The following is a 288,358-nucleotide window of genomic DNA, read 5'->3' as shown; positions in this document are numbered from 1 at the left end:
ACCTGCTGCACAAATGTAATGTCAGGTCTGGTAAGTGTAGTTTAGAATGGCCAAGAAAGAGAAAGGTGTGCTGTTTGTATGTGTGCCCCAAAGCAGGGTTGAAAGTTGTGGTGTTAGTAAATAGCCATACTTTGTATTTTAACATGGAGTTAGGTTCAAATTTACATTCTGGTGTATGTGGTATCTCCTAGTGCAAGTAAAGGAATTGTGTTCTTTTTCTCTGTTTAAAATGCAAACTGAAGCATTAGCGTAGGGTTAATGTTTCCATGAGTTCTTATTATCCTGGTGTCACTGCACATGCTGTTTGATAATAAACTAAGCCCCAAGAAGTGCATGTTCAAAGGATAGGGAAGGAAGAGGTGGTTTGAAGTGCTTGCAAGAGCAGTGATGGAGCGTTGTTATTTGTGAAGAACAACTTTGCCTTTTTGCCTACGCTGAACATGTCCTGTGTAGTTTTCAGACACTGGGACACGTTTAGCAGCACCTGTACTATTGTCTGCTTTCATTCTAAGCAGCAACATGCAGGCAGGAAGGGGGCTTTTTTTATTGTACCTTCAGCTGGGCCAAAGTTAAGGGGCTATCAGGCCTCCTTTTGTTCCAGGCTAATCCTGATGTGGCACAGTCTGGAGGCTCACACTTAGATGCAAATGGAAAGGAGGGGAAAGAAAGGCTCACAGCTTGTTATCACTTCACAGGTGCTTAAGAGAGGCAGGCTTTTGACTTTGTTCAGTCCCTGATTATAAGAGAAATGAATACACTGTAAGAATGTCAGATGTAATGGTCTGTCCCAGTATTTGCACAAATAACAATGTAAACCCCACCATTTTATTTCTTTTATAGCTCTACTCATTCCAGTACAGAGTGCCAGAGTGCTTTATATAACATATATATATTATACATTGGCAATAAATCATGTAAGTATGTAAATCAAGGTAGAAGATGTTTGTTGCTTAAAACAGCGGGCTTTGCAAGGGGAAGGAGTCACATGTCCTTTATAGCTCATTGTGCTATATTGGGATTACAATGTATTAACTGCAATTAACAAAAGGACCTCTGTGGTAAAAGCAGTATCCCACTTACCTATCTAGCTAAAATAAAAATCTGTCATCTGCATGTTACATGATGTGCTATTTAATTATTATGTTACAGCCTCCTAAATGGAGCATGCAAGGGGCACAAGCGGGCTCCATGGGGAGAGTAATCTGCATTCCTCATTCCTATACACACTCTCACTTTGAATTCAGCAAAAGCAAACTAAACACCAAGCTTCCTAGGAAGACACAGCTTGACATTTGACCTCTGTTTTCAAATGCACAGGAAATGTGACAAGGTAAGAACAAAATGTAAAGGCCTGTTTACAGAAAGCAAGTTTGTCGGAGAATGTAGTAAACAAGGGTTAGACAACGGGAGGGGCAAACTCAAGCTGGACAGCCTAAAGCAAACAAAGCCAGCAAATAAAATGCCAGAAAGTGTGAGTTACAAACCACAAAGCCCATGGAAAGCGATAGGCGGAATGCTTTCCTAGCTCAACTTTCTGAATGTCCCCAAAATGTCTTTAGCAAACCAGAGTTAGCCTACTGTCTGGTAGGCTGTGACCTAAACAGGTAGCAAGACAATGACACACAGCAGCGAGCAAACTGAAATACGCATCAACACATACTGCACAACAGTGACAGCGTGTGTAGGAGTTTAACATAAGAACAGTGCTGGAAATGGAAAAAAATACTACAGAAACCCATAAATTGGAAGTCAAGGTGTGGCAAAGGGAAATGGCTAGCTTCACGAGGAGTGGAGTGAGACAACTTATACATTCGTTTTTCTTAAAACTCTGCAGCACAGAAACTGCCAACAAGGACAAATGTGATAATAAATCTGTTCTAGTTTACTTAGTTGGTCACAAAGAGGCTGCATTTTAAACAAGCATTTGCACTGCAACTGGTCTTGCATTTGCTTGACCTAGAGCTATTAGCTTTTTAAAGTCCTAACTGGAGTTTTATTGCCACATAAAATGACAAGAAATACAGTTTTACATAAGCGACCCGACGACCACCATGAGTGTGAAGGAGACACACAAAAGGAAATAGAAGTTTGCTTGCAGTCAAACGTATCGGCAAAAGTGCAATTATCCGTGTAACAGGGTCGATGTCACACAAAAAGCTCGACTACTGCCCAGCAGGATCGCCCTGCGTAGCATACAAAAATAAAAAGTAGTCCAGAAACCATGTGGAAAACATGGAGCCTTGTATGATTTCAGTAGTTGGCCGGTGGGCTCAAGGAGGGCTAAACAACGAAAAAGGCATGACATATGCATGCCTTTCACAAATGAAATCAGGTGATTTTTAAAAGGCAAGCCCACAAACCAACGAAACTTATGGGCGCCTGGTGGGCATACTTAAAAGCCCACAGAGAGATTACAGCAGGGTAGAGAGATTGCGCGCTCGACCCTAAAAAACATAATGGGTTATGCCACTTGCTGCCGAGGTCTTTGTGTGCCCAGCAATTTTCAGTGGATAATAATAACAATAATATAACTTTGTGGGTTATTTGCCAAGGTTCAGTTTTAAGTGGCATAGAGGGTTACGGCTGCTGCTGCAAAACACTTAGTGTAACACACAGATTAAAGGTTTGAATTTTATATAGATAGGTACAAGGGTTGCTGCTTTTGACACAGAGATCCTTTTGTTACTTTCAGTTCATAAGCTGCAAACCTTCAAATGTAGCACACTGAGCTATGAACCAAATGCAATTTGCTGCATGCGAACTCCAAGTCATGGGGTTTATAACTTTATTTTTTCTCAATCTGTCATTATTTTAAGATTGCTAAAAGGGGTTCCATTGGGTAGAAATAAAGGTTTATTAGAACAGACAACCCCAACCACTGTACTAAGCTTTAACGACCTGTGAACTCTGAACATATGTATACCAGTATGGATGATATGCAACTCCCACATCTTGTAATCCCAATGTCTTCTGTAACATTTCCTTACACTGATTTACAAACGTGTTTAATTCAATGGCGCTGATACTGTACATCAGCATGAGTAGCTCTCTAAAAGAAATTTAAACATTTTTAAATCATTATTTGTGTAATTACTCATACATACATTCTTATAGTGCATTATATCTCTCATCTACAAGGGCTGAAGGAAGTCAAAAACCTGCATCCAAATCATCATTTCTCTTAAGTATTTCCAAAGTGATAAGCTGTGTGCCTTGTTTTTCTTCCCTGCCACTGCCTAGGTTTTAGGCTCTAGATGTTCCCATCTGAGATTGGGGTCAGCTGTAAGGTCGGACTGGAAATAAATAGGCCTGGGCAGTGTTGAACTTGTAAAGAGATGCTGTGCAAGTGTTTTGCAAGGTATGGATGACTGCCTAGATTTGAGCCTGCTGCAGACAATGTTTGTTTTAATATCAGAGAAATCAACAGTAAAAACCAGTCCCGCAGACCATAAAGTCTGACACTGGTCTACTGATGGACATTTAAGTGAGGTCTTTGTTTTGGGCCCAACTGGAAGTAAAAATAAGAAAGCCTCCTTACAGCATGTAAGTCAGTGTTCCGAATGTCGGTGCTGATGCATCCCCAGCATCTACAAACTACCCCGGGGCAAATTCATTATATTTCTAGGGAGGGGTGATAAATTCTGCTCCACCAGTGGAGTTGGCAGAGTTTTGGCCACTCTGCATTACGCATGTAACGTGGAGTTCCAGCCAAGTTCTGCCAACCACCACAAGACAGAGGGGGTCATTCTGACCCTGGCGGTCAGTGTTAAAGCGGCGGCCAACTCGCCAACAGGCTGGCGGTCCAAAAAATGGAATTCCGACCCTGGCGGGAACAGACAGGTGGCAGACAATGTACCGCCCACCCTATCACGACTCACCAATCCGCCACCTTTTCCGGGGCGGGAGTCCCGCCGATAAAAACACGGCGGAAACAGACATTTCCAATGGAAAACGCTCACCTCGACACACTCCACGCGGAATCGGAACAGCATGGAACCGGAACTCCACATCCTTCCTGCTCATCTTCCAGGATCACGAAGGTCGCCGCAGATGACAACGGTGAGTACTGCACCTACGACACAGGGGAGGGGGGAGGAGGAAAGGTTACGGGCACACACATACGCCACCCACCCCCACCCTCACCCCCACCGAAATACCTACACACCAATGCAGATTAAAAAGTCAGAGTGACACCCCCAAACCCCCAAAACAAAAATGCAAAGACAAAAGGCAATGATTGTAAAAATAGAACTATATTATAGCAATAATGAAGTATAGCGAACTTAGCAATATATACAGAATTATTACACATCTAGAACTACTGTATATATATACAAGTAGCAAAAGTCCGGCACATTTTTGCAAAGTTCAAATCTCCGTGGGCCAATGTGCAGCAACACATGGGCAAAGCCCACACACGAGATCGAGTCCATTGGAGAGAACACTGCTGGGGCATCACAATAATAAAATACTAGCACCTCAGGGGGAAAGGAAGGGGGGCACCTCAGCCACATGAGTCCACGACGCCAGATCCACGAAGGGCCTCCATGCCCAGTGTGCCATCCTGGGGAGTGCAAAGCCACAGTCTCTCAAGTCTCTACAGTGGGTGGATTGCCCACTGTGCCATCCTGGGGAGTGCAAAGCCACAGTCCATCAGGTGGATTACAGAGTCCACTGGTCATGGAGGAGGCATGGTGGGGAGAGTGCCTCGTGAAGCCCTGCCCGACACAGAACCGGGCATGCCAATGGGCCAGCGGTGCTTGACAGGAGGGCCCAGCGGAGCGGTGCTTGACAGGAGGGCCCAGCGGAGCGGTGCTTGACAGGAGGGCCCAGCAGAGCGGTGCTTGACAGGAGGGCCCAGCGGAGCGGTGCTTCTCACGGCGGGCCCTGTTCAGCGGTGCCTGTCTTGGCGGGGCCCTGTTCAGCGGTGCTTCTCACGGCGGGCCCTGTTCAGCGGTGCTTCTCACGGCGGGGCCCTGTTCAGCGGTGCTTCTCACGGCGGGCCCTGTTCAGCGGTGCCTGTCTTGGCGGGGCCCTGTTCAGCGGTGCTTCTCACGGCGGGGCCTGTTCAGCGGTGCCTGTCTTGTGTTTCGAGTGAACCACACCTGGCCAATACTTCCCGCTGTCAGCATCGGACCTTTCCGTTGCGGGGCCCTCCTGTGATGGAGTCCTGGGGCCCTGGGTCTCCTCCGATACCCCCGGAATGGGGCTGGTGGGGCCCTCATGGCCAGGTCGGCTGCTCCCTGCCTTCGGCGCTTTGCTGCCCTTGCCCTCCTTGGCAGACTCTCCGTGATCCTTGGCTTCCTTACCCGGTGTGGCAGGTGACGGTGCAAGGCTACCCTCCTTGGGGGCAGGCGTATCAGGCCTCTCGCGCCTGCCCTTCAGTTTTTTGCTCCTCTTCCCAGGGGGGGGGGCTGGCTGTGCCTTTGCTGCTGGCCGATGTCCCAGCCCAAGGAAAGGGCGGACTCCAAAAACCAGGCACGACGTTCTTGGGAGTTGCTGGACTGGTGGTGGCTGAGGTGTTTTTGGAACTCTTACGAGATGGAGGGGGTGGGTCAGGTGAGGAAAAGATGTTCACTTTAGAGAGGAATAGTTTTTTAGGAGCAATTGGAAGGGTAGCTGGAGTGGATATGGGAGTGGAGGAAGAGGATGTGGTTGTAGGAGAGTCAAGTCTGGTGTCTTTGGGTGCAGGTGCTTGGGCTGGAGGCTGACGTGAGGTGGCTGGCTGTTGGTTGGGTGCCTGCCTGCGTTTGTGTGGGTTGGAAGCGGGGGTGACAGACACACTGGGAGAGGACACAGGGGACGTGTACATGGCAGTGGGGGGGGTGACTGCACGTGTGCGGACTGGGCTGGAGGGTGTGCTGGTGATGGGTGTACTGGCTGATGGTGGTGTGCATGCAGGTGTGAGTGTAGACGTCACAGGGAGGGAGGAGGGAGACGAGGAGGTGGGGGACACAGAGGAGGTAGTGGCTGTTGGCATGTCTGCATCTGTATGTTGCTTGTGTGAATGCTTGTGTGTTCTGTGGTGCTTATGTCTGGATGAGCTTCCCTTGGGTGTTGAGGTGTGTGCAGGCTGGTCTGTAGGTGTGGATGGGATAGGCAGAGGAACAGGGGAGTGGGACTGGGTGGAGGGAGTTAGAAGAGGGAGGCTGGAGACAGGGACAATCGCTGCCGTCAGTGCTGAGGCCAGAGCGTTGAACGATCGCTGCTGGGCAGCCTGACCCGAATGAAGGACCTCCAGGTATGCATTGCTTTGATGCACCTCCCTCTCCACACCCTGGATGGCATTCAAAAGGGTAGACTGCCCAACAATGATGGTCCTCAGGAGATCAATGACCTCCTCACTGAGGGCAGCAGGGGTGACTGGGGCAGGGCCTGAGGTGCCTGGGGCGAAGGAGATGGGCGCCTTCCTGGCCGTGCGGGCACGGGCCGAAGGCCGAGGGGCTGCTGGGAGGGCAGAGCTGGTGCGCTGGGTGGCGGCTGTACCTGTAGTTTCGGTGGGCACGGATGTTGCCGCCACCGCAAGGGAGCTCCCATCCGAGGACGTGTCGGTGTCACTGACGTCTGCACGGATCCCCGTGGTGGAGCCCCCCTCGCCCTCCGTCTCACTGGTCATGTCGGAGTCTGTTGCATGGCCCTCCGGGGCCATGTGAGATGCAGCTCCCTCTTGCGCCGATGCCACTTCTCCTCCGCCTGATGATGCTAATGCACACATTCACAGAAAAACAAAGAAAATTGGGGGGGGGGGTGGAGAAATAAAGACAAGTTGAGTGCATGCATTGGGGACACCGTTGGTGGAGAGGACAGACACAGAAGCCCCCTGCACTACGCTGCGCACTTGGGGTACACTACTCATTCACTGGGACATGCCCTACAAGCCTATGGGCGACAACTGCCCACACAGAATACACAGGTCCATGAATAGCGTTACTAGGCACCCTACAGAGATGGGGGGCGGGGGCACAGGACCATACCTCACGGAGGGGCCTAGCCTACAGAAATCGCCCTGGCCTAGGGATACCCACAGCCCTCCTCCCCCACCCAGGCACCTCCACTGCGCGCAAATATAGCTGAATGTGCTGGTACTCACCCCCTTGTATCTGCTGTGATGTCCTCAAGCGCCCATCTAAATCGGGGTAGGCCACCGCCAGGATCCAGGACATCAGGGGGGTCAAGGTACGACTGGCACCCCTCCTAGGTTGGGAGGCCATCCCCAGCAGAGCCTCGGCGGTCTTCCTGCTCCCGCGGCGGATGTCCTCCCACCTCTTGCGGCAGTGGGTGGCCCGTCTGTTGTGGACCCCCAGGGCCCGGACGTCCTTGGCGATGGCACGCCAAATATCGATCTTCTGATGGGCGCTGACCTATGTGACATGTACAGGGGGGGAAAGAAACATCATCACTTTTCTGCATGCTCGATGTGAGTGTCCCCCCCTCCCCAAACTTGCCATGTGGCACATGCTCTCATCTGTCGTGCCATGCATTCGTAATTCGCTCCCCTCCCCTCCATCGTACATCCACCCCACTCATCACAGGCATTGGCCACTATGCATTGGCCCCTGTGTACTCACCTGTTGGTCTGGAGGACCGTAGAGTAGCGCATACTGGGGGAGGACCCCGTCCACAAGCTTCTCCAACTCTTCGGAACTGAAGGCGGGGGCCCTTTCCCCAGTCGCAGCAGCCATTGTCACTTCCAGACCGAGGTCACAGCAGCACTTGCAGTATAGGTCCTCTCCTGTTGATGCTCAGGTCTCATGTGATTAAGCAGAGAGAAAATGGCGGTCACGCCCGCGGCCGTGCGTACCGCGGCCGTGCGTACCGCGACCGCCGGCGCACATCGTCATTGGCTTCTGAAACCCATAGGGTTCAATGTTAACCAATGCTGCTATGCGCCGCGGTCTCCGACCGCCTACCGCCACGGCGTGCCACGCCAGCGCAATGACCTCACTTCACATTGTCACACTTCACAGGTCAGGCAGCCGCCATTTCAAGGGCCCACATGGCTTAATTCCTACTGCGTCACACATGGCTAGGCCTTACATCGACACTCATACAAGCCATTCAATCCAGAGAGATTAGTGTAGTGTGCAGGCTGTGGGAACTTACCTGTGGGTTGATTGACTCTGTGCTCCATGTTGTCCTTCCTAGGCACCGTCCGCTGGGACTTGCGAGGAGACGGAGGAATGTTCCCGTGTACAGACCACTGGTGGACCTGTCGACAATGGAAGAACGACATGTCATACTCACCTACAGACTCAACACTGCCACTATACAGGAACTGTGTGCCCAGCTGGAGCCAGACCTGATGTCACCCATCCGCCAACCCACCGGGATTCCGCCTCTAGCGCAGGTGCTGTCAGTACTCCATTTTTTGGCTAGTGGATCATTTCAAACTACAGTGGCCATTTCATCTGGGATGTCTCAGCCTATGTTTTCAAAGGTATTGTCCAGAGTGTTGTCTGCCCTGATGAAATACATGCGGAGCTACATCATATTCCCTGAGGTGGGTGACTTGCCTACAGTGAAGGGTGATTTCTATGCCCTTGGACACATTCCCAATATCATTGGTGCCATTGATGGTACCCATGTGGCTTTGGTCCCCCCCAAAGACAATGAGCAGGTGTACAGGAACCGAAAAAGTTATCATTCGATGAATGTCCAGGTGGTCTGTTTGGCTGACCAGTACATCTCCCATTTAAATGCCGAGTTCCCAGGGTCAGTGCATGACGCGTACGTCATGCGAAATAGCAGCATCCCTTATGTGATGGAACAGCTACAGAGACAGCGTGTGTGGCTAATTGGTGACTCTGGTTACCCCAACCTGCCTTGGCTATTGACCCCAGTGAGGAATCCCAGGACAAGGGCAGAGGAACAGTACAATGAGGCCCATGGGCGTACTAGGAGGGTGATCGAGCGGACCTTCGGCCTCCTGAAGGCCAGGTTTAGGTGCCTGCATATGACAGGTGGATCCCTAATGTACTCACCAAAGAAGGTGTGTCATATCATCGTGGCCTGCTGCATGCTTCACAACCTGGCTTTGCGACGCCAGGTGCCTTTCCTGCAGGAGGATGGTCCAGATGGTGGTGTTGTGGCCGCTGTGGAGCCTGCGGAGAGTGAAGAGGAGGAAGACGAAGAGGACGACACAGACAACAGGGACAGAGTGATACTGCAGTATTTCCAGTAACACACGGGTAAGAATCTACTCCTGCATTTTATTATATCTGTAACAGTACTGGCTCTCTACTGTCTGACCTGTCACCCCAATGTATGGTAACTTAGTTGTGAATTTGCCTTCCTATTTCAGTGATCTGGTCCCCACGGAGTGCCCTCTGGTTTATTTCCCCATGGACTACCGCTGTGTGACACTGGTATGTTGTCATCACATTGTAATTGGACATTTTTGGTTGGTTATATCGAATACATTTGGTTACAAAAAATAAATAGCAGACTCCCGATGGTTTTTGTGCAATAATTGTGTTTATTGAAGTGCAAAAATTGGTGTATAGTTCAAAAAGGGTGATGGTGGAGGCATGTCCATGGCAGAGTCCAGAGTCTCGTTCGCACAGGTGCATTGTCCATATGCCTGTGGAAGGTGGAGCAGGGGCAGTTCAAGGTTGGACAGGGTGAACAAGTGGGACAGTGGGATGTCATCCGGGTGGATCCGTGCATGGCGGGGGTCTTGACATCCTACTCTGTCTTCTTCCTAGGTCTCAGGCCTTTCTTGCGGGGTGGTTCATGTTCTGCAGGGGGTGGGGTCCGGGTGGCCCGTTGCTGTTGTGTCGGGGCCTCCTGACCACTAGCGCCGGCGGAGGTGGTGGGCTGTTCTTCCTCCATGCTAGTGGCAGGGGCCCTTTGGGGGGGCCACATGGTCCCGCAATGTGGTGACAATCTGGTTGAGTGCCACCACGATTGTACCCACTGCGGAACTGATGCTGCGCAGTTCTTCCCGGAACCCCATGTACTGGCCCTCCTGCATGGCCTGGATCTCCTGGAACCTGGCCAGGACCGTCGCCATCGTCTCTTGGGAGTGGTGGTACGCTCCCATGATGGTGGTGAGGGCCTCTTGGACAATGGGTTCCCTAGGCCTGTCCTCCCTCTGTCGCACAGCAGCCCTCCCAGTTCCCCTTTGTTCCTGGGCCTCTGTCCCCTGGCCGGTGTGCCCACTACCACTGCCCCCAGGTCCCTGTTGTTGTTGGGGTGGTGGGTTGCCCTGGGTGCCCTGTAGTGGTAGACACACCGCTGCTTGACCTGTCCTGGAGACAGAGGCATGGGCCCGCTGGGTGGGTGCTGTGCTGGAGTTTCCAGAGGGGGGTAGGTCTGCTGTGGCCTGTGGCTGCCTGAGGGGAACCGACTGTCTAGAGGTCCCCGATGGTCCGGGCTGGTCATCAGGTTCTAGGTCGACAGAGCTGCTGTCATCACTGGGGGCCTGTTCTGGAGGTGGGATGGACATTTCTGGACCCTCCGGGCCGGTGTGTTGGCGTTCGGGCCCTGCAGGGGTAAAAGAGTATGGTTATTGCTTCTGTGTGTGCCATGGCGTGCGATTTGTGGGTGCCCTTGTCCCCCAGTGCTGGCATTCCCTTGTGGGAGGAGTTGTGAGGGTGGTTTGGGGGGGGGATGGGTATGTGCAGTGGTAATGCTTAGGTGATGGGTGTCCATGGTTTGTGTTGGCATTCAGGGGTTGGTGTTGGTTTGGGTGGGTTGTGCTGGTGAGACATTAGCAGGGAGGATATGTGCTGGGGGGTTGGGGATAAGGGTGGGGGTGTGGGTTGGCATGCTGGTGGTTGGGGGGGGGGAAGTAGTTGAGATTAGACTTACCAGAGTCCATTCCTCCGCCTACTCCAGCGAGGCCCTCAGGATGCAGGATGTTCAAGACCTCTTGCTCCCATGCTGTGAATTCGGGTGGAGTGGGCGGGGGTCCGTCGCCAGTCTTCTGCACAGCGATGTTGTGTCTTGACACCATCGCCCGCACCTTCACCCGTAGGTCGTTCCAGCGCTTTCGGATGTCTTCCCAATTTCTGGGATGCTGTCCCACAGCGTTGACCCTGTCGACGATCCTTTGCCATAGCTCCGCCTTCCTGACTATTGTGGTGTGCTGCACCTGTGTGCCGAAGAGCTGGGGCTCCACCCTGATTATTTCCTCCACCATGACCGTGAGTTCTTGGTCCGAGAACCTGGGGTGTCTTTGGGGTGCCATGGGGTGGTGTGGATGAGGTGTGGGGTGGTGTTTGTGGTGATGAGTGTAGCGGTGTGTGGTGTTTTGTGCGTAGATGTAGTGTGGGGGATGATGTTGGGTTCCTGTGTGTGTTGTGGTTTGCGTTCCCTGTGCTCTCTCTCTGTGTATTGTATTGTATTGCATTGTAATCGTATTTATATAGCGCTTACTACCCCTGACGAGGCGTCAAAGCGCTTTTCGATGAGTAGCACGCTACTCCGGTATCCAACAAGAATTAGTGATGGATTAGTATAATTTAATAAGGAGTACAGTTTTAGTATTAATCTGAGTTAATTTGAGTTGCGGATATGAGAGTTTGTTAGTTAGATTGATTGGAGTAATGGAGGGGTGGAGGAGGAAAGAAATCCAGAAGTGTTAATTGGGAGTATATCCTTCATTTACTCAATCCAAAGGCTTGGGATGAATAAAAGGGGGACGGAGGGGAAAGAGGATGTGGAAGGGTTAGGGAGAGCATAGTATCAGGGTGAGATGAATGCAGAAGAATTTAGCAGGGTTGTGTGGGAGGTCACAGAGGTAGAGTGAGGTTTGGTGAGTTAGATGTGGAGGTGGAGGGAAGAGCTTAGGCAGAGGTATTTAGGAGATGAAAGTGGTCGAAGGGATTTGGGATGAGTCAGAGTGAGAATGGAGGATAGTTTGATAGAGACATGACATAAGAGTGATGAGTAGATAAGTGTGATAAAATGAGAGCAGAAATTCATAGATATCTAGTATAACAACCCAAAAACCAGGAGCAATGCAATGATCCACAAACATGCCAGGCACAGAAACAACATATACACATACATACACATATATATATATATATTTATACACATACACACATGAATAGACACACATATGCACATACAATACATAATTAGAATCATGGGTAAAAAATACATAGTCAGACAGGTTTAAAAGAGTGTGTGTGTATTTTATTGTTATGACAGTAGCAATACATATTTTCCAAAGAAACTATAAATAAATAGAAATACATATTTTCCAAAGAAACTATAAATAAATAGAAATATACGTATAATCTGAAAAAAATAATTATCCACATAGGCATATGCAGTTCATAGTTGTTTGAAAAAGGGGGTTATGAAGGAAAGAGCCAACTCTTGAGTAGTTTCCTGAAAACAAGAAAGTTATCTGTGGCTCTTATAGTTGGGGGTAATGAATTCCATAGTTTGGCTGCTTGGACGGAGAAGGATGTACCACCTACAGTCTTTTTCTTGTATGGTGGTGTTCTAAGGCGGGGTGCCAGTCTTGAGCGGAGGGTTCTTTGTTGGATGTATTTGGTAATTTTCTTTCTGATAAAAAGCGGTCCTGTTCCATGTATAGCTTTGTGGGTGATACAAAGCAGCTTGAAAGTGCATCTTCGGGCAACGGGTAACCAGTGTAGTGCTCTCAAGGCAGGGGAGATGTGGGCTTGCAGCTTTATATGTAGTAGTAGCCTGGCTGCGGAATTCTGGATACGTTGTAGTTTTTTCATAACAGATAGAGATGATCCATGGTAGAGGCTATTGGTATAATCCAATTTGGATAATACAAGTGAGATAGTAGCTTGCACCTTGTGTGGAAATCCAAGGTGGGGGAAGATGTGTCGTAAAGTCTTTAAGGTGATGAAGCTTGTGCGTGCTAATTTGTCTACTTGGGCATTCATAGTTAGTTTGGAATCCATGGTGATTCCTAGGTTTTTCACTTCCTTGGATAATTGAGGAGGTGGTTCGAGATCGTCAGGCCAGACGCACAGTGGGTCATAATTTTTCCAGTCACCACATATGAGTATTTCAGTTTTGGAGGTATTTAGTTTGAGATGGCTCCAGGTCATCCACTGATCAACGGCTCTGAGGCAACTGAAGATTTGTGAGTTTTCAATGTTTTTGGGGTCTTCTAATTGAAGTAGTATTTGTGTGTCATCTGCATAGTTGTAGCATGTGAGATGGAAATTATTGATCAGTTCTGGTAAAGATATCATGATGTTAAAAAGCAAAGGTGAGATGATTGACCCTTGGGGTACCCCTGTTTTTGTGAGGTAGGGTTCGGACGAGAAGGGGGGTGAGTGGATGATATTCGATCTTTTTTGGAGATAGGAAGTAATCCATTCGAGAGCAATCCCTTGTATGCCGGCTTCGTGGAGTCTTTGAGTTAGGGTGTCATGGTCAACCGTATCAAAGGCAGCTGAGAGGTCCAAGAGAAGTAGTGCAGCAACTCCATTTCGGTCGACTGTGTTTTTAAGATCGTCCCAGATTGCCATGAGTGCCGATTCAGTGCTTCTTCCTGGGCGGAATCCAGTTTGGAAGTCTGAAAGTATAGAATTGTCTTCAATGAATTGTGACATCTGGGTGAATGCTGCTCTTTCTATCAATTTGCCCAGGAAAGGTCCATTTGTGATAGGTCTGTAGTTGTTGGGGTCTTGCGGGTCTAGATTTGTTTTCTTTAATAATGGTCGTATGTATGCCTTTTTCAGGTCTGTAGGAAAAGTTCCTGAAGTTAAAGTTGTTGATGATTCTTCTTACAGGTGTGGCAGCAGAAGTAGATAGCAGGATGTTCTTGAAGATTTGTGGTGGTCAAGGGTCAGAAGGGCAGCCAGAAGGTCTGCTTGCTTTGACCAAATCCATAAATTCATCTTGGGATATTTGTTTGAAGGACTGTAGAGGTTGGGATGGTTTATTCTTAAAGGGTATTTTAGTAAAGGGGTTGGTGCTGATGGTTTTCTTCTGTTTTAAATAGGAGTCCAATGTGTCTGCCTTGGTTGTGTAGTGAGTTGCCAATTTGTTTGTGAAATCTTGAGTGGTGGGATGACTTCCTTCCATGCATGTCGGTTTTCGAAATTCATTGAGAATTTTGTAAAATTCCTTGGATGTAGATTGAGCATTTTGAATTCTGTCTGAGTAGTATCTTTTTTTAGCTTTTTTGATTGATGATTTGTATATCCTGTTAAGTTTGTGTAGCTGCAGTTTGTCTTGACTGTTGTTTGTTTTGAGCCAGGTCCGCTGCAACTTTCTGATTTGTTGCTTTATCTTTTTAAGTTCTGTGTTTCTCCAAGGTGTTGGTTTTCTTTTGTCATGTTTAGTTTTTCTGAGTGGTATTAGGACATCAAAAGCTTCCTGTAGCCACTCATAAAGTTTTGGTACACAATTGATTGTATCTAGATCTGTGTTTGCTGTTAGTTGTGTTTCTAAGTGATCCAAATTGAGTTTGCTCCTTGGTCGATAGGTGTATGTATGTAAGTGGTTGTGGGGTGTGTTGATTTGTGGAGTTGTCTGTCGGAAAGTTATCAGATGGTGGTCTGACCAGGTGGTTGGTGTGATGCTATGAATAGTAACGAGTTCAGGCTTAGCAAAAATGACATCTAGGATGTGACCAGCGATGTGTGTGGGATTGTGTACAATCTGATGTAGGTTCAATGCGAGTAGGCCAGCGGTGATAGCTTTTGGATGGGGCATATTGGGTTTGTCAAACCAAATGTTTAGATCCCCAAGAATGCATAGATTGGAGTATAGTGTAATAAGGTTTGAGACTGTGTCAAGAAAAGCATCTGGGAAAGTGGAGTTGTTAGGTGGAGGTCTATAAAGGAGGAGAAAGTTACAGGTGGAAGTTGGAGTAGGGTGGCATCTGGTAAGGAGGGCTTCACAACCTTGTATGGAGATGTTGTCTGTTTTACTGAGGTTTATTGCCTGTTTGAATATAATAGCTAGTCCACCTCCTCTCTTGCCTATACGGTTTTGTGTGATGGTTTGATAGCCCGGAGGAAGGGCTTTGTGCAACACTGGTGCCATGTCATCTCCCAACCAGGATTCCGTAATGAATAGTAAGTCAGGTTGTGTGTCTGTGAGCAGGTCGTAGATGTGGTGCTTGTTTTTTTTAGAGTGATCGAGCATTTATGAGCTGGCAGTTTAGATAAGGTGTGTTAGTGGTAGTGTTGTTTTGTTTAGTAGAAGGGTAAGTAGTATAATGTGAGCTTGAAGTAGGGGTGTTGCTAGTTGTGTTAACTGTTTGAGGCTCACAATAGTCTTGCTTTTCAACATGGTGTTCCTCTTCCAGCAGGTTAAGGAGGCATTTTGTTGGGTCTGTGTGTGTGGGTGGTGGACTTGGTGGTTGAGAGAGCCATGAGGAGTGTAGTGTTTTTTGTAGGGTAGTTTTATTATGTAACAAACAAGGGGATGCAAGGTTGCTATGAGTGGCATGTATTTTATTTTGTTTGCGTTTATTTAGTGTGGATGGAGTATGGGTTAGGGGTGGTGGGGGAGCATGTGGATCATGATGTAAGGCTCTAAATTGTGCAATGGAGGAGAGGCGAGTGAGTGAAGGTTGCTGGGATGGGGTGCTTGTGGGAGGTGATTGTGAAGAGTGAGGGGGTAGGGGTGGAGATTGGATGGAATTTGTATCCTTTGTGTAGTCCTGGGGGTGGGAGTGGGTATGATGATGAGTGTAATGTAAGTTTGTGTTGATTTGATGTGCTGATGTGTGTGGTCTGTATTGTTTTTGTGGAATAGTGAGAGGGGATATTTGTGTAGTTGTTTTTGGTGAGGGATTTGTATGTGAGTTAGTGCTGTTAAGTGGAATTTGAGTGTTAGATGGGGAGTTGCTGTGTTTTGGAGATGAATGTATGAGGTGTGTAAGAGGTGATGGGTGTGTGTCAGGGAAATAAGTATTAGTTGAGATGACTGGAAGGGGTAATATGTGTGCTGGAGTGAAATGTGGGGATTGTATGGTTGTGTGTAATTGGTGAGGAGAGGGGAAGAGTGTTTGTAGATGATGTGTTTGAAGGCAGGGTTTGGGAACTGTTATGAAGCCAGGCGGTCTGTGTGGAGCGAACAGCGGATAGTGTTTTTGGTTAGTATGAGTAGAGAGTGTGTATCTGGGAGACTGAAACTGAGAGAATTGTATGTTGTAGTTTTGTATTGTGCGGGTGGTGGCAGGTAGTGTTAGTGGGAGGGGACAGAGTAGTGGGTGTTGTGAGAATGAAGGTGTTTGACTGTAGTAGTTATGGGGGGTATCTGTATATGTGTTGTATGTTGGGTATTGTGATGGGTGATGGGACAATGCAATCTGTCTGTGGTCAGTTTGTGATGCATGAGTTGGATATCTTTGCAGATAATGCGTTTGCATGTTGAGGGATGTGTTGGGGTAGAGACCACTCCTGGTGGAATGTGTATTGGGTAGCATTTCTGGCCCTAGTCCCTTGTCCCTACCTGTCCCGAACAGGCCCAAACAGGCAACTGCCCTTGTCCTCTCCGCCCAAACAGGCAACTGCCCTTGTCCTCTCCGCCCAAACAGGCAACTGCCCTTGTCCTCTCCGCCCAAACAGGCAACTGCCCTTGTCCTCTCCGCCCAAGCAGGCAACTGCCCTTGTCCTCTCCGCCCAAACAGGCAACTGCCATTGTCCTCGACGCCCAAACAGGCAACTGCCCTTGTCCTCGACGCCCAAACAGGCAACTGCCCTTGTCCTCGACGCCCGGGCTCAGACGCCCTGAATCCTAGCCTTTTATAGCCCTAACGGCCAATAAGAAGCTGGTCCTAACCCTAGCCAATCCAATTTGAATCCCTGATTTAGCCAACTAATGGGAGACCCAGCCCTAATCACCACTCACAGTCCTAAAAACCACCAGCCAATCAGAATCCTAGCCCTAACCACCAATCACAGCCCTAGAACCAACAGCCAATCAGAATCCCAGCCCTATCCACCAATCACAGCCCTAGAACCAACAGCCAATCAGAATCCTAGCCCTATCCACCAATCATAACTGCATCCTTGGAGCTAGCAACCAATGAAACACCATTTCCCAACAACCAATCACAACAGCATATGCAACAACCATGAGGAACCTATATAAGGAGCAAGTTAACTAAACTCCAGTCCCTGTGGCCTGGGGGAAGGCAGCTACTGCTCTATTCAGTATCTCCTTGGATACAGACAGGCTGAATCCACACTTCCAAGCTTGCAGAGTCTACTTTCCAGGTAAGGGGGAGATAGTTTAAGAGACAGACACTGCAATAGTGTTGGGCGCACACTCTAAAATCGGGCTTTTTTTAAGGCAAAAATACAGGGGGGCAGACAGCTTTTAAGTACAATTTCAATCACACAAACAGATTAAAACATTCCCCTAAAACCACACTCTGAAAGATGTATGTTGCCTTTTTACTAAGAATAGGGGTGAAGAAAAAAAGGGGGGGAGAGGGGGGAAAAGGGGGGGGCACAAACTAGCAAGGGAATTCACAAAGTCACGGCAAAAAACGATTTTTAAACAAACACCACTTTAAAAGAGGCCAGGCTGCCTGAAACACAGAGAGTCCACAGTAAAACAAACACTTTTTCAACAATTACTACTATTTAACCAGCAATATCTTTGGGCTCCTTACCTAGGTCTTTTTGCAATCCTTGAACACTGGGCTGTATCAGGACACAGGGGAGATTCACAGAGGAACACAAAATGGAGGTGCCTGTCTTTGGCCTTCCCTCCACAAACTTAAGGAGCCAGAGCAGGTGGGGGGGGGGCGGGTCTCAGGTGTAGCAGAGACTCAGGGAGCCAATCAGCTAAGTCCAGTCCCTGTGGCCTGGGGGAAGGCAGCTACTGCTCTATTCAGTATCTCCTTGGATACAGACAGGCTGAATCCACACTTCCAAGCTTGCAGAGTCTACTTTCCAGGTAAGGGGGAGATAGTTTAAGAGACAGACACTGCAATAGTGTTGGGCGCACACTCTAAAATCAGGCTTTTTTTAAGTAAAAAATACAGGGGGGCAGACAGCTTTTAAGTACAATTTCAATCACACAAACAGATTAAAACAGTCCCCTAAAACCACACTCTGAAAGATGTATGTTGCCTTTTTACTAAGAATAGGGGTGAAGAAAAAAAGGGGGGGCAGAGGGGGGAAAGGGGGGGGGCACAAACTAGCAAGGGAATTCACAAAGTCACGGCAAAAAACGATTTTTAAACAAACACCACTTTAAAAGAGGCCAGGCTGCCTGAAACACAGGGAGTCCACAGTAAAACAAACACTTTTTCAACAATTAATACTATTTAACCAGCAATATCTTTGGGCTCCTTACCTAGGTCTTTTTGCAATCCTTGAACACTGGGCTGTATCAGGACACAGGGGAGATTCACAGAGGAACACAAAATGGAGGTGCCTGTCTTTGGCCTTCCCTCCTCAAACTTAAGGAGCCAGAGCAGGTGGGGGGGGGGGGCAGGTCTCAGGTGTAGCAGAGACTCAGGGAGCCAATCAGCTAAGTCCAGTCCCTGTGGCCTGGGGGAAGGCAGCTACTGCTCTATTCAAATCAAATCAAATCAAATCAAATCATTAACATTTATAAAGCGCGCTACTCACCCGTGCGGGTCTCAAGGCGCTAGGGGGGAAAGGGGGGGTTATCGCTGCTCGAACAGCCAAGTCTTTAGGAGTCTCCGGAAAGCGGAGTGGTCCTGGGTGGTCCTGAGGCTGGTGGGGAGGGAGTTCCAGGTCTTGGCCGCCAGGAAGGAGAAAGATCTCCCACCCGCCGTGGAGCGGCGGGTGCGAGGGACGGCAGCAAGTGCGAGGCCAGCGGAGCGGAGGGGGCGGGTGGGGACGTAGAAGCTGAGGCGTCTGTTGAGGTATTCCGGTCCCTTGTTGTGGAGGGCTTTGTGTGCGTGGGTGAGAAGACGGAAGGTGATCCTTTTGCTGACTGGGATCCAATGCAGGTGTCTCAGGTGTGCGGAGATGTGGCTGTTGCGGGGTACGTCGAGGATGAGGCGGGCCGAGGCGTTTTGGATGCGTTGCAGGCGGTTCTGGAGTTTGGCTGTGGTCCCGGCGTAGAGGGTGTTGCCGTAGTCCAGGCGGCTCGTGACGAGGGCGTGGGTCACGGTTTTTCTGGTGTCGGCGGGGATCCAGCGGAAGATCTTACGGAGCATGCGGAGAGTGAGGAAGCAGGCGGAGGACACGGCGTTGACTTGCTTGGTCATGGTGAGAAGAGGGTCCAAGATGAAGCCGAGGTTGCGGGCGTGGTCTGCGGGGGTCGGTGCGGTGCCGAGGGCCGTGGGCCACCAGGAGTCGTCCCAGGCGGACGGGGTGTTGCCGAGGATGAGGACTTCCGTTTTTTCAGAGTTCAGCTTTAGGCGGCTGAGCCTCATCCAATCTGCGACGTCCTTCATACCCTCTTGTAGGTTGGTCTTGGCGCTGGCGGGGTCCTTGGTGAGGGAGAGTACAAGTTGGGTGTCGTCGGCGTAGGAGGTGATGATGATGTCGTGCTTGCGTACGATGTCGGCGAGGGGGCTCATGTAGACATTGAAGAGTGTCGGGCTGAGCGATGAGCCTTGAGGTACGCCGCAGATGATCTTGGTGGGTTCTGAGCGAAACGGAGGGAGGTAAACTCTTTGGGAGCGGTTAGCGAGGAAGGAGGTGATCCAGTCCAGGGCCTGGCCTTGGATCCCGGTGGAGCGTAGGCGGGTGATTAGGGTGCGGTGACAGACGGTGTCAAAGGCAGCCGAGAGGTCGAGGAGAATGAGGGCGACTGTTTCACCGTTGTCCATCAGGGTTCTGATGTCGTCTGTGACTGAGATGAGGGCGGTTTCCGTGCTGTGGTTGGTTCGGAATCCGGTTTGTGAAGGGTCGAGCAGGTTGTTGTCTTCCAGGAAGGTGGTCAGCTGTTTGTTGACGGTCTTTTCTATTACCTTGGCTGGGAAAGGTAGAAGAGAGATGGGGCGGAAGTTTTTCAGGTCGCTTGGGTCAGCCGTAGGTTTCTTTAGTAGGGCGTTGACTTCAGCGTGCTTCCAGCATTCGGGGAAGGTAGCAGAAGAAAAAGAAGAGTTGATGACGGTCTGGAGGTGCGGGGCGATGATGTCGTCGGCTTTGTTAAAGATGAAGTGCGGGCAGGGGTCCGAAGGGGCGCCGGAGTGGATAGAGTTCATGATGGATTTGGTTTCTTCCGTGTTGATGTGGGTCCAGTTGTTGAGGGTGATGTCCGGGGAAGCGGGTTCAGTGGTGTATGGTTGGGTCTGGTGTCCGAAGCTGTCGTGGAGGTCGCTGATCTTGCGATGGAAGAAAGTGGCGAGGGATTCGCACAAATCCTGTGAGGGCGTGACGGCGTTGGCGCTGGCGCTGGGGTTGGAGAACTCTTTGACGATGCTGAAGAGTTCTCTGCTGTTGTGGCTGTTTTTGTCTAGTCTGTCGGTGAAAAAGTTCCTTTTGGCAGTGCGGATCAGGTGGTGGTGTTCGCGTGTAGCGTTCTTGAGGGCGGTCATGTTGTCAGCGGTGTGGTCCTTGCGCCAGGCCTTCTCAAGGGCACGACAAGTTTTCTTTGATTCTTTGAGGGTGTCAGAGAACCAGAGAGGTTTTTTGGTGTTGGTCTGTCGATGCGTGCGTTTGAGGGGAGCAAGGTTGTCAGCGCAGTTGGGGATCCAGTTTGTGAGGTTGAGAGCTGCGTCGTTGGGGTCGGTGGTGAGGGTGGGTTGGTTGGCGGCGAGAGCGGAGAAGAGTTGCTCTTCAGGGATCTTGTTCCACTGTCGATGAGGGATGGGTTGAGTGCGGAGGTGGGAGGTCTCGCGTCGGAATGTGAAGTGGACGCAGCTGTGGTCGGTCCAGTGTAGGGCAGAGGTGTGGCTGAAGAAGACGTGTTTGCTGGCGGAGAAGATAGGGTCGAGCGTGTGTCCGGCGATGTGGGTGGCGGTGTTCACCAGTTGTTTGAGGCCGAGGTTGGCGAGGTTGTCGAGCAGGGTGGTGGTGTTGGGGTCGTTGTTTTGTTCCAGATGGAAGTTGAGGTCGCCTAGGAGGATGTAGTCCGGTGAGGCGAGGGCGTGCGGGGAGATGAAGTCGGCGATGGCGTCGCTGAAAGAGGCGCGAGGTCCGGGAGGACGGTAGACGAGGGATCCTCTGAGGGTGGTCCTTGGGTCGGTGCGAATCTGAAAATGCAGGTGTTCAGCGGCGAGGGGGGGGTCTTCGGTGGAGGTGGTGACGCTGATGGAGTCTTTGAAGATGATGGCGACACCTCCTCCTACTTGGTTGGTGCGGTCTTTTCTGGAGATCTTGTAGCCTTCGGGGATGGCGGTAGCGATGTCTGGAGCAGAGGAGGCGTTCATCCATGTCTCCGTGATGAAGGCGACGTCCGGGGCTGTGGAGTCCAGGAGGTCCCAAAGTTCAACGGCGTGCTTGTGGACGGAACGAGCGTTGATCAGGATGCACTTGAGGTGGTTGATGGCGCGTGGGCTTGTGGTCGTGGTAGTTGCGTGGTGGAAGATGCGTTTGCAGGAGTTGCAGGCGAAGGGTCCATGGGTGCGTTTGGGGTGAGCTAGGAAGCAGGTTTTGGAGCGCCCTGGGTTGAGGGCGTGGAGGGTGGTGGGGTCGTAGCGGATCAGCGGGGCTTGGGGGAGCTGGGGACCAGGGGTCGTGGCGCTGGGCGCGGGCCAGGCGCGGACGGGCGCCATAAGAGGTAGGAGGGGGGGGGAGGGGTCAGCTGGGGGCGAATGGGAGCTGGGGGGCGGGGGCGTGCAGGAGGTCGCGGCGGGAAAGCGCGAGGGAGGGGGGGGACAGGTAGAGTGAGAGGAGCTGGGGGAGGGGGTTTAGGGTGGAGGAGGGTGAGTGTTAGGAGGTTTGGAGATTAGGGAGAGAGATAGGAGTAGGGTTGTGAAGATAGGGGAGGGGGGGTTGTAGAGGTGGGTGAGGGAGAGAGGTAGAGTGAGAGGATAGGGAGATAGGTAGTAGAGGGGGTGGCGGGAGGGGGGGAGAGATAGAGAAATAGATAGAGAAAATAGATAGAGAAGTCGATAGATAGGGAAATAGATAGATAGACAGATAGGTAGGTAGGAGGAGGTGGAGAGTGGGGGAGTTAGATAGTGAGATAGGGAGCTAGAGAGATAGGAAGATAGGAGGAGTGAGGGAGGTAGATAGCGAACGGGTTAGCTAGGGGTGAGAGAGGGGGAGGCGAGTGAGGGAGGGGGATGAGGAAGGAGCAGGAGGGCAGGCTCGGGGGAAGAAGACGGAGGAGGTAGAAGAGCCGAAGACAGGAGAACAGAAGACAGAAGAACAGAAGACAGAAGAACAGAAGACCGGAAGAGCAGAAGACAGAAGAACAGAAGAACAGAAGAACAGAAGACAGAAGCACAGAAGATCGGAAGAGCAGAAGAACAGAGAAGAACAGAGAAGAACACAGAAGAACCGAGAAGAAGAACACAGAAGCACCGAGAAGAACAGAGAAGAAGAACACAGAAGACCGGAAGAACACAGAAGAACAGAAGGGAAGAACAGAAGAACAGAAGAGAAGAACAGAAGAACACAGAAGAAGATTGCAGAGGGGGAGCGAGGAGGAAGAGACAGAGAGGAGGAAAAGAAGCAGGAGCAGGAGAGAAGGTGAGTGGCGCGGGGCAGGGCGAGGGGCTGGGAGGAGGGGGGTACTTACAGTTAGGTGGGTCTCAGGAACACAGGAACTCGGGAACTTGGAGGAGCTGCAGCGGCAGGGGGAGCGACCTACCCTTGATCAGATTCAGTATCTCCTTGGATACAGACAGGCTGAATCCACACTTCCAAGCTTGCAGAGTCTACTTTCCAGGTAAGGGGGAGATAGTTTAAGAGACAGACACTGCAATAGTGTTGGGCTCACACTCTAAAATCGGGCTTTTTTTAAGGCAAAAATACAGGGGGGCAGACAGCTTTTAAGTACAATTTCAATCACACAAACAGATTAAAACAGTCCCCTAAAACCACACTCTGAAAGATGTATGTTGCCTTTTTACTAAGAATAGGGGTGAAGAAAAAAAGGGTGGGCAGAGGTGGGAAAGGGGGGGGCACAAACTAGCAAGGGAATTCACAAAGTCACGGCAAAAAACGATTTTTAAACAAACACCACTTTAAAAGAGGCCAGGCTGCCTGAAACACAGAGAGTCCACAGTAAAACAAACACTTTTTCAACAATTAATACTATTTAACCAGCAATATCTTTGGGCTCCTTACCTAGGTCTTTTTGCAATCCTTGAACACTGGGCTGTATCAGGACACAGGGGAGATTCACAGAGGAACACAAAATGGAGGTGCCTGTCTTTGGCCTTGTCTCTGAATTTCGATTTGTGGGGGTTTGTGGGTGATGTGGGTGTGTGTTTTATATCGTATTGATTGTGTGGGAGTGGTGTTTGTATGTGTATCAGGTGTGTGCATTTGTAATTGTCCAATGTGGCAGTGTTTTGTAGATGTGTGTGTATTTTGACCGCGGCGGTGTGTACCGCCAATGGGATACCGCGGTTGAAAGAACGCCGCGTGGATTCGTGGGTCATAATGGCATGGGCGTATTTCTGTTGCCGTGACGGTGGAGGCTTGGTCATCTCCAGTTTATCGCTGACCGCTGATGTGGCAGCCTTCAGTGGAGGTCGGGTTTTTGGCGGTTTGCCAGTTGTGGGTCAGAATGACCCTGGCGGGTTACCGCGGCCGCGACGGTGTTATGGCGGTCTTCTGACCGGCGGTAACTGCCTTTTACCGCCAAGGTCAGATTGACCCCCAGAGTTTTTTCTTGTGTGAGGCTCACCAAGAGTAAGTTAGCGAGCGAGAATTGCCATCTCCTAGCATGATTTTCGGTTGTTAGGAAAGCATTCAGCGAGATTTTCCCAGCACAAGTGATCGTGACCGATCAAGTTGAGAAAGCTGCCACTGGAGTACAAAATATACTTGAGCAGCAGCACCTTCTGTCATGCCACGTTGTGCAGTTCTTGCTGATTTTTGAGCGTGGAACAAGCTCCCGGTGCTAAAATAATTAATGCGGGCAGCAGGGCATGTCGGTTTCTGCCCACGGAACTCCGCATAAACTCACAAACTTTTCATGTAACTCTGCGGAATTCCACAGACTGAAACTCCATGAGTTCCACCCGCCCCTATATATTAGCCTGGGCCAACCCAGATTCCCCTAATTTTGCATTTAGAAAGATCGAGAGAGGGAATACATCCAGCGCCAACCTCACACAGGCATCAAGACTGACAGTGACATACCTTTTATGTGTATGTGTAAGATGCAGTGCTTAATTTTAGCCAGTGGTTGCCGGTAGGGGCCATTGGCACTCATTTTTGGGGACCAACTCTTATTTTTTTTTTCAACGTTTCCCGGAGAACAAGAAAAGGGAAAAACACACAAATGGGAAAAGGAGGAAGACTGAGAAAGATGGAAAAACCATCACAAAGAGAGAAAGCAAGGACTGGCAAGAGTGAGATACAGAGGAAGGGAGCATCTGACAGCGGATTAAAGAGGCCTCAGGTAGATTTCAGAACACACAATCTTGGTATTCAGGGCCCTGACATTTATTAGCATTGTCTTCTCGCTGCTGAGCAGAGCATTGGGCACCTGCACTCATCCTTCAACAAATTGACCACCAGGGCCATTTGAATTAAGCAGCATGGGAAGGCCAAATTATATGGCAGGGTTGACTGAATTATGCTGAAATAATGCAGCATATTTTGTGATAGTATTACTTAATTATTTTGTCATTTTTAGGGTTGAGCACACAAGCGTTCCATCCCTGTTGTAATCTCTCTTTGGGCTTTTAACCACACCCATGTCACCCCTGTCACTTTCATTGGTTCGTGGGCTTGCCTTTTAAAATCTGCTTGATTTCATTAGTGAAAGGCATGCATACGTCATGCCTTTTCCGGTGTATAGCCCACCTCGAGCACACCGGCCAACTACTGAAAACATACGAAACTCCATGTTTTCAACTTGGTTTCTGCACTACTTTATCTTTTTATTTTCCACACAGCGCGACCGTGCTGGGTTTTACACAGCGCGATCTTGCCTGTTTTTTTAGTTTTCAATTTCAGCACGATTGTGCTGGGTTTTACATAGCGCGATCGTGCTTGTTTTTTTCTTTCTATTTATGTGGCAAGAAAAGTGTGGTAAAGAGTTTACAATGATAATAGCTCTAGCTCGAGCAAACGCAAGACCCGTTGCATTACAGATGCTTGTTACACTTGCTAACACTCTCTGGGCATAAATTGCACCTCTTTGGTACCAGCTTAACACCTAAATATAGCAATAAGCAGCTGAAAGGTGACCAGTAAAGCTTTGCAAAGAGACTTCCACTATGTGCCAACATATGTTGTGGCATTTTTTGTAACTTTTGAACCATTTGAGCAAGAAACTTTTTTTCAATGAAACCTGTAGATTATGCAGCAGATGATCGATTATGTGGCAAATGTGGTAAATCCAAATTTATGCGAAAAAAACGCCGCACAAGCACATAATTCTAGTGGGCCTGTTAACCACTGATAAGACGCACATATGCAGGCGGCTAGAAAAAGGACTGACAGAATAAACAATAGACGAGACACGCAGCACAAACAAGAAGGGCCCACAGAAACAGATACCCAACAAACAGAGCCTGTGGGGAGCACGCACACTGCGCGTATCACAGCTAAAGCCGAAGAAACGTTCAGCACTGTGCCCCTCCCAGTGTGTGTATTTTTGGGGGCACAGTGTTTGGTCTGCATTCCCCAGATGACTACGTGTCCGAGGAGGGACGCTGCGGCTCCCGAGCATCCAGGCGTGCGTTTTCAGAGAGTCAGCGAGAGATGGAAATAGAACATTCTTGGGACCTCCCTTCCCGGCCTTCATTTAAGCACCACCCTAGTCTGTACACATCCCAGGGTGCCATAAATATACCAACCTGGACTGTACACATCCCAGGGCGCCACGAATGTACCAACCTGGACTGTACACACCCCAGGGCGCCATGAATGTACCAGCCTGGACTGTACACATCCCAGGGCGCCATGAATGTACCAGCCCGGTCTGTACACACCCCAGGGCGCCATGAATGTACCAGCCTGGACTGTACACACCCCAGGGCGCCATGAATATACCAACCTGGACTGTGCACACCCCAGGGCGCCATGAATATACCACCAACCTGGACTGTACACATCCCAGGGCGCCATGAATGTACCAACCTGGATTGTACACATCCCAGGGCGCCATGAATGTACCAGCCCAGTCTGTAGACACCACAGGTATTCATGAACGTACCAGCCCGAACTCTATGCCCCAGGTATTCATGAACGTACCAGCCCGGACTCTATGCCCCAGGTATTCATGAAAGCACCAGCTGGTCTACACACACACCATGGATTCATAAAAGTACTAGCCCATTCTGTACGCAACCCAGGTATTCCTAAAAGTATCAGTACGGTCTGTAAACTCCTCAGGGCTTCATGAAAGTACCAAGCCAGTCTACGCTGTACACATTCCGGGCCTCAATAAAGGGAAAGGCTAGGCTGTACAATTCAAAGGCCTCCTTTAAAGGTTCAGTCTAACCTGGGCCATTGAAGGTTATACCCACCCAAACCATTTGTGAAAAAACTCAAGCTACGCTTTATAAAAACAGAGCTTCCGTAAATAGCCATTCTAGGCTAGTCACAGCTCAAGCCTTGATTAAAGGGTCAGTCTAGGCGATTCATATTCACTTCACTATTTCTCTTCCCAATACCTTTTATATAATGAGAAGTTCAATGCTAAATTTTAAGAAGGTTCTTTTTTACTTTCTTCAAGCATCAGTCCTTTACCCTGACGTCAGAATGTGACATGGCCCTAAAGGCCTGTGTTCAGACTGTGACATCACTTCAGGAACCGAAATTCAAACAATGGCGTCTTTTTAAACCTGAGGGCAGATTGTGACATCACTCCATAAATCTGACCTCATAAATTAGCTCACTACAGGACCGAGACGTCAGACTGTGAAATAACCGAAGTAACGGAGATTGTGCATCGGAACCAGAACTCCGACAGTGAAAACTCTGCTGGAACCAGACGTCAGACTGAGACACCACTGCAGAAAGAATTCATTTCACAGTAAGATGACGCTTTAGAGATCACTACAGAAACGTCATGTTGGTTTCCCGAGAGACCTTAAAATCGTCAGTGACAGTACTTCCGGAATGTGATGTTAGATTGAAATCACTGCATGCACCGGATGTTCAACCATGTAGCCAGACACTAGTTTCCCTGAGAACTATCAGGGTCATAAAAAAACAGAAATTATAAACAGACACCACTGGAAGGTAACGGGACGTTTGAGAGTAAAAGCGGCGATACAAACAAAATTACACTGGGGCAGCCGTTGCAAAAGAGGCCTCACTCTGTGATGTCCTAATATGACAGCTCAACAGATGTGACTCAGGGGTCAGACATGTCAGGGGTCAGACCGACAAACCGTTAAATCACTCAGTGTTGTAATGTTAAACGTTACCCCCACAGCGGGTGTATCACGGGCGAGCTGTGGCAAGCCACACCTCTGCATTGTCTCCAATGGCAGTTTATCTCCAACTGGCAGCACTCAACAATTAAATTAAAAAAAAAAAGGTTGTAAATTGAGTTACACTTCCTTTTTCATTTCACCCTTAAATACTTCGAAGACCAGCTCTAAATGTTTCATATTACTTTATGGATATTTCACTCTGCCACACTGCTGGCAGGTGCTGACATAGCAGGCATGGTGCAAACAAACTAGATTTCAGAAGATGCTTTGGTAATGTTAATAGAACTAGCTTTTAATCCCATCGCTGCTATGCTGCTATTCCTCTCCCACTCCCACTAAGCCTTTTTTTTGGCTATTTGGGGTAGTTTGTGCTTAGATTTCCTTGACTTTTTGTCCACATAAGCTATCCACGCCAAATCAACCTTTTTTTCAGACATCCTAGGGATTCTAAAGGTACCCAGGCTTTGTGGATTCCCCTGGAAGGTGCAGATAAATTAGTCAGAATATAGCTACATTTTGTGTTTTTAGGGAAATATGTGCTGCAGAAGAAAGCATCTTTTTTCCCCTGCAAATGGCATCAACAAAGGGTTTGCAGTGCTAAAATCACAAAATTCCCAGCATTTAGGAACAGGCAGACCTGAATCGGAAATCCAAATTTTCAACACAGCTTTGGCATTTTACTGGGACATAGCCCATTTTCCCTATTTTTTGTGTGCTTCCAACCACATTCCAGTTAAGTGATAGAAATGAGTGTGAAACCAATGGTGGATCCTGGGAAGCTATACATTTCGGAAAAGTAGCCAAAAATCTGAACTCAGCAAGGGGTTATTAGGTAGATCCTTCAAGGTTTTCTCAGCAAATGTTGAAATAAAAAATATTGAAAATTAGTAGGACAAAACAGCATTTGTGACAACATTTTCATTTGTAACTTCTCATCACGATGGCTGATTCACAAAAGCTATATACCATTACTCCTGCTGGATCCTTCTAGTTGTTGGGATATATAGGGTTTGTGGGAGTAGTATTCGCGGATACCTTTCCTCATCATTCAAAAAGTGACAGTTGTCCTGCCCCCTCGGAAGTGGCGTTACATCCATTACCGGGACTTCAGGTGACCCCTGGGAGCCCGCCCCGGAACTGACCAGGTGTAGGTGAGTCACGTGTGTTGTGACATGGTGTGATGATGTGTTAGTCACATGCCCTGTTACTGTCCCTAGTGTCTAGGTGTATGTGTTGTGCAAAATGGCAGCCGTGCAAGTGTGCGCCGTGTTTCTGCACCTAAGAGGACAAGTCTGGGCATGTTCATGTCGTCAGGTTGGTTGGGCTGCAGTGTGCTTCCTTAGAGGGAGGTGCAGTGGAACAGCAGAGCTCCACACCCACCCTCCCTGAGTGTTGCATAACCTAAAAGGAATGTACAATGGTGACCTTTTAAAAAAAAAAAAATCTTCAAGCCCACAGGCACGGAAAGGGTCAAGTAGGTCGTATATGGACAAAGAGTATGACCTTTAAAAACACAAGTCATAGTTACCTAAGGAGGTTAGCTGTGTGTAGGGGGGAAAATAAGTGAAGCCTAACAGGTCACATGAGGGTCTTCAGGCCGATACGTAGTTTCTAGAGGAGCTGCTGCCCACCGTCCCTAGTACCTCATCTAGCCTGCTTGTTACTGCTCATGTCAAGCAATGGGCTTTCAACCTATGTTTTTGCAAATCATAGTGACCTATACTTGCTTAGCAGATGTCACTGTAGAAAGTGGTAGCCCCCAGGTGACACAATCAATAGTTGAAGCACACAGAGGCTGTCACATGAAACCCTAACACAGGTGCTTGCTCTAAACATCCCAAGACAATGGCTAAACATGATTAGCAGATGTCATAGTATTGTAATACGCCTCAAAAGAAAGAAAGAAAGCCCACTGTGGTCAACACATGGCTTAAGGGGGAAACATGCAGGAGTATATACAGTGAGAGACAAATACAGGCCTAAACCAGGGTGCTATGTTACAATGGAGCAAAGGGGCAGAAAGGAAAACAAAGGACCAGGCCAGGTGCAGGGCAAAGCAGTTGCAGCCAATCCTCACATACCACAGATAATTTAGAAGGCCGCACACACGAGAGCCTGAGCCACTTCCTCACACGAGTGTTAGGCACTTCCTCACACGAGTGTTAGGAGGAGGGGTACATCATAGCAGACCTGAGAGGTGGACACAGGATTCTTGTGAGCATCAAGGTTGGTAGAGGGAGGAGGACAGGCCGTAAAACATCAGAGTATGGGAGCAGTGTAGTGAGGAAACAGATAGAATTCTAAGGGTGAGATCAAAAGACACTGTGCTCGTTATATACGCCACAGCTGCATTTTTGGTGACAACTAGTCAGATGCGTTTTGTGAGAATCATTGCTTGTGCCAAGAATGAAGGTAGATAACATTATATTGAGCTACTGTGTTAATTGGAAAAATGATAAGAAAGCATATACAAATTAATCCTATAAAAGACGCTGTGTGTAAAAGCTGAGTTGAGTGTGGTTTCAGTTACAGAACTGAGCTGTTCTCCTGGCCGCATTATTCCTTGATACTATATTGCTACCAGAGTTGTGTCACTTCTTTATTCCTGAAAACTCAACTACATTTTGGCGAGTGGCTGCCAGGAGCCCCCCGCCTCCTCAACTCCCTGGACTGTGGCTGAAGGAAACACCACCTGCGTCGCTTGAACAGAACATTGCGCGAAAATCAGGTGAGCATACACCTGCCTATTTGAGCGAGTGGTCGGGGTTCCAGGGGTTGCTGTCCTAAAGGGTAAGGAGAGGTTGGGCTTCGAACTCTATTATTTAAAGTGCATAATTCTGTGGCAGTTGTAGTATGGGGGAATAAGTGCATGCAGGATTTGTGTGTTTTTTTTTTAAATACAATGGTGATGCAGAAATGAAATGTGATTTCCCAGTCAGGCTGGGGATTCCCTTTTTTGTGATAGAAAGGAAGTGCAACAAGTAATATTGTATTACCCAGGGGACAGCTCCTGGAAGACATAGATTGTAATAGTATTACCCAGGCGACAGCTCCTGGATGAAATAGATTGTACTTGTGTATTTCCTAGAGGACAGCTCCTGGAAGAAATAGTTAGGTACTAGTGCATTACCCAGGAGGCAGCTCTTGGAAGGGACAGTTCATATCTACATCAGATATCCCGGTTAGACCCAGAGGGTCAGAATAGAGAAAGTGAGGTGAATCGGTTAATGCACACAAAGTCTGACGCTGCAGGAGACAGTTACTTTACTGGCACCGGCAGGCCTTACTCTAAAACGGTCAGATGCCCGGTTCACAAATTCTCAATTTAAGACATCGGGAAGGCCCTTTGGAGGGAGAACAATTGAGGCTGAAGCATCAAGGGGGAGTCTGACGTATAGGTAAAAAGACGACCGATTGGTCGGCCTCAATTGACTTTATCTTGAGCATAGTCAGACTCTTGGTTGCAAACCTGAAAAAAACACAACAGCAATTAATAAAATTAATGAGTAATAGGAAAGATAAAAAGAATACGATAGTCCACAGCTACAGCGGTCAAATTTTAGAAAAAAGGCAATGGTTCTCACCAGTGGTTGTACAATCAGAAATAGGTGAGGAAGAGAGGGTGCGAGATCTCTGCCATATTTTTGATATCCCAATAGAAAAACTTAAAGCGGCAGGAAATTGGGGAAATATTAGTGCAGATAAAACACACGGATTAAAAGTAGAAAACATGAAAACAATTGGAAATAAATAGAAAGACCTTATGAGTGAAGTTAACGATTCCCTGTGGTGGGAAACAGACACCCTCAATCTAGTTTTAGCATTTAAATGGGCTCACGACCAACCCCCATGCCCTTGTAACACCCCTCGGTTTAGCATTACAACGCGAGACCCTCTCATATTAGAAATACTTCTTGATGCGTTTTTCACAGACTTGTATGGTTCTGGAGTTTTAAATGATTGAAGAGACTCCTCATCCTCAGACACCACTACTGATAATTTTCGTTCATGATAACGTTATAATACGTATTGCGTTTGGCAATCCACTTCGCCCCCCCCCCATAAATGCACCCCCACCTGACATTAGTATAGAAGAAGTGCTACACAGATTAGCAATCAGTATCGCTGATGTTCACCAGCACAGCCTTACAACGATGTATGTCAAGTCAGGCAACACTCCATGAAAGCACTTCTCCACTAAGCACACTGCTATAGGTTATCGACATTGATAAGGATATATACATAGCAGTGAGAGAGACAAAGGTCAGAGAAGGGACACAAAGAGTGGATAATAATAAGAGGAAAATACAGGAAACATATGGGGAAAGCCATGGATGCCCCCTGGAACATATGTTAAAACTTTCTCTTCAGACAAAAGGAAAATACAGAAATATTGTAAGCAATGGCATTTAGATACTAAGGACCATGCCCAGCCATGGCCAAGGGAAGGAACATTTGACGAAGACATAGTTGAACACACACTGACTTATATTAGATCTAAGTATCAAAAGAAGAAGAGAAAGAAGAGGGAAGTTATTCTGTCATTATGGTGGGTTTTCTGTGATACGAAGATAAATGTAAAAGTGACAGAGCCTAAAGAGACAGCAACGCAGGAGCAAGAGAAACCCCCAGAACAGGCTCCAGAGGAGCCCCCACCATATGGTATCTATCCTACTCTGCTGGCTGCGGGGTATCAGGATCCAGAACGGGTTGAACCCGAGGAAGATAGGACAAATGTGAAAGGTGCTGGGAGAATGCCCAATCCCACCCCAACAGCTCCTCGGGTGGATCATGAGCAGAAAAGAAGAGACAGGGCAACACTTAAATCATGGCACACTAGAGAACAGGCAGGAAGATCCAGGAGCCTTGACCTTCTTCGAGGGCAATGGAAGACTGGGTAGACCATTCTAAAATTGGGAAACACATCGGCAGAAACACTGAGAGAGGCAGCTGGGGAGTGGATGCAGGAAGAAAGAGCGGACAAAAAGAGATGGATAGATCACGGTATGACGAACGTCGAGATGAGATGGAAGGGGGGACGGGGGCAGAAGCAGAAGATGAGGAATAGGACAAAGGGTTTGAAGTAAAAGAAAGTACCTTCAGAAGAGACAGAGGCCTGTATAATTTCTGGCCGCAGCCCATATGAAGACTACAATTGATAGCAAGGGACCCAGTAGAGACAGAGGGAAGGTGAATTAAAAAAACATCCAGAGGGGGGCTGACACCTACAGAGACCATAGAACAGAAGGAGGGTAGTAATTATTGCCAACCCTTTTCATGCGAACTGGCAACATAGACTGAAAGAAACGGGGGACACTGTGGCCCAGATGGGGGTCTTTCCAACCCTATGACTTAGCCATGGCAGAAGACTGTATAAGGCAGGGATGGGGTGCCCCAGAATGGAACTATCCATACATGCAGGAATGCCTTGCAGTATGGGAGATGTATGCTGAGGGTAAACCGACTGAAGTGACACGTAGTAACAGGCCAGATCTGAGGTTAAGCCGCAGGCTGCCAGGTCTCCCGCCCATCACGCAGATGCCCCTCATTTTTAAGGGAGGGCAAGTACCAACATACGTGCCCTTGGCACAGAAGGATAGAGAGAATATAAAAAGAGCACTGCCTCCACTTTCTGAAGGTGCAGGGAAATGGATACGATGTTTTGAAAAATACACAGCCGGAGTCAACCTTGCCTTGGGTGATGTTAAAAGTTTGCTAAGTTCTCTAGTGGGAGATGAGGTAACCACCATATTTACGAGAGCAGGACTCCCTCAAATTACATTGATAAACACACAGTTTGACGGGTCCTCTTTAAACAATGTCCGCCACCACGTTTGGAATGCGCTTCGACACACATACCCAGACAGACCCGATATTGGAGCACTTATGGCAGAAAGTTCATCATGTGAATAAAGGAACGATGGGTACAGGAGGTCGGGTGTAATTGGGAAAATACGGGAGGAAATGCACTTTTATTTTACATGGTGCTGAAGAAAGGTCTTCCCACTGAAGTACAGTCAAATTTGGATGGGGTAGTGGGAATTGAGGCTAAACCGTGGCCAGAAATACTGGCCCACTTAATACATTACTTTAAACGGAAACAAGAAAAAGATAAAGAAAGAACAGAACAGGCAGAGAGGGCAACCGCTAAGTTGGTGCAACAGAAACTCAAGAAAGCGAGCACGGAAGGGGCACTTGTGACAGCACCACAAGCAACTATCACAATGCCAGTGCAAGGGCTGACACCAGGAGGGCAAATAGCAAGTGATATGGGGAAGAGACAAGGAGTCCCGTCAGGAGAGCCAGGAATAATGCAGGGGAGAAGGCAAGGAGGAAACTGAGTGGGACAGTAGTGTTATTATTGTGGCAAGGTGAGTCATTTTGCAAGAGAATGCCGGGCTAAGAGGTCAGATGAATGCATGCAAGGGTGGCCTACTTCGCAAAGATAAGGACTAGACTGCCACAGATGCAATGGGGACCAGAACAATATGGGAGACAAAAGTACACCCCAGGCCCCTCAAGCTCAGTGGGTGTCACCACAGGGGACACCGTTGCAAAATGGGCCCCAGGGGGCAGCAACATTATGGGAGGGCAAGCACAGGTTCAGGTGGGGGAGTGATGGTGCAAGGAGGTAACCCCTTTCACGCATCACCCCAAGCGTTCAGTGGGACACTGACACCTAACTATGTCCAGTGTCAAAGCTCACAGGTAACAACTATGTGTCCAATACTATTGGTAACCCACAGGTCAGAAGAGGAACCCACTGTGATTGTAGCCATAGAAGGGCGCCTGTTGGAAATGGCAATTTTTGCAGGGTTATCCCCAAACTTTTTGCCTTCTTCCTCCTATTTTTTTAGGTCTGTTTTTGCTGGTTTATTGTCTCTGGGCACTTTACCACTGCTAATCAGTGCTAAAGTGCAAGTGCTCCCTATAGAAATTGTACTGTTGATGGATTTATCCCTGATTGGCATATTTGATTTACTAGTAAAGTGCACTAGAGGTGCCCAGGGCCTGTAAATCAAATGCTACTAGTGGCCCTGCAGCACTGGTTGTGCCTCCCACATTAGTAGCCCTGTAAACATGACTCAGACCTGCCATTGCAGTGTCTGTGTGTGCAGTTTTAAACTGGCAATTCGACTTGGCAAGTGCACCCACATGCCAGGGCTCAACCTTCCCTTTTACTACATGTAAGGCACCCCTAAGTTAGGTCCTAGGTAGCCCTATGGGCAGGGTGCAGTGTATGTTTAAGGTTGTACATATACCAGTGTGTTTTATATGTCCTAACAGTGAAATACTGCCAAATTCGGTTTTCACTGTGCAAGGCCTATCTCTCTCATAGGTTACCATGGGGGCTGCCTTTATATATCCTTAAAGCGCAAATTCCCTTTGAGAGTAGATAAAAATGTGGAGTTTAGGGTCTCTGAACTCAGAATTTAAAAATACATCTTTTAGTGAAGTTGTTTTTTAAATTGTCTGTTTGAAAATACCACTTTTAGAAAGTAGGCATGTTCTTGCTTATACCATTCTGTGACTCTGCCTGTTTGTGGATTGTCTGTCTGGGTCAGTTTGACAGTTGGGCTGTTCACACCTCTCCTCTAGACAGTAACACGAAAGGGGGCGGGCTGTAGCCTGCATATCCTGATGAGCCATCTGAGCTAGAGAGGTCGTTCACACCTGAAAGGACTGTGCCTGCCCTCACACAATGCAGTTTCCGACCCCCTAATGTGCGTCTGGGGCCTGGCCTGAACAAGGAAGGATCTTGCAAACACTTGAGACTTTGCTTTGAAGTTTGTCAACTTCAAAGGCAGAACCAGGTATAAGAAGAAGACCCAAAACCCCAGACTTTTAGAATCTTTCTGGAATCAAGAGGAACCTCTGCCCAGGAGAAGAGCTAAAGGAGGAGTACTGTCCCTTTGCTGTGTTGCTTTGCTGGACTGGCCTGCAGTTGTTGCTTCTGCCTGAAAAGAGTGCAAAGGGTGAACTTTGCTGTGTGTCCTGCTTGAGAAAATTCTCCAAGGGCTTGGAGTAGAGCTTGCCTCCTGTTGGAAGTCTCAGGGACACCAAAGACTTCAGTTTCCTCGACCTGCAGCACTGGGAACTGTGTGTTTTGTGCTGTTCAAGAGGAGAGCCCACCGCGACGCCACCAACAACGCCGCTGGCCTGCACCGTGACCTGCCGACGCCACGGAGTCACATTGCCCCGCTTCGCACCACGACCCTGGTCTCACCGACGCGGTCATCTGATGACTACACTGAGCTGCTGCTCGCACCACGACCTGTGGGCCCCGCACTCCGGCATCACCTGCTCACACAGCAGCCTGGGCATCCCCGCCGCTGCCGTCCCTGCTGACACTGGTGCCGCTGCCTGCACCGTGGCCTGTGGACACCGCTCGTGAGGCACACAAAGCACCGTCTCGTCCCAGGCCGCAGCCCTGGTCCACCGACACCAGAACCATCGAATCTTGTGTCGTCACCAGGCATCCTGCCTGCACCGTGGCCTGTGGACACCGCTCGTGAGGGTCACGAAGCACCGTCCCGTCCTGCACCGCTGGCTTGGGCCTACCAACGACAGCGCTTCAGCAACAACGACACCGCTGACTGCAACGTGACCTGTGGACACCGCATGTCGCACCGCCCCTCTTCGCACCGCAGCCCCGACGCCATCCACGCCGGCGCACCTGACTTCATCAGCCTGGAGTTCGATCTGCAATGTGTGTGACCTCAAGGGCCCGACGACTCCTGCACCGACTCCGGACCCGACACCGTGACATCAGTGACGTCGCCTCCGGAGGTCACCGCGAGGATCACCGCGAGGATCACGACGCCCTGCAAATCCAAGGTACTATTTGCGGGTCTTCCCGCCACCGTGGCTGGCCCGCAACGCCTCGGCCGGCCTGAACTGTTGGTTTTGTTGGTCACGACGCCGTGATAGCCCCAGGTGGAGCTATCAACTTCAAGGAACTGTAGTTTTGAGTAAATCTTGCAAAATGCATATTTTTCTTACTGTATCTTGGATTCTTATCGTATTTGGTCTTGTTTTATATAGATAAATATTGGCTATTTTTCTAAAACTGGTGTGGTGTCCTTTTGTAGTGTTTTCACTTATTACTGTGTGTTATATGCAAATGCTTTACACATTGCTTCTGAGATAAGCCTGACTGCTTGTGCCAAGCTACCAAGGGGGTGAGCAGGGGTTATCTGAGCGGGTATCTCCCTTATCCTGACTAGAGTGAGGGTCCCTACTTGGACGGGGTGCAAACCAACTGCCAACCAGAGACCCCATTTCTACCAGCACCCCTATCAGTTTTTAATTGGCATTGGGGCCACCATGTCTTGCATAAATGAAGTTTCGTGCAACTCAATGGACACACAAGGGTTTTCTGGGGCTGTGAGACGGGTTCCTTTTACGAGATCAGTAAACATGACTGTGGGTCATGCACAAATTGACGGACCATTGTTGCATTCCCCAGAGTGACCCGTCAACCTTCTTGGAAGGGATCTAATGAGCAAGTTGAATATGACCATTTCGTTTCTGGAAGATGGATCGATGGGGGGTTCTACACCCAGAGTCACGCCAGGCAGAATACTGTCCCTCATAGCTCATGAGGAATCAGGACAGCAGGTTAGAGCAGTACCAGTTGATACAGAGGCTTTCTTGCGTGGCATATATGCTCTGAGAGCGCACACACCAGCAATGCAAGGGAAAACAGTGCAGCTACCAAAAGAACTGGTGTTCAGACCTTGCTAACCCATAGACCCCATAACAGAATGAGAAATGTTACTGGACATATCAGGTCTCGAAATAAGACCAACGTATGCGGTGCTCATCGCATTCAACCGGAGGCAGGAAATGTGGGCATCAATAGTGTTTACAGATCCCGGAGTAAAATTAAGGGATGTCTCAGACGAGGAACTGTTCAGTGAACACCCCCTGATTAGGACAGTTGTGTTAGAAATGGATATATTCATTAAAATGCAGTTGCAGTATAGGACAGTGTCAAAACACGCACATGATTCTACAATGAGAGAAAGAGATTTGGCAAAAGTACCGGAAGTGTTATGGACAAAGGGGCCACATGACGTGGGACTGATTAAAGGAGCTGAGCCTGTGAAGATTACATTGAAACCTGGAGCCGTATTGCCCAGGATATGTTAGTACCCCCTGCCCAAAGAAGCGGAGGAAGGTATCTTACCTACAAATCAGGCATTACTTGAGCAGGGAGTAATATATGAAAGACCGACACCATGTAATACGCATATTTTGTTGATAAAAAAGGCCAAGGGATGAACTTGGAGAATAATTCAAGATTTGTGCTCTCTGAAAGACAAAGTCATTCCAGAATTCCTGGTGGTACCTGATCCATCTGTTATACTAACAAATATCCCTGAAGATGGCACTTTCTTCTCTGTAATCGATTTGAAAAATTAGTTTTTTAGCATTCCATTACATCCAAACAGCCAATATTTGACTGGGTTCACATTTAAAAATACGCAATTCTCCCACAGATGGCTCCCTCAAGGTTTTTGCGAGTCCCCAAGCATTTTTAATAGGACCGTGAAAAAAGACTTAGCGAACATACATTGCTAGAGTATGCTTTTACAATATATGGATGACATCCTGGTTTGTAGCGCCACTGAAGACATATGTAGAGACAATACCATTGGCCTCCTCTGTATACTTGCAGACAAAGGGTACAAAGGCGACAAAAATAAGTTACAATATGTGCAGGCAGAGGTCCACTATTTGGGAAAACTAATATCTAAAGACGGCAGAAAAGTGACACCTGACAGAGTAGAGAGCATTAGAAACATGCCCAAGCCCAACACTACCAAACAAATGCAGCAATTTTTAGGACTCTGTAATTAAGTGAGGCAGTGGGTGTTTGATTATGCCACGTTGACAGCACCACTCCTCACCGAATTAAAAGAGTCCCACTCAACGGTAAATAAAATAAGTTGGCCAGATGAGGGAGAGATGGTAGAGCATGCAGTATTCGCTATCTTGCAAAGAAGCAATAGCACACTCACAACTCAGAGAGTATCTGGGTACGAAGTAATGCTTTCATTACCATCCTTGCAAGTGATCAGATGTCACACAATTAATCCAGCGACATTCTTCACACTGCCAGTTACTGATGACGATCAAGTACATGGCTGTGCCAATTATTTGCCAGAAGAAGAGAGCAATGTGGGAGAGGACCCCATCCCTGGGAGGATGCTGCTCTTTGGGGATGGATCCTCCATCATAGATCAAGAAACAGGGATTAGACATTCAGGAGCAGCAGTTGTATAAACAGCAGGGGTCATCTGATTCTTTACAGATAATGAGTCACATACCACTACCCTCTCATTTTTCAGCACAAGCTGCAGAACTAGTGGACATCATCGAAGCACTGCAGCATGCTGAGGGGTTAGAAGTCACCATCTATTCAGATTCAGTATATGTTACCACCACTAATCATTCTAGCATTCACATGTGGGAGAGGAGGGGTTTTCTTAAATCTGATGGGTCCCCCGTAATGCACAAAGATTTACTGGCAAAATTGATACAGGCTTTAGTTCTACCATACAAGGTAGCCGTGATAGAATGTGCAGAACACACCAACATGCAAGATCTTGTCTTTAGGGCTAATACTTTGGCAGTCTGGGCAGCCAAAGAGGCAGTCAAAACATCTCCCAATTATACGGAATCAGAAGAGCACACATTAGAAATGATGAGTAGGCAACAGAATGATGCTGAATTACCACCCCCATACACAGAAACAGCACCATTACATCTATGTGAGTTGCAAGAGCAGGCACAACCACATGAAAGGGAATTATGGGAATGGAGAGGGTGCACACAATCACCAACAGATTTCATTTATAGGAAGGAAAATACTGGGAAACCTGTAATGCCACAAGCCCTTTTGTATACCGCACTAGAGCAACTACATCTCCCCGCACACATGGCCAAAGAATATCTTCTTGCTACATTACAGGCAGATTGGTTTATCCTACAACTATCTGAAATGATTACTATGTATATTTCTGAATGTGCAGTATGCCACCAATACAGCCCAAGACCCACACTAAAAGTTATTACATCAAGAATTCCCCGCCCAACAGGTCCATTTAAAAATCTACATTTAGATTTTGTTGACATGATTGATAGATGTAATAACTACAGGTAACTAAGTGTAGTCGTCTGTCCTTTCTGAAGGTGGATTGAGGCAGGACCCTGTTGCCATAATGATGCCAAAGCAGCAGCTAACTTTTTGATACGAGAAGTAATACCTAGGAGGGGAATAGCAGAAGCGATCCGTTCAGACAACGGAACCCACTTAGTCAACATCATTTTTCAACACAAATGCATCTCCCTGGGGATAAAACATAAATAGTCATCTGTCTATCACTCCCAAAGTAATGGTATAGTGGAGCACTTTGATGGCCTGTTGAAAAACAAAATAAGCAAACTGTGCACTACATTACATAAGAACTGGCTCCACTGCCTCCCATTAGCCTTGTATGCCCTCAGAAATCAACCAGGAAGTGATCATCACCTGACCCCCACCAGATAATTACAGGGTGCCCTATGCTGACACCCTTAACAATAGCAAGACAAAAGACAGATGCTCATAAAACTGCTGAGGTTTTGGGGAATAAAATGAGCTATTATTTGTCTCAGTTGCTGAAGTCTCCTAAGTTCTTTTCTAAACAGGTGGCACAACAGCAGAAGTGCACCAACGCAGCCCAGCAGACCAGTCCAATTCCTGTGGGTCAACAAGTGTACATTCGCAATTTTGTAAGGTGATGGAAAGACAGCAAGTTCAAGGGGCCTTATCCAGTCACCCAGAGTACCCCCACCGCAGTGAAAGTGGAGGGCAGGAAACCATGGATACACCTATCAGACATTCGACTGGCCCCTGCCCTGTGTCAAACATCGCCATCATTACAGGAATATTTAGAGGAGAGCAAAGATAAAGAGGAGTGGCACTGTTCACTGTTTTCTTTTAAAGAGTGAGCGGAGTACCTTATTGGCTCTGCCAACAGATATTTATGGATTACTGATCTGTTTTCTTGCTTATGTTTTATCATATTTACAGCTGTATTACAATGGTATCTTAATTCATGTACAGTATCATGTCCAAATATTGTGTGCTTGCAAAGAGAAGCATATGAGTATAAGAATGTATCCCACAATATTCCTGGTAGCTTATGAGACAATGGCCCTCATTCTGACCTTGGCGGGCGGCGGAGGCCGCCCGCCAAAGTCCCGCCGTCAGGTTACCGTTCCGCGGTCGAAAGACCGCGGCGGTAATTCTGACTTTCCCGCTGGGCTGGCGGGCGGTCGCCTTCAGACCGCCAGCCAGCCCAGCGGGAAAGAGGCTTCCACGATGAAGCCGGCTCGGAATCGAGCCGGCGGAGTGGAAGCTGTGCGACGGGTGCAGTTGCACCCGTCGCGTATTTCACTGTCTGCGCAGCAGACAGTGAAATACATGTAGGGGCCCTCTTACGGGGGCCCCTGCAATGCCCATGCCAGTGGCATGGGCACTGCAGGGGCCCCCAGGGGCCCCGCGACCCCCCCCTACCGCCATCCGGATCTCGGCGGTCCGACCGCCGGGATCTGGATGGCGGTAGGGGGGGGTCGGAATCCCCGCGGCGGTGCAGCAAGCTGCGCCGCCGCGGAGGATTCAATGGGGCCGCGGTACACTGGCGGGACCCCGCCAGTGGTGCCGGTCCGACCGCGGCTTTACCGCCGCGGTCGGAATCCCCATTGGAGCACCGCCGGCCTGTCGGCGGTGCTCCCGCGGTCCTCCGCCCTGGCGGTCAAAGACCGCCAGGGTCAGAATGACCACCAATATGTGGTATCAGTATATGACAGAAATAGGCATGCAAAGTACTAACAAGTCTTGCCTGGTATGTTCCTTAATTCCCCATGTCAGTGATTCGGATAGATTACATTCATATAAAGAAGTACCTCCTAATGTCATACAGTGTCTTTTGCATCTTTTCCTGTGTAGATTGCGAGCACGGGTGCAACCCTCACAGTAAACACCACACAGTATGTAGAGGAGTTAGCTGACATAACGGATATCTTGACCGATAGCAAAGAAATAGAAGTGAAGTTAGAGACAATGGCTGAGACAGGGGTTCTAATGTACAATGGGGATAGGTGGAAGGCTGAATATGAGAGAAGGGATGCTAGTGTATCATGACTTACTCTTTTGTGTATGGATTATTCTGCCACACCTAGGCCCTATGGTTGTCAGGAAAGGCCATATCTAAAGGTAAATGGTTCAGTATACATCCATGGTCAATGGCACCATGGCGCAACATTTGCGTGCAGTGCTTTCTCCTTATGGAGAGGGAGTAAAAACAACACTGACCCATAACAGAACTGTCAGGCTATATGGGATGAGAATACACAGAATTTAACCTGGGTAGAAGCACCTACAACTTTTCGAGTAGGCTGAACACCCATTGTCTTTTTCTTATGTTTCGGGGGAAACGGAATGGTTTCGGTAGGGAAGAATATCAATTACATCACCACAAGGTACAACGCTGACATGCAATGGGGCATTTCCAGTCTGATGGACTTTTATTGGCAGTGTGGAGAATGGCTATATACCCAACGTTCTGCAGGATGGAGAGGTCTCTATTCTTTAGTCACTGTGCACACCCTCCCCTTGGTGATTCCTGGAGTGGATATTTCGAAGCTACATGACCACCCCATGAGCCATCCAACGACCTTGTTACATCAACATCGGAGGAGAAGATCTGCCAAGTATTTCAGCACTGCAACTTGGGCAGAAGTTCCGCAGGAGTACCGATTGTTCAGCAATGCCCAGTTGTTTTTGGGAGCATCATCCCATTCATCCAACCAAAAGCCAGAGCTCGATGGATGCAAATAACTTGACGGGAACTGAAGAAAACCATCAATGTTACGGAAGATGGTTTCAATGCAATCAAAGAAGAGTTGCGGGCAGTTCGAGTAATGCTTATGCAACATAGGAATGTGTTAGACTTGATGATGGCTATGGAAGGAGGTGTTTGTGCCAAGATAGGTACATCTTGTTGTATATACGTGCCAGCTAAATGATGCAGACAGTGGAACAATAACAGAGGTTATACAGACTTTGTATAATCTGCAGAAGAGAATGGCAGAAGAAGGGGGTGCACCCGACGAGTGGTTTCCAGGGTTGTTCTCATGGATGCAGTCCTGGTTACCAGAATTGCTTAAAGGACTTCTTCCAATCCTGGTGGTGATCCTCTTGATATATTGTCTGGTCCACATTATTGTAGGGTGTTGTAAGTCCAACGGTCAGAAGTTAGAGGGATGTTTATTAGTAGGGTAGTTAGTAAATTGTGGAAGGAAAAGCAGAATTCATACACTCAGAAAGGTACACTGGTCAGGAAAAGTGAGTTAGTAGTTGAAAATTCAACTGGAGGGGGGAATGTAATAGGCCTCAAAAGAAAGAAGGCTAACGCTGGTCAACACATGGCTTAACGGGGAAACGTGCAGGAGTATACACAGTGAGAGACAAATACAGGCCTAAACCAGGGTGCCATGTTACAATGGAGTACAGGGGCAGAAAGGAAATTGAAGGAACAGGCCAGTTGCAGGGCAAAGCAGTTGCAGCAGGTCCTTGCATACCACAGATAATTTAGAAGGCCACACACACAAGAGCCTAAGCCACTTCCTACTACGAGTGTTAGGAGGAGGGGTACATCATAGCAGACCTGAGAGGAGGGCGCAGGATTTTTGTGAGCTCCAAGGTTGGTAGAGGGAAGAGGACAGGCCGTAAAGGAAACACAGATAGAATTCCAAGGGTGAGATCAAAAGACACTGTGCTCGTTAGAGGATGCATATGTGTATTATGTACGCTACAGCTGCATTTTTAGCGACAAGTAGTCAGATGCGTTTTGTGAGAATTATTGCTTGTGCCAAGAATGAAGGTAGATGACATTATATTGAGCCACTGTGTTAATTGGAAAAATGATAAGAAAGCATATACGAACTAAGCCTATAAAAGACGCTGTGTGTAAAAGTTGAGTTGAGTGTAGTTTCAGTTACAGAAATGAGCTGTGCTCCCGGCTGTATTATTCTTTGATAAATACTATATTGCTACCAGAGTTGTGTCACTTCTTTATTCCTGAAAACTCAACTGCAGGATAAAGGGTCCCAGTCTCTGGGGGCTGCAGCAGTCAAGGAGTATGTTGCTTTTTGTAAGATGCCACAATAGCATGGTTTAAAATGGTAAAAGGGATGTGTGGGTAGGCGTTGGGGGTAAGAAAGATAAAGAAAAAGAGTGGCAAGCGGATGGTAGAGCAAGAAATGAAGAAGGAGACCTTTTATTTTATTTGATATTACTTAGGGTTTTCTATTGCACAGGCGTAATCTAAGAGAATGTTAGATTGTGTTACAGACAAAACATGAAGAGCTTTTGTTTACAGGGGTTTACAGGGGTCATAATAAAGCACAAGTATGTAGTAGTTTCGGCCAGGTGGCTACAGCATAGGAGTTGAAGTCAAACATGTTACATTTAGAGATCATTGTATGATGATACTTTATGCAGTCTGCTAGCTCTGTTTCTTTTAACATTATGGATGTTCTTTGAGAAATATCATCATTAGAATGAAAAACAAATCTCGCTTAGCGCAACTTATAACAAGACCCATGCTCCTATTTGTTGTGCAAAATGTTCAACAGTGCTTGTAAATGTCAGCCACAATTTAGACATTGTCAAAGCCAGACCTATAGGCTTTGCCAGTGTTTGTTCAGTACAAGTTCAAAACAGCTCTCTGCTATCTCCCAGACTGCGTCCTGTGAAGAACTAGGGAATTCCTTTTGTACTGTTTAATATTTTTGTTTGATGTACAGTTTTATTGAAATTGTGGCATCTCTTCTGGATGTGTACCACTTCTATGTTGCGCTTGGAGTAGCTTTTACAATTGTCGGGTAAATTGAAATACTGACTTGTGCACTTACAGAAGTTCATACACCCCTATGAGTCCTTTATTGCACAGCTTATTAATATTTGTATAGCATAGCACAGTGAAGCGTGCTCATCCATTTTGTTTTTGACCCATAGTGCTCTGTTTAAAAGATACAATCTAAGAAGTGGTTTTAAAACCTGTAGCATTCCATTCCATGCTTTTTTGTTGTGAAACACTTGAGAAAACCTTCCCTGTGCCTTCTCTCTGCCATCACTCCCTTGTCCTCCCTAAAAGTGAAGAGCCCTGCTTGCTAGTACTTGCAGAACATACTGGCCGTTTCCACAAATACTTGCATGCCCAAAATAACTTTCTTGATTAGCTCCAAAGCTGTGCGTGAAAGAAGTGTTAAGAAGCTAAACTGCGTACATACTACTTGTACTGTTGGGTTCCAGCAGTGTTTTCTATATTATTTTTCACTAATTTCACTTCTTTGAGTAGGTCTGAGGTTTTACTAAAGAGCGGAGTCCTTTCTAAAGAGGCAGAATATATAGTCCGTGTCCCATCTATGTAGACAATGCATAGGCTTTTGCGTAGGCCACCATATAATGAATTAAAATGCTCTGCTTTCAATGTATGTGCTGGCGATGGACAGTATAATTGAGACTTACCTACAAAACATCCCATTTCCCAAATTATAGTTGGTCACATGTACAGACTAGAAACCTTAGCCCTACTAAAGTTCTTGGGTACTGGGGTCACGGTGAGTCCCATTCTTCACGTCTGGTTTCTGCTTCGTTGACCGTAAATAGACACCTTCAGAGGTGAGTGAGTGGACAAAAGTTTATGAGAAAAGGATTGGTGTGGCCTGGGAGCACACCAAATAATGGCTGAATATCAAAATGGTAGAAAGCTTTGATTGGAATTCCTAGAATAATCATTCATTTTCTGCACCAACATATTAACATTAATGTGTCTCTTCCTGTAGCTTAAATAGTGTTAGTGGGGTGCTGGGAAAAACACTGTAAGTGTTACATTGTTCTCCATTCTTAGTCTGCTTCTTGGGATAAGCCTGTATATTCTCTTACAGGAACACGTTAATATACTGTTTCCTCAGGGGCAAGCCTTCTGTTTCTGTTAGGATAACCATGCTTGATTTGTTCCTGTTGGATAAGCATTATTGAGCCCAGTTCCATAAGGTATTTTTGAAATGCTATTTTTGGCTAGCACTTGTAGTGTACTTCCTCAGTAAACATTTTTGGTGAGGTGCTGTAGAGCAAGCATTTTCGGGTTGCTCATGTTGGGTGGGTTTTCTTGGCCTGCTGCTGTTAGGCAAGCATTGTTGGACTGCTCCTGTTGGGCAACCCCGCCTACACTTATGCTGCTCTTATTCATGTTCTGCTTCTAATACATAAACATTGTTGGGCTGCTTCGATAGACTAAGCAGTCTTGGTCTGCCTCTGTATGGAATTTGTTTTTAAATTGTTCTAATTTGGTAAGCATACTTGGTCCTCTTGTGTTAAGCGAACATTATTGGTCTGTTCCAGTTGGGTAAATAGAATGGGCCTGCTTCTGTGGGGGGGTAGGCATTGTTGATCTGCTCCTAATGAATAAGTATTCTTAATAAGCGTTGTAAACAAACCATAATAATCATTCATCACTCAGATATTTCTAAGGGCTGTAAATATCAGTTGTTACTTTCCAGTTTCATGATACTCTTATTATTGACTCTGGAAAGATGGAAGACTGGGCAAGCCTTGCCAGGATTCTAGCTCAGGGTCTGCAAATTACAGCAGTTGTGAGCTGCAAGTCTTTCGCTTGTTGAGACATCTTGCCTTAGCCTGGCTGTGCAAGGTCAAGTGTTGTCTCCCACTGTGGAAAAAAAAGAAAACAAATCCTGTTCTGTTATTGGGTAGACTGTTTCAGACTTCAGTTGCGGAGGCATTATTGGGCTGATTCTGTAAAGTCTGTTTCCCTGGTTGTGTTATTGGTCTGTTTCTGTTAAGTGACATATTTCTTCAGGTCTATTAAACCATTATGATTTGCTTCAGTGGGATAATCGATTGAGGACTTTACCTCCAAATCCCTGTATGTGAATAGTACTTGGATAATAAAATATTATATATTTATACAGTGTTGCTCAGAAAAACACAAAGTTTGCATGATTACAGTTGTCTGCTTGTCATATTCTTGGAAATTTTGTTTCTAGATAAAAAATATGGAGGCTCGTGTGAAATGTCTGCCATTTTTAACAAGGAAAAAACATTTCATAATTCCTGACCCCAATAATGCTTGATCAGAACACTAGCTCAGCCTCTTACAGATATTTGCAAGCTAGAAAGTAGAGTGAAAAAAGAATACCCAGATGGGAATGTGAGAACTTTTCCAAGCTGGCTTTAACATTAACACGGACAATGGTATCCGGAGGGATACTAGTCTAAATGTAGAGTCAAAGAAGACAAATGAACAGATATACCAAACAGAGTACAAAAGTTCTCACAAATTCCACACTGACTTTTTGCTACCTGCTTCTGATTTTGTGATGTGACCCTTGAACTAGTAAGTCCCACCGCAAAATCTATGAGATGATAGATGAACTGATGAATATTATTTACACTAGTCCCGGTTTGCCACCTCTGCCCCCCCCACACCAATCTTGGCATAAAGCGGAGAGTTGGTTGCTTACAATTAATAGCATTTCACCTTCCTAATGTCTGCCTTACCAAATGTGACAATTGTATTTTTTTGAAGCAGCCCATGTCTCTTAAAAGAGCCGGTACTGCATTAAAAAGTTATCCCTTTTGGTGTGTATTTATGTACTGCAATACCAGATGCTAAACCTTCCCTTTTGCTATTTACTTTTCACATCTCACAGTATAAAACTAACAGCTTGGCTAATGTGGTCTTAGTGCTATTTATTTTCAGTACCTGCTCCTGGTTTTGTAATTCTATTACCAGTTATGTACGAAGAAACTGACTGGGAAACATCTTCAAGCATGTACAATTCTCTGAGTGCGTAAATACTTGAAGTAACTCATGAGTGTGCATGCCCACTTCCACCCTTCCTGTCCATCTTTTCTAGTTCACTTCATAACCTGTACTTAGGCTGTTTTCACTGAATACGCCAATCACACAGAATCCCTTTCTCAGAGTGTTGAAGGGGCCATGATGCGTTTACGGCTAATCAAAATTCACCAGCTTTTGTCCCAGAAGTGGACAGTGCCTAGAGGCATACGTCAAAGCCATCATGTATGGTATAAGTGCTCAACAGTAAGGGCACATGGTGTCCCGGGCCTTACCTCCAGGTGTGATGTACACGCGCTTGAGCTCCGATTCATACACCAGCTTGCCCTTATACTTCAGGTTGGGGTCAGGATTGTGTCTTTTGGTAGGGGCTGATGCATTGCCAGCACCTGCTGGACAAAAGCACGTAATGTTTTGGTTTTGGATCTTCCAAAAGCCTTAATGCACGATTTTGTTTTTCTACGGTGGTCCAAGATTCATAGCATGGCAGTCTCCTCAGTGGCTGTTGCAACAAGTCAGCCTTCTCTGCTGCAAAGTGTTGCACAGTAGATTTGAACGCAGGCCTCTGGGTCAGGTAGCCTGTGTTTGAAGATTAGTAGTGGTGACCTACTGCTGTCCCTCCTTCCCAAGCGCTGTATGCTCTGTGGCTTCTTGGTGTCTCCTGCCTCACTGGAGACGTAATCTGCCAGGGCTGCCCCAGCACCACCACTTCTTCTTTGTAGTTTTATATTGAAAACTTCTACTTTGATGTAAAGGGAGACGCCCACTACCTGCCTGTTATCTGGCCCATCAGCAAGTCATGATGAGCTTGCTTTTCTTACACACTACTGGCAGCCCTGATACAGCCTGTGTTGTCGAAAAAGTGAGCACTTGGCCGCCTCACCGAGGCATGACATGCACCGAGCAGCCCTGTCAGAACCGTTCACCAGCTAGGGCCTGGCTGCCAAACAGTTGAGGAGGGGCACTATTACTGAGGTATGAGGGCTCATTTCACCTTAATTAAGGATGTCACTTACAATCAGCGGACAAAATGAATAAACAAAAGTATGGGAACTGGGATCCTGAGTACAACATTTTCTCCAACTGTTTTGCTGTCTTGCATCTACAAGTAACAGCATATTAAATGTGATACCCGCACTTTAAATGAAAAATAAAGGCAGCTTGAATTTACCTCAGAAAATGTATTTTTCAGGTAGGAAAACTGGATTGTAAATGCGACCACTTCAGATGTCTGTGGGTATTACAGGACGTCACTGAGTTGAATGCTGGTTGTTGCACTGGGGAAAAAGTGATGTGACTGTATAGTGCTGAGGTCCAAGTCTGTGGCAGAAAGCGATGAGAATGGCATTCGTTTAAAAAATCTATTAAACGCATTAAAGAAAGGTTTCAGTCACTATAAGATACTTGTGCTTTATTATGACTCCTGTAAACAGAAGGCGAGCTCTTCATGTTTTGTCTGTAACACAATCTAACATTCTCTTAGATTACACCTGTGCTATAGAAAACCCTAAGTAATATCAAATAAAATAAAAGGTCTCCTTTTTCATTTCTTGCACTACCATCTGCTTGTCACTCCTTTTTTTTATTCTTTCTTACCCCCAACGCCTACCCTCACATCCCTTTTACCGTTTTAGGCCATGCTATTGTGGCATCTTACGAAAAGCAACATATCTCCTTGACTGCTGCAGCCCCCAGAGACTGGGACCCTTTATACTGTAGCTGAGTTTTCAGGTATAAAGTGACACAACTCTTGTAGCAATATAGTATTTATCAAAGAATAATACATCCGGAGCACTGCTCAGCTCTTTAACTGAAACTACACTCAACTCAGCTTTTACACACAGTGGGGGTTATTCCAACTTTGGAGGAAGTGGTAATCCGTCCCAAAAGTGACGGTAAAGTGACGGATATACCACCAGCCGTATTACGAGTCCATTATATCCTATGGAACTCGTAATACGGCTGGTGGTAAATCCGTCACATTTGGGACGGATTACCACCTCCTCCAAAGTTGGAATAACCCCCAGTGTCTTTTATAGGCTAAATTTGTATCTGCTTTCTTATCATTTTTCCAATTAACAGAGTAGCTCAATATAATGTTATCTACGTTCATTCTTGGCACAAGCAATAATTCTCACAAAACGCATCTGACTACTTGTTGCTAAAAATGCAGCTGTAGCAAATATAATATACAAATGCATCCTCTAACGAGCACAGTGTGTTTTGATCTCGCCCTTGGAATTCTATCTGTGATTCCTTCCTACACAGTTCCCATACTCTGAAGTTGTACAGCCTGTCTTCCTCCCTCTACCAACCTCGGCCCTCACAAGAATCCTGTGTCCTCCTCTCAAGTCTGCTATGATGTACCCCTCTTCCTAACACTTGTATCAGGAAGTGGCTCAGGCTCTTGTGTGTGTGGCCTTCTAAATTATCTGTGGTATGCGAGGACCTGCTGCAACTGCTTTGCCCTGAATCTGGCCTGTTCCTTAGTTTTCCTTTTTGCCCCTGTACTCCATTGTAACATGGCACCCTGGTTTAGGCCTGTATTTGTCTCTCACTGTGTATACTCCTGCACTTTTCCCACTTAAGCCATGTGTTGACCAGAGTGGGCCTTCTTTCTTTCTTTTGAGGCCTATTACATTCCCCCCCTCTAGTTGAATTTTCAACTACTAACTTACTTTTCCTGTTCAGTGTACCTATCTCAGTGTATGCATTCTGCTATTCCTTCCACACTTTACTAACTACCCTACTAATAAACATCACTCCTAATTTCTGACCACTGGATTTACAACACCCTACAGTAATCTAGACCAGACAATACATCAATAGGATCACCACAAGGATTGGGAGAAGTCCTTTAAGCAATTCTGGTAACCAGGACGGCATCATCAGGGGCACCCCTTCTACCACCATTTTATTCTGCAGATTCTGCAAAGTCTGTATAGCCTCTGTTATTGTTCCATTTTCTGCATCATTAGCTGGCACTTATATACAACAAGCCGTACCGATCTTGGCACAAATCCCTCCTTCCATAGCCATCATCAAGTCTGACACATACCAATGTTGCATAAGCATTACTCGCATTGCCCGCAACTCTTCTTTGATTGCATTGAAATCGTCTTCCGTAGCCTTCATGGCTTTCAGCAGTTCCCATCAAGTTATTTGCAACCATTGAGGTGTGACTTTCGCTTGGATGAATGGGAGGACGCTCCTAAAAAAACAACTGGGCATCGCTGAACAATCAATACTCCACCAGAACTTCTGACCAAGTTGTAGTGCCAAAATACTCTGCAGCTCTTCTCCTCTGATGATGATGTTACAAGGTTGTTGGACGGCTGATGGGGTGGTCATGCACCTTTGAAATGTCCTCTCCTGGAATCACCAAGGAGAGGGTGTGCACAGAGACTAAAGAACAGAGACCTCTCCATCCTACAGGAAGTTGCGTATATAGCCATTCTCCACACAGCCAATAATAGTCCATCAGACTGGAGGTGCTGCATTGCATGTCAGCGTTGTACCTTGAGATGATGCAATTGACGTTCTTCCCTACCAAGACCATTCTTAATTTATAACTTTATTTCGGCTAAAAGCCATAAAAGTAAACAATACAAAACATAACATGATTGTACAGCATGACGGTTAATGACACAGTTTGCTTTGGGGACCCTGAAAGATACAAGAGTATAAACTATTGTTAAAATTTTAACTTCCCAAAGGGTATAAAATATTAGGTCGTTGTAATTTAGCTCTCCTCAATTAAAACTTGTCACAATAAATATGATCTAAAAACCAAATTGTTAAAAACACATGATTATAACAATTCTCTTGTTCATATCTCCCTATGTTCTACAAATACCTCACTCCTGAGGAACCAATTTTGTCATGTATCTCGGTTGTTTGGTATAAAGGGAGAAAATTCCATAGTTTACTTTAAGAGCCCTAGAAGAATAATGGGATCACAAAGTTGTAAAAAAAAGGAAGAAAAAACAGTGCAAATCTTCATTGTTCTTAAAATCTGAAAGTCCCAACCATTATGTCTTTAGCTTCGGCCAGTTAAGATCTGTTATATAAAATAAATGTGATCTAAAACCAATATGTTAAAAAATACATGTTTATAACAATTCTCTTGTTCTTATGGCCCATGCACTTCGCAAATATCTTGCAACAGAAAAGACTATTTTATCATTTGTGTCAGTTGTTAAAATTCGTAATGCTGTATTCCATTCCCTTATCCCAACTGCCCTACATATCGGAGCGATCCACTTTTTCCTAGGTACCAGATATCTAGGGCAGAAAAACATAAAGTGCGCGAGTGACTCTTTTGTCTTTTGACAATGATGGCAATATATTAAATTGCAGTCCTCCGATCTCCATTGCGCTGTGGATGTCTTAAGTGGGAGGGTCCCTAATCTGAACTTGATGAATAGTGTTTTGTTGTAGGGAGGATTTACGTTATCCATATAGGCCTCAAATTTGGGGCTGCATTTATGGTCTAAAAACTGTAGAGTCAGACTGCCATGATTTTTTAACCAAATTTGGGCCAGAATGTTCTCCCAATAGCACCTTTTTACACACTCCTTTGTTTCCTTGGTCAGTTTATGGGGAGCACTCCACACCTCCTCCATCTTAAGGAATTTACACATGTCTCTAATGTGTCTGAACCAAGGGATCTTTAGTACACTGTCACTTGCGAGAAATTCATCTAATGCTATATGGAGAGTGGACCGATACTCTGAGGTCCAAAGACGAATCCAATACATTAGTGGTCTTAGTGCAATTTCATTGTGTATTTCATTTATGGCTAAGTCAAATCTGAGCGGGATGAGAGGGGTGCTCATCGGCAACTTCAGGAAGTTTCGTAAAAAGCGGTTTTCAACCGGGGTCAGACACCTAGAGTTAGTATGTCCCCAAAGCTCAGCACCATAAATTGAGGCTGCTACTGCCACTGCTTTATAAACGGTGATGGCAGGTGTTATCTCCCCTTCCGAAGTATTGGCTATTTTCCTCGCTATCACTGTTGACCTTTGCCTAAGTACTGTCAGACTCTTCCTGATCTGTGCCGACCAACGTTGGTCATCACTTAGCCTAATCCCCAAATAATCAAATTGGCTAACTCTCTCCACTGGTTGGCCTGCTATCATCATTTTTCCCCTAAATAGTTTATGTGGGTTGAAAACCATGAACTTTGATTTTGTTGGGTTAATTTCAAGGCCTCTGCTAGAGCAAAAATTAAAAAAGGTGTCCAATTCATTTTGTAAGCCCATAGGTGTTCTTGAAATTAATAAAGTGTCGTCGGTGAACATTAAAATGGGAACAGGGGCTCCAGCTAACCTTGGGGCATCATGATTACAATGTAGCAATTGGTCCGCAGCACCGTTGATGTAAAGGTTAAACAGTGTAGGTGCCAAAATGCCCCCTTGCCTAACCCCTCTATCGACAGGTATGGCTTCCGTTAGATCGCCACTTTCTGACCAGCGCACGTGGGCATAAGTTCCTTCATGTAGGTATCTAATCAGTCTTAGTAGTTCCTTATTTGTTTGATAACTCTCCATGACTTTCCATAATGTGCCCCGGGGTACCATGTCAAAGGCAGCTTTTAAATCGATAAAAGCTACGTACAAATGACTCTTGTTAAGTGACAGGTATTTCCAGCAAAGAAGGTTGAACCTAAATGCCTGGTCTATTGTACTCAACCCTCTTCTGAAGCCTGCCTGAGAATCGGAGAGAATTTGAGAATCCTCTATCCATGTCTGTAATCTATTCAGTAGCTGCTTAGTAAATATCTTTTGGCTGACATCAATAAGACTGATAGGCCTATAGTTGATAGGTTGTTCCCTTGGTCCTTTCTTGTAAATAGGGACTATAATTGCTCCTTGCCACGTAGTAGGAAGTCCTCCCCCCCTCAGTATCTCATTACTAAGCGCATTTAGATACAATGACCATGTTATCGGTCGGGAGAGATATAAATCCCCTGGAATACCATCAAGACCAGGGGCCTTCCCTTTACGCATTGATTGGAGAGCCTCTGTTGTTTCTTTTAAGGAAAAAAGTTCCAGATCAAATTTGGGTGGTGTTGCACTCCCCCACATTGAGGTATTGACAGAAAGGTCATTAGGTTTTAGGTGAGATGTAATAGTACTACTAATATGTGGTTTTCTGTATACATTTGAAAAATGCGTCACCCAGGTTTCTGGCTGGATTACAGGGTAGTTTTCCATTCCTTGGGAGCTGTTTTTGTCTGCCACTAGTTTCCAGAATAAATTAAAATCCTTCTCCTGGAGCGCCTCCACCATCCTATTCCAAAGCCTAGTCGCCCACTCTTTTTTTGCGTTCTTAAGTACATCTTTATATACAATCCTGTTTTTCCTTATCTCTCGACAGTTCCCTTCCTTAAGTGCTCCCAGTAGCTGTATTTTAGCCTGGCGGCAGGGGTTGGAAAACCACCTTGATTTTCTAGTCCCAGTCTCTGTCCGCCTCCTTAGCGTCTGGAAATGTGGTTTTAATCGGGTAATCAGGATACTATGGAGATGGACCAAATCTACCAATATGGTATTTATATGTTTCAATGGGGAAAGTGTTGTTGCAACTATTCTATAAATTAATAGCTGGAAATTTACATCACCTTCAACCCGTTCCCATTTTACATTTTTACAATCATTGGTCCTAGTGAGGGCACTATTTAGAGTCCATGTTGTCAATGTCTTAGAGCTGAATAAGATAGTAGAGAAGGAGGCACTCAAGCAAGGTGGTCACGGTCAACACGAGGGAGAATTATCATATCAATTAGGGTTTTCCAGAGGGTGTCATCTACTAGAACGTAATCCAGGTGGCTAGAGTATGAGCCTCTCCTGTATGTAGGCGACGCCGGGTTATCTGATCTGGTATTCCCATTTACTATTCTTAGTCCCTTTATTTTTATTAAATCTTCGAGTAGTTCTAAAGCTCCTCCTTCTTCCTTGGATGTAGCTTGCACCGCCCCAGATCTATCCCATGGGTCTGCGGGCTGAGATCCTTCTTGTTGACTGTCATCTCTGCAGTTCAATTGCATATTGAAATCGCCCGCAACAATTAGGCCCCGCCCGTCAGGGAGGTAGTTAAAAAAATCTGCTAATATACTCATCTGAGCAATCTGGGTCCTTTGGGTGCCAGGTCTAATGTATATATTTACAATTATTATGTTAACAGGACCTCTAGCAGTACTAATTTCGACCGCAACAGCTAATGAATCCCTCATAGGGGTTGCTATCTCCTTTACCTTTGGGAATAGGTCGTGTTTTAGCCAAATTATCAGACCGCCTGAGGCCCTGCCCGATGATGATGGAAGTGAAGTCTTCTGGAAGGTCCAAAAACCCTCTCTATTTACTACAGATGGAGCCCATGTCTCCTGTAATAAAATAATATGGTGTTGATCTATAAATCTGCACCAATCAGGGTTAGCTGTCTTCTGGGTCAGCCCTGCTACATTCCAAGATAAGATCTTAATCGGTGGGTCATAATCATCCCCGTTTTCTGGCAGTTTCTCCCTTGTCTCATTTAAGCAAGCTGTTGCTCGCTGGTCCTTCTCCTTTAGCGGGCCACTGGAATGTACTTTTGGCTCCACCCCCAGGGTGTCAGATAAGTAGTTTTTTGGCATATAGGAATCGAGACTGAGTATGCCATCAGTCCCAACATCGGTCACGGGGGCTTCGCGTCAGTCTATGGCTGAAGTTGGGCTGTGCTGTTGATCCCTTCTCTGGGCACAAGGATGCTGGGCTATTGTGATATTATTTCTCTCTTGTGGAAACAGATTTATCAATTATTGGGGAAATTTATGGACAAGTGTCACTTGGGATGATGCACCAGGTCTATCTCTTCCATCGAGTGCCAAAAGGCCCTTGGCTAGATTCTGACTGGTCAATTTTATCCCTATAAGGTCTGACGTTGAACCTATTCTTGTGAGTCTCTGTACGAAAACTATGTCCTCCCTTATAATGAACCTACACTTCTTTGTCCCTCTTATCCAGTGGATGACTTTATTTTTGAGGGATTCCCCTTGCTCAAATTGGCCATTGCTCAACTTAGGAACATTTGTCATGTAAATATCGTAGCCGCCGTGACTGATTGGGCTATGGGGGGTATTTCCCGAGAGGCGTTTGGGGCTTTTATCTAAGTAACCTTCTCTGTGCATCTTCCAGTTAGCCCCTATGTCCAAGAATGTATCACATTTATTATGGGCGCATGCTACAGGGAGTACACTATTGCCCCCATGAGTGGTCTGGGTTACCATTTCAACCCTTTGGCCCCTACGCCTCTGTGACATGAGTGTCTCAGGTGTTAAAACTGGCTTTACCAGGGGGTTAGGGTCAGATTTTTGCGATGACTTCCTTATGTCCCCAATTACCACAGATATACCGTCCAGCTTTTCATATATCATGTGGGTGAAAGTTGTAAGATGCTCTCTAAGACTTAAAATTTCAGCTCTTATCTGCGCTAACTGTGAGTCAGCCGGATGTTCCTTCTGAGTAAATAGAACTGGTGCTGGCTCCTCAGTTCCCCTTGGTATATTTCTCTCTAATTCAGGTGGCGGTGATAGGGCAAGGGGTAGGAAGCGATTATTACAGTTTGGCAGGGGGGGATACACCATCTTTCTGGCTAGAGAGGTTTGATTTAGGGCTCTCTATTGGATTAATGAAAGGCCCTGACTTATTAAATTCTGCACTAATGCCCTGAGATATAGATATCTGCGAGTCTCTATTAACAGGAGCGAAGAAAGATTTTATATCGTTGGAGGCGGCAATGGCATCTTTCCTACGGGATTTTGAGGTCTTAGTGGCTAGCAGGCTCTCCACTTCCTCGATAAGATCATCAATTTGAGTAAGCGTGCAGTTTTCAGCCGCATGTCGAGGTGCTCTTTTTGCCCTTCCTTGCTCAGTAGGATTGCTAGTAGCTTTCCTTTTACCCATCTTGGTAGGATATTATCCTCGGTTACGTTATAACAGAAAAAGGAGGGACTAATATGTTAGTAGTTAGAAAGTGCCAAAACTAATATGTTCCAGAAGCCGGCAAGCCCAGATTAAAAAATAGTACAATAAGGGTAAAGTTAATTTACTTTGTTAAACCCCAACACAGTACCTTCAGGCAGCCTTACGCTTGTAAGCTGCCTAGTTCAAGATGCAGCGGGAGCGCGAAGGTAATTTAAAGGGCTCCTGCCCTTCAATGTAGGTCCTGGCAAGGTCCCAGCAGTAGCGCGCTTCCCGCGACGGCGGGAGCGCGAAGGTAATTTAAAGGGCTCCTGCCCTTCAATGTAAGTCCCGGCGAGGTCCCAGCAGTAGCGCGCTTCCCGCAACGGCGGGAGCGCGAAGGTAATTTAAAGGGCTCCTGCCCTTCAATGTAAGTCCTGGCGAGGTCCCAGCAGTAGCGCGATTCACTCTCTGGCCCCTTGCAGGTGAAAAAGAGGGGGCCCAGCCTCCTCCGGTCTCTGACGGGCTAAGGACGGGCCCGCCCTTGGCCCGGGCTTTGCCCGGGCGCGTCCCGCGATGCGGGCGCGCTCAAGTTCGATTTAAAGGGCTCACAGCCCCGCCCCCAGGCTTCAGGGACCAGGAGCAGCAGTAGACCTCCTCGGCAAAATTCAACGCGCGTCCCGCCATTCAGTTTCCCCTGAAACATAAGGAAAAGACAATGACTGTTCAGCCCACTCGAAGAGTTGCAGGTGCTTCTACCCAGGTTAAGCTCTGTATATTCTCATCCCATATAGCCTGACAGTTCTGTTGTGAAACAATGTAGTTTTTACTCCCTCTCCATAAGGAGAGAGCTCTGCACGCAAATGTTGCGCCATGGTGCCATTGACCATGGACATTTACTGAACTATTTACCTTTAGATATGGCCTTTCCTAATAATCATAGGGCCTAGGTGTGCCAGAATAATCCTTACATAAAAGAGTAGGTTGTGATACCCCTAGAAATTCCTGCTCTATTATTCTAGCCTTCCACCTATCCCCCTTGTACCTTCGAACCCCTGTCTCAGCCATTCTCTCTAGCTTCACTTCTATTTCTTTGCGATCGGTCAAGATATCAGTTATGTCAACTAACTCCTCTTCATACTGTGTGGTGTTTATTAAAAATGTTCCCTTTTGGACCTGTGAGGGTTGCATCCATGCTCACATTCTACACAGGAAAAGATGCAAAAGACACTGTGTGACGTTAGGAGGTACTTCTTTAGATGAATGCAATCTATCTGAATCACTGGCATGCGGAATTAAGGAACATACCAGGCCAGACTCGTTAATACTTTGCATGCCTACTTCTGTCATATGCTGATACCACATATTATCTAATAAGCTAGCTTTGAATATTGTGGGATACATTCTTATACTCATATGCTTCTCTTTGCAAGCGCACAATATTTGGACATAATACTGTACATGAATTAAGATACCATTGTAATACAGCTGTAAATAAGGTAAAACAAATACAAGAAAACAAGACAGTGATCCATAAATATCTGTTGGCGGAGGTACTTCGCTCGCTCTTTAAAAGAAAACAGTGTCACTCCTCTTTCTCTTTGCTCTCCTCTAAATATTCCTGTAACGATGGCGATGTTTGACACAGGGCAGGGGCCAGTCGAATGTCCGATAGGTGTATCCATGGTTTCCTGCCCTCCACTTTCACTGCGGTGCGGGTGCTCTGGGTGACTGGATAAGGTTCCTCGAACTTGCTGTCTTTCCATCACTTTACAAAATTGTGAATGTACACTTGTTGACCCACAGGAATTGGACTGGTCTGCTGGGCTGCGTTGGTGCACTTCTGCTGTTGGGCCACCTGTTTAGAAAAGAACTTAGGAGACTTCAGCAACTGAAACAAATAGCTAATTTCATTCCCCAGAACCTCAGCTGTTTTATGAGCATCTGTCTTTTGTCTTGCTATTGTTAAAGGGGTCAGCATAGGGCTCCCTGTACCTATCTGGTGCTTGGTCAGATGATGATCACTTCCTGGTTGATTTCTGAGGGCATACAAGGCTAACGGGAGGCAGTGGAGCTTGTTCATATGCAATGTATCGCAGTGTTTGCTTATTTTGTATTTCAACAGGCCATTAAGGCGCTCCACTATACCATTACTTTGGGGGTGATTGATGACAATTTATGTTTTATCCCCAGGGAGATGCAGATGTGTTGAAAAATGGCGTTGACAAAGTGGGTTCTGGTGTCTGAACGGATCACTTCTGCGATTCCCTACCTAGGTATTACTTCTCGTATCAAAAAGTTAGCTGCTGCTTTGGCATCATTATGTACACAGGGTCCTGCCTCAATTCTCCTTGAGAAAGGACAGATGACTATAATTAGATGCCTGTAGTTATTACATCTATCAATCATGTTAACAAAATCTAAACGTAGATTTTTAAATGGACCTGTTGGGCGAGGAACTTGTTGATGTAATAACTTTTAGTGTGGGTCTTGGGCTGTATTGTTGGTATACTGCACATTCAGCAATATACATAGAAAACATTTCAGATAGTTGTGGGATAAACCAATCTGCCTGTAATGTAGCAAGAAGATACTTTTTGGCCGTGTGTACAAGTAGATGTAGTTGCTCTAGTGCGGTATACAACTGGGCTTGTGGTATTACAGGTTTCCCAGTACTTTCCTTCCTATAAATGAAGTCTGTTGGTGATTGTATGCGCCCTCTCTGTTCCCATATATGTGGCTGTGCCTGCTCTTGCAACTCACGTAGATGTAATTGTGCTGTTTCTGTTTATGAGGGTGGTTATTCAGAATCATTCTGTTGCCTACTCATCATCATTTCTAATGTGTGCTCTTCTGATTCCGTATAATTGGGAGATGTTTTGGCTGCCTCTTTGGCTGCCCAGTCTGCCAAAGCATTACTCCTGGAGACAAGATCTTGCTTGTTGGTGTGCATAGCAAATTTTATCACTGCTACCTTGGATGGTAGAGCTAAAGCCTGTATCAATTTGGCCAGTAAATCTTTGTGCATCACGGGGGACCCATCAGATTTAAGAATCCCCCCTCCCACATGTGAATGCTAGAATGTATAGTGGTGGTAACATATGCTGAATCTGAATAGATGGCGACTTCTAACCCCTCAGCATGCTGCAGTGCTTTGATGAACGCCACTTCATTCTAATGATGATAGTTCTCAAAGAATATTCATAATGTTCAAAGAAACAGAGCTAGCAGACTGCATAAAGTCTCATCATACAATAATCTCTAAATGCAATTTTTTTTACTTCAACTCATTTGCTGCAGCCCCTGCCCGAAACTACTAGGTACTTGTGCATTATTATGACCCCTGCGAACGGAAGGTGACCTCTTCATATTTTGTCTGTAACGCAATCTAACATTCTCTTAGATTACGCCTGTGCTATAGAAAACACTATGGGGGTTATTACAACTTTGGAGGAGGTGTTAATCCGTCCCAAAAGTGACGGTAAAGTGACGGATATACCATCAGCCGTATTACTATTTCCATAGGATATAATGGACTCGTAATACGGCTGGTGGTAGATCCGTCACTTTAAAGTCACTTTTGGGCCGGATTAACACCTCCTCCAAAGTTGTAATAACCCCCTAAGTAATATCAAATAAAATAAAAGGTCTCCCTCTTCATTTCTTGCTTTACCATTCACTTACCACTCCTTTTCTTTATCTTTCGTACCCCCGACACCTACCCTAACATCCCTTTTACCGTTTTATGCCATGCTGTTGTGGCATCTTAGAAAAAGCAACATATCTCCTTGACTGCTGCAGCCAACTTGAGACTGGGACCGTTTATACTATGACATCTGCTAATCATATTTGGCCATTGTCCTGGGATGTTTGGAGCTAGCACCTGTGTTAGGGTTTCATTTGACATCCTCTGTCTACTTCAACCATTGATTTTGTCACCTGGGGGCTACCACTTTCTACGTTGACATCTGCTAAGCAAGTATGGGTCACTCTGACTTGCAAAAACACAGGTTGAAAGTTCATTGCTTGACATAAGCAGTAACAAGCAGGTCAGATAAGATACTAGGGGCGGTGGGCAGCAGCTCCTCTAGAATCTATGTATCGGCCTGAAGACCCTCATGTGGCCTGTTAGGCCTCACTTACCTTCCCCTTACACACAGCTAACCGCCTTAGGTAACTATGACTTGTGTTTTTAAAGGTCATGCTTTTTGTCCATATGCGACCTACTCAACCCTTTCTGTGCCTGTGGGCTCAAAGATTACCTTTTTTTTGTAAAACAAATAAAAAAAGGTCACTATCGTACATTCTCTCTAGGTTATGTAACGCTTGGGGAGGGTGGGTGTGGGGCTCTGTAGTTCCACTGCACCTCCCTCTGAGGAGCCACACTGCAGCCCAACCATCCTGACGGCATGAACATGCCCAGACTTGTCATCTTAGGTGCAGAAACAGCGCACACCTGCACGGCTGCCATTTTGCACAACACATACACCTAGACACTAGGGACAGTAACAGGAGATGAGACTAACACATCATCACACCATGTCACAACACACATGACTCACCTACATCTACGTCAGTTCGGGGGTAGGCTCCCAGGGGTCACCGGAAGTCCCGGTAACGGATGTGACATCGGTTCCGAGGGGGCGGGACAGCTGTGACTTTTTGAATGATGAGGAACGGTATCCCCAAAATAAAGACTAAAAAATAAGATATCTCAGGGAGTGTCGTGGTTAAACGGAGATTACCCTTTTCTCACAGATATATTATGTCTCATACAAACACAGGCAATGACACAGATGCAGTAAAGTTATATTAGTTTTTATTTAACATAACTGCAATTTGCGATAAGTTGCATGGACTGCAATGATTAGGATAATGAATAAAGTAAGTAACAGTATTGTGAAGACGAGAGTCATTGTTACGAAGACCCCCACCATTTTGCAATACATGAAAAAGATATATGAGATGGAATATGCCCTAATACCCCAATGTGAATAGGCCTAACCTCCTACCTAAAGGAGAGCTGGGTTTGATAAACCTAATCTGCCAATGTCATGTCCATGAGAGGAGCCCCCAACTCTCCTTACCTTGGAATGAGGTCTCTATCTCAGACTCCGCAGGGACACGAAGACTGGGTCAGCGTCAAGACGACTGCAGCATCGGTATCAGCGATGGTGGCGATGCCCTCTGGTCAGAATCCTCTGATTATCTGTCTAAAGTGTGATGTATTTATACAGATCTACAAGGTCCCCTGACATAGGTGTATTCCTAAACAATAGATAACAGACATGCTTGGGACGGCAATTAATATCAACAATCCCTCAAAAGTATAGAGAGGGAAAATCCCTAAGTGTGAACACCTACTGTTTGATTGTCTTTGGTGCTTGATCTTGACGCCTTGGCGCGGTGACACTGATAATGTAACTCATAACAAGTGGCCTAACTATAAACAAGGCAGCCATCTTAGAAGAAATAAATAATTAAATGGGCTAAGACAGAGCAAGCTAAGTAGGTTTATAGTCACTACGTGACGGGGGCACGAGTCTACAAGCCAGAGGCTAAGCTAACTCCTGTTATCCCATTAAAACGAACTAGGATTCACTTCAGTACCAGGTATAGAGTAATTCATATGGGAAAATATAAATAGTCAAACATAGGTATCAAGGAGTCCTATCTATTTCTGATATGGGCCCAAGATATGGAGTTTAGAAGTAGGGGGTTATTTGCACATCTTTAATTTTGTGGGTACCCATACTAGCATGTGAATTAGATTGTATTTCTCATAAATTACTTCTTTCTTACACATTGTCTTATAATTGGAAGGTGCACATGCAGAGTAATACAATTGGTGATAATACTTATTTTACTATTACGTATTCCCCTAAGTCTCCCAATAAAAACAGTACCTCACTGGTGTGGGTAGGCCTACTACCCGCAACAGGAAATGGCCCAAACGCAACATGGCTACATTAACTTTTTCTACGCAAAACTGACCTGTTTTTTGCTAAGTTAATAACTGTGGTTTTTGGGCCATAGCCCAGCTGGCATCTAGGAAAACTTTGCAAACCTGTACATTTTTGAAAACTAGACACCTAGAGAAACCCAGGATGTGGTGATTTGCGTGGCACTTTCCAGGTTGTTCTACCCAGAATCTCTTGCAAACCTCAAATGTTTACTAAAAAAACACATTTTCCTCAGATTTCTGTGATGGAAAGTTCTGTAATCTATCTGCACAGAGCCATAGACTTCCTTCCACCCAGCATTCTCCTAAATCTCCTGATTAAAATGGTATCTCAAATGTGGGTAAGCCTAGTGCCTGCAACATCAAACAGCCCAAAACGTAACATGAATTAATCACATTTGTCCATACAAAACTGGCCTGTTTTTTTTTGCAAAGTTGGTAGCTGTGTTTTTTTCTCCCTCCTAGTTCATCTTGCACCTAGGGACACCTAGCAAACCTTACATTTTTTTTAACTAGACACTTAGGGGAGTCCAACATGGGTTGACTTGGCTCTTACCTGGTAGTGTTACCCAGAATTCCTTGCAAACCTCAAACATTCACTAAAAACACATTTTCCTCACATTTCTGTGATGGAAAGTTTTGCAATCTGCACAGAGCCACAAACTTCCTTCCACCCAGCATTTTCCTAAGTCTTCCAATTAAATTGGTACCTCACTTGTGTGGCTGGGCCTAGTGCCAGTGACAGGAGCTTATCAAACCAAGGGCAAAGGGAGCCCTTGCTTGGGGACTCTTAATGACATTGGATGGATACGTTCCTGTCACTGGCACTAGGTCCAACCACACAAGTGGCACAGCTTTATTATCAACAGAAGAGGGGCAATGCTGAGTGGTTGGAATTTTGTTTATTCCTGCAGATTCCGGAAGTTGCCATCCCAGAAATGTGAGGAAATATGTGTGTTTTTAGTCAACATTTGAGGTTTGCAGATCATTGTGGATGAGACAATTTTATGGGATGGATGCAAAGCACACAACCCTGGACTACCCCAAGTGTCTAGTTTCAGAACTGTCTGGGTCTGGTAGGTTTTTCCAGGTGGCAGCCTACCCAAGCCCAAAAAGTCCAGCTGTTCACCATTGCAAGTGGGATGATACTGGGAGTTAGTCAACCTATCCTTGTCCATTTGTAAAACCAACAACCTAAAGAATCGAATACTCTCTTGCTTGCTGCCACAAGGATGAGATGCTTTAGTCCACAGGGGAACAGAAAGACTGTCTTCCCATTTTTGAAGGGGTGGGGGCATGCCCATGCTATGCAGCCGCCACTGATACAGAAGCAACATAAAAAATCCTTGGTGTCTATTGGGCTTTTTGGCCCCCGGGGCAGATGGGGATACTTGTCCCCTTATGCCCCCCGGGGCGGGGGAAGAAAGAGTATTTCCCTCTTTTTTTCGTGGGGGCAGGCCCATGCTGGGTAGCCACCACGGATACAAATAAAAAAACGAATCCCAGGTGTCTAGTAGGCTTTCTGCCCCCCAACCCCAAGAGGGCTGATGGGAGTAATTGGCTCCATCTGCACCCCCAAGGGGCAGGAAGACGGTTTCCCTATTTGGGGGTGATGGGGCATGCCCATTCTGGGCAGCCACCAGTAATACACATTTTTAAAAATTTAATCCCTGGTGTCTAGTAGGCTTTCTGCTCCCCAACCCCAAGAGGGCTAATGGGAGTAATTGGCTCCACCTGCCCCCCCAGGGGACAGAAAGACTGTTTCCCTATTTGGGGGTGGTGGGCCATGCCCATGCTGGGCAGCTCCCACCAATGCAAATAATAATCATTTAAAAACAAATCCTGGTGTCCAGTGGGATTTTTGGCCCCAATGGGGCAGATGGGGATAACTGCCCCCATCTTCCCTCCCGAGGGCAGAAAGACTGTTTATATATTTTTGGGGGGAGGGGAGGGGTGGGGCATGGCCATGCCCATGGTGGGAAGCTCCCACCCCTACAAAAAAAGTAATCCTGGTGCCTAGTGGTTTTCTGCCCTCCTCCGGGGACAGATTGGCCTAACAATAAGGCCAATCTGCCCCCAAGGGGGGGTGCAGAAAACAGCCACAATAATCACCCCAAAATGGGGCGCGGCCCTTGCCCAAGGGGCCACTCCCAAACTTATAATTTTTTAAAACCTCTGGTGTCTAATGGTATATTGCCTCCCTTGGGGCATATTGGTCTAAAAATAAGGCCAATCTGTTCCCGGGGGTCAGAAAATAGCTACAGTTCATTGCCAAATACTGGGACCTGCCTTTGCCTTAAGGGCCGCTCCCAAAAATAAATCCCTGGTGTCTAGTGGGATGAATCCCTGCTTAGATGATCCACAAGCAGGGATCCACTTGGGAAAGGTACTATTGGAAAGGGGAGATTCTCCCCTTCCCAACAATACCTTTTCTGTAGGCTTTGGTGCTCGGGCTGAGATAGCCCAGCGAGCACCAAAGAATTGAAAGTGAAACGAGCCAATCGGCTCATTTCACGTTCACTTTCTATGTAACGATGTCAGCGCACTGTGCACGCGATCGCCATTACATTGAAATTAAAAAAATGCCTAGGGTGGCTGGGGAAGTTCTTCCCCAGCTCCAGAGGTGAAAAAAAACATGAGACCCCTCCGCTGTTAGCACCATAGGGATTTGATGGACATGTGATGAGGGCGGAACAATCCTGTCCTCAGCACCTAAGCGGTTAAATGAAATTGCCTCATCAATCAATGATGGGTTTAGGAATTTAATAAGGCATCATACATGCACTTTGTCACTCATCTTAACAATTATGCATCCATTCATCCATCCATGCATCCACAGGTCATTCTTTCATTTTACATAATTACCATAAACTCACACAGAAAACATGGTATGCAAGATAAATTAAAAGAATAAATAGAAAAATAACCAACATTCTGCCACCTAAACATGACATGAATTTGCTTGCAATAAGAAATAAAATTTAACATAGTAGTAGGTGGCCACCTTTCAATGGTATTGCACATGGTGCTTCTCTATTTTGAAGTTCCAGCCCGGCCGCCACGTTTAGAACAAATGTGGTGGCCATCTGGAGATGGTAAAACAATGAGACAATGGCCAATGCCATTCTGTGATAGAGGCCTGGTCTGGAAGCTGTGGCCTTGCAGGACGCTGCACACTGAAGATGAAATGAATGGTAAGAAGAAATCTGTTAGCATGGCTTGGGAACAGCAACATGTTCTAAAAATAATGAAAAGAAAAAGGTGAAAAGAAAAGAAATTAGAGGTAACACGGAAAACTGAATAATCGGCACACCACCCATGGCACTGAAGGGCTCTTGTTTTCAGGTGTATTTCCACATGATCAGAAAAATAGTGTCAATCATAGGGCAACAGAGCCAATGTCGGACGTGGCTCACCCATTACCACATACTGAATGCTATCATGGATAGAAACAGACTGCTTCAGTCATTGACTTTATTGCACTGTGAGTTACAGTATTTTTCTGAAGTTTGGTTAAAAAGCTGCTGTAGATCCTAATGGTGGTGATGCCGCTGCAAGGGGCGAGAGGAGCCCAATATTTAAATTTATCCACATTTTGACAAGAGAGACAAAAAGCAGTGTGCTTGTGGAATTAATAGCGAAGTTGATTTACTGGGGTGGCTTGAACACACAGCGTTTCAGGTTATGCCTTTGTCACCACACATATGTATGTATGTATATATATATATATATATATATATATATATATATATATACATACATGTGTTCACTGAAAAAACAGACTACAGGGATGTTATAGTTAGGAAATATATATATTTTTTTTTAAACGTAGAAATTCACTAAAACACCAAAGGTTACAAAGACGTTATGGTTAGGTTCAGATTTTACATGCACAAAATTATAGAAATTCAGCTGTTGGAGTTATTTCAAGCAATTATAACACATGCCCTAAGGTATCTATAACTCACGCAGCCGCCATGCACTGCTAATTACCCAAGATATTACATCACTTATGACGGCTTCTTTGAAATCATTAGTAATATCACTGTAACATTTGCAGTAAAGTTATTGATGAGAAATCTGTCCATGGCGAGGGTGCGATTTACAGTTACCTTAGAGCATGTGTTATAGTTACTTGAAATAACTAACAACTGAATTTCTATAAGTTTTGTGCATGTAAAATCTGAACCCAACTATAATGTCACTGTAACCTTTGTTTTTATAGTGAAAATATACCTATAAAAAAACAGAGGTTACAGGGGCATCATGGTTAGGTTCTGAATTTATTCCCACAAAACCATAGAAATTTATCAGTTACAGTTAGAGTTATTTCAAGTAACAATAACTTGCGGCCTAAGTAATGACAACTCGCACCCCTGCCATGCACGTTTTTTTCTTCAATAATTTAACTTCTAATGCTTCATTGATTTTTACTCATGTTATACAAGTTGTCATGAGTGCTGTATTATCTAGGGTAATTAGCAGTGCATGACGAGGGTGTGAGCTATAGTTACCTTAGGCTGCGAGTTATAATTACTTGAAATACCTACCTAACTGCTGGATTTCTATGATTTTGTGTAAGTTCAGAATCTAACTAAAACTTTCCTATAACCTCTGTTTTTTTAAGTGAAGTTTAAAAAAATTATATTTCCGAACCATAACGTCCGTTTAACTTTTGTGTCTTTTTAGTGAATTTCTATATTTTTTTAACGTAAAGTAATTTTTATTACTATACGTTAATCCAACCACTGCCTCGCATGGCCTTTGGCCATGCGCAGTGGTGCTGGCTGCAGGGCCTGGCCTGGCCTGGCCTGTAGCCAGTCCCTGCGGTCAACCACTATAACCACCCAAGCCCACGCTGCGCTCGACCTTTGGCGATGCGCAGATTAAAGGTGGGCGCAAAGCCTGTCTCTCTGGGTGTGAGAATAGGTGTGAGAGAGTGTCTCTGGGTGTGCAAGTGGGTATGCGAGTGTCTGGGTGTGAGAGTGGGTGTGAGAGTGTCTCATTGCGCTTCAAAAGATGCATTCATCTCCACAAAGGATTTCAGATTGTTTTTCAATATGGAATTGCAAAGTAAACACACTTGCTTTAGGTTCACCAAGCCTAGGAGTTAGGATCATTTGTCCTTTCCAGAACTAGAGCTTCAACTGGGGCACCTGCTTTGTTTAAATTTGTAAGTGATTTTTGTTGAGGTTTAATTTCTGTGACATGAGCAGCATGGCCAGAATGGAAGCTCACCTGCTTCTTTATGCAACAAGAGTCCACAGTTTGCACAAAATGTCTACCCAACTGGAGCACTTTCTACTAGTTAGTTAGTAAGTTCTACCTCGTTTGGTAAATGTGCAGTGTGGGAGGGGGACAGTGCGGCACCCCCTCCCTGGGCTGATCTCTTCCCCAGGGACCCCATCCCTTAGGCCCCCTACCATCTGTCCTGGGTGCCCATATCGGGCACACAGTGTGCAGTGGGATTTCAGGGGGAGCCTCAAGGTACCGACAGTCCTAGCCGGCTCCCTGCCTCCTGGGGAATCCAGCATTGCTGTCAGCGACAGGGAGCTGCTAAACATGCTTGTTTCCTCTCTGCAGGCAGGGAAAAAGAAGAAACCTTCACTTCTAGCAAGCAAGTGTTGTTTGACAGCTCTCACTTGCTGGAACCGGAGTGTTTGCTCTGACTTGGCAGGAGCTGTCAAAGCTCCCGCCAAATCAGAGCAAACCATTTTGTCCTGGGGTTGGGCACAGGACAGGTGCTGTGCCTGGGGGGGGGGGGGGGGGGGGGGCAGTCCAGAGGCCATTATTGACACAACAAGGGGGGGCCTCAAATCTTAAACAGCCCCAGGGAGGTGGTAGTCCCTGAGGGTTCGCAACGGACCCCCTTCATTATATTTTTTCAGCCCCGGGGAGGTGGTGATCCCAGGGGCTGCTGGGGGGGGGGGGGGGCACGACCTCCCTTAATTTACATAGCACTGGGAGGTGGCAGCCCCCAGGGCCGCGGGGGGCCACACACCCCACTGCACTTATTAATTCTTTAGTCCCGGGGAGGTAGCAGTCCTGGAGTCTGAGGGTGGCCCAGCAGCTCCACCACACACATTCCTTCTTTAGCCCCAGGAACGTAGTAGTCCCCAGGGCTGCGGGGGGAGGGACACGTGGCCCCCGCATGTAAATGAAAGGTAGCCCCGGGAGGTGGCAGTCTGAATCAGGCCCACTCAGAAACACACACCCACTAACCGACCCACTCAGACCCTCAGGAACACAGAGACCCATTCAGACCTTTATGCACCCACTCACAGACCCACTGAGACATTGACACACACCCACTCACAGAACCACACAGACCCTGGTGCACCCACTCACAGACCTACTCTAACCCTCATGCACACACAGATCTCCTCAGACACTCATGCACCCGCTCAAAGACCCACTCAGACATTCACACACCTGATCACAGACCCGTAAACATACTGACGCACCCACTAAAACACTGATGTACGCACTCTCGCACCCAGACAGACATTCTCACAGCCACTCTCACACCCAGACCCAGATACACCCTCTCACACCCAAAGAAGCTGCGGCCAACTCCTGACACGCACAGCCAAAGGGCCGTGCGCAGCGTGGGGTTGGATGGTTAAGGGGGTTTGCCACAGGGTCTACTGGCAGACCAGGTCTTGCAGCAACCTCCGCTGCACGCGGGCGAAGGCCGTGCACAGTGCAAAGTTGGGTGCTAATAGGGCGGTTGGCATCAGGGCCTGGCCAACAGCCATGCGCCGCGGTGGTTGGATTAATGTATAGTAATGAAAATTACTATCTGCTAAAAAACCATAGAAATTGATTACAGGGACGTTTTAGTTAGGAAATAGGATTTTTTTAAAGCCCATAGAAATTCACTAAAAAAAACAAAGGTTACAGGGACATTACAGTTAGGCTCACATTTTAAACATACAAAATCATACAAATTCAACAGTTAGAGTTAGAGTTGTCTCAAGTAAGTATAATTCATGACCTAAGGTAACTATAACTTCTGACTTTGCCAGGCACTGCTAATTACCCCACAAATCACTGCACTCATGAGATCTTAGATAACATCATTGGTAATATCTCTGTAATATTTGCAGTAACATTTTTGATGAAAAAACTGTGCATGGCGGGGGTGCGAGTTATAGTTACTGTAGTGCACGAGTACTCACTTGAGACAACTTTAACTAGAACTGTTTAATGTCTATGGTTTTGTACATTTACAATCTGAGCCTAACTATAAGGTCCCCGTAACCTTTGGTTTTTTTTCAATGAATATATATATATATATATATATATATATATACACACAAAAATCAGAATTGGGTAATGGGAATGTCGCCTGCCACTTCAATCTGAGTACACTGGTCCCCACCAGTGTGGTAATTTATAGCATAACATTTGCAATACTGAGACATTCATAAATTCACTAGAGTACAGGTTAATTTAGGATTCTTCTTTATTCTTTCTTTTATAATTGTCAGTTATTGAATTTCTTTATACAGCACATACTGCCAATACATTCTTCACGCACATTGCGCTTCTTCAGGGATGTGTTTAAAATACCAAATTAAGCATCAGTAGATATCAAAACATAGATTAAACAAACCTCATATAATGAAAGGTCATTCAGAATTTTATAGAATTAATTTAGAATTCTTCAATATTTTTTAAATGTTCTCAAAGTTTTTCAAGATGCCACCCCACATCCCAGGGGACAGAGATAACCATATCTGTACAATCACAATAAACATGGATATAGCAGGGACTCTTGGCTGTACATAGCAAATTAAATTAGTCTACTTCCTCTTATTCCAATGTTGTTCTCCTATAACCCATATTACCTTAGAATACCTTTCCTTTGAAACTGAGTTATCCCTGTAATACAACAGAGTGTCTTCATGAATCGAATTATAATGATCCGCTACATACAATAATATCTGTAAGTAGTAACTTATAACATGTTACGCTTCTCTATAGAAATCTTCTTAGTAAATTTACATACTGTTTTGTCATTGAGCACTTATTTCAAATATAGAAAAGTGATCTATAACTCCATCATAGAGAGTCTATCTGAATGAATGTTCATAATCTTTGCAATCTTGTTCACCTCTAAAAATATATAAAATAGCTGAATTACTCTTAAAACTCCAATAGTCACTTGAATCACCTTCCCAAATATGTACATAACCATCTCACCTTATCAAAACATGTTAATATATGTCTGAGCTACGTAGTCTAAGTTCTTAATCATAGCTGTCCTTTGTTCATAAGTTCCCCATGTTATGGGATCCTACAAAACGTAAATGAATATTGGTTTATATCTCAGAACCAAAAAGGAATGAAATATGGCACAAAATTAGCATATTCAGTTTCAAATCCAGTTAAGGGCACTGCGTCATACTAAGGCTAGGACACATAGTCCTACAATCTCTAACTATCATAATTAATATAAAGAATGACCAAAGCTCCCCATTATTTCATGTCACATGTACATTTCTCCCTCTGTGTCTGCTTGCATAGACATCCCGCCAGTGTTGCAATAATACATTAGATGCTCCCGTACTTAACCAAACCACATCAGTCTCACCTCTCCTATGTCCATAATTACAACTCCACATGTGAATAAAATCCAGTCCTTCTTCCCTTCGTTACTCTCACATAAACACTCAAAGTTGCTCTATTTAACTGAGTAAACCTCCCCATAATTCGTATCTGTCATACTTTCCTTCATCTCCCTCTTAGTAAAATGTGTTTCTTCAGTTTGTTAAAAAAGAAATCGTCCCTTAGCCGGGTTACTGCCTACATTGCTGCATAATGTTAAGAGCTCCCATCTTTCGTCAATTGGTTTGTGTTCCTCCAATATATCAACTACCCCGGTCACAACAGTACCATACATAATTCACAGGGCACCCACAGCATAACGCAACAACCCATCCCTTACTGTCCCAAAGCACTAAGCGATACATGTGCCAAAATGTGAAAAATCCCCACTATACTTTCAACAATACAGCAGTCACTACCCCATTCACACACCGTAGGGATCGCTCTTAGCGCGTATCCTCCTTCATGGTATTAGTGCATGGAATATGCAGCACTTCAGCTCTAATTTATATCCTGATAATTATCAAAATTCTATTCACCTGCATCAAGTCTCCATGCGCCTTCTACTTGTTATCCAAAGAACTTTAGAACTATTAAACTAAACCATGAAACTAAATGGACCCGTTTACCTCTTCTATCAATTGCCTTTAATAACAAAATGATTAAAATATGTCACATAACTGGGACAGTTCATCCCTGAAAGGAACAAAATTAATAAGTGAAAAATAAAATTTACATTTCTGTTAAATTACTATTATCTCCACGCTCAAACTTGAGTCAACTCGTGCTATACATGATATGCCTCCCCCTGGTGCTGTCTTCTTTCACCCAACTTGATGTCTCATACATGTTCATTAATATCTTAAAAAATAGAAAGATTTTAAATTATTATCTCCACACTTGAACCCAGGAACCAACTTGTACTATACATGGTGTGCCTTTTCCCTTGTGCTATCGTTCTTTACCCAACTTGCTTGCTCGTCCACATTCAAATGCTTATACTCCTAAGAATTCTTTTACTACCACTTTTGTCACTCATCCACATCATTATTTATATCTATCTATCTATCTATCTATCTATATAGACACACACACACACACACTTATTTATTTATTTAATGCAAGAGCCTGGAAGGCAAGTAAGCCTATCAGACATTCTGAAGATATTCTAGCTAGAATTACTACAGTGCAAATGTTCTATCCCCCAGGGTTTGTCAGAGGGGGTCATTAACACAAGATTCCTTACCTACAAGAGAAATCTAAAATTCTATGTAACAAAATAGATGCCTTCAAGCTTAACACAGTACAAGAACAATCCATCCTTAAAGAAGTATTGGCTTTAACAGATGTGTTTCATAATAAGTAAATGAATCATATTGCCCTTGCTGTAATGTTAATTGAATAAACAGAAAAAAACAGATCAGAACTATGGCATCTGTCACAAAGTTTCCCAATAAATCAATTTTGTCATTGACTTGTCAATATAACCAGCTCTGATAAACTCTACTGAATTTAATTTTTTTCACAAGGCAATCATTTGATACACAGTGATAAACGTGCAAATATGTACAAAACTACATTTGTCAAAAACGTGTAAAATCGCCCCAGAGAGGGCCTATTAAAGATGAGCACATTACAGATCTTCTGTCCTTGCAGTTTATTAACATAGATCACCAACACAAAAACTAAAACTATGGTTATCTATGAGATTCCACTTAACAAAATATATGCCTGTAGGTTTTGACCACAGTGTAGTAGCAATCCACTGTTAAAAGCTTTAAAGCCTATTGCCTTCAACACGTTTGTATCAGTAAGCAAGACAGTCTAACTGGCTGTCCCATAACTTTTCTTATTCAACAGAAGAAACCTCTGAAATCTGACATTTTTAAAAATGAAACAATACTTTACCATTGGCTTGAAAAAATAACAAACACAGGCCTACCGAAGTGCGCATATGTTAGCAACCATCATGTTTACAGTTCTAAAATTACAAATATGTCCAAAATTACACCTAACAAGAAATATCACAATGAAAGTGTCCCACCCCTGGAGTTTGTCTTAGGGGACGAAGAATGCCAAAACCTGTGGCTACTACGGTAGACTGTAAGATTTCATGTGAAAAAATACCTGTCTCTATCCTGTAACACAGCGTGATAAACTATCCACTGTTGATGGCCCATTGGCTTTAACATTTTTCACAATATATACGCCAAGTCTGCTGCCTTTGTCATATAACATTTGATAATAAATAGATCAGATCTGTGGCTTTTGACATAACTTATCACTGAACCAACCAGGCCTGAGACCTTTAGCATTGTCTTGTCACCATAACCAACTCACGGCAGCTTTATTGACAATAAGCTTTCCAGCAAGTCAACCATTAGTCATACAGCCACAAAATTAGAATGCTAACCAACATGACAGTTGGTGGCAAAACACAATACCAGGTCTCCTAAGACTGGCCTAGTGGGCAAACAGGCAATGCCCCAGGTGCTAGACTGATAAGTCAGCTTGTGTTGACCGGCTTCTTGTAGGTTTGTGGGCTTGTTTTATGTTAAGCTTGGATGCTTTTTTCTATTGGTTTACCTGATATTACCACAACCATTGCCTGTAGCAAGCACAAATGTATGCATTCTCCTATACCTTACAAAACACCTGTACAATGCGTCATTACAAATCCAAAACTGCACTATTTGCAAACGTGGGCTACTTATTTAGCTATCTGATTCCCTAGCGGCAGACAATTATTTTGATGCCCAGGCCTATTTTCTATGCCCGTCCCGCCCTGCATAAGGTCAGGAGACAACTGCACCATCATGGCAGACTTATAAGAGTGGAGCTTTCTGTAGAGGGTGGTGTCTGTGAAATGTCAGCAGGTTGAGACAGTGCCGTTCACTTGTTAGGAGCACATCATGTTGCTGACTCTGCCCCAGACTCTGAAAGAAAGCGTGTGGGCTTATTTCCTGTTTTTAAATATACTTGATAAAAGTTTCAATTTTAGCTCTATAGTCACATTATTTGTTATTGTCACCACAAGAGCCAATTCACCAAAATGTCAGGTGTAGCAGAAGTGTGATCATTTGTCCTTTTACCGCAATGACATCACAGGAAATTACACCATATGAAGTTTGACCCTGAAATGAGTAACTCTTTAATAAGCACACAATCAATACAACACAGTGGTTACTAACATAAATGCTATTTTACATACCACATTCTATGCCAACGAAGCATTACGCATTTCTCTTTTAATTGTACGAAAGCTTTTGTATTCATTTTAAGTGGAGGATATACTGCTGTATGACACAAAACACCGGAAACTGAAATTATTATGCTGCAAACGTTTTTGACTTAACGATTCCCCTAGGATAAACCAAAACGGAAAATGTATTAACAAACAGTATTGTGGCACACAAAAAAAGCAAAATACAATGTTGGTTATGTCCACCTGTAGGAATACACAGGGCCCATATATTGAAGAGAAACATATAGATTTAAATTATTCCGTATCATTTTTAAGACATTTTGCTTTATGGTCACTTGTGAAGAACTACCTCTTATGCAAAGCACAGAGTTAAAGGTGTTGCTCAAACTGATAATTTTGTATTCATTCACAACAATGAACCAAGAAAATAATTTGTTTCACAATCATAATTCTTTGTTAAACTTTGTATTTATTCAGAAGAGCATATATTGCACGGCTGAATTTACTTATGACTAATGAGAGCCATGATTATAAAGGGATTCAGAGTACCTGGGGTAGTACCTGGGGCACAAACACTGAGCTGAACAAGTGAATACCAGTCTCCGCAGTTCTGAAAGGCAAGTTATTAAAAGACAAAATATGCGTAGATGAGCCATGGATTTCTAAGGTTTCAGGCTAGGCAAATCTATCCTTTTATCAAAGCATGAATCGATCACTGGCACTCTGCCTTGTCTCTGAAGTGAATAAAGCATGTATGCAGTCTTGTTCGGGATATTTACTTAAGCTACGGCTCATTCCTGGGGGAACTATTCAAAACAGCAATTTTTACTCAATTATCCAATCTTACTGAGGAACATACCTTGATATCAGACGAACAACCAGGATGTAGACCAGGTAGTGGCGCAGAATTAGCCCCAATATCCTTAGGGGATGTCCTAAAACTCAAAGTGGACAAGAACAGAATGGACTCCCTTCCAGACCTGAGCGAGTATTCAACCTTACATGTAACCACAATGCAGATGATACACAGATGGTTCTAAAAGTGGATGGCCCAGAAAACCTCTGCAAGTCATGACTTGGCAGTTGCCTTTGTGTTTTGGATGGCCCAAGTAACTTGATGCTCTACCAGCGTAGTCAAGAAAAATGACAATCCTTCTAATCATGGTCTCTGATATGTCGCTAATACCACATGTTCATGAGGTCACAAGGAGCAAGTTTTCCAAATGCATGTATGTAACAAATCTTCCTTACCTTGGACACAAACAAAAACTACTAGCTATCATCAGTCTTATGATCTCCAAGCTCAGCTATGCCAATAGCTTACACATAGGCAACCCTGATTCATTAAATACAAAGTCAAAATGATGCAGAAAAACTCACCCTCTATCTTCACCTCGGAGAACACATGATGCCAACCCTTCAAATACTTCACTGGCTACCTGCAGCTAGATGTTCAATATTCAAAAGCACTTTGCATCATCCACACAGCCGCCCAATAAAAAGTAGCACTATTCTTACAAATTATATTTGAACAATACAAAAGAAATCTTCAAGGTACGTAGATGTGGAGTTAAGAATAGTAAATCTATACTTACCTATGTGCACTTTCTCAATATTGTGTCCCTTTATGTTTTTGACAATGTATTGTTTCCACACAATATTTTTCCTTTCGATATTTTGCCAGTGAGTCACAGAGAGTTAGCCCTTAAATCAATATAAGCACAGTCGAGATCTATTGAACAATATGGACCAGTGCACCATACCAAAAAGACAGACACAGGCTTTCAACCCAAATTGGAGAGCTCCAAACGTAACCACACAATAAAATGAAAAAATCATGGAATGTCACTACTATGCTTTTTCAATCAATACAGGAAGTACATGTAGCCACTTTGCACCTGCAAACTCCAACCTACCTAATAAAAAATTGACCTCCAACAATAACATGTCACTGACATAGTAAATTATGTCTATACTAACTTTTATCTCTAACTACAAGATGGATGACAGTTTCTCCAGCCTTTGTGATGGCCCTCCTAGTATCAATTGGGTATTCTCCATGCCACCATATATCATATCATGTACCATTTCATTAACTGATCCCTCACCGTTAGCGTGAAAGACATATAATGCATGAATGGACCTTCGGCACAGATAAAGGATATACTTGATACTAGCCAGTTAGGCATGCTGGCACCCAAGCCATCTGCCACCAATCGCACATCACAAGAAGACTCTTACATAGCCCACCAGGCAGGTTCCAAATAATCAGTCTGAGCATTGTCATCCTAGACTGACAAAAATTATTACACTAATACAATCCATAGTGTCAAATTTCTACAACTAACATCTCACAATAGCAATCACAGAAACATGACTATAATGCAGCATATCTCAGCAGATGTTTGATTCACCCTCACTCTTTCTTAACACCTGTCACCACTCGCAGATCCATGAGATCACACAGCAAATTACTTCATTCTACACCCAACATGTGAAATCTGATCAAGAACATAGAAGATAAATTACCAACACAAAATAAAGGGATCTGCACAGCTAATCAGAGCTGCCAACATAACACATTTTAAAATTATGCATCTTTCTCTCACACCTCCTCATTCAGCACACCAAATAAGCACTGCATCTCATAACACAAGAACTGCATCTTGTTGGTCACCACACGACAGGAAAACCCCTCCTAAAAGGATTCAAAGCAAAGACAACACTCTGCCAACCATACACCACATGGCGCAGCATGCTACGTGGGTGGACAATTGATTCAGCACCCAGCAGATGGGTAATAAGCGCTATACATATACTATATATAATACAAGTAATACAGACAAGCTCCACAACAACGAAAAGAACTATGCCACCTAAGCACTATCAGCGCATAATCGGTGATAGATGCTTCCTGTGTTCTAAAGCTGGGGTCAAATTATTGAAGCTGTATGTCAGAGCATTTTTTGTAACCTACTCACATCTGTACATGTACCTTTTGGTTTTGTATTTATGTCACTGAATCTTTGTGGTTCACACCAATGTTTTTGGTAATTTATCGTTCTTAACTCCTGTTTAATTTTTAAACCGAATTTTGTAACAAATACTTTCAATGTGCTTTCACACTGCGTGCCTGCTATCGAGTCTACAGAAACCATTAACATGTAGTAAAGCATCTACAAAGAGAGTTGGGGGACGTGGCTTGAACAAACTAACTTAATTTACTTTGTCCTCTTATTGCCAATTATCCACGTAGTGCTTAATTGCTGTATTTAGACGTTTTCTGGGAGCTCACAGAGGAGGCAAAAGAAGATAAAGTAATCTGCCCAAAATCAATCCATGTGATATTAACGCGAGGAAGCCGGAATTAGAACCCAGTCTTTCTGACTCAAACTTCTACAACGGATCCCCCAGTCTGCGCAAATCTGTATCCAAATTAGATGTGGTGTGACCCTGCTGTCTGTGATTTAGCACCCTGCAGACTTGGTAGGCTTGGGGGTTTGTGGTGTTTATTAGATTCGTAAAAATAACGTAGAAATCCCCTCTGCCCCACAGACGCAAAGAAGAGCTTACATAAAGAGGCCCTGACATTAACAGGTAGACACAAAAACTTTGAAGTGAGATTAACAGTGAAATTCACTAGACAAGATTACGCCTTTTGCGGCCACAGTAACTCCAAAAGTGAACTTGGTCCACCCTAAAATGAACTTGTTCCACCCTAAAATTTAGAGCCTTCGACATGCAGCCAAGAATTCTTTCTGAATTAAACAGATGGAAAAAAACTCAAAAGCGCCCTGGCGCGGGTCCAGGCCCGCCAACAAGAACCTAAGCCTTGATAGTGTCCATTGTGTTAACTTCTGAGGTCAGAGGTCAACCTCCCGTTGCTTCTGATGGAAGGGGCGTCTCTAGTAGCCGTGGGACTTTGTAGCAGCCCACACAGCCAGCCTGTGCAGCTTCAGTGTAAAATTACCTCTTTTGCGCCAGACAATAAAGTAATTATCCCTTTCTGGGAGCTACCAAGTCTTCACAAAGTGTGAGGGGTGCACAGTTTCCCCAAATCTGTATTCCCCACCGAAAACGACGCAAAAAGAATTTTCGGGTATCCGTGTGACATCCTAGTACAGCCTCTAGTTGGCACGAAACGTTGGGGTACCAGACGATCCTGAAGCCTTCGTGATCCCCCACACCCACTACGCCACCCCCCTCCTTGGGCAATGGTATGGTCCGAGGGTGGCAGGGCTGGTGATGTCATTCTTCAGCTGTTGAAAGAAGAGGAGATCTCCCTGGGACAGTTTGAATTCAGAAGAAAGGGGTACTCAGTGCCGGGGGGTTTCCTGGGACTCCTCGCTATAGGGTGCAGACTTCGGGCGGTCAAGAGGCGGCAGCACGCTCTGAAAGCGCCTACATGAGGACTGGATTCAATATAGCGCTGTATGTGCAAAGGGGCACCCAGCCATGCAGAGGAGCCGCTCTGTCTCTTAGTATCTGTCGATATTTTACAGGGTATGACCCGTAGCCTCAACTCCATCCTCGCTGCTCATCCTATTTTCTCTATATTGGTTTGTTATGACGTTTAAAGGTATAACTCGGAAAAAATAAACGAAATAAATAAGGCTGAATAGGCTAGCCCGGCAGAGCACGCTCAGAGTCTGGTTATAAAGCCCGTCCCCGGGGACTCCCTCCCCCTCTGCAGACGTGTTGGGGGCGACGCTGGCCCCGAGAGAGGATAGAGGGAGCTCGTGCTGTGGTGGGAGCCGCCGATGACCCCGCTGGTCGGCGGGGGGTGAAGCAGCCTGCGGTAAGTACTTTAAACTTTGTCCAGCGTCTGGACTCAAGCCTCCTGTCAGGGGCTCCCGGCGTGAGCGGTGATGGGCGCTATGGCTTGCTCTGTGTTCTCTGGGAGGGGGCACGGACTGAAAGGGAGTCTGAGAAAGAGCTCTCAAAATCTACCCTAAGTGTGCGCTGCCATAATGCATTAAGTAAAATGACTCCTCTGAGCTAGCGCACCATCACCCGGCGGGGCGTCTATGCGCTTTGTGCACTCTGTTTCAACGCTGTTATTGTCCAGCAGACTCGTCGCTGCTGCTATAAAGAAAGCTGCTGCTGCTGAGAAAGTTAAGTCCGTCCTACTGAGGTGATCTGTGCGCCGTGAGATCTTAAGCCACTAAGCCGTGTTAGCTCGCTGCAATGTTTCGTGTAACTTTTCTGCGTTCTCAGACAGTTTTCACTGCTGTGGCATATGCTCTGCTAGTTCGGTGGGACAGAGGTGTTTGCATGGCTGCTGCCTACGCTGTGCCGCTTTGAGTGATGCTGTTAATCATGCTGTATAGGCGCCTCGTGAGGCTCAAAGAGTGCTATTGAAAAGCAATGGGGGAAACATACTTGCATTGCAGCTGCCCGTGGTGTACCCTTATGTATGAGAAGGACCGTCATTGCTGCCGGCCTTGCTGTATATCTAGTGTGCTATGAAAGCGTGAACTGCTGCTGCCTGCTGTTTCTGCGTGAGGACGTCAAACACTGCTGGTGGCTGTGCTGAATGCTTATGCTACATCTGGTCTGTGTGTGATGGAAACTTGCACAGCTACTGGCTGTGCTGCTGCAGTTCTGCATCTGATTGTAGCTTGTGCTGCTAGTGCCTGTGCTTTAGCTGTTCTGTGTGTGATGGAAGCTTGCACTGCTGCTGGCTGCAATTCTGTAGGTGAGGGAAGGTTGACTGCTACTGGTTATGCTACATCGGTTCTGTGTATGATTGGAGCTTGCACTGCTGCTGGCTGTGCTTTAGCTGTTCTGTGTGTGATAGAAGCTTGCACTGCTGCTGGCTATGATTCTGTAGTTCTGTATGTGGTGGAAGATTCACTGCTGCTGCTTATGCTACATCGGTTCTCTGTGTGATTGAAGCGTGCACTGCTGCTGGCTGTGTTTTAGCTGTTCTGTGGCTAAGGGAAACTCATGCTGCTAGTGGCTGTGCTTTAGCTGTTCTGCGTGGTGGAAGCTTGCACTGCTACTGGCTGTGATTCTGCAGTTCTGTATGTGATGGAAGGTTGTACTGCTGCTGGTTATGCTACAGCTATTCTATATGTGATTTAAGCTTGCACTGCTAGTGGCTGCTATAGCTGTTCTGTGTGTGATGGAAGCTTGCACTGCTGCTGGCTGTGATTCTGTGGTTCTGCATGTGATGGAAACACACTGTTGCTGGATGTGATTCTGCAGTTCTATTTGTGATGGAAGTTTTTACTGCTGCTGGTTATACTACCTCTGTTCTCTATGATTTAAGCTTGCACTGCTAGTGGCTGTGCTTTAGCTGTTCTGTGTGTGATGGACGCTTGCACTGCTGCTGGCTGTACTTTACCTGTTCTTTGTTTAAGGGAAGCTTGCACTTCTGCTGGCTGTAGTTCTGTATGTGATGGAAGGTTGTACTGCTGCTGATTATGCTACAGCTGTTCTCTATAAGACTGAAGCTTGCACTGCTGCTGGCTGTGCTTTTGCTGTTCTGCATGTGATGTAAGGTTGTACTACTGCTGGCTATGCTACAGATGTTCTTTATATGATTGAAGCTTGCACTGCTGCTCGCTGTGCTTTAGCTGTTCTGTATGTGATGGAAGGTTGTACCACTGCTGGCTATGCTACTCTTTATATTAAGCTTGCACTGCTGCTGGCGGTGCTTCTGCAATTCTCTGTGATTGAAGCTTGTACTGCTGGTTATGTTACATTGGTTCTCGATGATTTAAGCTTGTGCTGCTGGCTGTGCTTTAGCTGTTCTATATGTGATGGAAGGTTGCGCTGCTGCTGGCTGTGATTCTGCAGTTCTGTATGTGATGAAGGTTGTACTGCTAGTGGTTATGCTTCAGCTGATCTGTGTGATTGAAGTTTGCACTACTACTGCCATTGGTTGTGCTTTTGCTGTTCTGTGTGTAAAGGAAGCTTGCACTGCTATTGGCTGTGCTTCTGCAGTTCTGTGTGCGATTGAAGCTTGCACTGCTGCTTGCCGTGCTTCCTCAGTTCTGTATGTGATGGGATGTTGTACTACTACTGGTTATGCTGCAGCTGATCACTGCGAATAAAGCTTGCACGTCTGCTGCCTGTGCCATACCTGGACTAGAAGCAGGCAAGACTGATGCACCAGCTTGTTGAAAACAAATTTTAAAGCTAAATTAGAAGTTTGAAGATGGGCATCCCAACACACCCTACAGAAGGGCCCTATATAAATTTATTACAGTAGGTACCGACATGGGAACTCATTTTATCAGACTCATCACCCAGTTATTACAGGATATTATTTAACCTCCTTTGTGCGGTGGTGACCAATGTAGCTTCTGGATGGCCTAATACAGGTCACATTGCAAGATATCTACGTGGGATACTTTTACTGGCAGAGGACTGAAATGGAAATCATCTATTGATAGGTCGTACTAACCCTGAAAATTGAGCATGAAACTGGACACATGTTGGACACCTCTTCATTATGAATGAAAGGAGGATTGCAAAGGCTAATTTAATGTAGGCGTACAAAATAAAACATAGAAAAATGCTCTTGGCAATAGGCATGGCCTCAAGAAGCGCAGTGCCAGGCAAAGCTCTAACGATAAAGTCAATATCTGCATTAAAGCCACTGGAAAATACATAACCCTGAAGGGAGATCAGTTATTTATAACATAAATCACAGCCACTTGCTTTTCAAAACAAGTTGTTTTCCAATAGTTTTTTAAAATGTGTTCCCTTTCATTTTATTGTTTAAAAAATACATAGACACAAACTATGTAAATGTGTACACAACATGTTTAGTACCTGAGTGTTCATTCTGAAGGCTCATATGATTTGCAGTCCTCATAATGTGAGTAGTAAGCTACATTTTGATTCCCGAAAGTTGCTTAACAGGGTGGTCCTAATTCAATACTCGGCCTGTTCTAGGATAAGAGTGAGAGCAGTGTAAGGAATGTTCACTTTTTATCACCTTCCTTCATTTACTGTAGAGTAGAGGTGTCTGAGTTAGTCTAGGGCGGCCACATCTATGACTGTCAGTGGTTTCCGTTTAATATATTTACATTTATCCTGTGTGACCTTCCTGAAAATGTTCTGTAAATCTTGCCCTCCTGGCATATGCTGGACACCACTGCTGCAGCTGGTCCACTGTCCGTGACTGCATTATGTTACTGGTGCACTTAGTGTCTTTACATAAATATACTTTGCCTGTCAGACAGTGCTTATTTCCATACAAGGCGTGCCTTCATAAACAAATCACCCATAAAAAATAAACACTGGCAAATCCAGGTTATTATCAAGAAAAGTGTTCCTAATGCAATCAATTATGGGCAAATAGCAACTGTGCAGAAAGAAGAATTTCTACTCCCAAAGAATGTGAGAGTAGAAGAAAAGCAATAATAATTCAAATTGAAAAGGCTGGATTAATCATATTCAAAATTTCTCATATGACAATCTCAGTAAATTGCGTAGGTGCTACATGTGAAGGCACAGTGCAAACGTGACCAAGTGGTGCACAACACTCGAAGAAATATATAGAAGATCCAAAATTAATCAACCAGCAGGATCGGTCAGTCTAGAAATCATGATGAATCTGTTTGTTGGTAGACACAGAAAACAATGCAGCTATTCTAAATAGTACCAAATATCGGATCGGTCGATGCAGCAAACGGAACGAATCTGATTGCCAGTAGATGCAGAAAACAATGCCGCTTATCTCTGTGTGCCCGCGACCTACCTTGAGTGCGAGGAAAGGTCAGCAACCAATGCTAGACCTATTGTCTTTGCCAGTCAATGGTATTCAGACTGATGAGGATGTTTCTACCATCATGTTCTTGTGTTAGGTTTATAAACCTTTCCGTGTTTTGTTTGGCAATAGCGCGCTAGTAGTGTTTAGCAAGATTTGTGATGAGCCACGTGTCAGGTTTTTGCTATACAATGAATGTGAGTCTATAGTGCTACTATCTCCTGCCTAAGAAATGCTTCTTGTGCTGTGACCTGTGCGATGACTCTGCAAATGATGCTTGCACTCCTGATGCCTCTCCTCTGTCCGAGGAACCTCACCGAGCTGCTGATTGGGCTCTCCCTCCGCCAGTCAGGGGTACTTGTAATCCTAGTGCCTGTGCTGTGCCTCTTGTGTGCATGAGAAGAGTAGACCGCTACTACCTGTGTACCTATTCCATGTGTGAGGGGAAGCTTGCATTGTGGCTGCCTGCTCCATACCCCTCTGTGTGGGAGTAAAATATGCGCTGAGACCGCCAGTGATTCACTTCTGTGTGAGAAGTGTGTGCACTATTACTTCCTATGTTGTGCCTCAAGTGCTTAATGTGTAGAAGAGTGTCCGTGCCCCAAATGATGCCCGGGGGCCGCGGCTGCCGCTTGAGAGATTTGGGGGCGCTGAATACCAAGGCTGCATCATCTGACTCCACGTCATGCCTGGTTATCCGCCACCAGACACTCCTTGCCGCTTTCTCACTCTTGCATTATCTTTTTTTAAATTCCTTGCTTTCTTTGTCAGTTTTCACATCTTGCTCTTGTATTTCTTCCCCCCGTTGTGTTTTTCTCGGTCTTGCGCTGGATCACAGTCTGATGAGGAAAAATAAATACCGGTCCCAAAAAACGAGTGTTGCGGGGCCCACCTGCAACCACTGACTTAAATTACGCGGGGCTTACACTCTAGTTGCCTGTGATGTACCTCCACATTGTCCTTGCTGCTTCCTGTGCTCGGCCCCGTCTGCGTGTGAAAGAGCTCTTTAAGAGAGTTTTGCTCGCACGTGTTGCTTTCGCTTCACCTGTGAGTGAGCTCTGCTCACATCTGCTGTCTCTGGTGCCCCTTCCTGTGCATGAAGGCGTCAGAACGGCTGCTGCGCCTGACGTGTGTTCGTCTATGTGGGAAGTAAGATGGCGCTCCACCGGCTGCCAGCACCTGCCATAGTGGCAGCGAGGCTCAGGTATTCTTGTGTGTGACAAGTAACCTCTGACTAACCTCAGGGGTACAAACTGCCGAGGCCTGGCTGCCACAGTGCCAGTCACAAGAAGCCCAGGCCGCCGCGGCCTTCCATAAGCTGCCACGCGCTCGCCATTCCTGGAGTGCAATGTCCTCCCTCCTCGCAACATTTTAAGCTGACACGGATATCTTGCTACCGCCCCTAGAAGGATCCAAATCCTCATGTTGGATTTGGCAGTTTTGATCGAGACCTAAAAAAACGGAACATTCAAGCGTCTTGGGGAAGTGGAGCAGAAAAAATTAGAATGCATAATTCAAAACAGGGCTTTGGCTCTCATGGGCTGTGATTTGAATAGGCCAATCGGAGACCAGATGGCCTTCGCCGATGGTTTTATTTTGAACAATGCATTCTACTGGTTACCAAGGACGCCTACTGCAGCAGACGAAGTGCAATTCTTGATTAGGAAGCCAATTATAATTTATTTATAGAGTGCTTCAAAACACTTATGCTGCAAATAAATTGCTATCATGAGACAATCTAGTAGTTTCAAATTTACTGACCTCTGAAGGGTGGAACACTGACTTGCCTTAATTTGAATTTATCTTCAGATCACAATAAATGCCACCTTCAGGCTTTAAACTCACTGAGCCACCGAGCCGGATTTTAAACTGCTTTGTAACCCTAGGATTGGCTTCATGAGTTATTGTTTAAAATGCAGTATTAATACCAACTCTTGACTAGGGTAGAAAAAGGAATTTAAAAACAGCAGATGATGGACAAAGCAGAGCAAATCAAACATTCACCCCCAGTCACAGATCTCGGTTTAATCCATCAGTTTTTTTTGCTTGCCATGCCATTCCAGTTTGGACCCAGCCATATGCAAATCAGTCTTGACCCTGTTCCCCAAGAAACAGTCCAGCCCGAACTGCCAGGCCAAGACCTCCCTGGACCAGAAACAAGCATACTGGGACCGGTTTGAGGGTATCACCCTTCATCAGCCAGGCTAGCTTGAATCTGGTGGCATAGCAAGAACGGACCCACGTCTGGGCATACCCATCCCACTTGGGGCTACAAATGCAAAAACTGCCTGGCTTGGCAGTTTGGGCTGGACTGTTCCCATGAGGAACAGGGTCAAGACTGATTTGCATTTGCATTTGGCTGGGTCCAAACTGGGGTGGCGTGGTGAGCCAAAAAACAATGGATTAAACTCAGATCTTTGGGACTGGGGGTGAATGTTTGATTTGCTCTGCATTCTGTCCATCATCTGTTTTTTTTAGAAAAAGGATTTTGCCTGCCAGCCCTTGTGCCTTAGACTCCAGAAAACTTTCTATGCTGTGGAGGAAACCGAATACTAATGCCAGCCTTAAAAACTCCCATTTGGGGACATGCTCTCTCCTGCCAGGAGCTCTACTGAAAAGACAAATCTTTGCAACATGCCCATGGGACTGACCCATGCATATGAAGGACCACCTAGCACATTGGCCAAGACGTTCTGCCACCTCTCATGAACTTACGCAGCCAGAACTGGCAAGGGCACCTGCAGTTGGCTGCAAGAAGGGCTTGGTTCAGTGTCATGGAGACTGCTTGGGGATTCCTCCAAGAACCTAACCACTGTACTGCACCAAAGCAGGAGGTCACATTGTGGCAGACTGATTTTACGACACTGTGTTCTAAGAGAATTTTGTAGAAGACGCCTCATCGACAGGGGGGGGTCTCACATTAAGCCTACCTTGTGGCTGGACTTCAGCACGCACAGCACTGGCATGCTGAATGCCATGGTAGTGTTTCCTCCCTGCACCATGCCCCTGGGGAGGCTGTCCTCTACAGGAGAGTGCGTTCCTGTCTGACAGCAAGCACCCACCATCAAGGTCAGCTGCACTGTGTATTTTGTTCATGATAGCTATGGTTGAAATTTCTGCAGGACCTAGACTTTGACCAAACAATGTTGGTTCTCAAAGTTTTACTATATAGAGAATCGTGATTTTATTAAAGACAAGGAGGCTAGTATTATGCATAACCTTTTATTTACCACTTCTGTGCAGCACCTTTTAAAGCCACATTAGAACCAAGCATGAAGTCACAATACAAACTAGAATGTTAACAGTACACGTAAGCTCCATGTCCAATGTTCTCTTTCTCTTTTGTTCTGCTGTCATCTTTCTTTTTCTTCTTTGCTTTTCCCCCTTGAATCTCAACTTGCAACAAACCAGTCCATCTCATTAAAGATCTAAAATAAATAATTTTCAAAAATAAAATTATATCCCTACTTATTGTTTTATCGCATTTGTATGTTTTACATTGCCTTGTTCACCCCAGTGTTTAAACAGTATGATCATGAGAAATAATTAATCTGAAATTCTTCAAAAACTCTATCCAACTCCAAAGTGTGGGAGAGGGGAGTTAATGCTAGCCTCCTTGTCTTTAATAAAATCACGATTCTTCTTATAGTAAACCTTTGAGAATCGACATTTTATGTCAATGCAGGAGGCTAGCATTATGCATGTTTGAAGCTTAGACTGCTAAGACAGCCACATGCTCTATTAGTTTAAAATAGAATTTTCAAAACACCTCACCACTTCACCAATCAGCTGCTTTCATGATATCCTCCAATCTTCCACTTTAAGGTAAAATTTGGATGCCATTGCTCCCCTTATTGAATGAGCTTTGAACAAATCCATATTCAATCCAGCTTCATTCATTACATTTTTTTTAACCCGTCTCTCAATTGTAGCTGAGGACACAGCTGCATATCGGTTCACATACAAAATCAATAATTGATCAGTATCAGCACCTCTGAACTTGTATATTTTCCCCTAATATACATCTCATCCACACAACTTTGGATGGTCATCAAATTTAGGATAAAATATTGAATTTGTCATTGTCTTTGTTCTTTTCCTTATTTCAAACAAAACCCCCTGTGGTTGAAAAAAATCAATTTGACACTTCCAACGCCTTCACATCTGAAACAATTTTAAATGAAGTCATGCACAATAAAGTTGCTAATTACCACATCAGTTGTTTATTTGTTAAATAACTATTAGATGGTCATCTTTCAAAGCAAAAATTAACCTAACATCCCAAAGGGTTTTATTCTTTGCAGCAGGGGGCCTCTTTATTCTCATTCCTTTCATTACTCTACATATTAATGTATTTTACCGATTTGATAATCCATCTACTAAACAATGACCAGCAGCAATCGCTGATCAGTAACAATTAACTGTTCTGTAACTGAAACCTTTTTTATATAATTCTGCTAAAACATTGCAATCATAATTTCATCTGCCTCCCAGGGATCCAAATCCCTTTCCATGCACCAACATACCCATACATTCCATGTAGTCTTGTACGTCTTCCTCGTTTCAGGTGCTTAAGATTCATATAGTAATTCCAGAGCTTCTCCAGATTACTGTGAAATTCTGAGATTGCCTGAAATCTTCCAAACTAGAAGATTGAGCTCTACTGAAGGATGTTCACCCTTCGTTCACCTCTTTTAAGTGACCCTTGCAGGCCTGAATCATAAAAGATTCCTCTATTACTAATGCCGACTCTGAGGGGTACCATGCCTGAGTATCCCAGAAAGTTGTCACTAACACTAATTGGTACTATTGTCTCCTCACCTACATTAAAACTCTCTGTATTATTGAGAACAGAGAAAAAGCATAACCCTAAAAAATCCTCCAATCCTAACTGAATGCATCCACTGCTATTGCCCCTGGATCCGGAGGCCAACACACATTTTTCTCTAACTGACTTGTCAACAGAGGAACCAATAGATCCACCTTTAGTGGACCTAATTTGCTGTTGATCTCCTGAAATCTACGAGGCATTATAGTTTCCAATTGCTGTAATCCCACACATAGCAGGAATTCAAATCCGCTCTGGTATTCACTTTACCTGTTAAATATTGCGCTGGTACCTGCTCCATGCAAAACTCCCAAAATTCTTTTGCCAGTTCTGAAAACCTCTTTGACCTGCTGCCTCCTAACTTGTTTACGTAAGTGATAGCCAAAATGTCAATTTTCAATAGCACTGAACATCCTTTTAATTGTTTCCTGAAATTGCGTATTGCTAATTCCCCCACTTTCAATTCTAAACACTTTATATGATCCTGCCTCTCTTCCATATTCCATTTCCCTCCTTTCAATTGATTCTCCAAGAATGCTTCCCATCTTAAATTGCTCGCATCGTATTCCAAAACATAATCTGGGGTAGAACCAAAAATCGCTGTGCCATTCCATGCCTGAAGATTTTCTAACCACCATATTAATTCCTTCACTGCGTCCTCTGGGACCTTTATCATGTCTCAGTACCATAAACCTTTTGCCAAAGCTAATTTTTTGAGACGTTGCAATGTTCTGTAATTTAATGGTCCAGACAAAATTGCCTGAATCGAGTAAATAAGCAAACCAATTATTTTTGCCAACTCTCTCAACTCTTTCTCTTTGTTTATTTTACCTTTTGATCTCTCTCTCTCTCTCTCTCCCTCTCTCTATTAAATAAATCTTTCTGTCTGGTAACTATAATTGTGCGTCCACCACAAATCCTAAAAACTTCGTCTTCTGAGAAGGCTGATAAATAGACTTCTCCTGATTGATCACAAAACCTAGATTCTGTAAAATCTCTCTTGTTATGTGTACATGCTTCATCAAACCTGCTTTCTCCTGATTCATTAGCAAAATATTGTCTAAATAAACAATCTCACTCCTCTTTCCCATAGAAAACCCACTACTGGTCTCATTACCTTTTGTAAAACACCAAGGAGCTGAAGATAGACCAAATGGTAGACACACAAATTGGAATAATTGCCCTTTTCACCCGAATTGTAAAAACTGTTGATTTACCTCTGCTATTGGAATCGTAAATTATGCATCTTTCAGATAAAATTTTGCTAGCCTTGTTCCTGCAAAATCTCTCTAAAGATGTATTCCCTCCATTTTAAAATGCCTGTAGACTACGAAAGCATTTACATTTCTTAAATTGATCACAGATCTCTAACCTTTGTCTTTTTTTTTAAACCACAAATAATGTACTCACAAACACCTTTTCTCATACTCCTACCTTCACTATAGCTCTTTTCTCTATGATTCCTTATATTTCCTTGCTCACAATCTTTTAGTTTTTGTTAAAAACAAATTCTTCTTGGCTCTGTCATTTGATGTGGAAAGCTCTCAAATTTTGTTTTATTCCCTTTCACTGTCTCCATAATCCAACTGTCTTTTGTAAAAAAAAAAAAAAAAAAAGAAAATTCATTCATTTACAGAATTCTTTAATCGCCCTGCCATTTTTCCCTGGGTAAAAAAATAATTCCAATCTTCATACTCGCCTTGTCCTGATTGCGATTCTGAATTAGGACCATGCAATCTTCCACGTGCTGAACGGCCTCTACCACCTCTTACTTTTTGTGGGTAAAGGTATTTGAGGTATAACCTTCTCTGAAAATACCTCGTCCTTGACCATACAGGCTTCTATAATATGTTCAGTCGAAAGATTGACCCCTTCTTCCAGCCTGGCCATATACATTTCTATCTCCAAACACTTTACACATTGAAGAATGTGTTTTATCTAAAGCAGTGAAAGTATGGACGTACTTGCCTAAAGCTTTAATCATACCTTCTCCAAAGAGAAGTCTTTCGACACCTCTGAAGCCTCTTTCTTTGTCAATTCTCCTAGTTTAGGGCTTATCCTTAAAATAACTGCCCTCCGCCTTTCCACTACGAGCCCTGCGTTTGCATTCACTAGAAAACAGATTGCTCGTTAGCTCCAACCCCTTATCAGGTTAATGTCTAAATCAGACCCTTTAAGATAAGACTCTACGACCATATAAATATTTCTCACCAAACGTCCAAGGACATTCACAAGCTTATCTTTGCACTGTTTTAAAGATCTTTCTAGGCCTTTTCTTGAATCAGGGCCTAATTTAAATAAATAAGTGATAAGATCTGGGTCCAGATTGAGTGTCACAGAATCTTTGTCTCCAACTACAGGGTGTGAGCACACAGCCCTCATTAAATTTCTTTCTCCCCTCTCTAAGGATTTCTTTATCTTATGTTTAATGTATTCTGCCATGTGACTCATTGGCCACCATTCAGAACTATGTGGATGTTTTACATTAAACGGCTCAAACAAAACCTGACCTAATGGGTCCTTCATTTCCTTTTTCAGTTTTTAGCTGTGTTCTCTGGACTTTCGAAATTAAGTCCCTCATCATATCCTAAATATCAGATATATTCATTTATGTCTTCATTCAAATCCTGATCTTTCCAGTCAGGCTTATAGCCGATGTCTTTTGCAGGGTTGTCCTGCCTTTCCATTGAGCTGCTTTAGGCAAACGATTGAACCTGTTTTTTTATAACCACTGGACGTTCTTTCATTAAGTTATCATCATTGTATGTTTTCTCTTTCTAAAACATTTTTCTCCTGGTCGTCTATTTTCTACCTCTTCGTCTTTTGAGAGTGTCCAATACTTTTCTTCTTCTATTATCATACCTTTTCTTTTATTCTCTTTCAAAAGGTTTAACAGTTTGCTGATCTGTTTCACCAATTTCTTGAGAGAATAATTTCCTTATTACTTCTTCCTGTACATCTTTAGCAAAAATATTACTCTCTTCGGCCACGTATTAAAAAAAAAATGTAATTATTTTATCAATGTAAAAATAATAAGTGTTATGATAAATAGAACTTTCTAAAATATTAAACTTTACTATAAATACATAATAACTATATTCAAATAAGTATTTTTCTTAAAATCCCACTATATTACATTATTAAAAAAAATAAAAAAAAATTCCCTCACAATTAAAGAAAATCTCTGCGTCACTCTAGCGGTGACGCGTCAGCTAATCGCTCTGTGGGATCCGCGATCGAAACTGGCACTTTCCTGTTGCATACCGTTGCCTAGTAACTATGACATGCTGTAGAATTCTCTCTACTCGCATAACCAGAGTAAGCGCAATTTCTTAACAAAAAACAGTGTAATGCTTTGTGCATAACAAGCATGTGCCAAATCTTTGTTTAAAACAGATCTGCTTGCTGTTAACATGAATGCTCGAATACACAAGCATAAACTGCGTGCGCATAAGGCCTGCATCTGATTAAACACGTCGGACTGCGAGCAATGCGCTCAAGATTGAAAATAACCATTACTGAATAACGGTAACTAATCCTTTATCTAATTTTTCTACATAACTATCCAAATTAAAAATAGCGTTCAGAAAAAAGTATTTAAAAAAAAAAAAATTAACTACATTTTGTTTCAAACACCCAATCTATGCATACAAACGACAAAAATAGAATTCATAAAAATGAATAGATCTCTATCTATATATATATATATATATATATATATTCATATAACCTGAAAACTGGGTTAATTACTAGATATATATCACAGATGATGTACTCAAACTCTTAATAATACAAACTATTTAACAGACATTATCATAAATTATTAATTAAAAAAAAGTATACTTATCTGCACAGAAGCAACAAACAAAACAGGAAGAGAACATTGGACATGGCGCCTATATGTACAGTTAACATTCTACTTTATATTGTGTATTTATTCATGCAGAGTTGTAGTGAACCTTTTAGGATGCTGCACAGAAGTGGTGAATAAAAGGTTATCAAAAACAACAAGTGATGGACGGAATGCTGAACATTGTCAAACACTCACCCCCAGTCATAGATCTGGGTTTAATCCATCGTTCTTTTGCTCACCATGCCACCCCAGTTTGAACCCAGCCATATGCAAATCAGTCTTGACCCTGTTCCTCATGGGAACAGTCCAGACCGAACTGCCAAGCCAAGTCCTCACTGGACCGGAAACAAGCATCCTGGGACCGGTTTCGGGGTTTCACCCTTCATCAGCCAGGCTAGCTTGAATCCAGTGGCATGGGAAGCACGGGACCCACGTCTGGGCATACCCTTCCCACTTAGGGCGACAAAGCAAAAACAACAAGTGATGGACGGAATGCTGAACATTGTCAAACACTCACCCTCAGTCATAGATCTGGGTTTAATCCATTGTTCTTTTGCTCACCATGCCACCCCAGTTTGAACCCAGCCATATGCAAATCAGTCTTGACCCTGTTCCTCATAGGAACAGTCCAGCCCGAACTGCCAGGCCAGGTCTTCCCTGGACTGGAAACAAGCATCCTGGGACCGGTTTCGTGGTTTCACCCCTCATCAGCCAGGCAAGCTTGAATCCAGTGGCATGGGAAGCACGGGACCCACGTGTGGGCATACCCTTCCCACTTAGGGCGACATTAGCAAAACAAAATGATGATGGACGGAGTGCTGACAATGCAAACACTCCCCCAGTCACAGATCTGGGTTTAATCCATCGTTTTTTTGCTGCCCATGCCATTCCAGTTTGGACCCAGCCATATGCAAATCAATCTTGACCCTGTTCCCTATGGGAACAGTCCAGCCCGAACTGCCAGGCCAGGTCTTCCCTGGACTGGAAACAAGCATCCTGGGACCGGTTTCGGGGTTTCACCCCTCATCAGCCAGGCTAGCTTGAATCCAGTGGCATGGGAAGCATGGGACCCACGTCTGGGCATACCCTTCCCACTTAGGGCGACATTAGCAAAACAAAATGATGATGGACGGAGTGCTGACAATGCAAACACTCACCCCCAGTCACAGATCTGGGTTTAATCCATCGTTTTTTTGCTGCCCATGCCATTCCAGTTTGGACCCAGCCATATGCAAATCAGTCTTGACCCTGTTCCCTATGGGAACAGTCCAGCCCGAACTGCCAGGCTGTATTTTTTTTTTTTTTTTGCGAATAAAAGGTTATGCCTAATGCTAGCCTCCTGTCTGGACATGAAATCCTCCTTCGGGCGGATTAACATGTGTTTGATCATTAGGGGTGCCTCGTGGGTGCTCTGTCCTGTCTGTGCCGACCTGGCAAACCGGGGCTTTAGACAACAGGGGGTTTATATAAGGCCACCGGGAGGGCCTGGCAAGCTCCTTTCTGTGCCGTAGTAGCAAGTGCTAGTAGACAGCCCCCCCTAGTAACCAGATTCACCTGGCTTAGGACAGTCTGAAACATCCACTTTCTTGATAGCCAGAAACGATCTGAGGCCATGCCTGTACCATTTTCTGTACTCAGGAGGAATCTGATGGAAGAAGTGCAGCGTTATCACAGTGTACTATGTGGTATGCATCAGCCTCACCAGCACCAAGCTGATGAGAGCCAAGAAAAAGACTGCCTTGATGCTAAAGGGCCAGTAGATGAACTTGTTGAAGCGAAGCGTACATTGACTGTCAAGTCTTCTCTGGCCTGTGAGGTGGTTTGTGGGGGGCCGGCTGGCTCTGACCAACACTTACTGGTTTGGTAAGCTTCAGGGCTCCAGGCAGAATGTGATGGTTCTAAAAAGGGGTGGCATGTCACCCTCCACAATCTGCACAGGTGGAGAGCTGAGGTAACACAGAAGGCAAGGAGGCTAAGGGTAAATCAGAGGGCTTGCGTGTTTCATTGGTGTAGAGTGCCATTGGTTGGTGTAGAGTGCCACCCGGCCTTTACTTTACAAAGTATCAACTTCCATGCTGAATGCCGGGCTCCGTCCAAGGAGTTAAACAGGCCGATGGTCGCTCGGGCCTTGGCTGATACTGCAAGCATGGTTTGGTGTCTTCGTACTATGGCGGTCCTGGGTGGCGAGGCCTAGCTCCACGCTTGAGGCTTAACCAGTTTGTTACATTGACGATGAGGCTGGTGCGATTCTGTGTGCAATGCTGGCCTCCTTTTGCTTGTACACATTCTCAGCTGCTACCTACCCAGCCGTTCTTTTCTCTGCACCCCTTGATGGCCCCAGTGTGCCCAGGGTCATACTGGCAGTTGAGCGCTTGACTTACCTGAGCCGATTGGCGTGGTGTGCCTGCTCACACCACCGCACTCCTGCAGCTGCTGACACCACATCGGTCCCGTTGGCTGGCAGATGTGGGGGCAACCTACCTGGCTTCCACCTGCATTCAGCCTGCGGTTTCTCTGGCTCCTGCTGCGTGGTTGCACATGTCTGGCGGCCCGCCTGATGACTTCCCCCCTGGTCAGCCTGGTTTGCTGGTGCCGGCTCGGCAGGGCCTGTGCTCCTGGAGGCGAAGCTTAACTGCTTAACTATGGCTACTTCCTTGCTATCCTGTGGCCTCTCTGCATGGCCCCACATGTGCCCTGGGGGTACAACACGCCTGTGGCCTAGTGAGCCTCCGCTGTTGGTTCCTGGCATGGTCACTACATATTCCTGGGAAGTGAGCCGGCCTGCATGCCTGTGCTGTTCAACCCTGCTGTTGGTGGAGGAAGGAGTGCCTCGTTTTCTGCTGATGAGGCTGTGTCCCATCTGGTGTGATCTATTGTTATCCCTCTAGCCATTTATGAACAGGCAACCTCTGTCAAGGGTGAAATGTGCCACCAAAGGAAAAGCAAAGTGACAGTGGTATCTCAAAAGGCAAGAAGAAGAGCGATAGACTACTTTGTGTAGCTGTTGATACTTCCAAGACTGAGTCACTGGGCCCCATGAACCACCTTGCATCCCTTTGTTTGCTGCTGCTTTGTCCTCCAAGGCCACTTCATACCCTCACTGCTGGTCCTACTGCCAACTTAGTTTCGGTGCTACCTACCTAGGTCTTCAACAGCATGAGTGAGCAACAGCAGAACCACAACTCTCTGAACCAAGCAGGCATGGACCCAGCCCCATATGCACATGCTTCTGTGACACCATTGCCGCCCTTTAGTGAACTGTCGGATCCCGCCACAGTGGTGCCAATGTTAGACCCGCTCAGGACCTTTACTCGCATCACTGTTTCATGGGACTGGAGCCACGCGGCCAACAAAGCGTTACGAGCCATCAAAGAGGCCATCCATGACAAGGTCACCAGGGCCTACTTTCACCCTCTGAAGAAGACCAAGCTGATACGGATGCCAGCCTGGTGGGCTTGGGTGGTGTCCTGGTGCAAGAAGGAGCAGGCTGTGAGTGGGTTGTGGTGGCGTATGCCATTCGGGTGTTGTTCCCAGTAGTAGAAGTGGTGCTGTACACTGTATATTCTCACATCAAGCCAGTCCTGGAGAAAACACTTCCAATGATGGGTCTCCCTGACGATAAGTCAGGTAACGGACTACCTTTCCACGGACACTCTTCCAAGCATTCTTATCCTCTCTGGCCATTTGGCACCAGAAGATCACCCCGCAGTGGCCCCAGGCTAATGAATAGGTGGAGAGGTTCATACAAACACTCAACAGGGCTGAGGATCAGGGTGGACCTCTGCGAGGATGCCAAATGCTACCTGCACAAGTTCCTACAGGCATACTGACAAACCCTACAGACATACCACAGCATGACCAACTGTGCTGCTGCAGATCTGCTGTTCAGGAAACCGACAATGGATGCAATCCCTGCATACACGAAGTGGCACTGGGATTACAGATGTTGAAGCAACACAGTAACACAGTCACCAATGGAAAGTCTAGTCAGTGTCGCCACATGCAGGGACCCTACCATACGAATCATAACCTTGGTTATCATGAATGACCGACGTCCCAAGTGGAGGTTTCGGACACTGTATGAGCCTGAAGTATGGAGGGTAGTTCAGATAGAGGGAACCATGGTCACTGTGCAGAGTGGTGATTGCTGGGTCACCCAAAATGTCTCATGGTTCAAAGAGGTGGCGGCTGACAGACCACCAGAGAAGTGCTGCTGAAGAGAGTGCAGAAGCTGAGGAAGAGTACCAACTGGCCCCCACCTTCCTGCAGAGGTGTGAAACCCCAGGAGCAGTGTTAAAATGATGTACAGGCAATGCCTCCACCTGAACATGTACAACTAGAAAATTCCCTGGCTGGGGAGGCAAGTGGCAGAGGGATTGCTGGACATGGGACCAATAACATCTCCCAGAACCACAAGTATGGTCTTCGGCCAAACCCGGCCGTCAGTCAGAGACTGAGACCCTTATTACGAGTCTGGCAGTCCAGTGACCACCAGACTCGCGGTGGCGGTCGGACCGCCGCCAAAGCAACGGTCCGGCCTCCTTATTATGATTGTGGCAGAGCCACGGTCCAATCACCGGCACTGCGAGGTTGCAGCTGGTTGACAGCCTGACAGCAGTCTTAATCCACCAGGGATTATGAGTTCCATCTCTACTGGCTTTTGCCTGGCAGTTCCACCTCCATGCAAAGGCTGGTGGAAACTGGGTGCTGGGGGCCCCCCTGGACAGTCTCATTGTGCTTTTCACTGCCTGAATTACAACAATGAAAAGTGCGACGGGAGCTGACGCACCACAACATTGCCTCCGGCTTGATTACAAGCTGGCGTCAATGTTGTAGCCTGTTTCCTGCTGGGCCGGGGGCGGAAACGCAGCCCGCCAAACTCATAATTGAGGGCCTGAGAGACTTTGTGTTTGGCCCATGTAGTCTGATCTTCCATGCTAGAATGTTTTAAAATATGGGAAGAGGTGTAGAATGCCACCCAGCCTCTACTCTACAAAGTATCCAGACCTCACGCTGAGGACTGGGCCTGACCTGAGGTGTTAAATAAATGGGCGGATGGTTGCTCTGGGCCTTGGCTGATACTGCAAGCACGGTGCGCATGTGGTCTTACTTTGGGGGTCCAGGGTGGCGAGGCCTAGCTCCACCCTTGCGGCCTAACCGGCTAGTTGCTGGTGGCAGGATATTGAAGATAAAAAGCTCAGTCTGGTGGATTTGTCAGAAGGTAGTCGCCCATGGCCAGGCTATTGGAATTATGCATTATGGTTGGACCAATTTATGCAGCAGTGTTTTCAAAATTATGCATAAAAAAGGCCAATTATGCAGCACATTTTGTAATAGTATTACTTTGCTATTTTGTCACTTATTTACACTGTCTGATGAAAGGTTTCACCTCATTTGTACTACTTCAGCACCCAACTACAGCATTAAACAACTGAGATGCGCCTCCTAGGCAACCTTTGCTAAGGGCCTTCCAGTTTCGCATCAACATATGTTGCTGCGCTTTTAGTAACGTTTGCTGCGTTTGAGCTAGAAACAACATTTTCTGTGGCAAATTCAGTAAAGAGAGAAAAATAAAGTATATGCAAGCACTACATTAGACAACTCAATAATGGATATGGTAGTGGAAGGATGTGAAGAGAGATTTCTGAGATGTTACTAGCACGCCATGACCCCTCACAGATGGTGTTCAGTATTGTCTTCACACTTCTCAAACGAAGATGGGGTGGTTCATCAAAATAACTGCTTTATTTGCCTCAGAAAGCAAAAGAGACTTCCACCCTTCCACAAATGGAAGCTTCGGCTTTGAGTGACAGAGTAGGCGTTGGCAAAACGGGTGAGGAGCATGAAGACTTCAGAGGGCTTTAAATACTGCAAGAGGGCACTTGTGCAGCATAGGTAGGTGTTTGCAAGAGTTATTGTTTCTTAAGTTGATTGGGCTTGTACCATAGTTTCTGTGGAGGTTTTAACTGGCCTGTTGCATTCTTCAAGTTTGTATCTTGCTATTTGAGCCTAATATGAACAGCAGCACCTCCTGACGCAGGTCTCAGGTGAAGACCCTGGTGTTCCAGCCATATGAGTGCACTGTCACATCTGTTCTCACAGAAACCAGCCATGGGCAGACATGTGCACATGTCCAACCTCTACCCAGAGCTCAAGATATTGGGACCAAAAGGGCAAGTTTAATTGTGTTCAAATCTGTCTCTAGGTGTGTGTCCTACTAGAAGACTTATAGGTGGAAGGATACCTCTCCCACTGTTATGAGGATTTGTAGAGCGGGCTTATCAGTCAAGGGGTATCCAGGCGTTGGCCCATATTTCTTTAAATTAGAGTTCAATCCCTGTATGGGGCCATTCAGCTACAGTAGGAGTCTGAGTAGACTGATCAGCCCATGGTCCAAGAATTGACTGAGCATCAGGTGTCTCAAATTGAGAGCCTCTGTCTGAGGCCACCTCTGTGTGAAACCGCACCCTCCTTCGCAGCACCAACATAGCTAAGGCCAACCTGCAGCCCATAATTAAGTACAGCGAGAAGCCTCTAGGCACTTTGTGGGATAATACAAAGGACTGCCTTATCTGAGCACCAAGATGTATGTGGGCACTCACCAGATCCAGCCCAACTTTGTGAAAGGAAGTACTCGCCGCAAATGCAGAAACCATGGTCTGTGCTTGCCTCAAAGGTGGCATGTCCCACAGCACACCGTCTGATCTGCTCTAAATACTGGGCCATTAAGGCAGCTGCAGGAGCCTGTAGTTGGCTGTCCTTGTGATTCTCAGAGGGTTACTATTGGGGTTACTTGGTGGTCTGCTGAACTCAGCCCTACCCCCCCAACCCCCACCCCAACAGACCTTGGCTTCATCCTGGATAGCAAGCTATCTGTGCAGAAACGGGTAAATGTAGTCCCATCTACCTACTTCCACACCCTACACATGCTCCATAAGATCTTTAGGTGGCTCCCAATTGACACCAGAAGGACCGTCGTGCAAACCCTTGTCACCAGCATGCTGGACTTTGGTAACACTCTACATAGGAATCACTGCACGCCCCCTGAAGAGACTACAGAAAATTAAAAACTCAGTGGCAAGACTCATCTTTGACCTCCCCAGACAGACTTATCATGCCACACTCAAGACGTTATACTGCCTCCCGATCCAGAAGAAATGCCAGGTCAAGATGCTGACCCACTCATACAAAGCCCTGCACAATGAAGGACCAGAATACACCAACAAACAAATGACCTCCCACCAACCGAACAGACACCTGTGATCCGGCTCCCTTTTCCTCTTAGATACCCCCTGGATCCACTGATCCAACAGCGGAGGACATTCCTCTCGTCTGGCAGCGAAAGCCTGGAATAACCTTTCCCTGCACATCAGGAATGCTACATCGCTCTGGGAATTCAGAAAAGGATGCAAGACATGGATGTTTGAATGAACAGTGTCATGAAGCAGCTATTAACTTCAGTGCCTTGAAACCCTCACAGGCGATTTGCCCCACTTTATAAATCCTGATTGATTGATTGACTGTGCACTTTGCCCTAGGTCTCTTGAACTGAAGATTGAGGCTCAACCAGTACACATCACAACCGTTCTCTGAAAGCCGGTGGTCTGCAGTATCGCCTCACTCCTAAGGCGGGAGAGGGAGCTTCAGCCACTGGGACTTCAGTGACCTAATCTTTGTGCATTGAGTGGGACTCAACAGCAGCCGCCTCATGTAGCTTCTCCTGGGAGGCCTTCTTCACCCTTTCCTTTTGTGTAACCAGGTATGTTCCAAAACAACAATAAGCTGCGCACCTTGCACCACATGTCACATAAAGGCTAAACTCCCTTTCAGCCATGTACTAAGAAGGACGTCTAGGAACCAGTGCGCCTGCAGCAATATACAAATAATGCAACCCAGAACTCCCTTCAAGCCTTGCAAGTGGCACTTAAAGGGCTACATCAATACTGATCCAATACAACTATTGTTGCCCCTGCACCAGGGTGGCCAATGATATCTCCGGTAACACAATCCTCCCACCCCCCAGTTTATGATCTGGTGAGTGCAACTGCCACCATCCTGCCCCTTACCCATCTGCTCAGGGTAGCTTCTGCAGTCATGTACCAACAGCATAATGTTCCTCTGCTCATGACATCTGTGCGGGCTGCAGGCTGAGACACCAAGGTCATGTGCCCGAGAGACCATAGTGTCTGAGAAGGGGCCTGTGCCGGCGAGTTCCCTGATCCCTAAGGAGGTGTGCCACCTGGCCACATGTTTCATCTCGGGCCTTCTTTGTGGCCCTTGGTAGCACCGAAACATTCTCGAGTTTGACATCCTTCATTCAGAGATCCACTTCCGATACCCCTTCTTTGTGAGCTCGAGCTTTCGTAGACTCCTCTGGGTCAAAAACTGGTGGCTAAGAGGAAAGAAAACAGAGAAGAAATCAGGGTTCACAAATTGTAAAATATAAACCACGGTATCCTTCGATTATGAAACAAGTGGATATTCACACCACAGGCCTTACTTTGTGAAAATGGCTCTGCTGGCATAAGAGGGTTCTGGTTAGCCTTGTTGATTTGAGAGGAGAGACCAAGATTGCTAGTGCTGGGCAGGGAAACCACACTTGGGAGTGCTGGGGTGGTATATAAAGGTCTGGATTTAGACTTTGGCCTGCTAAATTAGGCGGAATCCCTTAACTACATATCATAAGTTACCTATAGTTACCTTTGCCTCATTACTTGGAAAGCTTGAGAACGTCCATTGTACGTTTTCATTATGTTAAAGGCATCTGCAGATCTCAGTAGCGCCGGGAAAATACCAGTGCCACACGGGTACCCAAGGTCTCGTGCCAGACCTTCCCAGAAGTCCCCGAGGAGCGGTCCGCGGGCCACAGGCAATCGAAATATCCGGCTCTAGTGCCCGTTGCTGCACTAGGTACTGTGAGTGTTTGCTTTTCCGCATTCCAGGGCTGTGTGAGGGCCGCCGTTCAGAGCGCTTGAGAAAACAACAAGCATATTGTAATTGACGAATGTGATGCTGGTTTGTAGATTTCTGTAAATTGTGTAGTTTGGAAATAAGCCAGTTTTGTGGATTTGAGAAATGTGGACTAGTACTGTGGGACTGCGATGTTCTCCAGCACCCTCCCCCCACCCCAATCGTCTAGTACCGACACCCACACACTGCTCTGCCAAAGCACCCCATCCCTGATCTGCAGCGCTATCTGCTGCCCCAGCAGTGGATCTTGCATGCAGCTCACCTTCTACCTAGGACACTGGGTGCTGTCCCAGTACTGGTACTCGCACAACTCTTAGGTGCACCTACCATGCTGACCAGCACCACCACTCACCATCCCTTTACTGTGCGAGCCTACACCTCTGACGGCGCACGTGGATCCTGGCCCACTGTGCTCCCTGTTGCTCCAGTGCTAGGGTTCACGCAGTGCACCTCAATCCTGATATATGGCACCCTGTATTTGTCGAAGTGGTAGGACCCACACACTACTGTTTGTGCCTCTATCTTGCCTGCACCACCTTTTACTATCAAAGAACTATAACAAAAAACACAGCTCTGTGCATCTCAGTCCAGCCAGAGCGGCGCTGCTGTCCCAGTACTGGGCTCTGCTAAAGCACCTCAACCCTGACCCGCAATGCCCCTGCTATTCCAGTACTGGCATCCACTCATTGCTTTGTCCCTTCATCCTGACATGTAACAGTCCATTCTTTAAGTAACGGGACCCGCACACAGCTCTGTGAATGCACCCCAATCTTGTCTGCACCGCCTCACATTATTGAGGTAGTAGGACCCCCCTCCCCCAACACTGCTCTGTCGAACCAAATCAGCCATGCCAGTAAAACTTCATTTTAATCGAAATGACAGGATCCAAGCTCAGCTCTGTCAAAGCACGTCAGTTGCACGCCACCCTGTGCAGATGGTATTATTTGTGCAGAGGCCCAGCCGTGCCCACGAGCAGACGGTGGGGAGGGGCTCAGCTCTTCAGCACCCTGTATAAGGTTACTTTCTACTCCGCTTTGAAGATTTAGCTGCTTGCCACTTGCTCGTAAAAATTAGATTATTGGGCTACCTGGCTCAACAAATCCCGTTTTTCCACTTTAAACCCTGGTTGTTGCTAAATGCAACTACGCATTCTTGCGTTTCCAAGTGATTTAAATAAAAAAATATTAACCACTTGAAAAAAAAAAAACATCGAGCCTTGTTTTATGTTTTTTTTTTTAAAGATGTTTGAGGCTTCTTTGAGAAAGCGGGATTAGCTGGAGCGGCAACATCTATAAATCATAAGGGTTATTAACGGTTCTTTCCTGACATATGACCGACTCGGTCTCATCCATTTCGGCCATTCAGATAGGAGTAAGCCTCAAGGCATCTCTGCCCCATTACTATCCGTGTTTCAAATGCACCAGTGAAACCTCAGATTGCTAGGCCCAGTTGGGAAGCAACGGCCTGGCGTGTAGTTTGCCAAATCCAATCCAAGCCTTTCAGTTTTTGCCCTGGCATGTCACTAGCTCTCATGGCCTTTAAGAAGTCCATGCCTGACTTGTGACCGCTGCCTATTTCAGAAGTATATCCATGACACGTGCATATACTTCTTTGTCAAAATGGCATTTCAGGAGCACATGCCGGGCCTGCGGCTGGTTCCGTCCAAGCTCTTCTGGCCTTCCAGACACACGTCTGACTGACTCGCTTTAAGCCATCTTAATGACTGGCTTTGTCTAAGGCCCGCCTGACACAAGTGCCTGTCCAGTTCCTACTCTTCGATCAGAAGCGGAAGCCTGGTATGGGACTGGCCCTGTCCAGGCCTCAAGCCCGGCCTACTACTGACTGCAGACTGTAGAGGTACCAGCCTGGTGTTTAGCCGACCACCCACAGCCGCTCTGGCCTAGCAGAGGACTGCCTAATGTGCCTAACTGTCCCCCATAGTTACTGGGCCTGCAGAGGGAGTGCGGAAACGTGACCGGCTCTGTGGAACCAGCTCGACGTGTGACCAACTGCCCCGGCCCTACCGTTCTTGAGGAGAGAAGCCTGACACTGTCTGAAGCATCCCTAGTAGTACCCACGTCCCTAAAGAGACACCCGACTGAGTCCCCTGCCACCCTGGTAGAGAGCAGGACTTGTGACAGCGCTGGGGCCTTGGCAGGTCGCCCGCTTGTTGAGCATTCTCCTCGTGCCCCTCCTGCGGGTCCGCCTACGTGCCACGACGCCGGGTGTGTGGTGGTCATTGTCTGCGGGGGTGACGGCACGCAGAGGGGTCGCCACCGCACAAGAGTGGCATTCACCACGAGGGTCAGGAGGTTACCCATCCTCCCGGGGCCTGCCTGCCAGCGCTGGGGGCAAAGCGAGGCCCTCATCCACTCCGCAAACAAGGGCCGCTTTCTTCTCATCCTTCAGAGGCTGGCGAGGGGACAGGGACAGCCGGAGACATGACTGGGTGTGTCCAAGCGCTGGCATGTTTCAGATCTGACCTTAAAACGGGGCCAGATTGATGTTCTGACATTAGAAGATATATTATTTTTATATACTGTCGCAAGTCCCCATGAACATATTAGAAGCACGAACGATCGGAAAGAAAGCAACAAATATTGTGATGTGACTGACTGGCACCACCAACATCCAGCAAGTAAAAACGGCAGACTACGAGATGATACATCGCCAATGTCAGGCATAATAGATTCCGTTTACTACGGCAATCGTGGCAGGACATAACCGAGAAGCGCCCTACCCACAACCGCTGCTTTTGGGTGCGGCCATTAGTCGGGAAGTGTTGAGTTTCACAAAGAAGGATCGCAGGTCTTCACCGGGGTTTGTGTAACTTCTTTATTAAGTTACAAGTTACAGAGACCCCAGCCACTGCAACAGCCAACTCCTTCACAATACCATTACTTCCCAGTAATGCCATTCACCCAACAACCATCTAACCTTCTGTAACATGACATCATCATACAAGAAGAGAACACCACAGGGAGCTCTGGGTTATTCCAGGAGATTGAGGCCAATCCACAAACGTATAGGCTTTACGAACAAGGCTTGAGGCCTTCTCTTGATGATTCTTTGCTGATGTGCTGAGGAGGTTGGGTGACCATGAGCTGAAGTTTCGGTGGGACTTCAGCCATGTTGTTTTAAACAAGGATCGCTTTGTGTCTTCTTCAGGTAGCAGTAATGTGCTTTCGTCTTCTGTGATCTGCTTGATTATAGAATGTCAAGTTTTTATGCCACACAGCTTTGAAATACACCTGAAATGTAATTTCCAAAGAAAAATTGTGCCAATGGTGAGCGCAAGTGAAAATTATAACTTCTTTACAACATAGACGGTGATGTGTGACCACCATACCTCAGATGGAGCGTTCTTATTATATGTGGATTTCTGTGTCATTTAGTAAATGGCCCCAAGCTTGGCATTACAATGTCTTAAGACTACACTGGTGAATGTACCAATGTTTCCTTTGATCACACTCTAACGGTGTGACCAAAGGCTCTATCTAGCAGATTTTAGAAACAAAGCTCTCTGCCTACCCACCCACAAGACTGCCCATTTGTATGTAATGTACACACAACTGCTCCCATTTTAAGATAGTGCTTTAAGGTGCTGGGTACCAAGGGCTTTTCCATGTGGCAAACCACTTTGCAAAGACAGTAGATTAAACCATCCCGGGGAGAAGCCAAGAGTTTAGTTACTGAGCACACACTTTCCAGATAAAAGAATCAATCAAGTACTGTGACCGTTTGATAATGATGGAGGACTTCATGAAATGTTGAAAACCAAATTCGAAATGCATTCATATCAAATGGTTTAGAAATCAATGTTAAGTACGAGGCAAGTGTGCCCAAATCATACATTTTGATTCTGCATGAAGCACTTTGGACTTTTTGGACATTTATTTCCAGAGTAGCACCAGTAGGGTAACTTTCTGTCTGGATCCACAGTCTAAAAGGAGAATTCCTTGAATGTGGATCAAAGGTAATGGCTACAATGTGCATCTCTGACGCAACTAATCAAAGAATTTGAAGAAAAAACCCAAGGTGTACTCTTCGAAGCACCTGATTGAAGATACTGAAACATGGTGCACCTCCAGAGCTTCTGATAAAAAGCTATAACCTTATTGCATACCTCGAAAACATCTGGCCGAAGATAATGACGTGTTGAGACTCTTGAAGACATCTGATGGAAAGTCATGGCATAATGTGCAACTTGACAGCATTTGATCAACGATACTGGGCATGATATCAAAGCTCAGGAAGATGTGCACCTGGAGTGTATCTGAGTGAAGATAATGCCCACTTAAAGCTTCCCTAGATGATGATGACCCACTGGAGCCCAAACACTGCTTCAGCTCTTGTTTGTGGTTCAGTGCCCAGACTGTACTCCTTGATTAACACTGCAGGCGACTGGTCTATTCACTCCAATCAATGAAAGGGGGTGTGGGGAGGTCCAACTGGGCTGGTTAAATTGACTTTATCTCTGAAAAACTGCAGAAGGTAGGTGTGATCAGCATAAACGTATAAGCCATAGCTTGATGGCGACTGAAGGCACCTACTCACACATAATATACATGCACCATCATGATGGTGTGCCATAAGGATATAGCTCACTAAACGCAGCACTATGGAGATGAAGGGTGCAAGTAAGAGCCTTGGAGCCTGTACTTTCCATGCGGATTCTGGCTGAAGATGGAAAAAGTACTTGTAAGGTTTTCCATTCACTCATCTCCCCCCTCTAAACTACCTTTCTGGCTCATGTGCTGATATTTTTGCACACTCAGCAGACAGCATTGATCCGAGACACACCAAGAAGATATGGAGAGAGATCACCAGAGCCACTCCCTACATTAAGCGAGCGGGGAGGGGAAACCAGCGAAGTGCTGGCCGCTCCCCTCCCAGATGTCTGGAGAAGCAATATTCAGGGAGACCCCGGTACACAAGAGTGCTGACCACCGTCATAGGATGGACTCTGTCCAGAAAGCATTACTCAGACCCAACTTTTTCCTCTGTTTCAGCACATTTTGATGCACAAGAACTTCCAGTGTTCCAGTGTATAAAACCATGTGGAAATATTCACGGTGCATTTCAGATAAAGACTGGGCTCCAAAACAGCCCCATTATTGAGGGATTGCAGCCCAGAATCAAAGCAACATGCATATCGTTTTGCAGCTTTTTCGTGTTACTTGTATTTCTTCATTTTTTTTTTTCTTTTTTTTTTTTTTTACCTAAATTACTGTTCTGTCAATACCACACTTTTTTTTTTTTTTTTTTTTTTTTTTTTTTGGTGTAAAACCAGCAGCAAGAACAGTGTGTACAAATAAGTCAGTAAAGACGTATGCACAAGTGCATCTGAGGACCGGAACCAATGTTCGAAAAAGATCCCCAAGCGCCAACATGGAGGGTGGAAGGATTTGGCAAGCGAACTCCCAGGGTGCAAAACAAGAATCAACAGTGGATGCAAAACAAAAAGATGTGGTAAGAGAAAACCACCTTTGGCAGTATTTAATACACATAGTTAATATTCACAGTAAAATATTTAGAATTTATACTAAATATTATACACCTGCAAAAATCTGCCCAGATAAATATTTACATATAAATACCACTTAACATTTGATAGTAGGCTCGTGAGCTCCACCATCCAGGGTGTCATGGTGTAATCAGACCTCTGAACTAGTGCCTACGGTAAAATATCGCCCCCAAACTGAGGAGCAGGGCTGACTCATTAACGGACCACTACATCATGCCAGACATGGCCCAAGCCGCAAGGATCCCGGACACCTTTCAAGAGATTATCCTGGACAACTAGACCGCATCTTTGTCCCTTGGCACCGGCATATCTTCCTACACCCTCTGGGCCCCCAGTGGAGTACAGCAGAAGTACTCTTAGTCCCCTGGTACCAAGAGCCCCCTGTGGCCCACACCTAGAATACAAAACTAACCATGCAGTATGTAATTTGTTTGAGGTATTGGGGTTCTGTCCACTTGCCTGTGTAAAGGTCATCAATCCAGATAGCCACAGGCCGATTATCTCCTACCGCCTTTCGACCTCCCTCCAAAAAAGACAGTAATGCAACGCAAACAATAACAAGGTGCTGACGAAAACTTTGTTGCTTAAAGGAAACAAATGTGCCCCCCAACCTAATGGAAGAAACCCCCTCCCTTAAAAACATCCACATGGAATGCACATAAAACTCTGTGTTGAGGAACTTAGACAATAACCTATTTAGATGCTTTACTGTAATATTCAGTCCTTTCAGGTATCTCCCATACCTCCAAATAGTCCTGGGAACGATTCGGGATGAGGCTACCTTAGTGCCAGCCAGGAAATGCCTGTAGCACTGACAAAGAACCAACTTAGGCAGTGTAAGCTACCTGTTCAGTGCCTTCTCCATGATGCGCCTTGGCTGCCCCACTAATAACTTCCAACACCAAATAATTTTATACTAAAGCCACCACTTAGTGCTTTGTGTTAGAGATCACCCCGCACAAAAAATTCACTAGCCCATTGCAAAAATGTTTGTCCAAAGACCTAGACACATACTGGTACCAGCACACACAAATAGGGAAGGAAAGAAGACCACATGAGGTAAAATAGCAGAATACAGCCTGGGCAAGGGTTTCCTTTGTTTCGGATCCAGGTGCCAATCACACCCTTGTCAGTATGATCTCCAGCTACCAATAACCATGACCTGGCAAACACTAAACCTCGAGCTTGTGGCCCATGTGGATGCTGCCACCCGGAATTAATGCAAACTAAAATGCGTGGCATCAATACCTGTCAAAGATGGGGCTCTGGACAATACCCTAACAAATTGGAACTGCAAAAGTGGCACCCCCATCCTGGTGCACAAGCAAAGTAAGAACCTTACAGTCTGGGCGAGCCCAAATTAAGCCTTTCACAAAGCAGGCTTGGCAGCGCCCGTGATCCTGCTTGATTTCCAGCATTATGCGATGTCATCTCACCATCTGATCGTCTTAGAGAAAGGAAGAGTAACAATAGCAGACATCACAGACATGCAAACGTTATTAGCTTATTAGGTGGATACCACCGCTAAAGTTGGTCTTTAACTTTGTGACTGATTCCCCTTGTTAAGCAGTTCTTGAACATTTGACTTCTATGGGCCCCCCACTGAATCGTTCCTGGAATCCGGGTCCCTCACTAAGTCCTTATTGGAAGCTGGGAACCCTTGGCATAAGCAATTGGTATGATTTGAACTTCAAAACACTATACAAAAATACAAAATAATTATACAACAAACTAATTCTCACATATTGAAATATTGTGTTTAATTCATAAACATAGAAACAACTTTCACATTGTCAATATTGCATTTTTATTTGTATATGCTTAATTTTAATAATATTTAATTTGGTAAGACAATTGCAGAGCCCCTGAGTAGGCCTCGTGGACCCCCTGGGGTTCTTAGACCACAGATTAAGAACCACTTCCCTAGTCTAAAGGCCTCATTAAAGCCAAACAGAATTTTGCCTTGGGAAAAAAAACAGCCTCATAATGAGATGAGCATGCAGAAGGAAGGCAAGCAATGCCTGTTAAGCTTGTCCAAGTAAATTGGAGTACGGTTGTCTGGGTTTGTATCCTCTAACCTTTAACACGTTCCAGATGTGAAAATTGCCTTAAAAATCACAGGCTCCTGAGACCTTAGCAAAGACAAACATTGCTGCAATATGCTTGAAGGCATAAGCAGTGAACCTTTATTCACCCAGTAACCGCTCAAAAAAAAAAAAAAAATAGCACCATAAAGGTGAACATCCCACTCCTCTTCCTCCGTGAAAGATGAGTAATGCCCAAAGCCCACATATGCTGTCCTGGTCCTAAGGACTAAGCCATCAGAGGGTTGGTCTGGTAAGACTGACCACCAAGCTTCCAGAAATAGTGTAGCTTCTGCTATTGCTTCTGGCTGGAAACCTCTGAAATCCTTTATCTTAGAACTTGACAAAGCATCCACAACATTGTTGAGTGCACCTGGCACAGGGGTGGCTCTCAACATTATGGTGTTTTTGAAGCAGATGAGGACCAATTGCTTCAGTGGCCTAATTAGCATCTCACACCAGGCTCTCCATTTGTTGGTATGTTAACGGATTCCACCACTGACCTACAATAAGAACAATATGCCATTGACCAGTCACAAATATGATTGGTCCTGATCTTCAAAGTCACTAGCATTGGGAAACCGATACATTTGTAATCAAATCTGACTCAAAACACTTGTCCAGGCAATTTTGACATCACTTCTGAGTTCCTAAAAGGGGTCTGAATCTAGCACTCCCCACTGCATCAGAACAGAGGCCTATTTCTTTGCTCATTGCCCTAATAACAGTCCATAGATATAACTATTGAATGTATTTAGATAATCAGACCACAGGGCCAAACACTGCTTCTCCTCCATGGGAGTCTTGTCCTACAAGGGACCATCTTTTGAATTTGAGATTTCCTGGGAGAAACACCTACAAGAAAGGGCGGCCATAGGAATGATACAGACAGCAAAATTGAGCTGACCAATCAGAACCTCGCATGTTTTCTGTACTTGGTCGCTGCGCTGGAGGAGGGCTAGCCACCGGAAAAGGCATGACCTATGCGTGCCTCTGACTAATGAAAGCAAGCAGATTTTATTAGGCAAGCCCACGAACCAATAAAAAACACTGACGTCATGTTGACAGGGCTCTGAGCCCTTTTCTGAACACTAAAGAGTCTCCCTGCTTTACGCATGCGCGAGTGCATGCAATGCAGGCTCGACCCTAAAAATAGTCTTTCACATGCTCAGGGTCAGGATACCTGCCCAGGTGATAGTGTGCTCTACAAATACCCTTCTTTTTCATTTGTCCCATAAGGAGCATGGAAGCACTGGCTCCCCCGACATTCTCCTCCTAAGCATCCTATACTGCCATCACAAATACACACCTGTCTGATTCTAGTTTAAACTGTGATTCTTGTTTTTCTTCTAATGAAAAGCCCTATCATACTCCTTGAAGCAGCTGCGCCCAAACTCCTGTTGCGCCCGGACAGTATTATTTAGATACTAAGCCATCATAGCTGAGATGAGGAGACCGGCAAACAGTAAAGCCTTTTACCCAGTTCTTTAGTGTTTCTTTTACTATAGGTTTACTCTGCTTATGGGAACATTCTTTGGGCTTTTTACTCTCTTCCTCAGTTGGTTTCTCAGTGATTAGATGAAATATCTCCACAATAGCACCAACTCCTAGGTTGGTGGTGCCTCAGGTGAAAGGGACTGATACTGGAATTGCTTCAGCCTAGAGCTTATGATCACCTTTCGTTTTGCTTCCTGACTGCCCCACCTTTTCCTGCACCAAGGGGATGCTGGTGTGAGCTGTGCGGGCGTAGGGTAGGCCACGGCTGCACAAGGACTCTTTCCCAGAAGCATCTGGTACCACTAAAGCCTCACTTCCTACCGGGCTATGGGAAGGATGCGTCGGGGCTGGAGCTGAGGTGGTATCCGGTGCGGATGTTGCAGTCTGAGTGTCCATGCCCCCGAGGGTGCTTAATTGTGACAACCAAAGGAGAGATTGCACCACATTACCCAATACATTGCGTTATTGACGAGGATCATAAGCAGAATGATAGACTAAATCTGGAGATGGCACCACATCAGAGCGAGGTGCCCTCTGAAGGGTTGGTCAAAATAGCATAGAGCCCTGGAGGATCCCTGGGTGAGCAGGTAGAAATAGCGGCTTCCAGGACAACCCTCTACGAATGAACCCAAATAGCAGAAGGGCGCTCATGTGCATGCTATATTCCCTCCTGCATTTTTCTTTACCTGCTTCTGTACCAGCAAAATGACAGCCTTAGCAGCCGCTCCAGCCTGCATAGGATGTTTGCCTTCAGTCCTGCATCAGAGTGGCTCCGGGTAGCTAGCAGCAGAGGTGCTAGGTTTGGGGTACCTTGTAGCAGACTCAGGAATGCTAAGGACTCCTCAGTGATACCTATCTCCCCATTTACTGAGCAATACTAAAGTCTCCTTGCCTTGCCTGTCGTATGATTTGTGTTGGACCTATCAAAAACTTTGGCAACAACAGTTCGGTACAACGCAGAACCACAAAGCTGCTTGGTGAATTAATGAGTAGCAGTCAGACCTACATCAGATAAGGAAACACAAAATGACATATAAATGCTGCTCGAACGACTGAGTTACTTTAAAATTCACGCTGGGCAGTCGGACTTTCTCCCACATAAGGCAAAACATACAACAAGGCTGCTTGCTAAACAGTCAGCAAAATATAGCGCCAAACAGGCACAAAAAAAAGAAACACCCAAAGAAAGCCTGCTTCCTCTCCCACTCGAAGCCACCGCCACGCTACAGAGCTCCCTACGCATTTCTATATTAAAATGTTGCCAGCAAAACAAATCCACAAAAACACTGTCCCAAGATGCAAAAACGCTCTCAGAAAGCTTGCCCTTTATTTCTGCTCATTCCTCCTACCTCGCTTCGGTGAGATCTGCTTTGCCGCAGAGCACTGGCACAAACTCTTTCCCCATCTCAACCTCCCCTGGGTGATCCTGGCATCCCTCACGCCTAATGAAACTCGGAAGCCAAGGCAAAAGAACCCAAGCAGCTGCAGGGTACACCTCACCGCACCACAACACAGAAGCATCCGCGGCGCCGACGAAGAACCAAAGGCAAGAAGGCCCAAGTGCTCGGTAGGGAGAGAATCCACAGGACGTCTATGTAGGAATAATCGGTTTATTGTTGAAGAATAACCAGGGCGTAGGCAAGCCAGGAACCAGTTGCCTGGACCAAGAATGTTACTACACAATGGACAACCTTAAGCATCATTTTTAAATCATTAAAGGCCAAACAAATCCCCTGCCCTACTATACCCTCAACCCAGCAAAGAACTTACCAAAACAAACCACAAGCAATAAAACAGGCAAGGAAAAACTTACCAAAAAATAACAATAAACAGGTTAAAAATACATAAAACTAAAAGAAGATCAAAAATTCGCAATGTCCTCTGAATACCTAGCAGGTAGTGATACAGAGCAGTTCACGTGACCTTGAAAATGAAGATCCGTGCAGGAGCACAAGAAGGTCAGTGCCTCACATAGTCTTGTAAGTGCCCTGGCGGTTTTTGCGTCCTACCCTGAGTGGGGAAATCCAAGATCTCATCTCGCTGCCTCTGTGAAGCATACACCACACTGGAAGAAGAGTCATTAGGCCCGGCCTCAGGACTCAATCCAAACCTATTTAAAAGCACACAACTTCCAGCTGCCTATCAACATGAAACCATTGCAGTGCTCCTCCCCACCTCTCCTACAATCACTGCCCTTCTGGTAAAGCGCCACACTCCTGGAGTCCATTTGCAACCCATTCTTCAAGCTCACAAATGGATCATGAACATCTTTGAGCTTGTAGGGCCACGAGAAATGGACAAACTGCCTCTATATAGCCTTAATTAACCTTCACCCAAGCACCAGGACTTAGATTGCCAACATTACCAACTTTCTCATTCTCTTTCAACTTGCAATGACCAAATTGGTATCAAGTTTCCTTCCCTTCATCATAAACTGAGATAACTTGGTAACACACATCAGTGGTACGATAAGCCCGTTCCATCTCTGTGACAATCCTTTTCACTTGTAGAGCTCTTACCATTGCAATTTAAATGGCCTCCCTTTAACAATTTTATTGGCTCTTTATTGTACCATTGTCTTAAAAGTTATATGCCATTGTGCAATGATGTTTGATCCCACAAGACAACAAGAACCACTTTTCTGGTCAGTTGTGTACCAGTATCAGTAATGATTGTGGTAGGAAACACTCCTACCTAAAAACCTGCCCCAGCACATCAAAATCGTTCTTGTGGAAATCTTCTTCATAAAACTCCACAAGCCACTTGGAGTGAATGTCACCCATGACTTGGGCAAATCTTAACTCACTCTTGATCCCAGCCGACACTCAAACAAAACCCCCCCCACACACACACACCCTGCACCAAAGGTTGCCTGGATCATTTATGTGCCCACCATTCCCTGTATATCCAAATGCAAACTTTTCTCCCCATCCCTAAACTCATGCATACTCAGCCCAAAAAGTCACTTGGTCATTCACCCATGGCCACCAAAAATCCAGGTTCACTCTCCTCTTGTTTAGGGTCTGACCCAACTGACCTTCATACACCACTTGGTCCTTGGGGGAACTGTCACACTTCCTGCTTTGCCTACAGATTTCTCTACAAACTTGGAATAATCTTTAATAAGCCCCTTAAATGTTGGCATTTGTCGTGTGGTAGAGGGGAAACCGTTATGGCTCTGGGTATACCCCTCCACCCACCCCAAAGATACCCTCAACACACTCCCATCCTCCACTACTGTTATGGGGTGGGGTTTATTAGAATATGTAAGTAATACTGATGTATTCAACCCAGTTTGGGGGGTGCAATCCTCCACCACATAAACCTTTCTTTCAGTCTCTCTTTCTTTAAATAATATCTTAGCGTGCATGTACTCCAAGATAGCCATTTCTTCTGTGATGTATCCTCCTTGGCAAATATCTTGGGTAACAATTCTCCACCTGGCCATTCTAAGAGGAACATACTTTTGGGCAGAATAGTGTACGTGGAAACAGAGTCCACCATAAATTGTAACTGTAGTATCTCAAGGATTTTGGGAGGCATGGGCAAGAAATATTTTGGAGGCCCTCGTTTGGAACAACTTTTTATTCCGTTAAAAATGTTTTACTAATTGAAGTCCTGTGTTGTCCATTAATATTAAATTATGTGTTATAGAAATGTGCAGAAGTGAGCTAGAGAGAACACTCACTTTCCCAGGGGGCCTCTTGGAAGGTGGGGGTCCTGCGTAGTTGCTCACTTTCTTCATGCCTTAAAACGTCTCAGATTGCACACTCCTACTACCTGCATTAATTCAGCCTTTGGACTGCATCCTCCAGCTCTGTAACCTCCTGGCCATTACTCACACTCAGCACTCTGTCATTCGTCCCTTCAGTAGGTCAGTCTTCTCCCGCAATAGCTACCCTACTCCTGCCACTATCTCTGTACATAAGTGTTCTTTGTGTCCCTCTTTCCTACATTCCGTATTATTGGCCACACATGACCTAGAATCCGCACCATGGTATGTACTACCGCACCTGTGGCAGCACTTACTTCTCTGCTTAGGCAAGTCACCACTCTTCGCAGGTTTGACCCCAGATTTGGGCACCAACCACACTTCTCCATCACCCTTTTCAATTACTGAAACATCAGTTCCAGCTGTTTCTCTCCTCTCTGTTTTCATGCAGTACTCGAATTCCTCCATTTATTTGGTGATGTTGATAACCTCCTTGAGAGGTGGGATTCATTATAGCTCAATGTCGCTCCCACATTGTATTATAAGTTTGCTTTAAATAAGGTTATTGGACATTGCACTTGAACGGACCTTTGACCGAGGGTTCACATAATCTAGCCACAAATGTGTGTACTGGTTCATCCACCCTCTGTGGCTGTGTATAGTAATATAGAGCCGTTTAAAATAAAAAGAAAAAAAATTTAGTTGGGTTTGCCTCACTTTTTTGACATAGACACAAAGCAAAATCCTTTGTATTCCTTTGTAAATACCACAAACGGTTAATTGCAATGCTTTGTAATAACAAAAATAATGCAGCGCCTTTCTCTGCCTTATGTTGCTTTTTCATCAAGTAGGTTTTTCATAGGTGGTGCATGGGCATCCACCTATGGATTTAATCCAAACCGATATTTACAAAGACTTGTAGACATGGGATTTTGTAGAAAATTGTTGACAGTGGTACTCCTTCATGCATAAGACCTATTCCTGACATTGTTGTCCACCCGTTTCAAGCGTCATTTTAGCTTCCCTATATAAATCAGTCACAGGTAGACATGTACATCCCCCCTCACCCCCGCCCCCCAAAATACACACACACACATTTTTTTTTCTCTCTCTCTCTCTCTCGATCTCTCTCTCTCGATCTCTCTCTCGATCTCTCTCGATCTATATATATCAGACTGGTCAGACTCCTCACATCAGTGGCGTAGCGTGGGGGATGCAGGGGGGGCCGGGCGCAACATCTTGGAAGAGACTCGAGTGCTAAAATCCACTGGTTAGGGGGTGCAAATTACTTGCCTTGCCCCGGGTTAGGGGGCGCAAATTACTTGCCTTGCCCCGGGTGCTGGCAACCCACGCTACGCCACTGCCTCACATATTCCCTTTCTGTCGTCATTCTGAAAACAAGGATCTTACATTTCACAATGTGATGTCACATGAGTGTGTCCAGCATTTTGCCTTACAGTGAGGGACTTATCTTGTGTCTATGAGCAAGTATAGCCACTTCCTTCACACAAAAGGAGGTGTAAAACAGAAATATTCCCAGACTAATTACCAGTGGTTCATGTTAATTCAAGCAGTCATCGGTTACTTGTTTGCTGTTCATGTGAGTCTCCCTTCATAGCAGGGGCATGCATAGAAGTGTAACCAAGCTTGATGTTCCATAGGACCAAAGCACACCTCCCTGATAAAGCAGAACAAGCCCAAGACATGTCTGGGCTGCTTACTTTTCTGTTCAGAGGTGAAATGGCTCAGGAGTTTGGATCGGGCAATGCCTTTTAATGGCAGGACCAAGACTATTTGCTAGCGGTTGTTCCTTCAATATAATAAGGGCCACTGGAATTATACAGGCACAGCGTTTTCTGCATGATTATGCCTTTGTAGCACTTGCCACGTAATCTACCATCTGCTGCATAATTTGCAGATTTTAAGAAAAATAAAGTTAAAATGGATCAAAAGTTACAAAAGAAAAAAAGCTGCCCGCATGTTGCCATTCAATGGAAGACCCTTTAACAATGGGTAACTGGTCACCCTTCAGTTGCTCATTACTCTGTTTAGGTGTTACTGAGATGTAACTTTTGTCTAGATGGTGTTAAAATGCGTAAAAAGCACAGCATAATCAAGTAATATTACCACAAATTGTGCCACTTTAGGACAGATAACTTGCCTTTTCTTGCTGCATAATTTAGTCAACTGTGCCACGTAGTTTTCGAGTGGCATGCCTATAACACAAGCAAACTAAAATCCAAAAGGAATTAATGCGCCCATAGTAATTACCTGTGGTTCTTAATAATTCAAAAATTACCATCAATCGTTTTTTGTCTTTTAATTAGCCGCCATCTTTTAAAATGTTGCCTAGACAGCACATGCTTAGACTGTCAGACATGTTGTTTACATACAGTGGGTTTACAGCCCGCCCACAATTTACCGCTTACATCCCGCCCATAGTTTACCATATCTTAGCATCAGTGTCTGTGTCATTTCCTTTAACCCCATTCATCATGGCATGCAGGCATCATGTCCTCTTCTTGTGTTTGACCCTTCCCTGGAGCATGGTCCAAGTACTTGTGTCCATTCACTGCTCCCCTTTTTGGAACTACTTTTTCCTTTGCGTTCAACCACACCATATGACTGCCAGTGTTTTCAGTCAGTCTCCCATACATGTAGCTTCCATTCCTTCCCAGCTGCCCCCTTCCCTGTTGCTTTTCCCTCCATCCCCCTACCCTACACTCTATGCCACTGTACCTTTCGACACACTGCATCACTCCATGTTATGCCACTGCACTGTACAACACTCTACTCTGCACCATTACAATTTACGTCACTGCACCTTATGACACAGCACTCTACTCCAGGCCACTGCACTAACTCTACACCACTGTACTCACCTCTGCTACACCCTACACCACTGCATTCTGCTTTGCACCACTCTACCCCACTGCACTTTAGGCCACTGCACTCTACACCATTCTACGTCAGTCCACCATATGCCACTCCCCTATGTCCCTCCACACCACACAGTGCCACTCTACCCCACTCCTAGCTGCTTTACTCCACGGTCCGCCATGTCATTCCAAGCCACTCTAATATGCCACATTATGTGCCAATCCGCTCTATGCCCCTGCACTCTACACCACTGTATGCCAGTCCACTCCACACCATCCTTGTCTACGCCACCCCACCCTACGCCACTTCACCCTACGTCACTCCAAGCCACTTTACACATGGCTAAAAGACTTTGGCAAAGCCAATAGCTCTTGCTTAGGCAAACTATTGGCTTTGCCAATGCTTGTTAATGTATAGCTGTAAGAAGTACAGCACAGTTAATAACTGATATACTGAAATATCTAACAAAGTACAGGAAAGATGGTTAGCTCACTGGGTTAATGCGTCCACTCAATGCTGTGTCTAACATGTTGATCGAAATTTAGAATCCCGAATCGGGCCTTCATACATTAGAGTATATTATATTTACCTGTAGTTTGAGGAACAAACGCAAAGCATTAAGGTGCCCTAAAGACCCCTCCCCGTCCCCAAATAACCGCTCCCTCCTCTTTTTCAAGAGGCCACGTCATCCCGTTTGGGATTGAGTTACACATGAAAGTTTGGCTCTCAGCTTTCAGGGCAGCAGGCTTGTGATGGGAACTGGGAGTGAGTGGGTGGTGAAGAAACAGATGAGGCCAGACAGCCACCGTCTCCATATGGGGCCCAGATGTTGCCACCGTGCCCGGGAGCGGCATTTCCCCGAGGTTGTTGCATTTCCGGTGGTGGGGAGGGGACACAGGAAGGGATGGAAACCCCTACAGCTGTCACCGTTATGTTACACCGGGGTGGAGGTCGGAGGGCACACATGGAGATACTTTTACGGTCTCCTGCTCTCATGATGGCGGCGCCCCCTGGGGTGGTACACACCTGTGCAGTGTACGTTTTCTGCAACATCGGTCTGGCAAAGTAGCCCTTCCGTTACAATTCCTGCAGCACCCCGGCCTTTAACTGCCAGCGGTGGGGAGGATGAGTCCGTTCTCCAAGTATGAAGGAAAAAAAAGTGGTGGAGGTCTCTAAAAGGGTCGTGACCCAAGAAGTGTAACTAGGAATCCTTTCCCAGATTCAAGGCCTTTGTAATTGCTGTAATTAACATCGAAAAACCTTTCAATTTTGAGAATATCAGAGGATTAAACATTTTAAAGATCCATGGAAGAGGTGGTAGTCTTTGAAGAGTCTCAAACACCCCCTTTCTTACAGTCGCACTATTTTCCTCTAGTCTGTCTGTTACACACCTACACCCCTTTTTCTCCCTACATCTAGGAGAAACTCTCCATTTCCATATCTCACAACTCATCTCGTTCCTCTTCAGAGCCCTCCTTTCGCCCTTTCCTGCACGTGCTTCCTTGTATCGCCCTCACTTCACTGCCCCCCCCCCCACCCAAATACACTCCCTCGCCTGTAAGCACTTCATGTTCTTTTACGTCCGCGCTGTCAGTATTTCAACAGCTGTGCACCTCCTTGTCACGCTTTCCCATAGAATCACAATTTGCGCACATGACCATTCCTCTGTGAGATCTGCAGAGGCCAGGGATTGGATGAGCGTGTTCTGACCCCTCTACAGCCCACTGGAAGGAGCTGTGAGAAACTCGCAAGGCTTTCAGCCTCAATTGCAGAGCTCACGATTGCGGCCTGCTATAAATATCTACCCACAGCCTGCACGCACAGAGACAGCTAGAGTAGGTTCATGTACAAAAACACAACTCCGTTGAAACAACAAACATTCCTAGGACACGCAGGATTGAGTAAAACCAGGTCACATGTAAGCAGGAACTACACCGCCGACGTGGACTGTTTTTTTCAGTCGGTGACACCCGATCAGTGCAATTAAGGGCACAATTGTAGGGACCCGTCTCAATGTATGTTTTTAATTACTGTCGGGTCTGGGACCCGGGACACTTAAAGGCTTGCCTCTGAGTATCTCACACATCATCTTCCTCACTGTCTCGCATGAGACAGTCATTATCCATTCTCTGCCACTGTCAATATTTAAACATCTGTATATACCGCCTTCGGAAACTTTCACATAAAATGGTAGATACAGTTAGTACGTGTGACCATCGCTCTGTGCGTCCTGCAGAAAGGGTCCAGGGGCTGGATGACCTTGTAGTTTGGCGCTCCATCAGGCACTATGAGAACCGCTCACTGCCTTCAGCCTCACCCCCAGAACTCCCAGTCATGAACCCCCATTCACTCCCGGAAAATCATCAAGACACCTGGAGGTCTGTTCAACTCATTGCATAAAAACAACTACAAAAACACAACACATGGAAAAGGCAAAAGTAAGATGAAGTAAATATGTCAAATGTAAACGGGGATGTCACCGATGACGTCGACGATTATCGTGACGTTAATAAGAAACGAAAGTTAAAAAGAATGATGAACGGAATGCTGAACATTGTCAAACATTCACCCCCAGTAGAGAGATCTGGGCCTAAATCCATCGTTTTTTTGCTGCCCATGCCATTCCAGTTTGGACCCAGCCATATGCAAATCAGTCTTGACCCTGTTCCCCATGGGAACAGTCCAGCCCGAACTGTCGGGCCAGGTCTTCCCTGGACTGGAATCAAGCATCCTGGGACCGGTTTCGGGGGATCACCCCTCCTCAGCCAGGCTTGCTTGAATCCAGTGGCATGAAATTTGCATTTACATATCCTTGTTTTCAGTTGTGTTGGGCCAGTTGGCTGAATTAAAATGAAGTAACACTACAGCTCCCAGAATGCTACTGATATGTAAAAGCAAAGTACAGGAATTGAGACATCCGGTCACCCTTGGCATGGAAGATTAGATCTCTGTCGAAGGTGAGGTACTCACTCCTGACTCCTGGAGATCATTTTATTGGGTGAGTTACTGACGGCATAATCAGAATAACATAAGATCTTTGTATCAGGTAAGCTACTCTAGCACTGCCCAGTTCAGAGGTCCCAAACTGATGTGCTGTTCCAGCACTGTTCTTTTCTTTGAATTCTGTGACTTTTAGTCTGGTTTATTCCATTATAAAACAGGACTACAAGTCCCATATTTCAAATAAAAAACCTGGATTGGAGCACCATATAATACGTGGACCTGGGAACCATGGCAGCTGTGCTACTCACACCTGAGAGGGGACGCCTGGAGGTCTTTGGGCTGAGCAAGCTGCCCCCTCCTGACAGGAAACAGCTCACTGTTTCTGGTCTAATTGATGTATTCAGTCCTGATGTACTACAATTTGGGGTCTGTCGACTGTTGGAGCTACTCATCCCTGATAAAGGTGAGCTACTCACACTTACATGAGAGTGTAAAGTTACAGAACTGGGTGAGCTACTGACGCCCGCACGGAACAGCTGGACATCTCTAGTCTGGGTGCCCAGCTCACATGATGTTGGGCATTTTGTGCTGTTTGGGATGAGTCCACACCTGGCATGTGCCAGCTGGAGAGAGAAATTGGCGAAGCTGTTGACACCAGATGTGTCAAAAAAAAATTCTAGCTTACGCGCCAAGAATTTTCAATTCTGTTAAGGACACGGAGGCAAGGATTATGCTATCTCTTTCTTTACTGACCCATCCAATCAAATAACAGTAAACAAAAAAACTTCACGTCCCATGATGCTCTTAACCCCATATCACATGCTCCAATCACCGAGCGTGACCTTAGTCTATAGTATACATGACCCTCAACGTCATATCCTCTTTCTGTGTCCAAACAGATAATCATTCAACTTTTTCACAAACTTCCTATGTAGATGCTGGTTCATAACTCTACTCATCCAAACCAGTCGTCTGTAGATAACTCAACAGGAGCAGAAGTCGAATCAAACATCCTACGAACTGAGGTAATAGACTGTCTTCCACCAATGCCAACGTGATAACAAATCAGGAATTCTTCTGATCGGATCCTAGGATAAACAACAATAAATAATAATACCTCATAATGTCAGGTTATCCAGCAAAATGTTCTTTAAATACTTCTCTAAGGATAACCAAGGGAGGGCATAAATGTATCCCATTTGAAAAGGTGAACACATCGGAGTATAACATTGATAAATAGTAAATGGGAGGGATACTCCTCGCCTCAGTGTCCTTAATAGAATTGAAAATTCTTGACGTGTCAGCTACAATTTTTTTTTTTTTTTATTCTGTCAGGACCGGAGGCTCAGATTATGTTAGTTCAAAGCTGATCCATAACAACAGGGGCAACATCTACAACAGGTTTAAAATAAAACTTACGAAAAGTACATTCAGGAGACCAGTCTGCTGTCTTCATAATATCCTCCAAACTTGAGCCTGGAGTATAAGATTTAGAAGCCATAGTCCCCGTAACAGAATGGGCTCCAAATCGACTGGTATTAATACCCGCCTCACTCATTAACCATTTAATCCATCTCGAGAGTGTGGCTGAGGAAACTGGTTTAAATGGTTTCTGCAAAGAAATTAATAATTGACCATCCATGGTCTGTCTAAACTCCTAAGTAACCAGTTCATAATCTTTCAAGCATTGTACCCCACATAATTTTGAGTTATCCGGATACCAAGGGTAGGTTACTGACCTGCAATTAGTTTTAGTTCTTCTGGAAATATTAAAAGTAACACCATTAGGCGAGTAAACTCTACCAGATAAATCAGAAGCCTTGACATCTGAAACCCGCTTACAGGAAATTAGGCATAACAACATAGCCAATTTCGCTGAAAGCTGTTTATGGGATAAATACCTGTTACTAGGCCAAGAATCTATAAATTTTAACACAATGTTCACGTTCCATAATGCTGAATATTGGGCCTGAGGAGGATTAGAAAAATTTAATACCTCTCAATAACTTACAAACAAGTGGATGTTCACCCACTGGTTTCCCACCAATAGGTATATGTCCAGCAGAAATAGCTGATCTAAAATTATTAATAGTCCTATAGGCCAGACCTGATGAAGCTAGCTTGGCCAGAAAATTAAGAATCAATTCAATATTTGACTCCAAGGGATTGATACTCCTTCCATTACACCAACTATCCCATCTACGCCATGCAGATGCGTATCTCTTGTGAGTGCTAGAGGCCCAGGCTTGCTTGATAAAGTTCTCAGCTTGCTGCAAAAGGCCTGGGGTTTTCCATTTTGCCCTGAAATCATCCATGCCGTCAACGTAAGAGTCCCTGATAAAATCAGTGAATGTTGAAGGCCCTCCGGACTCAATAATAGATTCTGACGCGGAGGAATGAGCAATGGGAGAGCACAAGCTAACTGAAGTGCAATAGGGAACCAGGGTTGAGACCTCCAAAATTGAGTCACCAAGACTAGGTCTGACTTCTGTCTCCGAACCTGAGACTGGACCCTGGGAATCAATAGAAATGGAGGGAGCGCATAACCCAGAAAAGGGGACCAATTCTGTAGAAAGGCATCTGTCGCTAAGGCCAGAGGGTCCGGTCTCCAGCTGAAGAATTTCAGAATCTGAGTATTGAGGCGAGACGCAAAAAGATCTATCTCGCAAGGACCCCATTCGTGGACTATCTGCAGGAAGATAATTGGATACAGCCTCCAATCGCTGGTGTCCGTCAGATATCTGGAGTTCCAGTCTGCAATAGAGTTCTGAGCTCCTGGTAGGTATTCCGCTAGAATTACCAACCTGTGACTCAAGCAATAATGCCAAAACTCCTTGGCTATCTCCGCTAGAACCCTGGACTTCGTTCCCCCAAGCTTGTTGAGATATCGCACTGCAGAGATGTTGTCCATTCTCAGAAGGATGCAGCAGTCTGTCTTGAGAGGAGACAAGCTCTTTAACGCAAATGACCCCGCTAGGAGTTCTAAGCAATTGATGTGGAGATTTTTCTCCGTCATTGACCAGCGACCCCCGGTCACTACAGACCCGCAGCGGGCTCCCCATCCCCATTGACTGGCATCTGATTCTATCACAACCTCTGGATGGGACCCGAAAATGGCTCTGCCGCTCCAAGCCTCCGTGTGGTGAAGCCACCACTGAATCTCTTCCTTGACCTCTGTGGATAACGGAATCAAAGCCGAGTAACTCAGACCCTGCCTTAAGTATTTGATCTTCAATCTCTGTAGAGCTCGATAGTGCCGGGGGGCAGGGAAGATTGCCTGAATGGAAGATGCCAAAAGACCCAGCAATCGGGCAATGTTCCTTAGAGAAATAGTCGGACTGGCTAAAGCTGATCTTAATTCCCTCTTGAAATTGCGAATCTTTAACGAGGGAAGAATCAACTGTGCCTTAAGAGAGTCGATCTTGAAACCCAAAAACTCTATCACTTGGGTTGAATTCAACAATGACTTCTGCGCATTGATAAGGAAACCCAAATCCTGTAATAGACTGATTGTCCAGTTCAAGTGCATCTGCAAAGTCTGTGGATCCTGTGCCATCACTAAGATGTCATCCAAATAAATGATTAGACGTACCCCCTTGGTTCTTAACCTTTCCACCACTGGTCTCAACAATTTTGTGAAGCACCAAGGTGCTGAGGACAGGCCGAATGGGAGAGTTGTGAATTCCAAACAATGACCCTTCCACTGGAATTGGAGAAATCTCCGGTGAGGGGGAAAGATCGGAATTGAAAGGTACACATCCTTTTAGATCTAATCTTACCATCCAATCTCCTTTTATGAGGATATCTCTTAACATGTGAATCCCCTCCATCTTGAAGTGTCTGTACACAATCCAAGAATTGAAGTATTTTAGATTTAGAACTAGCCGATGGCCTCCTCCTTTCTTGTCTACCACAAAAATGGGATTGCAAAACCCAAAGGGGTGAGGGGTTGAGAAAACTACTGCTCCTTTGTCTAATAACACTTGCACTTCTACATCTCTAAACCTCTGACTTTCGTGGGAAAAAATCATTTGTGTAGGAGGGGGCAGTTGAAACGGAGTGCTGATAAACTCCAGATGAAAACCTGACACCGTCTGAAGGATCCAAGGATCTCCAGAAATCTTTCTCCAGTTTTCCACACACAATCCCACTCTTCCCCCAAGAATAACTTGAAAAGGTTGAATGAGGCTTACCAGAGTAGGAGGAGTCCTGAATTGCTCCTTGTTGACCTCTGCGATGTCCCCTACGGAATCTAGGTCTACCACCTCTGGAACGAGTGGGGTAGAAAGTGGCATCTGATTGATCTCTGGACCAGTTACCTCGTCCTCTAGGGTAATAGTTTTGGGGACTTCCAAAAGAGCCCTGGCTGGGCATTCGTCCACCATAACGCCCGACCCTGACAAAAAGGCCTCGCTTAAAAAAAAAATTTAAGGGACATTAGCGCTTTGTCAAGGGTGGAAAAGGTGGAGCAAAATTTTGCCAACTCGTTAATAAAGGATGATCCAAACAGAAGACCTTTGGCGGCTGGTCCTGCTTCTGAAGAGGCTAAATCAACTAGTTTAGGATCCATAGGCAGAAGTATGGACTTCCTGTGCTCAGCAGAAATAGCACAATTGGTGTTACCTAACTGGCACTGCGCCCATCCCAATAAGACATCTGAGTTGGGCATCCCTGTTGATACAGAGACGACAGCCAAGTCTAGAATTTTAGTCAGGGGGCCTGACATGTCGAGCAGCTTGTCCTGACACAAACGCCATGACCTATCCAAACCTTTTTTAGGGTCCTTTGAAAATTTCTTCAGGAAGGTAACCATTGTAGGGTTAATCTCAGGCGTGTCAGCCACTTAATTATCTAAATCTGGTCTAGGGCATTCTGCCCTGAGGCGTGAACGGACCTCTTTATCAAAGCTTCTTCTTAAATTAGCATGGACATACTGCGCAACTTCTGAAGATGGGAGCCAATTGGAAGACCTAGGATGCACAATCTCTGAAGGATCGAAATCTAACAAGTGGGAAGTGGAATGCTTGTTCACTTTCTTACTAGGAGCTGGGGTACTTAGATCGTCTGAATCCCGACCAGAAGAGTCTCCTGAAGAGGAGGAATCATCTAAGGTGCTATAATTATGCTCCAAATTTCATTTCTTGTGCAGTCTCTCAAACACATCCGCACGTAAGTCCTCGGAGGGGTCATCACTTGCAAGATTCTTTGTTTTCGCCTTAGATTTTGAGGCTACTTTAGGATTACTCCCCTCAGGGATAGGAGGAGATTTATCAGGCATCCAGCATTGAGAGTGAGCGTATTCTAACAATTGTCCAGAAAAAGGACCTAGCGCTCTCACCAAGGCATCATTTACTGACTGCTGCACTCTAGAGTCGAGTGCTTCCACTAAATTATCTTCAAGTTGGTTGTCATTATCCTCAGGGTAATAACCTGTGTCTTGGTCACTCCATTGAGCCATATCACTAAACAGTGTATGTAGTAATGCGAATAAAAATAAATGGGGAGTCATAAAACCCCTTACAGGCACCAAAATGAGACAAGAAAGCCCTTAATAATTAGTGGAGGGAGCTGCCTGTTAGTCACTCTAGGCAGTGCCTTAATGAAATTTTACAACCCAGAAATCTAATATCTGGGCGTCAGGGAGACACTTTGTGAGTCTGTGCACACAGATCAAACCTAAATGCCAAGACACGTTTGGAATTACGAGCCGATCTCCAGAAAGAACTCAGGGAAAGAGATCGGCTCGTAAAAACATGTGCGCTCGGCAGAGTGTGTTGAAACTGAAAACAGACTACCCGTGTGTAGAGCTCTCGCTCCTGCTCCACAAGTCAAAGTTTTAACGGGCACAGAAATCGTCAGACTGACAATAATGAATCGGACTAGGAGATAAAGCGAGCGAAAGCGCTTCGCTGTAATCTTACAACAATATAAGTTCTTAAACACACCATGAACAAGAAAACATGAAGAGTAAAAGTAAATGACACTTATCTGTTGTGAAGCAGCAAAGAAAGAGGATATGACGTTGAGGGTCATGTATATTATAGACTAAGGTCACGCTCGGTGATTGGAGCATGTGATATGGGGTTAAGAGCATCATGGGATGTGAAGTTTTTTGTTTACTGTTATTTGGCTGCTGTGTTTGGGTCAGTAAAGAAAGAGATAGCATAATCTGAGCCTCCGGTCCTGACATAGAATTACTTTAGATCACTGCCTGGAATGAGCTGTGTGCACCGCGTGAGATCCCTGGAGCACAGGCACTACTCAGACCTCACTTGGGATTTCTGAGACTATCGAACAGGGAGCACTCACTCATGACACAGTACAGCTTGAGATCTCTGGACGAGGTGCGTAAACTTTCTAACGAACCTGTTAATCCAGCTCTGCCAAGTTGCCCAGGTCCAAGAGTGACGTGCTGCTCCAGTCCTGTTTTGTTTCGTTGAATTCTGGGACTGTTAGTCTTATTTTTTCAAATATAAATCCAGACAAGCCCTAGAATTAAAATACAAAACTTGGACGGGAGCAGCACATCACACATGGACCTGGGAAACCCTGCTGCTGTGCTAATCAAGAGGTATGGTGTCATGACCGAAGGAGCAGATGTGATCTGCATGGACTGCACGTGCCTGTTTACTTTATTGTAAACATGGCATTTCTCTGTCTACGAGCACCAGATGCGTGTTGTGTGTGGTTGGTGTCATGTCTGTGCTATGTTTCACATCAAGTGGATTTGTGTGAGGTATGAGTTATGCAAGAGACGTTTTGGCGGATTCCAATTGGCTGGCGTGTCGTGCCCACGAGCTGTGTGCATGATCGGGGGCGTGCAGCCATTTGGTCGTATACTCAAAATGTTGACATGTGGAGCTGTCTGTAAGCAGACAGCAGCAGTGAGAGGAGATGGCCGGAGACATAATCTGAGACTGCTCTGTTAAATGCTCGGAGTCCAGACTAAGCATTTAGCAGAGATCCCAAGTGTTCAATTCCAATCCAAGTTTATTTCCTTGTATTTCTGGTACCTGCGGTCTTTAATTTATAGTACGATGAACAGTACGAGAACGGAAATGAAAATGAGCATTGGCAAGCCTATGGATTATTATTATTTTTTTGTGAGTATATGCGATAAACTTTTAAAGTACAAAAGTGTAAAAAGTAAAAATGCTGTCGTCAAAAGGTGGTGTAAATATCTTTGCAAAATATAAATACATTAAAGGCCCGATTGCAAAGATAAATCCATATAAATATGCAGTGAAATGATAGATTGGCTTTCCAGCCCTTGCTCTGATGCGAGCTACTTTTTAAGTGTACAGGGAGTGCAGAATTATTAGGCAAGTTGTATTTTTGAGGATTAATTTTATTATTGAACAACCATGTTCTCAATGAACCCAAAAAACTCATTAATATCAAAACTGAATATTTTTGGAAGTAGTTTTTAGTTTGTTTTTAGTTTTAGCTATGTTAGGGGGATATCTGTGTGTGCAGGTGACTATCACTGTGCATAATTATTAGGCAACTTAACAAAAAAAATGTTATACCCATTTCAATTATTTTTCATTACCAGTGAAACCAATATAACATCTCAACATTCACAAATATACATTTCTGACATTCAAAAACAAAACAAAAACAAATCAGTGACCAATATAGCCACCTTTCTTTGCAAGGACACTCAAAAGCCTGCCATCCATGGATTCTGTCAGTGTTTTGATCTGTTCACCATCAACATTGCGTGCAGCAGCAACCACAGCCTCCCAGACACTGTTCAGAGAGGTGTACTGTTTTCCCTCCTTGTAAATCTCACATTTGATGATGGACCACAGGTTCTCAATGGGGTTCAGATCAGGTGAACAAGGAGGCCATGTCATTAGATTTCCTTCTTTTATACCCTTTCTTGCCAGCCACGCTGTGGAGTACTTGGACGCGTGTGATGGAGCATTGTCCTGCATGAAAATCATGTTTTTCTTGAAGGATGCAGACTTCTTCCTGTACCACTGCTTGAATAAGGTGTCTTCCAGGATCTGGCAGTAGGACTGGGAGTTGAGATGGACTCCATCCTCAACCCGAAAAGGCCCCACAAGCTCATCTTTGATGATACCAGCCCAAACCAGTACTCCACCTCCACCTTGCTGGCGTCTGAGTCGGACTGGAGCTCTCTGCCCTTTACCAATCCAGCCACGGGCCCATCCATCTGGTCCATCAAGACTCACTCTCATTTCATCAGTCAATAAAACCTTAGAAAAATCAGTCTTGAGATATTTCTTGGCCCAGTCTTGACGTTTCAGCTTGTGTGTCTTGTTCAGTGGTGGTCGTCTTTCAGCCTTTCTTACCTTGGCCATGTCTCTGAGTATTGCACACCTTGTGCTTTTGGGCACTCCAGTGATGTTGCAGCTCTGAAATATGGCCAAACTGGTGGCAAGTGGCATCGTGGCAGCTGCACGCTTGACTTTTCTCAGTTCATGGGCAGTTATTTTGCGCCTTGGTTTTTCCACACGCTTCTTGCGACCCTGTTGACTATTTTGAATGAAACGCTTGATTGTTCGATGATCACGCTTCAGAAGCTTTGCAATTTTAAGAGTGCTGCATCCCTCTGCAAGATATCTCACTATTTTTGACTTTTCTGAGCCTGTCAAGTCCTTCTTTTGACCCATTTTGCCAAAGGAAAGGAAGTTGCCTAATAATTATGCACACCTGATATAGGGTGTTGATGTCATTAGACCACACCCCTTCTCATTACAGAGATGCACATCACCTAATATGCTTAATTGGTAGTAGGCTTTCGAGCCTATACAGCTTGGAGTAAGACAACATGCATAAAGAGGATGATGTGGTCAAAATACTCATTTGCCTAATAATTCTGCACTCCCTGTATATGATCATGTGTAATAACAAAATGCCATCACTCCCAATGAAGAGCCACTGATTGAAGTTCGCTCATCCATTCCCATATGCTGTAGACAGTAGCGGGAAGAAGCAAATTATGAATGCCACATGAAGACTAGTGGACAAAGAGGGCTGACCAAGAAGCCTCCATATGTACATGTATGCATTTTTATTGTGATTTGTTTTTTAAACTGAGGCTGACGAGACAGTTAAATCTGTCTCTAGACCAGACCTAAAAATCGTGGATGGGACAAGCTACACACCCATGGGGTTGCAAAACTTGAGAGGCCCTTTTTTTCATGGGGATGCTAGTATGATTAAGGTTTCCTAAGCAACATGTCTTACGTCAAGACGGCTGCTAGTTGATTAAAAAAAAAAAAAAAAATCCCAGGTTTTACATACAGTGAAAAGCTATAGTTCCATAAATTCTGTTGACTTTAACATACGATTTAACAGTAGGTTTAGATAGTTCTAGGGTTTATCTTTTCTGTCTCCTGAGCTGACACAATGTAGTCTTGGCCCAAATTTTCTCCTTTTTTGTTGAAATCTCAGGATGTTGAAAAAGATCTGACCTGCCTACTTACAAACAAACATTTTATATAACCGAACCATCTGTAATTAAAACAATGATCCAATGTTGTGATACCTAAATAGGAAGGGGCTGCCTACTCCCCTCTTATGCCAACAGATCAAATCATATCACAGCATGATTTCACACCCTGGTGAGTGGCGGGATTCACTGAAGTAGGTAGCTTTTTCCCAGAGGGCTCTTTATTATCTTTTGAGACCATTAGGACTGAACACAATATTAGACCAGGATTGTTCCTCTCCTACTATTCCATTAAATGCCACCTAAAAGCCACACGAGGGCAGGGGAAGAGGAACCTGCATTAACACCTGCTTTACACATATTCCTTGCCTGTGGGGACCACACACCGGGCAGTATCCATGTTATACTCCTCTCTACTAACTGCACCATCAACTACCGTAGCCTGGGCAAAGGCCAGGTGGGACAATGAATTGGATTCTCCTTTGATGACTGGAGCTTCGATGCTTGCGCTGCATCAGGCTAAGGGGGTATCTCATAACCCCCACTTCAGATACACACAATTTAATTTAATCCACCAGACATACCTGTCCACGCACCGAATTGGCCGCATGTTTCTGGACGCCCACACTGAATGCCTGAGATGCAGGCTACCTGATGCCGAGTTCTACCATATGGTGTGGGAGTGCCCCCCCATTATGAAGGGTCTGGGGTGAGGTCACAGCACTTACATCTGAACTGGTTGATCTCACCTTATTTCCCACTACTGAATCCTACCTGTTGGGAATCAGACCCTACGCCAAAGGCTCCAAACACACAGATTTTTAGATCTTGCATTTGTTCTTTTCAAGCGCCAGATTGTCATAACATGGAAAGCCCCAGAGGAGCCCGATACGGGACAATGGTTGTGGACCCTGTTACTGTGGGCCAGAGCCAAAGCCATTACCCTTCACACACTGCAAAACAAAAGCTTGCTTAGAACTTGGATGGGACACTGGGACACATACATTCTTAATGTGGAGGCCAAAAATGATAATTACCCACCCTGACTAATGAGAATCACCCCCAGATGGCTCAGGTAATGATTTGATAATTTGTTTGCTAGCTCGCGACATATCCTACCTGGCGCCAAGACATGTTGCCACACCCCATGTCGTGGTGTGTGCGGACCGACCTTTGCAGCCACTGCGGTTAGTGCTTCCCACAGCCTGGCCTCTACTCGGCTCAGTTGATACTTGCCCCTTTAGGAGTCCCTATCATTGTCACATTTTTTTACCCGAACATCCCACTCTAAAACTACTGCTCAGGTCTTAAATGTTGGTATGATTTGATATATCCCAAGAGCTCAACAATGGCCGATATTATGTATACCCATAATGTGGTTGGTTAGCACCCTTATAGAAATAATGTGTTCTAAACCATCTAAGTGCAGCTTGATTGATTTGATGGTTTTTTGCATGACTATGTTGATGTCTGATGTGTTAATTTCAATAAAAAGATACGAAAAACAATGATCTAATGTTAAACAATCTTTAATAATCTGTCCATTTAATCTAATCGCAATGCTATTTTAAACAGACATCTTCAGCATTGAAAGCCATATTCTTCCTTCTAAATATGAGAGCCCAAGCTCTTCATGATTTGAAAAATGTGGACAATTTGGGGGTAGAGCCAGTAAGTGCTGATGGAATTTAGTTTCCTTCAACTGTAGTGGATGAGGATTGGCATATTCCACACCCTGCCGCCATAGCATTCAAAGGGATCACATTTGCTGTTACCAAGTAAGCATACCAGTTAGTAACTTCCTACCCAATTTGGCAGCAAAGCTGTACACACATGCCAATTGTTGGAAATGGCCCTTTTGCAGGGTTATCCCCACACTTTTTGCCTTCTTCCTCCTATTTGTTCTGATCTGTTTTTGCTGGTTTATTGTTTATGTGCACTTTACCACTGCTGATCAGTGCTAAAGTGCAAGTGCTCCCTATGTAAATTGTATTGTTTTTGTTTTATCCATGATTGACCCATTTGACTTACTGGTAAGTCCTTAGTAAAGTGCACTAGATGTGCCCAAGGCCTGTAAATCAAATGCTACTAGTGGGCCTGCAGCACTTATTGTGCCACCCACATAAGTATCCCTGTGAACATGTCTCAGACCTGCCACTGCAGTGTCTGTGTGTGCAGTTTTAAACTGCTAATTCGACTTGGCAAGTGTACCCACTTGCCAGCCCCAAACCTTCCCTTTTACTACATGTAAGGCACCTCTAAGGTAGGCCCTAGATAGCCCCACGGACAGGGTGCAGTGTATGTTAAAGGAGGGACATGTACTGATGTGTGTTACATGTCCTAACAGTGAAATACTACAAAATGCGGTTCTCACCGTAGCAAGGCCCATCTCTCTCATAAGTTAACATAGGGGCTGCCTTTAAATAACTTTAAAGTGCAGATTTTCTTTGAGAGCAGATAGAAATCTGGAGTTTGGGGTCTCTGAACTCACTATTTAAAAATACATCTTTTAGCAAAGTTGGTTTTTAGATTGTTAGTTTGAAAATGCCACTTCTAGAAAGTAGACATTTTCTTGCTTAAACCATCCTGTGACTGCCTGTTTGTGGATTCCCTGCCTGGTCAGTTTGACAGTTGGGCTGTTTACACCTCTCCTCTAGACAGCAACACTAAGGGAGCTGTGGTGTAGCCTGCATCTCCTGATGAGCCATTTGAGCTAAAGTGGAGGGAAGAGTGGTCACGTACATCTGAAAGGACTGTGCCTTCTCTCACACAATGCAGTCTCTATCCCCCTGGTGTGTGTCTGGGACCTGGCCTGGGCAAGGCAGGATCTTGTCAACAACTGAGACTTTCCCTTGAGGTTGGGCAACTTCAAAGGCAGAAAGGGGTATAAGTAGTGGACCCAAAACCCCAGACTTTTAGAATCTTTCTGGACTCAAGAGGAACCTCTGCCAAGGAGAAGAGCTGGAGGAGGAGGAATGTCCCTTTGCTGTGTTGCTTTGCTGGATTGGCCTGCAGTTGCTGCTTCTGCCTTAAAAGAGAGTAAAGGGTGAACGTTGCTGTGTATCATGCTTGAGAAAGTTCTTCAAGGGCTTGGAGTAGAGCTTGCCTCCTGTTGGAAGTCTCAAGGACACCAAAGACTTCAGTTTCCTTGACCTGCAGCACAGGGAACTGTGTGTTCTGTGCTGTGAAAGAAGAAAAAACACTGCAATGCTGCCCACAACACCGCTGGCCTGCACAGTGACCTGCTGACGCCGCATGAGTCACACTGCCCTGCTCCACACCACAACCCTGGTCTCCCAGACACTGTCATCTGAAGCCGCCTCCAAACCGCTGCTTGCACCATGACCTGTGGGCCACGCACTCCGACATCGCCATGCTCGCACCTCAGCCTGGGCATCCCCGATGCCACCGCTCCTGCTGACAGTGGCGCCGCTGCCTGCACCATGGCCTGTGGACACAGCTTGTGAGGAAGACGTAGCATCGTCCCGCACAGCAGCCGCGGTCCACCGACGCCAGCACCATCGACTCCAGTGTCCTCAACAGACATCCCTGTGCACCATGACCCGTGGACATCGCACGGAGCCTGTCACGTGCTGCATCTTCAACTTAGGCCTACTGATGACTGCAACGATGGCGCCGCTGACTGCACCGTGACCTGGTGACACTGCATGTCGCACCGCCGTGCTTCACACTGCAGCCCTGGTCTCACCAACGCTGCTGGACGCCGTCACCGAGCTGCTGCCTGCGCCATGACCTGTGGGCACCCCATGTCGCATCGTCCCACTTCGCACCGCAGCCCCGACACCATCCATGCCAGGACTCCTGACTTCATAAGTATATGGACTTTGATCTGCATTACGTGTGACTTTAAGGGTCTGTCTACCCCCACACCGACTCCGGAACCAACACCGCAAAGCCAGTGGTGGTGCTCTCCAGAGCTCACCGCGAGGATCACGAGCCATGCAAATCCAAAGGTACTGTTTGCGGGTCTTCACAACACCGTAGCTGGCCTGCAACACTGTGGCTGGCCTGAACTGTTGGTTTTGTTGATCACGATACCGTGATAGCCCCAGGTGGAGCTATCGACTTCAAGGAACTGTATTTTTCAGTTAAATCTTACAAAATTCATATCTCTAACACTGTATGTTGGCTTTTCCCGTTTTGGTCTTGTTTTACACAGATAAATATTGGGTATTTTTCTAAAACTGGTGTGGTGTCCTTTTGTAGTGTTTTTACTGTGTTACTGTGTGTTATCTGCAAATCCTTTACACATTGCTTCCGAGCTAAGCCTGACTTCTTGTGCCAAGCTACCAAGGGGGTAAGCAGGGGTTATCTGAATGGGTATCTCCCTTATCCTACTTGGACAGGGTGCAAACCAACTGCCAACTAGAGAACCCATTTCTAACACCAATGACTGAACAAAATAATCTCTCCTTGAAGAAAATGATGTTGCCAGTGGACAATATTATCAAATGTAACTCCCAAGTATGAAAAAGTCTATACCTTATTAAAAACAAGGTTTTTTAATTAAGAAATTCCTAGATTTAGTATGTCTGAGTCATCATGATAGACTTTGTATAATAGTACTTAAATTATGGCCATCCATAAAGGATACAAATCCATCAATGAGTGTCTTCAGACCATTAGCCGTACGAGTTATTAGTAAGGTGACGGTGTGGTAATGTGTTGAGTTCCCAAGCAGGGCACGTCATGACCTTTATATCTAAAAAAAGATTCTAAATCATTAATGTATAACGTGGATAAAACTCGGGCCAGCACACACCCCTGCTGGACATCCCTTGGTAATTCAACCAATTCCATACATTCGTATTAGCCCCAAAGACCACCGTGGCAGATATATTACAATGGCAATGCTGTACAAAAGATATGATGCTTTATATTTACACCCATATCAGCAAGTGAGGATTGGCGTTTTGGCTTACAACTTCGGCCACAGGCCGAACCCAGGTCCATAAATGCTACATATAAAGAGCTCGTTTTTCAGTTTGTGTTTCCCAATTAAATTAAGATTTAAGCACTGGTCTATGGTTCTCAAGTCCTGTCCTAAACTATATTGGAGGTCTGATAAAATATTTGTCCACAGCCCAGGTCAATATTCTTTCCATTACTACATGGCCTGCTACTTTACCACAGAATAAATTAATGAAATAGGATGTAAGCAATGACAATCAACTGTTTTACCCTTACAAAAAACTGCTATAATAATAGATTGTGACCATGATGCAGGAATAATGGAATTGCTAGTTGTGTTGAGAACTCTTGAGACCATAGCTGCCCACTGATCTACATTGTTTTTAAAAAGATCCACTGGGACTCCATCCGGTCCAAAAGCTTTTGCTGTAAGTCGATTGACAATTGCCATCCCTACCTCATAATACAAAAATACCTTTATTGACCTTGTATGAGCGACCAGCTTTATGCTGATCAGAATGTAATATGCCGACTTCACTATAAATACTATAAAATGACCAGCCCATTTATTAGGTAAATTGATCAAGTCTACTTAGGGTGTTAAAAAACGGAGTTGCAATTTTGTATTCCAAAAATGACCATTATGCTTGTTTAACTTGGCTGCATGTAAGCCACCCCAATTCATTTTGTCTCTTGTTAATTACTTCCCTGTAATGTGACCTACAGCAGGCTATTTCGTCCCTGTCTCTGAGAGATTTATTCAGGGCCCATCTGTAAGTTTTTGATTATCTTGAGAGCAATAAGCAGCAAATTATCAAATCATTTGTGAGGCCTCGTGGTAGCAGGGCTTGAGTTGGGTTTCAATTTAAATGTTATCAGACTTGCAAATGCTGTTTCAAGAACAAGACTATCCACAGTGCAAGACCTATTCAAACAACTAAAAAAAAAAACATTGGTAGAGTTAAAATACATAAGCTGTTTTAAAAGAAAAGGGGGATTAGCACATTCCTATTTCAGATTTAGCCCTCCCTCTGTTATCGCCAAATGATGCTTTACAATATGAAAATACTTATTTTGAAAGCAGGGGTAAAAAAAGAAAGCTATAAGATATTGTGATCACTATATCCCATGGATCTCACAAAATCTGATCAAATATTATTAGCAGAATCCCTGGAGATAAAAAAATAAAAGCATTGGTAATTGTACAGCCCATTCCTACAAAGTAGGATTACAGCTTTCAGGCTGTCCCAGAGCATCATGAGTTTTAATCAAGTTCCTTTCTAGTAATACATTTGAGAGGAGGCAACCTTGTCTGTCCTGTCAAAATAAAGTACACATATCTTTTTGTTCACAAGGAATCTAAAATCGTCATCCATTTGTGTCAACTCAAACATGTCATTGAAATCCCCAGCAGTAACGATTGGACATGCTTGCTTGAAGGAATTGGTAGTAGAGTTGCAAAATTGATCGACATAAATAAAGAAATTAATAAGACTGCAACTGTTACTTTGGATGAAATTGTCACTATACACATTTATCACTAGGATTCTATACCTTTTTCCCACATAACGAGCAAATCCTGGAAGTCTTAAAAATCAGAGGGAGGCAAACTGACCTCACAATTCAGAGAGTTAGCCACCCAAATGAAAAGACCCCCTCTAGCTCTTTGAGAGAGGGATGGAGTAGCTGGCAAGGCAAAACTGCCATATTCATCTCCTCTTCCAAATAATACCAAGAATCATTTGATAACTCTGAAGCTATTCCTACAATATCCCAAGAGAGGATGTTGCAATTCCCTTTAATAAAAGGAGTTAAGTCAACAAAAGACTATCCCAGTGTACAGGTGGGCAAAATAGGCACAGAGGAAGTTAGTCAATGGCTGCACAAAATCCCAAGTCTGTAGAATATTAAATACATTAATGAGACACTCATTGTCGACATCAACCAATAGAGAGTCAGTCGTTGTCAAAGCTTCCAAAGAGGTGTAATGATTTTGAGAAGGTATTAGAAAATTATAAGCGTGATTAGAGATGGCTGTATGAGCCGTGTAATGATCAATGGAACAACGAAGAGAGCTTTTAAAAATAACTCAAAGGGACTGTCGTGGTCTTGCTGCCCAAACACCAATGACTTAAATAAAGAAAATACAAAAGATGTGTGAAATTAATAATGATAGTCATCTAATCGGTCTTCAGTTGATGGCCCCAATCAAAACACTCACTTGGCAAAAACGAATTCATCAAATAGTGAAGAATATCCCCTCACCTGTTTGTGGAGACCTTGCACGTTGTTTTGTATTACAAGGGGAGTGGCTGTGGAAGGCAGATTCCAAGTAACAAAATCCGAATTAATGTTCCTATCTACGTGAGGGTGGGTGACAGCAGAACCAACACGTGTTAAGCTGGTAGGTACAGGGACAGAAACTGAATGGGTAGCCTGAACATGTAAAACATAATTTTCCAAAGTATGCTGACTAACACGTGGTTAGACTTATTGAGGTGGACAGGCCAACGAGAACTGGCATAGAACAACCTCGGTGACCGCACAGATTTGGACATATCCTCTACTCCTGCTTCAGCAATTAAAAGCCTAGTACGAATTCTTTTGAAAAGCAGCCACACTGCCAGGCAGATCTTTCTCTTTCAAAAAAGAGAAGGTAAAACGCCACCAATTACAGAATTTGGGTGGGAAGAGTAAGAACTAAGCACTTTCACCACAGAATTTCAGTTAAACTAAATTCTGTCGTGGCCTGGGTGGGCTGGAGTCTTATCTGCATTGTGAACCTTTACCCGCACAGAGAAAAGAAGAAATAACAATACAAGCATTGGTCCCAAAAATACTTTTCTGAACAATCCTAGCGTCTGAGGATCTTTCAGCAGAGTACTTCTGTGGTAATTTGGCCATGTGACCAATGAGAACTGCATTTTTAAGTTTAAGCAATGTTGTCGTTGATAGCACCAACAGCACGAGTGAAAACCCAACCTATGGAGGAGGAGGCAGAACGTTTGTTTCTTTTTACAGAAGCTCTACCATGGGGACAAAAGACGCATTTATTTTACTCATAATGAAACTGCCTCTTCTGACATGCAAGAACAAAGTCTCAAGAGGGGTGACCCAGCTCAGTCTCCTCCAGACTCTGACGGGCCTGATTTTCACCCAGGCACAAGCACAGCTCAATCCCCAAAATACTGAAACAGACTGATAGTGGAGAGGCCTCCTACCACTGAATTCCAGGAGCCTTGTTATACTTTATGCGCCCAGCGCACAATGGTATTACAGAAGGGGTTCCAGACACTTGTGCGGCTCTCCCTATAATACTGATAGCACTGGTATTACCCTGGAGTGTGGCTCCATGCAACTGAGGGACTCTTAGTCTCTGTGCCCGCACTGTGTTATAGATGCGGGTTCAAACGCAAACGGGCCATTAGGAGGCGCACTCACAGTGCGCCCCCAAAAGGTGATGTACTGTCAGTACACTTCCTTAAGGCAGCCCTCTGGAGAGAGGACACAAGATTCTCAGCGAGGCTGGTTACTAGTCTACATCAGTATGAATGAATGCGTGGTAAGTCTGTTTGTTGTGCAATACCATCCCCAGCAGATAAGCGCTGTGATGTCCATTGGTTACTGATCTACACTGCTCTGCAGTCCCAGCTTTGTAGTAGTCTGTTAAGTAATTACAGTGGTTTACCTATCTCTGATATTAATGTTGCATTGGTAACTGCATTGTGATAATGCAGTAAAGCCACAACCTCTAGGATCTCGCCAGTTAACAACAGCACACATTAAGACAGAACTCTGAGCATACACCCAACACACCCCAAATATGCAATTAACTGGCTATTAAGGCATTCATCAGCACTTGATACCATCAGTTACTTGCCACACATAAACCAATGCAGGGCAATGAGCATGGGTAGCAGCCAAGAGGAAATAGGTACGCAGGTTCATCACTCTGGTTACACCCACAAAAATGTCACAGCAATTAAATCTAACATACTCTATCTCCAAAAACATTAAACACACACTGGTCCTTGATGGAAACATTTGAAAAATATCACCCGGGACAAATGGAAGGCAAGGCAATACCAGACTTAATAGCAGGTTGTGCAGTATAAAGGTGTAACTTAACAATAGCAATAATAACAGAAAAAAAAACCACAGACAACAGTTCACACTGTAATGAGAGATAAATAATCGGATGGCAAGCTTAAATTCTTTACTCTCCAATGCAGCATTTGTAGTTTTTTTTTTTTTAGGTTTTGCTTAAAACAGTGCATGCACTGTTGGTGAAATTGTTTGTTAACCAAAAAAAAGATTAAAAAGGCATAGAGCCGCCATTTACTTAATACTACTTACCATTGGTGGGTGAAATCTATTGTTAACAAAAAAAAAATACTTAGGCTTAGAGCCTGCCAGTTACTTACCATTAATTAGCTTCCATGTCACCCTTGTGTCCTTGCTTCTCATTGGTTAGCGCCTCCTGGTTGACTCCTGCTTTCTCTTGGGACTTCAGTGTTTGTCCCTGCTGTGTAACATTCACTGAGTACAGCTTCCTGTCTGCGGACAGTGTCCTTGCACTGGCTGCACACTCTTACAAGTACTTTTTTTAAACTTTTTGCCGTGCAGTCTATAAGAGTGCATGTGTCTGGAGTCTGTCTCTCTCCTCTGCCCCTCCTTCATGCTTCTTGTTCCCCCGCGCTGTCTGATGTTGCTGCTCCCACCCACCTCCCCCCAGCACCTGCCTTATGTTGCTTCCCCTCCCTTCCTCTGGCTGTCCATTCCTCCAGCAGTCCATTTTGCTCTCCCCCGCCCTTCTTTAGGTATATTGCACAGCATTGAGGGTTGCTTTGCAACATGGCTTAAAGTTAAGAAAACAAATCACTATGACGTGATCAACGCAGGCTGTGCTATAGTGCTTTTTTCCCTTCACTTTAAGCCAAGTTGCACAGCAGCCCACACTGCTGTGCAATATGCCTAAAAACATTTAGAAAGACAATATACTTCGCAACGACCTGTTGGTTTTTGCCAGTGCTTGTTTTTTATTGTTTTGCCCTCCTTCTAGAACTAAGAATGAAATTGAAAGGTCAAAATGTGTCTTATGTATCGCAGATTAAGTAGTATGCACACCTCATCTGAATCCGTGTAATCAAAGGACATGACGTAATTTAAATAACATATTTTAGGATCAATAACATGTATGTTCATAAGAGAATCCTCTAGGGATTGGGTGGATGCTGATTCTCTACTTGGATATTCTGACATTTGTTGGTTGGCTTCAGTGCCTAAATTCAGTTTTTTGCACATCTCCCTGCATGAGCCCTTGAAGGGACGTAGTCCGTCTTGGGTTCAGTGCCCCTTTGTGCAGTGTAGTGAGATTAGCGATATCCTCATGACTGAATATAGACTGAAAAGAGCACAGAATCAGTGTTTCTCGTAACTGGTGAGACTTTGTGTTTTGTGCATATCTCGAATATAGATCAAAACACGTACTCGCCCCATGCTAGTTGCCTGGTTGACCTTTTGCTACCAGTTCTTTAAAATATTCATAGAGTGGGCTTTGGTTCTGCCTTTCGGAGTATTTCCTTCTCACCTCTTGTTATTTGGCTGTTTTATGTATCATGCCTCCCCCTACGGAGTACTTGCATTGAAATGCACAAAAGACTATTTTAGATCTATTTTACATATTGCACATTAATGTATTTGTCTCACACATGCATTGTATACAGAAAGCGGTCTTTTTTTAACCATAACTAGCTTTATTAAGTGTTTTATTTATGACCTGTCTGCATGTGTTTGTATGTCTGCCTGTCCTATTGTTCTCCCCCCCAAAAAAATTTCCTGTTGACTTTTCATTTATGTTTATTTTCCCAGTTGTTTCTGCCTGTATGAATTTTCTCATTATTTTCTCCTCCTGCCTGCTATATTTGTTCTTCCTTCATTATTTTCATACAGAAGTCAGCTGTGCCAAAGCTAGTCACTCTGGTTTTAATTTAATGGGATAACTAATGCAACACATGCAAATACAGACATACTCACAAATGCTATTTCTATGTGTTAATACATTAAAGCCAAACCTATTGTCTATGCCAATTTTTAGGGTCAAGCCTGCGTTGCATGCGCTCGTGCATGCGTATCGCAGCGAGACGCTTTAGTTGTTAGAAAAGGGCTCGGAGCCCTGTCGACGTCACGTCAGTGTGTTTCATTGGTTCGTGGGCCTGCCTAGTGAAATCTGCTTGCTTTCATTAGTGGAAGGCATGCACACGTCATGCCTTTTCCGGTATTTAGCTCCCCTCGAGCGCAGCGACCAAGTACAGAAAACATGCGAGGCTCGCTGTTTTCTGTCTGATCGTGGACTACTTTTTCTCTATTTTATTAGCGCGATTTCGCTTGGCAGAAGTCGAGCGCTTTACACAGTTAATTTCACTTTTTCGGTTTAGGTACATAAAAGCACTTTTGCCGATAGATGAAAAGTCGGGTTAGGAGTTTACAACGCGATCAGCTCTAACATGAGCAAACGCGAGACCCGTTGCATTGCAAATGCTTGTTGTTTATGGTGGAGTACTTCATCTCTCGCTTATCTTGGCTTGGTCTCTGCAAGTATTAGCCACCACCTGCGATGGGGCAGAGTACATCTTAAAAGTCGCGTTTGGCTTCCTATAGAAAATTCTGAGTAGCTACATACTGGGCTCGTTTTTCAGTCCAGTCCATGCCTTGTAGCATTCACTCAATTCATTTTAAATGCATTTTGATGAAGACAAGAGAGGATATTCGCCCCAGCATCAAATTACTTATTTTGTAAGAATAGCACTTTCTCCTAAAAATTGATCTCTGAATGAGTTCTTCTCTATTCCTTTAGTTGTCTAGTGAGTTAATGAATGCATTCACATCTAGTTCAGTTCTTGACACGTTGAACAAATAAATAAAGTGAAACCATTTAGGGATAGCAACCGATCTAAGAATCCTTTTATATTTCTTGCCAACCCGTCTGTCTTTTAGCCTCATGATGTTGGTTTTGTCATATAATCTTCAGTATACGAGAATGGTTATTTGCCCCTCAGCAATGCTCTCATTCTTTTAACTGGGCTGTTAAATATTGTAACCTTAGGTCTGACATATATTTGCCTTTCTTGTAGCTCAGGAAGTTTGTGCTAAGTAATCCTTGGGTATTATTAAGCCCAAAAGGAATGTGCTAAATTCAGCTGGGATAAAAGAAACATTTATTTTCCTGATTAATTAAAATCCGCAAAAACTATACAATAAAAAAAATCACTATTATAGAAATTCAAAATACAAAATTCACAAAACCAACAGAACCTTTTTAATAAGAAGCTTTACGACATACAACAGGATAGGATCTGAATTTTTTTTGCATTTAGCCAAATTTACATCTTTATTTGATTAACCCTACTGATGGCAGCGTGGGGCTGACACTTTAATTTCTTCAACAGATTCCTCCTCTCAGTCAGGTCATGCTTCCCATGTATTACTGCAAAGTGGTGTAAGCTCTTCCTTATAATGACCTCTAGAGCCCCAACATTTCGCTTGTTCAAAGAGACACTTCATGAGAGAGATTTTGCTTAATCTCTGATGTATACTGTTATGTTGCTGTTTTTACATAGCATACTTTCATTAGTTATTTAAGCCCTTAGTGCTTTTCCTTGCAGACACAAGTGCCTGCACTTCTTGACTTTCACTGAAGTGGGCAGCTTGACAGATGACCCTCTGTGGAGAGTGGCGTTGGTCCTGCACGCCCTTTTCGAGGTATTGGTGGTGGGCTGTTGGGAGTGGCTGGAGGGCGGTTCCACTGTGACCTGCCAGCTCACCAGTGTGAGGGTTCTTTAGGGTTGTCTCTGTGGGTTCAGGCTGCGTGATAGTGTGTGGGAGGGTCATTTGACTATCGGTCTGCTGGTTAACTTTGTACGCAGAGAGAGCCTAACAAACCTCCAAACCTTAGGTACTGCATCAAAAGGAGATCCAATGTACATTCTGCAGATCATCCGCATAACGTTCGTTCTCCAGATTAATTGGCTGATGAGTAACCGAAGGGACCCTCGCATCCTGTCTAAGACTCTGCGCCTCAGAGACAATAATCAGTGCTTATAAGGATGTTGAGCGGGGCAGTCTTTTCTCGCGCCCCTTGGTGTCTGTAATGTCTGAGAAACTGAACCCTCGACAGGAAGTTCCAGCGCATTTAATTAACACGTGTCCTGCCTCTACCATGCAAACCCCAAAGGGGGCAATAGTGTGACCGATGGGGGATGAACCCGCTGGCTAGTCACCCGCTGATCGGAGATTAGGAGCAAACCTCCTATCATAAATATAATGTGCACAACATAGTAGGGATGTAGATGCATTATTTAAAATGCCTTTGCACAATATGATGACAATTTATGGAGTACAGGCCCAGATTGACAAAACTTTCACACAACGCAGTGCGGCACCCAAAGCTGCTGTGCTACCTTAAGTGAGGGGGAGCGAGCAGGAAAGTGCCATATCTACAGAGATGTGGCGCTATCCTACTGTCTCCCTAACGCTGGCACTCAGACTACTGAGCGCTACCTCTTCCCCCCCCCCAACCAAGATGTCTGCATTGGTAATTGAAAGGGTTCCCTTCCAGTACAAAATACTATTGCTAGATTAACTTTAAACCATATCCCACTGTGGATGTTTGTTGTACAGTGCAGCGCACAATGTAAGTTAGAAGACATAAAAGCATTTCTCCATTTTAGCACCTGCTTTCAAGTTGCGTTATTTTTTGGTGCAAAGCCTTGTCTACTATTGTTAGTTGATAGTGTTTTGTGTCAAAAGGCATGGGTGGTTGCATGGGAATGTCCCCTTGACGCAGAGTAATGCAAAGCAGTGCTTTGCGCTGCTTTGTTTTACTCTCGGGCAACTTTCCAGCACAAAATTAGTTTTGCGCGGGAAAGTAAATTGAAAAAAAAGAATTGTGCAGGTTTGTATCACTTTTGCGGCACAAACCCATGTCAAAAATGTTTGTTAATCTGGGCCTCTGTCCTAAAGTGTAAACCATGTTGACGGTAAAGTGGTGTGATGTTGAGTAGGTCTGTGCTTAATTTTGATTACGCAGGTATAAACTCTTGTATATTCTAATTATTTAGCTACCTGTAGCTTGTGTAATTTCCCATATTCCTGTTGCCTAGCCCTCCTAGCTTTAATTTATGAGAGCTGGTATGTGCAGAAACGTCGGATGAGAACTGTGAAACCAGATGTATACTGCGTGTGCTTGTAACTATAGCGCCGCAGCTTACAGAAACTAGTTGCGATGTGGAAGGTATGTAAGATCATCTACACACACGAACTGATGGTGAAATGGGAGAACTCGTGATGCAAAGCATTGCAAAAAGTGCCAAATTTCACATGGATGGCAACCTTCCCACAGCACGCATAACTCCTTTCATTCTCATAATTATGTGGGCTACGCAATAAAACTATGCAATTTCACTCATACCTAATGCTGATTTACTTCCCAAAAAAAGAAATGATTACATTTATGAGTTTTATTACCTTCTCCTCTAAAGTCCTGGCATTGGAAATGTATTTAAAATATAATGTTATATGTTGGGTCTTAGCTGATCAGATATTTTCGTTACAGGTGATTGAGTAAGATGATGTGGTCAGGCATTTAAACCTTCATCGTAAGGAAGGAACATGCCTCATCCCATTTAATGGGGTCACACTTACCTGATGAGACCCTCATTTCAAGGCACCAGGCCTAAAAAGAGGCCTAACGGTGTTCAAATGCCTTCTTTGTGTAGAACCAGCAAGAGACCTGAACCTCACATCCAAGCTCTCTCAAGAGACTGAGGCGCTGCAGGCCTTGCTTCTCAAGTTCACGCATACAGGAGGTACCAACCTCTACAGGGAAGCTGCTGACAAAATGGCTCCCTTAAAAAGGGTGGGGGTTAAAAATGTGGGCAGAAGGGCGCCAGTCTGCAAGATAACCAAGGGGACATGTACTCAAGCTCTCACCTGTTTTTGTTTTTGTTTTTACTAAGTACCACCATGCTCAATGGAGACATCTTTGACCACTTTCTCTTAGTCCCCTCTCTGCGGCCAACCCACCTTATTCAGCATTGTTACCACTCTCCTGTATTTTATCATTGTCAATAATTATTGTGATTCCGCTTGCTCAGATTTACAGTAATGATTATTGAAACTGAAATGTTGAGCCTACTCACCTGTAGGTGAACGATCACTCGTGGCTCCTCCACTTAGTTGAGTGAGAGTGAGCACTCAAGCGCTTAATGTCACCCTCACTTCAATGTGAACAAGACCTCAGGGCTCCTCCACCATCCATTCCAAGCCCTCCACTTTGCTGTCCTGAATGTTTGTGAGCCCTTAGGCGTTTTGATAGTTGCCTTCTGTGCCCGTGCATGTTCTCTGACTCTGTCACTTTTCTTGCAGCTTTCCCTCCAGCTCCCTCTGATGGATGACGCTTCCTGAACATTCTGCTCCTGTCTCCCCATCACTATGGATCCTGGACTCCTGCCTCTGGTACTGACCATGGACCCCCGACATTTTAACCACCAATCTGTGGACACTGGACAGGATGAGGTCCTGAACCCGTGCAGCCTGGAGATTGTGCGCAGCTATGAGGTGGTTCCCTCTGTGGTGTGTGCTCTCTGCTGCTTCTTTGGCATCATTTACAGCTTCTTTGGTGAGTGTTGAGCAGACAGGGCTGGGCCTCAGGTTTTCCCAAAGAGATTGTGGATGTGTCTCTTTCAATTCCTGGTTCACCTCATGCATTTCAGTGGGATGGCACACATTGATGTGGGTGTCTTCATGCATTTAAAGGTGGTCTTACGTGTCTGTTACAAGTCTGTCACACATAGCTAGGCTAACACTTGTTCCCATGGCTGGTCTTGTGCACCTCCAAGGGGGTTGGTACATTTGTATGACTGGTCCAGTTCCTTTCACCATGTGATCCCTTCAGGTGGTCCCAGCAGGTGGTTGTCTTCTCAACTGGTGGTCATCCTAGCCAGTGCCCCCCCATACGTTTGTCAACTTATGCAGTTGGACACTCAGATGGTCGACCCTCATGTAGTGCTCCCTTTAGACCATGCTCGTCTCAGGTGGTTGTCTCTTCTTTCAAGTTACACTAAGATGATGGTCTCATCATGGCATGGTCCTCTTAGGTATTTGTCCCATTAGGAGGTAGTTGTCTCGTAGATTTGTGCTCCCAGGTGGTGATCCCATCAGACAGTGCCTTCCTCTGACAGTAGCACTCTCAGGTGGTGGCTCCCTCAGGCAGTAGCGCTCTCAGGTGGTGGCTCCCTCAGGCAGTAGCGCTCTCAGGTGGTGGTACCCTCGGGCAGTAGCGCTCTCAGGTGGTGGTACCCTCGGGCAGTAGCGCTCTCAGGTGGTGGTACCCTCGGGCAGTAGCGCTCTCAGGTGGTGGTACCCTCAGGCAGTAGCACACTCAGGTGGTAGTACCCTCAGGCAGTAGCGCTCTCAGGTGGTGGTACCCTCAGGCAGTAGCACTCTCAGGTGGTGGTACCCTCAGGCAGTAGCACTCTCAGGTGGTGGTACCCTCAGGCAGTAGCGCACTCAGGTGGTGGACCCCTCAGGCAGTAGGGCTCCTGGGTGGTGGTTGCCGTTGGCTGTAATACCTTCCAGTGTTGTATCTGTCAGATAGTTATTTACTCTGATGGTAGAACCTTCAGATGTTGATCATTTCTTTAGGTAGTCCCCGGGGGCAGTTGTATCCTTAGTCGCTGCTGTCTTGAAAGTGGTGGTCTCCTTGATGTGTGGTTCTGTTGTGTGACGGTCACCTTAGTTGTCACTGCTTGGTGATTGTGCATAATATCCCTGGGGCAGTGGTGCTAGCACGCAGAGAAGGTCTCTTAAGAGACTGCTCCCTAGGCATTGTCCTACCTGTGGAGGTATTGCAACATATCTCTAAGTCGGGGATCTGTTGCAATGCGCTTCATGCAATGGTCTCCACAGAGGTAGGCCACTATCATAGGGTGGTAGTTATGCATGATACATGGAAATTGTGGTCCTTGCACTGCCCTCTAACACTCCTCTCTTACCTTTCTGCATAGGATATCGCTGCTTCAAAGCCATCATGTTCCTGTCAGGCCTTCTCTTCGGATCTACAGTCATTTTCCTCCTATGCTACAAGGAGCGTATCCTGGACACTCAGCTCAGCATGGAGGTCAGCGCAGGCATTGCGTTGGGCATTGGTCTTCTTTGTGGCTTGGTTACCATGCTAGTGCACAGTGTGGGTCTCTTTATGAGCGGCCTTCTGTTAGGACTACTGCTGGCTACTGCTACTCTGGTCGTACTTGAACCTTTCTACCACCCTCACACTGTCTGGATACCTGTTGGCCTTCTCATGGGCCTGGCAGTGCTTTTTGCTGTACTCACATTACAGTGGCAGAAGCTCCTCACCATTGTGTCCACGGCCACATTTGGGGCAGCAGTCATAGTGGTGTGCGTGGACTACTTTATTGAGATGCTGTTACTTGTGTACTATGTATATGACCGGGTTCGTGTTGCGCACTCCTCACCACTTTGCTGGTACACATGTGTGATCCTGGGAGTCTGGCCGGCCCTGAGCATCCTGGGAATCGTGGTCCAGTGGAAACTGACTGCAGAAGGCTTCTCACACACGGATGGTAAGGTGTCTCTTACTGTTTTATTTCCTGATCTAGCCATGCTACTTTGTACACATGCATAGAACTGAAGGCTGATTTGTACTCCAAGCTTACACCTCCCGCTAGCCCACCCATGCAGCCAAACACTTCCCCCGCAAACCGACTTAAATCACTTCTCTTCTTCACCCTTCACACATCAACCCTTACCTTTCCTGTCAAACCCACCCTCCTCCAAACGATCAGTCTCACACTACCCTGTGACTTTCTCAGGATTGATTGGTTCAGAATGGTGACTTCTTATTTTTAATTATGACGAGATGCCCCAGACACTTATGACACACAAAATGCACGTGGACAATATAAAATATAGTTTCATTGGACATATTCACACCATTATCACACCTAGTTGTAAAATACTCTTCGAATTACAGTTAAAGAAGAAAAACATGAAAGGAGAAACATTTACACATAATATCCCAAGATAGACTTATATATCTGTTCAGCCATATAAACTTGCAATTATTTAACACAATCATCTGTATTTTGCTCTACTCCCCCTTGAATTGTGGCATTTTGAAAATGAAAATTTTGTGGTATGTTAATTTCTGTTTAGGCCTATATCTGCGGCTCAAATTAACTCATAATAATACTAAAACTGTACTCGTATTTCCCTATTCTAATTCTTATTGGGTTCCAGAGTAGCGTGCTACTCGCCGAACGCCTCGTCATGGGTAGGAAGTGCTATATAAATACTATTACAATACAATATGTGTGTTCCGCTAGACCTTTTCATCCATTGGTCTGTTGTATCATTCACATTATCATTCCACCTACTGCAGTGTAGAGCATGCAGCAGTGGATTAGCCCACTTCAGCAATTGGCTACTTGCATTGTGAGTGACAGCATTATGTTGTTTCATAAGGAGCACATCCACACAAAGTAGTTCCCTTCTGAGGCAGGACTACTACGGCAATGTATTATTATTATTATTATTTTTTTTCTAGACTGAGACTTTTTGCTGTAATCAGTGTTTTTGTGATTGACGAGCCGCCAGAGAGCTTTCACAGCAATAACATTTTACAAAAGCTGTGACAAAATTTTGCCAGTGGTTCTTTCATACCTTGTATCACAAGGTTTTATTGATATAGATACATATATTGAGAGAGATGATGCAATTTTTTAAAATCCTTCCCAGTTTGCTTATCTACAAGAATGAGCATGTATTCCACAGATCTCTGTTATGTTAACAAAGACTTATGTAGCAATGTATTGCCTTTATTATAGATTCTCATCTGTCAGGTTGAGTGGGGTGCCTTCTTGTCCTGGTTTCCAAAATGTCATCACAGACTGTAGTTGTTTGTGTGTTTGAGTAGGATCATCAATAGTTTGTTTTTGGTTAATATGTTTTGGTATGTGTTTGGTTGTAAGTGTGTTGTACTGGTTAGTATTGTTTGGTGTGCATTGACTGAGATCATTACCAACTCAAGCATCTAATGTGCAAGCTTTAGTAAGCCTCCACATTGCCAGAGAGTGTGTTTAGTGCAAACTGAATTGTATGGGAGAGGTGAGTTGTCTTTTTTGCTGAAATGCACCTAATTGCACACTGTTTTACATACCCTTGAGTGTAAGTTCATATTTGTACATTACAATCCTATTCATAGTTGACTTCCCATCCCCCTACTTGTGTCGATAGTTGTAAATTGTGAACTTAGCCATGGAGAACAGGCATAATAGTAACTTTTAGGTAATTTAGTTAAAGGATGTGTACTTATGTAGGAGGGGTAAATAGCTTCTTTATGGTTAGGCCCGTGGGAACAGAGAAGCTGAGAAGATGTTCTTTATTGTCTGCTGGTAAGATGTTCCTTAACAATATGTGTTTTCAGCTCCTTTCTGGGGGTGTAAGAGACACGGAGTGAGCCTGATATGTTGAGAGATGTGGTTCCAGATCCTGGGGTGTTGAATTAGAAGGCTTGTCTTCTGGTCTCTTCCTTTTTGCACATTTTGATGTAAGTCTGGCAGTGACATGGCTGCTCATGTAGCACGGACCTCTAGAGATGGTTACATTATCAGCCAGGTAAGGTGGTGTGCTATTTATTATTGCCTTGCAGGTGAGACTGCTCTTGAGTGATTATCTGTGGAGACCCAGGAAGTTGGGGGTAAAGTTGAGTGTACTCATTATCACTTTGAGTCAAGTAGCAGGTAGTAAGGAACTTGAAAGAGACCAAAGTTGAGCCAGGGAGTCGGCTAGGTTAGGAGTTGCAGACATCCAGGTCTGAAAAGACTAAGATTAGAACATGAATCTGAAGTTGGAGTCAGGCAGGTAAGGCTCAATTCAGAGTAAAAGGAGTACTGGTTCCAGGTTGCATAACTTCTCCTTGCAAGGTAATTTTGAAGAGAAGATTCCTGTGGTTGATGAATCAGAGGGACCGTGCATTTGTTAAGAGATGGGGGTAATTCCATTCATCTTCATGTCAGACGCTTGTCTTTTGGCTTGTCTGGTACCGCTGATGGCCATATTCGGTCTTCATGACGTTCAGCATGAGGTATGCATTTGACATCCAAGCATAGATGAGGGTGGCTTTAAAGCAGGCAGTCAGTCTTTAAGTTGAGGAATGCACGCCTTCTCAAGCTTTCCAATCAGTTAAAGTGGGTGAAAAACCAGTGGTATACAGTGTTATTCACTTTCATATAGATAGAGTGAGTACTGATCCGTTCTTGATGGGTGATGCAGTCAAAGGATACCCAGTTATTAAGAAAGAACAGGAGGCAGAGGTCAACAGCATCTGTGATGCATTGTGCTGTCCCTGCTAGCTCCATGTTGCATGGTGGTGAGAAACCGGATTGGTAATCGTGTAGGGGGTGGTGGTTGTTAATTTAGTCTTTCATTTGTCTTCCATAGGAAAGGTTGATGTGACGGGTTGTAGCTGGTGAGGCCGTTGAGAACCTGTAGTGCAAGGGTCTATCCTGTGATGAATGCCTAATGTAAGATGACTTGAGCGAGGGATCACTGACCATCCAAAGGAGGATGTTTATCTGAAGATGAATTGTATGATAGTGAATGAGAGTATATTTTTATATGTCGTGGCTTTTTGATTAGCAAGGATATAAGCAACAATCTTGAAAGTTGTCCACCAGGCATGTTTGGGGGGGGGGGAGGGAGAGAGAGAGAGGGAGACGGAGAGAGAGAGACGGAGAGAGAGACACGGAGACGGAGAGAGAGACACGGAGACGGAGAGAGAGAGACGGAGACGGAGAGAATGGGAGTGAGACGAGGGAAAAGAACCGTACTAAACACTATCCATTCCTACAACCTTAACAACAATAGTCTGGAACCTGACTGACCCCACACAGGTTGTCACGGCTATCGGCGTGTTGCCTGATGTCTGTTTTTAAAGTGAAGAATTGGCAATTGAGCGATGTATCAAAGGGTGTGGGAGATGTAGTGCTTGATGGATTTGACAGGATCTCTGCTCTGGTTGGAGGCTTCCATAAGAGTCGGCTTATTATAGGAAGGTTTGGCTGAAGCAGTAGGCAGCAGAAAGGAGGGCTTTATATTAATGGATTGCAGCTTCAGTAGTGCATTAATGTGGAAGATGACTTTAAGTGTTGATGCTTGGTGTTAATATTTTGGATCTGAAACAAAACTAGAGACTAGAGCCTGATTGGGGGTTGGGTATCAGAAAACCCTCGGAAGTGTGGAGGGAATGCTAAATCCTCCTCTGGAAGAATCACCTCTGCTGGAAAGAATGCCACTCCTTGCCTTCCTCTCTGATCGAATCTTAACTCTGGTCCTTCTGTCCACCCTGCTCTGTCCTCTCCCTCTGTTTGTTCCACTGCCTCTCACAATGTTGTCCTTCTTCATTATTTACCCCAACATGATTCTCTCAAATTCTCACATTGTCCCACACACTCACACTTGTCCTCTTCCCCCACCGTCCTTTCGTCTTACATGTCTGTCGCACTTGCTTTCCGGCTGTCTGCCCCCTCTTCTCTTTATGACTAGGCCTGAGTGAAATTTTAATTGCACAAGTGAAATGTCAAATTACACTATTGCCTTACCTTTTTTAAGCGAGTGTGCACCTCACATAAATTCTTGCGAGATACCAATGAGAGACTGATATCTTGCAGAGACATTTTCTGCTTTACCTAGTCTCCTGTCGATATCTTGAAGGCCTTTTTATGTGAATTGCACACTTAAATTCGCACGAGATAGCGGCAAACCACATTTTGCTATGAAATCGTAATTTTGTGATATGTTTGTGGAATTTCTCAAAATTTTGTAAAAATAAAATATATATATATATACGATTTCACACACCTCTTTTAATGTCCTTTTGTTGTGATTTTCCTATGCCTCTCTCGCCGCCCGTTTTTTCCTCTCGGCCTTTGTTTTTGTTCCCTTTGCTTTCTCAGAGTTCCTTTGCTTTCTTCTGTTTGCCCGATGACCCTCCCCAGGCTCTGTTCCACCCCCCCCCCCCCCCCCGCCCCCTCCTTGTTCCTTTCCCTCGCTCTGTTGTCCTACTTCACCCTCTGTCCACTTTACTTGCTGTCTATTTCTATTTACTTGATGTGTATTTCTCTTTATTTGCTGTGTATTTCTGATTCCCTTCCTTGGCTCTGTTGCCCTACCACCGCCTCCCTTTCCCTTTCCCTCTGTGTTCCGTGCCCCCTCTTGTTCCATCTCTCAGCCCGGTCTATAAAGAACTCATTATGAACCGGCAGGCAAGCTGCAGGGTGGGGTTTGGGGGTACCAAGTATAAGGAACATCTGATAAAACATTGGCAGACCTCACCCCTGAAAGGATGGACGAGGCAGGGCTCTTTTCAGGCTGCGACGACTCTGGAATAGTTATGAGTTGGGGACTGAAAAGGCAGTGTTGGGAAGGGCCCGGTCCGAGTGTTCCCCACCGCGGGGACTTTTTAGGGGTCAGCTCCTCCGTTGTCCCCTTCATCACCCCGCACCTCTGGGTACCTCCAAACACATCGCTGCACTCAGGAAACCCCTCACGGTCTCCTATAGCACCCCGGGACAGAGGATGGCTGCAAGAACTGCCCCCATTTTATGTATGGCGCACGCAGTCCATAGCGTGTGACCTCACGCAAGGGCAGAGGTCAGAGTAGTCTCAAAATATAAGTCACGAGGCTTAGTTGGCGCCTTACCCATTGTTACTAATTCTATAAAATATACATCGGGTGGGGTTTTCCTTCACCCAGAGGATTATATCTCTCCGAGCTTTTGTCCATTAGGTGTAGAATTCCAACTCCCATTGAATGCTTATATGACAGTGTATGAGGAACTATTTTACATTTCAAAAGTGTACTGAATCATTACACAGTTAATTATGTCACGAATATATTATGTATAAAAAAAAATACTTTTTTTTTGCTTTGCATTTTCAGAGCAACAGGCTTCTTTTTAAATATTTTATCATCCAAATGTAAGCCTGACCTATTGCCTTTGCCAATGCTTATTTGTTTGTAGTGTTTTTTCCCCCGCATTGCTCACATGCCACTCAGCAGCCATTTCAAAGCTCTAGGTTACAGGCAGACTTTTTTTTAAGACAGTTTAGTTCTTATACACATAACTAAAGGTTAAATGTGTTATTGAGGTATAGCCTTGTTTTATTTTGTTAAAATACTACAAAATAAAGTTTAATAATGTAAACATAACATGCTAAGTGCGTTTGAAAATAAAAACTCTTACAGAAAGAGTCAACATGATAATGCGCCATATACCTTATTACAGTTCTGCCAAAGCTTAGCACAAGATGATCAGGCACCATTCAGGGGTTGTAGGCTTTTCCGGGCCCTACATTTTAGAGGGAGAATCCATAAGTTGTAGACTAATTTTAGATCACGTTCAATGATGCAATAAAAAAAAAAACATTTACATCTTTCACACTAAAGTGAGGCCCTACCGGTCACCATTCACCGCCACTTCTCTCAAAGTGCAAAATAACTGAACAAACATCACTATGCTTTTGGGACTATAACAGGACGAATGGGTAACTAGCCTGAGATCACTTGTCTGTCTACCAGTGAAAGAAAAATCAGAATTTGCGAAAAACTATTATATTATCAAATTCTTATGTTCTGTGTAAAAGTGTTGAAGAATAAACAAAATAATGGTAGGTGAAACGCTTGGATTAATCTCAGCCACTGGTAAATAATCAGGCCACATCCCAGGCCATTGTTTTTTTTGCCCACAGTGCCACTTCAGACAGGACCTAGCCATATGCAAATTAGCCCCGGTCCTGCCCCAATTGGAAAAGTCCAGCTCAAAGTGTCAGGCTCTGTACACTTTGACCTGGAACACAAGCAACCCTGGATTGGTTTCAGCCTATTTGTGCTACTTTAGCAGAATGCTGCTTTGTTCCAGTAGCACAGTGAGCATGGGACTCATGTTTTGGTATACCCATTATACTTGCAGCATTGCACTGAGGAATAGAAGAAGGCGATGCGTAGAATGCTGGAATTAATCTCATCCTCTGGTAATTATTCAGGTTGCCTCCCAGTCAATCGTTTTTTGGCCAGCATAGTATAAGCCAGTGATACTCAAGGTACGGCCTTAGGGCTGCAAGCGGCCCTTCTGACTTTTACATGCGGCCCCCTGCTCAACAGCGGTTTACTCGACTCAGATCTAATATTTAAAATATATTAAATAAACTGGCAAACATGTAGTTAAAGGTTAATTGATGATAAACGAATGCAGTAACTAGGATGTTCTGCATCACTTAACTTTGAACTCCATAATTTTTTTAAGACACCTTGCTGCAAACATGTACAAATGATAGTCTCTTCAAAAATCAAAAATTAAACACCACAGAACCGTTTCACCATAATACATCAGATTATATCAATGGATTCCATTGAGAAGTATTTTTTTTTTTTTAAGTGATAGTTTTCAAACATGAATATGGAAACATTCATGCCTCTCTCCTTCACCTTGGCAATAAAGCAAACCATTAGTGAACTTGGAGGCAAGTCAGTTGTTATATGCTCCCTTTGGGTGGCCCAGGTTACTATTGTACATGAACAACATTAATGCTTATCAAATCAAACACAGGAGAGGGTTTTATACAGTGCACTTCCTTAAGTCACGTATTTCAAGGTCCACTTTTATTTGATAATCAAGAAAAGGTGGGGTTACGGAGAAATAAAACAATTGCCTAAAATTACACAATTTGGTCAAGTGGTTAAACCAGGATTGAGCCCAGGTTTTCTGGTTTCATATTGTGCAATCCAGCCGTTAGATAAACATGATACACTTTCCCTACAATCACCTCCCTGCCGCCCACCAAACGCCACTCTGCTGCCATCAATGCCGCCTTCGGGCACACCACAGACCAACGTTTGTGGCCCCTTGGAAATTATTTGTAAGTACCCAGGGTATAAGCAGAGTACACTGACAGCTCATTTAACAAAAAAAAAAAATCTGTTTGACTGCTGAGGTGCCCAGTAGTATGTTTGCTAGCAATATGCTTAGAGTGGGCTTTGGAACCACCCTCCTCAACCTTTGGCTTAAACCAACGTCTTTTAACCCCGGCTTGAATATTTGGTCATCCATATCTTGGCTCAGCCCAGTGGAGGATTCATCTCTCACCTAATGGTACTGGCGGTTTGGGTGTACCCTACTTTCTTCTCAGTGTTTGCACTGAACTGCAGATTAGCTCCTTTACATCAGTACCTTTTCTGTCCACTCCCGGTGGCACTCTTCCATGCGCCTGTCACTAATGTGGTAATGCCTGGTTTGTTAGCACATTAAACCAAGACCTATTGACTATGCCGATGCTTGCATGCCTATGAAGCCTGATACTCCATTATATATTTGTACTGCATTCAGTGATTCCAGTCAAAGATGCTTTAGGGCCACACAAAAAAAGGACAGATCCCAAAACCATTACAAACGGGGAAACAACACATAAAACCTCCCAAAAGACACACTAAAAATATAACTTTCCCGTTTACAAAATGACATTACATAGAGACCGAATGTACCACACGGCGGAAGCATTCAGAATGAGAAAAAAAAAAAAGTCTGCAGGTGATTTTGCACCCTGACATGAGTGTGAGGTCTTGTAAAACTTTAGCATGATTTGCCATAGTTTTGCATTAGTTGTTTGAAGTGTCTTCATTGATGTAACCTTGGAATGTCTTGCTGCATCATAGCTAGGGCTGATGTTAAACTGAAGCCGTCTAGGGGAGGTGCCGGAGGAAATCTTTTCTGAAAAGTAACCGGTTAATAGTGTTTTTAGCAATTTTAATATCTGCAGGAGAGTTCTAATTTCAACTGGTTGGTCCACTTACAGCAAATTGAGAACTGCATTTACCAAATATCTTGCAGCGCAGGGTAAAAAGCTACAGCAGTAGGTAACACAAAGAAAACAAGCATTTGCAATGCACCAGGGTCTCGCATTTGTCCGAGTTACTGCTATTACCAGTTGTAAACTCCCAACCGTATTTTTCTTGCCAAGTTAAAAGAAAGTCAACGCAATCGCGCTGCTACAGTTAGCGCGTAATGAAACCTGTTGGGAAAAGTGCAATTATGTACATAACCGGCAAAAGTGCAATTAACTGTGTAACAGGGTTCGATATCATGCAAAGCACTTGACTTTTACCAAGCGAGATTGTGCTGCGAAAATAGAGAAAAAGTAGTCCACAAACCGACTGGAAACAGCAAGCATCGCATGTTTTCTGTACTTGGTTGGCTGCGCTCAAGAGGGCTAACCACGGGAAAAGGCATGATGTATGCGTGCCTTCCACTAATGAAAGCAAGCAGATTCTAACAGTCAAGCCCACGAACCAATGAAAGACACTGACGTGGACGGGGCTCCGAGCCCTTTTCTAATTCCTAAAGCGTCTCGCTAGTGATACGCATGCCAAGCACATGCGACATAGGCTCGACCCTAAAAACACTGCTGCGCCATGTTTACCAAAAGTTGCGGGCTGATAATTCCAGTGCCTGTTACATTTCACCTGTATTGCTTAATGCTGCATGGTATATGCCTCCCTGTTTCCTTTGAACCTTTTCATTTTTTCAGATATGTGTCTGACATGTATAGTGCAATAGTAGTATCGGTGAGTTTGGAATACGTCCGGGTTTTCATGGGGAGGTACAATTGAGTGCTCTGGAGAGGAGGCTGAAGGCCGGGCGAGGATTTAGCAGTGGCTCTCCCTGTGTTGTAAAGGAGTTCGGACTACATTGTCATTCCGTTCTTGGCCTCTCTGCAGAGCATACATAGTGATTGTCGCATATCCGGAGGGCGTTCACAGCGATGGGAAAATGGCCAGTGCCAAAGGAAAAGAAAATGCGGCGTGTGTGACTGGAGGAGATGAAAGTAACTACAGACAAAAGAAGAGAGTGAAAAGGAGAGGTACTTAGTGAAGTTTGAGATATGCAGCTGCTTCCACTTCAGTTAGATGTACAGAGAAGAAGGTAGTAAGTGACCAACCCACACAGAGATTTAGCTGAGGAAAGTGACGTGGAGGGAAGAATGGGAGTTGTTACCTAGATAGCTGAATTACCAAAACCAATAAGTCTGGCTTGTTTTCGATGCATGTGCTCATTGTGTGATGTATGTGCATTCACTGACAGAAAACAAATAGGGCTCCGCCCACAATCGCATGTCACGCCCCTTGTTATGCTTCTTTTGCCACGCCCTTTCAGTTAAACCCCCTTTTCCCTCCCACTTAAAGCTCTGCGCTCTCTGTTGCTGCCATACACAAAGCCCTCATTTTTCGACTGAAGATAAAAGTTAAGTCTCTGGGGGTAAGAACTCCTGAGAACTGCTTAACATTTTATTATTTGGATTTCCCTCCTGCTGTCCCTGCCCTGACACAAAACATTGAAAAGTTCAAAAAGTGGCCATCTGTGGCCAGAGGCTACAATTCCTCTTTTAAAATGCGTCGCACAGGCTGGAAGTTCAGAGATGCAAAACAAGAAAGTATATGCACGTTAGCAAGGCCTGGCTGTCAAGGGAGAGGGACTTCCTCTTCCACCCAAAGCAAGAAACATCAAATTAATTTAGCAATATGATTACCTTAGAAAAGAAGGCCGCCTTAAATGTTGGTTGGCACAAGCTCTTGGGTAATCAGAATAGTGGAAATTTACTGAAGGGTTCTCCTTTGAAAGCAGGCAGCATTTTAAAGAAAATGTAAATTTAAATACCTACTCCCACTTAGCAGTAAAGGTATAAACACAACCTTGCCTTGCAAACATTTAAACTACCCCAAAAAAGTGATGAATGGAATGCTTGAGTTATTCTCAGTGACAGTGTGCACAGAACCTAGGTCTGGGCATATCCGTGTCACTTACGGTGGTGACACATTAAAGTATACCTGAACTTAAACACAAGCAACCCAGGACCTGTTTCGCTCTTTTTAGGGCTCATTAGTCACTTGAAGCAAGCTATACCCAGCTGATGAGCCCATAACAAGGAGGAAACGGCCCGGATTGCTTGGGTTTCAGTTCAGAGAGGAGGACCTTGCCAGACAGTTCTGGCTGGACTGTTCCCATTGGAGCAGGGTCAGGACTGATTTGCATAAGACTGGGTCGCACCAGAGGTGGCATGGTGCTCAAAATAACAATGGACTGGGATGCAGCCCTGATTAATTACCAGTGGTAGGATTAATTAATCATTCCATCCATTACTTTTGGTATACTTTTATGTGTTCCAAACATTTAAAGCAGCACCTGTCCTCTAAGCGGCCGTAGTTTATTTGATTTCTACCACTCCTTTCGATCTTAGCTTGAACCCACAGCTGACATTTAATTCTCTGGCTTTACTGTGCATAATCTGGTGAATAAAAGGTGTGTACCCATGAATGTTTACGCAGCCAGCCTGTTTAAACCACGCCTCGGTTACTTTTTGAGACACTCCGCACATACTGAGAAGAAAGATGTAACATTCAAAGTGAAGGAAAACTCAAAGCAAATCACGGAGGCAGGAAGTGTAAACGTTAATTAGAATTAGAGGGACGTCACTCTGTGAGGGTTGTACCATCACCTGTTAATTGTGCCAGCTGGACCCGTGGTTTGTGCCCGTTCATGTCTGTCTGTTGTCACAGCTATTGTCAGTGCCCGCGCAAGCCAATTCTGTTATCTACTCCTTTTGTTCTGTGCTAGTTCACACTTTTAATACTTACATACTTACATTTATTGTGCCATATATATATATATATACAAAACACATTCCCAAGAGGAAAACAGCTCGGAGCACTCACGGGTTTTGCAGTCCATTTATTTTCAACAGCAGACGCGTTTCAGCAGGTTTGCCTTTGTCAATGCTAATCCAGCAAGTAACATAACATGATATGCATTTAAATCTGGCCTGCCTTTCTCCTATTGGAGATATGTTGGTGTCGACGTATTTAGCTTTTCAGTGTCGTCATTTTAAAGGCATACCATTCATAAAAATGTGAGATTTTCTCTGATGTTTAAACTTGCGGTTATAAAATAAAAGATCTGTTACCCTCGTAACCGCACTTGCCTTTTAATCCATGCACACCAGACAGCATTAGTCTCGTGACCTTTGCTGTTACATTTAGTAATGTCCCAAAACACTTTGGCAGGTACCATGTGCATTTCCTTGGCTGCGGTGGTTCTGCCAGTTTATCAATATAAGAAAACAAATGCCACTTGCTTTGCCGAACAACTTTAGCACGGGTGCCTCCTTCATGATTGTGGACAGCATTAGTCTCCAATAGGAGAAAGGCAGGCCAGATTTAAATGCATATCATGTTATGTTACTTGCTGGATTAGCATTGACAAAGGCAAACCTGCTGAAACGCGTCTGCTGTTGAAAATAAATGGACTGCAAAACCTGTGAGTGCTCCGAGCTGTTTTCCTCTTGGGAATGTGTTTTGTGTATTTTACATGATGGCCACAATCATGAAGGAGGCACCCGTGCTAAAGTTGTTCGGCAAAGCAAGTGGCATTTGTTTTCTTATATTGATAAACTGCCAGAACCACCGCAGCCAAGGATATGCACATGGTACCTGCCAAAGTGTTTTGGGACATTACTAAATGTAACAGCAAAGGTCACGAGACTAATGCTGTCTGGTGTGCATGGATTAAAAGGCAAGTGCGGTTACGAGGGTAACAGATCTTTTATTTTATAACCGCAAGTTTAAACATCAGAGAAAATCTCACATTTTTATGAATGGTATGCCTTTAAAATGACGACACTGAAAAGCTAAATACGTCGACACCAACATATCTCCAATAGGAGAAAGGCAGGCCAGATTTAAATGCATATCATGTTATGTTACTTGCTGGATTAGCATTGACAAAGGCAAACCTGCTGAAACGCGTCTGCTGTTGAAAATAAATGGACTGCAAAACCCGTGAGTGCTCCGAGCTGTTTTCCTCTTGGGAATGTGTTTTGTGTATTTTACATGATGGCCACAATCGTGAAGGAGGCACCCGTGCTAAAGTTGTTCGGCAAAGCAAGTGGCATTTGTTTTTATATATATATATATATATATATATATATATATATATATATATATATATATATATACACACACACGTTTGCAAGGAATGTTCACATTTTCTGTCTACACTAGCACGTTTATAGGTTGAGCGCGAAGCGCTCTGATGGGTTGTAATCTATCTGGGCTTTTAACAACGCCCACCTTGCGCCTATCACTCGTTCACGGGCTTGCCTTTCAAAAATACTTTATCATTGGCAAATGCTTTGTCCCTCCTTGGGGCAGTTTTGTTACCGCCTTGGCCATCGACTTCCTTGCACTTTTGCTGATACGTTTAACAGTGAGCGAACTTCTTTTTTCTTTTGTGTCTTTCCTTTGCATTCATGGCAGCCGTGGTGTTTTGAATCGACCCGCTTATGTCAACTGTTTTACTTTCCATTTTCAACTTATGTGGCAAGAAAAGTCCATTTAGGAATTTATAAAATAGCTCTAACTCGAGCAAACGAGAGACCCATTGCGTTGCACATGCTTGTTAACTCTGTCACTGGTTTTCTTTTCTTGCTTGCTTCTGTCCTTAGCTGGCACTTAAACCTGTGTGCTTGGGCAGACACACGCTCTCTGCCCGCTCCCATCTGTGCCCACTCCCAGCTATTCTGTGTCCTTTCATACCAGTTCTGAGAGACTGTCACACCACCTCTCTGTGCCTCAGGGTGGTCACCGTGCTCCATGTGCTCGCCCACCCCTCACTGCGGCCGGTGCTGCATGCGCGCTCGCGCCGGTTCATCGTGGCGGGTCAGGCCAGACCTCGGCGCCCGCCCATTCCTGCCCTGTGCCCACTCACGCCTCACCGTGTGCCTGTTCATGCCTGTTGTGGTGTCACTCGTACCTAGTCTGGGCCCCTTCGTATCTGTTCTCAGTGGCCGCACACACGCAGCTGTTTACTGCACCCTATCGTCCCGTTTTTTATTCTGTTATTTCACCCGTATTTACTGTCCTCGTCACAGTGTTAACAGTTGTCCCCTCTTCTAGTTATCATCAGCCGACGGCAGCAGCGGCTGCAGCTGCTGCGCATCCGGCAGAAGGAGGCCAAGAAGCGGCAGAGCATCGCCTCCCAGGACGGGACCTACCGGCGGAAGGGGAACCCGATGAAGAGATACACCGGGGACATACTGGCGCCAGTGAGTGGGGGGGAGCCCGAGAGAGGCCAAGGGGGGAACACGGGAGGGAGGGAGAGAGAGCCAGGGATGGAGGAAATGAGAGACCTAGGGAGGCGGAAGGACCCTAGGGAAGGGTGAGGGTGAGAGTGATAAGGGGAGGCAGGCTCAAACATGGAGGGAGGCAGAGGCAGGAGGTGCAGTTGAAACTAGAAAGGGTGGGGACCAGACCTATGTAAGGACTCAGGACCTGTTGTTGCCATTAACAAGCCAGACCAAGGCCCATGACGCCGGTCTTCAGAGGGGCACAGAGTTTTAGTGGGAGCATGCAAACAGCAGTGTTGCTCCCAGTGCCTAATTTGTGCTTGTTTCCGGTCGGGGCTTATTCTTCTGCCTCAAGCATTTGCTGCGAGCAAAAGACACATATGTGAAAGACGGAAGAAGGAAAAACTAAAAAGCGTCATAAAGGGAGAAGGTAGAAAGTTGCCGGATGAGCTGAAGGGGCGGGAGTGGCCTTAAATGGATTGAAGAGGCCCGAGATGCCTTCAGGATTACGCTGCCTCAGTATTCAGTGCTGGCAGATTTAATTACAGCAGCCTCGTGGTTAAGAGAAGGGCTTTGAATACCGGCACTTCTTAATTTACAAATTAAGCACTGGTTGCTCCAGTGATCAGTTTAAAGTGTTTTAACTGTTTTTTTTAACGTGCAGCATGTGCGTTTCCATTCCTCTTGCTGTCATGTGGAAAGAGAAGCATAGGCGCTAGGAAAGGAGTGATAGAAAGAGAAAGGGAAAGATATATGAGCAGTTAGAGGGCTAGTGAAGGGAATACAAGAAATTGGAGTGCGTGGAAAGTTCACCATAATTCGATCAGATGAGCAGGAACCCGCCAGGAAAACTCCATGCCATCAGATGTTGCAGGCCCGGCCTGCTAAGCTCAATACTTAGACGGTGGTTCCCTTGCACTTGCGTCAGGCAGTAAAACAGGCAGAAACACTGCCACGGGGCAGTGATTGTAGGCAGCGGCCTCACAGCAACACCACAAGAGAGCACCAGATTGCTACACATAACCTCATAAATGTCCCTTTTGTAATAGGGGGCGGAGGCACACACACACACACACACACACACACACACACAGACTTACACACACACACTTACACCCACACACTTACACCCACACACTTACACCCACACACTTACACCCACACACTTACACCCACACACTTACACCCACACACTTACACCCACACACTTACACCCACACACACACTTACACACACACACTTACACACACACACTTACACACACACACTTACACACACACACACACACACTTACACACACACACACACACACACACACACACACACACACACACACACACACACACACACTTACACACACACCATCCGACTCACCTTCCCTGTATGGAGGATAACAATAAATGGATTATTTTGAACAGCGACAAACTGTACTATTAAAGAAAGGAAGGATATATAGAGAGGTTACAAGAGGGCTACAGTTAACTTTTAGAAGGAGGAGGGGGGGGGGGAACTAGTCTTCAGGCACTATTTTGAACCTGGTGCTGGCACCAGCCACCTGTATATGCCTTCTACTATCTCTAATTCCTGGACTTCACAAATTGTCAAAAGCGTTATAGTTTGCAGCCGATGGCTACACCGGTCGATAATTGTAGATCTCCCAGGTTAAAGGTCCAAGCTGCAGGCAAGGGCCTCTAACGAGGAAGAGGGCCTTTATCGACGGGTTTAGACTGAGGCAGAAGAACTGTAGTACTGTTAGAACATTCCACTCACTGAGATTAGACTGTTCTAAATCAAACAGGTTAAACAAAGACAAAAATTGCAATATTGAAGCAGAAGGTCTGTGCCAGCCATTTGTCCCTCAGACACCCCACTCCTCTCAGTGGAGCTCCCAACATTCCAGTATTCCAATTAGGACTGGTGGCGCCCTGTGCAACAGTTTATTGTGGCGCCCCCATGACCTCCTTCTCGGTTTCACTCACTACCACCTGGCAAATATACCCCTCATATCACCATCACTCCCCTTTCACATACATTCATGTGTTTTAAAGCACCTGTAAAGGCTGGCTTTACGAATCTACTCAGCTAGCCACTTAAAATATAGGGGCATATTTAAAAGTCCCTAGCGCCATTCTAACGCCACATTAGCGTAATTTTTTAATGCTAATGTGGCGTTAGAAGGCCAAAAACGCTATGTCATATTTACAAAGTGGCGCAATGCATGCATTGTGACCCTTTCGCTACATTATGCCTGCGCCAGGCATAATATATGCAAAGGGGCACCCCCCTGGTAGGGGGGCCAAAAAAATGGAGCAAAGAAATCTATCAGATTTCTTTGCGTAATTTTTTTTCCGGCCCTTTTTACGCCTGCTCAGAGCAGCCATTAAAAGGAGGCTTCCATTGGTTACAATGGGCCTCTGGGTACTTTGCAGGATTAACTTCAACATTTTTTATGCTGATCCTGCAAAGCGCCCGACTAGCATAAAAAAATTAAAATTCTAGTCCCCTAACTACCGCCCCGGTGCGCCGTATTTTAAATAAGACGCACACATGGTGGCATTAGGGGGGGTGCTAAGGGGCTCAAGAAAACTGACACAGCCCGGTGTGCAGCACCACTTTTTTTAAATATGCCCCATAGGGCAGTGCTTAATTTGTAAATAAAAAGGTGCCGATGCCCAAAGCCTTTCTCTTAAACATGTGGCTGCTGCAAATAAATGTGTGAACACGGAATACAGAGGCAGCGTAATCCTGAAGCCATCTGGGGCCTCTTCAATCCATTTACAGGTGCTCTCTGCCCTTTCAGCTCACTCTTTCAGATTTCTGCATTTTCGTTATTTTTTTTCTTCCTCTGTCTTTCCCATATGTGTCTTTTTCTCTCAGTAAATGCTTGAGGCAGAAAAATAAGTGCAGGCCCTCAAAAATAAGTGCCAGTGCTCCGCAACGGAAACAAGAAGCACAAATTAAGCACTGCCATAGGGGCATATTTAAAAGCCTCTAGGGCCATTCTAACGCCACATTAGTGTCATTTTTTTTTTACACTAATGTGGCGTTAGAAGGCCAAAAAAGCTGCGCCATATTTACAAAGAGGTGCAATGCATGCATTGCGCCACTTGGTAACCCTTTGCACTACATTCTGCCTGCGCCAGGCATAATGTATGCAAAGGGGGCATCCCCTCCATTTGGGGGACCAAAACAAATGTCGCAAAGAAATCTGACAGATTTCTTTGCGTCATTTTTTTTCTGGTACTTTTATTGCCTGCTCAGAGCAGACATTAAAAGGAGGCTTCCATTGGTTACAATGGGCCTCTGGGTGCTTTGCTGGATTAGCGTTAACATTTTTTATGGTAATCCTGCAAAGAGCTGGACTAGCATAAAAAATTCTGACGCTAGTCCTCTAACTATCGCAATGGTGCGCCGTATTTTAAATATGACACACACATGGTGGCGTTACGGGGTGGGTGCTAAGTGGCGCAAGAAAAATAGTGCAGCGCCACTTTTTTCAAATATGCCCCATAGGGCAGTGCTTAATTTGTAAATTAAAAGGTGCCGGTGCCCACTGCCCTCCTATTAAACATGCGGCTGCTGCAATTAAATGTGTGAACATGGAATACAGAGGTAGCGTAATCCTGAAGCCATCTTGGGCCTCTGCAATCCTTTTACAGCTACTTCCTGCCCCTCCAGCTCACTCTTGCGGATTTCTGCTTTTTCCTATTATGATGCTTTTTCGTTTTTCTCTTCCTCCGTCTTTTCCATACGTGTCTTTTTCTCGCAGTAAATGCTTGAGGCAGAAAAATAAGCGCTGGCCCTCAAAAATAGGCTACAATAGGCTTCTGGGTGCTTTGCAAGATTAGCATCAACATTTTTTACGCTAATCCTGCAAAGCGTCGGACTACCATAAACAATTCTGATGCTAGTCCCCTAACTACCGCCATGGTGCACCGTATTTTAAATATGACGCACACATAGTGGCGTTAGGGGGGAGCTAAGTGGTGCAAGAACTTTTTCTTAAATACGCCCCATAGTTCTGTTTTTTGCAGCAGGCATATTAACCCTCTATTCTACTTTATGTTGAGTCAAAGCTGCCACTAGGCAAAACTCTCATCTCTTTCTCGCTCTCCCTAGCAGGAACATTAATCACAAGAGGTATCTTAACATTTTAATTTTTTCTTGAAGGCTAAATGCAGAAGGAACTTTTCAGCTGATGCTAAACACAGCTCCCCCCGGAGGTCAGCGCCCAGTGCAGTCGCACCGCCCAAAAGCCGGCCCTGTTCCAATCAACAGAATAGATCTGTTGGAAATATGTAGCACCTTTTGTTTCCAGAACTAGAGTTTGGCTTTGCTGCACTCTGAATGGCTGGTGTTTGTAGGAACCAATTGGGTCCCAAGCAATATAGTGGGGAAATCAAGCTCCGGAGTGTATATCTCCATGTTGCTTAGGGGGCTTGATGCAGCAAGAAGAAATCAAGCATTATGTTTGAGGTTTGTCAGCACAGCTTTCAAAAGACCAAGTGCTAACAATGTACATAGCCTGGGCTTTGGGTCTGCCCCTTTCAGTCTTTGGCTTTCTTCAACCAGCGTCTTTCATCCATTGAAACTTTGTCAATCACATCTTTGCTCAGCCCAAAGGAGTATTCACATCTTACCTAAAGCTGTTGGGTGTTTCAGTGTATCTTTCCTTTTCGACTTGGACGCTTGCCTTGAAGTGCATGATGGACTATTTTACAACTATCACTCTCTTTATCTGTTCCTACAGACTGCCTACCATGTGTCTTGCTCCAGTGTGCTAATGCTGCATACTTTAGCACAATAAACCTAGACCTGTTGGCTTTTCCAGTCCTTGCGTTGAAGGAACTTTGGAGTGTTGTAAATTTTCTTGTGGTGATGGTATTCTAACACTTGTACGTTCCTTACACAGCACACATTTACACCATTGCCAATGACTCCAAGCAGTCGCATGCATCCCCCACTAAGCCCTTTTCAGTTAGGATCACATGCAAGGATTTAGAAAGTTTCAGGCAAATTGCCCCCTATACACAGAAAAACTACCCATGTCTGAGCCTTTTGAAGAGCTACCACTACCACTAGGTGTTGCATTAAAGGTGCTTTACCTCGCATTATGGAAACGTTGACTCTGCAGGCACACATTTAGGGAGAAACAAACAATAAGTGCAATGAAGAAGGACACCCACACAGAGGGAATAAACAAGCCTTGGCAAAGCCAGTAGATTTTACCTTTTTGACCTATTGGGTTTGTCGATGCTTTTTGACGATGTTGTGCAGCACTGGCAAAAAGAAATACAATTCTTCTTCAGTGTGCAAAGAAACATGTCACCACTTAAAACCACAGGGTTTATGCCTTGTAGGGACTGTCACAAGCAAATGTCCGGGATCCACCTGTGGTGGATCCCCATGAGGTCTTTATCTGGCATCTAAGTTCACTACAAGACTCCAAGGTATGCAAGGACTGCAATGGGATGAACTCCAAAGCGATCCCGGAGCTTGAGGATAAGCTACTTTGCTTAACACTGACCAAAGGCACGCAAGTCTGGCTCCCAGTCAAAGTTGAGGGCGTGGACCCGCTCCATCTCTTGATGCTGTTTTCACAACAGATCCTCTTACCATTCAAAGTCTTCAGGTAAGTCCAAGAAAAGGAAAAGTGATTCATTCCTGCAATTTCTACGCCATCCTCGACGTTGGAGAAAGACCGAATGACCTTGTCTTAACCTTGACCAAAGTCACTTCATCTGCCACTTCAGGTCACATCCCTTTTTGTCTCGGACCAAATGCTTTCTACTAGAAAATCACCCATAAGTCCTCTACAATGTGTTTGGCTCAGACTCTGACCAAAATCAACATAAATTTGGAGATGATGGGTAGGATGCTCGTTACTATGATGATGTGAGTTTGAACCTAGATTTGTAGGAGGCAGTGATCTGGACACCTTCCTTGACACTGAGCGGAGTTCCCCATTTGGTACGTCAATGGAGTTGTCAGCTTCTTTTGCTGCAGTAATGCAGTGTGTGGCTGAAGTTTTGGACCTTCATCTGTTATCCATTGAGGTCAAGACCCATGGACATTCTGTAGCCTAGACTGGCATCTACAAAGCTGCTTCTCCCTTTTAATTAAGCGTCCATTGCCACGATGATGGGCACCTCAGCAAAACTGGTAAATAGGCAAGTGGTCAGACACACAGTCTGACCCCCAGAAGACCCTGCCTTCCTGACCCAGTGTCTGCACCTAAAACCCTGGTTGTCCAAACCACCAGAAGGAACTCAATCCAAACTCATTTCCTACAATACCTTCTGATGAAGAATCTCAATTTATGGAAGCATTCGGAAAAGTAGTGTTTTGTTATGCCAGAATAGCCCCTTGCTTTGTCAGTGCTACCTGCCTCCTAGAAATATATTCACATGCATTGAGGGGTATGGTCAGCCAGATTGCTGACTGCACCTGAAGAGTTTTGCACAAATTTAAAGCAGATTATCTTGGATGGCCAGGAATGCGCAAAGTATGTGATTCGTCATGACCTGGACAAAACTGAGGCTAGGCATTTGGTTTTGGTTTGGTGGTTTGGCGCCATGCATGGATAAGATACATGGGCTTCTGTGCTGATGTCCTGGTGTGAATGATGGCTATGCTCTTTGATGGCACCTATCACTTTGGAGTTAAGGCAGACTTTGCACTAGAGCACTTCAAAGAAAGGAGGGTCAAAGCATACACCCTAGGCCTTTCTGCACCCGTGTGTCAGTTTAGCCAGCAGTTCTGCCCCCTTTGAGGCTTCAAGGCAATGGCCACACCAAGGCCCTCTGCCCCAGCAACTGCCCCACCATCCAGTTCTTTTGAGGCCATGGTTAGGGATATAGCTGACAACGTTCAAGCCAGCAGGGGCAGCATTCTTGCCTCAGCTTCTAAGCCACTTTTGTTTCCCCTTGGAGGAACATGACCACCCTATAGGGGCAGGAACAGTTATTACCTCCAAGAGTGGCAGAGCATCAAATCTGACAAACGGGTGATCCAAATCATTTAATAAGGATAGATGCCCTACCATTCCTGACATACTCTCTATGTATACTATCCACAGAAGACTAGTTTTCAAGGGACCATTTGTCTATTCTGTGAAAGAAAGTCTAGGCTGTTTTGAACAAAAGACCCATAGTAAGGGTTCCTGCATCATAAATAGAGACTCTCTGCTAATCTTGTTATTCCTTGATGCCAAAGAATGACAGAGAGCTTCATCCTCTTTTAGATATTCACCTTCTCAATTTCTTCCTAAAAAATGACAAATTCAACTTGCTCATGTTGACCCAGGTTCTTTCTGCCCTGGTCCCATGAGACCATTATGGTAGTACTGGATCTTCAGGATGCCTATTTTCACATCCTCATCCCGCAGCCCCACAGGTGTTACCAGCAGGTGGGTCAATAGCATTTTCATTGTTTTCTTCTACCCTTCGGCCTCACCAGTGCCCTTCGGGTGCTCATGAATGTGATGTGGTTGTCACAGCACAACGTCCGCACTCAGGTATACCAGTCTTCCCCTATATTAATAATTGACTGCTGAACGCAGGCTTGCCACTGTCAGTCGTGACCACCTCCACATGGAGACAGAAGTCTTCATATTTTTGGGGTTCTCAACCAGCATGCTGTAGTCACAACTCACTCCTTCGAAGCATCTGCCATTTATTGGAGCCATTTCTGGATACAGTGAGGTTTCTAGCCTTCTCTCCGTTCTCCCGAGTCAAGGACATTCGTGCGGTGGTCTCGATGTTTCAACCTCAGTCCTGGGTCTCAGTGAGAGTTTCTATGAGACTTCTTGGCCTCTTGTATCCTGCTTGTGGACTGTGCCAGATGGCACATGAGGGCTCTGCAGTTGGAGTTGAAGTCTCTGTGGGCTCAGGACCAAGGGAAGCTGTCAGATTCCATTCAGAGGAAACTGCATAAGAACTTAAATGGTAGTGGCTCAACAGCAATTTATTGGCGGGGTCACCTGGGACAGGTGGAGATCAGAGGAGTCTGGTCTTCAGTAGAGACCCACCTTCACATCAGTCTGTTGCAGTTGCAGGCCATTCACTTGGCGGTGAAAGCCTTCCTACCATTGATCAAAAGGAGTCTGGTTAAGGTCCTCACGGTCAACACCACTGCCATGTGGTACTGCAACAAGAAGCATGCACGGGGGCTCTAGGGCAGGTGCAACGAGGCCCTGCAACTCTGAAACGGACTAAGTCATCACGGCATCTACTTGATCGTGAACCACCTGACTGGATCTTTGAACTCCAGGGTGGACAAACTCAAACCGCTACACAAAGTGGATCATGAATGGCCGCTTCACCTGGAGGTGGCATACAGAGTCTTTCATCAGTGGTGAGAGCCCTGGCTCCATCTCTTTTCACAGGCAAATAACATGCTGGAGTGGCCAAGAAGGCTGTCTCATGCAGATTCATTCTGTCTTGAGTGGAGCACGAGATTCCTGTACGTTTTCCTGCCCCGAGCTCTGAAGAAGAGCAAGAATGACTGGGCCAAAGTCATTTTAGTGGCAAGGAGTGTGTGGTATTTGGCACTTCTGAACTTTAGCATCTTTCCTCCACTGCTGCTGTGGGAAGATCCTCTGCCACAATAACATGACAGGGTCCTGCACCATCTACACCTCCATGTGTGGAGATTAAGCGGCAACAGTTGACTGCTTTTGGCTTCCATCCAAAGTTGTCAATGTCATTCTAGAAGCCAGCCATCCATCCAAAAAATCTGTTTATGCCAGACACTGGGATAAGTTTGTAGCCAATTATAGTTTCCTCCATACAGAAACACTACAAGCAAAGTTGTCAGATGTTACAATGTTTTGTGCTTTCTTTAGCTTAGCAAGGACTTGCTACGGGCACTGTTAGAGGTTATTTGTTAGCCCAGTCAGGTTTTTATGTTTATCAGATCAACTTTCATTATTTAAATCATTAACTGAAATACATTTTCGCAAAGGTTTAGTTCATATGTTCCCACCAAAAACGTTTATGATGCCATAGTGGGACCTTAATTTGGTACTCACATTCCTTATGTGTACCCGTATGAACCAAAGCACAGCTGTCCTTTGCTTCTCCTTACTCTTAAAACAGTCTTTCTCATTGTGTTAATTCAGCTTGTTGTATGAGGGAGCTGCAGTCTCTGCCTGTTCAGCCTCTATAACCACCTTTTCCACCAGATAAGCTGGTGTTGCGCACCAGAGCAGCATTTCAACCAAAGGTTGTGACTCCTTTTCATACCAGCCAATCCATCAATCTTCCAGCATTTTTTTCTCTTTTTCTCCCCTCAGAACAGGAAGGGAGATTCCGTAATGCTGGCCCCAAAAGAGCCTTGAGCTTTTACATTGATCATACAAAGGGCCATCAGCTCTTTGTGAGGCTTGGCTTTCTGGAACAAAAAAAGGTAAGGCAAGTCAATATCTCAGTGGATGATCCCTGTTTTAAAATCTGCTCTGCACTGCCCAAAAAGCACCGTCTGGAAGGTTGGAGGGATCATTTAACCAGAGACAAAGTTGCTACCATTGGGGTGGCATGCTGAATGCTTGTCTGTTGATCAGACAGGCTGCAACATGGGTGCCAGTTCACGCGTTCACACAGCACTACTCACTTGATAACCATGTCTAGCAGGAGAGGCTCCAACCCCATTTGATCTATCTTGCAGGACTTTTTAGTTTGAACCAATCCACAAACTGAAGACTTGTTAGTTTGAACCATTACACAGACCAACCACCATGGGAAGTATTGCTTTGGTATCTACTCACGTGGTGAGGAATCTGTGGTTAGAAGTATATCGCTCAGAAAACAAGGTACTTGCCTTCATTAACACTTTCTGGTGGATACTGTATGTAATTGCAGATTCCTCACCTACTTGCATCTCTGTGTCCTGTCAAATGCTCTCCTTTCTATCTAAAAATGTCCCAATCCATGAATCTGCACAGTTACAACTGGTCATTTGTTAAGCGCAGCACTTGAATCAGCGCTCGGGGGTGCTCATACGTGGCTCTGATGTCATTCCCAGGGCAGGATAAAACCAACAACACAACAGTGCCACCTGTTGGTGTACAGAAGCAATGCTGAGAAAAATCTGCTCATCCAGTCTGGTCCCTGGGGATATTCAAAGGTGAGGAATCTGTGGTTAGGAAGAATATCCACCAGAAGAGTAAGTAATTCTTTCTCTCTTTTGCTTTTTAGAAACCTGAGTGGCTCAGCAGGAAAGGGGAACTGCTGAGCCAAAAAAAAACTTAACACAAAAAAGTTGAAGAAATGTTACATCTGAAGGAGTAGGAACAAACAGAGGAACTGCTGGGTGGAGAGGGCAGAGGAAAAAAACCAACACAGGGGGTTTGAAACCAGAGGAAACTGGGTTGGAGAGCAATGAAGGAGCCTGAAATAGGGGGGGGGGGGGGAGTAGGGGGAATTGACACAAGAGCTAGGGTTGTGGGGAGGCGGAGGAAGCAACATGGAGTGTGTGAGGGAGGATTATTTGAGGTGCGGAGCAGCACACGATGGAGAGAGCAAGAACAACATGCACTCTCATTGAGTGGTTAAAGAAAAACAAAAAAGTAGCTGCCTGAATGTGAGCATTGAAAGGGTACAGAGTCATTTTGTCAAAAGCAGGGTAAAAAGGCTATTCTCCCAGGGATAGACGAGCAGATGAAGAGGAAGGAAAGCCTTCAAATAAGAAGCAAGCAAATGAAAGTGACAAGAAAGCCAAAGAATGGTAAGCAGTGAGCTGACAGTATGTCAACTGTAAATTTTTGATATTGTCTACAAGAGGTATTTTGCAGACAGATTGGTAGAAGCTGCATGTATGCGAGACCTAAAAATTGTAGGGTGCTGAGAGGTTATCTTCAGAAAATACAGAAGGAAGGAGACCCAGGATAGTGATGAACAGGGAGATAGCCAAGGGAAACATGAAAAGCTGGAGTTAAAGGACTGCTTTGTAGGGGCTACCTTGTTTTAAGTCACAGTATTTTGAATTTCCCCTCTTTTTAAAGTGCCTATTTTTCTTTGCTTCTTTTTCTAGAGCTACCTCCAGAGTCTGCGAGATCGACAGACGGGGACTGGTACTTCCTTGAGCAGCCTTAGCACGCACATGCAAACTCTGGTGGACATGGACTACGAGTGTGGATCCACTGTGCCCCTGACTGCCACCACACCTGTGGTGCAAGTGTGAGGAAGCAGGAGATTTGAGGACCCAGGTTGCTGTCACATCCTTGTCGCTGGTCTAGTAGAGCGGAACAGGACCTTGCCCTAACCTCAGCCTCACTTGTGGCGAGGGAGAAGAACGCATGTATCCCTTGCTGCTGGTGCACTGCCCTCTTGGTGCTGGGGTGTGTTGAATGGAAATGGTGCCTGACCCCCGCCTGCCACCACGTGTGTAGCGTGAGGAACCCGCACCCGCCCTACGTTGAACAGACCCAACCACAGGGCTCACAGAAGGCGTTGTCAATGGCTGTCGCACCAGCTGCTCCAGGCTGCTGTAATATTTTGGGAGTCCATGACAGCCTTTACCAGTAAAGAGGAGGAGGAGGAGGAATCACCTGACCACTACCACTTCACCTGTGCCTTAATTATGCATTGTAGACTCATGGATTTTGTTCAGGGTATGGATGGATGGGTGAAGTATTGATGAACTTTGGTCGATTTAAAGGGAGCATGGCAAAGTAGCCCAAGTGTACAAGGTCATAATCTGCAGTGTGAGTATGAGCTATTTTGTGGCGTGAACCAAGTCTAGATTTACACACTGTGGCTGGGCTCAGAAAAGCATCTTCTGTTTTTAAATACAAGTTTTTGGAAGGCTATTTTCTCACTGTCGTCAGAGTGAATACAGCTCCTGACGCTGACCTGAAGCACACAGTGCCTGGTAACACAGCACCATCTTCAGATTGCATCTTTTGCCATTAAGTTCAGAAGCACGTAGACTACTGGGGTTGCAACACAGAAAACTCTCCAGTGAATTGGGATTAGCTAAAGAAAAGGGGAAGAAAAACCACTGTCATTAGTCTGTGCACCTTTTCTGAACCTAAATATCGGTTATGGGTGTACACAAGTTGTAGGCAATATTTTGTTTGTGTTTCTCTAAGGATCTTCTAGGCTGGTTATGGTAATCCTGCAGTGTCATAGTAAATGTCTGTGGGACTAGACACACTCTGTGTAATTTGTGAACTGCTTCAAAACCTCGAGCTTTGAAAACCCGAAGAGAAAATCAAGGTTTCATGTGGCAACATTAGGTGCATTAATTACATTTAAGTTAATTTCGGTTTACTCATCTTGATGAGATTGCCGTTACTGTCCTGTATTCTTGATTCATGCTTCATCTATGTTAGGGCATTATTTTCTCGGATTTTCCTCTTTTTTTTGTTGAAGGGAGATGACAGTTTTGCTGCGTCTACACGCGCTTTCCTAAGTACGTTTTTAAATAATATGTTAAATCTTAACTACTATATTTACGTATTTTATGGGGGTTCCACCCACATACGACGTGCATAATTTATCCTTTTACGATTTAGTACTTTTACCCTTCTCCATTTTGTCATTATTTTTTTATATATATATATATATATATATATATATATATATATATATATATATATATATATATATATATATATATATATATATATATCAAACCAAGGCCCTTTCAGGGTTAGATTGATGCATAAATTATGCAAAAAACAAAGGAGAACTCTGGGAAGTTCCCAATTTTAGGTGGAGAGCTGCTCTAGTAAGGAGCACCCTGCAACACCAGCGACACTCTAAATTTGCTCACCTCAAATGTCTGCTTATCTAGCAAAGTTTTTAAGCATAGGATTAGCACAGTGCTATCCTCGCCGAGCTAGATAGTGACAAAGTCTTTTGCCATTTGTACAGCAAAATCTTTAAGCATAGGATTGACATAGTGTCATCCTCGTCGAGCTGTAAAATGACAAAAGCCATTTACCACTCCAGGCACAGTATTACAGCTTTGGACTGGTCAAATACCATCCAAGCCAACCTGGAATGAGTAAAGCAACCCCTGACACGTGTTTCGCTCTCATTTGAGCTCTTCAGAGGGGTATAGCTTTGTCCAGACACAAGGGAGCACCCAGTATAAGTCGAACCAAGGCCCTTTCAGGGTTAGAGTCTAGCTCGGTGAGGCTAGCACTGTGCTAATCCTATGCTTAAAAACTTTGCTAGATAAGCAGACATTTGAGGTGAGCAAATTTAGAGTGTCGCTGGTGTTGCAGGGTGCTCCTTACTAGAGCAGCTCTCCACCTAAAATTGGGAACTTCCCAGAGTTCTCCTTTGTTTTTTGCATATATATATATATATATATATATATAAAACATAATTTAATTTATGAATGAGACCTCCACACTTTTGTAAAACTATTGCCTAGCTTTAACTTTTTTGCTTAAGTTTGCTAATCCTATCCCTTTAAAACTTACCCGTCACCTTCCAGAATCTTTTGTTCCCAAAGAAATGCCCAGGCACAAGACTGAACGGAGAGTGTACTGCATCACACCAAAAAATATAGGCCTTTGAAGTTAATTCTGTACCTCAGCCCACACTATATTGGTTTACAAGGAGTAGAAGTACAAAATATATAGCCTCAAAGCCACATTTTAATAACCAGGTAACAATGAAGTCAGTAACCCAGTCCTGGCAAAGAGAACATTTGACACTTGCCTGTGAAGAGCGAACACTTGGTAGCCCGGTATGTGACAGGGAAACACAATCTCATTGCAAGGTGCCGGGAACACTCGTCACTAGAAACTAGGGGCCACATGTACAAAAGTTTTTTTTCGGTTGCAAATGGCGAATTGGGCCGTTTACAACAGGTAAATAGCCTTTTGCCATGTAACAACCCTATTTTGCGATTCAGTAACCAGTTACCAAATCACAAAATAGGGTTTGCGAGTTGTTATTGGGACAGGGCATGTTAAGAGGGTCCCTTCCTAATAGCGAGTCTCTGGCATGTATGAATGTTTTGAAACTGGAATGTAGTCGCAAAACATTAATCTTTTAATGACTCCGTGAAGAAGGTGGTAAACCATTCGCAAACGGGAAGGTGTCGCAAAGGGACCCTTTCCCCTGGGACCCCTTCCCCTTTGTGAATGTGGGCTCCAACATTCAAATTCTTTAAGGAAAACGAGCTGCATTTAAAAAAAATTCCTTTAGAGAAAAAGCAATCAGACCTGGTGGTCTGCAGGTCCCCATCTTTCTGAGTGCAGGGCATTTGTAATGGGTCGCAAAGTATGACCTGCCTCCTGACTATTGATGAGACAGGTCCTGTGAGACCCATTTGGGAATTGCAAACAGTGTCTGATACACTGTTGTGCATCGCATTTTGCAACTTCCTAATTGTGAGGTGCAAAAGGTCACAATTAGGAAGTCGCAAAATGCAGCAATAGTACATGTGGCCCCTTATCTCAATGACTGTGATATGGTTGGGGGAGTAGTTGCCTTGGAGTTTGGAATGTATTGAGTGTGATAAATAGCAACTATTCAGAGTTTCTGGAGAGCAACGTGCAGATTTTTCTTAGCAACCTACCAAAATCAGCTTGTTACAGTACATACTGTGCTGTTTTTCCTTATTAAATTTCAGAAGTTTGGACCTGAAGCAATTTAACGAAGGGGGATGTATTTAAAGCTCCAGTTAATTACTGTTTGTGGTATATACCTCCCAACTTGGAAACCAGACCCCTGTATACAAAGGGTTTGGGCAGCGGTTGTAAAACACGGACCAGCCTAATCAGGGTCTTTGTGTTGCAACACTATTTCACACAATTGGTCAGCCTCACATAAAAGCACAAAGAATCCAGGCTATGTTTCTAGGTGGCCACAGAATGGATCATGTGGCAATGTAATGTGGAACAGATGATTTAAGGCCTTTGCTTATATACCCTACCCAATATGTTCACCAATCAAACAGGTAGGCAAGAAATCCTGACCGGTTAATACCATTCTAATACTCTGAACACCTATTAAGTGGAAGACAGCTGTGGTATTAACACCTGATTAACATGCCTGCAGTTCTGCCCAGTAAGCTGCGATCTCTGCCCAGTCTTCTCACCACACACCACGGCAGTTAGACATCTAGATCTTAGGGTCAATGAATTTGATAGATTGATGCCTGAAGCTTTAAAAGTGGACATTATTTTCCATGTGCAGTCAAGGGAAACATTTGGAAACCTTTCCTCCTTTATTGTCATATAAACTTCAGTATTTACCTCACTTAGTAGAATGTCAACTCTATCACCCTATCCTAAAACAAACAGCTCTCGGCTGTTGGGGTGTCAATCATGAAACTAATGTGGAAGGATTCAAAAGTGTGAACATATACCAACAACGTTAGATTTAAAAACAGTGTTGACCCTCCTAGTGAAACCTGTCTTTAAGCTAATGCCTACATATTTGCTCGAACATCTTAAAGTAAAGGTTCCTTTTTTATGTCTGGTCTAAAGACCGCTTTAGCTGTCTTGCCAGCCTCCTGTTTTTCCCAAAAGTATTTTTTAGTTGCCAGTACACTACGTAGCGTTAGCTAGAGTCAGACACTCGCAATATGGCATCCGTATCTGCAGTTACACAGAGATCGAACAGTGTTGCATCTTCACCCAGAGTTCATGCTAAGGTTGTATCTTTTTTTTTCCACATTAATCAGACCATTGAGTTACTATCTTTTGATTATGGATTCAGAACCAGCGATAGAAAGAGCCTTATGTATTTGGATGTCATACATGCTGTTATCTATAACAAGACAAAACTCATAAGGAGGCTTGACCAAGTACTTTTGTCACATGCTCCACAAGCTTCAATGAAATCTGTCGTAAGAAATACAGCGTAAGTTGGTTCGTGCAGTGTCTTTACTTATGTTACTCATCTGCGTACAGCACTTTGTAAATTAAGCTGAGGGCACATTCCAAAAGGAACTAAGCAGCCTCCTTGGAATTCCTTCATAATTTTTATTCACAGACATCTATCCGGTGCCAACATAGAAGCCAGCCAACACATTAGTATGAACTACTGTGTAATTACTCAGGCATCCCAAAAGGCTAGGATCTTAAATAATTTGTTTGCTTTCAGTAGCTCTTCTCATCCACTGGGAAAAGGTATGAGCACTGATTTGTAATACATACATTGTATGCAAATCTATATAGGTTCATATTGCAAAAGGGAAAAGTTACTTACTAACAATAATTTTGCCCCACTTTATCTGTGCACCCCTCCCCCATCCCCTTTTCCGGCACCTAACGACACCATGGTTGTGGCATATTTATGGTACAGCGCACCATGTCGGTCGTTAGCACAATAGTGTCAACATTTTTTACACAATTGTGGCGCTTTGCTACACTAGCATCAAAAATGTTGATGCTAGTGTAGCAAAGTGCAAGGAGGTCCATCGGTTTCTATGTGAGTGTCATTTAAACGCCTGCTCTGAACAGGCATTAAAAATTATGCAAAAAATGGTGCAGTGTAATCTGTTAAATTTCACTGCACCATTTTTGCTGGCCTCCTAGCACCGAAAGCGTCCCCTTGCAGACATTATGCCTGGCTCAGGCATAATGTGGCGCAGGGGTTTACAACGTGGCACAATGCATGCATTGTGACACTTCGTAAATATGGCGTGCGGAAAAATCCACTTTAGTGCCACCATAGCGTCAAAAAAATTACGCTATGGTGGGGCTAAGGTGGAGCTAGGGGCTCTTAAATATGCCCCTTAATGTCTGTGTTCCTGTCTCCACAGTAAATTATCATGTTTTCTTGAACCGTACAACTCACAAACTGTGAGTGAAGATACAACAGGTAGAAAGTGGATACATTGTGGGCCACTATGGGCATCCAGTGCCATCAAGAGTGATACTGCCAGGTCTAAAACGTTGATTAAGAAAAACAAGATGCTTTTCCAAGCCCAAACACTAGGCAGAAAGGTGTGAATCAACAAAACTAAAATTTCCTTACTGCTGGCTGTGAATTGAATTATGGTAGCCCGTAGGTAAGAGGGGTGAGGCAAGACATATATCCAGGGATCCTTAAATGTTTCAATATCGGTATTAAGGTAGAATGAGAATGGTGTAGGTGGGAATAGATTCGGTGATGGCAGCCTTCAGAGAACACTTTAACACCCCAAAGTTGGGCAGAGAAGACTAAAGGCCTATGACCCCCTCCACCCTTTCTGCGGCTGTGGGTATATCCTTAGCACACATTGGGAGGACGTTGGACCTTAAATAAGCTTTTGTCAAGGCAGAAAATCTGAAGTGGATGTTATCTCATGGACAACCAAGTAGGTTCAGCTACTTCCTATATTCCATTTAGAAAGACGCTATGGGGGTAAGGGTGCCAGGCATTTGGAGGGGGTGCCTTGGCATGCTGGCGATGGAGGAGTCAGCTGCGTTTGTGACCTCAGAAAAGTGCCCCATAGAGAACGGGGTGAGAATCCCCTGAATTGCTTGAGGCTGGTAACCTGGGAATGAGACTCCATTAATGTGTCTGAGTCTAGCCATGGGGCATGAGTAACTTGTGCATGTGAGGCCAGTGACAGTGAGTGAAACTCCATTTAAGTGCAAGTGGGTGTGATTGGGAATGCATGAGAGTATAATGAGGTATGTGAGTCCAGTAACCTGGGAATAAGTGAGACTCCAGTGGGACCTACGACGCCAGTGATGCCGTCCACACCTAATTTGTCTAAGTCTGGAAGTTTTCTCTGAGGTGTTGATGGCTTTCCGGAATGGCCCTCGCCGCCCCATTCCCCTAGGTGCTATAGCTGAGCAACGACCAGTGTGTATTCCTGACACCCTAACCTACCTCTCTTCCCTCGCATGGAGTGGAGGAGGTCTGGCAGCTGGTACTAAGCAGTGTTACATGTTATTATTCCTATCGGAGCAATGGAAGTTGCCTCCGCCCAGTTGTACTGGGAAACTGAGCTATCCTTCACGTGTTTTGTTTGTTAACAAAATAAAATATTTTATCAGATTAAGTTCATTCAGTGTGCATGTCTGCTAGAGTTCAGTTATAAAAATTTATTGTTATCTTAAAAAGGTTACTCTTAGTACCAGCACGCGCCCAGCACGGAACTTCAGTGTGCAGCCGTTTTACAGTCTGAGAGACTGCAGCGCAGTTAACCTAGCACATCCCATAAACTAGGAAGCGCTTCCGGAACCAGCTCCAACGCCAACAAATAACAACGCTGGGCCTTTAGAAAGTGAAATGATCATCACACACTTAAACATTACGTGGGAACACTTCAAGATTTAAAAAATTGGAAATTCCAGGTTCAAAGAACCTTGAGATATGTTGGGGTTTATGCATCCAGGCTCAACTTTCATATTGTGAATAAGGCACTACCCACACTGCACAGACCCAAAATCTAGGTTATCTGCATTTGTGTAGTGCTTTACTACTAATGATGTGATCCCAGATCAGTCAGATTCTGGGCATTGCATGGTTCTCGTTTACCGTCTTCAAAATAATCTGTTAACATTGGATTTTGTTGTGGTCCATATTGTTTAGAGGTGAGTCCTACTGAATCTTGTCCTGTTTCTTTTGTATTCTTCTATTTTATTGTTTACACAAATCACACTCACTCATAAGAAATTTGGCCCTAGCCCTCCTTGTCGGTACAGTGTCCATTTGAAATGGCACATATTTTTAACGTTAATTTTTAGCCATGTGAAAGGAAAGATTCCATGATTATAGGCTGCGCAGGAGAAAATGCTACATTATTATTTCCAAGCTGTTCTCCAGGAAAAAAAAAACGTATTGAGTGCCAAGAAGCCCTAGAGTGTGCTTTGCACTTAGGGAACAAATACAAAGCTACCATGATGTGCCTGTTTCCACACCACTTAATATCCTTACAAATACACATTACACCTGCACATCTAACATCAACCACGTACAGATGACACTTCTAGCCTCTCACTAAAAATACACTACACCACTTGCTCATCTGTGCGCACACGTGTGCACTTCTACTGACCGCAACACACCTGGGCCCATATTTATACTTTTTGACGCACAACTGCGCCAACGCAGTTGTGCGTCAAAATTTTTACCGCTGGCTAACGCCATTCCAACGCGCCGTGCAGGCGCCTTATTAATGGAATGACGTTAGCCGGCGCTGCGGACTGGTGTGCCTCACACCAGGCAGCGCCGGCGTATGGGAAAATGGGGGTTGTGCATCAAAAAACGGTGCAAGTCAGGTCTGAGGCAAAATTCAGGCCTCAAACCGGTTTTGCGCCATTTTTTTTTACGCCCAACCTCCATTGACATGACTCCTGTCTTAGGAAAGACAGGAGTCATGCCCCCTTGCCCAATGGCCATGCCCAGGGGACTTATGTCCCCTGGGCATGGTCATTGGGCATAGTGGCATGTAGGGGGGCCCAAATCAGGCCCCCCTATGCCACAAAAAAAATCGGAAAAAAATACTTACCCAAACTTAACTTACCTTTCCTTCCCTGGGATGGGTCCCTCCATCCTTGGGTGTCCTCCTGGGGTGGGCAAGGGTGGCAGGGGGTGTCCCTGGGGGCAGGGGAGGGCACCTCTGGGCTCCTTCCGAGCCCACAGGTCCCTAAACGCCTGGCCTGACCCAGGCATTAAAAAACGGCGCCCATCAGGCTGTGCGCCGTTTTTTAAGGCCTGCCCCCACCTGTGCGTCAAAATGATGTCAGAGTATAAATAAGGGGCACAGGCCTTAAAGTCATTTTTTGGAAGGGAACGCCTACCTTGCATATAATTAACGCAAGGCTGGTTCCCCCTTCCAAAAAATGACGCACATGGTGGAATTTTGACGCCCGCGGGGTCGGACGTCAAAGTATAAATATGGGGCAGGGTTTGCGCCGATTGTGCGTCAAAAATGTTGACGCACATTCGGCGCAAACAGAGTATAAATATGCCCCCAAGTATACACCTAGGCCCATATTTATACTTTTTTGCGCCGCTTTGTGATGCAAAATCTGCGCAGACTTACAAAATACAATTGTATTTTGTAAGTTTGCGCAGATTTTGCATCACAATGCGGCGCAAAAAAAGTATAAATATGGGCCCTAGTGTTCATCACTGGAACATGGTTCATGCACGCACACCCCTAATGTCCTGGTTTACACAGGCTTTGAGGTAAGAGAGAAGGCTGGAGGAGGCCTCACTATTATGTACCAACTCTCCTGTCCTTTGACCCCCCCAGGAAACCTTCCACCTGAAGTTCCTTACTTGTCATTTACCCTCTCCTTACCCTCTCGACCTCCTACAAACCTACCTTCATTTGATATGAAACCTCAAGTTACTACTGTCTCATATGCATCTAGCTGAACATAGGTTGATTCTACTGAAACAAGGCCCTTACTCAAGTGTGGTCTAGAGGATGCAGATGAGAAATCCAAATGCAAGGTTAACATTTAGGAGATTGTTAGTGTGCATAATAACAAGCCCCACACCAGTGAACAGTGTCATATTGTGTTTATTGTAACTTTCGAAATTCTCTCTTGGAAGAGGACATAAATAACTTGCAATTTCCGAGCTTGACACTCAGCAACAGGAGTATGCACAGCATGTGAATCTACAACAGAAACAAACTGCAAACCAAGAGTTGCAAAATAATGTTTCACGTTGGATGGTCCCGCATGAGCTGTGCTCTCATAACCTCGAAAGCAATTCCATTGATGTATGTAATTTTACCATCTGCCTGCAGGTGGCACTGTTTCCTCAGAAAACTTATCTTACACCTGAGCGTGTGACAACTTTGTGGGTTTAAACTGGTCCCCAGCACCATAGAAATCATAGTATTAACTGTGAAACAAATACAATTATATTGTTATTGAATGTTACCCTCCCTTAAATAGATACCGCTTACGCTACTGGTCATCTTGCCTGGTGACCACCTGAAGGACATACCCATGTTCCTCAAACGCCATGAAAACATGTGAATGCAGCATTAGAGGGGTAGTTTGTTTGCCAGTATGCCCCGCCCACCATTGTAGTCATTTTTCTGCAACCTCAGCAGGGTACAACACTGTATAATGGACGGTGGGATTTGTAGGGGTGAAATATTAATTGAAGACCGGGAAAGAAGAGTAGTTGGAGCCAAACACGGACATTTTTGACTGCACATATTGATAGCAGCGGTGGGATATGAGTTCCTTTAGCACTAGCAGCGGCGGAGTGCAAGTACCTTCAATGGTGACAGAAGTGGGATTGATGTCCCAGTCTTCTGTCGATTCTCTTGAAAGCAAATACCAGAACACTAGCACTGCATCCAGCGCTCGGCCTTGCTGAGCGGGTATCCCCTGTCTGTCCGCAGCTGCCGGTTCACCCGCCAGTACTTGTCACCCTTGAAGAAATACACCTTGTTGTTCTTCCAGGTCAGGGCAGCATCCAGATTTGGAGGAATCCCGGTGAAGAGGCTGGAGATTTTCTTGGGGTACGACGTGAAGTCTGTCCATGCCAGCTCGTCCCACTGCCAGTAACCGTCACCCTGAAAGATGGAGTCATCTCAGTGAAGCTACCAGAAAAACGTGACATTTCATCTCAAACATCCTCCTCCACCCACACTCTATGGACTCTGTCAGTCTGTCCTCCAGAAATATTCTCGGAGGTAATTTTTACTGTCTTCCTCTAACTCTCTGGGAATTTTTCCATCTAGTGCAACACTGCATCCCACTGTATGACCCTCTCCTCTGTTCCTCACTTCTGCTGACTCTTGTTTCTTCTTTTCTAAAATACACTTTTTTCTCTTCAAAAACACACTGTTCCTGGCAGTGCTACTCTGTTTTATTCTCTTTGTTAGTTCCCCATCCTTCCATGAAACAACCTTGCCACCCTCCAAGACATCTTGATGCGTTCATAAGCTGCGTCCTAAGATACCTCGCCACATAGTATAGCAGACTGGCCGTCACCTTGGAAGCTTCTATCTCGTGGAATGACGCACTAGCCCTGAAATCTGTCTACTCTATCCAAGCACATTCATTCTCACACCCCTTGGGAGACTGTGGCACCATGTCCTCAGTATTCCCAGCTGTCCCATTTCCACAGTTAACTCCCATCCTGGGCCCTGTCTGATTATTCCTGCCTTCGGTCTAACCTACTGCCCTATTGCTTGCTCCAATGAGCTTCTATTTCTTGGGCCTTCTGCATCTCGATCTCCTCTCCCGAAAGTATCATCCCATTCCGCAACCCCTTTCTGCACAGACTTCCCGAGGCTTGCTCCTGTTGTGCTTGAGGAGTCCCTCGCAGTGTTTTCCACCCGCCTGCTCTCCCAGTCGTGCTGCCAGAGCCTCGCCGACGCCTGCCTGTGCTCCCTGTGATCTCTGCTCTAGCCAGGCCATGTGACATTGAAGTTTCGTGAATATGTTCCGACCAGCTGGTTTTCTGGTACAAACTATATGAACATAACAAAAACATAATTTACACAGAAGAAAGAAGCAGCGTTTACACTTTGTTTCTGAAACAGAGATGCTGAGCCTCGGGAACTTGGGTTGCCCGGTACTCTCACACCGTGCATGACCCAAGGGCAGGGGGAGCAGGCGGCATCAAGGGCTCTTCCCGCCTGCGGTTGGCATTGCTTGCCTCTGTGTAATGCATCGGCTGGAAGTCCTCACCTGGACCTCTGAGTTCTCACTGTCTCCCACTGTGACACTGCTGGACCTGGGAACACGAACCACAAGAGCATCCAGGTAATCGCCCCCGGAGACCTTGTCCAAGAGCCAGTGTATAGCTGCCCTGGGACCCTAGAGGTTTATGTGTACTGTGTTGGAGCACTTGTACGGGCAATGCTTTGACTGATCGACTTCTAGGACACTTCAGGCATGAGCAAATCTGCCCATGTGGACTGATCTGAGGAGGACTGACCATTCGACCTATGTGTGTCCCTGAAAATAATGCAGACTTTCATATAAGGCGCCTGCCCCACATGCTGGCAGTTTTTTGGCCTGTAAATAACAGCCATCCTCCAAGTCCAGTGATACTCGCTGATCGACCTTTGAGAGGTGGAAGGCTGGGTTTGGATGCAGTGACCTACAGGCTAAACTTCCCAAGGCACCCTAGGTATTCAGGGGTATATTTAAGAGACCCTAGCGTCATTCTAATGCCACATTACCATAATTGTTTATGCTAATGTGGCGTTAGAAGGCCAAAAACACTGTGCCTAATTTACAAAGTGGCGCAATGCATGCATTATATACGCCTCTTTGTGACCCTTTGCGCTACATTATGCCTGCATCAGGCATTATGTATGCAAAGGGGGCTTTCCCCCGTTCGTGGGGGGTTGAAAAAATGTCTCAAGGAAATCTAACAGTTTTCCTTGCATCATTATTTTCGGCACTTGTAACGCCTGCTCAGAGCAGGCATTAAAAGGGCACATGCCATTGAATACAATGGGCCCCTATGTACTCTGCAGGAGTAGCGCCAATATTTTGGCACTACTCCTGCAGAGTACATCAATAGCGTCAATAAAAATGCCGCTATTGGCCCCTACCCTGCGCCATGGTGCGACATATTTTAAATATGGCGCACACATAGTGATGTTAGGGAGGTGCTAAAGGGTGCAAGACAAGTGGCACTGCACTGTGTGCGTCCCCACTTTTCTTAAATTTGCCCCTCAGAGCACAACCTACTGCAAATTTGTGCTCACGTATCATTTTTTGATTCTCTCCATAGACAATCCTGTGCTTATTCATATGTGCACAAGATCAAAACAGGAAAACACCAAGCGCAAAAGGACTGCCCTATCTAACTCTGAATGCCCCAGGCCACTTGCCTTTGTGGCCCGAAATAATATTTTTTTTATAGGGCATCTACTGCCACAGACATGCTGTTTTGTTGTTTTTGGAAACATATGTTACTCTGTCGGAATCCAATTGTCCTCAACCTGAACACACGGGCCCAAATGTACTATCTGTTTGCGCCATTACTTGTAGGCACGAGTGTGGCATGTCAAGCTTCGCGTCTGTCATCTGCAGTTTTGTACAGACGTCTCCACCAGAACACTCTGGATGATATTATCAGATCTCCATTGCTAATATCTGCACACAAGCTGCTTTCCTTTAACCTCTCCTAAGACTTTCCTGGGCTTGTTCAATCCCACACCGTAGTAAATGAACAAGTTACTTACCTTCGATAATATTTTCTGGTGGATACTATATCTAACCACAGATTTCTCACCTTTTGAATTCACCTTTTCTGCAATAGCTCCTGAATGCTGGCAAGAGGTGCCTTCGGATTCCATAGTGGACTTGTCCTACTTCTGGGAGTCATGACGCTGAGCCACCACTGTTTATTGATGTCAGTTTAAAAAAGGCAACTTCTGCACCCTCAGATGCAGAGCAACTGTCAAAATGGTAGTTGTACACTGTGCTGGTATCGGAAGTTGGACTTTATGACCTAAGTCCGCCTCACAAAAAGGGGAGGAGGGAGGACAATTGTGAATCTGTGGTTAAATGGGGCATCCACCAGAATGAGTGTTACAGGAGGTAAACAACTTTTTCTTCTGCTGGATACTTCTGACCACAGATTCGTCACCTCTTGAATTGATATCTAAGCAGAATTAACCCACACTCCACAAATATGGTAGGTCCAAGGAGCGGACTTTATAGCAAGAAGACCTGCAGAACTAAGAGTGCAAAATTACCTTTTCCCCATAATGGATCTGAGAGTACTGCCTGGTGAAGGTGTGGATGGATGCTGAGGTAGCATCCTGGCTGATGTCCAGCACCAGAATATCCCTAGCTAAAGCTGTACTGGCGGCTTTGTCTTTGGTGGCATGAGACCGAATAACCTTAGAAGGCTCTCACTTGGCCTAGGCATAACACATCTTAATACAGACGATTATCAATCTTGAAAGAGTCCGTTTCTGAACTGCCCTTACTGTTTTTGCACCGGAGAATCCAACAAAGAATAGGTAGTCCACCTGGTGTTCCTTAGTCCAATTGATATAGATGTCCAGGACTCTCTTGGTATCCAACCCGTGGAGAGAAGAAAGCAGGGAGTGTGAAAGACTGAACTGCATGGTAGGGTACCATCACTTTTGGAAGAAAGGATGCTAAAGTCTCAAGTGGTTGGGAAAGGAAGTAGAATAAGGAGGCTGCACTCAATGCCTACAGTTCACTGACGTGATGCACAGAAGTGACTGCAATGGGGAAATGGCCTTAAGGTTTTTAGCAACCTTAAAGTAAAACTGTGCATGGTTTCTAAAGGCGTGTACATTAAGAAAGTAAGAAACAAGTTAAGGTACAATTGCTGTATAAGAAAAAGTACAGCATGAAACCTTTCAGAAATGCATCACAGATGGGGAAAGGAATGTTAACGAACCTTTAATGGTGCCTACAGCAAATCTTTGCCAAGCCAAAAACAAAAATCAAATCAACTAGACAGTCCTCAGATTAGGCCACAAACTTTGCCCAGTGACAAAATTAGACTGAGTTTGTGGATGAGCCACAAAAGGTTAAAATGACATCATCAATCTCCGCAGGCAGGTCAAAGCCCAATCTGCTCAATCTAGGTTGTGGATGCAAATGGAGTGACACTAGGGCCACTGATTTATAAAATAGACACAACCCTCTATGTGCAGGCATCACTTGTGTTCAGGTGCTGACATCTACTGACCTTGTTTGCCCTGGCATTCAGGGAACCTGCCAGGTGGTTGACAGTCCAGGAAACCTCTGAAGGTTTATCCAGCGCCACAGACTTGGTGTCTCTTGGCACAGCACATGTGACCCCACGTTTATTGTCTGTCAGCAACTGAACAATGTCATCTTGGTGGAAGGCATGAAGCCTTGTGGTCCAGACCAATGGCATGCCATCACGGACCAGAGGCCTGTTATCTCCACCTTATCCAAGTGGGCTCCCCAGATCAGAGATGATGCAGCCATAACCACCACGAGCCAAGGGGCAGAGAGAACAGTATGTCACAAGTCAGGTTGGCATCCTCCATCTACCACTGAAGGTCCTGGATCACCTTTTCAAAATCAGACCATCCCAGTGCTGAGCCCTTTAAAGATGAAAATTCCATTACAGAGCCCACATTTACCAATGGGGATGGGGCACTGGCAGGATGCCTGACGCCAGCAGATCAAAAATCCTTAGAACTGTCCGGCTGTGAACCATGAATGAGGCTAAAATATCTGGATGATAGCCTGAAGGGACAGAAAGGCTTTGAAAGCCACCATATCTAGAAAAGCCCCTCTAAAGGGAATCCTCTGTGGTGGCTGAATGTGAAATTTCAGCATGTTGGCGGAGAATCCAAAGGAAAATAGTGTTGAGATTGTAGACTGTGGGTGGTCTATGACTGAGTGTGACAAGCTCACCTTGAAATGCCAGCTGTGGAGGGACAAGAATATGTGAACTCTGCGAATATGAGTCATGACCACCGCCATCAAACTCATGAACTCCAGAAAGGAGAACAAAGGGAAAAACAGTGAATTGGAAGTATTTGGAGGAAATGCATGTAGAACAGCAGGACAGGAACATTAAAGAACGCATATTGCAAATCCAAGGACACCATCCAACCCCCCCCTGCTCCCTTGTTCTGTAGAAGATAAGACCTAGGCCTGAGCCTGCATTTGGAATGTTTCTTTCAAAAGGAAGGTATTATGAAACCAAAGGTCTATCATATGTCTCAGGACAGGATCCTTCAGGGGCACCATGAAATACCTGGAATAGCATAATGTGTGTCTCCACCTCAGAGACTCTCTCTGTTGCCCTCTTGGCAAGCAGTGCCTGTACTTCTTGTGAGAGAAGGGTGGCATGATCCACCGGAGTCTGAGCCAAAACAGGAGGAACAGGAGGGGGAGTAAACTGAAAAAGGAGTGTGTAGCCATTTTGAACAACCTTCAAGAATCACCAGTCTGAGGTAATTGTCTACTAGCCAGACAGACAAAAAATCCTGCCTCCTTTTGGCCAGTAGTGACCAAAAGAGGTAGAATCAGAGTGATGTGGTGGTGGTCACAGTGGGCAACAAGGAAGAGTACTTCCCCTCAAGCTTATGGCCACAGCCTCTACCAAAAATCAGTTCCTTGGATCCAAGAAAAAAGGTTCAGCACCTTGTTGAATAGGTTGCAAGGGCTGCCTCTAGTAAATGGCAATGTCCCTTACTTAGCCCTGGAATTTCTGCGACTGCTGGTGAAATTGGTGGACTGGAGGCACCAGACCGAAGGAGCAAGTTGTAGATTGGATATATTTGAATTCTTCCAAGGCAGAGTCCACCTTCTCTCTGAATAGCCTGGAGCCATCAAAAGGGATATCTATCAGGGGCACCTGCATTTCACCGGAAAGCACCCAAAGTGTCCATCCAGGCATGGTGCTGGACCACCACATTGGTGCCAAAAGCACAGCCAATGGTTGGTGGTGTCCAGACTAGCACTTAAAATGTACTTGGTTGATCCAGTCCCTCACAGACTGCCTGAGCGAACAAGACTCTTAACTCCTCTGCTAAAATAGGCAAGATCTTGCTTGGTACATATCCAATGAGTGTACCGCCCCAGAAGCCAAAAACATTAAGGTGCCGCAGAGGCAGATTGGCAGAGAAGCCCCTTCTTGGTCCATTAATGCATTTGCTTCTCTGTCAGGTAGAGCAGTGGGAAAGGAATTAGGGTTTACCTTACTGTCAAACATCTGTACAACTAGGCTTTCAGGTGCTTCATGTTTTGTCAGGAAGGCCAGGTCCCCTGTGGCAGGCCCATGGTGTCTAGCAATAAGTCGACTCACTATTAGCACTGAGCAAAGCTGGAACAAGGCTCATCAGGTCTTTGGTGTAGGGCAGCAATGGTTTGAAAGTTGAAGGTCCAGGCTGCAACATGTCTGTGTTGTTTCCACAGTAGGCAACTGCAACTCTAAAACCTCCATAATTCTGAACTACCACCATGAAAGAGGCACTCCCATCAACAGGGGGGCCAAATGGCAAGTTCATAGCGGTCTCAGGAGAGATTTTTTAAATCTCAGCGTAGGCCGCTATCGGTGTAGTAAGGGGCGAGCACACCATCTGCCTCCTTACCGTATTCAGAATGTGGAGCAGGTAGCCAAACTCGCCTCTGGAATCCAATTTTGGGGTCAGATCATGGACCGGTGCCTGAAGGCCAATGGGTGATCTGCCTGAAACCTATGTGGCTTCAACAAAGGTTTGTCGATGCCTGACTTGCCAACAGCAAGAGGACGGGCATGACCATATTGGTGTCAGCTGGTTCTGGGTTGACCCTTGGCTGTGGAAGTTCAACTAAGGGCCTGCGGGCCCATGGGGCCTATAGGTGCTCCAGGGGACCTGGAATTGCCTGAAAAAGCTGCAGTGTCATCTCCTTGAAGGCTTCTACCTGCTGTGGAATCAAAAATGGCTGAAAAATTCAGGGAGCATTGGCTTCTGATGTGGAATGGGTGCTCCCTGGAGCAAAAGCAGTAGAGAGTGGTGAATTTTGGGTTAATTTTTTGTATTTGCATTGAGGTCTATCATTCAGCTTCATCTCGGACTTACCTGAGGGTAGCTACTGTCTGTCCTTCAGGTTTATCTTGGACTTACCTGAGGGTAGCGACTGTCTGTCCTTCAGGTTTATCTCGGACTTACCTGAGGATGGCGACTTGAACCAGGACCTAGTCTTGAGCTACAGACCTGGATCAGGAACTGGCCACTGGCTTCAAGCATGACGGTCCTTGCTTTCTGTGCTCAGTGACAACGTTTTGTTTCCCACTCCCTCATTGCCTGAGGGTGCATCAAGGAGCACTGACGGCAACCTTCAAGTCATGCTTGAAACCTAAACAGCAAAGGCAGTGAAAATGTGGATTCATAACTGACATCTGTTTTCAGCAGGTGTGGCATGGTTTAAAGCCTGAAGATTTTGAGGGGGGCATTTCAGAAATGCACACTACCACAGTATCTATTTTTTGGAGCCACTGAAGTGATGAAAAGTTTGGGGGCAAAGCTGCAAATCCACGTCAACAGGCACAGAAAATAGAACTGACATCAGTGCCTATATATTGCTATGTGCCATCGCTTTCCAAGGCGGTGTCCGATGGAGCATCTGGATTGGAATCTGCATTTTGCAAACATACTTCTTCAGCACATGCACTAACCCCCTGAGCTATCTCGCCAGCTACATGTTTTAGCAAGGAATAATGCCACAATCACAGCTCACCTTGAAGAGGAAGATCTTCTGGTTGCCCTCCCAGTAGAGCGCTGCATCGATGCTGGGGGGCACTCGTGCCAACAGTTTTGGGTATCCGTAGTTCAGTTTGAAATCCGTGTATCTCCAGACTTTGTCACCTACAGATAAAATACAGGCAGATGGTAAGGGGCCAAGACTTGGTGTGGCAAGTGTAGCGTGGTGTTGCACGCCACAGTGTTTTGTAAATAGGTTATGACACGTACTATAGAGCGGTGTAAAGTGTGTTTCAAACATGTTTGTAATTGACATGTGTTCTTGTGCCCGGCAAGCGGTAAGCATGGACTCCTGCAGCAGTTAGATTCATTCGCTGCTGGGATCTCAGCTGGCCGGTTGCAGAGTGTCATGGGCGATCTACCTCAGAAATTAAACACCTTCTTCAACATATCTGGTTTGTCAGCATGTCACTACACTGGACAGAATAAGGTTGGGCTGTGTGGGGAGAAAAGAAAGGTTTGAGTAAGAAGCCTCACAGTATGAGGGTCAGGAGAAGAGAGCCCCCTCACTGGGATACAAGATATCTGCATGTTAAGGATAAAGGCTGCATGGAAAGGGCCTTTTGAAGAACGGGGACTCTCTGTGAAAGAGGCATCATAGGGCAAGAGGCCTTTCAGACAAAGGGGACTTTGGGAAAGAGGTCCTTTATGGAAGGGGCTTCTCAGGGACGGCTGTTTTTGATGGACCGCGCCTCTTCGGGTATGAGAGGGAAAGGAGCACAGATTCTTGTCCTTTCTTTACAGCTAGTGGGGCACTGCCTGACATTATACCTTCTGTTTGGTATCACAAGTTGTGGTGTGGCACAATATTTATTTATACATCAGAGATTGTAATACTATGGTGGAGTATGGCACGCAAAAGGACCAAGGCCCATATTTATAGTTTTTGATACAAAACTGCACTAACGCAGTTTTGCCTCAAAAACGTTACCACCAGCTTGCGTCATTCTCAGATGCATGCTGAGGGTCATATCAATAGAATGGTGCAAGCCGGCAGTAAGGCCCGGCTATCGTCCTGAAAAACAACGCTGGGTTGGGGTGGCGGTAGGGAAGAAGGAGGTTGTGCCTCAAAAAGTGACGCTAGCCTGGTTAGAGGCAAAAAAATGCCTCTAATCAGACTAGCGCCATTTCCTGGTGCACAACCACCAAGAACATGACTACTGTCTTAGGAAAGACAGGAGTCATGCCCACCACCCCAATGGCCAGCACAGGGGACAAGTGTTCACCGGGCATGGCCACTGCACCCTGTGCCATGCAGGGGGCCCCAAGTTAGGGCCCTCGAGGGCAAAAAATTTTTTTATTAAAAATTATTACCAGGACTTACCTGGGATGGGGTCCCCCATCCTCCGGTGTCCCTCTGGTGGGAGTGGGGGTGTTCCTTGGGCTTGGGGAGGGCACCTGTGGACCCATTCCATGGTGTCTGACCAAGAAAATGGCTCCACAGGTCCCCTAACGCCTGGTCTGACCCAGGTGTTAAATAATGGTGCTAAGCATGATTGGCACCATTATGTAGCCCCGCCTCCCACCCGTGCGTCATTTTAACATGGGGGATAAGTATGGAGCTATGGGGATAGCATCATTTTTTGGATGGGAACGCCGACCTTGCATCTCATTGATGCAAGGTAGGTTCACTCATCCAAAAACTGGTGCAAACTCCTAAGGTCAAAATATAAATATGGAGTTGAGTTTGCACCGAATTTGCGCCAGAAAAATGACTCAAGTTCGGCACAAAAAGAGTATAAATATGCCTCCAAGTTTCACAGCACTGCACGACATGATGAAATGTAGTACAGTACAAAATAGTTATGGCAGCACACTCCCTTTGCATTCCAGCACTTGTCCCTTACTTAGGGCACCTGTCAGATGCCCTAGGCTTTCTGGTCTCTATAGTGTTCTTATCATTTTTCCACAGTGCAATACTCTTCAAGCAAGAAAGGGAGCTGTATACCACACAGTCATTGTGCAAACCTTAATTTTTACAGTCTAAATGCTGCACAGAAATTTCTGGACAACTTCTGTATGTACATTTCATTTTCATTGGTAACCTTCAGCAAAGGTGAAGTGCATTACTTTTTAGGTTTGTGGTGCTTGCTACGCTACTCCTATAATCGATTCTGTGCAAATACAAGCTGAATGTTGGTGCTGACCATGAGTTCAAAAACTTATTATTTAAAGAGCAACATTTTATGGCAGCATACTCTGTCATCACTCAGGTACTTGTTCTTTACTAGACAGACCTATGTGCCTCCTCTTGGCATGCTGGTCTCTGTAGTCTTCTAGTGTAGTACAGTAGGTGCACCAATGAGCAGTATGTCACTATAAAAATCCATATAGTGTTGTATATCCCTTTGTGGCACACTGTGGTGCAGTATATCACAGTAGGTATTCCACTTCTGTAGGCTAAACTTACGTACAATGCAATGAATATCTGTACAAGTGGAGGGGAGTTCAATGGAGAACTGAGGGTCAACAAATGGGTACCGTAAAGGAGAAGGACTAGGGGACACGTCAGTGGTGGTACATAATGCCACAGCATAATAATGTATTGCTCATTTGGGAACAAAATGCTACATTGTGGGACTTTGTGGTGCTGTATGCCACTGCACAGTAAAAAATATTGAAGTTTGGTAAAGAAGGAGAAAGTCACCCCCACCCCTGACTCTCCTACTCTTGTTCTAAGGTGCCATCCCCATTCCAAGTCACGGAAAACCTTCCTTCCAGTGGCTGCATTACTTTTAAAAAAAATATATTTACACTACAAATGCACAGCCCTTCAGCCCTTCAGGTCACAGTTGTAAGGCAAGGTGACCCACCAACTAAAACAGAATGCTTGGCTGCACATCCTAGGCAGAGGCTTTAAATTGTGGTCACTCAGGCCCTGATTCACAAAGATAAATTTACACTTTTGTGTATGCGTACTCTTTTTTTGGTATTCACAAACTATGAGTTTAAGTTTACTAACAGTAATTTTATGACTGCAGAGACTCCGCACATAAAAATTGACTCACATGAATCCCTTTCTACTCATTTCATATGTTGCTATCCCACATGACCAGTCCATGGATATTGCAGCAGCCCCATCACTCCCCGTCCCATCGATATCTCATAAGCCTTCCCACTGCATATTATCTCAGTCCTCGACTCTTACCTTTGAAGAAGTAGGTTTTCTTGGTGCGCGGAGAGTGCACAGCAGCATCCAGGTTTCCAGGGAGTCCTTTCCACAAGCTTTGGATTCTCATGAGTGGGTTCACTCCGTAGTCAGTGACAGTCCAGACATAGTCACCCTTAAAAGCATATGTCTTATCGTAAGGCCCTGTGAGGAGAATTTAACATGCCGGATTGAAAGAGAAATGAAGGCAGAACGACAGTAACAGTCACATGACTTCCATTCTTGGGGAGCAATTACGTGCAGAGTCAAGGTTACAGCAGTGACATAACAACGGCCCATGCAGCCCCTGTGGAGCCGGCGGGCCTCCAAGCTCCAGGGGTCCCCCCTCAGAACAGTATCCTGAGTGAGTCCGGGGAGGGGGCCCTCTGAAATTTTGTTACACCACTGGGCCAAAGGAAAACCCCACAACCCATATTCACACACAACAAAACACACAATCATGTCTGCAAGCATATTACAAACTACTAGCAAGGCTTTAGCCAAAATAATGCTCCCATTGGCCTCTGGAAGGCACTGTTGCACTCGTGTCTGCTTGCTCCTGTTTAGACTTCAGCCAATGCTACACTCTAGTGGTTCTTAACCTGTGGCCAAGGACCTCTAGAGGTCCGCAACACCTACTCAGGGGGTCTGGGACTGTTTAGAAAGTTAAATTATATTAACAGATGAATAAAGTGTACCTAAATAAAGAAGCAAAATGTAAAATTGGGGGTTCTCAGAAGTCCAAAGGTTAAGAACCACTGCTATCATATAGACTCACTCGTTACACTTCAGCACTAGCGTCATTTTGTTCCCATTGTGACCTCAATCAATAACGTACTCTAGGTGTCCACTAGATGTCACGGTTGCACCAGAGTTAGTCTGCTTCCTCCACGACCTCAGCCGGAGCCATACTCCGCATTGTCATTGCTTCATCAATGGAAGCAGGGAGCAATGGAAAATGGTGCAAGCCTAACCTATACCCAGGGCACAAGTCGAGGGTAAACCCGGGTAGATGTCGTCTACCCACTATTTTCACAGGGTGGACGCCGTGTACCCTGCCAAGACTATTGGCCCCACAGAAATATGCTAAGCTTGTTCCTCTGTAATTTTCGAACACCCGGGACACATACAACAGCGTCTACAGGTTGTCCGCTTTCATTCAAGGTAACAATGTGCAGGCTGCAGATGGCAGGGGGTTTATAAGATTGCAGTTGGGTCCATAACAAAGGCCAAAATTAAGGGGCCATCAGGCCTCCTTTTGTTGGTTTGGAGCTATCAGAAGCCTCACATCTAAATGCATTGGAGGGGAAACATAGGCACACACCTTATGACTTCACATGTACCCAAGAGAGGCATGCCTTTGCCTTTGTTCAGTCCCTGTTTATGAGAGCTATGCATACACTGTAATAATGTCAGGTGTATTGGTCTGTTCTAGTATTTACACAAATAATTTAAATATCACTATTTTGTTTATTTCCTTTATAGCATTACTCATCCCAGTGCAGAGTGTCAGAGAGCTTTATATCACACGTACACATTATACATTGACAGTAAATTATCTATGTGTAAATCAATGTTACAGGTGTGTTACATAAGACAGTGAGGGTTACAAGCTGTAGGAACCACATGTCATTCATAGCTCACTGTGGTTTATTAGGGTTACAATTTATGAACTGCAAGTAACAAAAGAATATGTGTGTTAAAAGCTGCAACCCACTTAACCATTCACATATAATAAAAATCTGTTATCTGTGTGTTACATGATGTGCTTTGCAGGAGACAAATTAGCCCTATATGCTGCATTGACTCAAAACTGGGACTAGAAAAAACACAAATCTCTCCAGCAAATATATTAACCTCCAGAGTTTTCTTACTATTATTAATATTCCCTAAGATTTAGTTGGCACACAGAGATCTATGCAGCAGCTACATTAACCCCATAAGATATTTTAAAATGCAGACTTTGCAATCAATTAAACAGAATAGATTTACTGCCATGTTTCCCCTTGTTGCCAGTTTCTTTGTGGCAGAGTTTTACGCTGATACCCAGATTGTGCATTGGGGTTGTGTCACTTTTTTGGCACAACCCTGATGCAAAATCTCATTTGTTAAATATTGTAATGCGCTCAAATGTACTCATGATAGACTTGCTAAACATATGTGTGAGGTATTAAGATCTGATGTCACTTATTGAGATGTCAGTTCCTATGAGGTCATGGGTTGTGGTGCCACTTCCTGTGATGCCACATGGGATTGCCACACACTGTGATGTCATGTGTCATGATGTCACTTGCACACCGCCTAACTTTGGTATTCCCTCCACTATTTTTTTTTTTTTTTTTAGGACTTTTTGTCCTGCCCGCACTCTACCAGCTGCAGAAAACAATAGTGGATTGTGGTGCATGGCAGCTTTCCACATAGATCTACATTCATAACCGAGGTTCAGTGCTACCATGGAAGGTGTTAAAAAAACAGAAGCCCATTCTTTGGCACATAAATCTAAACAGTCACCCAGAATGCCAACCAATCTGAGTGGCAAGTTTCTCCTGAGCAGCAGGGCCTCTTACCCAATATGATTGCATCCAGGTCATCCTTGCAGGGGTCTGGCCTTGCACTGGTTGGCAGGGGCTTCGGCGGCGTGGTTTGTGGAGTTGGAATGGCTTCCTCTTCTTCTCGGGGGGTTGTCTTTTTGCCTGTACATGCAGAGAAAAAATCAACATAATTAAAAGAACTCGGAGATAGCCTACCAGGAGAAAACACACATATAACCACCCTACCCCTATGCTTAAAAGCAACTGATCTGAGGCTTTTGGGACATTTTGTGAACAGCCGAGAAAATGGGAGCTCTTTACAAAACACTGGGGGACATATTTATACTCTGTTTGCACCGAATTAGCATCATTTTTCTTTACTCTAATTCGGTGCAAAACGAACTCAATATTTATACTTTGGTGCTAGACCCGTCTAGCACCAAATTTATGGAGTTAAAGTAATTTTTTGGAAGTGGAAACCTATCTTGCCTTAATGAGATGCACGGTAGGTGTTCCCGTGCAAAAAATGACTATGGCCTTAACGCCATATTTATACTCCCATGCAAAGATGGTGCACGGGAGGGAGGAGGGGTAAAAAAATGGTCCAAAGCTTGCTTTGCCCCATTTTTTAACGCCTGGATCACGGCAGGCGTTAGAGGACCTCTGTCTCTATTTCCATGGTAGAACACCATGCAATAAACCCAAAGATACCCTCCCCAGGCCCCAGGGACACCCCCACCCACACCAGAGGGACAGCGGAGGATGGGGGACCCCGTCCCAGGTAAGTATTTTATTTTAATTTTTAAAGTGCCATTGGGGGCCCTGAAATGGGCCCCCTACATGGCACTAGGTACATTGGTCATGCCCAGGGAATCCTGGTCCCTTGTGGTGGCCATTGGGGTGGTGGGCATGACTCCTGTCTTTTGAAAGACAGGAGTCAATTGGTATGGATGGTTTTGCATCAGAAAATGACTCTAGGCAGGTTAGTCATTTTTTTTTTTTACTATAACCTGCCTAACGTCATTTTTTGGTGCAAAAACCCCTTCTTCCATACTGCCAGCCCAACGTGACTAAAATCATTTTTTTTGCCACTGGCCTACCCTTTGCACCGGCTTGCACCTTTCCATAAATATGGTGCTCGGCTGGTGCACAGAAATGGTGCAGGCCGGTGCTAAACTTTTTAGTGCTAAATTGTGCAAAACATACAGATAACAAACCAGCCTTTGAAATATTTAAACAAGACTGCTATTTATTTCTAAGTGAGCACAAGTTCCACTCCACAGGTAGGTACATTTGAATTAAAATAGAATCATGAAAAAGAGTGGATCCCAATATTTCACTCTGACATGTTCAAAACAGATTGAACTGTGCAGTTCTGCAGAGGTGGAATTTCCCACATAATTATGCATTTACCATACTTGTCACATAATCAACATCTGCTGCATATTTTGCAGATTTCAACAAAAAAAATTGCTTCAAGCTCACATATCAAATGTTACCACAAAAGCACGACATGCAGGGTCATGCAATGGTAAACTCTTTGTAAATGTTAACTGACTACCTTTTGCATACTGAGTGGGTGTTAAACTGGTACTAAGTGGGTGAAACATTTGACCATCAGACAATAGTAATGCATGTAAAATGACAAACAATTTAAATACCACTGCCACCAAATTTGCTGAATGATGCAACTTAGGCCCAGATGCATTCTTTTTCATGCAAAACTGTGCTAACGCATAGGGGGAACAGGAGGTTGTGCGTCAAAGGATGACTCTAGTATGGTCAGAGGCATAAAAATGCCTCTAACCAGACTAGCGTAATTTCTTTATGTAAAACCCCCATGGACATGACTCCTGTCTTAGTAAAGACAGGAGTCATTCCCACCATCCCAATGGCCATGCCCAGTGGACATAGGTCCCCTGGACATGGCCACTGGGCCCAGTGCCATGTAGGGGGGCCCAACTTAGGCCCTCCAATGGCATTTAAAAAACAAAATACTTACCTTACGTACCTGGGATATGGTCCCCACCATCCTGTGGTGTCCCTTTGATGTGGGTGGGGGTGTCCCTGTCACTAGGGAAGGGCACCTGTGGGCCCATTCCATGGTCTCTGACCATGGAAAATGGCCCACAGGTCCCCTAACGCCTGCCCTGACCCAGGTGTTAAATAGTGGCACTAAGCAAGCTTAGCACCATTATTTAAGCCCCTGTGCGTGATTTTAGCATGCGGGGATAAATATGGCTCTAAGGCCATATCATCATTTGTTGCACGGGAACGCCTACCTTGCATCTCATTGACACCTGCAAGCAAAAAATGGCTTTAACTCCAAAACGTTGGCACTAGACAGGTCTAGCGCCAAAGTATAAATTTGGAGTTAGGTTTGCGCCGAATTTGCATTAAAAAAATGACACAAATTCGGCACAAATGTGGTATAAATATGCCCCTATATTTTGCAGGTTTGCGCCGCTTTTGCATAAAAAAATGACGCTGATGCTGCGCAAAAGAAGTATAAATATGGGCCCTAGTTTCCAAACTCTTTTAGTGCGCTTTGACTGCTGTCATAAAGAGGGCACTGAGTGAAAGCTCTCTTTATTCCATACCTTTGTTTGGGAGCCCTAACTTTTCTGACAATACAGTGGTTGGGTTTATTTTAATCAATAGATGTGTAATATAGTGGACGGAGGGTCACTGCATTCGATGCCACACTCACCGTAGAGGGCTTGAATACCACTGATGTCATCGAAATGGAGCCGGAAGTTAGGTTTGTAGCCGCTGTAGACCGGTGCCATCAGGGCGGTGGAGTACCGTGAGTGGCCAAGCCCCAGTGCATGACCTAGCTCATGGGCCGCAATGATGCGGAGGTTCACCCCGTTGTAGGTCCCTTCAGTCCAGTACTCGTCTTCATCAAAGTGCACCGTCCCTTCCTCTGGGATATCCGCGTGGGCCAGCACCTTACCTGCAGCCAGGGAAGAAACAGAGGTCACAAGGGCGGTGGCCAATGAGGAATTCATGGGTGACACGAACTCTCGAAGGAGGCTATGGTAGTTCTGTAGTGCAGCAATCGTGTAGTAATTCAGAGTTTAGTGCACTATATTGCGGTATTCAGGGCGGTGGTGCCGTTTTCACAGTATACCTATGGATATGCTCCAAGCCTGGCACAATGTAATGCAGTATAGCTATAGTAATGCTGTGGGTTTTACACACCATGCAGTACACGTATATTAATGCCGAGAGTTTGGCACAGTATACTGAGAGCACTGCTGTGGGTTTGGCACATAAGTACGAAGTATGCCTATGGTAACAGTGTAGCACAATATTGCTAAGATAATGTTACAGGGTTTGAGGCTCTACCGTGCTGTGCAGTGTCCATATGTAATGCAGAGTGTGACACAGTCTAGTACAGTATTCATATGATATAGAAGAGGATGTGGTACTTCAAGGTACAGTATTCACTGGTAATGCTGTGGGTTTAGCACATTATAGCGCTATCTGCCATGGAGCGCACAGTGGTTTGTATGGTATAATGCACAATTGATGGACTAATATTGTTCTGTATTTTGGCACAGTATTGTGTAGCATCCCTATGGTGGTGCAGTTTGGCACAGTATAATGCTCAGGATGTGTCCCTTGCTGGTGGACGCCATGATTTTTACACCACTGATATTGCAACGCTGTGAATATGACACACACTACTGCTGGAACTCTAAGTTAATGCACCAAGGCAGGCAGGCTGTAGAGCAACACTCTTTTGGTAATGAGCCTTCCACATAAACGTGTAGTATGTCTATAATAGTGCAGTGGGTTTAGCACAGTATTGTGAATGTTTCGTACTGGCTTGACTCGCTACAGTGCACAATTCCAATGACAACGCTGCACTTTTTGCCCCAGTATTCCTCTTTTCAGGTTGTGGATGATGCACTGTACGGTGACTTACCAGGTCCATCGAAGGGACGTGAACAGCCTGCCCCCCGTCGGTGGAAGGAGATGCGTATGTCGGCGCGCCCACGTTTGACTTCCCGGAACGTCAGAGGTGTGACATCACTCCAGTACTTGAAGGCTGATTGGATAGCTGTGCGGGCCCCGCTGGTCGTCATGTCAGGGGTGTAATTATAAATCCGATAGGTTAAATTTTTCTTTCGCCAGCGTCCTGAGAACAAAACCAGGTACATTTCTATATAATAATTTGTCTAACCACTTGTAAACAATCACATTTTATTTTATTACTGAAAGAACCTACTAGTCCCCAGACACGCTGGTTCTAAAGTTGCCTCATCTTTCAGTAACTTAGGCCCATATTTATACTTTTTTTGCGTCGCATGTGCGTCGTTTTTTTACGCAAAAGCGGCGCAAACTTACAAAGTACAATTATTTTTTGTAAGTTTGCCCCGCTTTCGCGCAAAAAAAATAACGCAAATGCGGCGCAAAAAAAGTATAAATCTGGGTCTAAGACTCTGCAGCGCCCTTTATGGCCAAGAGGCAGATTGTGGGTTTTAGTGGTTTTCAGCTAATGCAGAGATGTGACAGGACGATAGATGTCAGTGCTGCACTAGCAGCGGCTCCTCCGCTAAGGTTGAGGAGCATCACCCCACTCCTTAAAGGAAAAAGGAAAAATAAAATTATAATAACGTAATGTTATTATCATTTTATTTTTCATCTGGAGCCAGGTTAGGGCGGGGTGGGGCTGGGCTGGAGGAGAAGTGGTATGTGCAACATAAGTGCGCATGTGCGTTTAGCGGACCGTGTTGGGCTGGCCAAACAAACATGCGCACCTAACATTTCCTCACCTGGCTGAATTGCACAGCTGGGAGGAGAAAGTGCACAGGGTCCTACTCCCTGTGTGAGCGCTGAACCAGGCTGCTCACACCAATCGTGACGCTGCTGTCATGCTGTTAACAGCAGCATCCTGATTGGCTGAGGGGAGTGTGGGAGCCTGTGTGCTGCCCGGAAGAGGACGAGGCTGCTCAGGACGAGGTCAGAGGAGAGACAAACCCATTTCCAGACAGAGCAGGTAACTGTTTTAAAAAAAAAAAAATATATATATCCCACCTTGCCACCGCTGTTCAGTAACAGTCACCACTGTGCTGCACCAGAGACTGTCAACTCCATGCAGTACCTTAGCAACTGCCACACTTATATATATATTCTAACTGTCCAACAGATGTCACGGTTGCTTTGGTGCCAGTCTACACCTCTCTGGAACTCAACCAACATCTATCGTTAGGGTGCCCAACTTATATTACTGCTACAATATTGAGTCCATGTTTCAACCAAGGATCTCCATCACTGTCATAATTTCATTGGCCACCATGTGTTTCTGCTCTACTAAAATGCCAGTTTGCCCTGAAACTAGAGGTAGTGACATAATGCAACTGAGCAGTGAGTGCCACTGCTACAAAAACGAATGCCTGTCGCCAGTATAAAACAGTTACTGACCACAAGGTGTCACTCCAGTATTTGTCTATTTTCCTCAGGACAATGGCTAATGCCAAACCTTGACTGGACACTGGGGCTGCACATATCTCCTGTTAAATACATAGAGGCTGTTACAACCTACTGCATGCAGTATCCTCTGCTGCAGTTTCCTGACACAGCTATCTAGTTGAAGACAGTCGTGGCTCACTGCGCGATGAAGAGGAATATGAAGAGAAATAAACACTTAATTTAAAAAAAAATACCTGCCTCGCTGCCATCCTGCTCTTTTTTCCTAGTCACTGGAGGCACAGGCTCCCAGCCTGCTCTGCGGCCAATCCTAACGCTGCATGAAAGCAGCATTAGGATTGGCTAGAGCGCCCTGGCTGGGAGCTCCCAGGCAAACTGGGAGCCTTTGCCTACTCTCTCCAGCCTGGCAACACAGTGCCAGGTTGGAGAGAGCACAGTGTGCATGTTTGTTTGGCCGGCCCAAAACGACAGGACAAACATACATGCACACTGAGGGGGAGTGCTGGGCACTCCCCCTTTGTCCCTGTCACCCCGTGGCCCCGCCCCTTTAACAATAAAATAATAATAAACGCAGTTTATTATCGTTTTATTGTTAAAGGTTTGCAGCAGCTGCTGCTCCCAGGGGGGTCGACGCTCCTCCACCACAGGAGAGGAGCATCGATGGTTCCAATGCATCTCTTATCAATGGTACTTAACACAGAAAAACAAAAACCAAAGCATCAGTGGAAGAAGGAGACAATGGTCAGCTCCACCGTCATCTGCTGTTCACTCACCGAGGTGCAAGTATTTAAAGGTCTTCTGGTTGAAGGGGTCCTCGAGGCCACAGCGTGGCTGCCTCATCTGCTCCAGAGTTTCTTCATCCACGAGTCCAGTGACGGGCAGCCCGGAGGCCGCCTGGAAAGATCTAGAAGGAGGAAGCGGAATGGCGGTTACTATTCAATTGCCAGGCGAAGTTCTTCCATTAAGACTTCAGTCCGAAATCCTTCAAAATTGTTCTACAGTCTTGCGTTTTATATTTTTTTAAACTACTACCTGAGACTGCACACACTCAGAAAGCCAGGCAAGCTGTAACATTACTGGGCCCCTGACATCTCATCAGTATTGCTGTTTAATATTGGATCTGGAGGTCTCATTTGATTAGCATCAGCTGTCCCGGTGCTTATTATTGGCCACACTGATAACCGCCAGAAAGGACAACTGGCTGAGCTGAGAGCACAACCTCTCCTCTGTAGCCTCCAATATTTGAAAGGTCCTACTTTATGTAGTTCCCAAATTGCAGGCTGAGAGTACCTCCATCCACATACATGAAACACAGTCGTTCATGAACATCTGCAAACAACACCTCAAAAGTCTGCACACAGGCAACAAAGGTGTGAGCACCAGAAAGTCACAGAAGGACCAAAAGCGCTTGGGAGTGAAAATGCACACAGGATAGTCCGAAAGGATACATGAACCATGGCCACCCTTCTACCGTGCACCGCCACCACATCAACTACACTTACTTGGGATAGAAAAATGTGTGGATGTGGACGTCGCACTGGCTCCGTACACCCAACACAAACACACCTGTTGAGTAAATGCACAAACACAAATAATAGTCTCCTTTAGAGAACTAAGCATCAAGAGACCAAGTAATCTGCGAAAGTTGTGCTATACTAAAACTGCTTAACATAATAGAGAAATGGCAGCCATTTTGAAACCGGTATGTTGACATCAATTGAAAAGAACTTCCTGTCATTTGTTGCCTGAGCCTGCTTTGAAAAGACACATTTGCAGAACTGATGGATCTCTGTGTTTCCCCTCACTCCAAAACCTCTGAATAATGATATATTTGGAACAAATTTGTCAAGTGGTAGGAGTATTTATTTTTAGCACTGATTATGCCTGACAAGGCATGGCAGTGCTTAGTGGACGAATAGCACTCCACTCTGTGGGAGCCGGAGTCAGTAATTTAGAAAAGTTTAAGGGTTAGAGTTCGTCACACTGTTTCCGTGCACTGTCATGTATTTTCCACATTTTTCTTGTGCAAAGTTACTGGAAAATTCCACATATGGATGTTAAATTATTATGTCCTCAGATTATATGGGAGGCTTTACACCAGTGGTTCTTAACCTTCTGACTTCTGTGGACCCCCAGTTTATCATAGTGGAACCCAAGGACCCTCACTGAATCATTATTAAAATTGGGGGGCCCCCTCCCACTGAGTCATTACTGGAAGCCAGTGACGCAGATCTAAACATTGTTGATGATTTGAACCAAAAAACAATACACAAAAAATACAGAAACAAGTGTTCATCAAACACATACACAAATGATAACACATTTTATTTAATTTGCAAACAAATATAAATAAATAAAATAATAATAGGAAGGTTGGAGCTTTTCTAAATTCATTTGAAGCAACACATCGTCCATACTATATTTTGTTAAAGCATCTGCACTGCTCCTTCGAATAAATATGAGGAAACTAATGTTTAGCCTCCAATTTCAAATGTGTTGACATTTACAGTACATTTTAAAAATGTTCAATTGTGCAGTTAGCCTATAGTTGTGAGCAGATTATATTCTAGTTGTCATGCAATTTGAACAGAGATCTAAATGCTTTTATTTATGGAATAGCTCTGTTAAATAGGAACAAAATCTCAATGCTATTGAGTAAGAGGAGCATGTCGTTTCAGGGCATAGTATGGGGGGGGCTACTTACCCATGCAGGTAATATGAAGCTCTTCTGCGTTTAACAGTTTCTCATTTCACTTTGTACCTTCTGGTCAACGCCTGGCCGATGTATCACCTTCAACATTGGTAAAGTCTATTGCAGAGCAGGGCAGTCATCGCCAGTTACACTACCATAAGCAGAATGATCAGCGACAGCATGAAAAGCAATATTTACTGTCGCGTGTCTACAATATCGACAGATCAAGGGCAGTACAAGCCAAGTTCTGCAGGTGCATGAACGACAGAGCCACAGTATGCCTCAAAGACCTGACTGTCCCTGGACTACCTCAACCAACACCTGAGCCTCTCTAATCTCATTAGGGCTTCCAGGGTCAGTGAAGACTGCAAGCTGATTCCTTCCACTTTCGCAGGGAAGCTGGTTGTTCTCTGTGTAGGCCTTGGACTACAGAAATTCTTGGCACACCGCGTCACCAGGCACATTGCCTAAAACAGCACATCCCTGCTCAGCAGATTGGACCACAAAAGATCTCTTCATGTAAAGTAAAACACAAGCAGGCTTTCCTCTTCAATGAAACGTCTAATTTATAGGGGTTCATACAGGAATGCATGAGTGAATGAATGAGAGAGCATCTCTGGGGACTGAACTGATTCATGGCAATATTCTTGGACCAGGGTATTCAGGGTTTTTTTTCGGAAAAGATTAGCTTTTTTTAGTATTTCAGTTGTGAGAAATGTGAGTTTCTCCAGGGAAGGGCAAATTTAGGGGGTCAGCTCCCAAATTAGACAGAAGTAAGCATCGATTTCCCCTGCACTGCTTGTTGTCAGTTATTTTTGATGGGTTTGGGTTTTTAAGTCATTTAGTAGATCAGTGACACATGCTTGCCAATTAAATTATGACAGTGATGGAGATCCTTGGGTGAACCAGGAACTTAACACGTTTGTCTTTTTTGCTACATTTTGGTTTAATAGAGAAACCATTGTCGTAAACTTGTTTTAGAAACTGATTGGTCACCACAAGGTAGCTAAATGCATTACATATTGGGTCACCAAAAGTGAGAGAATCGGTTTGCTATTTGGCCGAAGAAGCTTGGGAACCATGTTGGAGAAGGGGTTGACCTATAACATTTTAGTGTTGATGGCGCTACCGCGGACTAGATGGTGAACCCTAGAAGATATAGTTCATATATGCCAATAGAACCAATTCAGGCGGGGGACTCCCGATTTTTTAAACAAAAAAAATCTTTTATTTTAGCTGTCTATCCCCAAAATTACCTCTGCTTTATTATACGTCAATGGGGAAAATACATTCCCCCAATTTCTTTAAAAATATCCTACTTTCCTATTCTAAAATGTTGGCACGTATTATAGTTTCCAACATAAGGGTGACAGGCCATAGGTTTTGAGGCCCATTCCTGCCTACAGATTTGACAGTATCATCCTACTCTTTGTTTCTAAGCGGTCCCGCAGCACTTCCTGTCATGTGTGGCCTTGAAAAAATATGAACAAACCATTCAGCGTGGCCCGCCCTCAGGCTGATAGACCAGAGTTTGTGGCTAATCACAGCCATGTGCTAAGAACTCATCCAATGAGGATCTGCAGGGGCGGTGCCGAGTACCAGTCACTTAAATGCCTCAGCCAGAGCTGTGATCCTTTCATGCATGGACTGAACATAGTGCCCTGAACACTGGAATGTGCAGGCTGAAGTATGAAAGCGTGATGCGGGGACTTCACTAGTGGGTGAAAGCCGTTCAGACTCTACATGAAAGCTTCTTCCCCTGCCTCCTCCAAAAAGTCAAAGATGGCGTCGCAGTTCTTTTGCCCGGCATAGGAACATACAAGAGGCCCCTCTTCATGGAGGTGTAGTTGCATGCACTGCCACGGGAGCAGGAGCTGGAATCACTTTTCTGCTCAGACCTGCCCCGGCCCTGATAGTAGGTGAATGCTCGACACCTTCAGATTCGGGGTGGAATATCATTGACTCCTCTGCACTCAGTGAAGCTCTCTATGGAATCTAAATGTGGCCATGTGACACAAGGCCACCAGTTACTGCTTCTATGTGAGAGAAGCTTGCACAGCTGCTGTACATATTCTATGTGTGAGGAAGCACGCACAGCTGCTACCTGTGTTTGAGTGAACCTCGGGCTGCTGTCACCTGCTCTGTGTCCTGCTCGTGACGGGAAGGTCTGCACTGCGCGTGCTGTTCTGTTATTATCATTAGTCGACACCCAACTGTTGCCAGAAAGAAAGGCAAAAATAGCAAGGATTTTTTTTATTTATTTCAATATCTGTTTTCTTCTTTTTATTTGTTCAGGAATGTAACTCCACCAGCTTTACCCCTATATGTTCTAATCATCTTCCTATTACAGTGATGAACCTAGCCTGAATTTGAATTAAGAAATTGCTGTCATCGACCGAAGTGTCGTACTCGGAATGTAGGGGGTAATTTTCCTTCTACTGTATGTAGATGAACTGCCCCCCATACACTTGAACAATAATCAGAGACACTTGCAATGAACCCGCTCAATCACAAGCGGTCAATGAATGGTCGTTTTGGCCTCAGCAATCTGCTCTGTTTTCCTAAGGCCAGAGCCAACGTGTACTCCTATTTTGTGGTCATTGAAGGTGGGTTCGGTTTTGTTATCCTTGGCCGTATATTTTTAAAAGACAGATTGGTACATTTTTTTTTACATATTGTAGCAGCAAGGTCAATTCTATGTATATGGATGCCTGATCCCTACCAACAGTAGTTGTTTTGCTCCCACTCAGTGGTAGGTAGCTGTTCTTCATCCAAATCTATTTTTTTCTAGATATAAGGTCAATGTAGCGCTGTTGGAGTTTGCCTTGTTTGCTCAAAATGAGGGTGTCCTCAGCATAAAACTGGCGTCTAACACTATGCTTTTTAAGGACATCCAACAACTGCCTTCCATAAAAATTCTATATGCAGTGCAATGGGTGGATGCTGTGTCTTAGCGAAGAATGATAACAATCAAATTATTAAGGTGTGAAAAGGCAATGTACTGAGACAATGCGTAACTTGCACCACTACCTATTTCAAAATTGTTTTTTCAAACGATGTAAAATAGAACTCTGTGCCTTTGAATATTGAGGACAAAGGCTGAGCGGGCTCTGGAATTTATTTTACCCAAGCTTTTACCTCCCCTAAGACACACCCCCGCCCACCTTACAGCTTCCACCTCAACACCTATTCCACTTTCACCTATCGCATGGTTTCTTTTAAGAACCCCTCAATACCTTCAACCATCAACATAGGAAGTGACTTCACTTGATATCCTATCATTCACTGACACAGAAAGTGACGTCACTGAATTTCCCATCTTCCATCTGGACAGTAAGTGACATTACTGGTATCCCTGCCAAACCGTCTTTAAAAGAAAAAGCCAAGAAAGGGGACTTAATTTCCCAGCACCCATCAGCATAGGAGGTGACATCACTGGATCTCCCATCATCCACTTGCACAGGAAGTTACATCACCGAATGCCTAAACCCTCACCCTACACTGTACGCCACATGCAAATCAAGACCCTCTCTCATGCATGCTTCTCAACACGCAAACACTACCGAAATATGGCACCTGCTGAGCAGCGACGCATCCTACATCTTCTTCATAATAGAGACCTGGCTCAAACCCTTATGTGCTCCGACATCACCACAGCAATCCCAGCAGGCTACAAGATTGAAAGGACCTTATTCACAAGCCAGTAGGAGGACTCCCTATTATCAACACGGAATCCATCAAATACACCTCATCCACAGAGAACAGCACCCCAATCATGGAACACCTTCACTTCAAGCTTCTTCAAGCTGCAAATCTCTGAAAGCTTCACCTTGAATGGCACCCTCGCCTACTGATCTTCCGGACCATGAGCCACCTTTACCAACCTCATCATGAACTTCGTCTCTCTGCTCATCATCGAATCCAGAGCCTGCATTCTTCTTGGGGACCTCAACTTTCATCTGGAAGACCAAACGGCCCCTGCCCACAGCACGCCTCAAAAGCTTGTGTAATATCAGACTCACCCAGCTCATCTCAGAAGAAACCAACACCGAGAGGACACACATTGGACCCCATCTTCACCACAAGCAACAGCATTGAATACAACTCCACCACACCAATCACATGGACAGAACACTCCATCATCCACTTCCAAATCATCACACATCAAGTCAACACCCCTACCAGGTTCAGCATACCAAGCCATAGCTGGGGGGGGGAAATCATAGAGGCAGACTGGCTCAGCGCCCTCAGCATGGATCAACCTAGCTCCACTGACAACCTCAACAAGGACATCAACAACTAGATCAAGAACTGTGTGGACTCCCTGGCACCCATCAAATCCAACAGTCAGTGTAAATCAAACAAATAGGCCAGCTGGTACACAGTAAACCTCTGAGATACCAAACAACACTGTAAACAGCTAGAAAGGATATTGAGAGCCAGCTACAACACCACCAACGGAACTACCTATAAAGCTGCACTTCGGCGCTATGACCAGCAAATAAGAGACACAAAGAAAAAAACACTAGTGGACCACATCTAAGGAAGCTCCAACAGCTGCAATGAGATCTTCTTGATCTTCAAAGATTTCACTGCACCCTCAGCCACTGTCAACATCGCTGCCTCCCAACAACTCTGTGACAACCTATCCAACTTCTATCACAGCAAAATCTCAAACATGTAGAGCAAAATCGCACACAAATCCCAACCAAGATAGCGACATGACCGAATGAACAACACTTACCAGAAAGGACACAGTGGCAATCATGCCAATCAGGGGCCCTGGACCCATGCCCCCACCACATCTACAGCCACGGAACATGACTAATCAGCACCACCCTGACCCACATCATAAGCACTTCCATCATGTCCACCACTTTCCCAGATGAATGGAAACTTGCAGAAATCAATGCCCTCCTCTGGAAGCCCCCAGCAGACCCAACTGAACTGGGCAACTTACTACCCATCTCCCTCTTTCCCTATCCAGCCAAAGTGATTGAGAAGTCCATCAACAAGCAACTCATAATCCACCTCAAAACGTCACCATCTTCTAGACAAAAATCAAAATTCAGAAAGTACCACAGCACTGAAACAGCACTCATCGCGGCCACCAATTACATTCAAATCATCATGACTGAGGAGAAACAGCAGCCCTCATCCTGCGCGAGCTCTTCATGACCTTCAACACTGTCGCCTACAAAACCCCCAACAGAAGACCCTACAAGATTGGTATACAAGTATCTGCTCTCAAATGGATATGTTCCTTTCTCACCAGAAGGACCCAAAAGGTCAGGCTGCCACTTTTCATATTTGAGACCAAAAAACTGAAATGCAGAGTCCCAAAGGGATTGTTCCTCAGCACCACCCTTCTCAACATATACATGACACTGCTCGCCAACATCATCCAATCACAAGACATCACCATCATCTCCTATGCCGATGACACCCAACTTATCCTTTCCCTGACGGATAGACGACTACCACCAGAACCACCTTCACCACCTGCATGATGATGGTAGCAGACTAGCTACGAACCAACTGACTGAAGCTCTCCGACAAAACAGAAGTACTGGCCTTCTGCAATAAAACCTCCCCATGGGACTGCACCTGGTGGCTGTCAGAGGTATGACAACACACACAGACCATGCAAGAAATCTATGGATCATCCTAGACGAGAAGCTCAACACAGTGGTTTAAGTCAGCATAGTGTGCACCTCCTGTTTTCACATCCTACACATGCTATAAAAGATCTTCAGACGGCTGCCTCAGAACACCAGATGGTCTGTCACACAAGCATTTATAATCAGCAGGCTAGACTACGGCAACACTCTCTATGCTTGAAACTCCAAACAACTCCTAAACAGAATCCAGGCCATCCAGAACACCTGTGCAAGACACACTCCATCTCCCATGCCACACTCACACCATACCTCAGGAAGCCTCACTGGTCCCCATTCACAAGAGCAGTCAATCCAAACTTTTCATGCACTCATACAAAGCCTAACACAATAAAGGACCAGAATACTTGAACAGCCACATACATTTTCATCAGACACCTACAGTCTGCCTCAATCTCACCCAGGGGTGGTTCAGTCATAGGGGCGTTGACCCCCTGACTGCGAGCCATTACTTACATTCATATATACATATGTATGCCACCAAGAGCTGCCTCTCCTGGCAGACAGTAGGCGTAATGTTTTTACTAGAAGATGTTGTCTATTGGTGACAGGCAGCTAGGGTTGGTTAACTGAACTATGCATGTCAGGTTGACTAGTACTTTGCTTATGGCTAGCTTGAAATGGCAGTCATTACTGTCAGAGAGCTGGGGAAGACAAGATACATCCTCATTGGTCTCGGATGGACCATTGTGGTCACCTGTCCCAGCCAATCCTTGCACTGCTCTTAAGCTGTTTCCTATTAGAAACAGCATGAGAACAGTGCTTTAATTGGCTGAGATGCATAGTACTTAGTTTCACTTTGCCCGTCTGGCAGGCATTGCTCAGCTCTTCAATTCAATGTGCAGTGCAGATGGATTTCAAAGAGTCAGCCCGTGGATGAACAAAGAATATGGACTGCTGAGGTATGTTTATTATTATTTATTGTGTTTATTTATTATACTATGTCTTGTGTCTTATGTAATGTGATGGTACTTATGCAAAGCGCTCCAAAACTGTTGGTCAAATATACGCTGTGTAAAAACTTCAAAAATAAATAAATAAACAATGTTAAGGTAGAAGCAGCAGAAAGTACCCTATAAAGGTCCCACCATTTTTTAAAGTCCCCATCCACCGCGGCTCTCATTCGCACACACTCCCCGCATTCGCAAAAGCAAAATTGGAGGTTGCTCATTCTTCTACATTGCACCTAAGAGATGTCATGAACTCCTTCAACACAGCACAGCTTCATCCCCACTTCCTGAGTTCTGCAAGAAGCTGAAGTCCTGGTCCTTCGTATAAGCGCCTTGGAGACCACATACCTGCCCATGTGCCTAGATACCCTCTTGTGTGACTAGTGAGCTATAGAAATCAACATAACATAACATAGAAATTAACATAACATAACATACCTCTAGAGGCCACATTCACCTACCTCAGTGCTTCCTCAATGTCCGTGATCTGAAACTCATAGGATGGCTTCTCCAGCGGTTTGTGTAGGTACCCAAACTGTAATAGGTAAAGCTGGGGAGGAATTAAAATCCAGCATTATTCATAGGTAAACTGAGCAGATACAAGGGTGTTTAGACATAATAGCCAACCTGTCTAACCGTGTTTCATCTTCACAATAAGACTGACAAATGAGGAAGAGACCAGGCTTCTGGATGAGCAGTATGTTCTAAAATCAGGACAATACTCTCAACAAAAAAACCAAGCATTGTAAAACCCAGTAGGTCTTGTCTTTTGGCTGCTAATGCTGACCTATTGGCTTTTCTAGTACTCTTTGCAGATGGTATTCAGCATTAGCAACAAAAAAAATGTTTTTTGCGGATAAAAGTGCGATATGTAAGCACACCTATGTCATCATACATGCATCTATCTATATGCATCATGACATGACAGTGGGCCCAGTCTGATGACGCATGCGTGCATATTGCATGACTTGGCCACATTTTATTTTTTATTTACCATTCCAAGATGGTGGATGCCAACCTTAGAGCTGTAATTAAAAAATTAATAAATTAAACAGCTCTGAAAATGCATTTTGTAGAAGGAGCAGCCTGAGTACAAACTGCAACTGCCGGGCCTTCCAATAGTCAATTCAAAGGACTGCGAGGGGTGGGGGAGAAGTCAGCATAGGGGCAGGGGAGCAAAAGGGGAGCTTGAGGCAGGTGGGGTACATTTAAAAAAGTCACAGAGGGGTGGTTGAGGCAAAAGATGAGCAGGAGGTGTGGGGAGACAAGGGTGCAACTCCCATCGAGTGTTGAAAGAAGACGGAAACGTTATTCCCTGAATGTGAGCAGTACAAGAGTACACGTCATCCAATCAAAAGGGTGAGAAAGAAGCTATGAAGGAAGAGGGGAAAACAGAAAAAGAGGAAGATAAGATATTGAATGAGAAGCAAGCAAATAGGATTGACAAGAAAGCCAACAAAAGGTAAGCAAAGGGCTGGCCCTAAACCCACTGTAAGTACCAGTACTGTCCACAATAGGCCTTCGATAACAGACAACTCAAGATGACTGCAGGCAAGACTCAAACAAAGGAAACACCAGATATGGAGAAGTCTGTTATCTGTTTAGAATAAAGTCTCAAGCAACGCCATGCCACAAGGTGGCTCTGCTCTTTTTGGTGTCTGATCCTGATTGAGAGGGTGTTGTTTGCAGCACCAATGTCTATCTTTGACTTTCTACATCATGGTTCGAAGACATCTGTATGAAAGCAGGTGCATGTAACTGTGGTCAGAAAAAGAACAGTTGCTTTAAACTCACCTACAGAGCACTATAACATTCACATTTGAAAGTCCACCTAACAATAATTCATTCAAGTGGAGAAGGGGGTTTGAAGAGACCTGCCAGGCTAAGGATCCACAGCGTTATATGGCACAGCTGGGACTGAACGCCACCTCCAGCTCATAAGAATTGAAATTGCAAGAAGATGCCAACAGTGGAAAGAGTGTCTCTCCTAAGCATATCTGGGCATCTACATTGCCTCAAATCCATGGAATGTATCCAACAGATCGGGGCTCACAGAAAACCTGCCCCTCTCCAGCTCCAGCAGCCCGGCTGAGAACCCCAAAGCAGCCAACGCCGCTGGAGGCAGCAGGGCTGTCCCTGTTGATAAACATGTGTAGCCTCCAAGCTTGAACTCATGGGAACGGAAATGTATTCCTGCACTGCGGGGAAGGAGCCAAGATACAGCAGAAAGAAATCAGCTTTGAAACACAAGCCAGGGTCCATCTTAGACTAAACAGATACAGCAGAGTCAACAACAGTGCCGGGTCCCCTTGCCAACACAGAACAGCGACTGCAGAGAAGTGCTCACTCCCCTGGCACGTAAAAGCAGAACAGAACAGGCAGCTGGTGGCAGTACACTGTACGCTTTCCTTGAGGACGGTAGAGGTACAACACAGCCCAAGTGCAAGCTTCCGTCACACATTACACACATATCGAACAGGCAGCCACAGCGGTGTAGGAATCCCTCGTGCAGAGAACTAATGCACACAGCAGCAGTGCAACATTCTGCCACACACAAGCATGTCCTGCAGCAGCAGGAAAACACATGCCCGGCATAAGGAGCAATACAAGCATCCCCGTAGCTGCCAAGCTGGCCGGCTATGAATGATATCTGAGCGAGTCCTAGTCTTTTACAAACAGCTTGACTTTTGGGGAATTGTCTATTTTTTCACCATGAAATCTTATGCATAGAAATCAAATACTGCTACATTTCTGCTGGGTTAAAAGCCATGTCACAGACCACATCGGGCCAATTGCTGGACAGATTCAGTACAGGCAACAAAGCAAGCTTCACCCACACAAAAGGGACAGCCAGTACCAGGATGAACTTCACTCGCATGTAAAATAATTACAGCACAAGCAGCAGAAGTGCAAGTTTTACTAAAACAGGCAGGACTGGCACAGTGCAGACAGCAAGAGAGGGAGCAGCGCCGACCCATAGAAGGGACAACTGAAGGATCTCAATTGCAAGCTTCTTCTACACAATGAGCAAAGTTCACAAACACCACTGAGCGTGCAAGGTGCAGTCAGAAATCTCGTCTTCCTCATATGAAATACATGCAAAGCAAACGTACATCACACAGACACAGTGCGGGAAGCAGAGCAAATTACACACACACAAAGCAGCAATGTAAGCTTTACTTACACGCGGACAGCGTTACTTAAACAGCAGCACGACACACACGTTGAACATATTCTGCATAAGCAGCAGTGCAGGCTACACCCAGACACACACCACAGGCAGCAGCAGTGCAGGCTACACCCAGACACACACCACAAGCAGCAGCAGTGCAGGCTACACTTACCCCCAGAATATGTGCAGCAATCCAACACGCAAACACACCGAACAGACGCTGCACAGGCGCCAGCTTTGCAAGCGTCATCGCACGCAGAAAGTGTATGTAAGTGGCATTCACATAGGGCAGACAGCTGCAGAAGAGCGTGGTAGGCGTTAAAAGCAAAGGTATGTTCAAGGAGTGATTGCAGGTATAAGATGCTTTCCGACAGCGACGCAGGACTGGTACAACTCTTTCAAGAAGTTTCTTCCTCCCTTTGCTACATAGGAGCATGCTGGGGGGTGGGGGGGCATACAAAAGAGTAAAATTATTCAAGGCCCTGGTTGTAGCTCAGAAAGCTACTTTGTTAGGAAGTACAGGCATGAAATATATATATATATATATATATATATATATCTCCCAGGGTGCATATGTTGAAGAGACACTTTAATAGAGAAGAGCATGTCATATCTGTTTTCATATAGTATTACTCTGGAATGTATACAAAGTCTTTAACAGAACTCATTATTAAAATGAACTCAGAGTAATATCTGCGAGGATCCACCCGACCATATGTCCACACAGATGCTTGCAGGCGGCGTATTACACCAGAGAGATATTTCACTGACGCGACAGAAGACTTACTGTGGCTTCATCCTCCGGCACAAGGTCGCCAGGAATGTATGCTGCGTAACCACCAGCCAGGATGACCGAAAGAAGGAGGAGACGGCTCATTGTCACCAGCCAGGAGGTACCAATACCGAGGAGGAGCTGGTGCAGGGATTGCAACAGTGTACCGAACACACCAGGGCGGGTTGAGTCTTCCCAATACTACGAATGTGCAAGTCCTTGAAAAATCATATTTTTTATAGACAGAAAATACAATTTCTGCAAGGTAGGTCCAGTACTAAAAAGTGGAAGAGCTTACAGCAAGATACCACCAGGACTCATAATGTCATAGAATTTCCAGTGAGCTATCATCAATATAAGAAAAGTCAAAGACTTTCTAAAGAGATATTATCATAAATATAAGGAATGTCAAAAAGTTTCCAATGCGACACTAAGACCGTCTCAGAGTGTCCAACGAGGTATCTTCGATATTATGACAGACAAAATGTGTCCTAAGAGCTATATTCAATACTCAAAACGTATCTTCAATTCCCAGAATGTCATAGTTTGCTATAAGGTATTTTAATACGCAAAATGTAATCCAATTAGATATTTCGTTGTTAAAGGATTTCTACCAGCTTTCAAGAACTTCTGCCTCGGACGCCAACTGGTTCCCACGAAGATAAGCCGACGCGTACGAGTTTCCGATACTGTGCGGACCTCGGTGCAGCCGTTTCCGTGTGGATCCCTCCGATCCTGCGAGCGCGCACGGGATCCAGCGCGGTGTGCAGGGAGCTCTCGCAGGCGGCCTTCCTCCGCAGAGATCCCGGGGTGGTGCCGCGGCCTCGAGAGGCTGCCTCTGATCGCCTCTGCCCTCCCCCAGGATCCCCGCGCTTATAGGGAGCCCGCGCCAGGCGTGACTCACCGCGCGCAGACACCCACGCGACCCGTCCCGGCCCCTGAGGAATGGGATCGGAATGCGCCCTTAACCCCTCGATGACGCAGACTTTCACCACCCCACCAACTTGCACTATCGAAAACTAAGGGATGTATGGTGGGCACGGAGGTCTACTTGAACAAAAACATGCTTAAACGAAAGTTTTTCACTTTGCTCTCTGCCACATCTCAGATTACTCAAACTTGCTAGGGTATCTCAGTGGGATAATGCGCCAGTTACACACTGGTGTGCGTTTGATCTGCAGGTCACCGGTTCAAGTTCGGCGTGACGGCTAGGTAAGGAACAACAGCATGTTCAAGGTCATGATCCAAGCAAGGTAGGTCAGTGAGCTAATGGTATATGCATAGGTCGACAGACAACGTGCAGCTATAAGATTCTCTTTTTAGTCAGATAGCTCTCTGTTGCCGTGATCTGCATTTACCTTGCACGTTCGTGTTCCAATACCTGAGATATCTCAGCAGATTAATGTGGGTGCTGCAGACATCTTTTTACAAACTGTCAGTGATAGGTTTTCATTCCAATAACATAGCTCATCCGTGATGTAGCTCAGTGGGTTTATGGGCTTGCTGCAGAGATCGGAACAAAAACTGGGGCTCAAAGGTTAAAATCCAAGTAAAACAGCACAATAAGGAAATGAGTTCGGTGCAGAGACATTTGTATTATGCAGGATGTTTCAGTCTCAGTGAGACTGCTCAGCAGGTCACTGCACCAAATGCAGTGGTCTGTAGTTATCCTGGAGCTCCAATTCCTCAATCGAATTAGAATGCTCAGTTGGTAAATATACTTGCAGTGGAGATCAGTCAGCATGAATGATGCCACCTTGAAGTAATTGAGGGTCTTGCATATCTCACTGACCTGGACAGCTATGTTGGCTGGAATTTAGTCACCTGGTAGGGTTCCCCAAGCTGCACAGGTCAAATGATAAAGACCTAACACAGAGCAATCCACTGGTCCTCCAGGCTGTGGGTTGGGCAAAAGGATAACAACCCTATCCCACAAAAAATATTTGTTACAGAAACATCAACAAGAACCACTAAACCTTCTGGGCAGGAGGGACGTCCAGAGTCTCTGTGTGAGACATGCATGACTGATTGTGGTCAAAGCTGCAAGATAACTACTGCCAAGATGACTGGCGTTCTGCATTTCAAGTGCAAGAATTATATTCTGGAACGTACAGACTACATGTTACACAGGAAAACTGACTCAAGTATCATCAGAGATGAGGCGCTACAACCAAAGTAGGTGGGCAGAATCTGTCAGAATGAAAACCACCACATGAGACATGGTACTCTACTCAGGAAGGGATGATGAAAAACATCACAAAGGAGTGGCATCATTCAGAGCAAGGGGACAAAATAGTGTCTAATAGAATTGAAGCCAGTCATCAGCAGACTCATGACAGCCAGGTTAAAAGGCAGAGACAAACACCACCATTATCCAGTGCAATCATTCAACAAATGACAGAGAGGAAACAATCAAGCATATTTTCTAACAACAGTTGCAAGCTGAGCTTGAAGCTGTCAAGAACCACCATCTGAAGACTGTGATGGGAGACGTGAATGTCTGAAGTGGGAAATGTCAACAGGAACCATGACAGAGCAATGGGAAACGAAGGTTGTTGAACAACGAATAACAATGAGAAAGACTGTTGGAATTTTGTGCCACAAATGATCTGGCCATAAGGGAGACCATCCTCCCCCACCGTGATATTCACAAAGTAACTTGGTGCTCACCCAGTGGTAGAGACAGAAATCAGACTGACAACCTGATGACAAGCGGCACCTGGAAACGCTCACTGCAAGATGTCAGAGTGAGGAGGGAACCAGACCTCAGCAGTGATCCTCAGCTAGTGACCACTTTTGTGAAACTATAGCACAAAAACAAAACATAAAATATCAGAAGGACACCACTTCGATGTGACAAAATTACAGGACTCCAAGACTGAGGAGGCATTCGTCTTATAAATCAAAAACAGGTTCCAACTCCTGGCAGACATGAAAGATCAGTAAGAGCCAGGCGCAGATGCTGTTAACAAGAAATGGAAACAGGCCTCTTCAATTTTGTGAAGAGCAGTGAAACATGCCTGGGGACCAGACAAGGAAGAGAAAAGAATGCATAAGACAAGACACATGGCAAGCTATTGAAGACAGCAGGGCAACAAAGAAGAAACTCACGGAGGCCCAATCTGGGAAGCTGCAGGAGAAGTACAAGCAGTATTACATAGAAGCACACAGAGTATTCAAACGAATGACAAGAGCAGACAATCGGGCGTGCATGGATAATCTTGCCGGCCAAGGAGAGGAGATAGCCAGTAGAGAAGAATGGGGGAAGGTCTTCAGGATCACAGAGATAGTCAGTGGTAAATCTTTTGCAACATACAACATCCCTATCATGGACAAGCAAGGCAGACTACTCACAACAGAGAAAGCACAGGAAAAACCTGGGGCGAGCACTTCAAAGATGTCAAACATACCAGTATCAACAAGCAAAGTAGACAGCCAAGAAGCATGATGTCTCTTGATGTCTCAAGAGAGGGAACGCTCCTGGCCAAGACAACTGGAATGCAGAAATGTTCAAGGCAGACACTGAAATATCAGCCAAGATCCTCCAACCACTGTTTAGATGACTTTGGGAGGGAAAGAAAGTACCAGATGAGCGGAACAAAGGCATCATCGTCATGATTCCAAAGAAGCGTGCATTAACGAACTGTAAGTACTGGCATGCAATTTATTTATTTTGATTCCGAGTAAAATCCTGGCAACAATTATTATACAGCACATTTCTGATGGTGTGGACAAGCAGTTAAGAAAATAATAGGCTGGCTTCCTCAAGGGCAAGGGTGTGCTGATAAGATCCCTACTCTACACAACAGCATAGAACAGTACACAGAGTGCCAGAGACAACTATACATCAACTTAATTGATTTTGAGAAAGCCTTTGACGGTATCCACCATGCCAGCCTCTGGCATATACTGAGAATCTATGGTATACAGCAGCAGGTAGTTCTCCTCACCAAGAGCTTCGATGCCAATTTTATGTGTAAGGTGGGAGATACTGAGTATAGCTTCAAAGTTAAGTTTGGTGTGAGACAGGGACACTTGATGTCAGCGTTACTCTTCAACCTAGCCACTGACTGGTGCTGCAAAGCACAACAGAAGACCAAGCCAGAGGCATGAGATGGGCCATATTCCTGACACTGGAACACCTTTACTATGCAGATGACCTAGCCTTGCTCTCTCACACACACCAGCATATGTAGGAACATACTTCTCACTTCAACATATATGCACAGCAAGTGAGCCTGAAAATCAACATGAAGAAGTCAGTAGTCATGCAAACCCTTCCTCAATCAAGGTGGATGGAAAGGACCTAGCCATAACTGAATATTTCATCTACCTAGGTAGTACCATCAAACATGATAGAAGGGAAGGCAGTGACATCAAGAGCAGACTGAACAAGGCCAGGAATGCCTTCAGGCTGTTGAGCAGTGTGTGGAGGTCAGTGTACAATCTACAAGTTATAGTTATCCCAGTAATTAATGTGTCAGTTTCAAAGATTTACATATAAAGCGTTGATAAAGGGCTTGCACCCCAATAACATAGGTCAGTGGGTTGAGGCACTTGCTGCAGATCTCTGCACATAACCTGTACTCTTAAGGTTAAAATCCAAGTAAAATAACACAATGAGGAATTACGCTGGTTGTAGAGAACTGTTTAACACACAGGTCTAATATTTCAATCTCAGTGGAATTGCTCAGTAAGTCCATGTGTATCCTGCCGGGATGTGTGTGTATATTGTAGGTCACATGTTCCAGTCTACAAGGAACAGCTAAATTAATGCACCTGCTGCTGAGAGTACACTTCATCTCTTCAATGAAGTGCGTGGCTAGGGAAGTGCTTCTCTTTGCATTGTGGTGCTTGTTAACCAGTACCAGAATACAAAGGAAAATCATGACTAGTTGTGCTACTCAAGACTTGGTTTCAGTACCAGTAAGATAGCACAGATTTTGCTGAGTCTTGTACAAAGACAAGTATGTAACATTCAAGGCACCAGTAAATCCTTTGTAAGACTGGCGAAACTGGTCACAATTCAGAGGTTGTTCAAATGAGTAGCCGGTCTCTTGGCTACAACGAGTTCTGTTACAAGCTGTAAGTGCCTAGATGTGCCGAAGTAGAAATTACTGATAATAGACATTTTACAGGATCGGGATGGTTCAACGTTTGCAATATTTTACCACTTGGTATAATTAAGCAGAAAAAGAAAAGCTAGTTGTCATACCTAAAAAGGACTAGCACATATACCTCTCAAGAACCAAGGGTAATTCAGAACAAAAATATCACAATGCTACACTTTGGTATTACATATATGATATTAAGTTAATGAAATTATAATTAGTCCATAAAACATTTAATGATATATATATATATATATATATATATATATATATATATATATATATATATATATATATATATATATATATGTAACCTACTGTGGGTCATCAGTAGGTAGTTTATAGTTAGGACCAAGCTTCCATTGAAAAAGTGTTTTTTGACTAGGCTATATCTTTGGCGCCGTTTGATGAATCTTTATAACATTTTCCAAAAAAGAGTGTCCAAGGATTTTGTTGTGCATGGAAAGTTTTGAGGTGATCCATCAAGCGTGGGCAGAGGAAAGGGGTGGGTAACAAAAAGTGCATTTACCATAAGGATTTTGAACATCACTACATCCTGAACCGCTGGACAGAATTACACCAAATTGTGCAGAAAGGTAGCTTTTGGTCCGGAAAGTACGTTTTTTGTTATTTGGTCTAAATCTGGTCAGTAGTTTTGGAATTATTAAAGGGAACATTAATTTGTACATCTGGAAGCATGGATCCTCCTCAGATCCTCCTCAAATATGGAGGAAAAGCAAGGCCCTGATTGGCTGACTGCAACATGAGAAAAAAATGTGGCCACCATTTCTTTTCTTGCATTAGCTGGAGGGTGGCAAAACAGTGTAAAAACATATAAGGGGTCTGGATACAGGTATCCTGACCCCGTAGCACACATGGAGGGATCATTTAGGGACCTCTAATTAGCAAACAATGGCCCTTTTTGTTTTGGCCGATCAGCAGATCCTAGACTTCTCCTCTGATCCTCATTGAATCCAGGGGAAAAACAAGGCCTTGATTGGCTGGCTGCAACCTGACAGAAATATTAACTTGTACGTTAAAAAACCCCATAGAAATTAACTGAAAAAAAACAAAAGTTACAGGGTCATTATAGTTGGGTTGATGTTTTATCCATACAACACCACAGAAATTCAGCAGTTATAGTTATCTATAGAAACTATAACTTGTGCCGGAAAGTAACTTTGTTCTCTGAGTTATAGTTTCTTTTGATAAGTATAACTATAAATATAACTGATGAATTTCTATGGTTTTGTATGGGTAAAACATCAACCTAACTATAAAGTCCCTGTAACCTTTGTAAACAAAAATATAAAAATTGATAATCACAAGCCGTACAGTCCTCCATGGAAACATAATTTAAATTCTATTTCCATATAGACCAAAGAGCAGAAATTAGTTGCTAGGAGATTGCAGTGATCACACAGTACAAAATAAGAAGTACCAAGTAATGTGTATACACAAATTAAGGGACATGAAAGAGGGACATCATATTTGATTGGTAAACATTCAATGTAACTAATTCCAACCGGCAAACAATCATAATCCAAAAACACTAATTACTGACAATATTTCAGCCTGCTCACGGTGAACCAGTGAAAAAGAAACGGTGGCATACTACTGCAGAAATCTGTGTATACACAGTGATTGACACCATTACATTCAGAAGGGGGCAACTAAGCCTTTAATCATTCCATGGATTTTATTTTTAAATCCATTGAACAAATAAATAAGTAAATATTCTCCTCTCAATGTCGATAAAATGAGTGCCACTAATTTAGTTAATAGTAACAAATCTTACTTTACTTCCCAGCAGTAAAATGAGGCAACAAGCTTCAGAGTAATAAACATATTATTATTTTACATGGGCAGACTCGCCCTCAATTGTTACCTGATTTGGGGTAACAATTCAATTGAGTAGGGCGGGAGTTTGCATCCCAAAAATAATGGTCATAAAATGTTTAACTGCATTTAAATAAGGATAATTGTTGGATTTGGCCATCTCTGCAGGGTCACCCCCAAATTTCTTTCTTCACCCTTCCTAGTTTTTGCTGAATTTACTTTTATTGGTCTAGGACTCTGTGCACCTTACAACTGCTAACCAGTGCTCTCTCGTTTAAACATGGTAAAACTATATTACACCTGTTTGGCACATTTAATTTACTTATAAGCCCTCTGTTGAGTGGTATACCATAGTAAGGGCCTGTAAATTAAATGCTACTAGTAGGCCTGCAGCACTTATTGTGCCATCCACTTAAGTAGCCCCTCAAAGCATGTCCCAGGCCTGCCATTGCAGCCTGAATCCAGTTTTAAACTGCCAATTTGCCTTGGCACTATAACCATTTGCCAATTCTTAAATACCCCTTTTATTGCATATAAGTTACTCTTACCATAGGCCCTAAGTAGCCCAAAAGGCAGTGTGCACTGCAATGAAAAGGTTGGACATGTGTTTTTAGGTTTTACATGTCCTGGTAGTGAAAAACTCCTCAATTCGTTTTTCCCTATAACATTTTCACTACTGTGAAGCCTACCTCTCCCATAGGATAACTTTGAGTTTAATTATTACATTTGATAAGTGCTAACTTTTGATTGCGAACAAGTAAGTATTTCATGTTTGGTGTCTGAGAAATAGTCATTTAAAAATTGTTAATGGTAAAGTCAGATTTTAAGTTACAATTTTGAAAATGTCACTTTTAGAAAGTTGGCATTTTCCTGCCCTAAACTATTTGGTGCATGTAGCCAGTCCAGGTCACGACTGGGTATAGTTAGCAGTTGGACTTTGTTTATTCCCCCTAGACAACCGTACAATAGAGGGATTAGATGTGCCTGGATGGGACATTAACTCGCAGGGTGTGGGGGCAGAGGTGGGCGTGGGGGCAGGGATGGGCACAGCCCCACTTGCAACTCAATAGGCTGTGTTCTGCCTTGCCACCCCTGAATTGTTAATGCAGCTAGCTTGGAGCCAGGGAAGGGAAGTCAGGAAACTTCGAGCACTTCCTGGGAGGACTGCTTTGTTGTCTGGAGCCTGCCATCTTCCCTCAGAGGGCAACCCTGCTGTTTGAACCCTGTTCACCACTTGAAACCAGGACTAGCAGAGTGACTCCAAGGTCTAGTTTGCTGGCCTCCTGATCAGAGATTCAAGGACATGAAAGGCTCCAACCATCTTGAACTCGGACCTCATTCTGCCCTGAGGGAGTTCTAACTCCCCTAAGCGGTGTTCCTCCTGTCCTGGACTTTTGGTGGTAGTGGTAAAGGTACCCTGACAGCGAAACTAAAAAACCTGGGACTTAGAAACTTTTTGGGTTAAAACTGCTCTGAGAAACGCGGAAAGACCCGGCCCAACTTGCTTGTCTATCTGGTCAAGGTGCATCATCAGTTGGCCTGACGTTGCGGTACCTACCGCTACGTTCTTCTCCACAGCAGCAAATCCTCTTAAGCGGTCCCCCAGCAAAGGGTTATCTGGCCTCTGGGAACTCTTGTAGCTAAAATCTCCAGCTTCATCCAGCTGAAGATTTTAGACTACCAAAAATGAGACTATGTCCGAACTGAAGAAATCTTCACTTCGTCCAGCAGCTCCCCGACGACAACACCTCCTCCTCAGACATTGCCTGCAGACTTGCCTGCTTAACTTTACTTTGTCAGATCTTTTTCTTCAAAATTTCTTCTAAGTCTGAGTGTAAGCTCTGACCGGGCTCTTTCTACTTCTTTTATCCAAACCATATATTTCAACTTTGACCTAGTCTCATTCGACTAGATGTCTGTGCTTGTCGCTTTGCTCTTTTAGGCACTAGTTTTACCTTAAACTTTAAACATTCATAACTCTGATTCCACTGACTGGATTTTTGTCATTTTGGTGTCAAATAATGTATTACAATGTACTCTATTTTTCTAAATTGGTGTAGGAGTTTTCTTGTGTTGTTTTTCACTTTATTACTGTTTGTGTTCTGCAAAAATACTTTACACATTGCCTCCAAGTTAAGCCTGACTGGTTTTGTACCAAGCTACCAGAGGCTTAAGCACAGGTTAATTTAGTGACTTATTGTGGTTTACCCTGATAGGAATTGTGGCTGTTGTTTGATCTGAGCTAATAGCCCAGTAAACAAACAACCCAATTTCCAACAGAAGATAATCAAATTATTGAGATAAGTTACGAGATGCATTCCCATATGACTTGTGTAAAAAATGTCCTCAACAAAGATAATAAGACCTTAGCAACACAGGCATCGCCCAGGTCTTATTATCATGCCCATTGCTGCAATGAAGGGGAAGCTAGCCAGATCCCAGACCCAGCAGCTATTATTGAGCAGGATAGAGGATATTCTGACCCAAGTGAAATATGCTTAATTTGCCCTTGTGTAATTTGACAACACTAGGACACAATTCAGCAGTGCCCACAGGTTGTCTTCTCTCTATTCGTACAAGCATCCTGCAGGTGTTCATGGTGGCATTCATATTTTAGATTCCAGCTGGGCCCAAAACAAAGGTCCAATTTAAAGGGCCATCAGCCCTTCTTTTGTTCCAGTCTAATCTTTACTTGGAGCTATCTGGAGACCAATATCTAGGTGCCAATGCAATAGAGGGAAACAAAGGCACACGGTTGGTTATCGCTTCACAAGTATTTAGGAGAGAATACAATTTGGAGGTACATTTTTCACTTTGTTTAACTCTGTATGTAAGAAATGTGTATGCAGTGTAATAATGCCAGACGTATCTGTCTGTACGAGTATTTACAGGCATAACAATCTAAATAGCACTTACTATTCTTTAATTTAATTATTTTATGTGCTACTTATCCCAATGGAAGGTGTCAGGGTGCTTTACATCACACACGCATACATTTTAAATTGACAATAAATCATAAAAGTGTGTGTATCAATGTACAGGATGTTCCATAAGACAATGGAGGTTTCCAGTTGTAGGAGTTACACATGTGTCTTTACTGGTAGAGATTATGGTGGTCATTATGACCCTGGTAGTATTCTGACTGCCAGGGTTAACGTGGCAGTATCACCGCCAACAGGCTGGCGGTAATGACCTCCAAATAATGACCATGGCGGTGATCCCTCCCATAGACAGCCAATGTATCACCCCAACCGCCAGCGCAGTGGAACACTGAACATGGCAGAAGCCACCTACAGGCAGGCCGAAGACAAGGATCCGCCCACCATATTATGACATAGCACACCGCCACGATTTCCAGAGTGGTAGCAACAACACTAAAACCCTGGTGGAAACACATCATATAAAAGGAGACACTCACTTCCAGGGACAGAGGAGTCCGCGGCCATCATGGAACCTGAACTGAAAGCCTTCCCGATGCTGTACCATGCCATGGCTATCCTGGAGCGCCAACGCCGATGAAGACGACGACAGTGAGTACAGCCGCCGAGCACACAAGGGAGGGAGAGAGGGGAGGAGAGTGACACACACGCACAACACAGTCCATACACACACCACACACCCAGAACCAGTTGTACAGGAAAATAACAGTAACAGAACCCCAGAGTAAATAAACCCAGGACAGATACACAATACACAGTTCCAACCACTGTATTCCTGTTGTATGAATATGCAAAATGCAAAAACATGCACAACTGCAGAAATAAATACATGCAGGCCCAAAGGCCAGTCCAAAGTCACATGTGCCCACAGGGCAAAGTCCAAGCCCCAACCTGACTCCTGACAACAACGGGACTCCACTGTTCTTGGGCATCATGTTGGAAATGGGCAGGTATCTCAGGGGACGGGGTTGGATGGATGCACCCATTGGGAGGGGGTTTCCTGCCCTCTCGTTCTGAACTGAAGGGGGCTTCCTGCCCACTGGTTCTGGAGGGGACTTCCTGCCCACTGGTTCTGAGGGGGCTTCCTGCCCACTGGTACTGGAGGGGGCTGCCTGCGCACTGGTTATTGATGGTGCTCCTTGGCCTCTGTTCTGGATGCTGCTCCTTGGCCTCTAATTCGGGATGCTGCTCCATGGCCTCTGGTACCGGATGCTGCTCCATGGCCTCTGGTACCGGATGCTGCTCCATGGCCTCTGGTACCAGATGCTGCTCCTTGCTCTCTGTTTCGGGATGCTGCTCTATGGCCTCTTTCTCCAGATGGGGCTCCTTGGGCACAGTTTTGAGTGGAGCCTCCTTGGCCATGGTTTCGAGTGGGGCCTCCTTGGGCATGGATTTTTGTGGGGCCTCCTAAGCCAGGGATTTGGGTGTGGCCTCCTTGGCCTTGGATTGTGTTGGGGCATCCTTGGCCTCAGATGTTTGTGGGGCCTCCTTGGGCATGGATTTTGTTGGGGCCTTCCTGGCCAGGGATTGTTGTGGGGTCTCCTTGGCCATGGATTTTTGTTGGACCTCCTTGGCCAGGGATTTTTGTGGGGCCTCCTTGGCCAGGGATTTGGGTGTGGCCTCCTTGGCTCTAGGTTTTTGAGTTGGCCCCATGATCTTGCCTGTCTGTTTGGGAGGGGGCGGCACTTTAGCCATCCATTTTGGGGGGGGAATGTCCTTGGTGTGGGGGGCTGGCGTCGCACTCATGTGCCCCTTAGTGCCTTAGTGGCAGCTGGAGACTTTGGGGTGAAGCTGTGTCAGACTGGGTGCTTGTGGTACTGGGCTGGGGTGGTGAGACCTTCCTCTTACGGGCAGGACGGGGGGAAGGAAGGGGAGGGAAGAGTTCAAGGCGGGCAAGGAAAAGCTTCTTAGGGACAATGGGACGGGATATGGGAGGAGGGTTGGGAGTGGCGGTAGAGGGAGTGGTTGTAGGAGGAGGAGGTGTGCTGGACTTGGGTGCAGGTGCATGGACAGTGTGCGTGTGTGAGGTGGATTGTTGTTAGGGCTCTGAGTGCGAGCGTGTGTGTCTCTGGAGGGGGGCAGACAGGGTGGGGGAGGACAAACAGGACATGTGGATGTATGTTGTGGTGGTGTCTGCAAGTGAGGTGGGTGTGCTGCAGGAGGTGGTGGTGGTGACTGTGCATGTGGTGTGTGGGGTGCATGTCTGTGGGTCTGCTGTTGTGGTGACTGTGGGCAAGGCTGTGCAGGTGGCAGGTTCTGGGACTGCTGATGCAGCGCATGCAGGTGTGAGTGAGGATGTGACTGCGAGGGAGGAGGGGGACACAGTGGAGGCGGTGGATGATGTGTGTGCATCTGTGTGTTGGCTGTGTGAGGGCTTGTGGACTGAAGTGTGCTGCCTGTGTTTGTCTGTGAGAGTATTGTGTGTTGTTTTGGGTGCATGCTTGTCAGAATGTGTGCGTGGGATGGGTTGGGGGTGAGAAGACTTGGGCTGGCTAGTGGTACTTGGAGGGGGGACAAATGAAACAAGGACACAGGCTGCCGTCAGTGAAGAGGCCAGAGCCTGAAACGATCTCTGTAGGGCCACCAACCCACCATGGATGCCCTCCAGGAAGGCATTGCATTGCTGCATCTGGGATGCCAGTCCCTGGATGGCATTCACTATGGTCGACTGCCCTACAGAGATGGATCTCAGGAGGTCGATAGCCTCCTCACTGAGGGCAGCAGGGCTGTCTGGGGCAGGGACTGAGGTGCCTGGGGCGAAGGAGATGCCCACCCTTCTGGGTGAGCATGAAGGGGCAACTCGGTGGGGGGCTACTAGGAGGGAGGTGCTGGTACAGGGGTGGCGGTAGAACCTGTAGCTGTGGTGGTCCCAGAGGGGTCCACCACCACCAGGGAGCTCCCATCGGAGGACGAATCAGAGTCAGTGGTATCACCTCCTTTCCCTGCCGTGGTGCTCTCCTCTCCCTCCATCCCACTGGTCCCCTTGGCATCGGAGGACTCTGCCTCCTGGGTCCCATGGGCTGCAGCTCCCTTACTCGTCAGTGCACCGCTCCTTCTCCAAGATGATGCTAATGCACACATGGACAGGATGACAAAAGGAAAGGGGGGGGAGAGAGAAAGGGAGCACAGGGTAAATCTCAGCACCAACAGCACATATGGCAGACACATCCCTGTCACACACTGAGACTGAGAATGGGCAGTATGGACCACACTGGCATACCATTGGCTAAGTACCACAGCAAGTAGGAGCCAAAGACTGACAGCTACACACCAAGTGGGACCAGCTAAGTAAGCCCTGTCTGGGATGGAAAGCCACCTACGTAACTATCTAATACATGCTTTCCACCCAATTAACCTGAGCTGGACCACGCAGCAATATCTGAACTGGCATATTGGGGCATCCACTGACTAGTACCCTGCACCCAAATCTCATGCCAGGCAACAGAGGTGGTTGACAAACACACTGTACTCACCCCCTTGTGGCTGCTGTGATGCCCTCAAGCGCCCATCCAGCTCTGGGTAGGCCACCATCAGTATTTGGGCCATCAGGAGGGTCAGGTTCTGACGGGCACCCCTCCCTTGTTGGGAGACCATCCCCAGCTAGGCCTCCGCAGTCTTCTGGGCCCAGCATCTCAGGTCCTTCCACCGCTTCCTGCATTGGGTGCTCCACCTGCTATAGACCCCCAGGGTCCGCACATCGTTGGCGATGGTATGCCACGATCCCTTCTTCTGATGGTCGCTGACCTGTAGAGGAAACACAGAAGGTGGGACACCATGAACCTGACAATCCAGCCTGTCACTCATATGGCCCACAAAAAGCATTATCCCCTCATCAGGTACACACATGACCCATACCCCTGCATTAGTGCTGCCACCAGCCATACCCCCATGTGACACACTGCCAGCACACACACACATCGACATGCAGCCATGTCGCATGCAACATACCCATGGTGTACTCACCTGTTGGTCTGGAGGCTGGTACACATGTATAGATTGATAAGTGCATCATTGTAGTCGAATGTACTCACCTACACAATCCCAGTGTCTAACATTCAAGCATGCTCTGTGTACATTGCTGTACTGTGTTTATGGTTCCTGTTGTCACTCCCTTCTTACATTTGGTTCCCTTAGATATCAACCACTGTGGAGGAATAGGAGGAGGCACACACCCATGTACAGAACCATTTGGACTTGGCTACACTGGAGGACCGGCACAACATATCGTCTGGAAAGGGCCACAATCACAGAGCTGTATGAAAAATTGGAGCCTGATCTGGTACCTGCTATCCATAGCACCACAGCAATCCCCCCTCTAGTGCAGGTACTCTCAGTGCTCCATTTCCTGGCAACTGGCTCTTTCCAGGTGACAGTGGGCTTGGCTGCAGGGATGTCACAGACAATGATCTCTATTGTGCTTGCAAGTGTTTTGGCAGCCTAGCTCAAACACATGTGCAGCTACATTGCATTTCTCCAGGTAGATGATTTACACACTGTGAAGGCTGGATTGTATGCAATGGGACAGATACCACATGTTATTGGAGCCATCAACGGGACCCATATTGCCTTCGTCACCCCCCCCCCCGGGCCAATGAACAAGTGTACAGGAATCGGAAGAGTTTCCACTCACTCAATGTCCAGATGGTGTGCCTTGCTGACCAGTACATCTCCCACGTCTCTGCCAAGTATCCAGGGTCGGTGCATGATGCCTTTGTACTGAGGAATAGCAGTGTCCCACAGCTGATGGCACAACTACAGAGTCACAGAGTGTGGGTAATAGCTGAGCCTGAGTCCCCACCCAATGTATGTGAGTGTATGCCTTCAGGAGTCATAGCCCATGCCATTGTACAGGGCTAATGTGTGTCCCTTTCTTCTTGCAGGTGATTCCGGCTACCCAAACCTGTCATGGCTCATGACCCCTGTTAGGAATCCGAGAACAGGGGCTAAAAATAGGTACAATAATGCTCATGGACATACCATTGTAGAAAGGACCTTCGGGCTCCTGAAGGCTAGGTTCAGGTGCCTCCATCTGACAGGTGGATCCCTATGCTACTCCCCTGAGAAGGTCTGTAGAATCGTTGTTGTGTGCTGCATGTTAAACAATTTGGCCCTCAGACGGCATGTACCCTATCTGCAGGAGGAGGAGGGTGACAATGCAGCTGTGGCAGCAGTGGGCACTGAAGACAGTAAGGAGGAGGATGTGGACAACAGGTCACATTTGATCCTACAGTACTTCCAATGACAGTCAGGTAAGACTGTTGAACTAAACATTTCTACATTTTAGTGTTGTACTTTGTGACTGCAGCATAATGCAAATCATTCCCTTTGCATCCCGCCTGACTGTCACCTATGCCTTCCCTTATTGCAGATGTTGGTGTTGTTCCACCACTGTACTGCTGTGATGTTTACAGACTGCTGAGACACATTTGTTGGATGGATCAACATGTTAATGGACATTTACACAGGATCATGCAGTTCATTACAGTTCAATACATTGTACATTACCTGTAGATAAAGCACTATTACTCAAGTTGGGTCCAAGGGTGTTTACTGAAAAATGGTATAAAATGGGGAGTGCAATAGAGTGGGTGATGGTTGGGAATAGTCCAGTGTAGTGGGCCAGTATGTTTGTAGCACAGGTCCAGTGACCAAGAGGCCATAGAAAGGGGAGCAATGGCAGTTCAAAGTGGACAAGGTGACACAGTGGAACACAAGGGGGAAATTCAGGAGGGCCTCATTTCCTGGGGGCGGTCTTTGTCTTGGCAAGTGTCTCTGGTGCCTGTCTGGGTCGCAGGGACAGTTTGAATGGTGGTTCACCTTCTGCAGGGGGAGGGGTGCTGGTGGCCAGTGGGTCCTGTAGCAGGGCCTCCTGTCTACTAGCTACAGCAGATGTGGAGGGCTGGTCAGTAGACTGGCAAGTGGAAGGGGCCCGCTGGTGTGAGATGTAGTCCCTCATGATGTTGGCAATATCACCCAGCATCCCTGCAATGGTGACCATGGTGGTGTTCATGGCCTGCAATTCTTTCTTGATCTCCTGGTGGTGTTCCTTCTGCAGCCGCTGGTTCTCCTGCATGATGTCTATCACCTGACCCATCTTGTCCTGAGATTGTTGGTAAGCCCCCAGGACATTAGTGAGTGCTTCCTGGGTAGTCGGTTCCCTGGGCCTGTCCTCCCCCTGGCGCACAGCTCTCATCCGACCATCCCTGGCCCCCTGTGCCTGTGTTTCCTAACGGTGTGCCCACTGATCCCAGGACTCTCATTGTTTTGCCTGTGAGGTGTGGACTGGGGTCCCTGTACCGGTGGGCACACTATTGATTGAACTGTCCTGGAGACAGAGGTCTTGGGACTTTGGGTGGCTGCTATGGTGTTGGATACTGAGGGGGGAGGCTCTGTGGTGGACTGGGTGTGGGGTGGGGTAGTCAACTGACCAGTGGTCCCTGATGGGCCAGGGAGTCCATCCAGATACAGAACTCCAGAGTTGCTGTCATCACTGGGGGCATCTTCTGGGGGGGGACTTGGTAGCCGTGGCACCTCCTCACCGCTGAGATTGGGCACCTGTGGGTATGTAAGTGGTGTATTATACTTCATGTCTGTGACATATTCTGCATCCTTTGCTTCCCCTATATTATTGCTGTTGCCCTGCCTCCTTTGTTTGTGTATGGTGATGGATTGTGGATTGTTAGTTCTCCATGCTGTGCGTGCATTGGTGGTGGGTGTACATGCAGGGCTAATTGTTGTGGTGCACTGTGTGGGATGGAGTGGAGTGAAGGGTGTCAGGGTGAGGGGTGGTGGTGGCATGCAGGTATGGGTGGGGTGATAGGTAGTAAATGTTGACTCACCAGTGTTCAGTCCTCCAGCAACTCCAGTGAGTCCCTCACGATGCAGTATTGCCAAGACTTGCTCCTCCCATGCTGTCAGCTATGGGGGAGGAGGTGGGGGGTCCACTGCCTGTCCTCTGGATAGCAAGTTGGTGCCTTGCTGCTATGGAACGCACCTTCTCCCTGGGGTCATTCCACCTCTTCCTGATGTCGTCCCCTGTTTGTGGATGCTGTCCTACGGCATTCACCCTGTCTACGATCCTCCACCATAGCTCCATCTTCCTGGCAATGGATATCTGCTGGATCTGTGCTCCAAACATCTGTGGCTCTACCCTGACTATTTCCTCAAACATGACCCGCAACTCCTCATCAGTGAAATGGGGGTGCCTTTTTGGGGACATGGGTGTTGTGTGGTGTGTGTGTTGTGCTGAAGGTGTTGGGTAATGTGCTGGGGTGTGTGGTGTGTGATGGATGAATGGGTGGTTGTGGTGTGTGTGTGAAGTTGTCTCTGATTTGCGTGGCTAGCTGTTGCGGTCTTTTCGTGCTTGCAAAGGTTTGTGGGTGATGTGGGTGTGTGTTTTATAGTGCTGTTGGTGGGTGTGTGGGGTGTGTGTATTTGTGTCAGGTGTGGGTTTTTTGTTCCTACCAATGTTGTCTTGTTTTGTCTCTGTGTGGCCATATCCGCCCGGAGGTGTTCACCGCCAATGGTTTACCGTCGTTGAATGTCCACTGTGGTCATTGGTGGGTCATTATTTGAAGGGCGTAGTATTGGTGGCGTAACGGTATGAGTGGTAGTACCAACAGTTTATCACGTTCAGTGGGTCTTGCATATTTATGGTTGTGGCTGTTTTCTGTTGGTTTTGCATGTATGTGTCATAATCTGGCAGATGGATGTCCACCTCCGTGGCAGTATGCTGGTGGCAGTCAGCGCAGCGGTATTCGGTATTTACCGCCAAGGTCATAATGAGGGCCTATATGTAGGGGTGCATTGCCTGGAAAAACATAAAGTCAGGATTTAAAACATAACAGCGCTTGGGGTTGTCTGTACTAATAATAAGAAAAAAAAAATACATATTTTTTAGCAGCCTTATATTAGCAACAGATTGACAATGAACAATAGGGTTTTAAATCCATGCCTTGCACTTTGTATACAGGTCCTTGATGCAGGTTCATAACTCATTGTTCTTTATGAGAAGGAATACAATTTCTTAACTGCAAGTAGTAAAAGGATCTCCAATTCAAAAGCAGCAATCCAGTTACCTATTTACATACCATAAAAAACTGTCATCTCCATGTTACACAATACACTTTGCAGAAGACACATTGTAGCACACAATGATGTGGAGTGGAGTGGTGGGGAGTGGCCAATTGTACAGTGGCACAAAGGAGTGGAGTAGACTAGAGTGGCAGAGAGTAGAGTGGCATAGAGTGGCATACAGTGAAATGCTGTAGAGTACAGTAGTGCAGAGTAGAGTGACATAGAGTGGAGTGTCTTAGAGTGATGTAGAGAAGTATTGAGTGGAGTCCTGTGGAGTGGCATAGAGTAGAGTGGAATGACATTGAGAATGGAATGACGTTGAGTAAAGTGGTGAAGAGTGGAGTGGCGTAGAGTTGAGTGACACAGAGTTGTGTGGAGTGGCATACAATAGAGTGGAGCACTGTAAATTTGAAGTGGTCCAGGGTAGAGTGGCATAGAGTAGAGTGCAGTGGGGGTAGAGTTGAACAGAGTGCCGTGGTGTAGAGTGGAGTAGAGTAGAGTGGTGTAGCGTAGAGAAGTACAGGTGTGGACGTAAGTAACTAAACATCAATAGAGACGGCAAATGGAAATAAATATTAAGCTATATGCTTGTGTTAAAAGTAGGAAAGCACATTGCACATCCAGGAATAATACTGGGAGGCTTATAAAATAAAAACATAGTTGGTCCATGCTCCAGGGAGGAGCTAACACAAGAAAGTGAGGCCTATGGGAGCTAAGCAATCGAAAGATTGCAAATGCGAATGACAACCAAAACACATAGTGGTATGCTGTGGGTGGGTTGTAAGCCTTCTACATTGTAAACAGCATGTCTCATATCACAGCACATGTGCTGTGTAGGCAGGACCTAAAAAGAGGTCCATGTTTGCAAATTGAGGCTGTATGAACTTGTAAAGACACACTGTATAAGGGTTTTGCAAGGTATGGGAGAATGCATGGATTTGAGGTTGCTGCATGCAATGTTTGTTTTAATATCAGGGAAATCAACAGCAAAAATCGGCCCACCAGAACATAAAAATGGCCCACACACTTACCTGTCAGACCAGTCCATCGGGCACTGTCTGATTTTCCCATGGGCCTGTCCAGGCCTTTGTGCTTCTTCCTGTAAAATGAAGTACAATAGGGGCTTGGGGAGACAGCCGACCAAAGAGAGGCGTGGATGTTGGGAGGGGTGGTACAGTCCAGAGGACTGTGATCGACTTTTGGATGTTTTCTGCTAGGTGGGTTTAGCTATAAAGTATGGGGGACATTAGGTGTTTTGGGGGGCAGCAAACCAAAGGGAGGTGTGTCCCCCGGGGGATGTTGGAAAGCGTGGTACAGTCCAGAGGACTGTGATCGACTTTTGGCCATTTTCAGCTAGGTGGGTTTAGCTATAAAGTAGGGGGGATTGTGCTACCAGCCACCATTATGTAGTGATTGTACATGGTGGTTGGTAGTATAGGGTAGGCCTCAGGGAAGAAAGCTTTTTGCAGGGTAGGGGAGAACTTGTCAGCATTCCACCTCATATGTGAGGCAGGTGTGAGGATTTGCAGGCAGTCGGTGCTCGGAACGAGCTTGAGTGGTGCAGGGCCCGACCCATATGGAATGCATTGGACGTCGTGTCGGTGGCGGTCTTTGCGTGCTCGCCGCTACTGCCCAAATTACTAAATGAAGGTCAGGTGGGCCCAATCGGGGAGCGAGTACAGCGGGAGGAGGCCAGGACTTGTAGGGTGTGGCTGGGTAAGGCAGCTGTGGGTGGGGGTGGGCCATAGCATGGGCTGTTCCCTTGTCGTCTACGAGGCCCACAGTAGGCCTCACGCTAAGAGAGGTGTGGGGGGATTGGGCAGAGAGGCTGGAAGGGGGTCTGGGAGAAGGGGACGCCAAAAGGGCACATGGGCAAGGCCTTGACGACCCCTTGGAGGGGACAAATAGCGAGTCAAACAGGGGCATGGTGCTGCCCTAGTATGTTGCAGCAAAAAGAAATGGAGAGCAGCAGGAAGCAACAGGGAGGGCAGGGTGGTCACATGGGGATCACACAGGATGGGCGAAGATAACAGGAGGGTGCAGGGGAACACAGGGTCAGTACACAGGAAACGCTCAGCTCTGGGGGTGGTGCTCCTAGAGTGGAGTGAAGAAGAGGAGGAGCAGGAATCACATGAGTCCATTTGGGGGAGGTTTTGAATGAGGAGGATGAGGACTGGCCAGATTGAGGGGACTGCAAGGAGCCCTTAAGAGTATATGAGTACATGGGAGGTTAGCAAAGGAAAGGGGGGATTTATGGGTGGAAGATGAGGGGCACATGGGACCCTGTAGGCAGCAAGGAGAAAGCAATAGGTGGGGAAGACAGGACTCCCCAGGAGGGACGATGTTGTCCAGTAGGATGAAGGAGCAAAACCAGAGAATGGAGGTGTACCTGGGATGAGGAGAAGTGAATATGGGTGCTAAGGTAGGGCCGACACAGAGCTAGGGGTGGGAGGAGAGCCAGTACACCAGCCTTCACTGGTTGTAACTGGGTTCCAGATCACGACATCTTTCTGGACTGGGAGGGTCTAGTGTGGATCCACTACCCAGAGGGGAAGTAACACATGGTCTCTGGAGGCCGGCCCAAATGCAGCAATGGACGGGACCAGAATGAACTGGGGAAGGTCTGAGGAGGCCTCTGGCACAACTGGGGAAGGAAGGTCTGTTGGGGCCTCCTTGGCAGCGTTGGGAGGTCAGTTCAGTGAGGCTGCCTCTGGATGGCAGGTCAAGCAGGCGCATGATGCTTGGTGGGACAAGAAGTTTATACCTAATACAGCACGAGATGACAGTTGTCACAGTGTGTCACGAGGAACTGGTGATGATTTCATGTTGGACTATGTGGTGGGTGAACTTGGATAAGGTGAATAGGTGGACAGCAGTCCAGAAGGTTCAAGAGCTAAAAGAGAGTGGTAGGCTTCAGGGCAACAGGCTGGAAGGGGTTTAAGGCTAGTCAACCATCTACTACTGTGTTACAGAATAGGCCGGCAGTGGTGGGTGTGGCATCTGGCGATGCAGAGGAGGCAGCGCGACTGGTGAGGAGGCAAGCTTTGGTGCAGGCACTGACTTTACATGCAGGTAAGTGGATCAACAAGATGCAAAACATGTAATGATATAGACTGAATTAAAGATGGGGGACAAAGGAGGGGAGTGGATGGCAAGGCAAGACTGAGGAGAGGGACTCATGTGGCAGATAATGGGTGGGACCAGAAGATCAGGCTAAACCAGTGATGGGGGAAGTAAAGGATAAATGGGAAAATGGGGTCACACACGGGAGACAGCTCTAAGACACCTAGGACTGGCGAAATAACTGAGAAAGAGAAAGAAGAGCAAGGCAAACAAGAAGAGGATAAGAAAGAGAGCAAGGAACTCAAGGTAAAGAAACTGCCCTGTACGGGGATTACAAATTCTGTGTGCACGCACTTAATGATATACATGAAATAAACATATAGAACGGAGAGTACATGGAGGTTGTTAAGTTGTTACAAAGGAAAATTAGGGTAAAAGAAGGGTTCCAAGAGGAGGAGGAGAATGAGTTGGACAAACGGCCAAACAAATAATCAAAAATTCGACAGCAGCCTTTTTAATGTATGCTAGTGTCTACTGTAAGAAGTTCCCAGAAAGATGCTGAGCATTATTCAAACACATGGATGTGATTAGGAAGGCATGCTTCACCTTTGAAGGATACGCATGGGTGAAGTACGATGAGGAGTTCAGGGCTTGATTGTCATTAGAAGCAGAAGGGAAATTGGGGGAATTGTACAATGACTTGTGGCTCCATACGATGGGTAAAATGTTCACAGCCAGCAGCTTACCCAAAGTGAAAAGGCCCTTTCAGGGGTGTTCCTACGGCGGGGTCAACCCAGAGGGGTCAGACAGGTGCATGCTGGGTGTATAATAAGGGGTTCTGCACAAGCTAATACTGAAAATTCAGACACAAGTGTTCCAAGTGCGCACCCCAACACCAGCTCACAAACTGTGGAAGGGTTGCAGAAGGACTGTAAAGTGTGCAAGGGAGTACATGGCAAGAGCCCTCCAGTGAGGGGTCATGGGGGCACAAGGAAATGCAGGGAAGGGCTCTTACGCTGGTTAAGTTGCAGAGACTGACACACTGGCTGTAATGGTAGCAGAGACAGGACGATGCAAACATTTTGAGGGAGGTTTTTGAGAGGGGATTCGGACTGGGTCAAAAGAGACCACGTGGGAGGAGGTGGGCACATAAATCTGCGATGGATCACCTGCAGGTGGTGAGGGACAAACTTCAGAAGAAGATCTGCAAAAGTAAAATGGCAGGTCCGTATGACATGTGGCCACCAGAGAACTTGATTGTCTCTTTGGTAGGGGTGGTACAGAAGAAAGAATGGGGCAGTCTCTGCTGATTCAGCATTTATTGTGGCCAAGGTCCCGACGGTGAATGATTACATAGTGGTGGAGTTGTCCTCTGTGACATACTCATCACTCGATGTATCCATTGACTGGGTGAATGCAGTAGGCAAACGTGCACAATTGGTTAAGAGTGGTATGGAGTTGGTGTCCTGCCTGTTACCTGTTCACCTTCAAGATTTTAAACTGTTGGGCTTGCACTTTGAAGGTCAGTGGTACGTAGATAAAGCATTACCCGTGGGCTGCTCTATTTTGTGTGCATTGTTTGAGCACTTTATGATATTCTGCAGTGGTTGTTCAAGTTTAGTAACGAAACGCAACACACTGACACATTACCTGGATAACTTTTTTTTTGTGGGCTTCTGGGCTTGACAGAATATCAATAGATGCTGGCTAGTTTTCAAGAGCTGATGGAGGATGTGGGGGTGCCTCTTGCAGACAAAAAGACAGTAGGGCACGATATGGCGATGTGATTTCTAGAGATTGAAATTGACACATTAATGATGAAAGCAAGATTGCTAGAAGACAAGAGACGGGCAATGATAGTCCTGCTGGATACCATGTTGGTGAAATAGAAAGTACAGGTGAGGTAGTTGCAGGTACTACTAGGACATCTGAATGTTATGTGCTGAGTGGTACGGGTAGGTAGAACCTTTTGTAGGATATTGGGCTTGGTATTGGGGCATTTGAGGGGGACATGCGGCACCAAAGGGTTTTGTTAGCAGGAGTGAAATAGGATCTGAGGATGTTGTGAGCATTTTCTACAACAGTTTAACAGTATTTCCCCAGAGTAGGGGACAGAACAGAATGGGACATGCATGTATTTTGGGATGCTGCTGGAGGTGCTGGCTTTGGGCTCTATCAGAAGGGACAGTGGTGAGCAGAGCAGTGGCTCAGGCTTGGAAGAATGACAGGAGGACCATAGCATTGCTGAATTTTATCCCCATGGTAGTGGCCCTGTTTGTATGGGGCGACCACTTCATATTCAAGACAGTTTTGTTCAATGTGGACAAAATAGCAGTGGTGCACGTGGTGAACAGTCAGTCAGAGATGGTCTGTTGAGGGTTTCGTATTGGGCCGATAATAACATTGCAGACACTTCATCTCATTTGCATTGGCCAAAGTTCAGCGGGCTAGCTATGGGAGCAGACAGAGTAAAGACACTGATGCCACAGGCACTATGACAGATAAGCGACAAAGGATTCAGCATGTGGTGTTAGGCTCAATGCCACAGTCCACAAGGCAAACGTATATGCATGGTTAGACGGAGTTTCGGGCATCTGGACCCCAGCAGTGTGGGATAGAAGAGGAGTGGCAGAGATGTGAGGATGTGGTACAGTTTTTCATGGATATGGTGATCAAAGGTCACTTCAGGGTTACAATTGCGGGTAAGTTGACAGGAATTGTGTTCATAGGCAAGCTGCACGGGGAAACGCTCCTTTGGCAGGTGAGTTGGTTAAGAGGCTACTGGAGCCAGAGAAAACATCAATGGGGAAATGAAGTGGCAACCGCTAGTGTGGCAGGTTTTACAGAAGATGATAGGGGAGCAGCCCGCAGTGTGCCGTGATGCCAAGGAAGCCGATCTGTTTGCAGTGTTGATGAGCTGGATGTTTTTCTGTGCATTGTGGGTGGCAGAATTGTTGGGGGATAGGGACACTGATGGCATAGGACGTGAGACTATGTAGACATCAGAAGAGACAAGGTTGTGATATGGCTGAAGAAGTTGAAAATTGACCAGTGAGCTGTGGATAGGGCAATCACAATGAAAGCATATCCTGTTCAATGCTTTTGCCTGGTGTATCTGGGCTCAGACTTCAAAAGGGAGACAGGAGAGGTTCATGGCAGGGTCTTTCCTCGTCTGGGTGGATCAGGTGTGACTTAATTTCGACTCTCAGCAGTACTTAGGAAAGGAGTAACACGTCTTGGGTTGCCACCAACAAAATATGGCACACATTCTTGCCACACAGGAATGGCCATGGATGCAGGCCGGAGTGGTTGGTCTACGGATAGGAATTTTGGACAGATGGTCTTCTGGTTGTTACAAACAGTATATGAGGGATGCGGTGACGAGAGAGAGAGAGAGAGAATGATACTGTGATTAACTGAATTTATGATGAAACTATTGGTTTGTGTTGTAGGCCATTCATTCATAAAGTGGGCAGTAACAAGCTTTTAAAAGATGACATGGAACTCTGTTGGGTTTCGTTGTTGAGACAGCTAAAGTGTAGTGGTATGGAAAGGGGGAATTTTGAGGCGGGGGCCATTGCCGAGTATGTTCACAGTTACTGAAGACAGGAAGTTAAAAGTTTATGTAAGTTATATTAATTCGGAAAACAGAATGTAGATACAGGGCAGGGTGGACTGTTAGAGTAAGCGTTAGGGAAAATAGAGGGTGGGAGGTAGGATACACAGTAGCGTGATGTATTGGCGAGGGCAGTAGCTTTTTGAAAGACAAAATTGCCTAGGGCATTTTAATGTTTATGATATGCACTTATTTCAATAAAGTGGCATTTTCCACGCTGTAATGTGTCAGTGGTCTGTGCTGTTTTTAATTAAACTGGTTCTGACCACTGTCAGGACCCCATCCCACTTAAAGACCTGGCAAGAAGAATGTTCTAATTTCTTCTTAACAGGCACCAAGAAGGAAAGTATGCCTATAACTCTATGTTTGCATTGAGTGTAGGGTGACCAGATTTTGAGGAGCAAAAACCGGGACAGGTCAGACGTAAAAGAAGGACTAACGACTTTGCACTCACATTTATATCTGGCCTGTCCTGTTTTCTTGCGTAGCTTTGTGAATGTGTGTCTATACATGTGTGTTTGTTTATATATATATATATGTATATATATATATATATATATACACACACACACACATACTTACACACATTTACAAGACTACATGTATCAAATTAGCTATGGCTTCACATGCCACCCTGCACCCCCAACCCCGCCCCCACCAACCTCTCTCTGCTCCCCACTCTGTCTCTCTACCGGTAACAGATAAATTACTTTTAATATTTCATTCTTTGTAGGCGTCTTTCACTTATGCTTCCCTAGATAATCTGACCTTTGTCCCAAAAACAGGGACATTTATTTAATAAACTGACCTTTGTCCCTTAAACCGGGACATTTATTTAAAATGAAGAGAAGCATCGGGACACCGGGACGGTCCTCTAAAAACCGGGACTGTCCGGGGAAATCCGGGACGCCTGGACACCCTAAAAGTGCCCCTTTCTGCCCCACCCTCACCAGTCCTCTTGTCTAAGAAACATCCCCTTAACCTCTCGCGGTTCAGCCAGCTCTAATCTCTCTGCTAGGAAATGATTAGATGTTTCCAAAATTAACCCTCTGTGGCAACAAGCAGCCTTGTGACCCTGGAGTACGGGAGAAGTTACTTTCCCCATTCTTTTTGGCTCGTGCATCAACATTATCGCTGCGTGTACCCGCGCGATTCCAAATTCAGAAGTAGGTTTGGACACATTAAAGCAGATGCTCGGTTGGGCAGCTTCTGTGGCCATACTAAGTCCCGTTGCTATACCCTAACCCACAACTGGAGGGCACTGCTAAAACATTGCTCGTATTCTGCAGGTCCTTACACAACATCACACCGTCCCTGACCACTAGGTGTCACTAGAGGACTCGTGTCAGCTCCTTCATGACCGCAGTCAATGGCCACAGGGTGTCACTGCAGAACACCACGTTTGTCTATTCTTTAGAGTAAAGTAAAATACTGTGAAGTTAAAGACACAATGACCAGGAGTTCTGACAAAAATGCGTGGGCTATATAGCTAATAGCTGAGGTCCTTTGCAAAATGTGTCATGCTCTCTTCACAATCATGCTAATGACATACTGTGAATGGCCACTCTGTGTCACCAAATCGCAGTGGCCCCTCTCATCACCACCTCAGTTAACATACTCTGAGCGGGCACTCAGTGTCACTGTTACACTGGCAGCCTTTGAAGTATACAAGTAATGGGTGGAAAGATTAAACTAATTTCAGCCACTGGTAATTACTCTGGCATATCTCAGTCCATTGTTATTTTGCAGACCATGCCACTTCAGTTTGGACCCAACTATATGCAAATTAGTCTTCATCCTTCTCTGAAATGAACAGCCCAGCCTATCTGCCAGGCCAGGTCCTACCTGAACTAGAACACAAGCACCCCAAGACCGGTTTCACCCTAGCCTGGGCTCTTCAGTCTAGTGGAGCTTGGTTCCAGTGGCACGTGAACATGGAACTCACCTATGGCCATACCTGTCTCACTTAAGGCTTTGCCCAAAGTATACAAATAAGTAAGGGGTGGAAATCTTGAATGAATCTCAGCCACTCAGGCAGCGTTCGAGGCCATCTTTATTTTGCACGCCATGCAACCTCAATTTGGACCCAGCCATGTGCAAATCCGTCTTGACCCTGTTCCACGACAGGCGATTGCCAGTGGCTGAGATTAATTCAAGCATTCCATCAATCACGTTGTTGTTGCTTTGTGCAATCTCAGCTAGTGCAGTACTGTGACTGGCCACTGAGCATCATGACGTCTGCACTCTCCAAGGCCTAAGCCAGAGTTGTACTCCAGTCCGCCACCAGGTGTCCCTGGTGCACTGCTGTGCGGCTGCCTCCTCCAGGCGTGATCTCACATTGGCTATGTTAGGATGAATGTATGTAAAGTATTGTGTTGTATTCAATAGTGTTGTGCCTTATGCTAATCAAGTCTCCTTAAAATGCTACAGGGAACAATAAAGATGGAAAAGGGGTACCAGGAGGGAGATCAAGAGGGAAAAATAGTGAGTGAGAGGTGGATAGACCAGTGGTGTAACAAATGCCCCCACAGTCCCCACAAGAGTGATAGGTGGGCAGTGGGCGTGGTTAAAAGCACACAATACTTACTACAGGGCAAAACCCTTGGGCGCTCAACCTAAAAAACAGATGCCAGGAGCAACTGAGATCATTAGGGGGAAGGAGAATGAAAATGAAATAAATGTTTCTGGATCAACAGGGAACTCCCACTTATGCACAGGCGTCAAAAGTGTAACAGTTGTTATTCATCCAGATGTGGCTCTACGAAAGCTATTTCACATGCAGAAAATAGATGATTCTGCTCCCCCTAGACAAAGTGCAGATAACTGGAAGCCTGCATGTGCCTTCTGATAAACAAATGAGATCATATGACCCCGGCGCTTGGTACCCACTGGTGTATGTCACTTAGGCAACAATACATATCTAAGGGGTCTGTATAGGACCTTGAGCTACCTTTTGGAAGGGCCAAGTATTTATCAGGAATAACAGCAGACCTTAAGTCCCTGCCAGATTCACTGGTAGGTGATTCATATTCACTTAGCCGAACAGGAATTGGAGGCAATGTTCAAGTTCAAAAAGGCTAGGACAGGAGGCCAGTATTCTTGTTTCAGGCTTCCCAAGTCTAGTATAATGTGCCTCTGACCTTATGGAGGTGGAAGACCAATTTTTGAGGCCAAATTTAGAGTTTGGCGGATGACAAACACCCTTCACAAACAGTGGCGAACAACAACTCTGCCACAATTAGAGTGTATAGGGAAGGGCTTTAATTTGGATGAAACAAGTGGAGGGTCTCTAAAATGAGTGTGACCAAAGAAGCAGAACTTTACCCACGAGGTTGACCTGTGTAATAATGGGTGTGGCTTAGAACATGTAAACTAAAATTAGAAATGAAAATTTGTCAATTCTAAAAATATGAGATTGTGAATTAAACATGACTAATGTCTGTGGACGGGGTAACGGTCTTCTGAGCGTCTCAATTACACCTGTGCTCCCTTTATCCTACCTTCCTCACCAGTCTCTCACTCTTTTAGACACTTATCCCATCCCCCCCACATATTTCTGAAGTCATCCATCTACTTTCCCACAATTGGCAATATGCAAAAATCATGACCATCACTCTGGCCGGTCTACAGAGAGGCCATGGATCGGATGTGCACGTAGTCTCTGCAAGCCTTTTATAATCCACTAAGGCACTGTGAGAAACTTGCACTGTCTCCAGCCTCAATTTCAGAGCTGTCTATTGTGCACCGTCATAAACTCACACCCACAACCTCAACTCACCCATACATCTGGAGGCAACTCAGTTCCCAGCATGTGCTATTTAAGAGACATATATTGCGGAAAAACATTTAGGAAGACATCTTCTTGAAACACCAAACACTCTTATGTAATGCAAGATGAAGTAAAATACCTTAAAGTTTAACAGAGATTGTATCACTGACATGGAATACCTTAGGGCTTTTTACAGTATTTTTTGAGAAATTCATCAGTGTTTTTTCCAGTAGATAAGGACTTGAACATATACCCCCATACGTACCCATTTCAAATCTGATTTTTAGGTAGAGCGCAAGCGCTCTGACGTGTTGTAATCTATCTGTGGGGTTTTAATCAAGCCCATCACTTTCATTTGTTTGTGGGCTCGCCTTTCAAAAATCCTTTGTTATCATTGGCAAATGCTTTACATTTGTCCTGCCATGGGTGAGGTTTTGTTACCGCCTTGGCCATCGATACTGTTACATGGATAATTGCACTTTTGCCAATACGTTTGACTGCAAGCAACCTTTTTTCCTTTTGTGTCTCTCCTTCATGCTCATGCTCGTGGCGGCCGTGGCACTTTGAATCGGCTTGCTTTTGTCAACTGTTTTAATTTTCCTTTTCAATTTATATGGGGAGAAAAGTCCAGTTACAAATTTACAACACTGATAGCTCTAACTAAAGCAAACACAAGACCCATTGCAATGCAAATGCTTGTTATTTACTGTTGCAAAACCTGTCCCACTTAAAACCCTGGTCAAGTGTGTCCATACATACTAAATAGAACATCCGTTGCTTTTTGGAGGCTGTTCTGCATCGGTCAAACTCTAATCAAGGCCCTACTTTGATCATTAGCGCAAAGTTGAACCTCGACTTTTCCAAAGTTAATCTGTCTGGCGGGTAGCTCTACCTGACTTATGTTTTTTCTCAGCGCCTTGAAGCCCTTCATGGGGTAGAAGTGCTTTACCACCTGCTTAGCATAGCACAACAGAGAGAAAGCACACCAAAGATAGGCGAAAAGCTGTGGTAAGGAGCCCGAACTAGGACAATGTGGTCGAGGAAATGTCAAGGGAGTGGCAAAACAAAGGCGGCCCAAGCATGAAGAAACATCCATCTGGCTGGGGGCATGGGCGTAGGAAGTGTGGGGGACGTGGGGGATATATCCCCCCCAGATGTTGGAGTGGGGTGGACACGGGGGACAAGGGTGGGGGGGACGAGGGGACAGAAGAATTTTCCCTTCTCTTCTGTAATTCGCAGGGCCATTAGTGCATGAAAGCGCTACCTATACTGGCCCTGCACTTGACCTGTGACCTGCCTCCAGGACACTTGCCCTCCTCCCTTTTGTTGTGCTGCAGCACACAAGGGATTATTTCTCACCTTGCTGCCACAGCTGCCTGCAGCCTGCACTTCTGAGAACAAAGGGAGACGAGAGGCCCTTTGTTGATTGCTGTCTGCACCCCGTCCCTCCTGAGCCCTACCCTTCCCTTCCCTTGAAAATCGAACCTTGAAGACAGCAGCAAGATTTGAGAAGATAAGGAGGTTTGGGTAATTAAATAAAGTATTGCCAAGTAACTCCCTTTCTTTTTAAATCCAATGCTGTGTTGCAGAGTATCTCCCTTTCTAAAAACAGTATTGTTGAGTTACAGTGAGATATGAGCAGGGCAGGCTTTAGTACGCTAGTGGCACCCTGTGCGGCAATGTTTGTTAGGGCCCCCCTTTCTGTTGCCTCTCTCGCACTCTCTTCTCTCCTCTGTCTCCAGCTTGCCTGCCCCAGTGCTAATTATTGTCCCCTAAGTTGACATCCTGCCCCCCCAACATTTCAGTTCCCTGTCTCTCCCTCAGCCTCCCTGGTATTCGTGAAAGCCCGCTCTAAAGGCCAAGGGTTGTCTGTAAATCTAATTTCCTGCCAATGGCCTGTGGATGCGAAGCCAGCACTGTGGCAGCTCACAGGCTTTACAGGACTTCACAGGCTGTGGTGGAACAGAGCCTGGCACTGCTGGATAGACGGCGGAGAGACTAGCACACAGCACGGGTCCCAGGAAGAACCAGATGGCCTGGGCTAGGTAAGGCAGCAGGGCCGGCTCTAGGGCAATGCAACCGGTGCCGCTGCACTGGGTGCTGACTTAGGATGGGGGTGCTGTATTTGCAAGTATATTGTGACTTTAAAAGCACCTGCTGGGTGTTCCTTACCACCAACAGTTTTCAGGTAACAATAAAAATCTCAAGATAATTCCGGTGATTAATGTTCTTCCTGGAGAGAGATTGAAGTTTTGTCTAGTCGGAGCTTTGGCTCATAATAACGTACAGGGTTACTATGCCTGCTACAAAGAACTTCTACATGCAGATCATAAAGTCTATATAATGTGAATAGGTCAGATGGGTACTGCTTTTGTCAGATGCAGGAAAGTACCCTCTTTTTGGCATGGCTGCCCCACTTTTTGCTTGTTGTCAGAATGTTTTGACTGTGTTCACTGGGATCCTGCTAACCAGGACCCCAGTGCTCTCTCCCATTAAATTTGGATGCTTGGACCACACACACACCCCACATTTGGCGTACCGGTGCCCCTTATAAGTCCCTAGTATATGGTACCCAGGGCATTGGGGGATCAGGGGTTCCCCATGGGCTGCAGCATGTAATATGTATTGTGCCACCCATAGGAGCCCATGTAAAATGTGTCTGCATGCCTGCGATTGCAGCCTGCGTGAAAAGGTGCATGCACCCTTTCACTTCAGGTCACTGCACCAGGTCACTGAAAGTCACCCCTATGGTAGGCCCTCCTAGCCCAAAGGGCAGGGTGAAAGTACCTGTGTGTGAGGGCACCCCTGCATGAGCAGAGGTGCCCCTACAAATTCCAGCTCCATTTTCCTGGACTTTGTAAGTGAAGGAAAGACATTTTACCTGTGTACTGGACATAGGTCACTACCTATGTCCAGCTACATAATGGTAACTCTGAACCTGGGCATGTTTGGTAACAAACATGTCAGAATCATACCCCAATCCTATTGCCAGTATTGGAAGTATGATTCCATGCACTCTGGGGGCTCCTTAGAGGATCCCCAGCATTGCTCCTATCAGCTTTCTAGGGTTTTCCGGGCAGCCCATGCTGCTGCCACCCCTCAGACAGATTTCTGCCCTCCTTCTGCTGCTTGAGCAGCTCATGCCCAGGAAGGCAGAACAAAGGATTTCCTTTGGAAGAGGGAGGCAACACCCTCTCCGTTGGAAATAGGTGTTACAAGGCTTGGGAGGGGTAGCCTCGCCAAGCTCATGGTATGATCTGAAGGGCACATTTGGTGCCCTCCTTGCATAAACCAGTCTGTACCAGTTCAGGGACCTCAGCCCCTACTCTGGTGCGAAACTGGACAATGGAAATGGGTGTAACCACTCCCCTGTCCATCACCACCCCAGGGGTGGTGCCTGGAGCTCCTCCAGGTGGCCACTTGATTCTGCCATCTTGAATCCAAGGTGGGCAGAGGCCTCTGTGAGCATCTGAGTGGCCAGGTCAGGCAGGTGACGTCACAGCCCCCTCCTAGGTGGTCACCCTGCTAGGTGACCAATCCCCCTTTCGGGGCTATTTAGGGTTTTCCTCTTGGGTGGGTCCTCAGATTCAATGTGCAAGATTCCAGCAGGACTCCTCTGCAACGTTTACTTTGACTTCTGGCCACTGGAACCGCAACTGGACTTCACAGGAACCTACAATCTGCAGCTCCAGCAGCAACTTCATCCTGCAACATTGTTTCTCCGGCTCCTTCCAGCAACTGCAACATTAGCCCGGCTGTGCTTCCTCTGAGGGCAGCAAGTCTTCAGTCTGCATGAGAAGAAAGAAGGAAAATTCCTTGGAGTCAAGGAGTCACTTACCTGCATCCGCAGGCACCAACTGCAACAACGACCGGCTGCGTGGATCTCCTCTCCTCCTGAGCTGCGTGGATCCTGCATCTGGGGTGATATTCTGGAGTGGTCTCCTTGGTCCTCTCTACCAGCTGTCCAACTTTGGAGTAGGTAGGTCCTTGCCTTCCCATGCAGGACAGTACCCCCATGCACCACCTCTCTTGCAGCTACCAAGGTCTGTTGTTATCTCCTCCAAAGGGATCTTCAGGCTCCATGTAGCTCCAGCCCCCAGCACTCTTCTCTGTGAAGCACAGCCCTCAACGTGCTTCATCTGCGACATTGGACCCCTCTTCCGGTGTGCTGCGTGGGCCTCTCTGCAGCTCCTGGGCCCCTTGCCTGTAAGTCTTCTGTGGGGGCTGCCTCTCCATCTCCAGACTCTCTGCCTTGCTGAGGGTCACCTGGGACTCCCCTCCATGGGTTGAGTCCCCGTGGACCTTGCTGGTCCCTGGCAGCTCCACTTTTGTCCTACTGCGACATTTGCCTTTGCCAAGGCAACAGACTGACTGCAATTTTTCATCCGGCGTGGGACGTCGACTGCATCACCTAGGAACTCTTCATCTGCTCCAGTGCTGCATTTGCTGACCGCCTTTGTCTCCCCGTCCACCAACTCCTGCATCCACAGATGGGTGGGTAGTGGCACCTGCCACAACCGGACAATCCTACATAAACTGGATTTGGTCCCCTTCTTTTCCAGGTCTTCCTCTTCCAGGATCCACCTCTAGTTTCTTGCAGTCTTGCCTGCATTTTGCAGTATCCTTCTCTGAAGTCCTTTTGGTGGGTTGGGGGAAAAACCAGTAACTTACCTCTTTTCTCCTGGTCGCTGGGGGGCATTCTGGTACTTACCTTTGGGGTTTCCTAGTTCCTGCCGCTCCCCTCTACTGATTCCACTTCCTTGCGTGGGGACCCGGCTTTCGCATTCCACTTTTTAAGTATATGGTCTGGTCCCCTCTAGACCTTCAGTATTTCCTATTGCTTTTCACTGTTTTCTATTGCTTTTTATGTCAATTTCTGATTGCTACTGTACATATAATAGTGTGCTACTTACATCCTATTGGAGTATTGCCTATCTAGTGTTTTAGTGTTTGTGTTGCTGTAATAAGGAACCTTTATTTTTGTAACATGTGTTTCTTTCATGTGTGTAAGTGCTGTGTGACTACAGTGGTATTGCATGCTCTTTGCATGTGTCCTAGATAAGCCTTGGCTGCTCATCCACAGCTACAGACACTGTCTACACTTCACTAATAAGGGGATACCTGGACCTGGTATAAGGTGATAATACCATAGGTACTCACCACACACCAGACCAGCTTCCTACACCAGAGAGCAGCTTTTTTGTCCCCTGCAATTTATAAATTAAAACTGAATATAGAACAGTGAGCAATGAACTCATCAAAGAGCTCCATGCAAACATCAAGGTATAGATTAGAGCGTTATGATTTCCCCCCACTTTTTCATTAACTTAATGTTGCAAGACAAGTTAATTTGAGCACAAATTAATTCTTATTATTAAAGAGGGCCTCCAAACATGGTGTTATGTTTTAAATTCTGAGTTTGCGCTTCTCCAGATGAAGCACTCTGAAACTATCCCTGCTACCAGTATGGATGACCTATGACACCTACACCTTGTAGTCCTCTGTCTTATGTAACATTTCATATACACTGATTTACACATATATGATGATTGTCTCTGCGTAATGTAAAGTGCTTTGACACCCTAGACTGGTATGAGGGCTGAATGATGGAACAACACATCCGTATATCATGCATGCCTTAACATCGCGGTCTCAACAACGACTGTGTCTTTACTACTCATGCCTTTACAACGAATTTTGCTGTAAAAGAATGTTTGGTAAAGGAACATGCATGGTAAATTCTCCCCGCCCTGCCCCCTTACACCTGATACCATACTCCACCCTGCCCAATCAGTTAAAACTGCCCCTGTCCTGAGCCCTAAACCCCACCGCCCTGAGCCCTAAAAGTAACCCTTCCCTGTCCTAAAAACTACCCCGCCCCCACTCTGAACCCTAAAATGTACCCTGAACTGCGCTAAAAACTACCTTGACGCCCCTGCCCCCCTGAACCCTAAAACCTACCCCGCTCTATCCTAAATACTACATGACCCCCACCCTGTACCCTAAAACCTACCCCACCCTGTCCTAAAAACTACCCCAACCCTACCCTGTCCTAAAATTGACCCCAACCTCCCACCCTAAACCTGGCTACAGCCCTACTTACCTCTCTCTCCTCTGCTTCTTCCTGTTCCACCCGGACAGTTAGACCGCTCTCTATGCTGTAACCATGCATATGCTTGGTAACAACATGTGTGGTAAAGACATCCATGCTAGCCCCATATTTGTGCTAATGGCAGCATGGTCAATGCATTGCATTGCATTGCGTTGTAAGGGATATTTCCCGGTATGAGTGGTGCTATAAAACGAATGAAATGCATCTGAGAGAGAGTGGTGATGGATAGTAGTGAAGGAATCCGTGGCGGAGGTGGTCACTGGGGGGCGCCAACAAACAATGTCACACAGGGCACCACCAGCGCTAAGGCCGGCCCTGTCAGATAGCACAGCAGTTCGCAGGAAGGTGGCAGCACAGAGACTGCCACTTGACAGTCAGACAAGGACCTAGCAGCAATCATAGGCCTTACTGGCCTTCACAGGCAAGCGGGGGGCCAGAGACACAGCCTGACTAGAAAGAAAGCTCCCAACAGGCAGCACAGTGCATGGCAGGAGGCACAGGAATCGACAGGAAGCACTGCGCCCAGCAGGCAGTACAGGCCTCTTAGGACTTTACACAGGCAAACAGCAGCACAGAGCTTGTCCCTGCCTAATAGGCAGCCAAGGGCCCAGCAGACAGGGATTTGCAGGCCGCACAGGACTCCACTGGAAGCGACCGCCTCCCCCCGTCGCCCCACTACCCGCACGGCAACCCTTCTGGTTGCAAACTTTGTGCAGGGGGGCCACCTGAAGGTTGTCCCTGTCCCCCCCCAGAAATTTTGTGTCTCCTACGCCCATGGCTGGGGGGGGCGGTTATTCTTTGGGGGCCCAGAGAAAGACAGATGACTTCAAACAGAGTTAAAAATACCAGATTCCAGGCACTGGGATGTCTCCGGGAAGCTGCATGACGATCACTCGGTTTATAAAAGAAGACATATAACCTAAACTGAGTTGTGGCTGTCACTCTGCCCCCACTCATCGCGGCTGTGTAGGCACATTCGAACATTTCTCAGGGCTTATTCCTTTGTCCTAGTGAAGATTCACCCTAAATGACGCGACTGAATCACAGGGCATCATCATGGAACCCCTGACAGAAGTCAGCATGAGACAAACTGGTCTTTGAGGGGGGTGTAGGCGGGTAATCCGAAGGTACAGAAATAGACATGCTGAGGGGAAAGCGATGGCCTCGCGTAGATTATTAATTCATTTCTAAATGTTTGGTCTCACTTCTGGGATGTCAGACCGCCAATCCGTCTCATAGTGTGAGCGGGAAAAGGGACCCAAGAAGTTAGTCAATGCCCCATGATATCCACCCAAAACAAAACCTACAGCTACCCCTCTCATAGTGGGAAACACACATCTCTGCCGACGCACCTCGGACCTTCGAGCGCCTCCTCACAAGGTGGGCCACACCTGCGGCCCTGCCACGGAACCTGTAAGTCTGGGAGGCGTGACAGAGCGCCGCCAATAATGCCGACATGTGACCTGCGGACACGTCCCACGGTGAGGCACACAGCACAGAGAGCTCTGCCTTGCACCTCAAGCAGTCTCTGCAGTCCCTCTGAGGAAGCACAGAGGCAAGGGTGCAGTGCTTGCAGAAGTCTCAGCCATCGGCCGTCGCTCGGCTGCACTGAGGATGACTGCTTTCATTTACTATGTGAGGCCCGCAGTAAGCAAATCAGAATGTGACAGTCCATCCCGAACTGCCAGGTCCACTGTGAACTGGAAGACAGGACACGCCAGGCACGTTTATGCCTCATCAGTGAAGTACGTCTTGACTTCTGTGCAACAGCGAGCACAGGATCCACATCTGGCCACACCTGTCTCCCGAAGGGTGTCACACTAAGAAAAATAGAATGGTGATGGGTGAAACTGAAAAGCCTCAGCTACTGGCAAATACCGGTGCCACTCCTCAAACAGTGGGTCATGCACCTCTCATCCAAGTCAGTGCCCGTCCTGTCCACTGACACAGACAAGGTTAGCCATGGCTGAAGATGCTCCCAAATCTAACAAGACCGTAACAGAGCTGCAGCATCAAACCGACCGATGTAGATTTGGTTTCTATAATCTTGTGACAACCGAAAGCCAAGTTGTCTGTCAGCCATGCTGAGATTCAAGCCCAAAAAATCCTTTCTGAGAAGACAGCAACACATAATAGAGATCAGGTGATAACCAGGGGATTGACTGGTGTCTGAAGTGGGGTTCTCGCAGAATTAATGATTAATGAAAGGGGGACTGAACCCAATGCTCAAGAACAGTTCATCGACTCGACTTAATTAATTCTGAACAGGTTGGGCAAGGGGACTCTTGACAGCGAATTGCCAATGAAGAGACGTCCTCTTCCAGAGCCGAATCCAGCTGAGTCCCCGCAAAGTGATTTATGGCAAAAGTGGTGGTGGAGGCTTTAAGGCTAAAGTTAAGCACCAGAGCTCCCTCACCAGCCATCAGGCGCTCTGGTGATCCCAAAAGATTATGTTCTGGCATTACACCAGAGCTGGTACGGTCGAGCCTGTTTTTTTAAATGGGCGCAAATTCTTCAACCCCAGGGGCTCTTCTTCCTGTACAAAAAGATCTGGAGACAGGGAGGCAGATTGGTGAAATCCCTGCAAGGTCGTTTCAAAATCTTGGTTACAGAAAAGCATCCAACCTTGCACATACCTGTGCACCTAGATTTCTAATTCTTACATAATGCTATCTCGCAGGTTCATCAGCTAACATATAAAAGGACTTAACACAGGTAGAGAAAGCGATTTCAGTGGAATCAAACAATCTGGTCAATTGAAGAAGCCTAGATTAAAACTTAAGTCTCCTAGGGCCAGATGTATCAGAGGGTTTTACCTATTCTTTGTCAATGGGAAAATGCTTTGGTGCATATATGGCCCTTAATTCCGTAGCTGGTAATATCGTCGCCAGGAGATCATACGCTCCACACTTTAACTGAACTCTGACTAGAGAAATATCAGATATATCCTTACATTTTAGATAGATTATATGTAGATTGGCTGCTTGGAGAACAAGGAGATAATTCCTCACACTAGCCAAGGAACACTTATCTGAGAACATACCCTTTGTGTAGTTAATGTTCCACTCTACACTCTGTACTGCTTGTGGCAACACCCCACATTCGTGAATTCACTCTTTAACACATTTTTTGGTTGCTGCGATTCAGCGTGTTCTCCGTATCTCAGGACCATAGCCCCTTCATCAAAAGCAGATTCACGATTTCCTACCCTCATAACCTATTTCTCTCTAAAACAGCTTCCGATTATGTAGACCATCAATTGCCATCAATCAAAAATATACAATTACAAATGAATGGAACAGGTAAGTATACAGGCATATTTTTGCAGGAAGCAGGAAGATGCCTTCAAGTGGTGACAGCGTGATGAGGCACAGGAGAATGAAACTGCCCAGAATGTGGTAGGTGTGAGTACCGTAGATGCAAGATAAGTAGAGTCCTGCAGCCACGCCAAGTTATGTTAGGTTATATGATCCTACAGAGCAGCACCCTACATCTAACATTGGTGCTGTCCAGAGGCACCATGGATCCTGGCACATGCTCTTCCACAGGTGCCCGCTCCAGGCAATGTTGTTTATTTTTTTTTTGGTCAAAACCTGCCAGACAGCATCGCTGTCTGTTTTGCTGAAGACATCTTGGTGACATTCAGAAAGCTTCCCTGGGAAGGCAATCTGCCTATTGCTAACCATTGGCTTTGTAGTTTGTAACTCACATTTGCTTACTTTCTATTTGCTGGCTTTCTGTTTTTAGGCTGTCAAGTTTGATTTAGTCTATCCTTTGGAGCATACCCTGTTTACTGTATTCTTTCACAAACTCGTTTTCTCTAAAGAGGTCTTTACATTTTGTTCTTATCTTGTCACATTTGCTGTGCATTCAAAGGCATAGCTCAAATGTCAGCTTCTGTCTTCCAGGGAGCTTGGTGTTTACTTTTCTTTCTCTGACTCCAAAGTGACAGTTATGCTGGGAAACCATGTGAGACGAAAGGCTGCACAATGTTATTTTTTCAAGCGCACAATGAAATTTGAATGTCTGTAAATGATCTGTGAAAATATTTCAAAGCATCTCGAAATTAGGTAAGCACCCATGAAGAACATTTTATTTTGTAATTCTGAATTATGGAGGAAACAAATAATTTAATATGATCAAACCAAATCAGTACACTTGGTGATGCCATTGCGTGCTGTAGTTTTATCACTAAAATTCCATGTCTGTGCAAGTGTATTAACAATTTTAATTGAAAATGTGTTGTATGTAATAGCAGTGCATTATCACACCATGCATACTCCACTCTGCAACTCCACTCTGTGACACTGTACCTCTACAAGACACCAAGACACACAATGACACTCTACTCCCCTCTCAGCTATGCACCCCACTCTACACCACTTCACTCCACATCACTCCACTCTAAGATACTCTACTCCATTCCACTCTGACACTAGTCCTCTCTACACCACTTCACTCAAGGCCATTCCACTCTAGGGCACTCTACTCTATGGCACTCTGTAGAAAAATGGCTCCCTGTTGCAGTTACCCCCCCCCCACACTTTTTGCCTGCTGTTGATGCTGACTTAACTGAGAAGTGTGCTGGGACCCTGCTAACCAGGCCCCAGCACCAGGGTACTTTCACTAAAAATGTACCATTGTTTCTACAATTGGCACACCCCTGGCACACAGATACGTCCCTTGCAAAAGGTACCAGTGGTACCAAGGACCCTGTGACCAGGGAAGGTCCCTAAAGGCTGCAGCATGTGTTGTGCCACCCTAAGGGACCCCTCACCTAACACATGCACACTGCCATTGAAAATTGTGTGTGTTGGTGGGAAGAAAATTAAGTCTATTCTTAGATATTGTAAGTACAGTGTGGCCATACTAAGTATATGGCCTGGGAGTTTGTCAAAACGAACTCCACAGCTCCATAATGGCTACACTGAATACTGGGAAGTTTGGTATCAAACTTCTCAGAATAATAAACCCACACTGATGCCAGTGCTGGATTTATTAAAAAATGCACACAGAGTGCATCTTTGAGATGCCCCCTGTATTTTACCCCAATCCTTCAGCGCAGGACTGACTGGTCTGTGCCAGCCTGCCACTGAGACGAGTTTCTGACCCCCTGGGGTGAGAGCCTTTGTGCCCTCTGAGGACAGAAACAAAACCCACCATGGGTGGAGGTGCTTAACACCTCCCGCCGTGCAGGAACTGTAACACCTAGCAGTGAGCCTCAAAGGCTCAGGCTTCGTGTTACAATGCCCCACGGCACTTAAACTAGTGGAGATGCCCGCACCCTGAACACACCCCCCACTTTTGGCGGCAAGTCCAGAGGAGATAATGAGAAAAACAAGGAGGAGTCACCTACCAGTCAGGACAGCCCCTAAGGTGCCCTGAGCTGAGGTGACCCCTGCCTTTAGAAATCATCTATCTTGATTTTGGAGGATCCCCCCAATAGGAATAGGGATGTGCCCTCCTCCCCTCACGGAGAAGGCACAAGGAGGGTGTAGCCACCCTCAAGGACAGTAGCCATTGGCTACTGCCCTCTGACCTAAACACACCCCTACATTTAATATTTAGGGGTGACCCTCAACCCAGGAAAGCAGATTCCTGCAACCTACAACAACAAGAAGGACTGTTGACCCGAAAGCCCCGCACAGAAGATGGAGATGACAACTGACTTGGCACCAGCCCTACCGGCCTGTCTCCAGACTCGAAGAACCTGCACAGCGAAGCATCCAGCGGGACTAGCGACCTCTGAGGACTGACCTGCACCTAAAGGACCAAGAACCTCCCGAGGACAACAGCTCTGTCCAGAAACAGCAACAAAATTGCAACAAAGAAGCAACTTTTAAAGAGACTCCACTTCCCACCAGAAGCATGAGTCTTCACACTCTGCACCCGACGCCCCCGGCTCGAGTTTGGAGAAACCAACACTGCAGAGAGAACTCCCAAGTGACTCCAACGTCGTCGATACCCTGAGTCGACCTCCCTGCACCCCCACAGCGACGCCTGCACGATCCAGAGGCTCCCACTGACCGCGACTGCCTGGTAACAAAGGAAAACGACGCCTAGACCAAGCACTGCACCCGCAGTCCCCAGGACCAAGAGAAACCACCTACCAGTGCAGGAGTGACCAGCAGGCTGCCCTCATCCTAGCCCAGTTGGTGGCTGGCCCAAGAAGCCCCCCTGTGCCCTGCCTGCATCGCCTAAGTGACCCCTGGGTCCCTCCATTGCTTTAAATAGCAAATCAGACGCCTACTTTGCCTAATGCACCTGTCTGCCCCTGTGCCACTGAGGGTGTGTTTTGTGGGCTTGTGTGCCCCCTGGTCTACTCCCGGTGGACGCAGGTACTTACCTGTAAGCAGACTAGGACCGGAGCACCCCTATTCTTCATAGGTGTCTATGTGTTTTGGGCACTCCTTTGACCTCTGCATCTGACCGGCCCTGTGTTGCTGGTGCGGTGGCTTTGGGGTTACCTTGAACCCCCAACGGTGGGCTGCCTATGCCCAGGAGACTGACTGTGTAAGTGCTTTACTTACCTGCAAAAACTAACCAAACTTACCTCCCCATGAACTGTTGATTTTTGACCTGTGTCCACTTTTAAAATAGCTATTTGCCATTTTTACCAAAACTGTGTGTACTACTGTTTTAAATCAAAGTTCTATACGTACCTGTGTGAAGTACTTTGCATTTGATGTACTTACCTCAAATTTGAATATTGTGGTTCTAAAATAAATTAAGAAAATATATGTTTCTATATAAAAACTATTGGCCTGGAGTTAAGTCTTTGAGTGTGTGTTCTCATTTATTGCCTGTGTGTGTACAACAGATGCTTAACACTACCCTCTGATAAGCCTACTGCTCGACCACACTACCACAAAATACAGCTTTAGTATTATCTAATTCTGCCACTATCAACCTCTAGGGGGAACCCTTGGACTCTGTGCACACTATCTCTCACCTTGAGATAGTATATACAGAGCCAACTTCCTACACATGCCATGCCAATCAACTCTATGACACTCTACACCACTCGATGCTACGCCACTCCACTCCACACTATTACACTCCACATTATTCCACTCTACGACACTTGACTCCGTGCCACCCCATAACACTCTTCACCCTGCCACTCTACTACCTTCCACGATATTGTATTTCCCAGTACAACACTATCCCTCTCTATGCATCTCTCTTCCCCTGCAATCTATGACACTCTTTGCCACTTTACTCCACTCTTACACTTTACTGCACTCCATGGCACTAAATTCTACAACACTTTACTCCACTCTATGATACTTTACTCCACTCTGTGCTATGCCATTCTACCCTCTCTACTGTACGTCACTCCACTCTGCCACTGTACACCACTCTATGCCACTCCACAACACTCTACGATATTTCTCTCCACTCTATGGTCCACCAGTCTACTCCACTCTACGCCACTTCACTCTACCATTCTGCACTACTCCATTACCCTCCATTCTACGCCCCTCCATTGTACGTCACTCCACTTTGACACTCTCCACAACACTCTACAATATTCTACTCCATTCCATGCCCCTCCTCGCTATAGCTCCCTCCATTCTGCTCCTCGCTATGACACTCTACTCCACTCTATCATTCTGTGCCACTTTACGACCCTCCACAACACTCTACAACACACCACTCGACTCTGTGCCACTCCACTGTATGCCATTGTACTGCATGCCCCTCTACTGCACTCAACGCCCCTCTACTCATTGCCCCTCTATTCTATACTACTCCCTCTAGACTAGACTTTAGACTTTACACCACTCCATTCTACAACACTCCCACTTAATCAATGACGCTCCACTCTAATCTACGACACTCTATGACACTATGCACTCTACTCTACCCCACTCTGCTCCACTCCACACCACAAACTTTAGCCCTGCTGAACACAAACCACACTGGTCTACAACTTGGCTAAAACACATTGGCAAAGACAATAGCTCTTACATAGACGAGACCTACTGGCTTTGCCAGGGCTTGTTTTAAGTTGTGAGTGGATTTTCGGCTGTGGCATGTTATGATGAGAGCTGTGATTGCGAGAAAGAGTGCGCCACTGTTCGCCTGGCCGTGGCTTCTGAAGAGCGGGACTTGCGCCTGTATGAGCGGACAAGAACCGGATGCGTGAACTGGGTTCAGGACGCCATTCCGTGGGCCTGAGGGAGAAGGCCGGGCCCCTGCGCTGGCACCCGTCCTGCAGGGATCGCGTTGCCGCGTTCAGCAGAGGGCAGGCGTGTGGGAATGTACCCCAAATCCCTCCTGGGACCCTCCACGGTAACTGGACTCCTGGCGCCGAGGTGGGCTGCGGGCCCCTCAGACGGACCCTTGTGACAGAAGACAGCGGTGGACACACCTGGGCCTTCCCCCGGCTCCGGCTCGGATCGGATTCCCAGACGCTGTGGGTGAATGGCGGGATTTGTGTCTGCTCGGCTCTGTTCACTGACACTTTCTGCGGAAGTTTAGGATATGTTATTTAAAGGTGCATTTCATCCGCTGTGCTTTTAGAGCCATTTACCTTGAAGTCCATTACAGAAATTAAAAGAACTGATTCAATAATCCATGAAATGATTACAGGCAGCAGCAGAACTAAAAAGCTAGCTATTCAAACGTTAGATATGTCTCAAGGAAAAGAAAGACGGCATTTCGAATAGTGGGGCCTGAAAACAAAAAAGGTGAACCAGGCACACAATTAGTCGAGAGAGTAATTTAACTCCTGGGTCTGCCAAGTTACCTAACTAGGGTCCCTGTCCAAACCACCACCACAGTATTTTGGTGCCACCTACTGCAGGGGACTACAGGGAGGATCTGCCACTGGTATGCTGATGTGGGGCAGGACAAGGTGAGTGCGGGGCTGTTGGGAATTACATTTTTACGTTTTCTCTTTCTTGAGAACCTCAGACACGCTTGCCTTCTCCCTAGGATGACGAGGGCCCTTCAGTCCCCTATTTTTACCTATACACCTTTATTCACCCAAAGTCTACTACCATATGCAATATCCTTGCTCTCTCTCACAGCCAAAGGCAGTAGGTTTTCCCAATTATTCCTTTGTCGAGGTTTGTGAAAATATATATATATATTGTTAGGGTAACAGCTGGCCCTTTGTCAATATATATTTTTTAAATTACTAAAAGCAAAATTGTTTAAAAAGCGCTGGCGGGAACTTCTTGTGTGAGTGTGTGTGTGTGTGTTGGGGGGGGGTGGTAGTGCTTCTTGTGAAAGGGAAGAATGCTGTCACTCACAGTAAAATTAGCCAGTGCCTGATGAGGGTTGACTCACTGCCCCATGCTGAATTCTGTTGTGGGAGAGAGAACAAGCATTGGCATAGCTAATAGGTTTCATCTATGTAAGAGCTATTGGCTTCGCCAATGTCTTTTAGCCATGTTGTACAGCTGAGTGCAGTTCTGTAGGGTGGAGTGGAGTAGCATGGTGTAGAGTGATGAAGAGTGAAGTAGAGTGGCTTGGAGTGGCATAGATTAAAGTGGCTAGGGGTGGAGAGGCGCAAAGTGTAATAGACTAGAGTGGCCTAGAGTGCAGTAGTGCAGAGTAGAGTAGAGTGACGTAGTATGCAGTGGTGTAGAGTGGAGTGGAGTGGAGTGCAGAGGTGTGGAATGGAGTGGCCTAGAGTAGAGTAGTGCAGAGTGGAGTGACGCAGAGTGCAGTGGTGTAGAGTGGGGTTGAACAGAGTGCCATAGAATGTTGTGGCATAGAGGGGCACAGAGTAGAGTACAGTGGTGCATCATAGAGTGCAGTGGCGCATCATAGAGTGCAGTGGCACAGTGTACAGTGCAGTGACACAGCCAGAGTGCAGTGGTGCAGCGCAGAGTGCAGTGGTTCAGCATAATGAAATTGCAGTGGTGTAGAGTAGTGCAGAGTGAAGTGGTGCAGCATAGCGTAGAGAGCAGTGGTGCAGCAGAGCATAGAGTGCAGTAGTGCATCAGAGTGGAGTGCTGTAAAGTGCAGTGGTGTAGAGTGGAGTGATGTGGAGTGGCGCAGAGTGGAGTGGCACAGAGTGTATCAGTTCAGAGAAGAGTGGTGCAGAGCAGAGTGGTGTCCAAAAATGTTGTGTAGAGTGGCATACAGTGTAATGGTGTAGAGTGGTGTACAATAGAGTAGAATGGAATAGAGTAGAGTGGTGCAGAATGGCGTGGCGGATAGTGGAGTAACATGGAGTGGGATAGTGTAGAGTAGAGAAGAGTGGCATAGAATGCTTTGGCGTAGAGTGCAATGGAATAAAGGAATGCAGACAAAGGCTTCAGTTAGAGCCTCGGTTCAAGTTTTACGGGGTCCTTAATCTCTGAAGAGAAGTCACTCTTATGGTTTTGTCAATGTTTCACAGAGGCACTGCGCTGGCGAGCACTGCATTTTGGAGAAAGTAGAAGAACACAGCAGAAACAATGTTTTCATTGTGAAATTATATTTGGTAACAAGAAAGAATGCTGCAGTGTTCTTTATTTGGAGGGTATGCAGAATCATGTCACACTTTACAGTACAAGGATTTGAGTATTCTGTGCTAAACCAACGGACCTATTCGCCCTCATTTATGAGCTGGTTTTATTACATTATTTGGCGAGGGGGTGGAAGGGAAAAGAAGCAATATGGAAAGTGGGGTATTAAAGGGAACATTCATATGGAGTGCTTGAACCCCCCTCAAAAAAGTAGCTCCAAAAATGGGAACAGTGAAATGACAAGTACTTGGCCCATGCTCCAAGGGAAGGCCAGACACAAGAAGGGGACATGACCCACACATGCTGTGAGAAACAGAGACTAAGTAAATGAAAGTGACGCTGAAGTCAACCAATGGTAACCTATGGGCGGGCTGTAAGCCCACTGTATGTAAACAAAATGCTTTGCAGAAACAGTGCATGCACTGTCTAGATGAAACATAAAATGTGAATGACAGACCAGTGAATGAAGTGGGCTTGCTACAAGCCCATATAAATAAGTGTATTATTTATATAATTTTAGTAAAATCAAAAGGTCTTGTCTAATAAGACAGCAGCAGCCCGACAGATAAAGAAGACTGGCTGAAGGCCCCTTTATGTAATTATACATACAATTTTAATAAAATCAAAAGGTTTTGGCTAATGCCGAACCTAAAAAATGAAACAGCAGCACAGTGAGACGGCATGGAACAGATTGATATTTCCCAGAGGAGCTGCCTATCAACTGAGCGGGGCTCAGACTCAGTGGGTGAAATGCATTACTAAAAGTATAGGAACTGTGCTTCTGAGTTCAATGAGGCGGGGTCAATGAGCATGTGAGTTGGCTCAAAGGTGTGGCTAAAAAGAGCAAAATTTTCAGTAGCTGTTTTAATGGTCTTTCACCTTCTGGTAACTGCATACAAAATAATGCACAACTTAAATGAAAAAAATGCAAGTTAAACTAATCAGTGGAAAATGCACTACTTCATGAAACCTCCATTAGTTGTGATGATTACTGCAGAGGTGTGTGTGTGTGACCTGAGAGCCACACAATTGATTCCTGGCTGGTGCAGGAGTGAATAGTGATTTGTTTATTTTTAGTACTAGAAAGTTCCAGCCTTTGACAGAAAGCACTATGAATGAGTAAGTCATTATCCAAATGGAAGGAGAACCTGATATTATGGTCTGGCTGTGAAAGTGCAGTGCTATTCCAGGAAGTTAGAAGGTGTGTGGGATCAATAGACAGAGCCTGAGCATGGGACCACCTACTAGAATGCCTGAAAGAACGGAAGAGGAGACTCCTGTCAGCTCACCATCTGCTGCACCCACGCCTGAGAGAGTAGAGAGAACACCTAAACGGAAGTGATGTGTGGGAACAGACATAACGTTTGGTCTTGACGGACCACTAGGTGGATCTCGGAGTACATGTATAATGCTTACCTATATGAGACCTAATTGCAAAAGCAGGGGGGCGGATAGGGAGGGACAGGAGGGTGGGCCTTACTGTTATGATGATAGTGAGCAACATCACATATATACAATACAATACTGGATGTAACTGTTGTTTATATTAGCCACTCTAGATAGGAGTATATTGTATTAATAGTTCGAAAGTCCAAACACCATTGCTCACTGTGTAAGTGTACCAATTTGTTACTATATTAAAAATGTTCAATAAAATGTGTTTACAAAAAAGAACAGGTAAGTCATTATTTTAAACTTGCATTACACACAGTATAAGATAGGCTGCCACTTTATGCACCAACGATTCTGGTTTAAGATGTTTATTTATGTAGTTTATTTAACATTAGAAAACATGGACTTCCAAAATATAGATTAAAGTGATACACAGGCTGTACCTATTTGAACTTTTTTTTTACAGTAAAGCGTACCAGACAGCATAACTGACTGGTTGCAAAGACATATTGGGGTCACTCTGAAAGCTTACTCTTTCTTACCATTGGCTTTTTAATTTGTCACTCAAAGCTGCTTTCTTTCTATTCACTGGCTCTATCAGTTTTAGCCCGTCCAGCATGTCTTCGTTCCTCTTGAGGATAGCCTCTTTACTACCTCCCTCTTTGCTTCTTTGTTTCTGTCACAACTGCTTGCTTTTTGGTAACTATTTATTTCTTTTTCCTGAAGCACACCAGGAGAGTGCATGCTTTATCCAGTTATCTTCCTTGTATGCTTCCCCCACATTGCTTTCAAGCACAGTGTGCATATGACGACCCTCATGCTCTAAATTAGAGTTTCACTCCTGCTTCTGCTCCACCCACTAACTGAGCCTGTATTACTCTTTCTTGTATGCTTCTGCTTTCTTTCTTTGTATATAGTGGGAACAGGGCTCCAGGGCCAATGGAGCACTTTATACTGAGGACCGCTTATATTACACAAGGTCACATACATTTCTTTAGGCGCAGAAAGAATAAGTGATGTACCCAGAATCACAGGATGTGCAGCCTACGCTGGAACTCCAAACTGGTTCCCACGTTAAAAAGTCAGCAGCGCTGGCCCTAAGGCCACATCCTCTGCCACCCACAATTCTATATATTCCTCATCTTGTCTGCGAGCTTCTCCTCACTCTTCGCACTGCATTAACCCCTCCCCGGCCTGATTTCTAGTTAAATGCAGAGTATTTTGCTTTGTGCTGGTTTACACTTGATATCTGAAGCACCTCTCGAGGTCAGATGTAACAACTGAACAAGCGAGCACTGAAGAAGAGCGTCAGTGGATCAATATACACTAAACCTCACATCCTGGTTATTTTCAAGTGGTTCAAGAAAGTTTGGTGACTTACCCAGGAAATAAAGGGGTGTGTCCAGGATCACTCAGTATGAATACGCAAGAGCTATGATTACATTAACTGAGACTAGGCTCACAAGCTTAGTTACTATGCAGCAACCTCTCCCTAAGTAGTGATTAACTGTAGATAACTTCAGATTTCACCTCTGAAAGGCTGATAGGCAGGGTTGGGGAAGGGACAGTCACAAATACTTGCCTGGCATGTATATGAATGTGCTCCAACCCTAACAGCAATTCCATATAAGATAGTCAGCCTCTGCAGGTGGAACATGTCATGGATGATATGCAAATCTCATGTCCCTCATGCATACTGTAGTAGCAGGTGTGTAAAATGAGTTTTCAGGACCATGCACCTCCGGGGAGCGCATGAAGCTGATCTGATTCTACTATTTTTGTTTCTTTGTCTGTTATCAAGGGACCCACATCTGGGAAGCCCTTTGCTTAGGATATTTCATCAAACATGCAAATAGTGATGGGAGGAACTCCCAGACGTGGGTCACGTGCTCAGTGTGCCAATGGATTCAAGCTACACCCGACTGAAGAGGCCCAATCATGGCAAAACTGATCTTGGGTTGTTTGTGTTCACGTTCAGAGAGGACCTGGCTTGGCAGTTTGGGCTGGACTGTTCCTACTGGAGCAGGGCCAAAAAGGATTTACATATGGCTGGATGTTACAAATAGGGTGTCTAGTTAGCAGTGGTTTGCACACAGTCCAATTAGGGACCCTCACTCTAGTCAGGATAAGGGTGTCACACAGCTAAAATAGCCCCTGCTCGCCCATTGGTTGCTTTGCTTAAGCAGTCAGGCTTATCTCAGAGGTAATGTGTAAAGTATTTGTACACACGCACACACACACAGTAACACACAGAAAAGAGCACGAAAGTACTCCACACCAGTTTAGAACAATAGCCAATATTTATCTGAGAAAAACAAGACCAAAACAACAAAAATCCAACATACACAATTAAAGATACACATTTTCAAAGATGAAATATTAGTAAAGCGCTTAGAAATACAATAGCTCCAACTGGGGCTATCTCAGTGTCTTGACAGAGCTGTTCCCAACAGTCTGACCCCACTCGTGAGGGAATGCAGGCCAATCACAAAGTCGCATGGACCCCAGGTGCAGTACCTTAGAAAACGATGAGGAAGCAAATACGTTGCACAGAGTCGGAGAGGTTAGGCATCACTGGAGCCGGTGCAGTGTTGGTTCCTTACTGCTACCGGGGAGGTGAGGCGTTGGTTCTTTACTGCTAAGCAGGGGAGGTGAGGTATTGGTTCCTTGCGAGTACAGAGGAGGTGATGCGTCGTCGGTTCATTAGACCTGGCGGGGTAGATGAATCCAGCAGGTCGAGATGTAACACTGCAGTCTACTTTTTAGATGATCCATGTGAAGCCTCAGGAACAACTTCTTTGTAACTTTACCTACTCACAGGCTTGTGCCATAGATGTAACCTCACCTCCAAGTAACACTCTGTTCCACCTTTTAGATGATCCATGCAGAGCCTCAAGAACATCTTCCTTGCGATTTTACCTATTCGCAGGAAAAGTTTCCCCAAAGGGACGCAGTGTGTTGGACATAGCTCTTCACCGACCTTCTGGGACTGGTTTCTTCTTTAGCTGTTTGTCATCCTCAGCCCCCGTTGCTGTCAAAGCCCAGGATACTCCCTTCCTTCCAGTTCAATTGAGGCATCTCAACTGCCAGAATAAATTGTCCCAGGACGGTTGTCTTTTGACATTAGCACTGGCAAAGCCAAAGGGTCTTGCCTTCATAATGAGAGTACTTAGTTGTTGGGTTTGACAGTGTTTGTATTTGAAGCATTAATTAAAAAAATTAAAAAAGAAAATCAAAATACTGGAGGAAAAACAAACATCTTATGATATCTCAAAACTTTTCACATAGTGAACTCCTAACAGAGTATTAAAACGCTAAGGAAGTGTAAGGATGTAAAGGGAAATGCTTCAACAGGTTTAATTTACTCTCCATAGGATTCAGCCATTTGCGCTAATCCGGTACAGTTAAAAGGCAGATGATGCTATACAAGGTATTTGGGTATGCATTGAAGAAGCCCATGCCCAATGTCCCCTGATGAATGGCAGGTTTGCTAACGCAAGTGTGGTACATATGTAGACACAGGGATAATTTAGTGTGACGCACAGACAGTTGCCAGTCAGGCTGACAGAATGCAAGGTGATTGAGGATCCAGTTACTTGACAAGTTACGTAATCAATGTTCTGATTGAGACTGTTTTGAGGACAAAGTATACAGTTGACATGTCAAACTGTGTACGTCCTGTGTTTTTGAAGGTGACAAATGAACCCAGTGGCTGTGTTACATGGCTTAATTAGTATCAATGGTTGATGTGTATTTGACATAATGGCAACTCCTATGCTGTTCCAGGCATCATCAGGGGCAGTGCTTTTTTAAATGTGTGGTGTGCATGGAGGCGATCATAGGTGTGGGCTGCATCTGTTTCTCACCAGTCCTGTAGATGAGACTTGCATTCTAAGGGCCAACAGACATTTTCACAAGGGGAAGCAATCTACATGTGCTAACAGGGCTTTGAAACTAGAAGATAGTGTATAAATTGACCTGACGTCCTTGCAGTCAGATGTTCTATGACAATGGCATACCATAGGAAAGGGTGTAGCACACTGGTTTGCTAATGTTGATCTGTGTGTGTAGAGGAGGTATTATCAGGGTACACATCTTAGTATTCCAGGGACGTCTTCCGACAGGTGGGTTGTGACCAGGTGCATGGGTGTGTAATGAGTTAGGAAATGGCCTGACATGTACATGGAATGTCATGTGCGCAATGCATGTCATATGTGTGGTACTTGTGCTGTCTATGTTCTGCTTCTATGGAACTCTAGTCACAGATAGTCCTTGCAAATATTGGATGCAGTTGGACTAACTGCTGTTAAGGGTCTGGTCAGGCATTCCTGTTACTGATGCCAAAGCACATTGACAGCCTCATGTATGAGGCTTGTTTTCCCCTTATTGGGTGATGGTGTCATAGTTGTGTGCCATTCTTGGGCGGAATATCCTCTCCTGCCTTCTGCACTGCCTTTGGGGTCCCTGCTGATGTTGTTGTAGCTGCTGTTGTTGCTGCTGGGCTCTGCGTCTGCGTGCACGCTGGATTAGAATCACCTCCATGGCTCCCTGTTGCTGCTCTGCTGCTCTGCTGTTTGTTCTGATTAAATACAGGTGTGTTTGCCCCATTTTAACGCCTGCCCTGACCCAGGCATTAATTTTTGACGCAAATCGAGCTGTGCGCCATTTTCTGGCTCCGCCTCCCGGCCGTGCGTCATTTTTGCCCGAAAGCATAAATATAACGCACGGCCCCTTAAGCCATTTTTTGGACGGGAACGCCTACCTTATTGGATTTTTATCATGTTGGTGTAATTTTGTTTATCGAAAGTTACTCTATTTCTCTAATTCTCATTTTGGTATTTTATTGTTTTGCATTTCAACTTTATTACTGTTTAGTACTGCATAAATACTTTATACATTGCCTCTAGGTTAAACCATCTGCTTCGTGCAACAGCTACCAGGGGGTGAACTTCACTTTACTTAGTGAGTTTAGTGGTTTACCCTGACAAGAGCTGTGGTTATTACTTGAGGTGGGTATTTACCCCCTTCAGATAATAATCCAGTGTTTTTACAGGGGGTTTTATGGATTTGAAGCAGGTAGTGTTAAATGGAGGTACGTTTTTTTTAGGATTCCAGGGCAGGATGAGATAAAGGAAGGTAATGGGGTTTATGGTTCAGTGGTTGTAGAGGTAGACATAAAGGGAGGTAAGACTTTTTAGGGTTCAGGGGTGAGTAGAGATAAAGGCGTGAGATGGTTTTAAGCTTTAGCGGTGGGTAGAGGAGGAGGGAGGTAAAGTTTTTAGGGTTCAGGGTGGGTAGAGGTAAAGGGTGTAAGGGGTTTTTAAGGTACAGAGGTGGGTAGTTATAAAAGGAGGTAAAGTGTTTTTAGGGTTGAGGGGAGGAAAGAGGTAAAGGGTGCCAAGGGGATTTTAGGGTTCAGGGGTGGGTACTGTAAAGCTAGGTCAAGGATGTGTAGGGTTCTGGGGCAAGTAGAGGTAAAGGGAGGTGAGGGTTTTAGGGTTCAGAGATGGGTACAGGTAAAGGGTTTTTAAGGTTCAGTGGCAGATAGAGGTAAAGAGTGGTAAGGAGTTTTTAAGGTTCAAGGGTGGAAAGAGGTAAAGGTTGCCCAGGGAGTTTCAGGCTTCATGAGTGGGTAGAGGTAAAAGATGGTACAGGAATGTTAGGGTTTAGTGGGAGGTAGCGGTAAAGGGATGCAAGGGCTTTTTAAGGTTAAGGGTTGGGTAGAGGTAAAGGGTGGTAAGGGACTTTTAATGTTTAAGTGATGGAAGAGGTAAGGGGTGCCATAGGTGTTTCAGGATTCAGGGGTATATATGGGCTTAGAAGAGGTAAGGGTTTTTGAGGATTCTGGGGCTGGTAGAGGCAAAGAGAGATTAGAGTTATAATCTTCATTGGTAGGTAGAAGTAAAGGTAGGAACGTGTATTTTAGTGTTCAGGTGTGGGTATAAGTAAAGGAGGTAAGGGTTTTAGGGTTTATTGGTGGGTAGAAGTAAAAGGAGTTAAGAGGTTCAGGAGAGAAATGTAGTAAAGGGGTTAAGGCATTTAAATAAAAATGTGGGGTTTGGGGGTGTTCAAGCTCCCAAATAAAGAAAGGAACAAAAAACAGAAAAAAGAACAATTGAGTTGGCCATGTTGACATGGTAACTGATAATATCCTTCAGGTCCACAATGAATGTTAGAGGTGAACAATTATCTTGCTGTCCCATCTTGTCAGAAATGGGTGCTTTGGTCACTGCATTGTGGAGGGTTGATGTCAGATTCCCTATAACAATTGGTCTGGCAAACTTTGCCCCTTTTGCAGGGCTCCTTTTTAATAAAGTGGGGCTTGAGTTATTTATAAAGCTCCCTCCATCACCTCACCTTGTTGGTCAAAAGAAGCTTCCTCGTTGCCTTGCAGGCTCAAATTCAAGTAGCAGGTAAGGAAGTACTGAGAAGGGGCTTGGCACTACATGATCCTTGGCCAGCCAGCCAGCGGGTGGTGCATGAAGATCCCAGTCCTTCCCAATAGCCTGGGCAAGATGCAGACAGCAAATGCTGCTTTTGCCTCCTCTTCCTTAGCATTTCCACCCCTAGCTCTTCTGTCATCTGACACGTCTACTCATATACTTCCATGACCAATCACAGTTGCCTCACCAACAAAAACAGACCACACATTATTTGTGGAAACAAACTGTTGCAAGTTTATATATTCTGTTGTGCAGTACACAGGTAGGGTTAACTTATGGGTGATCATACAAGTGCAGCGCCTTTTAGGACTAACTGCTGACACTCGCCCTGAAACAATTTCCAGCCACCGGATATCACATTACCGTATTATTATCCATCCGGTGCTGCACTATATTCACATTGGGGCTGCGGCCCAACACATTTTTGAGGGTGCTTCACCCGTGCCACCAGGTAAGACCATCCCCTAGCTGTCAGGATACCAACTGTCCCTTATGGGATGAAGGGGTCACTGTTGCGTTCTTCTCATGGCCCTCTACGGCCTGCAGATCTCCTATTTAGCAGCACCATCTCCATCTGATGGGATATTATTTGTGTTTTGCATTAGAATCAGCTGTAATACCTGCCATGGCTCAAGTTGGCCTACCATGACACTGAGTCCCCTACCTGTGTAACTCTAGGATTCATTTGCCACAACCAACTGCTTTCAGGGCCCACCAAATGTTCCTCACGGACACCTCATTGCCCAAGTTATAAAGGGGCACCCCATCTTGTGAAAAGTAACTTGCCATGCTCGTGCATAGTTGGCCGTACCTTACAAAGCCAACTCCTGAGTTCCTAGCAAACTTCTGCATTGCAGCATTCACCCTTCTAGAGGCTTTCACTGCTGAGTGTGACTGAGCTCCCAGCCATTCGCCCCTGGGGATTATCTCTGACCAGATAATGTTGCAGGGAACTATGGGGGTTATTCTAACTTTGGAGGAGGTGTTAATCCGTCCCAAAAGTGACGGAAAAGTGACGGATTTACCACCAGGCGTATTACGAGTCCATTATATCCTATGGAACTCGTAATACGGCTGGTGGTATATCCGTCACTTTACCGTCACTTTTGGGACGGATTAACACTCCTCCAAAGTTAGAATAACCCCCTATGTCTGCTGCCAGTCTAATTAGTGTTGCCTGCATGTCATGTAGCAGGTGGTACCTGCCAAGTGTGGTGAGGTCATTACCCCTTAAGTGCATCACCAGTATTTGGGGCACCTTCTCGCCTGCCCTCAGGGTGTGCCTCAGTTTGTGTTCCAGAATCACCTACGTCATGCTGGGGGTGCCAATCCATGTCACATGCATGCTTGGGTGTTCACTTTAATAGTTCGAGTCCACCCATCTTGCTACCCTAGTCACGAAGGAGGGGCCAATACCCAGACTCTTATACATGCACGCAGTAAAAAGGAATACTTAGATAATGTGCCTTGAGGTGATGGGGCCTCTTTTTGCTCCTGCCTATACGATGTGTCCTTGTTTGCTGCACCAGTAACCCATTTCACCTCACCATGAGCTTCTTCCCTAGGGGAGGATGCACTCCTGTTAATCATTTAACACACTTCATGTTCAAACATTTCTTCATCACTCCACACACCAACACATCTACAAAGTCGTTGACAGATTATGGCCTTTGCATTCTCATACACATTTTCCAATGGCATCAACAACTTGGCAAAATGTGAATCAGACGCTGCATTGTTGCAGTTGGTCTTTGCGGCAGCTTTCACCGAAGGAAGTGATGGTACATCCTGGTTTCTGCCACAATATATGATACACTATCTGCATCTTAGTCCTTGGCTTTCCTCTGAATGTAATCCCATGTGCCACCTTCATACCGCTCACTGTTAGTACCTTCTGATGCATGGCATGTACCACTGGGCCATGTTCACAGACTATGGTTGTATGTATAGCTTGTACTTATCTGATGCCCAGTGGTCTATCTATTTTATTTTGGCAAATACATTTTATTCTGTTGCTTGGTAAGCCCTCCTTGAATGTGGTTGTGGCTGCCTCAATCCTAAAAGAGTGTGTAGAACAGATTCCCTCCCTGTAGCCTGCCTTTTGCAGGGCTTTGGACAGCACTCTGCGGAACTGAACATAGTAAGTGGAGTGCTATCTAAGTGTATGAGAAAGAAACCTGGTGTGCCCAGGCGTACTCGGATGCATTGTTTCAATATTGCAACCAGGCACTACCTGCTTCCTTCCAGGCCATGTAGGGTGATGCTAGTGCCTTTCTCTACCTGGTCTGCTTGGAGCTCCTCACTGTAATGTGTAGCTGTTTGCCCCTTACTTCAATGTTCTGTGCTGCCATTGCTTTCATATCTGTGTCCCTTTTTGAGTACGCTACTAGCTTACTGGATCTGAAGGTGCCAAAGAATGCCAGTGTAAATATTGCCCTGAACAGTATTTCCTCGTATCTGTCTGTGCACGTGCTACCCAGCTCGTCTAGTATCTTTTTTAGCATCCCAAATTCTATTGGAAGCCTGCTGTCAGCTGCTTTGGGCACATCCCATGCCCAACCTTTGAGGGTGGTCCTTAACAGGAAACTGTTAGTGGGGTCGGTTTGCCCTGCAAGCTTGGTAAAGTAAGCTATTACTGCCACATGCCTGCAAATCCAGGCATGGGATTTCCCGCTGTCTTTTGCCTATAGTACAAATTGTTGTACCCTAGCTTCCAGCTGTGCTGGACTTCCACTAGCCTGACTACTCATTACAGACATGAATGTGGAGAAGTATTTCCTGTACCGAACTCTGGAGCCGCACGCCAATGCTTGCTCATGTAGGGCCATTAATCTGGTGTCCATTGCACCAGTCTCCCCCACTCCTCTTGGAAGGGTGTCATTTCCTGATCTACTTCCCAGCATGCCAATCAGAACCTCTCCAACTGGAAACGAGAAAGTGCATCAGCTGCGGTGTCCTTTATGCCTTGCACGTGGTGCGTATGGAAGTCAACATTACCATACAGAAAAGCCTTGACCAGCTCTCTGATCAGGCCCACCAGGATAGAGCATTTCACCGTCTGGGCATTAACTGTCTGCACGATCCCAGCACTCTCTCAGTCAATATTACTAAAAAACGGTGGTTAAATGCTAATCATTGCACATCTGGCTACAAAGAAGTCCGGAAACATAATATCATATGTAAGTCATGTGGATGGTGCCAACCTGGTGCAGAAACCCAACCACCACGGGTTTAGAAAATGCACAGGCACATAGGCGGTAGCAGAAACCGGCTATGTTGTGTGCTGTATGGAACAATATGCAAAATCTAGAAAGAGCAACCAGGGCACTCCATGGTAGATAGGTAAGTAACAGATACTTTAATCCTTAGCGTAGCAAAATATGAACAAAAATACAAAGATAGTATAAGACAATCGAATATACGTGGGATCGGTGACAGCCAACACGTGTTTCGTCCTCACGGACTTCTTCAAGGCTGTAAACAAAGACAGATTGGAACTCTTTACAAAGAGATCTCTACACTACCCGCCGGTAGGCACATATTCGAAGTGTCCATTAACGCATCTTTTAACGTACAACGTTTGCCAGAACAGAGATACCCATTATGTTCCGAGGTGTAGACCAAAGTGAAATCACTATGTAGGACGTGCAGCTTTATCATACGCTGTACCCGGCACACGTACCGAGGTGTCTCTGGTTCCCGGATCCTGGGGAATCACTGGTAAGAGGAAACGCCGTCTGCCATCATAGAGCCTTTACCTTTCTAAACGCGAGTTTGTTCAGCGGGAGGCGCCATCAGGGGGAGCGCTCTTTATTTACTTACTTTTCCTTGCTCGTGCGCTTTAAGTTGATAATGTGTTTTTACACTTGGGTTAATTATCGTGACTCTAACGGCTAGTCCCGCTGCAGGTCTCACCACATTTAAGCCGCCAACTCATGTAAATTTAAGCTCTGGACCATGCCTGCACTTTTCTTTTGACTACTCGCAATCCAATTCTTCATCACTGGGCATTCCTAACGCCTGATCACATGCACAATGGTAGCATTGATATCTGTCCTCGGCGTTTAAACATTTGCCGTCCCTTAATATTTTAACCTGGTGTTTAGCTGTTCCCTCTTGGTTTGTGCCACACACGACCTAATCTATGGCACGACCACATTCCATTTACTCAAGTCATCACCCATGGGCATTTTTATCTTTTACATAGTAGTTTTTCTCTCCTCGTGACATTTCTGTTCCTCTGTCTCTGCTCTGCTTCACAGACGGGGTCTACTCAGACCACAGACGGATTGTGTATCCTGGACTACGGATACATCCCACGGGGCAGTCTCTCTGCCCTGGAGAGTACTAACGGTCCCTGTTATAACGAGGAACCCTCTCTTACCTGGATATTCAAATCATAGTTTTCCTGGTAGGTTTCTGCTTCCGTCCTTTTCACTGCAGCACCAGCGCAGCACCAATAGATCTATCATTCTTAATTTAATATAAGTGCGCTTTTTTCTTTCTGGATTCCCTTCACAGATATGGCTGCATATGTTTACTGCACACAGAAACACTGTGTTACCCGAATACATTGACCCTTTAAGGTACTTTAAGATCTCCACGGGCATTTTATTGTCTCACATTTTTACAGCATATGCACGCGTGTAGGCACTTATTGTATTTTTTGCTTGATGTACACAAGCACCCATTTCATCACAATTTATTCTCTCGTGGTGGCTGGATACTCTCCCACATACTACTATTGGTTACCCCTTTTTTTCCTCTCACGACTTCTTTTCTCTCTCACTTTCCTCCTGTATACTGGGGCACGTCCTACATAGTGATTTCACTTTGGTCTACACCTCGGAACATAATGGGTATCTCTGTTCTGGCAAATGTTGTACGTTAAAAGATGCGCTAATGGACACTTCGAATATGTACCTACCGGCAGGTAGTGTAGAGATCTCTTTGTAAAGAGTTCCAATTTGTCTTTGTTTACAGCCTTGAAGAAGTCCGTGAGGACGAAACACGTGTTGGCTGTCACCGATCCCACGTATATTCGATTGTCTTATACTATCTTTGTATTTTTGTTCATATTTTGCTACGCTAAGGATTAAAGTATCTGTTACTTAACTATCTACCATGGAGTGCCCTGGTTGCTCTTTCTAGAATTTGCACTCTCTCAGTCAAGTCAGCATCAAGATGGGGCAAAAAGTGGGGTTAACCATGTCAAAAAGGGGCACTTTCCTACACAGCATATTACCATTTCAGAGTCTGACCTGTAATAATTTAGTGGGACACCCACTAGTGCTCCAGATACGGGTCTGACCATTCCCCTTAACTGTGGTCTGTTTCCTATTCCCAGGTTTGGGACGTGTGTGACAGATACGAGTTGTCTGTGTGCTTCACTGAAACAGAGTTAATGGTTTTCATTGGGAGACACTGTGCCTGGATGCACAAGATGATCTCCCTGCCTGCTGCTTTCACCCAGGGTGGATGGGATAGCTTTCCTGTGTCTGTGCTCAGGAGCCACTGCACAAACTCCAGTCTTCCTGTTCGGTATAAGGAGGGTCGCTTTCCATCTTCTTTCCTGAGGTCAAAGTGAGGTCTCAAACGAATTCAACCTGGCCTTTCCCTACACTTCCTCTCCTGCTGGCTGTCACCCTGCAATGGGGCCTAACCTTAGCAGCTCTGGCTTGGATCACCAATGACAACACCTTTACCCATTCAAACTGGCCTGACCTTGGACTTCTTGCTCCAAAGACACATAAAGCAGCAAGATGAAGTTATCCCTGACCGGAAGATGACTTTGAATTTGTTCATTGTCTATGCATTGTGCAATCTGCATCTGACTCATTGCTAAAGACAGAGCCTCTGCTGGAATGCTGCCTTCCCATCAGGAATCCTGTGACAAGCCTGGATTCCTGAGACCTGCTGCTGTGGCCTTTTGAAGAAGATGTACACAAGGCCCAGCTGGCTGAAGGAGCTGCGGGGGCGGCTCCTCAAGTATCAGTGACTGTAAAGAAACGATAACATCTCTGCAGACAGAGGCAAGAATTGCCTGGGCCGGGAACTGAAGAGATGCTCGTGGCATCAACAAAGCCTATCCCTCCATGGTTTTCCTGGCCTGCCCAGTAACCTTATCAAGCCCTTAACTCGTTTTCATTCACAAGAGAGACCTAGTAGTTTCAAACGTTCACACAGCCTTTCAGGGGTCTGGTGCCCATACCTGGGGCAGGAGTTCTCATCTCAGAGCAGTTTGCGACATTTCTGTAGCCCGTACTGTTGTAAGGATATCACAGGTTCAAGAAAGCAGTTGGCCCTTAACGTGTAAGTCCACTTCACAGTTTGTACTGTAGAAGTCGGGGGTCCTTGGTGTGCCTGGGGTCCTGCAGCTTGACTGCAACTGTCTGATCGCAATATGGATCCCTAGATTTAGGTACATGGCGACGTGTGTGCCCAACTGAAAACACCGGACAGTTGGGTCTTTAAAAGTCTCTGAACTTGAACAGTGTCCCCCCGGCCATCACCTCATCCCGCTCTGGTATCCACGTTATAACCCAACCATTTTGGACCTTTGTTGGTTAGGCTGTAAGTTTTGACTGTACAAGAGTTTTTTTTAAATCTATTTTTCAGCTGGAAATGCAGCACTTTGACTCATAGTCCACTGAGCTGTCTAGAGGCAGGGTAAGAGGGCCCCACAAATCAAAGCAAGTTTGCCACATTATAATATTTTTGTCAGTTATATATGCCGCAGTGACCAAGACTATGTCCACAATATAGTCAAACCTGTGTCTTACGAGATGTGAGCGCAGGATAACACTTGCAATGGGAAGAATGTTACTGAAATCTAGAGTCTAGCACATGAACACTATGTAAAATCTGGAATCACAGTTTGATTCCAGAAAGCCATAGCACCTTCTGATTTTATTCTTGCATCCTAATTATAACTGTTGTTTTACTTATACATAAATATGTTTCCTTCTAAGATGTAGTTCTGGCTGGTCATTGAGTTTATTGAGATGAACTTAATGCGTCAGGATGTACTGTAGTTCCGAACCCCTACCACCTCAAGGTAGGCTGTGACTGCACAATGTTGCTACCCCTGGAGAGTCAAGTGCCTTAAGAGAGTAGCTTGGTAATCCAACTGGGTGTAATAGTATTGGTGGCCCTGAGACACCAGAGGTAAACACTAACACTGCCCAGTAACCACTGACTGTTTAGGGTTGCAAATGGTACTCCCACATGGTGTGCTTCACAGCACTACTGAGGTACATTGCAAGATCTGAATGAATGTGGATCTCATTATGGGAGGGTGCTCGTGGACAGGATTGGGGGGCATGGGCACAGCTGTGAATAGCTGTCAGTCCTGGATTACAGGGTGCCACAGGGCAGGATTGAAAAGCATTGACGCAGAGGTTTAAGTGTCAGTACTGGAGAAGCAGTGGGTGCTGCAGTTTGGAGAGAGGTGTAATGACAAGTGGCCCTGCACTGCAAGCTATTTCTGCATTACAGATCTGTGACAGGGTTGGGTCACAATACTACAGGACTTAATTTGAGATGGTGGTTTCCGGTGCGGGGCACCAGCACTTAATTTTGAGGGCCGGCCCTTATTTTTCTGCCTCAAACATTTACTGCGAGCAAAAGACACATATTGGAAAGAGGGAGGAAGAGAAAAAAGAAAAAGCATCACAAAGGGCGAGAGCAGAAAGCTGCAAGAGTGAGCTGAAGGGGCAGGGAGTGGCTGTAAACAGATTATAGAGGCCCCAGGTGGCTTCAGGTTAACGCTTCCTCAGTATTCTGTGCTCCCACATTCAGTGGCGGTTGGCAGCTTTAGGAGGGAGGGGGCGGGCGGGAAGCACACACACTCATTCTTTCACACACAGACACGCACGTGTGCACGTCCATTAACAACACTCATAACATTCAAACATGCACGCACGCACCAAACATTCATTTTTAAAGCTCACACACACGTGCATGCACGCATGCACATCCATTAACAACACTCATACCATTCAAACATGCATGCTCGCACCAAACATTCCTTTTAAAACATCACACACACACACACTCATTCTTTCACACACGCACGCACGCACATCCATTAACACTCATAACATTAAAACATGCATGCAGGCACCAAACATTCATTTTAAAAGATCACACACACTCATTCTTTCACACACACACGCATGCACGCACATTCATTAACAACACTCATAACATTCAAACATGCACGCACGCACCAAACATTCAATTTAAAACATCACACACACACTTACCTTCAGCCTCCAGGTCCCAGGAAGGTTGGGACTGCTGCCTTCCTTCATTGGCTGACCTGAGGTCAGCCAGTGAGGGAAGGCAGCAGTCCCAGCCTCGTCACAGAGTGGGATGGGGTCAGTGAGACTGCTGACCCCACCCCACTCTGTGATGAAGTGTCACTGATTGACACTCGCCCTGGGCGCTTCAGGACTTAAACCTGAAGCGCCCAAGTCGAAGTCAATGGGTGACGCTTTCCTCGTCACCCAGGGGAGGGCCTCCAGGCACCTTTGCTGAGCAGAGGAGGTCACGCCCATAGGAGCTGTGACCTCCTCAGCCCAGAAAAGTTCCACTCAGGCACCCAGGAGTCTGCGCAAATCGCGTATGTCTCACTCCTGGCTGTCTGAGCTGAAAATGAAGAGTGTCTGTCAGGCTGACCTGTGCTCAGCCTGACAGACACTCTTCATGAGGGGAAAAGGTGGCGGGGCGTGGCCCCTCCGCCCTGAAGGACGGGCCGCGCCTGCCCACATTTATTTGCAGTAGCCCGTGTTTCAGAGGCAAGCTTTAGGCACCGGCATATTTTTATTTACAAATTTAGCACTACAATACTGGCTCCCACGATTGCTGCACTGGTAGCTGTACATCTGTCCCAGTACTGGAACAGGAGCGGACGTTGCAGACCAGCGCTGAGTTGCACTGGTGGAACTGAGCGAGGGTCAGTCGGTTCAGAACTGGTCCAAGACAGCTCAGACCCGCCGCCTGAGTCACGAGAGAGAAGATATAGTCTTGGGAGGGATCAGTTTGTTTCTTCTCCGTTTAAAAAACTGAACAGATGAGTCATACTTGATGTTCCTTCTCTGATCTGCAGCTGCCGAGCAAGGGCGGATGTGGATCATTAACAGCCTTCTCTTAAACATCTGTATTCCAGCACCACATCTGGATTCACTACTGCCCTCTTCCAGCACTTAGAGGACGCCTTGTCACGGGAGCGCAGCCCACTGCAGCACTACAAAAAGAGTGCAGTGCATACCCAAAGCATAGCGTTTAGACCCGACTCAGGCGGCAGACTCCCGAGTTTTTAAGCCAAAAATAAGAGTTTTTTGGCCTCTCCCGCCTGAAATAGCCTCAGCTTCGATAGAAGTTAATGGGAGTAATACATCCTCCCTTATTATTTGTATAAATCTCCCACGTTCCTCTCTGAAAATGTTGACGAGTTTGCCAAAGGCTACGGGGACAGCCACGCAGCATCCTCCAGCAATGAAATACTGCAGGGCCCCTTCTTGTCTGAGAGAAGAGTACTGCCCACCTCAGGACTGAGAGAAGACACACTGCCACTCCTCGCTCTGACAGAGGAGACAATGCCACCTCCAGCCCTGAAAGTGCCCCTTAGCCCTCCGGCACTGAGAGGCCCTACTGCCCCACTGCTTAATTTGAGCCAGTGGCTGTGGGTAGGCGGCATCGGCACCCATTTTGTGGAAAAGGCAATTACTTTTTCTCAAAGAACTTAGGGCCATATGTACGAACACATTTTCCCATAGACACAGAATGGGCAAAACCCTTTGCTACATCTGGCCCCTAGATCCAGAGAAAATGAGGGAAACACACAAGAGGGGTGAAAGAAACAGAAAGGCGAAGAGAGAAACTCCTGACAGGGAGAGAGCAGCGATGAACCAACATTGGCAAAGTTATTAGGTCTAGAGAAATGAATTGACTTTGTCAAACTTTCTTTTTAGCCATGTTCTGCGGCAGAGCGGGTGCTGCGCAGCCTGGCTGAAAGTTTTTAAAAAACGCTATGAGGCTGTCAATGCATTTTGTTTTTTCTTTCAGTCATGATACACAGCACTCCCGCTGCTATACAACATCGGTAAAAAAACACATTGACAAAATCTTGCGGGAGCTTTTTGGCTTTGTCATTGTCTCATTTCGTGACAAGAGGAGTGCAAGTTGAAAGGGGCAAGCAACATGGGTGGAAGTGGGCAGCTGGAACAGGGCAAGCAACAACAGATGGGAAGGGAATGGGAGAGGCGTGGAGATGAGTTCCACGGGGCAAACAAAAATACGAGGTGGGTGGGATGGGAGAATCAACAAGAATGGTGCAGACCACAATAGGCAAGTAATGAAGGGACAGTAAATGTCACGGAGGGGCAGCAACAATGACAGACAACAATGGGGAACAGGGAACAAGCAACACTGATCACGAGGCAAAAAGGAGAAAATAAGTGCCTCAATTCTAGCGCAGGCAGAAGAAGGGCATGATCAAACAAGAGCAATCAGTACGTGGTTCATGCGCCATGGAAGGGAAAAACTAAGAGAAAGTGCACCAGGCATGCACTGACCAATCAGGAACCTGCAAATAAGAGTGGCAATGAAGCCAACGAATGGTAAGCAATGGGTAGGCTCCCAGTCCCCTTTTAGTAAACAAAATGGCTCACAAGTAAAAGTGCATGTGCTGTCTCTGTGAGACATAATAATTGACATTGCATATTCTGGATGAGGTGAGCCCTAAAAAGAACCTGCAAGAAAGAGATAAAGAGCTAGGTAGTTTCTGATGGAGAATGAATGAGGCATGAGATGGAATCAAAACTAAGCTGCCTTGGTATTCGGCAACGCTGACATTTAATATTGCCATCCACAAAAACGACGGCCCCAGCACTGATTCCTTTATGAATCAAGCACTGCACTGCCGCTCATGCCCAGCACTGAAAAAGGAGCCGCTGCCTTCTCAAGCCCAATGATTTCCTATAGCCCCCTCCTGCACTAAGGAGCTGCGCTTCTCCCTACCATAGTGACAAGTTCCAATGCACCGTCCAGCACGGAGGCCGCATCCTCCACTCCAGCCAGTATTAAAAAGCTCCACGCCTCCCTCCCAGTAAGATAGAGAGGCTGCAGTGCACAGTAACCAGGTACCCCACAATATTGTAAGGGTAAATATAACACAAGTATTTCCAAGTGGTAGTCAGTAGGTGTTATGTCTGCTGAAAAAATAGCATCGAAGCAAATCATAGCAGTCTCGATTAGGAATGCTGCATCTTCCAAAGGCATCACATTTTTTAATTTGGGCCTACAGAACAGTGGCCTTTGTTGATGACGCTTTGGGATTTAAAGCTAAATATGAATACCCCCAACCCAGCATTACTAGACATCAAAGAGTATAAGGTTGTCTCCAGACATACTTTTAACAGAGACAAATCGGAGCTTCCGGCTGTAAACCCCAGATGCATCCCAAACATGCCAGGTACCATACTCGTCTGTACACCCTACTTAAAATACCCCGGGATCTTGTTTGATGATCATATACGACAATATTATTTCCAGTATTCAGTATACTCTTGAACACCCACATATTTATTTTGGTGGCAAAGAATGAAAAAGATGAACATAACTGTTACATTAACCATAAATTGCCTCCTGGGCGTGTTCTCAATCCACCTAGTTAATGGTTTCTTTAAAACCATTAATAAATCTCCACATTTATTTGTATAAGCAAAAAACACGAAGTCCTCACTCCACAACTGAGGTTCATGAACAGAGTGGATGGGGCAAACCTAGGAAGCATTTTGCTTACTTCAAGGTAAGGTGCATTACTCTTTCTGTGAGAAAACCGAAACCTCCCAACGTGGCTAGACGTTGAACGATTCCACCTTTGACTACAATCCATCATAACTAATACCAAAGCTGAGATTGTTGACCCCAAAGGTAACTTTCTTGGTGCTGTAAGTGCATTACTGCAACTAGGCGAAAGATTAACTAAGATTAACAAACTGTCGCTCTCTCCTATGATGTTCATGTGGAAAACTGAAAAGATTACAATAGGGAAAAAATTATGCAATCTAGTGAGAACTTGCAACTCCCTTTTCACCTCGGTAGTACTCCAATATATAATTTAGAAAATGTGGACTTCTGCAAATTATTTAAACTGAAAGCTTCAATAACTTGTCTTGAGTGTAGCTCCCAACCGAACATAACTGGAATTCTGCAGAAAGGCACTATTAGGGACCACCTGGTCTCAGATGTATATGAACGTCTTACTTATGTGCAGTCTAAAATAAATAGTAACACACAATAAAAATGTAATTAAGATGAACAAATCAGATGACAACAACATCATTTCCTTTATTCGGAAATACAGCCATAAAAGTGTGTGTTAAAATCACAATATGCAAATACATAATAACGATAAAATGCCGATACTATTAAAATAGATAACATTATAAAACTCATTCTATTTTGAACAGTGAACGAAATCCAAACAATGAACCATGTAAAATGCAGTGGCCCTCTTCACTGGTGGCTGCCCATAGCCCATACCCCTCGTAAATCCTGGTAAAAAACAGAACAGTATCGCACGACTAGAAACACAGGCTAGTAGCAGGGGCTAGTAGCAGGGGCTAGCCTTCAACAGGCTATCCTTTATAGCCTAAGCCTCCAAATGCAACAGGAAGCGCAAGACAGCGAAAACAATATCTTGTTTGGTGTCACTTCTCAGGATCCTATTCGCTGCTCCGCAGCCTCTAACTCCCAGGGTGCAGCATCGCAGTAGATTCCATTTCCTGCGGTGCCCGTGATAAGTTGGGCAGGAGATTACATGTTTGATGGTTTCGATCACCCGTGGGGCAGAAGCGACAGAACCCATCAGACTTCTTGGAGCACGCAGCCGTTTAGCCGCAGCAGGACAAAGTGGCGAGGCCCCTACTCGAAATATCATATGTAGAGACTCAGCCGGGGCAGGGGGCTCAATCTCATCCAGATATCCCTCAGTAGTGTGTTCATTTTCACATTCTAGAAAGGAGAAAGAGAGAGCACCATCCTAGCATGTCCTAGATTCGAACCATCGATGTAGCTCCTCTATTCACCTTTTAATGCTTCTAGCGGCATTCACAGGGGTAGACCATAGGTTACCACACCCAATAAGATGTAGGTGATTCTTTACAAACCTAAGCCCGGGGATCTCAGAAGCCCCCGACAGCCCCAATAGATTCTCCAGACTCCTTATCCAGGCCCTCATACTGTCACATCTTGACTATGGCAATGTTTTGTTCCTAAGTTCCCCCTCTTATGTCCTAAAGAGACTTCAAATGGTGCAGAATGTTGCCACTCGCCTACTTAGGGATACTCTCAGACATCTGTCTGCTAAACCGGCCTTGCCAACTCTTCACTGCCTTCCTATTGAACAACGCACCATCTATAAAGCCATGTGTTTTGTGCACCGAGCTTTTCGAAACAAGGGCCTGGTCTTTCTCAGATGAATCGTTACATCCTACATCCCTCAGAGAACACTCAGATCTTCATCAGCTTTTTTAATCAACTCTTCCCATGCTAAGAAATCCAGGTGGGAAGGTAGATCCTTTGCCTTTAGAGTAGCCAATTTTTTGAATACTCTCCCCTTAGAGCTTCACCAAGACACTTCAGAATTCTCCTTTCGTAGGAAATTGAAAACTGCACTGTTCTCAGTATAGTCTTGAGCCTGTCGTCTAGTAATCCCTCATCATCGCCGGAAGGCCTTCTGGTAGCCTTGCGCTTTATAAATCCCATAAACTAAACTAAACTTAATATTGCAGCTTTGTAAGAGACCTTGGATTCTTGGATCAAATTCTTAGAACCAACTTTAATAGCGTTAGACAGTGCATGCCTAGCGATTGTACAAGATTTAGAGTACCAGGGGGCCTCTTTTTTCCTTTTAGGAAAGGTCCTGGACTCCACCAAGAGCAGATTCTTAGAATTATGGATGTCACTGATTCTCCGAAGGGAATTTGCAAGGGTCACCCCTACAACCAGCAAAGCTTCAAGGCCAGTGGCAACTACCTAATAAACCTGCCTCAGAACTACCGAGGTGTCTGCCATAAAACTCCACTTTAGTCTGCAACGGTTGTTACTGGAAACAAGACTTCTATCAAAGGGTTTGGTGAGAGAGTTGGATTATTAGTGCCCAAAGCTCTCAACGTTAAGTCCTTGGCATTGTGATCACTGTCCTGGAGGGATATCACAAGCATGTCAATCATTTTGGGCTGAAGTCTAATGTCCAGCAGGATATAGTCAATGAGACTTGTTCTGTGTAAACAATTAAATGTATGCCTCCCCTCCTTGTCTGCCATTGATCTCCCATTACATGCTTGAAGTCCATTATTCAAAGTAAATGCATTTAATTGCAGTGCAGCAGCTGTCCATTTCTTGATGGGTGGTAGTGAAAGCACAGGGACTGACCAGAGACGGTCTTCATCACCAGGAAGGCCTTCAAAATTAGTACCGAGTGGCTCAAATTTAAAGTTGAAATCACCCACCACGATTTTATAGTAACCAACCGGAAAAGACAGCAAATGAGAATCTATCAAGCCATCAATAGGCAGTTGTGCTTATTACCCCCATGTCTGCAGTAAACATTATAAATGTAATTAAAAAAACACCAGAATGGAACTGTAGACTAACACAAAATATGTCTGGGGAACTAATATCAATCACTTTGGCCACACAGAGCAAAGTGCTTTTTAACCAAATTGTTAGCCCCTGGACAGTTGACCCTTCCCTGAGGAGCCTGCAGCATGAATTATGCTGACATAGCCAGAGTGAAACTGGGAGTACAATGACCACGTCTCCTGGAAAAGACAAATATCAAACCTGTTAAATTGACACCAGTCTGGGCAGGATAATTTGGTCGCTATTCCAGCAAGATTCCAAAAGACTACCTTGGTGGAGGGAATTACGGGTGCAATGGGGTCGGTGGGAGAAAACAAAATCTAGCGGATTCAGTAGATAGTGATTTAACAGTTGCAAAGTAAGCCAGGAGATAGGAGTGACATCCACAGCAATAGGTTTACTGTCATCAGCGGATGAAGTTGGGCATCAATCGATGCTGTCCAAACCTGGCAGAGGAAGGAATCTATTTGAGGTGGAAACGGAAAAGCTGCCTTGTACCGTAGCTCTTTCTAAAGTGGGCCCGTGCCCAGCCCCCGGGCTAGGGGGGACAGGTTTGTAAAAGAAGCCCAAGGGGACAATATTAATATCAGTTCCTGACAAGTGTCCCCCAGAACTACAATGAATTAAGAGGCGGGCCAAGCCGTTTTTTTACAATTGATAACAACACAGCCCCCACCTATATGTTTGGTCTGTGCGCCTACCCACCCAACCCTCTTTACAGACAAAATATCGCTATATTCAGTGATGTTAAAATCACTCAGTGTGCCGGGTTAGCCAGTGGCAAACTTTGTTTTTGAGCTGTGAGGTTGATTCCTCACCAAAGGAGCAGAGAGGCGGAACCCCAGTCAAGATTCCACATATGGGCAACAGTTAAGTGGGAGATGCAGGCAGGACTGGTTAGGGGTGTCTGAGCTGTGGGTTACAACCTTGATTATTCAGTCCACTCATGGCTCCAATTGTACCCAGTCACCTCAGCAGGCCTCCTCCACTTCCCTACAAGCAACTCGATGCACCTACAGCTTGCGAAGGCTGGGGCTGGCCATTATTGGTAGGCGACACTCCATGGAAAAGTGGAAGGCCTGTGTTAGGGGCAGTGCTTGCAGCCATAGATCTAACATGACTAGTGATGGATGGCTGGACAGGACCCTGCAATGCCGTCAACATTTTGAGGGTTGAAGTTAGGGGCAGAAGGGTATCTTCAAGACTGCTAATTCTGTTCCCCTAAAGGCAGCGCATGCAGGCCCCAAAGATTGAAATATCTCTAGTGCGCAGTCCAGGTCATAATGAGGGGCCTCTGATTTCATCCCACTGGTGGTAGGTGATACCCGACCAGACTGCAGCATGCTAGACTCAGTGGGATCAAGGGAACCGTTGATGGAGCTGCCTGTGGTCCTAGGACCAATGGGTCTTTCAAGACTGGCTCCTTGCTTCAATTTACATTTTCTTTTAGCAGAAGGCCCACTGACACTACTATTTAGAGGGCCAAAAGTACTGGGAAGACTAGATGTAATCGATGGATGGGCTTGCTCATCATCCACAATAGTTGAAATGCTGCAATTAGAAGAGGGCTCCTCACTAGCCACTCCAGAATGAGGCCGTGCCAATCTCAACAGAGGACTACAGGAGCCCTCTCCCAGATCAAGAGATAAGTGCCTCTCTGCTAAGTAGATTTATTTGGTAATAACGTCAACTCTGCTGGCCAAAAAAAGAGACAAGCATTGCACTAACCGGAGGCTTCGCAGTGGCATTATCCATGTCCTCCAGCATCTTCTGCTTGCCCCTTATTCCCACTGGATAGCTCTAACAACAGATGAGTAATAGAAACACTGCAAGCAAGACCTCATCGGACACTGGCAAGTCCTGTAGCCAAGAGTGGTGGCCCAGCCCATCCTCTTCTGGGTGACAGACGAAGATGGGTCTGCTCTTGGCCCAGGCATGCACACGGGTGCGTCCCGGGCAGCATGGCTGCGTTCGCCCTTTTATAGTATGCTATAGGGTGTTTTTTGCCTCCCACTGGCTGCAGCGATGACAACTGGGACCTGGGACAACTGGGACCTGTAGACCCACACGGGTTCTCCTGTGTCCAAAATGCACAGAAACAGCAGGTGGAGTTGGTGTTTTCATAGCACATGGGGAGGGTGTTGTTTGCCTCCTCCTCCTGGCTGCAGTGAATAAAGCTGGGACCCATAGTCCCACACTGCTCTTCCTGCGTTCAAAATGCCCCCAAACAGCAGGGCTGCATTAGAGCTTTTATATTGCTTGGAAGGGTCATCAGTCCCACATGGCTCCCCCTGTGTCCAAAATGGCCTCATTTTAACCTTATCCCATGATCAATGGCCACAATATGGAACATTTGCTCCGATTGTCTCTCCTGTTCTGGCACAAAATAGCTTCCTGGCAATTCATAGGACGTTTGGGGCCCTCAGGAAGCTATATAAGGTAGAACTTCTTCCCATTAATATATGCTTGCACTGACAAGATGAAAACGAGGATTATTGGACCTGCTATTCAACTGCGAAATACTCCAACCCATAAGACAAAGGTATCCAAACTCACAGAAGAGATCATGCCATGTATGATGGCATTGCACCCATTTCACAATAATCTATTTAGGAGCATTATCCATTCATAACTTGCCCGACGTGGAAGAAGTGAATGCCTTCTCCTGAACCTGCCTTGACAATTGTTATAAAGACTTTACAAACCACTTGGAAAAAAGGTATCAGCTCACACCAATGAGCTTTGATGTGTTACACAAGCAGCACTTACAATATCGTCTTAAGCAGGGGTCTCCAACCTTTTCTGTAACAAGAGCCACTTATGCTAAATAAAAATCATCAGGAGCTATTAACATTATTAGAGTTCCTTTAGTGACCATATCACACAAGATTACATTAGTGGCCATCATATGTAAGATCACCTCCTCAAGATAATCTCAGCGCATCAGGCACTGTTGCCAACAGTAATGTAAACAAGCATTTGCAATGCAATAGGTCTCGTATTTGTGAGAGTTAGAGCTGTTGGCATTGTAAATTACAATGTCTTTTAGGTATGTGTTTTGGTTTGGATTGGAGTGGATGCATGTGGTGTGGACTGGAATTATGTGGGTTGGACTGGAATTGTTAGTTGTGGAATTGTGTGTGGTGGGATTGTGTGGTGTAGAGTGAATTTGTGTAGTGGAATTATGTGGCAACGTGGATAGAAAGGGACAAGAGCTGCACAGAACAGATAGCCCATATCAGGATGTGTAGACACCAAAATATGCTGACATCAAGATTCACCAACATTAAGGCATGCTGATGTCAAGATAGGCTGACATCATTATATGCTGTCTTCAGCATACAGCAACATCAGAATATGCTGATGTCAAAGTCTGAAAAGGTTGTAGTGCTGGCTCCAGAATGCACTAAACACAACTGGATGTCTGCGCATGTGTGCGGCTGCTTGAATATGAGTGATTTTAATTACATTGCTGATAGGTGTATTTAAATGTATATTATCTAGCAAATATAGTGCATACATGTCACCTATCTTTAACACCCATTAGGTACATATATAAATGTGCATATTATACACCTGCATAGATGGGCGGACGGTGGTGGGTGTTGGAAAGATAGTGGGTGGGTAAATGGATGGACGGATGTAGATGGTTGTTGGAAGGACAGTACATGGGTGGAGCAATAGAGGCAACTGGGTGTTAGAAGGACAGCGGGTGGGTGGATGGATAGACGGGGGTGTTTGTTAGAAGGACAATGAGTGGGCGAGCAGAGGAAAATAAGATGGCACAAATTTTGAGACAAATCAGTCAATAAAGGTCTTACCATTGATGCAAGGCACAGACAGCAATACCCAGAGAACAGGAAGCGGAAGTAGGAGGGTGCAGCTTATTAAGCAACCAGGAGAAGCGCACACAAGTGGCTCTACACTGGTTTTTGACACAAGTGCGCACAAGATATTTTTTACAGTTCTGCGTTGGGGCCACTGGCTCTACGCTCGGCTGTCGCTGAGATTAGAAGGCAAGTCTAGGCCTGTACCAGACGGCAATTGTTGCCATAACGGACTGATCCTTTTTAAAAGAAAACTTTAACCCCCAGTATCTTTAACCGCCACGACAGAGTTAGCATGTCCTGAAAGCATTCAATACATTTATTATCATATGATATGCGGGAACTAATGATCCCAGGCAATAACACAACATGGTAGCCCCACTGGCCAATAGAATATGTTTCTCTTTTATTTACAATACACATGAACGCCTGCACACCATAACCACCATAACAGAAGCTATTTTTATTTTGAAAAATTAGTCCATAATATTTCCTTCCTATACAGAGACTGAACATTCCATATCCGTGAAATCTCTTGCTGTTGAAAATATTTAAGAAATAAAAATGCAAATGATATCATTTAGATGTGCCCACCTGAGCAGGTTAAACTATTGCCAACAGGGATAGCCTTTTACATTACACTAAACTGAACATAGTGTCTGGATTGATGGGCATTCAAGCTAGCTTTATATAATAAAAATAAATTGCTACAGATACCATACTTTTCTAGCATGAGCTGGGGGTGATCAGAGAGAAGGGGGTTCAAGAGGTTAGTAGGTTTCATGAGGTGTGGCTTCATCCATAACTGTGGGGCAGTCCTTTCAGGGCTGGAAAGGCACTCGTAGATCAACAGGGCAAGTCTGTGACCCCATAAGATTGTGCGGGTGAAAGCAAGTGAATGCACTTCCCCTTCTCTCCGCACTCCAATGGCGCAAGGCATGGCGAGGAGCGCGCAGGCCGCCGCTTGTATTAATACTGAAAAATGCCAGCTCCCTTGACTGCACAGGACGGGGGATAGCGCCTCATCAAGAGGGCACTGTATCACCCTCTGAAGATTGAAATGCTTCAGAGAGCCCCTAAAAGTGTACCAGTCCAGACAAACTGTGGCTGCCAGATACTACAACAATCCTCTCATGCTTTGAAGCAGTCATTCACGGACTAAGAGCTATACATGATTAGATTAAGGGGCAGATTTACGGAAAAGTGGCGCAGTGCGGTGCTGCGCCAAATTGGCAGCGCCACTTTAGAGACACAGGGATGTGCTGTATTCAAGAGAATACGGCGCACCCCTGCGCTGCCGCTAAATTTATCTGCCAGCGCCAACTCAGGCATCCTTGCACCATCGTGCAAGGATGTCTGCGTTGAGGGGTGTGATTGTTTATGTGCGGGAAGGTGTTCCCTGGGGGTGGAGATAGATTTTGGCGCTGCCTCAGGTTTACAAAATTTCATAAATCTGAAGCAGTGTCAAAATACAATGGGTGTTGCTGTAGCACGCCCACACAACCCCCATTGCACAACCCTTCCACGCACAGTGCTGCGTGGGAAGGGGCCATATTTACAAGGTGGCGTTAAGCCACAAAAAGTGGCTTAACGCCACCTTGTAAACACAGCGCAGTGCACAGCACCACAGGAGCGTCACAAAAAGTGACGCTCCTGTGGCGCTAGGTGCCTATGAATACGGCCCTAAATGATTTGCCCAGAATCACAAGATGTTGAGCCGATGCCGAGACTTGATGCTGGTTCCCCCGTTCCAAAGTCGGCAGCTCCTGCCATATTGCCACATTCTCTCACTGCATAACACAAACTTCAGTGTCCTAAGACTCTAGTTAGTTGTTAAGTATCTTTTGAAAAACAATCTAAATTTCTCTTGCTCAATAATTGAACATAATTGTCCCTGTAACACCCTCATGAATCATTCATTCACTGGTAGACACGGGGACAAGGCACTGTGCTGCTGTTTAGTGACTGGCAACCTGGGTTGGTGGCCTGGCCAGCCACCCTGCATCTCCTCAAAGAAGTAGATGCACTTTAATTCCAAGTTTATGATAGGATTTTTAAAGTTGTAAAAGTACATCTCGCATTCTGTTATAGTTTATTTAGGTCCGTATTCTTCCAGATAAACGTTTAGATCCACAGTGTGCATGTATGTGTGCACTTGGATGCGTGAGTGTGTGTGTGTGTATGTTATTTGCTGTTTGTTTGCATGTGTTTGTGTGTGTGTGCAATTGTGTTGATACGTGTGAATGCATTGCATATAGCGGCAATGGCCATGCAGGTGGCATATTCTGCATCACACTGGATAACAAACAAGCAGTCTGTGGTGAACATATAGAGACAGATGCCAGGAAGCAGACCTGACGTGGATCTAAGTGCACGGGGCACTGCCAGTCTCTCCTGTGTTGTGACACTGTTGGAGGGGCCCACAGGACGACTCCTATTGTGCGCCTGCATATGTCTAGAGGGACAGCTGGTTGATGTTAGTTCCCCCTGTGGGTAGGACCCGCTCTGCCAAGGGAGGATCTCCCGAACCTGCTGCTGTGACATTGCAGACATGTGACGGGCCCGCCGTGCTACAAGGGGAAAGGAAGGGCCGCCCCTTCAGGGGCTGAGATCCAGCCTTTTTTCAAGACCTTTTCTAAGACTTAAAAAAAAGCTGGTGTTCTGCCCTGCCACATCCATACTATGTCCGGGTAATGGCAGGGGAGCGGCACCCTGAAGATACCAGGGAGACACTAGGGGGAGCCCTGAACGCAGCCCAAAAACACCATGCCTGGATGAGAAACGCTGACAGCAATCCAGGGAGAATGGCACCCTCACCGGCAAGCCCACGGAGAGGCATTGTACGCTGGCCTGAGCCCCAGGAGAGATTTTAAGAGTAGCAGGGGAGCTCTCATGCCAGGAGAGAGATACTGTGATGCCACCTGTTAGGAAGCACTGTGGTAACGAAAAAGGCATCCAAAATGGAGACGGTGACCTAAAACAAAACAAATTTGCTCTTCAAGTGAGCGATGTGGTGTGACATACAGAGCTGCTGACTTTGGGACGGGGAACCGGGTTTGAGTCTTGGGCCGGCTCTACAAAATACATGCCAATCGTAACAAATAAAAATAATCAATGGGTTTACATTAAACTTTGTATGCTTATGAAACCTGAAGCTGCATGTGCTGCACTGCTACAATAAAAGCTGTGTGGGTTCAAAAAGCATAAAATTAAATGAAAAGCACCAACAAAACATGAACCAAGGCAGGAAACAATTAAAAAAGAGTTCCCACAAACAACAGATAAACAATTCAAAGCGTGAATAAACTGTACTTAGCAGGTGCTCCTCAGCCAAGAACAGAAATGATGTATCAGATGCACAAATCAGTTAGGAGGCAGCAGAGAAGAGCGACACTGCAGTCAACCTATGATAAGCAGTGGATGGAATCAAAGTCCTTTTACTGAATACAGCAGGTCTTGTAGACAGCGCATGTGCGCTGCCCAGACTCAACCTAAAAATGTTTTGTCAATATGGAATGCCTCTGCATGGGTAGCACATAAAAGCCATAGCTGCACTGCCCTTGGCACCAGTAAATAATATTGTTAACAAGTCTCCACAACACCCCTATGACTTATCACCCAAATAGAAGCATTAAATATATTTTGGAAGTTCAATCATTTCTCCCAAAATATCAGCTAACGAGTTCTTGAAAAATACACACATTCTAGTCTTGAATACACCTTTTCAATTTAGTAAATATATATTTATTCAACCAGGCAAACACTTTTAATTTAGGACTCTGGGTTGCACAAACAAGAGTCACTTACAGGTAGGTGGACAGCTACCAGTAACTCACAAGCTACTCATTGGAGAAGCC

The 288,358-nt window shown here is 45.5% G+C and overlaps 2 protein-coding genes across 2 annotated transcripts; one reads left to right on the top strand and one right to left on the bottom strand.

Annotated features, from left to right (window-relative positions):
* Positions 1 to 78,332: 78,332 nt before the first annotated feature.
* Positions 78,333 to 172,257, top strand: LOC138292249 (transmembrane protein 198-like). Its single transcript, XM_069230710.1, has 5 exons — positions 78,333 to 78,866; positions 143,869 to 144,121; positions 145,509 to 146,084; positions 159,524 to 159,672; positions 170,725 to 172,257. The coding sequence occupies exons 2-5, from the start codon at positions 143,935 to 143,937 to the stop codon at positions 170,872 to 170,874; spliced, it is 1,062 nt and encodes a 353-aa protein (XP_069086811.1). The 5' UTR covers positions 78,333 to 78,866; positions 143,869 to 143,934; the 3' UTR covers positions 170,875 to 172,257.
* A 7,857-nt stretch (positions 172,258 to 180,114) lies between these two features.
* On the bottom strand, positions 180,115 to 214,040 carry MMP19 (matrix metallopeptidase 19). The gene is made up of 9 exons (XM_069230709.1): positions 213,206 to 214,040; positions 209,708 to 209,796; positions 200,700 to 200,830; positions 198,422 to 198,634; positions 197,198 to 197,443; positions 194,524 to 194,649; positions 191,957 to 192,121; positions 188,786 to 188,913; positions 180,115 to 181,146 (listed from the first exon to the last, which is right to left on the bottom strand). Exons 1-9 carry the CDS (start codon positions 213,293 to 213,295, stop codon positions 180,916 to 180,918), a joined length of 1,419 nt encoding a protein of 472 aa, XP_069086810.1. The 5' UTR covers positions 213,296 to 214,040; the 3' UTR covers positions 180,115 to 180,915.
* Between the last annotated feature and the right edge of the window lie 74,318 nt (positions 214,041 to 288,358).

Source organism: Pleurodeles waltl, chromosome 4_2 (genome assembly GCF_031143425.1).
Source record: "Pleurodeles waltl isolate 20211129_DDA chromosome 4_2, aPleWal1.hap1.20221129, whole genome shotgun sequence".
NCBI lineage: Eukaryota > Metazoa > Chordata > Amphibia > Caudata > Salamandridae > Pleurodeles > Pleurodeles waltl.
Note: the sequence above shows the minus strand (reverse complement) of the source record. Positions and strands in the feature narration are given on the sequence as shown.

What these genes read in the sequence shown, in the direction of transcription:
- LOC138292249 (XM_069230710.1), top strand. Translation starts at nt 143,935, where the DNA reads ATGGATCCTGGACTCCTGCCTCTGGTACTGACCATGGACCCCCGACAT. An exon ending in CATCATTTACAGCTTCTTTG is followed by an intron (nt 144,122 to 145,508) that starts GTGAGTGTTGAG and finishes CTTTCTGCATAG; the next exon opens with GATATCGCTGCTTCAAAGCC. An exon ending in AGGCTTCTCACACACGGATG is followed by an intron (nt 146,085 to 159,523) that starts GTAAGGTGTCTC and finishes CCCCTCTTCTAG; the next exon opens with TTATCATCAGCCGACGGCAG.
- MMP19 (XM_069230709.1), bottom strand. Translation starts at nt 213,295, where the DNA reads ATGAGCCGTCTCCTCCTTCTTTCGGTCATCCTGGCTGGTGGTTACGCA. An exon ending in TGGTATTCAAGCCCTCTACG is followed by an intron (nt 194,650 to 197,197) that starts GTGAGTGTGGCA and finishes CTGCATGTACAG; the next exon opens with GCAAAAAGACAACCCCCCGA. An exon ending in AGAAGATCTTCCTCTTCAAG is followed by an intron (nt 181,147 to 188,785) that starts GTGAGCTGTGAT and finishes TCCATCTTTCAG; the next exon opens with GGTGACGGTTACTGGCAGTG.